Consider the following 288,358-nt stretch of genomic DNA (forward strand, 5'->3'; position numbering starts at 1 on the left):
ATGCTTCATTTCTAAAAACACTGAATGTTATCAGGTGAAGAGAATAATGGGAAAGACTCAACCTCTTCAAATGGTAGTTTCTCAATGTATAAAATGCAGATAATAGTATCTGCTCAGCCTTCCCAAATATAAGTTATATTTATTGTTTTGGCAATCCTGGGAATGGGGGTGTTCATAAATTTCTGAAAGAGTTTCTGCGAACCAAAACTAAAAATATATTCCTGTGGAGAGGGGCAGGTCTAGCTGACTTTCTGACTCAGTTTGACGTGCTGTTGGTAGTTTCTCTGAGAGCAAGTTGAGATCCAAAGACAAAGAGGGACATTCTTTTATACTTTCATTGCCACCTGGAAGAATTTTGTTTCTCTTTTTTTGTCGGAATAAAAATAGAATCTAAAAATGTTCCCTTTCTCTGGGGGTAGTTAGGTGTGAAACTGCTTAAAATCATCATCTAAACAGTTATGACAAAGCTACTTCTTTTTTCAGGGAAGGAAGGTATAATCCTATTATCTTTGTGTGGTTATCAGCGCCACTTGAAATTCCAATTAGTGTAGCTAATCACTGTGGGCTCCTCTGGTAGTTAACTGGCAAACAGCTAAGTCTAATTAATACTTTGGAGTGGTGGGTAAATGGCATTTATTTTACTCCTCTAGACACATTTTCCAAGTAAAATTCTGATTTGGGGCTTGTTTCATTGGAAATGAACAATTTATAAAAAGAAACAAAAAATCTGTGTGAAGCTAACAAATAAGACCCTTAGGCAATCTTGTCAAATCGGAGAACTTAGTGTTCCAGAAGAAAAGGGAGGCTACTCAATGGTCAGTCAAAGGCATATTTCACATCCATTTATAGGTAAAAAAATAAATAAATCTATAAAATAGGAGAGGCATTACTCACTTAAACTCAGGCTTGTAAAGAGAGTCATTACCATTTGACTCATTAACAATGATTCTTTGCTTAGAAACAGGATAAAGTATTAATAACCCAGGCCTCTGGGCTTTTAATTCAAATGGCTCAGAGCCAGTCGTCTCTGGTGAGTCCATTATAATTATCTGGGTGATCTCCAGGCAAAATAATAACTTCCCTGTGGCCAGTAGGCATTTTAAGGGAATTAGGGCCTAGCAACCTCTATTCCTTTGTGCAGAAAATCTCTATTAGCACCTGCCCCCACCCCTCCAATTCATTGTCCCACCAACTCCTGTCCTAGTGAGGTCCTGGAGTTGATTTGGATGTGGGTCAGCTTCTCACGGGAGAAGCCTGGCTTGACCACGTGCCCAAGGTCGACCAACGAGGTAGTCTTGTGTCTTGGAGGAAGAGGCAAACATGCTCACAGCTGAGTCAAATCCACAGTGACTACTAAAAAATCCATTCTGTTGATTATTGTCCTCTCAATGCCTGAGGAAAAGCATCACAATATTAATATTAACCCAAGGAGTGGAGGGTCTGATTTTCTTTTAAGGATGTCTCTCTCCATAGGCCTGAGAGATTCCTATGCTTGTGTCCCAGAGTAACTTGTTTATAATTAAACAATTGCTTTGTTCTCCTCCCTTGAAAGAAGTCCATATTTGCAGAAACTACCAGAGTTTCTAAACCAGAAAAGGCTATAGAGAAGAATAAGCCTCAAAGAATTGCAAATTTTCCTTGGTTTTGAGCTCCAGTCTTTGGCTGGGCACTGGTCTGGGAAAAGGGGACACTTATTTTTTTAAGACAAGAATTCTGTGTTTAATTTTTAGGAATATGAAAGAGCTGAATGTTTACTTGAGAAAGGATTTGAAACCTTTTGTAGGCTTTTTGAGTTTTTCAGATAAAGGCAATCCACATCTCCGTTCTTAGGCAAAATAGTTCTGCAAGTAGCTCTCATAGGAACGAAGAACTGCTCCCCAATGTGTAAGCATTATTCTGTATAATTATGGATATTTTCTTTCCAAAAAATTTTTTTTTTTCTAGAAGCTGCTATTTCAAAGGCTTTCAATTCTGTGTGTCATTATCAAATAATCTTTTTTGTACTCGGGTGTTTATTATTGGATTGCAACAACGATAAAGCTCTAGGGGTTTTTGTCTCCTTTGGTATGCTAATTAGCCAGTTTCCTTTTGATCTTTTTCTTACTGAAAAGAGTGAAAAGCTATCTCGGTAGGAAATCTTAGTGCTGTACATTCATCCCCTCATCTCCATAATCTGAGGATCAGAGGAAGACAACAATTTCACTGCTGAATGAGAGCTTCTAGAAGCTTTAGTTAGAGCTCACTGCTGTCAAATAACTCTACTGGCACTCAGAGGTGGGCACAGAGGAGGAAGACACAGGAGGAAAAAAGCACAAATATTTCATGCGGCCGAGTGAGCTCAGTTGCTTTTATTTCTTCTCCAGGCATTCAATCCATGTCATTTCACCTAATTTTTAACTTTTAGATTTCTTTCTCCTATTGATGTGTTTTTAGCGACAACGACTGAATACTCAGTTTAAGGAAAATGACTTGAAGAGTAGGAAAAAGTACACAGCTGATAAAATCTGTCAGACTGCAAAGCCATCTTTTAAAAGACACAGTAAACTCACATATGCAGAGTACCTGGGGAAAGTGCTGTAGCTCTTAAGGGTCGGATGCACATATTTGCATGTTACATTATATTTGGGAATGGATGGAAGAGAGAAGTCCTTAGATTTTTAGTTTGGTCACTGGTCTACTGTAGCTGTGAATATTTACCTTTTTATTAAGATCTAAGGATTTAGGACAAAGTCTGGAAACTTGAATGGGAAATTTCATCATCAATATCATCACCTAACATCTATCGAGAATGTTCTGGGGGCAGCGCTGCATTATGAGGACAAAGTACGTTGATACTCAAGTATCTAGTCAGAGGGACTGTGCCCAGTGCATCCAGCCAGCCAGACACCGACGCACACGCCCATGTACACCAGGTTGAACTATATGAACTCATTGTTTTTGCAAGTAAAAAGCAATTCCACATGCTCAGCCTGATACAGTTTACTGTTTGGGAGGTAATTTGGTTGATTATAAGGTGCGAGCTTTATTTGAAAAAAAGAAAAAAAAAGTTCATACATTCAAGAGTATTGACTTCTTTAAGATCATCCTAAGAGAGGTCAGATTCCAAAAATGCAGCCATGGCTAAGGGCAGTTTTAGAATCATCCTAAACCCGAGAGTTTTCATTTCTTTGACGTTTAGACAACAATCTCTACCCTTTGGAAATGACCCTGAATTTTGGAAATAAAGGAAAGTCATTCAAAACAACTTCTTGTGAGTAAAATAGTTTATACTGAAAAAAGCTATTTTGAATTTCCTTTTAAATAAGCAACATCTGAGTATAAATAATGCAACAATTTCCTCAGGTGCCACATGAGCCATCAGAGCCATATAATTTTTGATTTAGAGGGCACCTTAGAGATTGGCTAGTCCAGCATCCCTTACACTTTATTGAACCTAAAAATCCTCAGGGGAATTATTAATAATGCAATTTTGAGCACCTTGCTATAGAGAGTCTGATTTATTAGATTTAAGAAGAGACTCAGAAATCTCCATTTTAAATAAGCTTGTCAGATAATTCTGATGCAGGAGGTTGTCAGCCATACTTGGACCTGTCACTCTTATCTATAGAGGTAGCTCTTCAAGTTGAGGGACATGCAGCTTACTCTACACAGAAGCTGGCCCAGAAGTAGATGCCCAGTCTCCTGGACTCCTGGGAGACCTTTGGGAAGGGACTTCTGGGGTCTGAATCACAGATTGTAATTCAGTATTTATAGACTGAGTAGCATTCAACCACTTTTAAAACCTTTATTTTAAGCCCATTTTCTCATTTGAAAAACAGGGGTAATATTGATAGCAAGCTCAGTGTTGTGTCTATACAAGTTGCTTACTACAGTGCCTGGCAGATAGTAACTGCTCCAAAAACATCAGCTACTCTGTTTTTATCCCAAAATCTTCATTCTGGCTTTTTGTATTTCTTTTTCTGTACTTGCCCCTTTTCATGGGACTTTTATTATTAATTAATTATTTTATTATTGTTTTTTTTTTTTAGAGAGAGAATCTTAAGCAGGCTCCATGCTCTGTGTGGAGCCTGACCTGGGGCTCAAACTCATAACCTTGAGATCATGACTTAAGCTGAAATCAAGAGTCAGATACTTAACCAACTGAGTCACCCAGGCACCAGCTTCATGGGTCTTTTTTAAATTGGCATTTCTGCTTGGCATTCCTTCCTTACGACATTGGTCACACCTTGGTTCCTGGTACCAATATCAGACTAGAGAGTTCTTGTTGAAAGGTAGCAGTCAGTTATAAAAACCCTCTGGACTCCTCCCTGAGAGCAATAGCTGGGTCTTTGCACATTTTACCTTTATGCCCAGTTAACCCCTACCTATAGCCCTACTGGCTTGTGATGGTTGCAAACCTTCCCCCTTCCCCCAAACCAAACCAAAACAAAAACAAAGCCCCAAAACAAAACAAAAAACCTGAAAAGACATAACAAAATAAAATTTAAAAAAATCCTCAAGTATGAAACCAAAGTGTGTAGAGATCAAGATGACAGCACAGAAAGGCCTTTGTCATGCCTGATGAGTGGAGGGCAAAGACTGGCTGGGGGAAGGGCAGCCTGAACAGCTGGTGGCATCTGCACTTGCCCACAGGCTCTTCAGACTTGGCTCAGAAGCCAGAGGCACTAATGATGGTGCCGGAGGGAGGGAGAAAGACAGCATGAGGCGTCCATACAAGGTGCCAATGAAGTACTTGTATCTTTTCCCCATCTGTTCCTGTCACCCCTACACCCTCCCATTTGCTCACAAATAAATAGGCAATGGGTGACCAAATGCTGCCTAAGCTACCTGATGCTGCTAATTACTATGACTGTTTAGAGCCAATTATCTCCACAAAAGCAAAACATCTTCATGTAGCATTCCAAATGGATACTGTTTCGTCTGGGGCAGAGACAAATTGAAGGCTGTGGCTCAGCTTAAGCTAAAAGGGCTCTACTTTGGCACAGGTTTCAAAGACCCATTAGAGTATTTTTGTTTTCTTTTAATTTGTAGTTTTGCAGATGCGACAATTACTAAAAATGCAGGAAGTGTGATTGGGGTGAGATAATTCTATAGAGAAAGATTTGTATGTGCCTTTTCATCTGTGTAAAAATTATATATAAGTCTAAACATAGAGACAAATATAAATACACACATAGAGAGAGAGAGAGAGAGAGGGAAATAGTTAAGAGGTATCATGTACCTGTACCAGGTAGGGCTTCACTGTAATGCAATCGTGCATATATTCATTAACACTTTTGTTGGGACTCTAGGATTTCATTTGTTTAGCATAAATGGTTGGACAAAAACCTCTAGGTTAATTCTTTTATCTTTAGTATAAGTGAAATGGTGCTTACATAAGACAAATGAGGTGTAAATCTGAAATAATTATCTGAAGTTCTGGTCAAAACATTTCAAACTGAAAGAAAAGGTAGGCTTCAGGTTGTGAATAATGCATATTTTCTACTGCTCTGATTAGTGTCTTTGGACAATTGCTCAGCTCTTCCCACTGTTCATAGGTACAGGCTGAGTCACTGCTTTGCAGTGTCACTATGGAAAGGGACAAGAATAATTTGTATGAAAAGTATGTGAATGACTTTAGTCTCTTCTCTAAATAAAGGAAGCTTCCATCCTGAAGCCAAGCATCTGGGGAAGATGGATGCTGAGCAATGCATATCTGAGCTGTGGAAACAACCAGGAAAGGCTGAGTCTTTGTGAACAAGTTTCTAATACCCCCCTGGTTTCTCTAGAGAAGAGGACTGTGGTACGTCATGGAAGACGTTCACATATTAGCTAAAGTTAGTGTTAATGAGAGAGTTTTGCCGCGCTCATTGGGTCATCCATCCCTTCACTATGTGCTAACTGTGGGCACTCTTTGGTAAGTAGAACACACAAGGACCCGTCCCTATGGGGTTTTGAGAACAGCTAAGGTGAATTGAGTGGGAAAGACAGGGGGAGTTTGCTTACGAACTGGAGTCAGAGAAGCAACACCAAGATACTTTAAGGCCTAAGAAATTTTATTAGCCCCAATTCTGTGATTGCAACTTACTATTCTGAGATTTAAAAATATCAAGATTATTTCTGATACCATCAAGACCCACCAACTGTCCTTAATATTTAGAAGAAATTTGTATGTATGTGGCGGTATGTGCTAATAGTAAACAAGACCTAAATTTCAGGGATGTGGACTGCTACTGAGAGCTACTGTAAAGTCCAACTGGTAACCCAGCTGAAACTGAAGACGTATCCCCTTTGAGTAATAGCTGTTCTGAAAATAATCTACTCACTGAGCCACTTCCCCTGTTTAATTGGGAGTGTGTGGGTGTGAGAGGGAGTGGAGGGGAGAGAAATGAGTGTGTGGGCATATGGGTGAACATGTGTGTGAATGTGCTTGCACACATGGCTGTGAATGTCCATATGCCTGAGTGTGTATGTCTCCATGTGCCAATGTGTACATTCATTATATAGGTCTCTTCATTCCCTGCAGAGAGTTTATGAGAGTCTTTTGGAGAAATTTATTTATTTAAAATATACGGCAGTTGAGTAGTTCTAGAAAGTCAGTACATCCCTAAATATTCTCTTACAAAGAAGCATATTGAAAAGAAGTAGACCTTTTTCAATAAGCTTTGGGTTCCTATCGTACTATGAGGTAACATTTGGACAGTGTCCATGGTAATCTGTGCAGTGGTCCATGCAGCGTTCATTTTAAATTGGTCCTTTTAAGTATAGCATTAAGTGGTTGTTCATAAACAGGACTGAGCAATTTCTGAGTGGGAGGAGAGCCTTCCAATCCTTACCCATGTGATCTGTAACACTGATGTGGGTGTATAACGTTTATGTCCAGGATATAATTATGTAGTGTATGGGGATAGTTCAGAGTAAATATTTTTTTTCTGATAAAAAAATGGACCTATTTACTAACATTCCCTTGGAAAATGAACCAAGAAGAATAGAAAATTATGTTGTGTTAGCTTTTCTTCTAAGAGTTCTCTGCATTGACTCCATTGTACCTACTCTTATCCAAGGCTGATTTCATAACTGGTGTGTTCTGGTACGCTTCCCTAATTTCAGGCTGGGTCTTCCTGACATACAGTGAGAGAAGTACTATTAGTTGTCTGTCTAATTTCAGTACCTGGGGGCTTGATTTTTTTAATGTTACCCATTTGGATTTATTCAATATATGTTTATTAAGCAAATTTTTGCAGTACCTATAATGATAAGCCCTGGGGAGAAAATGATGGCTAATCCAGGCTTTCAAGGTGCTCTCAAAGTGGAAGGGAGACATTCTTTAAAAAAGGGACTGATTAAGTGAGATAGGAGGACAAAGGAGAGAAAAGAATTCTTTTTGTGGTGTTAAGGGAGCTCTACAGAGGAAATGATGTCTAGCCGAGGCTTGAATCATGAGTATGAATTTGTCATGCGGTAGCCTATAGTGGGGGGAGTGGGGAAACATTCTAAACAAAGGTCTGAATTTGCAAAAATAAAAAAAAAAACTGTTGAATTTCCATCCTCAGAGGAAGTCGTTCCAAGTAGAGACCTACTTATCATTTCTCTGCCTTCCTCACTGATGATTCTAGTCTTGCCATTTTCCCTCATGTCTTGTACCTGATTTTCTTTCAAAGTCTTCTGAATCAAGCATTTCGTGCACTATAAATGTACAAGACATTCAGCCTAACAAAAAGAAACTCTATTCCGTGCTATTTATTATACTACTTTCTTTGTCTAGGACAAACTGATTATGTGGTTTGGATTTTTTTTTTCCAGTTAGAGACCAGAACAATACTTTGTATTCTCCAGAGCTACCTTAGCCTCTACGCAATAACCCTGGAAAGGAACAAACCTTGCATTCCCATAGAAAAGACAAATAGTATAGGCAACCCATAGTTCTAGTGAGGGCTTGCTTCTTTTAGGCTGTGTATTACTTCAAGAGGCTCACATGAAGTAAAAGCTAGTTTGAAATTGGTCTCCTCCTGGTTTTTTTATTTTATTTAATGTTTTTGAATTGTGATCCTTGTGGGGCTCAAGTGCCCTTTAGATAGTTCAAGATGGACAAAGCGATAAAACCGAACCAAAACAAAAACCAAAAACAAACCAGAAAGCAAAAAAGCACCTTGCCTAATATTGCAATAAACTTAGACCTTTCGTGTGTAGAAATGGATGACAAAAGTGCTCTGTGTGTAAACATAAAGTGAAGATTTATTGGAGTAAGGTAATGAAGGCATCAACAAGGGGCTAGAGCAAATATTCTTCTGAAAACATCAATGACATTCTGCTCCATTTCATAGTAGTTTGGACTGTAAATCTTCAAAGGTCAAAAAATAGCTTCCCTTCAGGCTCATATGAAATGTTTAAAGCCATCAGTTGCACCAATCTTAGTTACAATGTTACACAGCAAACAAGGCTAAATTGTGATTTAATTCTTGCACGTGTGTTCTTGATTTCTGTCTTGATTTATGTGGAGCAAAGGATTCCTTTTATGACCCCTGAGATTATCTATTCTTGTACTAACACCTGTTTTCTCCTTTGCTTTGCCTAAATGATAGTCTCTCTTTGTCTAGGAGATCATTTTTATGTGGTATGAGGAAAGAATTCTATCTTTTGCCTCTGGTACTTACAACCCCCCTCCCCGCCATTTCCTCTAATTCCACACACAGTGTAATACAAGCATGGCAAATGTGATGTGGAGGCCTTGGGCTGATTAATATTATTTACTGTGATGCTTCTTCTGGTCAATTGCTGCAGAAATGAGAGGCAACAGACCTTACCTGGAAAGAGGCAATTAGAGCCTCTGGTTTCCATTATCTTCCATATATCTGATTTCTGCTTTGCTAGTGTTAGAAGAGTCTGTATTAGGTTGACAATGCTAGTTAGTTCCACAGATATTTATCAAATGAACGCATAAGACTTTGTATTAAGTATGGGTTGGAGAGGAGCTGTTGGGGTAAGGGAAGAACATCATGGGTAAAGATAAACAAGAACTGGTCCTTTCCTACAAAGACCCTCAAACTTTAAGGGGGGGGAGAGTTGACATGAATAAGAAGGAATGAAATGAGTTATTTTTAAAGATTAATTTATTTATTTATTCATGAGAGACACAGCGAGAAAGAGAGGCAGTGACATAGGCAGAGGGAGAAGCAGATTTCAGGCAGGGAGCCTGATGTGGGACTCGATCCCGGGTCTCCAGGATCATGCCCTGGGCTGAAGGTGGCACTAAACCGCTGATCCACCTGGGCTGCCCGAAATGAGTTTTATAGTAGAAGCATAAGCACTGTGCTCTGGAAATCTAGGGAAGGTGAAAGCCTTAGAAAAGCCAATTTCTCTTGAGCTGTAAAAATCCTTACAAACTGGAACTCATTACTTCTAGCTTGATATATTCTCTGGAGCTGTGATATGAATAGATCCAACTCCATTTCACATGTATATTTCAAAATTGCCTCTGGTTTTGGATTTTTGTGGCAATGTGTTTTATAGACTGAACTGGTTCCAAAGGCAGGTAGTACATAGTTAAATAGCTATAAAATTCAAAGTATTTAGTTTCCGAAACCCAAGTTTTTCAAGTCTTCTTTTTCTGGGCAGCTTTATCTTGCATGCTGTCTTGAACATCAATACTTTTTGTTGTAGTTCAGGAAGTTTCGATCATCAATTCACTTCCCTTATTACACATTATGTTTTCTTAGTCATGAATGAACTTCAGGGAATCTATGTCTCACTGTAAGTGTATGCAAAAATCTCTTTATGGACATTTTTTCTTGGCAGAGTTCATTGTTTTCATTAGATTTTCAAAAAGATACAGAACCCAGACAGTGTAAAACTATTATGTTTTCTCTTCATGATTTTATCTACTGTCAATATTTCAATGCCAACTAGATGTTGATGACTCTAAAATCTGTATTTCTAGCCTAAATATCCCTTGAGTTTTATTCTTATAAGGTCCGAAATTTACTATTTATCTTTGTTTCTTTGGGTCATTAGCACAAGCTCACCAATTCCAAGATTTAATTCACAATCTTTCATTCTAAATCTTACCTACATATTTTCCATCTTCACTGATGTCACCAAAATTCACTCAGTCACCCAGGATAAAAAACTGAGAATCATCTGGCTAATTATTTATTTGTCCTTTAAGATAACTCAAATAGCAGTTGCTTCTAGAAGCCCCTCTTGACCACCCAGGACTGGCTGGTTGCTCTTTTGGGATCCCACAGTTCTGTGCATATCTCAATCATTGCTCAGCCATATATTAATGATCTGTTTATTTTTTTCTGGTACCCTCATTAGTTTCCAAGTTCTTGAGGGAAGTAACCATTTCATACTTGGTTTGTGATTCAGCACTGAGGGCAGAGTTGAATGCTCAGTAAATGCTCAGGAATCAATTAAGAGGAGTAATTAGGACTCTTCAAAGAATATATGCTATACCTGGCTTCCTGAAATTCAGACACAGTGACAGTGACTTGAAAGACTCTAATTTCATGGCCCATGAAAGTGCAGAGGAAAGAAAGCTCTGTCTAATGTGGTCTGCTAAAATGAAATTATTTTAAAAGTCAGATCCTAATGTTGATTCTATGTCACTCAGTAGGGAAGAGGTGCCAACTGTGTAGTAATAGCCTATTTTCTATATGTTCTTTCTAAACTTGACAATCTTCCTCTCCAGAGAAAAAAATTCTATTAAGTTAAACATTTAGGTTTTAAAAATTATGTTTTAGAATCAAGCAATTAATAATTCATAGCATCTTGTGGCAAATTGTGTTAGATTCAAGTACAGAATTTCTGAGGCTTCATGAATTCTGGTAGAAGCATAAAAGGACAAGCATACCAATTCTTTGCCCACTGCATTTAAGACAGAAGCACTTTCAAAATATGGACTTCTTGAAAGGGAATTAGAGAAGGCCCCTTAGTCCTTCACCTACCAAACATCTTTTTAGTCATTGTAGTTGAGTTCCATACTTTTCAAGTGAATCAGAATTATTTTGTTTCCCTTCCCCTCCTCATGGGTTGAGGGTGAGGGAATACCTCCCTCTACTCTGCCAGGTAAGAGGGACTTAAGAGAGAGTGGTGTTTGCCAGAAAGAGAGCCTGATGTCCTATCCTGGTGGCTGAGTTGTAGAATGGAACTCACCCATCCCTGTGTCACCATGGGAACGCAGCTGAGTGCAGAGAGTTCTAGAGAGAGGCTAACCTGTATCTTCTGGAGTCTGGAGCCAGAGATTGGGCCCTGACTCTGGCTTGGAAAATCCTAATGACAAGAGTAGATGACCCTAAATGTTAGACCAGTGGAGAAAGGCTATAAGAGGAGTGTCCTATATGTACAGATTTTGGAAGGACAGAGAGGCAAGCTTTCTCATGGGTTAATTGGACATTTGGTGAAGTAGCAAGTTCAGAGGAATCTTGAAAGGACTCTGTCTAAGAGGTCTGCTTATTAGGACAAGGTCTTTCCAATAAAGAGGCTGAGTGAGGTATACCACCAGGACAGCAGTGAGTGTTCTAGGAATGGTGTTGGAGGTACTATTGCATGTTTGTGTGTGTGTGTGTGTGTGTGTGTGTGTGTGTGTGTGTTCTGGGGTGGATTCTTTCCCCTAATTCCATTCTCCCTCTCTACTACCCCAGTTGTTGAGCCAAAAACAAAAGCAAAAACAAAAACCTGTTAGTAATGGGGCAGGTAAGGGAATAGGGAAGACTGCAATAAAAACTGGAAAAGTAAAAACAACAACAACATTTATATTATTGAAGTGATCAAAATATCTATTGTACTCAGTGCTATTGATGCCCTCTTAGGTCTCCTTTCTGCCCGACACATCAGTCTGCCAGCTGCTGTGGATGCTGGCTGCTAATAGCTCACAGCTGCTCTGTGCTGCTGAGACTTGCCCTTGGCCAAACAGGAGCCACCTCACCCTGGAAGCTTATGAATCTCCCCTTAGTTAAACTAAAGACAACAAGTATTTTATAGGGATGGTCAAATTTCTGCTGCTGCCAAGATTGGATGTTAAAAATATTAGAAGTGTTTTGGGGGGTTGGGGGGAGATACCTATTTCTGGTGATAGTGAAAAATCTAGAAAAAATGTATCTAACAAAAAAGTCCATCAGAAGCTTTGAAAAGCCACTAAAGCAACTACAAATTGAAGGATCAAGGTCTTGGAGAGAAAAGTACAAGAGGTAAGTTTGATGACCAAGGCTGCTTTTCCCTTCATGGCATTTGCCAATTCTAAAGAAGCAGCAGAAGGTACCTGGGTGGGTCAGTCAGTTAGGTGTCTGCCTTTGGCTTGGGTCGTGGTCCTGGAGTCCTAGGATCAAGCCCTGTGTCAAGCTTTCTGCTCATCAAGGAGTCTGCTTCTCTCTTTCCCCACTGCTCGTGCTCTCTCTTGCTATCTTTCTCTCTCTCTCTAAAATAAATAATAAAATCTTAAAAAAAAGAACAACAGCAGAGAGGCTGAGAAATTGAGTGGATATTTGATAGCTGAAACGTTGAGAAGCCCAACTGATGGTCTCATGGGCTAGAAGATGAAAACTGGAATTCAGGGCCAGCTCAAGGAGAAAGACCTTGGCAAACCTTCCAGGGTCTTAACTAGGCCCCTGGACAATGTATACTCTAGAATTGAAGATGGACCAGAAATAGCCAAGCCCCACAAATCAGATTACTCTCTGATCAGATTAAGATGATTTTTCTCTATTCTGTCAGAAGCAAAATTAATGCCATCTAAAACAAGATGACATAATCTACAGTCTCAAACTATCATTTCTTCAAATTTTGACATCTAGGATTCAATAAAAAAATTACTGGCAATTCCAGGAGATAAGCATATGTTTTTGAAACAAGGAGAAAAAGCACAACAGAAACAGACTTGGAAGAGATCCTGATACTGATGTTATCAGGAACTTAATGAACATGATGAAAGTAAAGGGTAAGGTGGAGAATTTAAGCAGATAATAACTTTAAAAAATAATCAAGTGGAAAGTTTAGGAGTGAAAAATAACTGAAATCAATAACTCAATGGATATGTTTAATAGCATATTAAAAAACACTTAAGAGAGAATTTGTTATTTGGAAGATAAACCAGAAAAAATATCTCAACATAAGAGAAATGTGGAACCTAGTTAAATAGATCAAACAAATTTTGAACATGTTTTTCATTGAGGGGTGAATGAAAAGAAAAAAGAGATTGGAACAGAAGCCATATTTGAAGGAATGGTGGCCAAGAAGTCTTCAAAAATAATGAAAGATACCAAGAGTCAAGGAGCACTATAAATGCCTGGTAGGATAACCTACAGAATACCATACTAGGTATATCATAGTAAAACTACTGCAAACCAAAGAAGAGAGAATCTTAAGAGCAGACAAAAACCGAAATAAGAAGTCATGTATTAGGTTAGCTAACAATGAAATTATCTATTCAAAGTGTTGAAAAATTATTTGAATTACTTACTCAAAATTTTCAAAAAATAAACTTACCTAGAACTCTATCCCAGTTAAAAATGCCCTTTAAAAAATCAAAAGAAATAATTTTAGACTCATGCACCCCAAAAAAGTGAGATAGTGTTATCATTAGGTCATCTGTGTTATAGTAAATACTGGCGTGAGTGCTTCTGAAAGATGATTCTAGGCAGGAGCATGGAGAGACAAGAAGGAATGAAAAGCAATATGAAGGGTAAATATATGGGTGGGTCTAGATGAATATTGAAAGCATAACACAATAGTAATAATAACAATAACAATAATAATAATAAAATTTAAATACCTGTGGGGTGGACACATGACAAAAATAGAACAAAAAGCTGGAAAATGGATAAACAGAACTATATTGGTCTAAAATCCTTGCATTATGTCGTGGTCAAAGTCAAGGATGCCTGTTTTAATGTAGGGCAACCCTTAAAGGAATAGTAAAATTATAATAAACAAGATAATAAAAAGGCAGAATGGAATAATAAAAATATTTAATGAAAAAACAAAATAAGGCAAGAATAAGGCGAGAAATAAGAACAAAAGGAGCATGGAACATATGAAAGAAAGAAAAAAATGTATAGCAAGATAGTAGATTTAAACCCACATGTTTCAGTAAGTGCATTAAATGAAAGGCTAAATATTCCAATTAAAAGAAATACTGTTAAATTGGATTTAAAAAGCTATTTATGCTGTCTATAGTAAGCAGCTTAAAAATAAAGGTGCAGAGGGGCACCTGGGAGGCTCAGTGGTTGAGCATCTGCCTTTGGCTCATGTTGTGATCCCTGGGTCCTGGGATGGAGCGCTGCATCGGGCTCCCTGCATGGATCCTGCTTCTCCCTCTGCTTATGTATCTGCCTCTCTCTCTGTATGTCTCTCATGAATAAATAAATACAATCTTAAAAAAGGCACAGAAATGTAGACAGTAAAAGATGACAAAAATATTCTTTATGAACATTAACCCCCAAAAAGCTGTTTTGTTAAATGAATAACAGGCCAAGTAAGCATTAAGGCAAGAAGAACTACTAGAAGGATATTTTACAATGATAAAATGGTAATTTGCCAGGAAGTAACACTGGAAAAATTTGCATGGATATAATAAGAAAATCTCCAAGTCCATAAAGCAAACACTGATAGAACCAAACTGAGTCAAAGGCAAATCCACAATAGTTTTAGGTAATTTTGATATAACTCTTTCAGTGACCAATAGGATAAGCAGAGGAAAATAATTAGGAAGGACATCAAAGAGCTGAACATATTTACCACACCTGACCCAATTAACAAACCAGAACACTGCATCCAACAACTGCAGTGTGATCTTAAATGAATCTCATTTAAGCAAATTTCCAGATATTAAATTCATACAGAAGATCTCTGATCACAGTGGAATGAAGCTAAAAATCAATCATAAAAGATAATTAGAAAAATCTCTAAATATTTGGAAATAAAGCAATATGCTTCTTAATAAACTATGGGTCAAAGGAGAAATCACAATGGAAATTAGAACTTATTTAGGCTTTAGAAAGAGAACTCTATCATTGTGCTAAAATCCTAACTGCAGTAGTCAAGGAGCCAGCCCAAGGAGCTTGAATAGAATCTTTCTTTCTCCTTCTCTTTCTATAAAAGCTTCAAGGAATTTTGTATCTGTGGCATGGAAATACCATGGTAGGATTTTTTTTTTTTTAGGTATTTATTCTATAGTTTGCTGTATTCATCTTGTAGGTATTATGGTCAACTTACAGTGGCTTTCTTGGGACAATCATGATAATAATATTAGAAGTAGTAAACACTGTGCCTAGGCATAGAAGTGATATTTCTATCATCCAAAAAGTCTGTCAGATGACCTGAGACTCCTTTCCTTATTTATATAAAATGTTACTCTTCCCTGGAACAAATCTGACAGATGTTTGGGAGGACAGAGAAGCACTTCACACCGTTATTTAACCAAGCATACTGTGAGAAGTAATTAAGGATCCTGGTACCTATTTACTCACATATGAAAGAAAGGGATATATAAACAATATGAGGCAAATTAGATGTTTTTGTGTGCAGAATAAGGGCAAAGATGGCCTTTTAATAAAACATTGTTTTTCTTCTCAGGTAACATTATATTATTAAATACTAATAATTAGGTTCATAAGCTAAGAAATGGAAGATGACATAATGTTGTTCTTTCTATCTCTCTAATGAAGATCTTAGGCTTCCAATGCCAAAAGTATTCAGGGCTTGTCACATCAGAGACTTTTAGAAGCCTATGAGGCCAAATATTGTGTTAAGTTATACTAATGTTAGTTCTTTGCCCCGAGGGCATTAGTCTCCCATTGCAGGTTCTCACAAATTAAGTGTCATAGATTAATCTCCAGAGCTAGATTTAGGGGGTTAAGGAAATTGTTGGTTCCTCTCCTAGCCCTCCCATAGCTTTAACCTTCAAACCACCAGCCCATCAGCTGCAGAACACTGTTGGTTTCAATCGGAAATGCAAAATTCTTCCTTGATGTTAGGATGAAGGGGCTGTGTTTGTAATAGTGTGCTCATAAAACAAACTTCATTCTTTCCCCAGTAATTGGCTTCCTGCTGAAAGGAGTGCTAAAGAGATGTCTGACAAGAGTTTGAATTGGTGTGTTAGTACCTTTCTTATGTATCTCTCTCCATGAGCTGTTTATATTTTCTCGTGTTAGCACACCCTACACTTGCTAAAGATGAATTTGAATTTTCAATATCTTCTTGTAGAATGTTATTAGTGATTTGTAGTTGCATTGAGCGCTCGTGCCTTTGTAACCATAAAATTCATGGTTAGGCTAGACCATATAAAATCATAAGGTCCTAGAAGTCTGAGTAGCCCCAAATGGTCTGTTTTTTGTTTTTGTTTTGTTTTTTTTTTTAATCTTTTTCCTGTTCCTTGCCTCTTTGTTTGTTCAGAAAGACTTACTTGGATTTTATAAGATGCAAAAGATAGTTCCATTTCCAGCGTCTTGCCTTTTATCTATTATGGAGTGCAATTTGACTCTTCCTTCAGAGGACAGTTGAAACCTGCTCTAAATGATTACTTTTGGGAGAAAAACATCCCCAACCCTCAAGTGCTGAGAGTGAAGTAGTTCTGGGGCATGTATAAATAGATAACTAAATCAGAATGGAAGTATTTCTGAGGATGACTGCCATGTTAAAGCAGTAAGAGGTGCTGAAATTTCTAGGTGTCAGGGCTTCGGGCTGCTGTTGCTGAAATAATGGGTGAGAGAATTCAGAAAGAGGATTTTCCATCTGTACTTTACAATAACACTCCTTTCTCATTCCCATCCACCCCTAGAACCATGAGATGGAATGGCAATGATGAAATAAGTTCCTATTACACTCTATAAAGAATACATAGTAGAAAATTCCAAATGTCTTCTCTTTATCAATTAAGAAAGTTTACATTTAAAATCTGTGACTGGAATGCAGATCTTAAATACATAAACTAAGGCAACAGTTTAAGAAATTGTCATCCACAAAGGCAGGACTAAATTGTATGAAAATCAGTTGCAATGCTGCTTAATGAAGAGCACATTGATTTAACAATGGGAAGACTTGGATTCCAAACTTAGTTCTCCTATTTCATGTGTGACCTAATTAGAACAAATCCCTTGATCTGTCTGGGCCTCAGTTTCTCCAAGTATAACCTTAATGGTTTGGGCAAATGCTAAGGAGCCTGTGAGCTTGTGAATTATGCCTAGGGTACTTCTCAGATTTGGGTTAGTGTGTTGTAAGTAACTGACGTATATGGCAGGGTTGATATTCTAAATATATACCAGCCCCAGCGTAAGTACTCACTGGTTAAATTGGAAGTTTGATATAAATAACCAGTAGCACTGTACCTGTACATGCTAGCTACAAGTACACGTGTGGGAATGAAGACCTAGCTATTTTGTGTCAAATTGCTAAGGCAATTGACACACAAAAAAAAGACTTAGGAATCACCAGTCCTTCTTGTCTTTCCAAGTTGTTGCATCTTCTATCATATTGTGATAATGAAGAATTGCTGCAGAAAGATGACACACATGCACCAGGGCGTAGGCACATGATTAGAGATCTCAATAATGTGGTGGGTTGTTAGAATAATGGCACTGGTGAATCATACCTCCCTGTATCTACACCCTCTATTAGTCTTTTCCCACACTGACTCTGGCCTTGGCTATGTGACTTGCTTTGGCAACAGGGCATTAACAAATGTGACAGAGACATAACAAATACTTTCTCATTAGGGCTTGCTCCATCTCTTGCTGCTTTTGGAATACAGCCACTATGTGAAGAAGTCTTCTGGCCTGCTGGTGACCTCTGGTACAGCTGACAGCTGGCACCATTCACCAGATGTATGAATGAGGCATGGACTACAGAGCCTCCTATGAACTGGCAGATGATGGTAGAAACAGGAGCAACCCCGGGGAAGACCAGAAGAGGAACTGCCCAACTGAATCCTGCCCCATCTGCTGACCGCGGAATCAGAGCAAATAAAATGGTGGTTATTTAGGCTACTAAGTATTGGATTGGTTCAACACATAGCAATAGGTATTTAATACAACAAGAAAGGAATCTCCAAGTTAGGCGGAGAGGAGAGGCATTGGTTGGAAGAAAGAGAGTTGAGGTCTCCTTCATTATTTTCTTTCTTGAAGTTGGGATCAAGGATTTGTGTCTAGTTCCTATAGATAGATCCTTGTTAACTCATGGGCCAAGAGCCTCCTTCTGACCTATCTGGTCAAGCACATTGGGTTTAAGGAAAAATGTAGGTAGTTTCTCCCATTCCCTCTTAGTGAAGCACACAGGTAGATTTTTCCTCTTTACTTCCCTCAGTCACAATTTTTCCCTTTCAGAATGCAATAAGGATCAGTTGGCCTGGCCTTTTTTTGTTGACTCAGTGGGTGGTTACTATCAAGAAATTACATGCAATATTATGAAAATGCAAGGGTTCTTGAGAAAGAACTGAGAAGATAAGATTTTAAAATGGCTGAGAAATAGGATATTTTCCAAATGTCTATATATAGCCTGCAACCATCTTGCCTTCAGCACATCTTTGAGACAATAAAAAAATCCACTTTATTTTTGTCCTGCTTCTGATATCTTCCCGCTTAGCAGCAATGAGTTAAAGGGTTCATATAAAACAAGGCCCTGAAGGCTTCTGCTTTTTGTCATAAATGACTGTAAAACTGGACAAATACACAAGGCAACTATTTTCAAGTATTGAACAAGTGGCACAATCCCCCACAGAAGGAAAACTCTCTCCCTATGTTCATCCAGGTCTCTGCCCAAGTTTCCAACTGAGGTACAGGAAGCTGGAGTCCATGCAGAGTGTGGTGGTCCAGTTGACCTAAAGAGGCAGAGAAGGAGTTCAGGGCTACTCATGTGAATGGAAACTGTACACAGGGCACTGGGAAGGAGGGGGCTGTGCTGGTGTGCTAGTTGGTGAGAGAAGGAGTGAGAAGACTTTATGGGAGTTCTCATGAATTCTTCAGTGAGGACTGGGACACATCTTCTGGGGCAAGATCACACAAAGCTTACTATGGCCTGAGAGTAAAACAGAGGTACCTGAAGTTGAGCACTACTGGAAGGTGTTAGAGTTCTGATCTAGCCTAAGGAGAGAGTTCTTGTTGGCATCCTAGGCATTTATCTGAGACACCAGAAAGGTCCTATTTTAGTAGAAAGGATCACGTCTTATAGTGAGACCTATTCCAGACCAACCCTGTTAAAGCCTAAAAATCCAAGCTTTGCCAAGATCTTCAGGAAGGACAGAGTTTGGAAATCGAGTCCACTAAGTTAGAGTGATGAGGAACAACTAAGGCTTTCCACAGCCTAAAACCTAGACTAAAAAGTTTAAATTTACTAGCCAATAATTAATTTCCTTATCAAAGGCATAACAAGAAAAAATTATAAACTAATGTCCCTCATTAGCATGGGTGTAAAAATAAAAATTTCAGCAAATCAAATGTAGCAATAGCTATAAAAAGAGTAATACCTCATGATCATGCAGAGTTGATCCTAGAAATATAAGGATAGTTTAACATTTAAAAACTAATTTACGGGGATCCCTGGGTGGCGCAGCGGTTTGGCGCCTGCCTTAGGCCCAGGGCGCGATCCTGGAGACCTGGGATCGAATCCCACGTCAGGCTCCCGGTGCATGGAACCTGCTTCTCCCTCTGCCTGTGTCTCTGCCTCTCTGTCTCTCTGTCTCTCTGTCTCTCTCTCTCTCTCTGTGTGACTATCATAAATAAATAAAAATTAAAAAAAACTAATTTACGTAATCCATCACCGCAACAAAATAAAGGAGAAATAAATAATCGCAATAGCTACAGAGAAAGCATTTGATGAAATTCTTACAACCACATATGAAATCTCTCAGCAAATTAGGAATAGAAGGAAAGTTTCCAACTTTGATAATGAACATATTAACTATATCTGTAACAAATATCATAGTTACTGATGCAACACTGAATGATGTTATCTAAGACTAAGAATATGGCAAAAATGTTTGTTTTCACCACCTTGCAGAAGTTATTTTTGTAAAATTGTAGAAGTTATTTTTGTAAAAACTGAGAAGCTGATTCTAATATTTACACAGAAATGCAAAAGCATAGTAAAACAAGAATAGCAAAAACAATTCTGAAAAACATACAAAATTGGGGGAATTATAGACTACCTGCTTTTATGACCTTCTATAAATGCTACAGCAATCAAGACAATATGGAATAGCCAAAGTGTAAATATACTCAATGAAACAAAATAGAAGCTTCTTAAATAGATCCACATACATGTCATCAATTCATTTTGACAAAGGTGACAAGAAAGAGATAGGCTTTTCAACAAATGGTAATGTAGCAACTGGATATCCATATTAGAAAAAAACTTTGGTTCATGGTCCATAACCCACAGAGAAATTAATTCAAAATAAATTACACATCTAAATGTCACAGATAAACTATAAAACTTCTAGAATATAGGTGGAAAAATAGGTGTAATCTTAGGATAAGCATTTCCTAAATAGGACACAAAAAGCACTAATCCTCAAATTTAAAAATGATAATTGAACTTCCCCAAAATTAAAAACTTCTTCAGGATATAACATTAAGAAAATAAAAAGCGGGATCCCTGGGTGGCGCAGCGGTTTGGCGCCTGCCTTTGGCCCAGGGCGCGATCCTGGGGACCCGGGATCGAATCCCACGTCGGGCTCCCGGTGCATGGAGCCTGCTTCTCCCTCTGCCTGTGTCTCTGCCTCTCTCTCTCTTTCTCTCTGTGAGACTATCATAAATAAATAAAAATTAAAAAAAAAAAAAGCAATCTATTGGCTGGAAAAAATACTCATGCACATATGTATATCTGGCAAAGAACTTTTTTTTTTTCCTGGCAAAGAACTTATAATCAGAATATACAAAGAACTCTTACAATTCAATAATAAGAATGCAAACAACCCATTAAAAATGGGAAGAAGACATAACACTCTAAAAATAAAACATATAAAGAACATATACACCGTAATAATAAGAAAGAAAATCCATTAAAACAGGAATAAGATGTGAACAAACACTGCATCAGAAAAATACGGAAACTGCCAATTAGGATACCAGAAGATGCTCAACATCATTATTCTTCAGGGCAATGCAAATTAAAACCACAGTGAGATACCACTTCACACACACCTGAATGCAAAAATTTAAAAAGACTATGAATAGCAAATGTAGGTGAGTATGTGGAGCAACAGGAAATCTCACACACTGCTGGTGAAATGCAAAGTGACACAACCATTATAGAAAATGGTCTGTCGGTTTCATATAAAATTAGACCTGCACTTACTATATACTCTAGCAATTGTTCTAGTAGGTATTTAGCCCACATTCTTTCAAAATAAAATCGTGTCCACCAAAGACTTGCATACTGATGTTCACAGTAGCTTTATTTACAAGAGTCCCATGTTGTAAACAACTCAAAGATCCACATAGGTGAATGAAAACAAAGGGTAGTATATTCATACAATAGAGTAATACTCAGCAAAAAAAAACAAAAACAAAAACAAAAACAAAAAAACAAAAAAAACAGACTAAAAAGAAATACATGGAATAACAGGGATGCATTTCAAAAATATACTGCGTTAGAGAAGACTGACACAAATAAGTACACACTGTATGATTCCTTTTATATGACATTTAAGAATAGGTACAGCTAACAGTGATAAATTTCAGGTTAGGGGTTGCCTGGAGGGTAACAAAGTAACAGCAAAGTAACACGAGGGAACCTTCTGGGGATGGTGGAAATATTCCACATACTGACTGAAGTGATTTCATAGGGTCTGCACTTGTCAAAACTCACTGAGCTGGACACTTAAAACAAGTGCATTTTATTGCATCTAAATGATGCTTTAATAAAATTAATTTAAAAAAATTGAAACCCTTTAGTGATTAAAGAAAAAAACAAAACACAATAGCAAAAACAATAAGAAACCTTGAGAAATGTCTTGTTCAATTTTCTTTTTATTGACGAAAAATAATTTATTATTCATCTCCATTCAGTTATGGAGGATATAAAATACTGAATTGTATCATAAAATTTAAGGAGAGTGCAAATTTCGATTCAAATACAACTATGATTGGAGAGAGAGGCATTAATTGCCCCATTTTTATAACAGAGAAAATGAGCTTAGAGGTTAAATGGCTCACCTAGAGTCATAGCAAAGTAGAGACTGGGATTCAAACTCAGTTCTTTTGGCACTAAATCCTATCATCTTTCCACTATACTATGTTGTTTATCTTCTTATGCATCCCTTTTAAAATATATTCAATAACCAAAGCTAACAATGTCCTTTCTGTTGCTAGACCTTATATTGCATTTTCTTTGATATTATTAGATAGGAAAAAAAGCCTTTTTTACTTGGTTCTGAGTTGGTGTGTGTGTGTTTTTTCCCCCTGGAAGTTTCCCAATCAATATCTTTCTAGAGATGTGGGGATCTTTATCTTTCTCGCAGGAGGTATGGAATCTTTGAATAGTTAAATTGAATCTTATGAAGCATTTTCTTTCCCCAACGTACATTGCTGATGAAAGTAGAAATTGGTACAGTATTTCTGGAGAACAATTTGGCAATAGGTGTTAAAACTCTTTTTTTTTTTTAAAATATTTTTTTTCAATTTTTATTTATTTATGATAGTCATAGAGAGAGAGAGAGAGGCAGAGACACAGGCCGAGGGAGAAGCAGGCTCCATGCACCGGGAGCCCGACGTGGGACTCGATCCCGGGTCCCCAGGATCGCTCCCTGGGCCAAAGGCAGGCGCCAAACCACTGCACCACCCAGGGATCCCCGGTGTTAAAACTCTTAAAATCTGGCATATCCTTGGACTGAGCAATTACCCTTTTGGGAATTTATCCCAAGGAAATTAGATGTGTGTATGTGTTTATGTGCAAGGATATTCATCACAGCATTATTAACAGCAGCAAAAAAATTGGAAACAAGCTCAAGAGCTGTATCAGAGACTGTTTTTTTTTCCTTCCATTGTCACATCTCTTCTTCCTTAGCAATAACTCTGATTTGTAGATGGGAAGATTGCCACCTAGTAAAGCATTACATACGTTGGCCTTCCCTTATAGCTAACTTATGGCCATTGGAAGTGTTGTGTGTGAACACTGACTAAGAAGTCTCCATTCTTTGGCTATTTCCCTTGGTTTACGGGATTGTGAGTGCAATGGTTGTATCTGAACCATTTTGGAACTTGAGGCAACACCTAAAGACTGCAGAATAGCAAGACAGAAGGAGCCTGGGTACTGGCCATATGGGAACCCTCATGCATGCCTTGAGACTTATTTTGCATGAAAGAAAATAAAGTCCAATTTAGTTTAAGCACTGCATTTAAATTTTTCTTTACAAATTGCCAAACTGAATCTAACAAACACTATGTTCAACAGCAAAGGGATGGTTAAATTACGATATATATGTACGATAAAATACCAAGCAACTGTTTAAATGACATCATACAAGACTCTATTAACATGAAATAATTTTCACAATGTAAGACTAAGAGAAAAAGAATAGGCTACATTCAAAAGCAGGATATAGACAATATTTGTAAATATCATTTTGTTACATAAATATATATGTATATACATTATATATATAGATGTTTTTCTATGTGCACACATATATCTTTCATATCTCTCTATACAGAGAAAACATTATATGCAAATGTACACATATATAATATTCAAATAAATATATAACACAATACTAATGATAAATACAAAATGTTGCCAGCTGTTATATTTGAATAGTAGAATTACAGATTTTTTTTAAATGTGAGGTTTTCTTGTGTTTTTCACATTGGGCATGTATCACACTGGTTATAAGAGAGGAATAGCTGTCAAAATAAAATAATCTTTTTTCCTAAAACAAACCAAGTTGAAGTGAGATTCACTAATTTCAAAGAAAAAGGCTATATATAATAACATAAATAAAAGAAATAGAAATTAAATATTGAGGAAGTCTTGTATTTTTACAGTGCATTTTAAAATAGTGCTGCTGTTGCATGTCTTGTTATATTGATGCATGAACAGTTATGATTACTTTTTAAAACTGTATGTGAACCAATTATTTAGAAGATGGGTGAAAAAAAATATATACATTGTAGCTCCTGCTCAAGTAAGATGTGAAGCAGAGGGACATTCTAAAGATGACATCTAGCGGTTGCTGTGGTAACCTTATGGGCTACATTTTAGTAATCTTTTATATCAATTTCTAGAGTTGGAATTGGCATATTCTTAGCTTTAACATACAGAAGGGAGACAGAGATTGGTGGTTATTAACCCTTACAGACTGTATTTGTGATTACGATTCAGCGTTAAAGAGAGTAGTGGAGCCATAGGAGAGGTATTGAAGAGCAGCCCTAAAATGATTAAAGGAATCTAAAACCTGTCTTAGAATTTTCATGGAAACTTTAAAGAACTGTCACTCCAGGAATAAAAACTCATGATTATTATAGAACACTTACAGTGCAACAGGCACAGGGCTTAGTGCTTTATAAACACTATGTCATTTACATCTGTTCCCTGACTTAAACCTTAGAAGGGTCCGGCAAAGTGGTTTTAACATCATTATTTTATAACAGAAAATAAAACTGAGACTTAGAGAGTTTAGATGAGTTGTTCAGAGCCAGATGGTTAGGATATGGTGGTGCCAGGAGTCCACACACACTTAACCTCCACTCTATGCATTATCCAAGTGGTTGCCCATGATATCTGGTCTGTGTCTCTTATAAATATTCCCTTTGAGGGAGACACTGCAGTGATGCTGGCTTATCCAGTCTACTCTCAATCAGCTACATGTATTAAAAACAAACAAACAAACAAAAAACAAAAAAAAAAACAGGGCAGCCCGGGTGGCTCAGCAGCTTAGCGCCGCCTTCAGCCCAGGGCCTGATCCTGGAGATTGAATCCCCCATCAGGCTCCCTGCATGGAGCCTGCTTTTCCCTCTACCTATGTCGCTGCCTCTTTCTGTGTCTCTCATGAATAAATAAATGAAATATTTAAATAAAAAAATAATAAATGGGGAAATCACAGTTTTGGTAGGCAGGCAGTGGGAGAGATGCATCACAGCTGAGGCAGTGAGAAGGTGCTTCCCCCAAGAGCTAACCTTTGAATAAGCTCTCAAGCCTTGCTTCTCAAAGAGCAGCCCTGGAGGTGCATCGTGCAGAATCTCAGGCCCTGCCCTAGACCTACCAGATCCAAATCTGCATTTTATAGGATCCTCAGGTGATTTGCAGCCACAGTAATGTATGAAAAACGCTGTTTTAAAGAATGCACAGCATTGCAATGGTGCGGGCAGAAAGAACCACCCTGTAGGCACAGAGAACAAAGTGAGCAAAGGCTTGGCAGCGGGAATAAATAAAGCAGTTCCAGAGAAATCTCATATCTGGTTGAGCTGTAGCATAAACAGTGGAGTGCAAGCTTCTGAGTAGGAGAAAGATAGGACTGAATTCACAGAGGGTCTAAGAGTTCTATATTGTTCTAGAGGTAAGTGGGGATAATGAAATGTTTTGATCAGGAAATGATAATTTTTATTTAATAGCTGCTTTAAATTTATAGAGTATTTAAGTTTTGTGATAAATTTAGAACTTAACCTTTGTGTAACATGTAATTCTTTCATATACTTCCTTTCATTTTCATACTACCAAACAAATGTATTATTAATAGGTATTAAGTTTACGGACTGTATTAAAAGACAATGGAATAAATCCTGAAGGCAAGCAGGAACACTTGAAAATTCTATAGCTGTACCCATTCTCTGTGAAGGGTTGGTTGGTTAAATTGACCTCGGAGGTTTAAAAGTCTACACCATGTTGTCCTTCAGGAATAGACGGGGCAAGCAGATGAAGTATTGTCCCACTGTATTTTGCATTGGTAGGGCTCTCTGCTCTCAGTCTGCAAGGGACCTCACTCAAATCCCTTCCCCCAGGCTCCTTTGATGAGGTTTCCGGGAGAGACAGAAGCTATTTTGTAAAGCTGTCAGCTGTCCCGAATAAGGGAAATAGATAAAGCAGCCAGGAACAAGAGAAACAGATAAGAGGAGAATTCTCAGGAATGAGGGGGGGCCTTGTCTGCCTTGGATGAAAAGAAGGGAGGAAGATTTTGGAGGGGTAGGGGGTGAGTCAACTGATGGAATCTTCAGCCACAGGCTGACAGCAATGTTACAGAGACAAAATGAGTCAACAAAGACATCCAGTAGTTCGCTGAGAGACAAAGGACAGGGGAGGGATAGGTGCAGCTGGACGTTTCATATCGGGATGGCTGCGTTTATCAGGGTGGGTGAGCAGGAGGGAAAAGGGGAAAGATAAATAAATCAAACTTTCTGTTCCTGCATGTTGGGCCCTGTTAACTAGGATGTTCTTTGTTCCCACCCGTTGGTGACTTAATCAGTTCCCTTAGGGAAGCTTAAAGACTGATATAGGATCTTGGAAAGATTTGCGTTTCTCCCAGTTAGGGCTGAGTATAACTGCTCATGGTCTGACAACCATCTGATACCCTTGACATCCCCCGACACATCTAAATGATGAAGAATTGTAATTAAAAACCCCATCTGGAAAAGGGGAAACCATACACAGTGGTCATTGCCCATATCACATAAGCATATCCTGTTGGCCAGAAGGTGCAAAGACTCCCTTCCTCCACTGAGGTGTGGGTTCTTAGATCTGCCAGGATGGCCTCCCCAGATTTCGGTCACAGGGAGGATCTTTCTTTCTTTTTCTTTTTCTTTCTTTTCTTTTTTTTTAGGGAGGATCTTTCTTAATCTTTGTCCTTTGTGACCATATCTGAGCTGGGCATGCGGAATATATTTCAGGGGCTTTTCAAAGGTCTAAAGTCATTTTTTGTATTAAGAGTTCAGGAATTTCAGTCCTTTGTTTGCTGGGCAAGGGTTTGGTGTTTATTTGCATCTGATCAACTCCATAATCAAAGCTGGAAACAGTGCTCAAAATTACTCACTGTCTAGGCATCTCCATCTCCTGGCAACAGCTCTAGATGCTCTGTTTATGCCCTTCACCCTCAGCTTAAATGACTTCCACTTGGGCCTCACCAAAGCCATTCAGGACAATTTCTTAGGTTGGGAGTCATGGCTAGTTAATGCCCCTGGGCTCCCAGGTTGCATACTCCAAATAGCTTTTTGTTGTGGGGAGAATGTCATTTTTCTTTACTTGGATATTCTTTGAGGGAGTTTGAGGGAGTTAGACTTAGAGGGAGTTTGGGAGGTATAGGAGGGCTCAAGGCTCTGTGAGATCTCAGTATTATCTTCCTCATTACCTTTTGCCTGTGGTTTTTAAATTTTATTTTCTTTTTTGCATTAACTTTAGTTTGGTGGAGACAATTTTGTTTTCTCTATCCTCAATACTTGCCAAGATTGCCAACTTCCAGCCCTCTTAGATTACTGGCCTCAGGGATCCCTGGGTGGCGCAGCGGTTTGGCGCCTGCCTTTGGCCCAGGGCGCGATCCTGGAGACCCGGGATCGAATCCCACATCGGGCTCCCGGTGCATGGAGCCCGCTTCTCCCTCTGCCTATGTCTCTGCCTCTCTCTCTCTCTCTCTCTCTCTGTGTGACTATCATAAATAAAAAAAATAAATAAATAAAAATAAAAAGATTACTGGCCTCAGAAAAGGACCATCTAGTGACATAATTTCTTCTGTTTCTGCTCTAAGAGGGACTCTGTTTAGTTGGAGACAATCCTCTTCTTATAAATGTAGCCAAGCCCTTCCAATCCCAACATCCTATTCTCTAACTTTAATAGACACACGATCTGAATGGCAAAATATGAGTAATAGTTTACCAGTGCTTATGCAACTACATAACAAGAACGTAGGTTAACCTCTTAATATGGTAGGTCTCCATGGACTTCAGCTGATTACACTTTTAGAGTTTGTTGCTAACAGTTCCTTTCTCAATTTTGGAATTTGTTACAATTGTTGATGGAACAAGTAACAGAAATCCAACTGTTAATCATCTTGAACATAAAAAGGAGCATTTGCTGTTATATTTAAATGAAAAGTTTAGTTGGAGATCAGGCAAGGTTGCATCTAAGTGCTCAGTGTCATCACAGCCTTTCTTTGAAAAATGTTGGCTTTATATTCAGGCAAGCACTCCCAACCTGGTGGTTCATATCCCAGCTCACATCTTTTTAGCTCAGCAACTCTAATGGAAAAAAGAAATATCACTTTCTAAGTAATTACAGAAATAATCCTGGGACCTGATGCCCAATGGCCCCTGGTTGGCCAGAGTTGGGAAAAGTGTACTTACCTGAAGCAATCACTGGGATGATGGACTGTTTTAGTTTGGCTAAACCTGGGTCATGTGGCCATCCTAGCACCAAGGTTTGGAGCATCTATCATAAACTTTCTCACATGGATCAGATTCGGTAAAGAGGTGATTTCAAAAAGGAGAATTGGCTACTGAGCAGGAAGAAACAACAAATAACTTATATGTCCTGATATGTCAGTTTTGAAATGGACTCAAGAAACCAGTTTTGTTCTACGTGGCAGCACCCTGTCCTGCGTATTACTCAATGAGTCTCTTATTGCAGAAGTCTCACATAATATACGAGTTCCATATACTAAGCTTTAGTAAGTTTTCTAGTTTAGAATTCAGATTATGCAGAAGTGGCATATAGTGGTGAGACCCTCAAAATATTCCACAAATACAAATGAGCTCCTTTCATATAGTAAGCAATGTACTGGAAACAGGGATATACATTTGATAAAGATATGGTTAATACCTGGAAGGGCTCATAATGGAGGTAGGAAGTATGCCTTTGAACAAATAAATCACAACATTATAGGCAAAGGCATATTACAAAGGACACAGTTGTCTTTTAATATCCACAAAGTGGTAGGCATTGGGTTTTTTTGCTCTCCCCACATTTTCTCACTTAAATCTCAAAGAAACCCCTCAAGGTAGGCATTATTCCCTAATGACATTGAGATCTGTAGAGATAAAATTTTCTGTGTTTGGTCCATTCAGCTGGCAGGTAGCAGGAGACTTGGGGAAATCCTATTGGGAGCATTGTACTTTTGTATTTGGGGACACTGGGAAAGTGTGATCATTCTTTTAGCCATCCAATAACTTTAGAATCATTTATTTTATATATCTTCTCCATCCCTTAGAGCTTATCTGTCATGAAGTCTTACCACTTCCTTTGCAACGTTCTTCAGGTTTTCACCCTATACTTCCAACTCATTGCTCAGGCCTTTAAATCTTGTACTTGGATTGCAGGGGCCCTGTAACTGGGCTTCTCCTTTGCTTCCAGTCTTTCTTTAATTCATTCTGCTACAGGTGGATTTTGAGGTGGGCAGGAGTTATATACCACACTGCCTCAATCATTTATTTGGCATACATTTATGATAAGTAAGTCATTGTGTGGGATCATGGTTTAAATCTTCAATTAAAACACAATCCATTTTGAGGATTTTACCAATGTTGAGGGAAGGCAATTGACTACCTTATTTATCACAATGGAATATACATCACCAACTCCTTGCTCCACAAACCTCAATGCTTTCTCACTGCTGCCTTAAAAGTGTTTAAACTCTCATGTCTCCTCAGGCAAAGAAAACAAAAGCAAAATTAGACTAGTGGAACTATACCAAAATAAAAAGGTTTTGCATATAATTAACAAAATAACAAAGCAACTCACTGAATGGGGAAAATATTTTCAAGTGAATTATCCAAAATATATAAAGAACCCACCAAACTCCCAAATAATCTGATTAAAAATGGGCAGAGAACCTGAGTAGAGATTTTCTAAAGAAGGCATACAAATGGTCAATAGATGTATGAAAAGATGCTTGACATCACTGATCATCAGGGAAATGCAAATCAAAACCACAGTGAGATGTCATCTCATGACTGTCAGAATGGCTAAAATAGAAAACACAGGAAACAACAAGTGTTGGTGAAGATGTGGAGAAAAAGGAACCCTTGTGCACTATTGGATGGGAATGTAAATTGGTGCAGCCACTGTGGAAAACAGTATGGAGTTTCCTCAGAAAATAAAAAATAGGGGCACCTGGGTGGCTCAGTGGTTGAGCCATCAGCCTTTGGCTTGGGTCATTATTCTGGGGTCCTGAGATCAAGTTCCAAATCAGACTCCCTATGGGGAGCCTGTGTCTCCCTCCGCCTCTGTCTCTGCCTATCTCTCCACATCTCTCATGAATAAAATCCTTAAAAAAATTAAAAATAGAATCACCATATGATACAGTAATTCCACTACTAAGTATTTACAAAAGAAAATGAAAACGCTAATTTGAAAAGATATATGCATCCTCATATTTATTGCAGCATTTAATCCAATAGCCAAGATATGGAAGCAACCCAAATATCCATTGATAGATGAATGGATAAAGAAGTGGTATATATATACAATGGAGTATTACTCAGCCATAGAAAAAGACGAGATCTTGCCATTTGCAACAACATAGATGGACCTGGGGGTATAAGGCTAAGTGAAATGCCAGTCAGAGAAAGACAAATACCATATGATTTCACTCATGTGGGGAATTTAAGAAACAAAGCAAATGAACAAAGAAAGAATAAAGAAAGAAAAAAGAAAGAAAGGAAGGAAGGAAGGAAGGAAGGAAGGAAGGAAGGAAGGAAGGAAACTAGACTCTTAAATACAGAGAACAAATTGGTAGTTACCAGAAGGGAATTTGGTGGGAGGATGGGTAAAATAGATAAAGGATATTAAAAGTTCACTAACCATGATGAGCACTGAGTAATATATAGAATTATTGAATCATTACATTGTATACCTAAAACTAATATGACACTCTATGTTATACTTCCATATGTATTCAAGAGTTGAGATTTAATAAAAATAAGAATTTCTACCCCTTCAAAAAATGATCTGAACTCTTTAGCTTAGAATCAAGGTTTTCAACTACATCACCCATTCAAACTCATCCCTTAGTGTCCTCAAATCACCTACTCTAACCAACTAGTCTATTAGTAAAAGGCTCTGGGCCTCTGCCTGTCCTTCTTCACAACTTGTTCACATGATTCCCAGGTTTTATTTGTCCTTGGCAGTTCTGGCTGCCTGTGATTTCACCTGGAAAGTTGGAGATCACTTCTTCTTTACACTTGATGTAACTTTCTCCATGTCATTTAGCACTTGTGACCTTCTCTGAACATTGATGGTTTTATTTATTTATTTTTCTTACCTTTCAAGTATTTTCTTCTACAGGGCTGTAAGCTTTAATGTATCACCAATAGTTGATCAAATATTTGTTGATAAAGGCCCTGAAAGTGCTCTGACTACTGGGGGACATGAGCTTCTGTGTAGAGTAGGAATAGAGAGGATAAGCTAAAAAGAGAGATGAAGATAAAATAAGGCAAAGATAAAAAGTTGTTTCTCAATTTTTTAAAAAAGATTCTATTTATTTATTCATTAGAGACACACAGAAAGAGGCAGAGACATAGGCAGAGGGAGAGGTAGGCTCTCCACAGGGAGCCTGATGAAGGACTTGATCACAAGACCCCAGGATCACGACCTGAGCCAAAGGCAGACGCTCAACCACCAAGCCACCCAGGCTCCCCTGCTTCTCAATCTTTATTCTTTTATTCTTCTCTTGCTTTGCTATAATCTCTGGTGGGGGGAGCAGGTATCCTCTCTATTGGGTGGCAAGAATGCAAAGTCTAACCTTGAGCCAATGATGAAGTCAAGTACCAAAGTCAATTTCACTGGCTCACTTGGGGTTTGAGGCATCCCTGAAACAAAAAAGGTAAGATATTTTTCATTATTTATTGATCTAATGTCCTTCATACAGCTAGACTAATAAAATCAGCAGTTTAAAGACTAATTTCATATAGTATCTTAAGATTATATGGTTTTGATGATAATCTTTATTAACATAATGATCCTATGGGAAACTTTTCTAGGTAAAGATTATATCATTTAAATCTTTGTTTTATGTTAAGGGGAATTTGTGATTAGTGTTGATACTCTATCACAGTTCCCTCTGATTTTTTCCTAGGTTAAAGCACTTAAATAGTTGATAAAATATCATTTGTTCCTACACAGTGCTTGTAGACAGTATTTTGGCTGATTTCAGGGTTGAATTATTTCTCCTGAAATCATTTGACAAAAAGGACCAGCAATTTGCTGATAACTTTTCTTATAAACGACTGCACAGTCAAGGCATAATAATACATTGATTATACAATGGAGTAACAGGAATGAGATAATAGTGCTTCTTATGTGATAACTTAAAACAATTTCTCCATTTTGGGGGCTCATACGGCTGAAGATTAATTTTAGTTTTTTTTTAAGGTATGATTTTTAAGAAGAAAAAAAGGCTGTTAGGTTGATTTGTTTTCTTTCAAACAGTCTTACTAGCTTCAATTTCTGGAACTTAACTCCTTGAAGACAGCAACATTGCACTTGATAATATTTTGCTCATTCATCTATAGGATGTTTGTTCAGTTGAGAAATGAAAATGGGTCTCAGTATATCACATAGAATGAATTTGTTCTAAGTGGCAGAAAAAGTGTTTCCGGGTCAAGACAGGACATTAGTTCAAGGTCCTGTGAAAGTTGATGCTTACTCGGATGCATGGACACCATGGTCTACGGAAATTTGCACATTAGGGACTTTCCTGAAGTTTCATTTCCTCCCTCGCCCCCACAACCTATGTTATTAGTTTCATGTAATAGGAAAGAGGAAATATGCAAAGGCACAGACACTATTCTGAATTAGGGGACCAATTTTTTCGCCGTGTTTATGATGAAAATTAGTTTATGTACAGTGTGCTTTAATGTATAAAGGGACACACTGGGGTTAAGTGCTCAGCAAAACAAAACAAAAAAAAACAAAACAAAACAAAAAACCTTTCTGGAAATGATTAGAATAGAATGCAAATGCTGTTTTATAGATCTGGTTTCCTGGCATTTTGAGGCAAATGCTAGTATATTTGGTACTTTTGTTTTAGAAACAAAAGTAAACTGTAGGGAATTTACCAAAAGCCTGCCACCTTTTAAAGCCAAACTGAGCAAGAAGACCAAATTGCTGCTTTATTCACAGTTTGGTCTTCTTGTGGTGGTGGTAGTCCTCTGCTCCCCTTGTTTGTTTTGCTTTATGTTGGATGCCAACAGAGATCAAAACTACATTTAATGGACTTATAGTTTGGCAATATGCTGGCAAATGGGAAAACAAGCAGCATAAACCAAATTTCTGCCACAATGCTTTTAATATTGAGACAGATTTTTATCTAACAGAGCCAACAGAATGGAACATGAGAGCACCAGCAGCTCAGGGCTGTAAACACAGCTTCCCGATGACACATCCCTAGGGGTACAGATCATACAGTTTCTATATTATTCGGCTTGTCACTCTACTGGCACAGAACTGATTTTTGCCTCAGAAAATGTCTCTTTCCTGAAACTCCAGCTGTCCTTCATTCATAAAGCGGCGTTTTAATAAGGTGGTTGTTTACTAGGGAAACAATGCTAATGTTAATAATGAATCACTAACCATCTAGCATATTCCTTATCGTAGATGGTCTACTCGCTGCCAAACAGCTGGAGGAAAAGTGAGGAAAAATGCAATCAAGCATTTAAACATCATAGCTAGATGTTTCCAAACATAAGTGTCCAGATGTTTAGCATTGTGGAGGTAATGTGTTTGATTGCTTGCCTTTTTCATATTTTATCTGGATCTTTTGATGTTCTGTAGATAGAGTCATGACTATTCTTCATTTTCAGTATGCTGAGCAGTTTTGCTTGTCATGAATAGCAATAGTAATGCTGAAGACTGGCAGAGGCCAAGCCTGGCAGGGATTGCTCGAGAGGAGGGAGAAGAGGAAGAAATGAGACTCAGACTATGGTTAAATGGGTCCCTCTCCTGGCTAATGTGTATGGAAGCATGTGCCTTTTAAAAGACATGGGCTGAGTCCGTTTTCATCCTTCGATTAAGGAGAAACTAGGAATTAAGAAGTTGGATGTGGGGTTAGATGCTCTTGTTTTCCTTGAGCCCCAGAGGCTGAATAACCAGGTCCTTTTTAGGGATACCCACTTCCAAGGAAGGATGCTGTTTTATGCTGTACAGGCTTAAAAGGAATCTGGTTCAGCTAAACTGTTAAGTAGAGTTGTTGTCTCCCTTAGACTGATGCCTCATCAGACAAAATAACAAACCTAAAGTAAACAAAATGAAGCACTTTCTCCTTTTAGGATCTCAGAGAACCCAACCCAAATCAATTTATGCTTCCTACTGCAGACTTCTGCAACATTGGGTTATCGGTACTTATAATTAGACTCATTTTGCTAAATGCTCCACTAAATTAAAACCCCTGCAAATTAATTATCTCATCAAAGGTGGCTCAGTTTCAGAACTGGATTCAAAGATGCTGGTGCTAAAATAGATGCAACTCCCTCCTAAGAGTGAAAGAAAAAAAAAAAAAAAGTCGTTTACTGACATGTCCCTGCAGGAATCAATAATATTACAGATCATGGAGAAGCCAAGAATAGCCAGGGCATATTAATAACTCAGTCTGTTCACTGATTTTATTCAAGATGACTGGTTAAAGAATGCTGCACTGATGATGACTCCATGGCATGAGGAACAATGTCATCATTAACATGTGGACCTTTTAGCATTTAGAACATTTCACACAAAGAGAACTTAACACAAGAGTATTTATCGTGCTTTAGACAGATGGTTTCATGTTTTTTTTAGCCTTCAGCCTATCAGGCCACCCATGGCTTTCTTCAGCCAAGAGCTTTTAAAAAATAATTGGTCTATAGCAATATTCTAACAAGACTGACTGCAGTATATTTCCCTAAATCTTTTTCCTACCCTTAACTATCCCTTGTAGTGGTTTGTGGTTGACAAACCTCCCTGACTGACACCGATTCTTCACATACAAGTAATTACTGACTCCTTTTAGGAGATGAAGGGGCTGGAATTTCATCATTAATGGTTTCTTTGCTACGGAAAAGCTATTTAGAAATGATTACTTTGGAAAACAGTTCTTCCCTGATTAGACACTGCCTGACTCTGGAGAAGCTGTTCCCCTAGAATCTTTCAATACAGGAAATGATACCCCAACATAGATGGGTAACTGTGGGTGGCAAAAGATGCATATAAGCGTTGGTTTAAAAATGGTAGAGAAGAGTAATTGTATCTCTGTCTGAGGAATATGTAAATGTGTTTAGGAAGTGATACAGAGGCTGCAAATTCCCTGTTCCTACCATCAAAGTGGAATTCAAGCACAGTGGAAAAAAGCAAGTGGGATGCATCCTTCTAGTGCAAACTTCTATGGGGATATTCATGACCCCCTGCACTGCTCTGGCCACTGTTCAGCTCCCCAGGATCTTCTGTGAGCTCTTTTAGGGGAACAACATGACCCAAAACCCAGAGACTCTGCAGACTGGCTCGGATGGATGCTTATTTGCACATTCCTCTCTGTGTAACCTCTGTGATCGGGTTCAGAAGAAGCAAGCTTAGGCCTGGAGCACAGAAAAGCGATTACACAGCAGAGAGGGTTTAGTGATTAGATATATTTAGGAGGGCAAGTATCTCCTGACTGCCTACTCAGGAGGGCATGAGGGGCTGCAAGTATCAGTGCAGAACCTCCTGTTGGCTTTTTTCTCTTTGAGGAACAAAGATGGCTTGCTGGAAGCTCAGGTTTTCCGCTGACACTTTATGCTGGACCAGACTGGAATTCTTGCTAGTTCTGCGGCTGCAGCTGGTGTCCGAGTCTTGCATCAAAACTGTCAAATTCCGCACCTATGAGGAGGAAGCCCACCGCACCCATATCAGCCTTCTGGCTGTGTCCTGTTAGTTCCCAGCCCCAGGTACCGTGACAGTTTTCCCTTTACAGCTCTTCAGCCTCTGCTGGGTGCTCTCGGTGGCCCAGAGCAAGACAGTGCGATACAGCACCTTCGAGGAGGACGCCCCCGGCACGGTCATCGGGACCCTGGCCGAGGACCTGCATATGAAAGTGTCCGGAGACGCCAGCTTCCGCCTGATGAAGCAGTTCAACAGCTCGCTGCTCCGGGTGCGCGAGGGCGACGGGCAGCTGACCGTCGGGGACGCGGGCCTGGACCGCGAGCGGCTGTGCGGCCAAGCGCCACAGTGCGTGCTGGCCTTCGACGTGGTCAGCTTCTCCCAGGAGCAGTTCCGGCTGGTGCACGTGGAGGTGGAGGTGAGGGACATCAACGACCACGCGCCGCGCTTCCCCCGGGCCCAGATCCCCGTGGAGGTGTCGGAGGGCGCGGCCGTGGGCACGCGCATCCCCCTGGAGGTGCCGGTGGACGAGGACGTGGGGGCCAACGGACTGCAGAGCGTGCGCCTGGCCGAGCCTCACAGCCCCTTCCGCGTGGAACTGCAGACGCGCGCGGACGGCGCCCAGTGCGCGGACCTGGTGCTGCTGCAGGAGCTGGACCGCGAGAGCCAGGCCGCCTACAGCCTGGAGCTGGTGGCCCAGGACGGCGGCCGCCCGCCGCGCTCCGCCACGGCCGCCCTCAGCGTGCGGGTGCTGGACGCCAACGACCACAGCCCGGCCTTCCCGCAGGGCGCCGTGGCCGAAGTGGAGCTGGCGGAGGACGCGCCCGTGGGCTCGCTGCTGCTCGACCTGGACGCGGCGGACCCCGACGAGGGCCCCAACGGCGACGTGGTGTTCGCCTTCGGGGCCCGCACCCCGCCCGAGGCGCGCCGCCTCTTCCGCCTGGACCCGCGCTCCGGCCGCCTCACCCTGGCGGGACCCGTGGACTACGAGCGCCAGGACACCTACGAGCTGGACGTGCGCGCCCAGGACCGCGGCCCCGGGCCCCGGGCCTCCACCTGCAAGGTCATCGTGCGCGTCCGCGACGTCAACGACAACGCTCCGGACATCACCATCACCCCGCTGGCCGCCCCGGGCGCACCTGCCGCCTCTCCCTTCGCCGCGGCCGCCGCCGCCGCCGCCGCCGCTCTCGGGGGTGCGGACGCGACCTCGCCCACCGGGCCCGGGACGCCGGAGGCGGGCGCCGTCTCCCTGGTGCCAGAGGGGGCGGCGCGCGAGAGCCTGGTGGCGCTGGTCAGCACCTCGGACAGGGACTCGGGCGCCAACGGGCAGGTGCGCTGCGCCCTCTACGGGCACGAGCACTTCCGGCTGCAGCCGGCCTACGCGGGCAGCTACCTGGTGGTGACCGCGGCGTCGCTGGACCGCGAGCGCATCGCCGAGTACAACCTGACGCTGGTGGCCGAGGACCGCGGCGCGCCCCCGCTACGCACCGTGCGGCCCTACACCGTGCGCGTGAGCGACGAGAACGACAACGCGCCGCTCTTCACGCGGCCAGTCTACGAGGTGTCGGTGCGTGAGAACAACCCGCCCGGCGCCTACCTGGCCACGGTGGCCGCGCGGGACCCGGACCTGGGCCGCCACGGCCAGGTCACCTACCGGCTGCTGGAGGCAGAAGTGGGCCGCGCGCCCGGGGCGCCGCATCCCGCTAAGTCTCGGGGGACCCCACCGCGGGGGAGCGGCGCGCACCGCGATGCTCTGACCGCGAGGAACGGGCCAAGTTGCAGCTGGAGCTGAACGTGCTGGACGGGCGGCTGTGCAGGACCGGGACGACCACGCACACTGCCACTGTCTTCAGTGGCTCAGCGCAGCTGCCTCTGCCCCAGGGCGCTCCGCTGGGCTACTGGGTGACCCGCCTGCAGACGAAGGCCCCGACGCCGAGCTAACTGCGGCCCCGGGGTGCTAGCCGGTGAGCTGTCTCTCCAGCGCCGCCTGTCCCCACAGCCCACTGGGCAGCCGACGGCGGTCGTCCTGGTGCGGGATGGAGACCAGCCGGCTCCGTCCCGCGCTGCCACTTTGCTCCTGGTGCCGACGGCCTCAGCGCCACCTGGCGGAAGAGTGATCGCTCTTCGGCGAGGTCGCCGGCGAACCAGGGAGCGGAGGGGGGCGGCGCCCAGTGCAGGGAGCTGGGGCGGCACAGCTTGGCTACCCTGGCGTGTTGATCGGTGTTTTGGGCAGCGGCTGCGGCCTTCTGGTGGCCATTGCCACCCTGACTTGTGCCAGCCAAGGCGAGGCGAGGACTGCGAGGAAGAAGCCCCGCGAGCACAGCTGGAGCAGATGCCGCGCAAGGAGTGCCCAGGCTGGCCCAAGTCCTAGAGCGCAGGAGGCCCTCTGAGGGCTTCCACTGCGGTTCTTCAGGGAGACACTGCCCCTGTCCAGTTGTGCGGAGGCCCAGGAGGGCAAGGCTGCGGAGACTTCCCAGTCCGGGGATGGTGGCACGTTCTTTGCTCCTGGCTCAGGGAGAGGAGAGGGATCTTGCAGGAGGCCCAGGTGGACGACCCTAGCTAGCAGTCTTAGTGTCCTCATTTAGGAGATCTCCATGCTGAGGGCGTTATGAAAATTCAGGGCCTGCCCGGGTTTGGGACTTCAAAGGACTAATTTTTCAGGACTTGTTTATTTTATTTTTTATTTGAGAGGAAGATTTTCTTCACAGATGAAGGCAGAAGGAGGCACGATGGTCTGTTTCTGCCCCTGGTAACTTCCTTGTGGGTCCAGTTGGAACATCTTCCTGTCGCTCCGGGTTTAAATGCTGTCTTCCCGAAGCTCTCCCGGTGAGGGATGTTGTTCCTGCTCGGTCAGTTTTGATATCTGAGCGTGAAATATTAACTGCCGCTCTCACCCCTCTTTTTAAATAGGATTCAGGCCCAGGTCCTCTCCGTGCCCCATCCCTGCGTGGAGAGGATAAATCTGTGAGTTTAAGGTAATTTCAGAGTATGTATCGTTCTCTCTAAGCACTATGTTTGATGTTTTGTACATTTTTATGGAAAACAGAGTGGTTCTGTCCTTTTCACTCCCAGTACACATTCAAATCCAGATGAATTTAGTGTGAAAGATAACACAAGAGGAGACAGTGAATTGAATGATAGCAATTCTGATATTAGTAGAGAGGGGGCTTCAAGAAAGCATCTTTTTCAGTGATTGCAAAGTAAGAGGGTAAGTTCAGACCTGCGACTTTGAAGCTCTTCCTCACAGTCATCATAATTCTGTATGCCTGAGTGAATTAAAAAAACAAAACAAAACAACTAAACAAGTGGTCCCAACTGTGCATTCATAGCAGGGAGTATACTGAGTGCTGCTGAACAGAGTTAACAGGCTCCCCACCCCCAACCATTTCTTATTTAGCTGGTTCTACATATTTTAAATACGTTACACTTACTGACTTATTTATTCCCCGTAAGAAGAAATCTAATGAAGTAGGAGACCGAGGCACAGAGTTTAAATAACTTGCCCAAGTGTCAGAGTTAAGATCTTAGCCCAGGAATTCCAGCTGTAGATTTCTTCCTCTCAATCACCTATTAAGCTGCTTCTATTAATGCCAAAAAGATTAAAACACCAAAAAAGAAGACTTCTGTGGTTAGTAATGCTAAAATAATTTCATACTGTAAGCACTAACGAAAACTTCCCATATGTAGGGATTTCAGAAGTGGAAAGCATACGAATAAATTTTTCATAGGCCAGGATGCTGTTTGCTGGGAGCATATGAATATGTGGTTTTGTTTGGCTGCACTTTGTTTCAAGAATCTTGCACCCACACAACATCATGCTAGTCAGTCTTACTCCTACAATGCTTCAGGTCAAAATCTTTGTAATGGTGTCTAGTTCTATGGGGAGAGTCAATTATGAACTTTGTGTTAGTTTCCATGAAAGTGGGCACTAGATCGTTGGCCCCTCAAATAAGATACCTTATTCTCAAAGATGAGTCCTAGTGGTATGTCCCAGTGATTCAAATATCTCTTCACATTATGGATATTTTTGTCCAATCTGTGTTTAGTTCCTTCAACACTTTTTTTTTTTTAAAAAACAAGATGACTTCTAGAAGCATCTGCATCCTGGTCCCCTTATGAATATTCTTTGGTTTGTAAATATCTTTCCTAAAATTAGACCCTTAGAGTTAGATACAGTGCTGCAGAACCAGCTTGTCTCCTGAGTTCCAAATTAATATTTCCAGTTGCCTATTCAACATCTCTGTTCAGATGTCTAATAGACATACTGTATGTTCAAAACTGAAGTCTTGATTTCTATCCTACAAGCCTGTTCCTTCTCTCATGTTTGTATCTCAGTAAATGACAACCCTGTTTACTTAGTTGCTTGCCATGGCCAAATCCCTGTGTCATTCTTGATTCCTACACTCAACTTCCTACACTCAACCTCAGCCCATCCGCAAATCTGACTGGATTTACTTTGAAAATATATCCCAATCAGTGCTCTTCTCACTACCTTCTTTGCTGCTATCCTACCCCAGGCACTATCATCTCCTGCCTCGATAACTCCAAACTGGACTTTCTGCTTCTATACTTGCCCTCTTCCAGCCTGTTTTCCAAATCAGGTCACATAATTCAACTCTCTAAAGATTCCTCACTAAAAATGAAATCTAAAAATCCTCATCATGGGGTCCCAATTACTACTGCTGTGTAACAACTTGTGACTCAAAATGTAGCAGTTTAAAGCAACTATTTTATTATGCTCATGGGTCATTTTGGACAGGACATAGCAGGGATGCCTTGTGTCTGCTCTAAAGTGTTTGAGGCCTTAGCGGAAAAGATGTAATGGCTGGGGGTGGGATTCATCTGAAGGTTTAGACGCATGTCTGGCATGTGGATTAGGATTATTTGAAGTCTAGGATTACTCACTCCGGGGTGGGAAGCAGGGTCTACAATGTGCCCTTTATAGGCACGGCAGACTTAGGAAAGTCACATGGGGGCTCAGCGTTGCAAGCATGAATGTTCCACTAGATAAAGCAGAAGTCACATCCTCTTTTATGATCCAGTCTCAGAAATAATATAGTTATTCATATTCTCCTGGTCTGAGTAGTCTTAAGCCTACCCAGATTCAAAGGGAGGGGATAAAAGACCCCTTCCTCTACATTGAAAAATTATTAAAGACTTTTGGGCCGTGTTTTTAAAGAAGCCACACACGACCCATAAAGTCCTATATTATCTGCCCCCTGGTTGCTTCTCACAGATGACTTCTTATCACTCTTCCCCTTGATAATTTAGATCATTGTTCAGGCTCTCTTGTTTCTTGAATAAACCAAACATATTTCATCTCAGACCTCAGGGTCTTGCTGTTCCCTCTGCTAAGTTTGCTCTTTCTTGAGATATCCATATTGTCTGCTTCTGCCTTCATTTGTGGCTTTGCTCAAATGTCTATCCTCTCAAAGAGATCTTCCATGCCTCAAACTGTTTCCCCAACTGTCACTCTCCACCTTGCTTTATTTTCCTTCATATTATTTATCACTGCCTGACGTTACTTTATGTGTTTATCACTTGTTCCCTGTTGAATCATCAAGCATCAAATATGTACTGAAAAAATGACTGACTGACTGAATGAATGAGTGATTGAAAGGTGTAGTCTAGCCAGCGTATACATCGCAACTGTATGACTATTTCTTATAATCATATTGCATTTTAGATTAGGTAAATTATGCTGTTTTTTTAGAAGTTCCATTGTGCTGCTTTACTTTCTAGATTTTTGTGTCATCTCAAGACTTGAGGATTTTACAGGAAGTTTATCTTTTCAGGTCATTTAATGTTAAATTACCCTTTTCAAAAAAAGATCAAATTCCTGGAGCTGCTATTGTTTATTCTCTGTTTAGGCAATGACCAGCTTGTTCTTGTCTTAGCTCAAGTTTTCTCTTCATAATAATAGGGCAGGCTCTCTGAATCATATGGTAGCTCACAGGGCTGCTAGGGCAAACAGGAAGGTGATCAAGATGAGGCATTCAATCTGGGAGGATATAGCTACTTGGTAATAACAATTAGAACATTTCCTCTCACCCATATTCAATGGAAACATTTTATCTATTTATTTATTAAATATTTACACAGCACTTACTATAAACCTAGAACAGTGCTAGGTGCTCCACAAATATTAACTCATTTAGTCCTCACAATAATTCTATTAAGTAGGTACTGTCATTTAGCCACATTTCACAGAAGGGGAAACTGAAGCAAGAGTTATTAAGAGGGTTTTGATCAAGGCCACCCAGGTGCAGGGGCCGAACTGGGTTTTCAATTCCAGAAATCTGGCTCCAGAGTTCATGCTTTTAATGTTCTGTGGTACTGCATTTTCAGTGGGTTTTTAAACACTTATTTTATGGGTCTCCTAAAACTTTAGGACCGATTTACATTCCTGAGGATGTTTCTGTCTTTGACTTTAAATGAGATGTTCTGATTTATGGTTTTGGTTTATGCTCCAGCTCTCTGCTGCATTTTCTTATAAGACTTTTAGTGAGATTATTGAAAGGATGACGCATGGGTGATGGCAAGATAATTGAATTAGATGTTGATAGCTGGAGTTAAGTTTAGTGAGGTTATTTTTATTATTTTTTCATCTCACTCTTAATACTTAACACAGAATAAATGGATTAATAAACACATTGATACTCTTCTGAAACTTCACTTTGTTTATTTATTTTTCTTCCAGGTTTTAATTTAAACTCCAGTTAGTTAACATACAGTGTAATATTAGTGTCATGTGTAGGATTTAGTGATCCATCACTTCCATACAACACCTGGTGCTTGTTACAAGTGTCTATTTAATACCCGTCACCCATTTAACTCATTCTTCCATCCACCTCCTTCCATTACCCCTCAATTTGTTCTCTATAGTTAAGAGTCTGTTTTATGGTTTGCTCACTCTCTTTTTCCCCTGTGTTCATCTGTTTTGTTTCTTAAATTCTACATGCGAATAAAATCATATAGCATTTGTTTTTCTCTAACTTATTTTGCTTAGCATGATATTCTCTAGCTCCATCTGTGTCATTGCAAATGGCAAGAATTCATTCTTTTTATGGCTGAGTAATATTCATACACACACATATATATACACACATATATATAAATATTCCAATTACATCCTCTTTTATTATCCAGTATGTATATGTATATATATAAACCACCTCTACTTTATTCATTCATCAGTTGATGGACAGTTGGGCTGCTTCCATAATTTGGCTATTGTTGATAATGCCGCTATAAACATCAGGGTGCATTAACTCCTTTGAATTAGTATTTTAGTATCCTTTGGTAAATACCTAGAAGTGCAATTGCTGGACTGGTGGATAGTTCCATATTTAACTTTTTGAGGAACCTCTATACTGTTTCCCAGAGTGGCAGCACCAGTTTGCATTCCCACCAACAGTATAAGAGGGTTTCCCTTTCTCTGCATTCTCACCAACATCTGTTGAGAAATTTCATTGTAGGTTGTAATTTTTACCATTCCTCTCACCAAAGCTATATCAGAGATTTCAGCAAATTATTTAATTTTGTTGCTTGATTTTATTTCCATTTCATTTCATCGGTGCACCAGCAGGTGGAGGTACAAGTCATTGGCAGAAAATCTAAAGGAAAAAAAAAAAAAACGCTAAATAACTAGTCCCTGAACAACTGAATGTTGTTTGCATTTTCAAGTATATTGCCACATAGCATTCTGACTTTTTAAATATTTTACGCTCTTCCATTTTATTTTCAAGTTGCCTCAGATCATTCAGAATGAAAAACACTTAAGGATCCTGAAAGATTAATCGAGGAATCTCAAACAGCAAGACTCTTTCACCACATCATGAAAATAGGCACAGGATTGCACTTTCTTCAAGTATCCTTTCCCTTCACATTTCCCAGATGAGAAATATGAATTTCCAACCAGTACACTCAGAACTCAAAGGATGTTATTTTCAAGTCTGTGAATCCCAAAGTGAAGGGCTGCCAAGTATATATGACAGAGTTCAAAACTGCAGGCCAGCAATGTCACCTCCCCCCATTCTCAGACAGAATGATGAATTAAATCATCCTTCAGTGGATGGATCACCTTCACATACTTCAGAAATAGCCACTTCATTCTGAAATGCTGCAACTCATATGGACAGTTATATTTTGGGAATATACACATTTATGTTTCTGTCAAGTACTTATAAGCCAAGCTGCATACACGACCCTCTTAGTTTTGATAGGCATTTCCCTAAATTATGTCAACAGTTAATGTCAGAGCATGTGATGATTTTATATAATCTAGGATATTTTTACAAAAAGTCTTAGATGCAGCCGTATTGCCAGAAGAATAATAAATGAACGTCTATTTTATATTCTAGGATGATTTCTGAATTTAAATGAAATATTTGATCTAGCTGTACATTGATGTTTGGGTGTTTGCAATTCTACTGGGAACACAATTTAACTTTGAATAATTAGCTTTAGGCTACATTAAGAATCTGGACCCCAACTGAGAGTACCTGGGTGGCTCAGTTGGTTAAGCATCCAGCTCCTGATTTTGGCTCAGGTCATGGTCTCAGGGTTGTGTGATCTAGCCCCACATCAGGCTTTGTGCTCAGCGGGGAGTCAGATTGTCTCCAACTACCCACCCCCCCCCCCGCCGCTCATGCTCTTTCTGTCTCTCTCCCAAATAAATAAATCTTAAAAAAAAAAGAAAGAAAGAAAGAAAGAGAATCTGGACCCCAACTGTAACCATAGGCCCAATGAAGAGAAAGAGGAAACAGCATTGGGATAAGGGAGAAAGTTCAGGGAGCAATGGAGTAGGGGAACCAGAATCATTTCTCTAGCCTTATATCTGAGAAGATTGCTGGGTGCTTTCATGGGTAGAACAGTGGTGGATTCTGACAATGAGTGAAAATCAAATGGAGGTGGCCAGTCATGTTGTGCTTCTAGGCACTCAACCCATTTATGATAGCAGCTGATTCAGAGGTGGAGCTGCAGGGATCAGAAGTGGGAAGAGCAAGAGTCTTAAGGTCTCAGCCACCAAGACTAGTGTTCTCAGCAGGACTCGGCTCCCACCCTGAACAGGAGGTTAGGTGGAAACCGGGACAAAAGACCAGGGGCAAAAGGAGGGACTGGACCCAATTGGAGTGACTCACAGGCTATGTGAGCAGCTGGGGCTTCTGTAGCTGACCAGATTCTTGGGGCAGCATTAGAGTAGGGGAACCAGAATCAATCTGGGGGATGGGATGGAAGTAGCTGGATTGTGTCTTCTTTTCTCTAAGATTGACTCAGACGGTGGGAAGATTTGAGTCTGTAAGTGCAAGACACTAATGTCTCCCCATCTGGAGGCACCTCAAAACCCAATGGGCAAGAACTGTCTTCACAATACAATAATCACTAGCCACATGTGGCTGTTTAAGTGTATGAATTAATATTCAATACAATGATAAATTCAGTTCCTTAATCGCAGTAGCTACATCTCGGGTGCTCAATAGCCACACATGGCTAGTGGCTATATTATTGAACACAACAGCTATAAAATATTCCATCATCATTGTTCTAATGAACAATATTGACCTGGAAGAAGGGACAAGTGAGGGGCCCACCTCCATGGGTTGGGGGTGTTGAGGGCAGCCAGTGACCCACCCTCCTTGCTCAGCTTATATATGGGGGACTATGTGTTCTCTTTTTCTCCACACTCTAAGTTTCCCTTATCAAAGACAATTGGTCTTCTATTGGTTCATATAAGTATTTCAAAATGGGTTGACACATTGTGTTGTTTATTATAAAATATTTGAAAAATGTCTAAAGAAAAGAATTCCCAATAGTACAAGCTTTTCTGCATGCCTGGGGAATTTCTGAAGTCTCCTCTGCTATTCTAGCTAGCAACTCAAATTTATAGCTCTCATATTCAGTCTTATAACCTTAGAGATTTTGCAGCAATATTCATGATAAAACCAACCTACTCATGCTCCTGAGCTCTCCCAAGAAATAATGCAGCAGTTTTTAAGATCAGTAATTCATTCTTTAGCTATGCTCAGGCAAGAAGCTAGTAAGTAGTTTAAACTCCTTTGGCCACTGGCCTTCTGTAGAAAAATCACTGCTTTGGAAATTGGTTTCCAGGTCCAGTGGTGTCTTTGGAGTCAGAATGCTTTTCCAAGCATCAGCGTTCCAGAATTGGTGGCCTAGGCTCCAGAGAGACAGTAGCAAACAAGAATGTACCCAGTTTTACATGAGCCGTACCTTAAAAATAAAATATACACCTATCTTTTGGATTATATTGAGTAATATTTCAACTTCATGAGTAATTTGTTATATAAGTGAGTTCTGTGGGAAATGTTTGTAGAAGCCAAGAATCTGAAACTTTCTCTCAAGTTTATAAACATAGGTTTAGATGTGTTTATTTTTCTTAAAACCAGATTCACATGTTTTTGTAATAGTCGCTTCTACCTTAATTATGATTCCTCAAGCAATTTTTAACTCTGGAATCCTGCCTGTTTATAGATGCATTCTCAGGGGGAAGTAATAACTGGCAACATTTATCACCGTTTATTGCAAACAAGGCTTCTTGGTAAATACTTTACCTGAGTTATCATATTTATACCTCATAGCCATTGTAGGAAGTAGTTATATTATAATCCCCATTTCATAGATGAGGAGATGGAGGCTTAGAGAGGATAATTTATGTGAGGTCATACAATAAGTGAAAGGATTGTGATATAACATTAAAGTGTATGAATTTTAGGTTGAAAACTAGATGAAATGCGTATGCTCATGTGACCACCACCCAGAGCAAAGTCTAGAACATTTCTAGCTCCACAGAAGGCTCCTTCATGCACCTTTCCAGGCAATAACTATTCTCAAAGTAACCACTACTCAAGCCTTTCTATTTAAACCTTTCATCATCTATTCCTTTTTCTTGTCCTTGAACTTTGTATAAATAGAATCATACAGTATATCCTCCTTGGTGCCTGACTCAACATTATGTCTATAAGCTTCCATTACACACACGCACACTTGCATGTACCAGTAGTTCATTATTTCTCACTGCTTTATGGTATTTCATTTATGAACTTGCCACAGTTAATTTATCCAGTCTACAGTTGAGGGACATTAGAGTGATCCCAAGTTTTTAGCTTTTGTGAATTAATTTACACATTTTTTTTGGTAGACATAAACACTTATTTCAACAGAAATAAGGCCTTATAACTAGGAGAAGGATTTTCAGGTCAAACAGTGATGGATCTAGAATTTATTTGAACCCTGGGTTTTCTGAGTCCACCAGTCCTCATTGTGCAACACTCACTATCTCATTAACAGCTAACAGTGACTAAGAAGTCTCTATGTGCTAGATACTCTGATAAGCTCTATTTTTCTAAGCAGGCTCTTGATCAATTGAGAACTTTCTATAGGCTTAACTAATAACAGCAGGGGAAGTTTTATATTTGTTCAACAAATAAGACAGTCTTTTAAATTATCATTAAATAGCTGATATATTACCATGTATGTGGAATGGTTAGTAGCTTCTCTTCGAAAAGACCATAATAATATCTATCTTTGACAGACTTGTTTTGCTCATTGAAACGTATACAGTAGGAGTAGAGTTAGCAATTGATTGTTCATTTTCTTGTGTACTGTAATTAGCTAAGGAAGAAACAAATCAATTTAAAACCAATTTCCATAGTCTACACATGCACAGGAATTGATTGCAGACTTGAATTTGCTGAATAAAAAGTGAAGCTAGCTAATCTCAATTTGTATTTCATCGAGTAAATGTCGGCTACTGATTTTTGTGGTTTACGACTGGTGAGGCCCTATGTCTGTCATTCTTTAAAGGTAGCACAGCACAATCGCTGTGCAGTTTAATTAGGTGGGGGCTAGTCATTTCACTTGCATGAGGAAGATGAAATATTTAGCTATAGTGGAAGGAAAAAAACCTCAGCCAGCTGCCTGTTCTCCCACTCCCTTTCAGACTCTTACTCATTTTAATTTAATGTCCATTGATCCTTATTGTTGAATATGGTACAGAGGAGCCCTTTTGTAATAGGGTGCTGGAAGATTGGGCAAAAACTGACTTTACAGGCTAACTGAATTCTCTCAAGCTTTCCTAAACTCTCGACAGTGCAGCCTCACATTTTAGGGGAATGACTTGGCCCATGTGTTATATAGAACAGGCTTCCACAGGGTGCTGGCTTTCTGAGAAAGTAATCCATGCTACCTTGGTCGCACAGGATTCATATATAATTTGACAAACTGTGATGCCTTCTGACGTGGCATAACATAGGATGTGTAATCTTGCACTGGACTTGAAAACAACTGTTCATTTAAAACACAGCCTGATCTAACAGCCAAAACAATGTCTTCTTTTCAAAGGAAATACCATAATCTCTTTGCTTTTCGTTTCCTCACTTATGGTGGGGATTAGTACCTACTTCATAGGAATTTTAGATAGCTAAATGAGATAGTACATATAAAATACCTAAAGCAATGCTTTGCACAGAGTAATCACTTAATATATTTTTCTCTCACCATCAGAAACATTTATTTCCCATTGCCTTGTTTAAAGTGACATAGTTTGTCATTACAAAGATTCCTAAATCTTTATCTTTATTTCTTTTTGCTTGGTGCAATCAGCAGTTTTTTCCATCTCTTTTGGTTGGCCCTTATGTTTTAAACTTAATTTTCAAATAGGTAAAAAATAATTGTTAAAGTTCCCTAGGGATTACAGTATTTTTGACAATGGTATGAACCTTTGATTTAAAAAAGAAGACCCTTCTGTGCAGTTTTACAGTAGTTCTTGTAAAGTTTGATCAGTCAGTCATTTTGTCTTATGGCTGTATTTCAAGCCAGCAAGCGAACTTGACAGTTATGTGAGGATATTTAAATGGAAATGTGGGAATCTGTTAATAATAAATGCACTGGTTCTTTAGTTCAAGAATCCTTGGGAAAAAACTTAGTATCCCACTTTTACCTGCTTTGGTGAATGCTAATATGCCATTTGATTGAGCCTGTAGACCACCTGTCCTGCTCCCAGTATGTTACAATCAGCCCATGCTGTTGCTGTAATACCCCACAAATGGCACAAAGTAATAAAATGGTAATTGATCAGCTTCTGGCTCAGGCCCTGTAGCTGGGGAGATGATTGATAGTGAGGCATTTCCAAATGAGAGAGAGACTTCCAGAAAGGACACAAGCTGAAAGGTATTTTCTTTCCAACCTGAAGCCGGAAAAACCGATAGAATGCCTCCCACTTAAGGACCAGAAGGCATTCAACATTCATAGATATTTTGGTAGATGTTTTTAATAAAAGGCATAGGTTTTGAGGCATGCTTACTTCTCACTTCTATCTCCTGCCATCTTCCTGTGTGCACTTCCCACCCCATTGTTGATGATCTGACTCCCTAAAATGGAGAAGGAACATCCACATAGACTGTAAACTGAACCCCTGATCTCAGGCCAGGGCTATCTCTTGGATAGCCCTGAGGCCACAATGCACCCAAGGGCCCTTAGAGAGATGGACCCCTAAAAGGTGACAAATACCTACTCTCCTGAGTCCTTGTCCACAAGCAAACTTTCTCCTTCTGCCTATGACTTGGTTTTCCACATAGGTCTGTTTTCAGGGAGAAAATGGGCTTGACATAATAGAAGCATGCATTCTGTTCCTGTGAAAATTAGAATTTTCATGTAAATATTTAAACTGTTTTTTTTTAATCATGGTAAGTGTACTGTTTAATCCCCATACCCTATTTCCCCCACCCTCGTCCACCTCCCCTCTACTAGCTATCAGTTTGTTCTCTATAGTTAAGAGTTTGTTTCTTGGTTTGTCTCTCTCGCTCTCTCTTTTTTTTTTTCCTTTGCCTGTTTGCTTCTTAAATTCCACATATGAGTGAGATCATATGCTATTTGTCTTTCCCTGGCTGACTTATTTCATTTAGCATTCTCTTTAGCTCTATCTATCTTGTTGCAAATGGCAAGATTTTATTCTTTTTATGGCTGAATAATATTCCAGTGTGTATGTGTGTGTGTATACATATCACACCTTCTTTAGCCATTCATCTATCGGTGGACACTTGGGCAGCTTCCATAATTTAACTATTGTAAATAATGCTGCAATAAACATAGGGGTACATATACCTTTTTGAATTAGTGTTTTCATATTATTTAGGTAAATAACCAATAGTGGAATTACTGAACCATATGGTAATTCTATTACTTTTTTGAGGAACCTCCATACTGTTTTCCACAGTATGTTCCACAACAGAATTTGCTGTTTCTTGTATTTTTGATTTTAGCCATTCTGACAAGTGTGAGGTGTTATCTTATTGTAGTTTTTGATTTGCATTACCCTGATGATGAGTGATGTTGAGCATCTTTTCATGTGTCTGTTAGCCACACAGTATGTCTTTTTTGAAGAAATGTCTGTTCATGCCTTCTGCCAATTTTTTTATCTGGATTATTTGCTTTTTTGGTGTTGAGTTATTATAAATTCTTGGATATTTTGGGTACTAACCCTTTATCAGATATGTCACTTGCAAACATCTTTTCCCATTCAGTAGGTTGCCTTTTAGATTTGTTGATTGTTTCTTTCTCTGCGTAGAAACTTTATTTTGATGTATTCCCAATAGTTTATTTTTGCTTTAATTTCCCTTGCCTCAGGAGACATATCTAGAAAAATGTTGTTATGGTCAGCGTCAGAGACCTTATTGCATATAGCCCCTTTTAGGATTTTTATTTTTTTGTTTTTATTTTTATTTAGGTCTTTAACTCCTTTTAAGCTTCGTTTTGTGTATGGTGAAAGAAAGTGGTCCAGTTTCATTCTTTTGTACGTGGTGTCCAGTTTTCCCAACACCATTTGTTGAAGAGAGGGATTTTGGATTTGTACAGTAGCACCATGAAGTTGGTTGAAGTGATTCTGCTATTCAGGAAAAGATTTATATTCATGGTGCTAAAAAATCAGGGATCTGAGTCTGCCTATTTGAGGGCTAGCCCTTATATTATAATAAGTTGACAAAAACAATGAACACAGGTCTCTGAAGCCTCCTTGGGGACAGCCTTCTAGTCCCTCCCCAGGCAAAATAACACTGTGATTCCTTCACTGGACATGCCAGAGCATTTTCTAATTAAATGTTGGGATCAGGCATGCTGGTGTAATAATAACTAACGTCAGTCTAGTTTTTCAGGGGTACAGTGACACTGCGATCCTGCAAAGCAGGTAGCATCATTATCTTTCTTTATATAAGAAAATCAAGGTTAAATTACTTATGCAAGTCATAGAATAGTTAGTGATGAAGCTTCAATGCCAGACCACAACTTCTGGGTTCAGTGCATGTTACACCCTGCCTTACTGCCTTTCCTTTAGATTGTTAGTTTTTCATTTTATTGGGTCTGCAGGTCTAGAAATCAAAGTACTTAAAAGCCCATTTGGTAGTTTCTTTGCTCAAATCACCAGGAGCATATGAACAATCTAAATGCATGTTCAACCACTCAAAGATGTGATGTGTTCTCTGGCTGAGCGTCCCTCATCCATCATGCATGTTCCTACTAGATGTGGCAGGTCTTGCACAAAGGAGAGCTTTTCTTCTACTCTCAGTGGTGCTTCCTTTGAGGCATGCTACTGTTCAGGGCCCTGTTGAGATTTTGATTAAAAAAGACAGATATTGTGCAACTTCCATTCATGTTCTATTTCTCCCGTAGCAAAATGTAGGCTCTTGCAACTTTCTCAGGGGAATTTAATTTTCCATGTCTGTTGGCAAATTCAATTTTGAGTTTTACATAAAACACGAGAAAACAGTTAGTGGCCTGGTCAGGGGTTATGCTTGTAATCCAGTGGTTCTTGGTGGTGACTTTAACCCTTTTGCAACCTATTCTCCTCTTCTGGCAACTCGATTTCTTTTTTATTTTTTTAAAATTCTAATTCAGTTAGCCAACATATAGCACATAATTAGTTTCAGATGTAGAGTTCAGTTATTCATCAGGGCAATTAGCTTTCTAATGTAAAAAAGCCTCTATTAAAAATATAAAGCACCTAAAGTATTCAGCATTCCTTTGCCCTACTCCCTCTGGTTAGGACAATGCCATCTGACTTATTTTTATAATGTTCCCTAAAGGTAACAAAAGCTTCTAGAAGCAAAGAAACTATGAAAATGTATTTTGAAAATTCTTAGTGCATAATAACTTATGTTAAGATAGTGTATTATATATGTGAGTAGCTTTATAATGCCTCCAATGATATTGTGTCTCTATTTATCTATCTATCATCTATCTATCTATTCATCTATCCATCCATCCATATCTAGCTGTATCCTAATGTTCCAGTCTTCACCTAGTCAATGCATATATGATTTATATTCATTCATATTCTGGGACTTATTTCAGTTTTGTGGATTATCTGAACCTTTTCTTCAGTCCCAACTCCTTTGCCACGTGAATATGGTTCACTTGCTTCTCCTCATTAACACTTTTATGGTATTGGAACAAGGATAGGAGAGTGAGGAAAGTCAAACATAAATTGAACTTATTTTGTGATTTGACTAAACCAGGGTTTTAGATGAGTGGTCTAGTAAATCGAGCAACCAGTACAAAGCTTGGAGCTGTGATTTCCAGCAATCTATTTTTTTCTGGAGACCAGGAGTAAATTGGAATAGAGAATAGATATAAGTATTACCTTTTTTCTCCTAATGTGACTTGCTCCCATAAGGCCACTCTTTTTTGTTTTTGGGATTCCACGTGGTCATAGTTATAGTTCTATGCGACCAGTTGTTTACATTTCCTCAGAAAGATTAAGATAATACTTGGAAAATGAATGAGCTAGATATACAAGTTTCTGTGCTAAAAAAGCTTCAATATTATTGACTATAGGAGTCACATTTGTAGACTTTATTTAACTATAAATATATAGAAAACCGAAAGAATTGAGTTTTTGTTGTTGTTGTTTTAAACAATTACTTTAGCTGGAACTCATGCTTTCTAAAGCAAACCAAAGAAGGAATTTAATGAAAAAAAAAGTTTCATAGACTGGAGCTTAGTAATTTTAGTTACTAAGATTACTTTATGAGAAAAAGATCGTAAAATGCCCGTTCAGCCAGGCCTGAAGCTTGTCCACATCAGTTTGAACTTGGGAACCTACTTCATAGAGCTTTCTTTCTTGCTAAGCATCTGCTCTGCCCTGAGGGGAAGGAGACAGCTGAGCTTGGGGACAATTGGGGCCCCGTCGTCTGTCAGAAGGGCTCTCTTCTGGAGCCATCTGCTCTTGCTTGGTGAGCTCCCTTTGAAACACCCGAGTGCACAGCAGCCTGGAAAGATGATGGATTTCCCACTGTCACTGATCGTGGGGATGATAGTCCCTTATGGTTGAGAGAATTTCTCACCCTTAGTTTTGTAGAATTCTGGCCTAGGTAATTTGAGAAATGGAAAACATATACTATGACCATATTTTACTCATTCTTCTCTCTCTTTTTTCTTTTTATATTTAAGATCTGGTGAAATATAAAAAGCCTGATCTTAATGAAGCTGATCTAAAATGAAAGTAGAGCAACTTCTCCCTCAACCCCACCCCATCCCCGCTATAGAGGACCTTAGGAACATCTTGTTTGACACCAGTAGGCTTTCAGGAAATCGTCATTACATAATGAGAGGACTTATCAGAGAGAAATGTCACATAAATGAAAATTTTACTTAAGTAGATTTAGCATACTGTTATATCTATATTTTATCTTAAAAGCATTATGAGCACGCAGAATGTTTGCATTCTTTCCTTTTAATTCTGGGTAAAAGAAAGAGGGAAACTTTTCATTTCTTCAGCAAAGGATAAAGGAAAATAAAAATGGCATCTTCTATAATTCTGAATACGAGTATGTTTGAAGACCATTGTTGGTGTTGCAAAAAATTAGGCATAAGTTCATTTCTGTGGAGAAGACTTTGTTCTGAAGGCCTGCAGAGTTTATTAGGAATCTATTAGATGTACTTGAATTCGGATGGGGTGAACTTGACTTGGAAACCTTGAGATCTTGCACAAGGAGAAATGCTTTTGAACGGTGAGTGCCAGTATGTGTGCCAGACTCAGACTCGATGCTTTATGTTCCTTATCTCTAATCCTTGAAGACATCTGAAATGAGACATTATTACCCATTTTAAGAGCACTATTTCCATTTTAAGGAAACATACTTAGTGAGGTTAAGGGATTTACCCCAGGATATAGGTTATAAAATTGTCAAATTGGGATTTTAATCCATGTATGTTTGGTTGGAAATCCCAAATGTTTTCCACTACATCTTTCTGTCTTTTTGAAAAAGCCAATAGTCACACTCTTGTGATCTCGGTAGTGTTTCTGACATATATCAATAAACACAGTAGCAAATGTACCACGCACCATTAAACAAAATGCTTCACACATATATCACTGAACACAGTTACACATCAACTGTGAGCCGTTAAACATGGTTTTTCACATAAATATGACTAAATGCAGTATGCCCTCGGTGACTAAGGGTCTCTTCTTGGATCATAGCCAGTTGTGTTTCAAATAGTCAGTTGTAGAAAAACCAAAAAACCACAGCAGCAGAAAAGAAAGCTTCTATGTCGGTAGTCTCCTGTCAAGCTGGATGTGATTTATTTTAATACTTAACTTTTCTCCTTTTGGCGTATTTTAGTTATCTGATGGATAAGCAGACTGCGCATTCTTCTAGATCCCCTAAAAAGTATCTATAGACCAAGCCAAGCCGCTATTGATCTGCATGCCCAAAATTAATTACTCTGTTCTCCCACACACTTGCTTTTACAGAACCACGTTTTGGGTTTATTCCAGAGCCACATGGGGAGAACATTGTAAGAGGCAGAGTTAGGAAATTCAGTTCTGTTTATCTTGAGGGCGCTTTTGTCTATTTCTCCTGTTAATTCTTTGAGCTTCTGCATTATATATTTTGAGGCTATGTTATGTAAATACAAATTTAGGATTACTCTATTTTCCTTGTGGATTGATCCATTTATAAAATCCTGATTTATCTCAAGCAATGCTGCTTTCTCTTTTTAAAATTTTTATGAATTTTAACTGTGGGTAGAAAAAACCCCATAACACAAAATTTACCATCATAACCATTTTGAAGTGTACAGTGCAGTAGTGTTGTACTCATGTTGTTCCTTAAAAAGTCTTCTACTTTGTCTGACATTGGTATAACATGCAGATTTCTTTTGGTTAGAATGTGTATGACATATCTGTTTTCCTTTCATTTTATTTTCAGTATTTTTGTGTCTGTATGTTACAAGTATGTCTGTTATAAGTAATATACTTTTATTTTCTTAAAATCTAGTCTAAAAATTTTAGTCTTAGATGATTTAGTTCATTTATATAGATGAAACTGATATTTCATCTACTTATGTCCTATTATTTTACTGTTTATTTTCTTTGTTCCTTTTTCTTCTTTTACACCTTCTTTTGAACTAGTCAAGTTTTTGATTAATTATTATTCCATTTTCCTCCTTTTATTTATTTGCCTTTGGTTATAAATTATTTTATTCTTCTTTTAGTGTTTGCCTTAGGGATTATGACATATATACCAGACTTATAAAAATCTGTTATGAATTAATAATTTTTATCATTTCCTGGAAAATGGAAGAATATAGAGCACTTTACCTTGTTATCTTTTGTGCTATTTGTTACATATTTTAATTCTACATATACTTTACACTTCACAAGATAATATTCTTATTGTTTTATATAATAGACATTTGTTTAGTTTGATATTCCTATTTATCTTCTGTTATTCTTCAAACTTTATTTCCATGCTTTCTTTTTTTTTATTTCCATGCTTTCACCTGGGACCATTTTCTTCTGCCTGAAGAAGCTCATAATAATAATAATTTTTTTTTACTCTGGATACTGGTTATAAATTCTCTGTATTTAATTTATCTGAAAGCATTTTTTTCTTCTTCATTAAAAAAGAACTCTATCAGGGTATTATATACTTACAGAAAAGTGCACATGTAGTAAGAATACAGCACAATGAATTTTCACAAAGAGAATACACCTGTGTAACCAGTGCCCAGTCCAAGAAACAGAATGTGACCAGCCTCCCAGGAGCCCCTCCTGCTCCTATCCATCACTATTCCATCAAAGGGTATCCACTCTCCTGACCCCTAACAGCATAGATTGCATTTGACTATTTTTGCATTTTCTATATATGGAATCATGTATGTTGTTTTGTGGTTGACTTCTTCTACTCAGCTACATTTGTGACATTCACTCATGTCGTTGCATGGAGTTATTATAGACAGTGGATGCTAACCATAAGTATTGCATTGTATGGAGATACCAATGTTTATTTATCTATTTTACTATTAATAGACATTTAGATAGTTGCCAATTTTGGTTGATTACACACAGCTATGAATATTTTAATACAGAATTCATGTCCATCTCACATGCAAAATATATTTATTTACTTCATCTCAACAGCTCTGAAAGTTTAACCCATTCCAGCATCCACTCCAAGTCCAGAGTGTCATCTAAATATCATCCACATCCTGGGTGGCTCAGTCAATTAAGCGTCTGCCTTTGGCTCAGGTCATGATCCCAGGGTCTTGGGATCAAGTCCCACATTGGGCTCCTTGCTCAGTGAGGAGCCTGCTTCTCTGTCTCCCCTGCTTGTATTCTCTTGCTCTCTCTCTTTCTCTCAAATAAATAAATAAATTCTTCAAAAAAATGAATATCATCCACATTAAGTATGACAGTGGTGAGTCTTGAGAGAGGATTCACCCCAAGACAAAATTCCTTTACAGCTGTGGCCCTATAAAACCAGACGAGTTGTGTGCTTCCAAAACAAATGTTGGGATAGGCATGAGATAGATACCTTTCCATTCCAAAAAGGAGAAATTAGTAAGAAGAAAGGGATAACGGATCCTAAAGCCCAAAACCTAGCAAGGCAAATTGCATTAGACCCTTAGGCTCAACAACAATCCTCTTTGGTTTGATGCTCTGTCCTCTGAATCCCTTGGGGCAGCAGCATCCCCTGACAGCCCTCCAAGGTTCTAGGTAGCAGACTCCTCCCTGAGGCACTAGGTGGCAGCAACTTGGGCCTCCAAAGCCAGGGAGAAGACAGCATTATCCCCTAGGCCTGATGTCCTCCAAGCCTGTGGTGGCAGTGGCAGGTCTGCTCATCTCTGAGTCACTCCCAGGGCCATTCATCCCTTTTTTTGATGGATAATGCATGGTTCCAGTCAAATAACTCTATTGTCCCATCCTGTAAAATCCCAGAAGGCTGAAAGCATTTCCTCATTTTGTCTGGAATCTGTCCCCTTTAGTCCAAGCTGGCAGTGTTTTTCCTGGTATAATCCCATCAACTGTTCCTGGCTTCTACTGAAATGGCTGCTTAGCTCCATGGGTAATCTGATAGGGTGCTTATCCAGCCACATCCTTGGCATTCTCTTCAGAACGTGCTTTCTTGTTTTTTGAAATATGAACAGCCTGAGAATTTTTCAAATCTTCACTTTCTGTTCCATTTTTGATGAGCAATTCCTTCCATTTACTTTAATGGCCCTCTCTCCTATCACATTTTACCATAAGCAGTAAGGAGACACCAGGCCACACCCACAGCATTTTGGTTAGAAAACGCCTCAGCTAAATATCCAACATCATCCTCTCAAGTTCTACTTTATTCAAGACATAATCCAGCCAAGACCTTAGCCACTTTGAGCAGGAATTGCCTTTCCTCCATTGTCCAGCAACATGTCCCTCATTTCTCACCAGAACTACCTTGAATGTCCACATTCCTACCAATAGTCATCAGGCTTCTTCTAACTCGTGTCTCAAACTTTCCCAGCCTCTACCCAGAACCCACTTCCAAACCTGCTTCCAGATACTTCTGTATTTGCTTCAGCAGCATCACACTACATGGCACCAAAATCCATATTAGTCTATTAAGGCTGCCATTATAAATGGTACAGACCAGGCAGCTTAAACATCAGAAATTTATTCTCTCACAGTTTTGGAGAGAGGAAGGAGTTTTGGAGGCTGGAAGTCCAAGATCAAGGTTCCAGCAGGCTTGCTTTCTCCTGAGGTCTCAGTCTCTGGCTTACAGTTGGCTATCTTCTCTCTGTGTCCTCACATGGCCTTTTCTCTGTGCATGTGCACTCCTGGTGTCTCTTCCTTTTTTTAATGACATTAATCCTGTTGGGTTAGGGTCCCACCCTTGTCACCTCATTTAACCTTAATCATATCCTTGAAGGCCCTCTTTCCAAATATAGCCACAATGGGGTTTAAGGCTTCTATATAAGAATTTGGGGGAGGAGAGGAAGCAATTTAGTCAACGACAGGGCTCAAGTCACATTTTTTCCCCATATAGACATTCAATGGATCCAGCATCATTCATTGAAAAAAATAAATCTCTTCCTGCTGAATTTGCAGTTTTGCAATTGTTACTAACCAGGTGACCATGTATGTGTGGGTCTTTTTCTGATGTCTCAAGTTCCACAGGTCAATTTGTCCAGCTCTGCATCATTACCACCCTGACCTTATAATAGGAGTTGATATATGGTCAAATAAAACCCCAGCTGTATTCTTTAGATTACTCTGTTTATTTTGGGCTCTTTTCATTTCCATAAGAAGAATCAGTGAATTTTATCAGGTATTGGCTTGAATTTTTCAGTTTGATTTCTCTGAATCTATAAGTCTTTTAAAGTGTCTCTCATTCAGTGTTGAAGTCTTGCACATATTTCTTCAGATTTAATTCTAGGAATCTGATGTTCTTTGATGCTATTGTAAAATATATCTTTTTACATTTTTCATTTTTGCAAGACACTTTTGTTAGAAATATAACTCCAGGCTGGCAGTTATTTTATTTCAGCACTTATAAATGCAATCCCATTATCTTCTGGATGCCATCATTTCATTTTTGAAAAGTCAGCGTCAGTTGTATTGTTGCTCCTTTGAAGGTAATATGTCATAGTTTATTTGACTGCTTTTCTCAGTTTTCTCTTTGTTTTTCAATGGTTTTACTGTATAAGTTAGTCTCCAAAGATGTCCCTCTAATGAATTGTGCTTCTAGTATTTTTGCCCTTATATCAATCCCTCCCCTTTAATATAGGATAGCCCTGTGACTCACTTCTGACCAATAGATACATCATCTTTGACACTATTTGACTTCTGAAACTAAGCCATAAGTCTTGCTGTTCAGTTGGCTTCTTGGAACACTCACTCTCAGTATGTTCCCTGTGAGGCTTTTGCTGTCAAGAAGTGCCCTATTTCCAATTACAGCCACATTGGGGGTTAGGGCTGCCATGCTATAAGATAGATAAGCCACATGGAGGGCCCTGAAAGGTGCTGGAAGATGAGTTGCCATTGGAGAGAAAGAGAGAGAGAGAGAGAGAGAGAGAGGGAATGAAAGAATGAGAGAGAATATCTAGGATGTAGATATAAGAGTGAATAAGTTATTGGAAATCTAACCCAGTTAAACTTTCAGATGACTGCAGCCCTACCACTGTCTGACTGTAACTAGATGAGACACCAAGCAAGAACTGTGTAGCTGAAGTTGGTCAATCCACTGAACTATGAGGGCTGAGAATAAATCATTTAGGATGTAAATAAATTCAAAAGAAAGTAATACCTAGAAGTACGGTATGGTTGAAACAAAACCTTAAAGTGTGTGGCATCAACTTTGGGATCATGATGTAAGGGAACACTAGAAGATCCTCACAGGAATTATTGATGGATTGGGTAGAACAATGAGGAGGCTATTACAAGAGGCTAGAGGAAAGGCAACTCGTATAATGTGGTGGAAAATACAGGCAACTGTTGCCTGAGGTAACATGAACAACAGAAAATGTACTTAATGAAATAGTGAACCTGTGTAAAGAGATTTCCAGAAAGAATGTCAAAAGTGCTAATTGGAAAAAAAAAGTGCTAATTGATTATTTTTCGCTATATATGATAAAGTTTTATATGAGAAAGAGAGAGAGAGATATGCTGATGAGGAACTTTTAAAGTTTCAAGCAGAAATTAGAAAAAATATAAAGGACCCAGGGCTTACTAAGTGTAAAAATAAAGCTGTATCTTATTCCCAGCTCCCCATATTCCAAAAGCTCTTAATACAAGACTTGATCTTAGGATAAAGATTATCTCAAGGATGCAGATGTACGACACATCGCTAGGATTTCAGAAAGATTCAAGGATGTGTGTTATAGACTGTTAGAACTGGACAAAATTTTCTTAGAATCTTAAGGTTGTTGCTCATTAGCATCTTGACTTTCAGCACAAGAAAGACTAGGGTCTATATCAGAAAGACCTAGGAGTAGGCCTTTTGTCTACTGGAGTGAATCCCAGTACTATTCATAGGAAAACCAGTGATCTTTAAGAAAATTGTATTGATAGAGCATCATAAGCTTGGACTATAAGGGATGGAGGTAGTTCAAAATGAAAAGAGCCTTTGAGTCTTTAACCTTATATGAGAAGGAAGCAGGCTGAGACAGCTAGTTAGCTGCAAATAGGGACCATTTCTTGTGGAAAAGGAAGTTTTGAATCAATATCCAAGAGGGAGGAGACAAAATTCCAGAGGGTAAACCAAGAGCCTTGGAAAACAGCTTCCCCAACTGAGCTGTAATCAAGGAACTGGCGACATATGCCCAGATAGATTTCAGAATTGCTTTGGACCAGTGGCTGCTGTGTACTCTCACCCCCTTATGTCTCTTGCCCCGACCATCTGGCTGTCACTTTTGAATGTCAGTGTCTATTGTATTTACAGTGCCTTGGTACTACTATTGTATGTGGAGGGGTGGGGGTGGGGGCAAATAATGTGTGTCTTTAGTTCATAGGTTGTCAATCTCACTAGAGGAGCTGTACTCAGGGGGTTGCCCCTGGAAATTTGTACTTGTCCAAGCTTACCTGCATTGGTGCCTGATTTAAATACTGCTGTATTCTTGGCTCTGCATCTTGAGAAATTTAGAAATTAGCAAACATTTTAGGGGAAATGTGGCAAAATGTTGGCTTCCTTCCTTATGCATTTTTTTTTTTTTTTTTTTGTCCAAGATCCTGCTGTGGCCGCTTCCAATTGCTTTTGATGCCAACACGGGGATGTTTTTGCATTTTATCCATTTTGTGAAAGTTCTCAGTAGGAAGGCTGGTCTGATGCAATCTCCTCTATCATAGTCCAAGAAGTCTAAGTCTTTAATGAGGGTGTTTTTTGAGAATATGGTTCACATACGCAGTGCTGTCTTTTTAAAAGATCCCCCAAAGAGTTTCTCTCTAGCCTCAGTTCCAAGAAGAGTGCTTCTTCTAACCAAGTAATACATTTTTATCAAACAGACAAAATGCACTATGTCACTGATTACATTTCCTTCTTTCCATTTATTTTTATTTCAAACATAAATATGTGGGATTTTAGTAGATACATTTTTTTTTCCTTTGGGCACTGGGGGATGGCTTTCCATATGGCCTTGCTCTCATTTCTCACTCATTGCATTTTTGTTATTTTTGAAACATTTAACTGGGAATAAGGTAATGTGTGAATTAAGACATGGTGATAAATTTTTCAATTTGGAAGTTGGAGAAGTCCATAGAAGCTTAGCAGTTATAGAGGACTCTTTTTTCTTTTATTATTGAAATACAGTTGACATACAATGTTATATTAGTTTCAGGCGTACAACATAGTGATTTGACAATTCTATACATTAGTGCTTACCATCATACGTGTGGTTACCATCTGTTATCTGTGTCATTTTTACAATATTATTAGGTATATTCCCTAGGCTATACTTTTAATCTCTGTGACTTATTTATTTTCTAACTGAAAGTTTGTACCTCTTAATCCTCTTTATCTATTTCAGCCATCCATTCTCCCCCACCCTCCTGCCATCTTCCCTCTGGCAACAGAGGACTCTTTCTTACAGATTAATCAATGTGTCAAAGATGATGTTTTACATAATCATGAGAAATCTTTTAAACAAAATGAAGGTAACGTTGGTCAAATTTTTTGATGAACGACCTACACTATTTCCTAAATGCAAAATCATCATCTTTGGGAGGTAAATAAATCTGGATTTCCAGGTAATAAATTACGCTTTCCCAGACACCAAAGGGTTCATCAATGCCCTGGAAAATGCTATTTAAATATCAGGGACAAACAATTCACTGACAGAAGGCAGGTTTATGCTATCCCAAGCACTCCACTGTTTAGGTTTTTTGACAACCAGGCTGTGCTGGTTCAAATATAATAAACTGTAGTGTAAACAGAATGAGAACAAGGTATTATTTAATTCAGTTTATTTGTCTAGGGAATAGAGAGTCCTGTGCATCGCAGCTTACAAAGCATGTTAATTTGAAAATCTAATTCCTAGAATCTGTATGTGATAAGTGTGAAATAGCAAGTGTGCCAGCAGTAATTCTTTTTACGCCTCCCTTCTGTTTTCCTTCTTCATTTCCTTGACTCATCATGTATCACTCTGTTACTTATTCCAAATAAACAAGTCAGCAACCACAGCATTTCTATTGCTGAGTTACAGGCAGGGGCAGTAATGAAATATTTAACAACTGTATGGCATGGATACTAATCAATCAGAACAGCCATGTGATCAAACAGGACTGGTGGCTCAATCATGGAGCCGGGGCCAGCTGTGAACAAGACATGGCTGTATCTATGCACAGCAGCTAAATATCAACTCTGATTATGGCCATTGTGTTGTTTTTTGTTTGTTTGTTTTTAATTTTATAGGGAAAAAGTAAGAAAGTAAAAAGCTGAAACTCAGTTCTCCTGCTCCTATAGTCTGTTGCCTTGTAGATCCTATTATTATGGAACAGACTACATTTTTCTTTGTCTTAAAAGTTTTATTTTTTCTATTGCAAGATGTTTAAAATAGAGACCATAAGTGAAAGGCTTTCTTAGTACAATTTATTTCCTTTCAAGTTACAAAAGAATTCAGAAAGAAAACATTTCATCTTATCACCCTCCTCAGTTTTTCTTTAAGGAAGTCTCCAGGGTAATGAAACATTTGGTGACTTTGAGGAAGAGAAATAGGAGCAAGGAAAGCAAGGAAGTAATTTTTTTTCTTTTATCATTTAAATAGAAACAAAGTATGTGATTGTATTAATGAAAAGAATGGGTCTTAGGCCAAAAGAAAAAAAAATCACCCATAACAATGTAGAAAAGTATTTTCCATTTAATGAGACGATTTGCTTGAGGAAAACTTGAAATATTGAAAGGAAGAAAGATAAGTCAAATTATATTTTGGGTGGTGGTGAGCTGGTTGGGTGGTGGAAGGGGAATGAGATCAGGTAATCAATTTGATGCCTGGTTTGGCATCAAACCAGGATTTTAGATTAGATGCCCTCCTGTCCTGTTCCCTTCTATTTTACATAAAGAAATGAAGCTCCAGAGAGGTTAAGGGACTTGCTTGGGATCACACATCTAGTTATTTACCAAGAAGAATGGAAAAGTAGAAAGAAAATCCAGCTCCTGAACTAATTAACTTTGTTTAGATTGTATGTACATGGTACTGAAGTAACTGATTTAATTCTAAATTAAAAAAAAAAGTACACACAGGAAAATTGGGTTCCTCCTCTCAGAGTCCTTCCTGCTGCTCCTGCATCTACCCAGATTCATCCTGTGAAGATCTGTCCCCGTCAAAACTCACTTGACCCTCATCCAGTCCCTGAGGGTGAAGTTATCTGCTAAATAGATGACAGTGATTGGAATTTTGGAGGTGATTTTGGTTCCTCCCCCGCCCCTTTTTTTGAGTAACTGATATACTTGTTTTTTTTTTTTAAGATTTTTAATTGTAGTAAAATATACATTCACCATTTTTCCATTTTGAAGTGTATAGATCAGTAGTGTTAAGTACATTCACATTATTGTGCATTAAGCACCACCATCCATCTCCAGAACTCTTTGCATCCTACAAATCTGAAACTCTATACCCTTTAAATGACAGCTCTCCATTCTCTCCTTCCCCAAGCCCATGCCATTCTACTTTCTGTCTCTACAGATTTGTCTACTTGGGGGTAGCTCATATGTAGAATTGTATATTCTTTGTCTTTTCTGTGACTGGCTTACTTCACTTAGCATGATAGCCTCAAAATTCATCTATACTGTAACACATGACAGGATTTCCTTCCTTTTAAAGCCCAGAAAGATTCCATTTTGTTTATCCATTCATCTGTCAATGGACACTTTGGTTGCTTCCACCTGTTCTCTTTTTAATTAGCCATTTTGGATGTGCACAGGTCCTTCCAAAGTGCATGCTCAATATAAGATTGGAACCATTAATGTTCCATGTGTGATCCCAATGTTACAAAGGAGTAAACTGCGTATTATTTTACTCCCATAATGAACTATGATACCTTTTCTTTGCAAACTTCTATAGTTGTAGGGCGAGAAAAGAGACTCACAACTGGTCTGGCATATGTTTAAGGCCATGGGCATTTCTTAACATAATAGAATTTATGAAATTTGGCAACAAAAGGCATTTTACAATAAGTAGGGGCAGAACTTGAGCATTTGGGCTTTGGCATCAGGCACAGCTAGGCTGGGGTTTCCAGAGTTCTGTGACCTTGAGCAGATTATTTACATTCTCTAATAGAAAATATAGTTTGGACTTTATGGATTTACTGAGGATTAAATAAGACAATGCAATTAATGTGGTTAACATGGCTCCTTGTACAGAAGGAAGGCACAATAAATTCTAGCCAATAGTTGGATCTCCGCATTTTGCAGATAAGGAAGGTGATCCTTAGAAGAGAAAGTGACCTGCTCTTTGTCTGCTCACACAGACAAAACCACAAAGCTGGCATTCAAATTCTATTTAAAAAGGATTTGAGTGATTTATTTTTTTAAAAATCAATTTCTCTCATTGACCCTTTCCAGTCTTTTAGGAATACTTACAGAAATTTATACTAAGAATAAACATGATGAACGCCCTTTTCCCCCACTTCTTATTTATTTGTTCTATCATTTAGTTATTCGATGAGTTCCTTTATGTACTAAATTACCATTCACTGCCTGTCATGTGATAATCACTTGTGGGCACTGGGGACATACAGTTATTGTGGAGGAGGTAGGCAAGTGTGATAAGTGTGCCAGTGGGGGTAAACTGATGGAGAGCACTGGAGCTAATAGAAGAGATACCTAACCCATGCCTGCAGGGTCAGGAAGTATGGGGCACTGGGGGCAGTGTGTGGATAGACTCCAGATTGTTGTTTGTTTGCATAAAACTAAATAAGCTTGGCCTCTGCCTTTCAGCCTAGGGCCAGAATTGCCACATAAACGACCAAAATGTAATTGGAAAGCACAGTGTATGTGCAAGTGGTCGGGGGCCAGTTGAGAGTGATTGATTCTGCCTGGAGTGTTTTAGGAGAGACGATGAAGTTGGGAGAAGGGAGGGCTTAATGGAAGAGCTGACAAATGAGGTAAACCTTGTAGGATGAATGTGCTATCACAACCCAGGGTAGAGAGGGAGTGGTATCATAAGAAAAAAGCATGTGAACACAGGGCTCCAGGTGCTAGGGACATCGGTTATCCACAAAAGACCAAGGATAGAGTGTGGAGGGAGACCAGCCTGCCATGGGAATGTTCCAGATCTTTCCTGCTGGTGAGTACAATGGGGTCATGGTAGCATTTACCATCTGGATTCTTTCTTTACTTATTTTTTAAAAGATTTTTTAAATTAATTAATTTATTTATGAAGAGAGCATGAGAGAGAGAGAGAGAGAGAAAGTATAAGCAGGGGGGAGGAGTAGAGGGAGAAGCAATCTTCCTGCTGAACAGGGAGCCTGATATTAACTTGATCTCAGGATTCTGGAATTATGACCTGAGCTGAAGAAGGCAGATGCTTAACCGGCTGAGCCACCCAGGTGCCTCTACCATCTTGATTCTGATGGGTTTTTATTCTTATCCAATCTTTCAGGGTGTGCTAAAGTCTCTGCCAGGTATTTATGGGCATCCCCTACCCCAGCATGGCATCTGCCTCTTATGGAATCTGAATTGACAGCTTCTATTCTTCTGCTCCGGTGTTTTCATCTAGGCTCTTGAGCTTGCCACTGCTGACTGCACCCAGAACATTCTCTGCCTAACCAAGACACCTTGGCTGGTGGCCACCCTCAACTCTCAAGGTGCCAAATCTGACCTATGATCTATGACTGGGAAAGGGACAGTGTGAATAGCTCAGGCTCTCTTTTTTAATAACATTTCTTCATTCCTTCCCACGTGAGTGTATGTTTGTGCATGAAAGAGACTAGAATCTTACAGATACCTCTGAACATGGTTCAGCTTATATCCTAAACTCTTCTTATTAGGCCTCAAAGTTATCCCCAAGGCCCCAAGGGGAGACATTTGCCATCCCTTTGTCTCCTCTGACTTTATCTTCCATTATTACCCAAACTCATGATTATGCTCCATTTTCTTCCCCTTTCTTTTGTCAATTAAAAAAAATCCCTGAATACATGTAAGTTAATGAGAACAGGTACTTGATCAGAGAGTTTCCCTCCAGTATTTGTGCAACTGATTCTCAACTTTGGTTCAGCCAGTAGCTTTTGAAGATCTTTTGTTGTCTAGCTGAGGAGCTCCTGGCATTTGAGAGATATTCAAGAAGTGGTTATTGAATTGAGCTGACCCTCCTGTAGGGAAGGAAGCCACTAAGGGTGGGCTAGTTGGTTTGTCTTGTTGGCAAGTGAATGGTGTGATCAGATCTGAATCTTAGAGGAACCTGTGGGTCTTAGGAGAAGGGACTGGTGATGGAAGATTGAGTAGGAAGTGTAGCAGCCAAGGGCTTGAATAGGAAAGGAATTGTAGGGATGAAATGATGGGGAAAGAAAAACAGTGGGGACAGGGGAAGTTGAAGACACATGACATGTGGGATAATTCAGAATAGATGATGACTCTGAGGTTTGTCTCAAAAATGGCGATGAGATGAACATCAACTGACCCATTTTCCACAGAGGTTAAGTGATTTGCCCAAGGCCAGCAAATATACTGATAGCAGCATTATGCATCCTTATTGTGCTAAAAACTCCAAACCAGAATAGTTTCTACTTCATTACCCCTATGGCCTTTTCCGGTTACATTAAAATGTCTTCTCATGGAACATACTCAAATAATTTTCTAAAATGTCATTAAAATTAAGAAGATACTTAAAAGGACATATGAGAAGCCACATTCAACAAGTACAGAAATAAATTAGAGATGAGAAAATATTAAAATACCTGACCTGCGTGGGTATCTGCATAATATTTAAAATGATCTCATCCATTTAGTTCTAGTGTTTGGTGTCCTAATCTGAAATATGAAAAATGTTCTCACGGAAAGGCAGGCGAACTGAAGGAGCATATCTTAATATACAGTGAAATATAAATTAAAAAGCTCTCTAAAGCTATTAGTAAAAGTACTGAAATACATTAGCAGGTGCACGAGTTCAACTTTGGATGAATGTTCTTTGAAATCGGATTCATCACCAAAATTAATCTGAGAGGCGTCAAATCTGTGCTGGGTTAAAGAGGTGACAAATGGGAAGATTTCATTGAAGTTCCAAATTGTAAAGGGATCAGAATTAATCATCCTCTGTCATGAGTAACCTGAGCACGAGAGTTTAAGAAACTCACGTCTTGGAGAAGGTTGGGAAAGAAGCCTGAAATCTTCCTGTGGAAAGGAGTAGGAGCAGTCTGGCCATCACTTGGTTTGATTTGGTTTTATAAATAATTTCAAAGCCACTACAGATAGCCACCAAGATAAGTATCTGTGACTTTGTGTTAGTGGGGTTCATCCATTTTAATAGGTTGGCCAAACCATTCTCCTAGAATGGGATAAATACATTATTCCCCCCCCCACATGTATTTAATTCAGAGCTTCATGGAGCTGATGCACTTGAGAAGCACTAATTTTCATCCATCAGCAGTTTCTATTATGGGCTCTTCATTCATATGGACTCATATCATGAAAATAAGCATAAGCAGAAGGGGGAAGTGGGAATGCTTCAACATGCCAAAGATATCTGTTTCTTCAAATACCTAAATATAACAAATACTTTCTTAACCAGGCATAGCCCTTGACCAGTTACAGGCGGGTTTCCATGTTCTGAGTGACAAGTTTGGGTTTACCTATTAATGGCCTATGTGGATCTCTGCATCATAATTTCAAGGGTTAGGCAGACAGTCCCCTGGCACACTGAGTACACATGGACAGCAGTGGAAAGGGATGAGTGAGTGAGTCTTTGAAGCTGTGCTTGCCACCCTTGTCTGTGGAGAGCAAAGCTGTGGCTGATATTTGAGCCTGTGGAGAGCTTTGCCTGATGGCTTCATAGGATGCATGACTACCACAGTAGGTGGCTGTCTGAGGTTTAGCCGTCCTGTCATTGACACACTGTCCCCTGAATCTGAACCTCTGAAGAATGGAATAGCTGTAGGAGGACTTGGCAACTTCAAACCTTCAACTAGGCATTCAGCGTATCTCCTGTTAATGCCTGTGTCTAAAGGAAGAGTTTTAATTGAGGTGCCAGAGTGTCTTTTAGAGTCACTTGGTATGTGGGTCCTTAGTATTATTCCCTAACCAAAGATGATGACTTTTGGAGGATGGCTTCTAAGTAGGTTGAAAGAGAGAGAAAGATGGGAAGGAAGGAAGGAAGGAAGGAAGGAAGGAAGGAAGGAAGGAAGGAAGGAAGGAAGGAAGGAAGGAAGGAAGGGAGGGAAAGAAGAAGGAAGGGAGAAGGGAGGGAGTAAGGTGGAAAGGAGGAGTCAAAAGGAAGAAGAGAGAGGGAGGGAATGAGAGAGAGAGAAAGAGGGAGGGAGGGAGGAAAGAAGAAATCAGATCAAAATAAGTTTCTATTTCTTGCCCAAGCTTCCTTCCTCCTTCTTCCCTATATCATTTTATGCTTTTGAGTATCTAGTAGATATCCAATCTATTATAAAATAGAATTATTGACCTCCTCTCCATTGAATTTATTAGTTGTTCCATCTCAATAATGGAACCACCACCTTCTTAGTTACTTCTTAGGTACTAAAGCCAAATGTTAACCCTAGTTTTAATGATTTCAATTCCCTTGCCCATTCAGATTCAGAGATCCTAAGAGTTCTCTATCCATGCTTATTCTTTTTTTTTTAGAGATTTTATTTATTTATTCATGAGAGACAGATTGAGAGACAGACAGAGAGAGAGAGAGAGAGAGAGGCAGAGACATAGGCAGAGAGAGAAGTAGGCTCCCTGCTGGGAGCCAGATGTGGGACTCAATCCCGGGACTCTAGGATCATGCCCTGGGCCAAAGGCAGGCACTCAGCCCCTGAGCCACCAAGGCATCCCTATCCATGCTTATTCTTACCTTATGGTTTTGTACCTCCACTCCTCTCAGGTATTGCTCAATCAGCACTCTGGGCCTGGAACATTCCCTTATATGAAAGCTAGCTGCCAAGTTGTCACTTAGCTCCAGATTCTTCTTTCCTATTAGGAGAAAGCTTCCCCTTTTCTGGGTTTGCAATGAACTTCCTTGTATTGCTCAGGTATATACCTCATATGGCACCTGTCTAGCCCCAGTAGTATATCAGCTCCCTCCCTGTGAGAAGGGAAGGGGGTCTTCATCTGTAGCACAAGAGGAGTGCAGTCCATCACCTTGTGTCAGCTACGAGGAAGGGCCCACTGGCTAAGGGTGATGGGGCACATTGCAGATGCTAGTCTTGCTGCAGTTCTTCTTTCTGTGAGTAAAGTGTTGTCCCAACCACTGCCTTGTATGTTGCCTTCCTGGCCAAGTATGCCTTGTATGTTGCCTTCCTGGCAACTTGGAGCCCATAAAAGACACAGTAGGCTGTGGCTTGTGGGTTCCTACTTTTGGTGGTTGGCAGTGTTATAATTTTTGATGTCCTGTACATGGTGGAAATCCTCACTGGGATTTGGTGAATGGATCTTCCTGTTCCGCATGCCAGCTGTTGACTCTGCTGGCATTAAGCTTCCCCAAGATGCTGCATAGTTGGTGTCCTTTCGTGATTCAAATATCACCTCCTTCTATCACCACCCAATTTAAAGTTATCTAAATGCAAGAATTCACACAGTCACTGTTAGTACATAGCATTGTTTCTCTGCCTCTTTCTCACAGAAACGTAAGCCTCCTGAGAGCAGGGGTCTTATTCTCAATCTGTGTCAGAACTTCAGTGCTTAGACTAGTACCTGGCTGAAAGTAAGTATTTTTTACAGTATTTATTGAGTGAGGAAATCAACAACCTCCAATTATAGTAAACCTTCAGTTCTCACGTGATAGTGTTTGAATACAGCAGTGTTTGTCTATGATGGTGTTTGTGTAATCAACGTTCAATCACTTTTAAGATATGGAAATCATGAAGACAGGCTACTTGGATCTCCGTTCAAGAAAAAACTTGTTCTTGAGTTGAAGACATTCAGTTAGCTGACCAACTTCCATTGTTGCTGCAATCAGGGTCTCGTTGGCTTGGAAAAGTGGGGCCAACTCCTCCCGAGCAGCCCCCAACCAAGGACTAGGTATGGTGGGGATACCAGGTCACAGATGTCAGGAAAAATCTTCGCTTTGGAGTTGATGTGGGCAAAGACTTTGTCAGGACTGCTCCATGTTCTGAGACTCTCTCTGCCCAATCCTTCTTCTGCCCTTTCCTTTCTCAGAGGTCAGATCTGTAGACTGAAAACTTTCCCTGCCCTGCTTCCTCCCCCTTTTACCTTTCATAGGTACAATTTCCAATAAATCCTCAGCCATTCCTACTGTGTCGTATGGTCTGCTTCCCAGAGGGGAGAGTCCATGCTCTTGTTAGAATTCTTTCTAAAAGTAATGGGGGGCCATTTTGCCACTTTAGTAAAAGAAAGAAAGATAGGAAGAAAGAGAAAGAAAGAAAGAAAGAAAGAAAGAAAGAAAGAAAGAAAGAAAGAAAGAAAGAAAGAAAGAAAGAAAGAAAGTTACTTGAAGTCATTTTTTGTTGCCTGAAAAAATCTCAATCTTTGGGTGTTCATTGCAGACATAATTGTGGACATAAGGGATTATTTTTCAGTCAGAGGACACACTCAACTGGGAAGAGGTTTAATTCAGGTATCATTTCATAATGGACACCACTTACTTATCAGGTTGGTTTATTTGTAGCCACACAGAACTTTTGTACAATTGTTAGTTAGGAAATCTTTGGGTAACTGGTAAGAACAGGTGTGGGGAAAACACCATTTACTGAGAACCTGCTCTGTGCCAGACAGTTTTAAGAACTATTAACTCAGTTATCACCATAACTTCCAAGGTGGGCAACAACATCTTTATTTTTACTGAAGGGGAAATAGAACCTTCTTCAGAGTTATTAACAAACTGCCATTAACTTATAGACGTGCTGATGAAGAATTCAGACTTTGGGTTTTCTGACTCCAAAGGCCTTCGCTTTTCAAACTTGCCATGCTGCCTCCATCTGGAAGGGTTCTTTCAATTCAGGATCTCATGTTGGCAGTGAAAGGACCAGATAAGAATTGTTTAGCTACATTCTAGAGCAAAATACTTAGAGCTCATGATCAAAGTTGGAGCAAACAAACAAAATATAACAAACAGGATATAGTCCAAGGTATGACTTTGTGTTAATTCCAGTCTCCTTTCAGTAAGTGACAACTGTAACTCTTAGCCAAAAGTAGCTGAGAGAATTCTAAGTTTTTGAGTCCTTGCCCAGATCCTATTTGTTTTGATTTTTGTCTTGGTTCAGGGGAGGACACTATGGACTGGTTTGCTCTATGCTTGCTCCAATCCCCTTCTGGAAGTACCTTCCTGTTGTTAAGAGAATGGAACACTTAATGGTCAAATTTTCCAGATTCTCTTGCTGCTGGGGCTCTGTGTGAGCTGATGTTCCATTAATTGGTGGCACACATGTGAGGCTTCCATTTGGAATTGATCCATTTTACTGTCACTGATCATGGCAGAGGCTTTATGGTTCAGGAGTGGGTTGCCATCACAGCAGCTGCCTTGGTGGCCCTGTTCTGAGCTATGAATTTTGAGAATAATTCTTGAAAGCTCAGCCCAGAATGATCTGTTTACCTTTTCTTCAGCCTCCCAGTGATTCTGTGGATAATATGTGTATGCAATATGAAATTTATTTTTGTTTAGCCTTACTGGATTGCATGGTTGCAATTAAGAGCTTTGGTTAATGCAGTTCAGAGCTCTAGGCCTGTTTTTTAGGGGAATGAGAAGTTCCTTATGTAACTGGGGCTAATTTGCAAATTGCAGAAAAATCCAGCTTATCTGTGGTTGCACAAAATTTCCACTTCAAATATGAGCTTCCATGAACCATATTGCTATAATTCTTGCCACTTTGTGATTCAGCTTTATTACTGCACAGATTTATCAGTGATGCTGGACTTTGGGATATCACTTTCCTATAGGGTACACGCTGCAAAACTCTAGTTGTGAGTGTTTATTGCCAAAAAATGACTTCTGTGTTCTACGTTATCTTTTTCTGGGCCATTTGCCTAATTGGGGGCTCAGAACTGGTAGGGAGTTTAAAGACAAAGAGTTCTTCCTGGAAACATACCCCTCCTCCTGGGCAGGAGACCCAGGATGCCAGTTTCTCATATCCCCTCCTCAACCCCTCCATCCACACCCTCCAGCAGCTTTCTCCCTTGGCCCCAGAATATCACCCCGGTTACAATTTAATCATTTCACTGCTCACCTTATTTGGGTGATCAAGTGTCCAGTTCCCATAAAACACACCTGGACTCACATCATCACATATTGTGCTGTAATATAACACACATATCCAGGAAGACTTTGTAAACTGCAAGATAGTATGTGAACGTAGGCTTTTCTTACTGCCTTAATTCCTAAGCCCTAAGACTTCATAGGGATTCCTCAGCACCTTCATGGCGGGGTGGTGGTGGGGAACTCAGAGCTTCCCACCTCTCTCGACCCCGAGCAACTCCATTTTTATCCTTTCATCTGCTGCTGCTAAAAAGTTTGAAAATCACTGATCTCATCCAACTCTTGGCCTATGCGTTAATCCCCTTTACAAAATCTCTTCCAGTTGATTGCCCGACCTTTGCTTGATTATATCCAGTGAACAGGGAGCTCATGACTTTACCAGGTAGCACATTCTATTTTAGGAAGGTTTGTTTCATTGTTCTTATTTCATAATTCTTTAGGTCTTTAAGAGAGAAGAAATACTAGCTAACTGATTCCACCTTGGGTTCTGATTGAGATTTTTTTCTGTAAATATATATATATATATATATATATATATATATATATATATTGCACAGATAATCATACTAGGTATTTTGATTATTCATGTAGTTATTTTATGCCCATTCTTGAGTAGAAATGACAGTAGGCATATTGCCCCACCACTTTCATTTGTACATCTTAATAATGAGATCTAAAATCACCATAAGGTGGCACTGGGTGACCACAAGCAATTCACCAGCCAATGTTGTGGTTCATGAGCCGTGTAACTGAATCAGGGACAGAGAAAGGACAGGACAGATGCATATGCTGAGTTAAGCCCATCGTATATTTTTTTTCATATGTAATTCTTAGAAAAATCAATCTCAGGTGCAGTTATCTTGAAGCCCAGATACATTAAGAAAATGGCATAAGATTGCATAGCTAATCAGTAGTGGAGTTGGAATTTTAACCCAGGTCTGTCTGATTCTGGAATTTGAGTTCTTTGCTCCAGAAGATAACATCCAGGCCTTCAACTCTGGCAGCTACCACTATGGTTATTGTGTTGTTATAGCAATACCATACTTCCACAGTCAATAATGTCTCCTCAGTAATTTCCTCCTCTGGCCTCAGTTTGCTCATCTGCAAAATGGAGATCATAATCAGAGCTCCCTCACAGGGTTGTTATGAACAATAAAAAATCAATGACAAGCTCTGTACTTTTTGTCTGCCTGGCACATAGCACAGGATTTATGATCCCTTTTGATTCTTCTTATCCTTCCATGCTGTGTTCTTACATAAAAAATGAGGGAGCACAAGGGCATTCACACTTGCATAGCTGAATGAAGAACTGAGGAAAAAATGTGTATGTTGGAACATCTTCAATCCCTCTTATGTCCAGGGGCTTTGCTGATGACTTGGATCATGACACCAGGGGGCAGGACATGGATATGGGGACAGGGGCCCATGAAGGCAGCAGAGGGGAAACACTTTAGTTGCTTCTAGGCTAAGAAGGATCCCGGAGGATGCACACTGCCCACAGTCTAGCACTCTGGACATATGGGTGGGAGAGAGGAAGACTGCCCACTTGATAAGCACACCAGGCCAGTTCAGAGGCATCTCTGTGGCACTGGTTTTATCCTCATCTATTCATGACCCTCTGATATGGGAAACAAATCCATTAAACCAAATAGGATTAAGCTGCAGAGCCTAGCTCAGATGAGGTTGTCGGGCAGCCGTCTCCCTGCTGGTGTTAATGGACTGTGGTGAAGAATCCCAACCCCTGCTGCCCCGTTGCCAGGGCAAGTGCCGGGCTGAGGGCTGCTGAACACCACCCACTTCTCTAATGTATCACAATTACGGAGACAACTGTGCTAAGTAACTTTCCATGATTTGCTCTGAAAACTTGCGGTGTGTTCAATAGCCCTCAAAATTTTTCATTTGGAACCTGTGGTGAGGGGGTATGGTGGTGGTTATGCTGACCTGTGGTAGTATAAATATGGTCACCTCAAGAGATTTTCCTTTTCCTTTGAAGTGTACGGCCTGTAAAAAGAGTTTGGGCTCTTTTTAGCTTCATTTGTATCTCAGTGTAGTACATTGCAGGAGAAGGAAGAGAGGAGACCTTGCAAAGACAGCACAGGAGCTAGGGGTTGCAGGGCCAGATTCTTCACATTGCTTGGGAAGCATGCACCTGCCTTTTTGGGGGAACAATGCTTTGCATTTACAAAGCAATGACCTACCCTGGTGTTCTGAGAGGGCTGTGTACAGGAATTATCCCCTTAGCACTGCAGTGGTACTGGGCAAGATGCCCAGCGTCAAACATGGTCCCCAAATCCTGGGGAGAAAGCAGGGAATGCTGCTCATCTCCATGGACATGTTGAGTAGGACTCCGGTTTTCCCCGCTTATTGTCTCTGGTGAGTGGATGGAGCTTTGGAGCTCAGACCGCTGCAAAGAAGCACTAATTATTTACCCCAAATACAACCCAGAAGCGAACCCAGATCTGCAGAACGCCTCATGTTATTATCAAGACTACCAATTCCCAAGTCCCAGCTTTGCACCTCGGAATAGGTGAAAATGAGATCAGAGGGAGGTGGCCACAGCTCTCGGGGCTCCTGGCACCTATTCCTTGGCTGAGGTTTATTACTCTTCTTGTGGAATGCAGAGCGGCATGTCTCCTACAGGTGACAGGGAAGTGGGATTAATGACGGCCTCATTCTCTCTGAGAGACACCCCCCCCCTCCGCCCCCACTGCAGTTAATGAGGTGCAGCTGGGTGATGACTCAGTAGCGCGAGGGCTGTGGCTGCAGGTGGACAGAGTGCCGCTGGGCAGGTGAAGATCCTTGCCCGGGAGGTCAGGAGCTGAGTTGCTGCAGTTTCCTCTAAGGAGAGCAAAGTTTCCTCCTGTAACTCAGGCCCTGGAGGTGAGGTCTTTGGTGTCAGGGGCTCCTTGATCCCTTGGAAGGTACCCTGGTCGGTTTATCATGCAGTGGGGTGGTGTTGTGCCAAGAGGCTGTTTATTTGGGGGGTGGGTGGGGGTGGGGGAGGAGGATTGTTGACATATAAATAAGAACATATTCCAGGCTGCTCTGGGACAGGCATTGGACCCCCAGTAGTTAGAAAGCCACTAAAATCATCCCTCTTTACTACCATGGTTCTTTCCAGCTGCACTTCCAGATGTCTGCTCCATTCAGTGGCCTGTACTCTTTCTTCCCCAATGATGCCCTGCTCTTGAAGGGCCCCTGGCCCTTCCCTGTCACTTGTGTGGCTCTGTCAGCAGCTAGACGCCCCCCACTCCCTTCCCCTTGAGCCTCCCTGGTTGGTGTTGCCTCTCACACTGTGCTCAAATTATTTATTTACCTGTCTACCCTGCTCTATTGCCTTGTTAACTCTTCCAGAGGAGAACCATATCTTATTTATTTTCATGTCCTCAGGGCCTCCAGACAGTAGACACTCAAAGTTCTGTGAAAGAAGAAACATTCGGAGTCCCTTGTACCCTGGGTGTGGGTCCTGGCTGAGGTCCCATCCTGCTGTGCATCTTTCATTAAGATATAACATGTCTCTATTTCAGCTTCTAATCCATTAAAAGGAAACAGGGTGTGAGAATCCTACAGACCTAACCCTGTTATGAATTAGCAAACCAGAGGCTCGGGCTGATGTCCATTTTAGTGGCTGCCAAACGCTGAGATGTGGCTGAGCTTCTGATCGGGAGGCAGCCAGCCTGCTTCAGCCCACTTAGGCACAGATAATCAAATGCACAGTCTCTCTGACAGAGCTGATCACAGGCACCCTCAGAAAAAGAAATGGTCATAATGTAGGTGACAGAGAGAGAGGCAAGCCTTCTGAGTGGCAGGTTGGGAGCATGGGGGGAGAAGGAGGCCTTCTTGGTGGGGGGACACGCATGGCCCATTTGCTTCCTTTGGCTGTGGGGGGGAAGGTGGGGGACGTGGGCAGAGAGAGGGCTTGTGGAGATCATTTACATTTTATTAAAAATAATTGGAGAAATTTACAAGACTTTTTTTTTTTTTTTTTTTTTTGGCCAACATGCAACTGTCAGGCATGGGTAGAAAAGAAACAGTTTCCAAATTGTGAGAAATTCTAATGTCGTGGCAAAAAAGGAAAAAAAAAAAATCGGGAGTCTGATGATTAAATGTGGAGAGCTGTCATCTCGGCATTATATTAAAATAACTCGCCTCAAGCAAGCGCGTGGTATTTCTTCCTTTAAATCTGTCATTTCTCGGGAGGCCGTTGCTCCGGTTGGCTGCTCCGATGGCTTTGTAGCCATGGCAGTTTAACAGCCACCGGGACACTCAGGCTTTCGGGGGGTGCGGGTGCAGGTGCAGGTGGGGGGTGCTCCTTCTCCGCTGCATGGTGGTGGCCGCAGCAGGCCGTTTGCAGAGCTCGGGCCCTGTGACTTGGTGGGGCTCGCCGGCCTCTGGGACTTGGAGCAGAGCAGGAGCAGCCGCATTATTTTCCGCAGCGCTCCTCCGACAGCGGTGTCAGGCTGCAGGCAGGATGAATTGCGTTTGTTTATGAAATCTGTTGCTTAATAGGACGATCAGTGTCTCATTCCAGCCTCCAGTCGGGAGACTTTTAATGATGTCCACACTGCGCTGCTTTCACATGCAAACCGTGTAGGAGCCAGAACAATGGGAAAAAGCTTCAACTGGCTGAAGAGAGGAGGGTGATGCTGGGCTGGGCCCGGCCGCCTCCGTTCTGCTCCGTGGAATGGAGCCGATGCATCTCTGCGTGGGTCTCTTGCTTTTGCTCAAGTAGCCATTTAACCTCCTTACCTAGTCAAATGGGTCCTGTGGATCCCAGGGTGGCCCTCCTGTTTCTTTCCCTCCCTGATGCCTGTGTAGAACATAGTGCCGGGCACACTGACTCTTGGAAAATTTCCTGATGGTAACACCTTGGTTTTATGCAACATTTTGGCCTTTGGAAACGCATCTACGTCTAAATCCTGTTTGACCCTAACAAAGGCGAAGCGGAGTGGATTTGACAGCAGTGCTGTCTTATATTTGCCCAGCCCTTTGTGGTTTGCAAGGCCTGTCTGCACGCATTGAGGCTTAGCTGGGCTTTGATCCTTATGATGGGTTTCCCCATAACACAGGTGAGAAGAGTGAGGTAGAGGAGACAGTATGGCCAATTACTAAGAGGGTGGGATCTGGGCTCCAATCTGTTCTATGGCTTATTTCTAGGTGACCTTGGACCAGCTACTTAACCTGTCAGAGCTTTGACTGCTTGTGTAAAATAAGGACGATAATCACATGCTTAGAGGTTATTCCCAGGGTTAAATGCAATCATATTGAAGTAAAGCATTTCTTTTTCTCTCTCTTTTTTTCCCCAACAAGTAAAGCACTCCATACAGAGGGTGTTTAACACTTCATAGCTATTATTAATAGCGATGGTAGTTTTACAACAATAAAGTTGGGGCTCTGCTGAAGGCACCTGGTTGGGGCTAGAATTACACGTACCTGGTTATTGGAGAGCCCGGTCTCCTGAGTTCCTGCCACTTTCTTCCCTGCCCTTGTGGTCTCTCTGACGCCCAAGGAGTGTGCAGATTTTCCACCTTTCAGCAATTCCAGAGACAGCCTGCGAGGATATAAAAAGCAAGTGAAGAGCCTGCAGAAATGCAGGTGCAGTTTGGGGTCCCTATGCCAAAAGTGCAGCATTTCTTCAAAGCCCTTAACCGTCACCTCTCCTTGCTTGGCCTGGCTGGCAACGCCCCCACCATTGCCTCTTCAGCCCAGGGGTGATGCCGCTGGAGTCATCGGAGTCTGAAAGAGGGATTCACCTTGACCTTCCTTTTTCCCAGAAGAAGACACAACACAAATGAGGCCGTCAAAAGCACCACAATTCCTCCCTCTCAGCAGGTCTCAAAGCCCTCACTCTGACCCTCATCGATCAGCCATAAAACGTAAAATCAACAGACTTCTGCTTTTCTATTTCATGCAGAAAAATGAACATTGACCAGCCTCGTCAGCCAAGCTGACGGAAATATACAGTACAAATGGGAGTGCCTACAGGCTCCTCTCTCAGATCCTCTTAAGCCTCTTCTTTGTCCTGGTCCCAGATGACAGCTGTGGGGCAGAGCAAATTCCTGCTGCTAAGTATGAAGTTCATCGTCGTCCTGCACAGAGGATGCTTCCAGTGACTTGGTGACTGACAGCCTGAATAAGCAGTTATTTTTCCAGGCTCAGGTGCAAGAGGCGCATGCAGCCCACTGCCTGACCTTATTCAGCTGAGCTTGGCATTCTGGGGCCAGCTCGCTGCCACCATTACCTGTTAAGGTTAAAATATTGTTGAGTTGATTGATGATGAAGCTCTATCGTGTTACTCTCCTACTGAAATAATTTTTGACTGTGCTCCATGTGCCACAGAATCAGATCCAAATACCTTCCTCTGACATTCATGGCTTGTCATGGTCTGACCCCAATCTACCGTCCCAGTTGTACCTCTTATTACCAGACTTCATGAGTCCTGTGATGTGGACAAGCTGAACGGCTCTCTGAATCTGCCTCTCACTTTCCTTCCTCTGTAGGCACTTAGCATTTTTCCTTCCTCTGGGATGCTCATTTTCCTGACCGTCCACACCTGTCTTAGACTGTTCAGGCTGCTATAACAAAGCGCCGTTAAGCTGCGTGGCTTAAGCAGTAGACATTTACTCTTGCCGTCCTGGAGGCTGGCAGGTCCAAGAGCAAGGGTCCAGAAGATTCAGTTCCCCAGTGAGGGCCCTTTCCCTGCCTTATAGACAGCTGCCTTCCTGCTGTGTTCTCACAGGTAGGGAGAGGGAGCTCTGGTCTCTTCCCCTTCCTACAAGGGCGCTAATCCCACCATGGCAGCCTCAACCTCATGACCTCATCAAAACCTAGTTATCTCCCAAAGGCTTCACCTCCACTTATCATCACCTTGGGGGTTAGGGCTTCCATGTATGAGTTCTGGAGGAACACGAACAGTTAGTCCATAATGATGTCTAAATCCTATCTGAGCATCAAGCTCAAATACTAGTCTCTTCTATGCAGAGGAGATTGCTGGCTCCTTCAGCTATAAGTAATTTCCCCTCTTCTTAACTTCTATAACCCTTTGTGTTATAAATGTCTTAGGACATTTATGCATTGTGTTGTGTATTTTTTTCTATTGTGTATTATGTTTTATGTGTGCTTTATTTTCTTTACTAGATTCTGAGGCCGTAACATTTTATTCTGTGAATCACTGACATTTAGCCCAGAGTCCCTGCCGATCGTAGAACGCACTTAGCGTGTAAGTAAATAGATGTCCCCATCTGCAGAAGAGCCTCCAGTGGGCTGTTGCAGGACTTCTGTGTATGACAAATGCCTTGGTAAAGCCAGCATCTGTTGTGATATCTCATGTCTGGCTGGCTGTTAAATATTTTGTATATACCCTGCAAGTTGAGGGGTTCATCCACTATGGTCTTCTCGACTGTCCCTTAAGGAGATGAATTCTATTTCTATTTATCTCCCTTTTTAGTGAGGAATCTTGTGGGTGTGTACAAACATACACAGCCCCACACTGACATGGGAATGATTTGGTTAAACTCCTTTAAAATAATCTCTCATCTCCTTGGTACAACTTCCGCTGTTACTATAAAAAGAATCCATAAACAGCATCTGTGAGGTATTAATAAATTCTAACCCTTTACATAGATTCCTGAACAATAAATACATTGAGTCCTAACGTTGTACCACAGGCCACAAAGATCATAATAAGACATTATCCTTACAGGAGAACTTGATTTTCCTGCATGGGTTTTCTAGGAACCGGCCTTTCAGAACACGTGAAGGATGCCTCATGATTGTCACCTCCGCCACCACCACCACAGCACTAAGGAGAGCAGATATATCTATCCATCTTTTATTCAAATGGACTTCAATGATTAATTTTATTTACAGCACCCATTATCTATCCTCCTGGGCATACGCGAGGCCCAGAAAGCTCAGGTGCCCTGGATAATTTCTAATTTTTACTACCAACATAGTACTACCTGTGTGTTGTTATTCTCTAGAGTGAAATGATCAAAATACAAATTCTGGCAGCAACCCCATAAAGGTTAACTTTGTTGAAGGAGTGTGAACTCAGGATTCTCTAGGAAGCTGTTATTCGTGCCACGCCAGGGCCGCTCTTCATTTGCATAATTGCAGGCGGAGGGAGATGTTCACCTGCATATTTAAATTATATATATTTCCATTTCGTTAATGAAACATCACCAAAGTTCAGGAGTGAGCCTGTACGTTATCCTGACTACTGATTCCCTTGCACCAAAAAAGCAACGGGAGCATAAGGGCAAGATATGACCTTTAGCTAAAGGGTTGCAAGTTATATTACTAGTCGTCGCTGCTCAAACACCCAGCACCAGACCCTGCATAGAATACAGAAAAGAGTCCTCACCATCAAGCCACTACCACCTGAAGCATGAAGGAGAGAACAAGGAGAGATCACCTCCTAAGTGTTGGTATTAGAACACCCCTCCTCCTCCTCCTCCTCCTCGTTGCCCCAGAGCAGTGCTTTTTATTTTCATTTCCATGCTAACAAGGTAGACCTGTCCTAGCGTGTGTTCCAAAGAGGTTCTTTCATGCTCAGGGCCCGGGGAGCTTTAACATAGTTAGATGTACTCTAACAGCAGGTTGCCATCAAAAAATTCTATAATAGGATTAAAATAAAAGAGAAATGCACTTGCCGTGGAATGGCAATGATTATTTAACACGTTTCAAGCACTTGGTGGGAAGGTGCCGCACAAACACAGCAGACAGACCTGCTGTGTGGGTGTGTTGCCTTCTTAACAATCAGGGTTTTGTGTTATGATCATGGATTTTTTTCAGCTTGGCATTGGAGGGTATCCAAAAGCTGTACGGCGAGGCTCGGGGGAAAAGTCACTATCGCTATTAGAGATGTGCTTGCTGTCTGTCCCCCCCCCCCCCCACACACACCCACACTTAGAAAGTGGGCTCTAGGAGGGCAGGGCTCTGGCTGCCTTGTTCACCCCTTAATTGCCAGTGTCTAGAACTGTGCTGGCCACATCCCAGATGCTCAGTGGATGGGAGTTGGACGACAGGAAGGGTTCCCAGCCTGGGCTCTGCCATCAGATTGCTAAATGTGACCTGAGACAAGTTTCTCAATGACATCAGGCATCAGTTCTCTCGTCCCTAAGATAGGGATGATAAGACAATGATTTTCTGGCATTCTCGTTAGGACAGCGAAAGCACAGCCCCGATTTCTGTATCTGGCACACACTGGGCCCCACAGACACACACGGGGCTCCACAGACAGGTGTTTGGAGTGGGCCTGCTGGGAGAACCTCAGCCTTGCTCAAGAGCTGAGGCAGCACAAATGGCTTTTGGAGGTGTCCGCTTCCTCCTGCCTCACCCTGAATATTCATCACGCACAGCCTCTGGAGAGAGAGCAGGTGGTGGTGGTATCCGAGGGACGGAGAGGCTCTTAGAATATGCCCCGAGGGGGCTAGGGAATGGGCAAGCTGTACCAAATGCCTGACACTCACAGCTTCAGGGGCATCCTGGGACACAAGGAGGACCATCTACATGGAGCAGCTACTTCTGGAGTCTGGGGAAGAGGCCTTCCGTATGGTCATATCCTTGGTGTCATCAAAGTCTACCTTATCTTAGACTCCCTGGCCTCGTGTGAGCTTTACTTTGCCAGCTCACAGTTAAGCCCCCATCTCTGGCAATATCTCCACTCATTCTTGCACCTGCAAGCTTTCTATCCTTCCTGGATGGGTTTCTTTCCCCTCCGTGTTGGTAGTTCTCTATTTGCCCCCACCTACCATATGCCTTTCCGTCCCTTCTCTGTCCCTCAGGAGAATTGGCTCCCACACTCTAGAACGCCCCCACCCCCTTTGCACTTTGGTTTCCAGTTGAGTCTGCCTATGGGAGGCACTGGCAAGAGATCAGAGGGTAGATCAGGGGTTTTCTTCTCCATAGGCACCCCTGTGTGGCACCATGATTTGGCTTCATCCCTCCACCAGCCTGAGAGCCCCTGATTCAAGGCTCCTGCATTCTTTGAACCCTGGTAATACTATTTTCTCCCATTGCTCGGTCAGACCTAGGGGTAGAGATGGTTTCCTGCCGTGGACCTCTACAGACAGTGCCTTCATTCAGCCTCTTCATTTGAACAATCTGTTGGGATTCTGTTACCTGCTAGGACACTGACTAGTGAACCCTATAAAGGTGCCCATCTTAGAGAACCCTCAAGGTGCTGTCCTTTCTCCTTTTCTTCACAGCAAATTTTCTGAAAGTGTCCTCTAAACACTTAGGATGTCCTTCTTAAGGGTTCCACCCCATCCTTGCTTTTTGCTTTCTTTTTTTTTTTTTTTTTAAAGATTTTATTTATTTATTCATGAGATACACACACACACACACAGGCAGAGACACAGGTAGAGGGAGAAGCAGGCTCCATGCAGGGACTGCAGGACTCGATCCCAGGTCTCCAGGATCACACCCTGGGCTGAAGGCGGTGCTAAACCGCTGAGCCACCCGGGCTGCCCTGCTTTTTGCTTTTTTGCTTTCTGAGAAATGTCACCCATCTCCAGGGCGCTGAGTTATCCCCCGCAGATTGATGGTCATCAAATTCATCCAATGAATAAATATCCACAAATATTTATGGAACCCCTCAATGTGTGCCAAGCACTTTTGTAGGCTTGAGATGTCCTAGTGAACCCACTACTCAAAGATTCATGCCCCCACATCGTTGGGGGATCAAATCTGTGCTCTTAGCTCCTCACCGGATCTCCAGAGTTGTAGTTCTGGTTTCCCACTGGGAGTCCCATGAGCCCCACAAGCTTAAGACATCTGAACCCAAATTCACTGGAACCAAAACCCCAAACTCTTCTGTCCCTTGTCAGGTATGGCGCCATCACCCCACAGTTTTATCCACATTATGTCACCTGGTCCTTTCCTTTCATCTCCCATCAGATTCTTTCAAGTTTGCCTTAGATTTCTTTCCAAAACCTCTCTTTAACCTTCTATTTCTAATTCTCTAGCCACCGGAAAGGCTTCTCACCACGTCTCACCTGGACCAGAGCAATAGCCCCTTACCTGGTCGGCCTGTCTCTACCCTCTTTCCTCCTCTCTTCCATCCTTTCTTATCGCTACTGCCAAAATTAGTCTCTAAATTACTTCCTGCTTCAATAATTCTAGAAGCCAGCTCTCCATTGCCACAATTCTTGGCAGGACGTTTGGTTTCCAGTCAACAGGGATCACCTGCCTTCTGCAGCCTTGACATCTGCCACAGGCTTGGGTACCCTTCTGCCTCAGCAACGTGCACCTGCATGGCCACCCTAGCCTCCTCCCTGTTGCTCAGGCCCTTGTCCTGGATTACTGTCATCTCCCTTGCTCCCTTTCTTGTCAGTCAAGGCTCTACAGAGATCCTCTCCCCTGTGAGGTTTTCCCTGACCCTTCCCAGAAAAATTAATTACCCTGTCCTGTATTCCCACAGTCTTTGTTCTCTCCACGTACCACGTTGTTGCATAGTTAGTTATATAAATACTGTCTCCTTCTAGTCTGAGAGGCCTTTGAAGCCAGGAAGTTTTTTGAGTTCTTGCTGGTTTGCATGGAGTTTGGTGTAGAATTGTCAGGGTTTATTATGTTATGCATCAGAAATGGCTAACCCTTGTCATTGTGCTGTCCTCCAGCAAAGGCACTTTCTAAGCCTCTAGCTTCCCTTCTTATCACCAGCTTAGTCCACTGTGGGTAGCTGCTGTCATGCCATTTTGTCCACAGAACACATTCATGCTTCCAGTTTGTCCCCTGACACCTGTTACAATATCCAATTTAACCGGTAACCAATAGCTAGAGTAGCACCCAAGATTTAGCAAATTGAAGTAATTTTTGGACCTCTATCTTATTTTACTTTATCTATTGTATCTATTTATTATCACATACAGATTTGCAAGGACACCCTTTATGGCCCCAGAGGTAGGAAAGGTAGAGCCATCTTGGGGAGGGCACCAGAAGCAGAAACTTAAAACTAAACCTCATCTATGTGGGATGAAAATGTTGCCAAAGCCCTAAAACCGCTTGTCTAGCCGCAGTGCCCCCCTGCTCCAATCCTCCCATTCCAGACTGCTGGGACTTTTATCCCCTTGCATGCCTGGCCTGGACTGGCCATGATGGCAGTGGGACATGTCACCCGCAATGGGGAAAGAGAAGACAGACAGTAATTAACATCAGGTTCAATAGCTGCCTGGAGATGGCCTTACTAATAATAACCTGGCCAGAAGCATTACCGAAATCCTCCGCTCTGGTTCCCAAACAGCTTGGGAGTTGGGCCAGCCCAGACTCCAGCTGTTTGTGTTGCCAAATTTTAAAGTGCCATGAAGTTGGAGGTTGGCTTCAGATGTAGAATTTCTTTATCTGGAGGTGATCAGATCCGCTGATTTTCTATGTTCAACCCCCAATCCTTTCCCACTCCCCAAATAAACAGCAACCAACCAACCAACCAACCAACCAACCAACCAGACAACTGAGGTTTGTCTCAACCAATGGCGAGAGCCAGCACCAGGGAGAAAGCCTTCTCTGGAGCCGCCTTTATGAGGTTGACCTGAGGCTAGCTGCTTGCTTCCACAAAGTGCCCACCTCTGGCATCAAATGATCATGGGGAGGCAGCAAAGCCCCCAGGTGGCTGTTTAGGGCTGGAATCTGTGGGAAGGTGTGGTTCAGCAGAAACCTTGAATGGACAGGAAAGAAGAAATGAAGGATGAGGATGATGTGGTGCCCCTTCCTCTCTGTCAGTAAAACACTTTAAATCGATTTTGATTTTCTGAAAGTGAATTTGGTACCACATTGCGAATCTCCAGTATACACTTCCCTGTGTTTCAGTGAGAAGTAGATTTCCAGCAGCTGAGCTAGTTTGTCAACTTGCTGACAACCTCCCAAGTGGAGCTCACAGCTGCGGGGACTGTTTCTGACACTGGGGTGGGGGATGCCCCCCAAGCCCCTTCGTCTTACCAAAGGAGAACTGTGGGAGAGATTTCAAAACATAGCAGACGAGAGAGCAATGAAATTATATCCTTGAAACATCACAAGCGGGGGCCCACTGGATCCTATTTTCTGCTCTCGCTGCGACCCATGCCCAGATGACACTGGGGACTGATCACAATGTTGTCAGGTCTCCAGAGCTCTCCAGAATGCATGCTCCTTGGGCATGGAAGAAAGTCCAGGAAGCGTTTAAAATAGAGAGCCAAGAAATTGTTAAAACTGCAAAAGCATCGACGTTATTTTTGTTGCAATGTCAGGGCTGAGTATTACGCAGGCGGTAGGTTTTGATCTGTTCCTCAGGCGAAGGAGGAGGAAAAGACTGAGAAGCAGCTCAGAAGTCTTCATCTTCTTTCAGGTGACTGGAGGAAGGATGACGTTGCTATGGTTCTGGTGTGGGTATTGCCCGATTTATACCACCACTTGAAGTAAAAAAAAAAAAAAATGCATTTTTCCATATGAGGCTGTCCTGGTTGGAGCATAATGGAGTCTTTTGTTTTAAATTTTGCAGATCTATTTAATAATTGCTGACTTTTCGATTCGAACATCGACAGCCTGCAAATGGTTTGTTTTCTTTTCATAACTGTAGTTGGAGTAAATTTCCCCAGGTGGATATTTGCTTCCCCCTCAGAAAGCCATGTTCTTTTACACATTTCTGCCCAATGAGCCTTCTAGAAAATGCCCACTAGATGGCAGTGTCCCTGCATAGCTGGAGACTATCTGGTTGGGGTGGGGGGATGAAGAAAATGAGGCCAGTTGATGGCCTAGCCATCCTGGAAAATCCAGAAGGTGGCAGATTTTAGCTATTTATGAAAGCACCAGGGCAGAGAACAATGTTGCCTTTTAGAAAAATTATTTTTATTTATCTTTCCAGAAGGAGAGATTCTGTGCTGAATACAATTATAGGTGATATTTAAAATATTTGAGAATGTTTCACAGTTTTAGAGTATGTAATACAAGCTGAAGGACCAAGCAACGCGGCCAGTGACACAAAATCAAGGTGAAATTGGCCAATAAATTGAGAACTCCATTCCAGGAACAATTTCCCCGAGTTTTGAGTCACAGTGTTTGAGTGATAACCTAAACCTGTCTAAACTTTGTGGAACATTTAAGGCGAAGGTGGAAGGGAGATAGTGAGGGACACCGCAGGAGGCAGATGACTGCAGTGTGGGCGCCCGTGTTTGTCTATTTTTCACCAACTTTTCCAGGCTCCCGGAGGACTTTCCGGCAGACCTGTGCTTGAGAGTTCAGTCCTCTTCAAGGTTACTGATTACCTGAAGGGATTCCTGGTTTTAAAAATGAAAAATGACAGCTTGAATACAATAGTCCAATTTAGAGGGGGATCATGTACCCTAGGCAGCTTTGCTGGTTGGCAGGGGCCTTGGCAAGGAATACAAAACCGCATCCGTTCCGGGGAAAGGCACTGCCACCGTTGCAATTCATTACCCCACACCTTGGGTAAGTGTGTGCTAGCTCCTTCGAAGGCAAGAATATTGCTTCCTAGGTTGGCCCCCAGCAGTAAGGATGGGCTGGCCTTCTCCCCTCCTGCAGGAAATACACATTCAAGAGGAGGTGGAGGGGGGAGGGTGGTGGGTCTGCAGGACAGCAGGATGGTGGCTGGGAAGTCATTCTTCTGAGTGACAGCTCTACATGGCTCTTGGCACTCCAATATGTCAGGGAACTGGTGTTCTGACTGGCATCATTTATCTCATTTAAATATTCCAGAGAGAGTAGCCTCCTTACTCCAGTTAGATTCATTTTCATCTTCATGCTCTAAAAGGGCCGGGTGGCCTCTCACAAATGGAGGGAGGGAGGGGAAAAAAAAGGGAAGGAAGGGAGAAAGAAAAAAAAATGGTGAGGAAATGCAGCAAGTGAGTGATATATAAGGTGAACACAGAATTCAATATCCAGGACGAGGACACATATGTCTTGGACCCCAGATATATAGCTCAGAACTGATGGAGAAATGGGCAGGAAGAGAGATAATCTTTATCTCTGTTCCCAAGCCTTTAGAAATACCTGAGGCTAAATCACCCTGAGAAGAAAATAGGAAATGAAGACTGCTTCAAGCGACCCATGAGATTTCAGAGAGCAGACCACTAGCTGAACACATTTCTCTCTCTCTCTTTTTTCCTTTTTCTTTTTTTTTAAGTATTTATTTATTTATTTATTTTAGAGAGAGAGAGGGAGAGAGAGAGAGAGAGGCAGAGACACAGGAGGAGGGAGAAGCAGGCTCCATGCTGGGAGCCCGACGTGGGACTCAATCCCAGGACTCCAGGATCCTGCCCTGGGCCAAAGGCAGGTGCCAAACCGCTGAGCCACCCAGGGATCCCCTCTTTTTTTTCTTTCTGAGTCACACCCTGAGTTCACTTGCTGTATGGAAACAGCTGTAAAATGTTCGGGTCCAGACTAAGATGGGGGATTTCAGTTTTTAGTTGGGAAGAACTGCTGGACTTATACTTGGATTTACCATCTGAAATCTTTGGAAGCGCTGGGTGGGTGGGGGGTGGTATTTGCCACAGCCTAATTTGTTCTTTGGAAAACCATGTTAGGGTATTCATTTTTCCCCCCTAATGTTTCAGATGCCTGCTCATGTATGTCCCTACCAACCACACAATCTTTCAGATTAGCTGATCCTTTTTTTAAAGTTAGTTGTCTCGGCAGCAGGCTTTGAATAGTTCGGAGCAATGCTTGTTAGAATGATGGGAACAAACTTTGGTGCCTGAAAGGAAGTAGCCCTTCTACATTACACGGTATTTTGGGTTCAGATACTGCATACTCCTCCTTTACAGCGCTTGCACCTGCTTCCCCACAAAGAGGGTCTATGATTGAAGAAGTGAAAAAGGGACTCGGGAAATGCTTTGGTAGTCACTAGCTTGTGAAGCGTGAAGCCCATTATCTGCGTTGGTCCTAATAATCGTGTAAGCCCCATCATAGGCAAACCAGCGCATTGGAATTGATGTGCTTTGAGTTTCTCTGAACGTCTGGAAAATACTTCAATCCTCCAATCAGCTGACTTAGTTAGCCTCTGGCATTCACTGGTAAAGTGCCACGTCAGGGAATCAGGCTGGTGTGGTTTAGTTATCCTTGCAAATGCTTCCATTTTAAACTTTGCAATCGTAAGTCGACGGGGAAACTCCAGTGAGTCACCTTCAGGAGGGTGAACCTGCAAAGAATCAGCTCTTTTAACTGGTTTTGTTCCATTCCCGGAGGACTCAGACCTTTCCCAGTGGCGCTGTAGAACTTCATCTCATTAGCATGCTTCAGGTTTGTTTGCCCGCGTGTAGGCTGGGAGAGTGGGGTGCATGCGCCAGCTGTCTTTCTCATGGCTGGGGCAGGAAAAAGGGCATCTCTGGCCTCTGCAGGAACTTGCTTTATTTGGTTCTGTTTACTTGCTCTTCACCGTAGTTGTAAAGTGGATAAATCAACAGATAGGGGCCAAGGAGTTTGGCTCTCTTCCACCTCTGAACAGGGTTGGCAAGGACTCTTTAAACTCTCTGCTCTTCACTTTCCTTGTTGATCAGATGGACGTGATCATGCTTGCCCTCTCTCACTGGGGGCACCCCATGGGTCAAGGACACTTGTGAGCGCATTTTGATAAGAACTATTTACTATACACAATGTAAGGAGGTATTCGTTTATAATAAAGCATGAGGAAGGAGAAACAGAGCATGGATGTCATTAGTACAGATCACCATGAATTTCTGGTTCTTTTCCCTACCGGTTCAAGGTGGGGGTACCCACTCCTGCCTTTTGCAAGTTAGATGTGGCTACATGATTTCCTTTGGCTCAAGAAACATGCGTGTCAATTTTAGGCTGATGCTTTAGGAGCCCAGTCTGAATGGCTGTTTTCTGCTCCCTTTAGCTAAGTAGCTCTGAAGAACTTTTAGAGATGGGACTTCCATCAGCCTGATGGGGATTCTGAAGGGATCATGAAAGGATCATGATGAACAAAGTCCCCTTCCCACCTCATGTTGCGTGTTTAGCTCCCTGTGGGGCATTTTGTAGAAGTAAGAAGCAAACTTTTGTGTGCCAAGCTACTGAGATCATGGGATGATGATGATGATGATGATGATGATGATGATGATGATGATGATTTTTTTTACCCACTGGAAAACCTAGACTCTCCTGATTGAAGCATGGGAATTACATTCCGATTTGTTTCCTGTAGGCTCAGAAGGCAATGATATGTTTCTACTTTACAAGGTTCTGCATTATGTGGTCTTTATTATTTATTTTTTCTCTGCCTTTGACTAATGAAATTCTCTTAGTTCTTCTGTTAAGAAGAACTTTATTGGTCCTTGGCATGTATGTCTATTTTCTTTCAGCTTCTCCCTCCTTCATTTAGGTCCTGGCTGAGACACCACTTTTATTTATTTTTATTTTTTATTTTTTAAATTTTAAATATTTTATTTATTTATTCATGAGAGACACAGAGAGGAAGAAGCAGAGACACAGGCAGAGGGAGAAGCAGGCTCCATGAAGGGAGCCCGACGTGGGACTCGATCCTGGGACTCCAGGATCACACCTTGGGCCAAAGTCAGATGCTTAATCACTGAGCCACCCAGGTGTCCCTGAGACACCACTTTTAAAGAGACATCTTTCTTGACTTTTTTGACTTCTCCTTCTTTATGTCCAAGCACTTGTGCCATCTTTATCAGTATTTAAACATTGTATTGTAATTGCCTTTTCTGGTATGTCTCTCTATGTGACAGGTTCTTGTATCTTTATCATTTGGTTCCAGTGTATAACTAATCATAAAATGCCATATTAAAAAAATAATATGAGTGATAGAGAAGAGTACTTAATAAATATGGAATCTGGATTTTTTCACCTGTGTTCTGTCTTTTTTTTTTCCCCTTTGTGCTTCATTTCTCTAAATTCGCCAAAATGAAAGTGTGTCAGTGGGAAAGGGACAGAAGCCAAGATGTGCATCATTGATCCACAGCCAGACAGGAGATGGGTCATGCCTCTGACTTTCCACCTTCAGCTCTGCGGCGGGGCCGTGACAAGCTTCCCCTCTGGGAGACAGCTTCCCACACTGCCTCCTTATCTCTGATCCTGTGTCCACGAGAGCCTCTTCTCTGTTGATTGTGTTGTTCTTGCTGTTGTGGAGTAGGACACAGGAAGATTGGAGTGGACAGTAAGAGTGGCTTGCGGTAGAAACAGTTCATCTCTTTCCCTGAAATGGAAAGTTCGGCCATAGGCAAAACCTTAAGGATGGGAGATATTTCAGGTAGTACTGTTCGTTCTCTGGACCTGACCCCTCTGCCTGTTTGAGCAGCTGTCCAAGGTACTAGGCCTGTAAACCGTCATTGGTCTTGTTCTTTATTCTTAATCTCCTCCCCTGTGAGTTGGCAGTCAAGGATTAACCTCTTGCTCTGCCTTTGACTTATTTGTAATAATGATGTTGATGCCATCACCATCAGAAAACAAAAGAGTTAACATTTATGGGTTGCTTCGGATGTACCATGAACTTAGCTAAGGGCTTTGTAAGTGCAATTCACCTAATGCTTGAAACAGCGTTAACATGAAGTTAGTACCATTGCCATTTACATGTGAGAAATTAAGGCTCAGCGTGGTGAAGCAGATTGCCAAAGTCACACAGCTGGTAAGTGACAAAGATGGGACTTGAACCAAGGTCTTTTGATTCCTCACCTCGGCTTTTCCTCTTACGTTCTATGGCTCAGAGACTACAGTACCTTCAGGTAATTACATCATTTCAGGGTCAAACGAAATTAAGGGAAGCAAGTTTTTGGCTGGGGGCTCTCCTCTGGTCTCCTTCACACCATATTGGATGAAGGGTCAGCTGTTTGGCCTATTCTTAAATCCGATCCCAATCATTGCCTAAATCTGGAAGACTCTCCCTGACTTCAGACTGTTCCTTTTGGCACCTCTTCAGGAGAAGAAATTTTCCTGGAGATATGATTTTGGCTGGCACAGAGGCAGCAAAGGGACTTTTAAAAAGAAGCATTATGGTTCTTTGGCATTATCATTCTGGGGTGCTGAGATATAATGAAACAAGGAACGCACTGAGAGCCAAGGTCATTATGAATATAATTCAGATTTTAAATTGCTATTTGTGGAAAAATATTCCTTCGGCTTGGTTGAACCAGGTTAAATCTCTATAGCAATTATATTTACAGGCAATTGCTTGGCCCTGTACTTCCCTTTGCCTGTGCGGACACAGTAAGCTTTTGAGTTAGTAGGCGGTAGAGCAGTACATAAAAACAGAATATTGTTATTGCTCTCATTAAGAGAGACCCTGATTCTTTTAAGTCTGTTCTAACAAGAGCCTTTGGAAAAACAAGAGAAATTTCCGAATATCTGATTAATTTAGATTGAGCAATTAACGAAGTGATATAGTTAACAGTACTCTTAGCATCACTCATTAGGTTGGCTGCGTGGGAGGCAGCCTTCGACTCGGGAAGGAGGCTGTTAGAATCAAGTGCCACTGTGGATTTGCAAGTCAGCCCGAGCGAGTCTTGTAAGCAATCAGGTTCCTGCCTTTGAGGCTTACAGAGGTTGAAAAATCTGCTTTTGGTGGTATGTGGTACTGTGCTGGTTTTCATTCTAGCAGAGGATGGAAATAATGTTACTTGCGCAGTTCATGTTTTCTTTAGTGTTGAAGACTGTGCTGCTCCTCTCTGTGTACACTGGCGGAGGCTGGCTGGCTGCTCCCCTGTCCCTTCTGCATTGACCCCAGGTATAGGGTCCAGCAGCTTGAGGATACCATCGCTGGACCTCTGCTACTGTGTGCTCTTGGGTGAGACTCTCATTGGGTTTATGTGCCGGCAGTCACTGAAATTAAACCATTAAGAATTTGGCCATTACTTGAAGATTTCTAAATGTGTCTCTAAAATCCTGGATCTGAGTCCCATCTGATGTTTAATTAGTGAGACCAGGTGAAATTGACCTGTTAGAATAGGGTCACTTTGAATGGGTCTAATTAATAATGGGCTCTTTGATTCATTACACGCCACCTGAAGAAAGGGGTAAACAGTCATTTTCCTTCATTGTCATAGTAACCATGTGGGGAGAGGTAACTCTACCGGTCGGTGGTGGGGACCCGAAAGCCTGTCCGGATGGGCACTGTTGTAAATTGGGGAAGCTCTGACACCAGTGTTTGAAGGTGGGGACAGCTTAGGCAGCAATTCCAGAGCTGAGGGGTGAAAGTGAAGTGGCCCTGGGAGAGGATCTTTCATTAGGCCTGAGACTGAGGGGTTGGCCAAGAGTCCTCTAATGAGAGCTGCTGGATTACCCAAAGATGGTGTCTGATGTCATATAATAATCAGTGGAGCTGGGTTGGTCTATTCATGGAGGCAGGACCCTGATGTCCAGTGGTTGGACAGGTATAAGCCAGGTGGAAGGCAGGGGGGACCAGAAGGTCTGTTCACACATGGCAAGGCCCCAGTTACCCTGAGTAGAAGAAAAAGTTTCCAGCTTCTGGGGAAGAGGTCTGGCAAAGCAAGGAGACCACTGGGCCCTAGCATGCCAGGTTTCAGAGCAAGTCTCCAGACTTCTGCTTAGAAGTTGGTGCAAACTATATTTGACAGAGGGAATGAAGGGAAAGCTCTGTATCATGGATATACCAACATGGGAGAAGCTAATAGGACTGTGAGATGGAGTTGCCTGGACATCCTAGGCTCATTGTGTGCACTCCACATCCTGAGACTGCTTGATTTGAAAGAAATTTGTTGGGAAGTTGATATGGGAACCTGTAAATTACAAAGACTCCTTAGATCTCAGGTGTGGAACCCATGCTTTGATTGGAGGCCCCTGAGAAAGGACAGAATAGTGGCCACTGCTCTGACGGCCCCTGGTCTCTGTAGGCATAAGAGCAGGTGGGGGATCTGGGCCAGGAGCAGGTCTTTCCAGAACCTCAAGCTGCTGTAAGTTGATGGGCAGAGAAAGAACTGCTGCCCAGTTACTGGGAAAGTTCTTCCATGACCCATAAAGCCCACCCCTTCCACTGGCCATGCTTTGATACTCATTTAGGCACCTAGCAAACAGCTACCCAATCCACGCCAAAAGCAACATCTGAATCCGTTACATCGCCGATGTCTTTAGATAACATGTCTCAGCCTAGGCATTCAGATATAAGAAATTAATACAGAGGTTACTGGCCATATGTTCTAATTCCAGATGTAAACTTTGTAATTCTGAAGAAATCCTATTTTCAGGTCTTTATATAGTATAGCATCTGGAGTGTGACAGAACCTATTAGAATTTTAGCTTTGCAACTCAGTAGATAAAAGCCATTGGGCAAATGATTTATTTGAATCTCAGGTTCCTAATCAATAAAATGGGAATAATAAGATTGTCTTTGGGCAGACTGGAGACAGCATGCACAAAAAAGCCTAGCACAGAGTCGTTGCTTAATAACTGGAAGTGGAATGTTTTTTTTTTTAACAAGATTTTTTAATTTTTTATTTTATTTTATTTATTTATGATAGCCACACAGTGAGAGAGAGAGAGAGAGAGAGAGGCAGAGACACAGGCAGAGGGAGAAACAGGCTCCATTCAGGGAGCCCGATGCGGGACTCGATCCTGGGTCTTCAGGATCAGGCCCTGGGCTGAAGGCAGAGGCCCAACCACAGAGCCACCCAGGCAGCCCTGGAAGTGGAGTGTACATGCATCCCTCAGGAAGCCAGCCCAGGGGGCATTGGACTAAACTTGTAGTGAATTGAGAATGTCAGAAGCAATGATCAAATGATTTTATTCATTTTTGCCTTTTGCTGCTGACCAAATACCACATGGCAACTCTCCTTAATAGGTCTGGCATCTGTTTTTGAGTATATTACACACTGGAGGCACTAGTGCTTTCTGCCTCTCATCCTGTCCCCTCACCTCCAGTTGGGTGTGGAGAGACCTGTTAGTGATAGCAGAGTACTTGCATCTCAGGGCTACAGGGATAGGATGAAAGGTTGAGAATCACTGATACACACCGTACACGGTGGAAACATCCAGAGATACTATATCTCTTTATTTTATTTTTAAGGGGAAAATTCATTAAATTGCATTTTGTTCAAGTTTCTGCCAACACAAAAGCCATGAAGAGTCAGCTCAGAAAATAAGATGGAACTTCTCCTTGGTCCAATAGTGGAAAAAGAATTTTCAAATATGCTCTTTTATCTAGCTCAGAAAACCTTGCAGAGGTTAATTTACAAGTTATGGTTCTTACAACAGACGAATGATTGTTGCAAGCTAGACCACGGCTCCCTGGATGACGACTCCTTCCAGTCACCACACCACCCTACTCCAAAGAGAGGCTCTTGTGTTGGGGGGTGACAGGAAAAGGAAGAATGGGATGGTGAGTTGACACTGGGAGCTGAGTATGTATATGAGATCTCAGGGCAGCTGGGAAGGCAGATGGGAGATGGTTGGGAAATCCAGCTGACAGGAGAGGGGAGCCCTCTGCCCGTGTCTTCCTGGGTCCGGGGCAGCAGAACTGGTCTGTGCCTCAGAAGCTCTGAGTTGGAACAAGAAGGAATGGAAGTTGGTGGGGGAGCTGTTGGTCAAGGGCTTTCTTCTGAGGAACAACCTCCATAGGTATGAAGAGTAAGAAGACAAGTGGGAAGGGTCTGATCCCAGTTCACCTAGAGAAAGGAGCCATTGAATTTTGCCTACAATTGCACTGTTAAGGCAGCTCTTACTGACGACGAATTCTTTCCATCCTTAAAAAGGGCTTGAGGTTCACTATAATTCTATAGGAAACTGAGGGTTTATTCATTGAATTGGCATTAATTACTTTTTAAATGTAAATTTTCAGCTGCAATCCTTTTTTAATTAAAAAAAAAAAAACCCTTCGCGTACATCAGGGTAAATCAAAGACTAATTGGTGACCAAATTATAGGGTTTAAAGCACTTTTTTTTTTTTTGCCATAAGTGAGTAAAAGATAATTAGCAAATGTGAATAAATGCTTTTTCTTTCATTAATAATGAATCATATGGTGATAACCCATTTTTAGCAAAATAAAAATTGCCATTTTGGACTGAGAGCTGCAATTGCATTATGTGGCACTTTATATTTAGAAGTGCCTGTTCATCTCCTGGTGTCTCCTCGTGCCCAGACCGAGGCTGGCCTGACTCTCGGGATGGCTGTCCTTACAGGATATGATGGAACTGGATGCTGTGGATGGGGTTAGATAAGATGATCTAACAAATATGTTATCGGGACTTCCATTTTAGAAGTAGACATGGGAGTTTGCAGAGAGTGAGGGGCTTTGGTCAGAGATCCGTGCAAGATCTGAGGCCGAACCTGGTCAAAGAACCCTCCTGGAAGTTGTTTTCTCTGCTTGATGATGGTTTCAGCCCACTTCCTATCAGCCTTGGCTATTTATATTCAGAGGCACAGATTCCACAGCTGTAGAGAGAGTGCCTCTGAGTGACTCTGAAATCAGTTTCTTCTCCCTTTCTCTTAGGCACTATTTCCAAAGTTGTTTTTGGGGATAATCACAGAGAAAAGGAGGACTGGTCTAGGGTATGGAAGAGGTTCTGTTGTGCCCTTCATGGTTTCCTCTTCCCACTTAGGGGGAATGCCCTCACCTCTCATTCCCAGATTCCCACATCTCTTTTATAATGAAACTATGATTTGGTCTTTCTGTTGACCTTGCAGAAAAGGTATTTTTCTCTTGGTTATCCCTACAAAGAGTCTACATGTCTTCAGGTGAGGATCATTCTATGGACTCTGGCTGGAAAAGAAGTGACCTGGGGGCAATGCCAGAAAGCACTGACCATTTGTGGGGACAGTGTCAGGAAGGGCACTGTGACATGATGCCAAGTCACTCATTGGGCGTGTAGAGAATTAGAATCCAGGCCAGGCTCTACTACTGATGGGCTGGGGCCACACAGACGAGTGGGTTCATTCGCCTTTCTGGCCTCAGTCTGCTTATCTGTGAAGGAGGGCGCTGTTGACGCTGACCTCTCAGGTCTCTTTCAGTTAGGAAATTCTGTGTTCACCGCAAGGATCATTTTCCCTATTCCTGTGAAACAATAACAGCTCCGAGATTGGAAAATGATCTAACAGCATTGCGACATGAATGAAAATGTTTCTCAGAGATGTGCTGAGAACAGCCCCGTTTCCTGCATAGAAAAACAAACCACCCCGAAATGCAAACGGGGTAGCGGTGGTAGGGATGAAGAATAATATGACCACTTTGTATTTTTACCTTTCATGATAAAACAGTAGTTTTAAAAATCGTAAAAATGTACTGGCTTGACAAATGGCACATTTAAAACCCGATTTAGCAAAGGGTTTTTACCTTTGTAATTTTAAAACTGTCACTTGAACTAAAAATATAGGTGAGCAAGTTGGCCTTTCATATTTAATGTTTTCTTTTTTCCCTTTTTATTTGCAATTCATTCTGTTCAGCTTTGATTAAAGAAATAGCAGAAATGGAATGGCGAATGGCCAGTCCTTGGTGAATTCATTATTGAGAAGATGGTGGTTGTGGCTCTTCCACTTGTTCAGAGCTAGAACTTTTCAACACCAGCCCTGGTTGGCTTTGGCATGTTAGCCATATATCTTACCCTTAAATATTAACACAGAATCACATAAGAATATTTGAATTAAAGAGGGCAAAGAGAATCGGATCGTAATCCCAAGGCTTTACATGGTTGTTAAAACAAGTATGCTATAGCCCCAGATTAATTGGTAATTGAAGCAGGTCAGAAAGAATCTAGGACAAAAATGATAACCCTGGGTGTCTTGGAGTGCGGAATAGTAAAAGCTGCTGATTGGGATTAATGGAATGTTGACAATGTGCTTTCTCTTTTGGGGCAAGAACCAATTGGTGACCTCAGGCAAGTTGCTACATTTTATTGAACTTTAGTGACCCGATCTATGAAATGAAGGAGCTGCAACAGATGCTCCTGGGTGTTTTAAAATCTTCAACTGTGTTTTTTTTCCTTTTTTAACAGAGTCTGCTTATGAAAGTCACTTAGATATTTGTTGGATGCTGCAGAGGTAACGCCTATTCAGAGGGACAGCAGAGTACAGTGGAGAGCACGTGACACCAGGTTCTGGGGTCGGGCTTGGGCCTCACTGGTGTGGGCACCTTGGGGAAATCACAGCGCAGCTTCCTTGTTTGTAAAATGGGGATTATAAGCCTTATTCCTCAGGTTCTTTTAAGGCTCAAAGGAGATAACAGACCTGAAAGCTCTCAAAAGGCTGTATAAGTGGAAGGTATTAGTAGAAAAGGCCCTTTCTAAAGCATATTGATGGAAGCATCTTTATGCACACATGCACTTCATTATTGAACTGTTTATTCAGTTATTAGCTGTCATTAGCTTCTGAGTCCAGACTGTTGGTCTATCATATGAGCATAATAGATGTGTTCACAACAATAACAGACTTGAATGCTACCGATGCATCTAGGCCTTACATCCTGGAAATCACTGTTTTAAAGTCCCACTGATCAGTGCCAGATATTGTAGAATCTCAGGGGCACTGATGCCCTCAACCCTGAGATGAGCATGCTCTTTGTAGCTTCCTTCCCAGGGGTCGATTACAACTCTGCTTGAACATCTCCAGTGACAAAGGGGGTAATTGAGGTGAGGAGGAGACGTACAATCAATATTGAACAGCCTGCTTTGTGCAGAGGCGGTGAGAGGTACTTGATGCCCCTTGGCTCATTTCATTCTCATCACCATGTCTATGGGCGGATTTTTATAATCCCCGTTTTAAAGATGAGGAAATCAAGTCTAAAGAGGTTAATTACAGAAAGAAACTGAGTCACTCATTGATAGAATTGTGGTAAGACTAAAGATTTTACTTTGTCCATATGCCATATATAGCATTTCCTGAGAACTTCTTTCCATGGACAGATTTTTCTCCCATCATTTTTTTTAGAAGATTTTATTTATTTGTTTGAGAGAGAGAGAGTGCATGTGAGCACAAGCAGGGGGAGGGGGAGGGGCAGAGGCAGAGGCAGAAGAAGACTCACAGCCGAGCAGGGAGCCTGTCTGGGGGCTCTATCCCAGGACCTCAGGATCCTGACCCGAGCTGAGGACAGATGCTTAACCCACTGAGCCACCCAAGTACCCCATTTCCCCCATCTTTTGGCAGCTCTGTGAAAATAAAACAAAGCTATTCCTTACAGTTCAGAGCTTGCTACTCAAAGTGGTTCATGGACCAGCATCATGGGCCTCACCAGTAGCTAGCTTGAAATGTAGAAACTCAACCTCCCCCTAGGCTATGACTCAGAATCTACATTCAGCAAGATCCCCAGTGATCCATATGCACACTGAAGTTTTGAAGATTACTCTCTAGAGCCCACACAGCTGGTCAAATTCCTCCTTTTCATGATGTCTCACTCTATAGCTCTCCTGATGGCATCAGAGCTTTTGTCCCAAACAGAAACCTATGCCAAGGATGCCTTTAACTCTCTACCTTTCCAAAAACTTCTCCAGAATTCTGAAAACCTCTACAGACTTCCCTTGTCTACATGGAGAGAGGCGATCCCTTCTTTGGCTTTCTAAATATACATTTTATAACCTTTCCTGCCCTCTGCACTGTGAAAAATGCCTGGATATTTGTGATCGTGTGAATCACAGGTCTTACTCTGCACAATTACTTATTAGTCAGTCAATCAAAAGTCAGGTAGAGGAATTTAGGCTTTATGCGCTAGGTTTTTAAGCATGAGAGTGACATGTAGAAAATGTGAAATTAGCTGAAATTGGGAGATTTATCTTGTGGTATTCTATAGTGTGGTGAAAGAGGGTAAGAGAATGGGGGCTTTGAAAGTCATTACAAATTATAGAAAATAGAGCTCTTTGAAAGCTTTTATTGGCTGTCATTTGATGCATTGACTCATAGGTTTCATGTGATGTAAATTATCCCCTTGATAAATGAACCAAATTTTGTCAAAATTAGTCAACTCATTTGAGATTTATGATGAAATAAACACAGACATATGCAATTTATAGAACAATTAATTTGAAACATAGTCCTCACTTTGTCCAGACTATTATTATGGTCTCTGCCATATATTTATAACAATGTTTGTGGCATTATTAATATGCTGATCACCAATGCCAGTCTTTCCATATGAGGGCAGAGTCTAAGTCTCTTCATTTACATTTATATATGCAGCAATAATTGATCAAGTGAAGCACTTTCCCTTTTCCGAATGTTTATCGTGGAATAAAAAAATAAACTATCTCCCAGAGAATTTCCAAGTCCCTTTAGCCAGAGACTTCCATCCAGTCACCAACATCAAAGATGGAAAAGAGTAGGCTCTTTCCTGATGAAATAGAGATTGGCCTTCTATCCTGGGGCCTACCCTTCTCCTCTCTGACCTGTCATCTTGCTTCTTATTGCTTCCTGCATCTTTTGCCCTATTTATCTCAGCTGGTAGGGGATTATTCGATAGCTCCTCCCTCTAACATCTGTTTGCTTCTCCAACATATTTCTCTTTCACTGATGATGATGTACAACAATGAACTTCAGAATCTCATACCTCACAGGAATAATACAAAAGGCATTATGAAAAGGAGTTTCAGAACAACTGAGTTTGGGTTATTGGTTTAAATACTTTCAAATTAATACAAATCTCTGACATGTATACTTCATAATACCCAATAACAGTTATTTTTTTTTTTCTTTAACCACAGTTTTTCCCTCCTCAAAGTGGGTTGGAATTGTCAGTCTCATTTTCTAGCCACCAGGGGACACTCTCTCATGCAATGATGGTGAGAAATCCAAAGTAAACTCCAGCACTTGGGATAGGCTAAGAGATGTTCTCTTTTTGTTATTTACCCTAGACAGAGAGACTCCTTGACTTTTCACCCAGTAAGGAAGTAGATTTCATGGTTTGTAAGGAAAAGATTCCAGGGATAATACTTGACAATATTATTTATAAGGGTAATATTCAATATGGAATTCAGATAATAAGGGATATTAATTCAAAAAAGATAAAGAATTTTAATAATATCTCTAGTCTTAGTCTAACTTGAAATAAAACCTTGGGATTATGTTCTTATCAACTAGATGAATTGATGGCTTTGGAGAAGAGTCTTGCCCAAAGAGGACCATGGTTTCCTACTTTCTCCTGCCTCTCTGGCATTTATTTATTATACCATTTCTTATATCTTTCTCGTGGATGAGGCAAATGGTAAAAATCACTTGAATTTTATGATTTTTAATGTGGTGTCAACCCCTCACTTGCTAGATGGTCAGAGAGGAGGGAGAGCAGCCGTGTTAGTTAACATTCATGAATCTGACAGGGATTGAGAGCTCTGCTGGAGCAGAGGCCCTCTTCATCAGAGCTGCCAGGTCTGAGAGTGAAGCACTTGATCAGTAAACCCAGGCCTCTGATTCACACCTTTGGCTGTATTTTGGAGACTCCTGACATGCATCAGTGGTGGACGAAGGTGTGTTTGTGAGGTTCACTCATAATCATGGCTGGGCAGACATATGCACCACTCCTGATATAGGATGATCCATTATCTTACACATAATGAACTCCCTAATTCCCTATTGTTTATTCTGAGATTGAGATTTTGCTTTAGGAACCATAAAAATAGGGGGAAAAATCAATCTACATGATCCAGAAGTGGGGTAAATTGGTCTGATACCTTATATCAAAACCAATCATGTAGTAGTAAGGAGGAAGTGTGAGAGGAGTGTTATATTATTGTTTAGAGAGCCTTCAAATAACTGTGGGTGAGGGGCACCTGGGTGGCTCAGCTGGTTAAGCATCCAATCCGACTCTTGGTTTCAGTACAGGTCATGATCTCAAGGTTGTGAAATGGAGCCCCACATCGGGGTCTGTGGTCAGCATAGATTCTCTCCCTCTCCCTCTGCCCCTACCCCCACTGCTCACACTCTCTCTCAAAACAAACAAACAAACAAACAAACAAACAAACAAACAAACAACAAACAAACTGTGGATGAAATTGATAGGATTCTATCAAAGCCTTGATAGACAGGGCTGGGGGCAGGGAACCTGCAAGGAGGGCCTCCTCACAGACAGCTGGTGGACTTAGTCATCAGCACAGACATAGATGCAGAAAGATATTAGATAGAAGCTCTTGTTCACCTACTCATCGACAACCTGGAGAGCCTATTTAGGCTCTGGGTAAGGTTAGGGAAGTGACGCTGGGCTGAAACGAGCCAGAGGTTCAACAGTCCTGGAAACCTGGCCTCTTTCTAACACTTACTAGCACTGCCATCTTGAGTAGAATATGGCACCTTGTTTAGTATCAATTTTTATTTCCCCTATAAAATTGGGATCAGTTGTTGTCTTTTTTTAAATTAATTAATTAATTAATTAATTAATTTATTTTTAAATTTATTTTTTATTAGTGTTCAATTTACTAACATACAGAATAACCCCCAGTGCCCGTCACCCATTCACTCCCACCCCCCGCCCTCCTCCCCTTCTACCACCCCTAGTTCGTTTCCCAGAGTTAGCAGTCTTTACGTTCTGTCTCCCTTTCTGATATTTCCCACACATTTCTTCCCCCTTCCCTTATATTCCCTTTCACTATTATTTATATTCCCCAAATGAATGAGAACATATAATGTTTGTCCTTCTCCGACTGGCTTACTTCACTCAGCATAATACCCTCCAGTTCCATCCACGTTGAAGCAAATGGTGGGTATTTGTCATTTCTAATAGCTGAGTAATATTCCATTGTATACATAAACCACATCTTCTTTATCCATTCATCTTTCGTTGGACACCGAGGCTCCTTCCACAGTTTGGCTATCATGGCCATTGCTGCTAGAAACATCGGGGTGCAGGTGTCCCGGCGTTTCATTGCATTTGTATCTTTGGGGTAAATCCCCAACAGTGCAATTGCTGGGTCGTAGGGCAGGTATATTTTTAACTGTTTGAGGAACCTCCACACAGTTTTCCAGAGTGGCTGCACCAGTTCACATTCCCACCAACAGTGTATGAGGGTTCCCTTTTCTCCGCATCCTCTCCAACATTTGTTGTTTCCTGTCTTGTTAATTTTCCCCATTCTCACTGGTGTGAGGTGGTATCTCATTGTGGTTTTGATTTGTATTTCCCTGATGGCAAGTGATGCAGAGCATTTTCTCATGTGCATGTTGGCCATGTCTATGTCTTCCTCTGTGAGATTTCTCTTCATGTCTTTTGCCCATTTCATGATTGGATTGTTTGTTTCTTTGGTGTTGAGTTTGATAAGTTCTTTATAGATCTTGGAAACTAGCCCTTTATCTGATATGTCATTTGCAAATATCTTCTCCCATTCTGTAGGTTGTCTTTGAGTTTTGTTGACTGTATCCTTTGCTGTGCAAAAGCTTCTTATCTTGATGAAGTCCCAATAGTTCATTTTTGCTTTTGTTTCTTTTGCCTTCGTGGATGTATCTTGCAAGAAGTTACTATGGCCGAGTTCAAAAAGGGTGTTGCCTGTGTTCTTCTCTAGGATTTTGATGGAATCTTGTCTCACATTAAGATCTTTCATCCATTTTGAGTTTATCTTTGTGTCTGGTGAAAGAGAGTGGTCTAGTTTCATTCTTCTGCATGTGGATGTCCAATTTTCCCAGCACCATTTATTGAAGAGACTGTCTTTCTTCCAATGGATAGTCTTTCCTCCTTTATCGAATATTAGTTGCCCATAAAGTTCAGGGTCCACTTCTGGATTCTCTATTCTGTTCCACTGATCTATATGTCTGTTTTTGTGCCAGTACCACCCTGTCTTGATGACCACAGCTTTGTAGTACAACCTGAAATCTGGCATTGTGATGCCCCCAGATATGGTTTTCTTTTTTAAAATTCCCCTGGCTATTTGGGGTCTTTTCTGATTCCACACAAATCTTAAAATTATTTGTTCTAACTCTCTGAAGAAAGTCCATGGTATTTTGATAGGGATTGCATTAAACGTTGTTGTCTTGAGGGCTTAGATTATATTATTGATGTTGCCAAGTACATGAGAAGCTTAACTAAATGTTAAGCTTTTTTCCCCTTCCTCTACTTGGGGGCGGTGGGGGATGTTGAGAAGACAGCTATGTTTGTGGTCTTAAAGAGTATATGTTCCAGTGGGGAATAAAGACTTGTACACACCTGACTATCATATGGGATTGAATGAAATAGGTATGTTAATAAGAGAGTGATAGAAAAAGGATGGAGGGAGAAAAGGTATGAGTAAATCTGCTGAGAAGTGGGCTGGGAAGGCTTTTTGGGGCCGGCAATGTTAACACAAGTCCTGAGGGATTTGAAACAGTTGTTTCCCATCCCGATAATGAAAAAAATCCATGAATATGCAGTCAGAGGCATCTACCCCCCCCCCCCCCCGCCCCTGCCCGGACCCCTCCCCCCCCAAAAAAAGACTAGTAGAATGTGAGGAACCAAGATTTTTTTTTTTTAAAGAACAAACCAGATGTGTAGAGACTCAGGAAGGAAAGGAAGGAAACTGTGTCAGGGGAACTCTCAAGGGTAGGGCAAAGTCTCATTACCCAAATTGAAATCTGGCCTTTGTAGCAGACCTAAGACACCTCTTGAACCCATAAAGACCTGCTGCGGTAGCAGAGGCATGCTTGAAATAATTAGCTTTATACTTCAGCTCTTGTTTGGGAATTCTTGGTGTGTATCAGCCTTTTCCCAGGAAGCACAAGAGGTATTTCTGAGAGTGGTTAGAAAATTGCCTGGACAGTAGCAGGGCAGGAAAATGCAAAATCAATAAATAATCAGGCTGAATTTTAATTGAATATATTACTTAGGCCATGCTGACATGTAAATTTAAATGCCACTCGTGAGAGAAAATCAGTGCTTCCCCTCTCGTGGCCACTCTGGTTTCAGAGGATGGGGCAAACCTGTCTTTTGCATTCCTTCTGCAGCAGAACTCAGATTGTCTGTTCTTTTGGTTTGAATAGGAGGCACGTGTTAAACAAAGCACTTTCCTACCTTTCTCTTTGTTACATGAGGGAATAAGAATTTACTTTGGGAGAAAAAAATTAGTTAACCTTAAATTTGTATGGAAACAAAGAACTGAGATAAGACAAGGGCTCTTCATGGTTATACTAGTCCCTTGGGGCAGAGATGTAGGAACTTTCCAGAGGGGGATTTGGACTTCCTAAACCCTTCACTGTCACTTTGTGCTGTGAAACCTCAAGGTCAATGGGATTGTAATGTAGGTATCCTAGGTATAAGTCTGTTTTCATTTTGTTTGTATTTTTTTGTAAATACTTTCTTTGTACCTTTATGTAGTAGTTGGTCAAGTTGCTTCCTGAATTTTGAGCCAAGTTTCAGGAGTTCTCCTTTAGCAGGGGAGCTAAGGAGAGGGATTTTGACCCTAAGGGGCTTAGGAAGTACTCCCTCCCTGCCCCCTGCCCCCTCAGGGACCAGCATGGGAGCCAAGGAGGGAATTACAGTGAGAAAGCCCTGGGATTTTCCTTGATGAATTTCCTTCCAGGTGTCTCATTTTGTATTTGATTTTGTAGCACTGTGTTTGTGTAAGGAAGGCTTTTGTCACCTTAACCTGTACACAGACACTGTTGCTCAGTTGAGGAAAAAGGCTGCATCTGAACAAATTTGTTTGTACATGAATTTAATTAGGCACCTACCAGGTGCCCAATTCTGTGGTTGATGCTGCCAGGGATATAGAAGATTTATGAGACACAGCCTTTGACTTTAGACGGTGCCAGCATGCTATAGAGTGCTGGTAAATAAACTTTAGTGTATATGAGTCTCCTGCAGAGATTGTCAAATAGGAGCCATGCCTGGAGATTCTATTATGATTCTATAGGTCTAAGAAGAGGCCCTAGAATCTACATTTTAAGAGGTAAACCAGGAGAATTGAATTCAGGAAGTCCATGACCTAGGCTTTGAAAGATTGTAGAAGAATGGATTTAACTTGATTAATCAGAAAGACCTTCTGTGTAAAGATTTACCCTGCTACTTATTAGCCAAGTGACTTAGATAAAGATATTTACATTTTTCAACCTTTATTTCCTTATCTGTAATTATAATAATGATGCCTCTCTCATGGTAGTACTGTAAGAAATAAATGATATAAAAATTAGCACAATTCCCAGAATATTCTAGAAACATAATACACATGTTTTCTTCCTCTCACCTTCAATAATCTGGTTGAGAGGATAACACAGACTGCTTTAGCTTTTGAGTTATTTCTAATCTGAAAAAATATTAATGGCATTTATAGTCTATGCCACCCATCTGGGACGCTTTGTATTGATTAAATTGCATTGTTAGTTGTCTGTGTTTTTAATGGAAGGCTCTGATGATGCATAAAGTCACCAGTCTAGGAACACTGAGATATCACCTCAGGCCACCAGAAATTATGATTGCATGAGGTCTAAAGATAAGATCTGGATCTGGGGTTGAAGCATCTTACACCAAAGATGGGAAAGAAATGCTGCCCTCAGATCTCTGGAGAAGATTCTCTAGAATGGTCAAGAATGAACCCTGGGTGAAAAATGAATATAGGGGAGAACCAAGGGCATAAACTCCACTTCAGGACATATTTAGGGTTAGGGCCTATGGCAGAGAGATGGTAGCAGCACTGACAAGACTCTTTCCTTGGTACATTTCAGGCCAGTTCCTGAGAGCTGGTTCTAGATCCAGATCTAGTCTGTAGCCTTGCTGAGATGACAGAGAAATCTTTGCTGGCTACCAGATAGAACTATCAGACAGTGGGTTCTGGGGCCTACAAACAGCTGCCATGCTCTTGGAGAGAGTGTTTATAACTTGAAGTCAAAAGAGTTAGGACCACTCAGAGGTGCAGATAGAGCTGGCTATGGTGATAAGGCCATGGGAGAGGAAAGTTGGAGCTTGTAGAACTATTGAGGATCGTGCTAGTAATGACCCTAAATCATCTTAGGACCAGTAGAAATTCAAGTGTAGATAAAGGGCTGGTAATGCCATGGAGCCTGAGGTGGAGGATGGGGGATCCTGACCTTAAGAAGGATTGAGGGGACTGCAGATAATTGTTTTAGACCAAGAATAATGCGTGAAACCAAGAGATGTAGCCCAGCCAAATAACTTTTGGCTTACTTGATTCTAACACCATACTCCCTCCAGACCCTGATCTTCACAGAGGATGGGAAGGAGGACTGTGTCAATGTGAAGGTGCTCATCCTATTAGGATGAGGCTTTCAGTTAATCCAGAACCATTTTAATGCTTCTTCATACAGCCTGATCCAATAACTATTTCACAAAGAATCACAGAATGTGAGAAAAGGGAGGGGCCTTGGCAATCATCTAGTCCAATCTCTTTATTTTCTGGAGAAAGAAGGAGACCCAGAAATCATATGACCTTCTCAGGGTCACACAGCTGCTGCTCAGTAACAGAGCTGCGCCTGGGACCCAGGACTCCTGCACCATTCATATTTCTGGGTTGTACTCTCTCGTGATGATTTATACTTGTGTGAATTCCCTTTATCTCTCTGGGAGTCTGGATTGATGTGCCTGCTCAGGCTGGACATACTGTTGCTCAGCACTTAAAACATAACAGATTCCCCTTGCTCTTGCTCTTCACATGCTAACCACGAAGTACAAGATGGAGCTGCCATTCATGCGGATGACAATTTCATTAACTCTGTATTGTTGGGCTTTGGCAATCCACTCATCTCATAATTGTGCTAAGCTCATTCTGGTGAGAAGTGCATGAGGATTTTTGGGCAGTTTATAACAAGGAAATCATGGTTAAAGTTTCAACAAAATTGGTGTTATGTATTCATGAAGACTTAAAAACACTAGTGTCTGAGATGTTAGAGCAGAAACAAATGCAAGGGCCCTGGCTGGTGGCCTCCTGCATTTACAAATTTATCTATTTGGAGAATCCCTCGGGCAGTAGCTTTTTTAGAGCAATCTTTGATGCTGCCTGGCTCTAAAAGATAAGCATCCCTTCACCCAGCAAACTGCCATCGTGGAATGTGGGATGGAGGCAGTATTTTTGACCACACAGCTATGGGGAATGTGGCTCCTATAGTAGACATGGGCTAGAGAGATTTCTCTTTAGTCTTCTCTGCCCTCGCAGGCCCACAACTACTGTCTCAGACTCTCCTTTAAGCCAGAGTTATAAAGAGACCTGAAACTCCATGAAAATATTTTCATTCTGCTATCAAGTTAGGGGAATATGGTTTGGCACAAGGGCCAGCAGAGAAGCGAATAAATTCAGAATTTCTCTGCTTAGATGGAAACCAAGGGCAATGCAAATCTTTGTGCCAACGATTCTGTGTTGTATACCGCTTGAGCCTTAGCCATTGGAGCAAATAAAGCTATTTTTCTTCTGATTTAGTTTTCTTAGACTCACAGAAAGAGAGAGGTTCAAAAAAAAAAAAAAAAGAGAGAGGTTCAGATAACATCTCATTTTGAATAGATCAAACAGCTCTGATATGTATGGTGTAATTCCATCCCACCCCCTCCACAGTGCTCGCCCCTGTTGTAGTGCTAATTGATCTGCCAATAGTCAGTCAGATCCCCTGCGTGGGGAAATACGTGAAAGGCTCTCACTTAAGATGAACTCCTTACTTGCTTCTAATTTTCTTTTAAGTCTGCTTCCTAGCATTCAATTTTAAGGAAAATAATCATAATATATTTCATTGATATGCTTTTTCCAACTCAGTCAAAGTGTATTGATGCTTGTCAGAATCTTAGTAGCTTAAACCAACAAGGTTTATTTCTTGCCGAAGCAACGTGGACTGGCTGGGATAACTGGTCTCTGTCATCCTCGTTCTGGGCCACCCTCCATGTGGCCAGTTCCTGTGGGAGACGGAAAGAGGAAATGGTAAAATTATGCCCAGCTCTTCGAGCTTCCTCTCAGAAGTGAGATACATCCCTTCTGCTAACATTTTATTAGCCAAAGAAAGCCACATGGGCATATACACTTTCAAAGGGTAAGAAGATGCAATTCTATCACATGTCTAGGAGAATAGCCAACATTTGTTGAGCAGCAATAATGACTACCAATACTTTCTTAAATTACCCAATTTGATTTCTGAATATTTATAGTAGCACTGCTCTGGGCATGCATAGCCAAAAGAGAATTACAGATTTATTCTATGTCTTCCAACTGGAATGTTGGTTCCCAAACTTCTAGACTTCACAGACAGTTCTTTTAATGGGAGAGGGGAGTGAGTGGTTTACAGAGGGCTGCATGTCACCATCATATTATAAAAGAAAATTCAGGAATTATACAATTATGAGAATTCATAAAATGTTGGAAGCACATACTCTCAGACCAAACACTAGTTCTCAGATACATCTAGCCTTATGAAAACTCAATATTGCCTTAATCTTTTTCCTTAGCTTCCTGATAACTTTTGTGATCTATTATTTGGGAACTTCAGCTCTGGTTGGCCACAGTGCCAAACTGTAACATGAATCATGTTTATAGGGGATATACATAAGGAGTCGAAAAGTTAAATGGACCAATAAGGTATGGGTGGAGACAAGGTGTTACTAGTTATCCAGGTGGAAGGTAGATTGTCAGGTTGAAGGATAAAAATGAATTAGTGTCTTGCAAAACTGGTTGGGAGAAGGCTTGGCTGAACAGGCTAGGTTGGAAGCTAGAACAAAAGGAGGAGTGAGCAGGAACTTGGGCAAAAGGTTTGGACCCTACATGAAAAGCCTTAATCTTGGGACTTTTCAAAGCTATATTTGAAGAAGACAACCAAAGTTGGAGGGATGCATGGCAAATGCCTCAATTTGGAAGTCTTCTGGTAGCTCTATGGTTGGACATTTAACCTTTTAGAGCTCTTTGGCCCCTTGGAGATTCTACATCTGTATGGGTAGACTTTAGACTGTGCTGTCTTCATGGGGCAGCAAAGAAGAGATGTTTGGGATCTTAGCTTTCCTGGATCCTGAACGTTCCACCTAGAAGATTGCCTCTTTTGTTGATAAGTGGAGAAGGTTGTAGAAAGAACTAGTGAAAGGGATGCTTTACTTTGAGATCATGCTGAATTTGGCTACTGATTCACTGTGAAAGTAGAGGATAGATAGGAGTTTAAGATGAGTGAAGTAAGTCAGTCAGAGAAGGACAAACATTATATGTTCTCATTCATTTGGGGAATATAAATAATAGTGAAAGGGAAAATAAGGGAAGGGAGAAGAAATGTGTGGGAAATATCAGAAAGGGAGACAGAACGTAAAGACTGCTAACTCTGGGAAACGAACTAGGGGTGGTAGAAGGGGAGGAGGGCGGGGGGTGGAAGTGAATGGGTGACGGGCACTGGGTATTCTGTATGTTAGTAAATTGAACACCAATAAATAAAAAAAAAAAAAAAAAAAAAAAAGATTAACCTATGGTTTTTATCTTTAAATCAGAGTAGCTGACACTTGCACATATCAGGAGCATAACAATAAGGGGGACAAGAGAATCTGGTTCATCTTTATGGAGTAAAAAGGGATCTATCATGATATATACAGTATTATCCAATTTTGTAGTCCTGTCTGCTATCCTATGAAAAACATGAAATCTTAAGGAGCTACCATGAGAGGTTCCCCTTTGTACTTGAAGACACCGATTTTGCAGAGAATACCATTGCAATCATTGAAAGCTGTGGCTGGAACATTAGAGTGTGCTTATCAAAAAACCAGCTTGGCAGTGGAGCAGTAATTCTGAGAAATAGAAGTTGAGTTGGGCAAATTGTCCTTTTGAGAGAATTACCCAAGTCACTTCCAGACATGTTAGGGTTTTATACAAAGAGCTATCACATAGAAATGCAAAATTAGAACATCTGAGATTTAGTGTAGAACATGTGAACAAAGCATGTAGAACACGTGGACAAAAATGTACTTTTAAAAATACACCAACATTTTGCTTTTTATTTAGTGTGGATTTTATTAGCCCTTTGGTTGAGCTACAAACGTGGCCCAGAATCTCTGGTACAAAGGCGTTCTGAATTCTTGTTCAAGGAATTTGCACCTCCAGGTAAAGTGGAAGTTTGCAAATATTCCTGGAATGAGTAGGTAGGAGCCCTGGGCTTTGGTCTGGCTCTGTTCACTGTGGGTCTCTAGATCACCACTTTCTCATGCAGAAAAATCAGAGACTTACATTGGATGACCTCTAAGATCTGTTCTGAGTTTACGATTTTATTAGTTTGTAATTCTCAAAATGGAAATGTAAAATGGCTCCTGGCAAAACTGTGTGGATTTCCAGATTGTTCAAGTAAACAATGGTCAGACTTTGTGCCAATCCAAAAACCCTTTCAGAATGGCGTATGTCTTTTCTTTTCCATTTGATTACACAGGATTTTTTTTTTAGTGTAAATAAAATTCCTTTTTAAAATTAAGCCTTCCCCTGCTGTCTGATTCATTCACTGATGTTGCAACCCACAGCTTGAGATATGACATTTCCTTTCATTCTGGTGAAATTGTGATGTCACAAAATTTGAACTGATGCATCCAACCGAATTAAGCAGAAGGAGCAAGATAATTACAAATGAGAGTGCTCCTCTCTACACACATATGTGTCTAGGTAATCAGTAATGATGGGAAAGGAAAGGCAAGGTTATTGGTCGACGTTTGCCAGGCTGTGGCCATAGGCAAATGCATTTCTTAGATGCAGCATCCTAATTCAGAGATTGTAGCAAATGCTTGAATATACCCCCAGGAAAGAAGCAATCCAGCATTACCTGTGTACAGTGGACTACTGCCAGCTGAATCATATCATTTGGCCTCTGGTCTTTGATCCTCAAATTCATTAACTTCAGAGGTGCTAATGTTCCTTCAATTAGGAATTTCTTCTGGTATAAACAAAGGCTGTGATCTTTACTTTGTAAGTCATAATACTGATAGATTGCTTATCTCCAGAATCTTTGGGATTCCAACCAGAGAATTGCATTCTGGATGGAGGGTCTGTGCCTCATAAAGACTGGTACTGAGAAGTGCATACTCTTTTAGCACCAATCCAGAGAATTTTAACAGCATTGTAGCTTCATGGAAAAGAGCCCAAAGTGATATAGATGTTTTTGGTCTTTTGTTTTTGATGTGAACTCTTTTTTTTTTTATAAATTTATTTTTTATTGGTGTTCAATTTGCCAACATATAGAATAACACCCAGTGCTCATCCGGTCAAGTGCCCACCTCAGTGCCCGTCACCCAGTCACCCCAATCCCCCACCCACCTCCCCTTCCGCCACCCCTAGTTCGTTTCCCAGAGTTAGGAGTCTTTCATGTTCTGTCTCCCTTTCTGATATTTCCCACTCATTTTTTCTCCTTTCCCCTTTATTCCCTTTCACTATTTTTTATATTCCCCAAATGAATGAGACCATATAATGTTTGTCCTTCTCCAATTGACTTATTTCACTCAGCACAATACCCTCCAGTTCCATCCACGTCGAAGCAAATGGTGGGTATTTGTCATTTCTAATGGCTGAGGAATATTCCATTGTATACATAAACCATTTGATGTGAACTCTTGATGATAATGCTGAATATCCAATGTCATTAAAACATGAGCAATCTGACTTGATGGTGAAGAGCTTTTTGATTTTCAGTGTAACAAAGAGGATTGTGCCTTGGCTGATTGTTTGATACGGCAATTTTTAGAGAGTTTAAAAGCAGGACAGTAAATCCAAAGTTAGGACAGAAAAGTTAAGTTATGTAGAATTTTACCACTTGCATGATGCATTTGTAGCCCTCCACCAGAGGAGGAGACAAAGTCTGATTACTGGCAGGCTGAATTAGTCTGATGCACATCTCAAATTTAAGAAAATACTCCTCTATCGTTATTTACCAGAATTCAGTTATTCATCTTGACATCATTGTTTCTCATGCTAGTATAATTTTCCCCCTACTTGTGAGGTATGAAACATTGAGTTGATATGTGTCTTTCTCTAACTTATTTCACTTAGCATTATATAGTCTGGATCTAGCCATATTGCTGCAAATGGCAAGATCTCATTCTTTTCTATGCCTAAGTAATGTTGTGGTGTGTGTGTGTGTGTGTGTGTGTGTGTGTGTGTGTGTGTGAGAGAGAGAGAGAGAGAGAGAGAGAGAGAGAGATCTTTATCCATTTATCTATCGATGGACATTTAGGTTGCTTCTATATCTTGGCTATTATAAACAATGCTGCAATAAATGTAGGGGTGTATGTATCTTCTTGCATTAGCGTTTTTGTTTATTTTGGGTAAATACCCAGCAGTGGAATTACTGGAGCATTTGGTAGTTCTATTTTTAATTTTTTTGAGGAACCTCCATACTGTTCTCCACAGTGGCCGCACCAACTTACATCCCACCAACAGTGTACAGGAGTTCTCTTTTCTCTACATCCTGGTCAATACTTGTCAGTTTTCGTCTTTTTGATATTAGCCATTTTGACAGAGATAATATGCTATGTGTCACTGTGATTTTGATTTACATTTCCCTGATGATGAGTGATGTTGAGTATCTTTCATGTGATTGTTGGCCATCCATGTATCTTCTTTGGAAAAATGTCTACTCAGGTCCTTCACTCATTTTTAATCAGATTATTTGTTAGGTGTTTGTTTGTTAAGTGTTGAGTTGTAGAAGTTCTTTATATATTTTGGGTTTTAAATCCTTATAGTATATAGCATTTGCAAATATCTTCTCCCATTCAGTAGTTTGCCTCTTTGTTTCATCAGTGGTTTCCCTCACTATGCAAAGGCTTTTTATTTTGCTGTAGTCCCACTAGTTTAATTTTGCTTTTGTTTCCCTTGCCTGAGGAGACATATCTAGAAAAATGTTGCTAGGGATGATGTCCAAGATATTATTACCTCTGTTTTCTTTTAGGAGTTTTATGGTTTCAGGTCTCACATTTCAGTCTTTAATCCATTTTGAATTTTTGTGTATGATGTTAGAAACTGGCCCAGTTTCATTCTTTAGCACATAGCTATCCAGTTTTTCCAACTTTTGTTGAACTTCCAACTTTTGTTGAAGAGACTGTCTTTTCCCCATGATATATTCTCACCTCCTTTGTTGTAGATTAATTGGCCATATAAGCATGGATTCATTTCTGGGCTCTCTATTCTGTTCTATTGATCCATGTGTCTATTTTTGTGTCAGTACCATGCTTTTTTGATTACTACAGCTTTGTAGTATATCTTGAAATCTAAGAGCATATATTTTAGAAAACATGCAATTATAGATTATTTATTTGCCCCTTTGGGTTGTCAATTTTCTACAATACAGGAATGTTTTTCTCAAGGACCTGGGAGGCATCCAGGTCCTTGAGATGGATGTAATAAATGTAATAATCTGAAATGTAATAATCGGGAAAGATAGGGCGCCTACCTCCTGGTCTCTGTGTGAGGATAGGAGTCTAACTTTGGTTAGTGGATGATTAGCAACCAACCCCCAATCTTTTGTACTTCTCTACGAGCTCACCCCAGTGTTTAAAAACCCTTCCTCCTTTTATTTCAGCAAAGTTGAGTTTAATCTCTCTGATTGCAGTAGTCTTTGACTCTTATTTAATAGTCTTGAGTGAACTCTTCTTTGCTGGTTTTAACAAGTGTCAAGTGAAATTTTTCTTTTATATCAGGAACAGATTCTTTATGTAGCTAAGAGAGCATGGTTTGGCCAGGCCAGGACTGGGGTGGTGAGAGAAAGTTGAGAGAAGAGCTTTGGAAGATGGGATTACTTTCAGAGGACCACATGCAATCTTGCGAATACTCAGTGAAGATATGGAGAGATGAAAATTTTGCTGTTTTGTTGGGTAATACATACTGTTTATTTAAAAAAACATATCTTTTCTCTAACATGTCTGTGATTAACATGCTTATGCTCTCCTACTGAGCTATCAGACAAGATTTCTCTGGGATACTGAATGGCAGTTGAAATGAGATGATGTAGCACAGTTGGGCGTAATCTGAAATGTTCAATTCCCAGATATCTCTGATACCTCATGTCAACTCTCTGACTTAGGCACAACATGTGTATCATTGTAATAAGTTGGGGAGATGTGTGCTTCTCCTTGAAATTACTTATGTCAAGGGGTCAGCAAACTAAGACCCATGGATCAAATTGGCCCCCGCCTGTTTTGTCAATAAAGTTTTATTGGCCATCAGCAATGATTATTCATTTTTGTATTGTCTATGGTTATTTCCATACTTCTGTGGCACAGTTAAGTAGTTCTGACAGAAATGGTATGGCCCCGCAAGCTTAAAATATTTATTATATGACCCTTCATAAAATAAAAAACATAGTGTATTGATCCCTGGTTTACAGCATCAGTTAGTCAAACTGCTTTTTTTTTAAAAATAATTTTTATTTATTTATGATAGTAACACAGAGGAGAGAGAGAGAGAGGCAGAGACATAGGCAGAGGGAGAAGCAGGCTCCATGCACCGGGAGCCCGACGTGGGATTCGATCCCGGGTCTCCAGGATCGCGCCCTGGACCAAAGGCAGGCGCCAAACCGCTGCGCCACCCAGGGATCCCCTCAAACTGCTTCAATACAATGTTTTCTTTCGAGGGGAAAAAAGTACATTTACTTATCAGTGCAATTTAATAGATATACAAACAACATAGCATGATGGTTTATAGTATGGTTTATAGAACCAGATATTCAGCCTGGCTTTGAAATGTGACACTACTATTTACTAGCTGGATGACAAGTCAATTTGCCAGCAACTTCTCTGTGCCTCAGTTTCCTTCCCTGTAAAACAGAGATAAATCATGGGTCCTTATGATGATTAAATGAGTAAATAAATGTAAACACTCAGATACAGGCACATAGTTGGCATCATGTATGCATTAGCCATTATTCGTGATACATGTATGTCTTAGCCGTTATATGCAATATATCATTACTATAGACAGAATCTCTCTTTTATGAAGAAGGATAAAGAACCAACTCGATAATTATTGCCTAAGCAACCCTGTGACCTATGACAGCAAATGCTCAGAATATTCTGTTAGGAGAAGTTTACCTCTTGTTACCCTTTATCTTCAGCACTGCCCTACTCCTTCCTGTTATTTTACTATTTTGTGTTCCATTTTAGTGAGGACTTTCTCTGTTGATAACCAATATTGGGTGCCATGTGTATTGGAAAACCTTGCAGTGTTCAGAGGAATACATTACTGATGGTGGAATTTCATGCATAAGGGTGGCAGCAGGGAAGATAGAAATGATCCTGTTTTTTTTTTTCCCTCCTAAATTACAGTACAATCCTTAAGTTCACATTTTTTTTTTCAAGTTCATTTGGTAGCATTGCCAACCACCACCTCTTCTTCTTGTCTTGTCTACTAACCCTCCCAACTTGTAGTAATGGAGCCCTGAATTCAAATTGAACTTCTGTTTCTTCAGCTATAAAGCTGCTCTGTCTCATTGGGGTGTGTTCACCAAATATGATTAAAATCCAGTCTTTCCCTAGCTTACAGGTCCTGTATGTGCTTCTGGTTCCTCCAATCATGTCTATCATGTCTGCCTCTCTTCCTCGCCTTTGATTTGTCATCCCAATGCCTCGAGGATGTGATTCTGACACATGGTGAAGTTTCAGCCTCAGGGCTTTTTCATTTTCTGTTCCTTCTGCCTGAAAGGCTCTTCCCTCAAATGTTTTCTTCTTTCAGGTCTCTGCTTAGTTGTCAATTCCCCCCAAAGGACTTCCTTGACCATCCTATCTAACCTGTCACTGTTTATCATTTTGTAGCCTCTTTCTCTGCTTTGCTTTTCATTACAGTGCTTGTCATTACCGATCTTTTATGTTTATTTATTGTTGTCTGCCTCCCCTCTAGAATTTAAGCACCATGAGGATAAGATTTTGTCTATTTTGTTTACTGCTGTGTTCTCAGTCATGAGAACTGTGACTGGCACTTGGCAGGTATTCAATATCAATTTATTGAATAAATGAAAGAACATGGGGGTTTGCATATTAAATTGCTTTGAAAAATCACAAAGTTGGAAGACAATTTAAGGGATGAGGCCAAGTGACTTTCGCTTTTTCTATTTCTTGCCCTTGCAGCCACTAAAACAGCCCTTTTATCTTTCCTGACCAGTCTCCTTACTGGGCCTCTTTTATTGGCCCCTGGTTTCCCTTCATCAACTTCCTCGCATCAGCTTTCCATCTCGTTTCCAATCTCATCTGAAATCTCATTGCTTTTCTCTTGCTTCTTAATCTCAGATCCCACTCAGTACTTTGTAACTCCATCACCGAAAGGACATTGAGGCATCGGAAGGCAGAGAAGTTCTGGAAGGGTGAGATGGCAATACAATTAAGTAATAGAGAAAAGATCTGAAAAGTCTTAGCATCTTATGAGCTATTATTAATTTAGAAACTATCAAATCAGCCCCAAATGCAGAAATTCTGTCTGGGCTTTGGAGAGAGGAGTCTCTGGCAAATGTTAGGAAAAAAACTGTAGATAATTTGAAATGGGGGACTCCTTTTGGATAATTTTTCCAAATAATCTCTGACAAATATATGAGGACAAGGTTGGGAGGGAAATCCCAGTGGGAAGAGATCCAACTTCTGTTGTTCTGCTGTTTCTTGATTCCTGGTTCTCTTCCCCCTCTCTCATTCCTCTCTGGTTGGGGCAGAATTTGGAGCAGGGATAGCTTCCATCACCCAGACTTTGGCCATGTTGATCCTTTAAGTTGAATTCCTTTGGTTTTAGAGTAGGACTTCCCAAATGATCCCTTAATAGGAATTCAAGAAAACAGTGAATCTTGACAACAAGAATAAAAGAACAAAAAGAAATGAATTGAGACAGCTTCTAGAGGGCACACAGATAGATTTCTAGGCATTTGGGGAACAAGCACCACTGTCTAACCTCCCGGGGGGAGTATCTGAGGAAGACAGAATTTACATGAGGTGGAGAAAGAATCAGGGCCATGAGATTGGTCTGTGGACTATGAGTGGTTGATTTGAATATAAACAAGGGAGAACCTCAAATTGTGTCTGATCCTGGCTCTTTAGAAATATATGCCAGGCTTATAAGGAGAGAGGCAATGACTGGAAGTGAGTCAGCCCAGAGTGGCTGGAAGCACCAAGGGTAAAAAGGATCCCCTCTGTCCTCAGGCTTTGTAGTAAAGGATAATGTAGTTCTGGGACTCGGGGCGATAGGTGGGTATGTGTGCGCAGTGTGTGTTGGGAGAACAATTAGTATAAGGCCAACCCTGGAAATACTGAGAAATGTCAGTGTTATAACTAAGAGCCATGCTGAGAGGACGGAGATCTTCAGAAATTGGCTGGGAAAGATGTATAGGATCGCCCCGTCCCATTCCTTATGTGACCCAGTGATTATCTGGGTGGGTGGGTGGATTTAATGATTCATTCTTATTCCTGGGGCTCATTTACATTTCCAGGTTTGTGTTGGGGAAATGAGGATTGGGCGGAAAAAATAAGTTTAGAGACAAGCTCAGCTTTCTAGGCGCACAGGTAAGGATTTCTGTACAAAATTCGGTCTGTCCTGTACTTTGTCCATCCGCCCTTTGGCTTCTGACAAAGAGGCTCTCCCCAACTGTTCTTTGAGGACTTGGTTACAATGTGTCTTCAAGCATTGTGCTATCTGCTTTCCTAATTTTCTTAATCCTTCACAAATTCCCAATTGTACTTGCTCAAGTTCACATAAATAGTGATCTGGTCTGTCCGATTACAAAACTGAAGCATTTAACTTCTATGCTTTTACAGATTTTTTTTTTTTTTTTTTGGTGGCTCTAAATAAGAGTACAGGATTTGGCCTATTTCATATATGCAAAAACATTACGGGGAATTTTTTTATAATGCAAATAAGACTGGCCCCCACACCTAGAGCCTTAAGAATAGATTTTTCACCAGCCATCCAGAGAAGAGCTATAGATAATGGAAGCTTAGGAAGGCACGTTAGGTCAAACAGATATTGGTGTGGCCTGCATTCATTTCCTAGAGTTAAGAGCAGACATTCTCCCATTGTAACTAGAAATATTGACAAAATTGTCAGTGTGGGCAACACATTTGAATTCAGTCAAGTTAAAAAAAAAATCTATATGCTAGCCTTGAGCCACCTCGAGTCTGCAGGCACCAGACATCATATCATACCCATGCTCACCTCTCCCCTCCCCCATGTCCTCAGGAACCCTGGCTTCTCTCCTCCCTGCCTTCCTCCCACACTCATTTCATATCCTCTTTGACCACAAGCCAAAGGCCAGGTAGGGAAGGCAAGCAAGTGTTCTCTCTCCTACTCGAGTCCTTGGCAAAGAAGTTGTGCGAGCAGCAGTCTGCTCTTCAAAATAAAAGGTCAATGTTTATATAAGGTTTGCTTGATTTTTTCAGGATCTGAATCCACTTAGCCCTTCGCCCCAAGTGAGATAGATTGTGAAGGTGGCAAGTCACCTCATTTTTCCTCAACCTTGCCGGCTGCTTAGAAGTCAATTAGTACCACCAAAGGCAATTACTTCTCAAACAGCACAGCTTCCTTGAATTCCTTGAGCCTGGTGTTGCGGGGAGGGAGTAAGGGAGGGGTAGTCAGGTGGGGCTGGCTGCCCTGCTAGCTCTTGTCCTTTGGTCACCTGTTCTATCTAGAGGATTGGTCTGAATAAAGCAAGAAGGGATTATTACATTCTCTCCCCTCAGGCAGGGCCAACGATTCCCCAGCCCCTCCAATTTTAGATTCCTTGGATGTTCTCAGAGCAATTATAAGTAAAGAAAACACCCCCTGCTCCTGCGCTAATAAATTACACAGTGCTCACCTAATTAATAAGGTAACAGTGCTCTGCCGAATTATAATCATAAGGTATCAACCATTTAAACAGTCCATTCTTAAAGAATAGCAAGTAGAACTGAGCTCAGTGAGTGCAATAGGAAGGCATGCCACAGGTCCCAAGGTAGGGACACTGAGTCCTGTCAGGTGATGGAGTGCATGGGCTAATGTTTCCAGCAGTGGCCTGGGAATTGATGACTGAGCCTTTCCAGGGATCACAGTGTTTTTGGACCATCTTAGGCAACTCATTTCAGCATGTTAAATCTGGAAGAATCAATCTCATCATTTCTGGAATAGGCCTATTAAATGCTGATAATTTTCCTTTCGGTGGTGCTGGGAAAGACCCAAGACATACCATGATCCTTTGAGCAGAATAATGACCACTGGTTATAGAGAAATGAGCTATCACCTTAAAATATTTTCCCTACCAGGCTCTGGTGACTTGGAAAGGTAGCATAAGGCAGCCCTGTACAAATATTGTTTTGTTCTGAAGCCTTTCACTGATGGATGGATTACAAATACTACCAAGGTTAGAGCTCTCTGTTTCCTTAAGACATCCAGTGACTGTCCTTCAGTCCAAGAAAAAAAGACCATAAAGATTGCTGTTTGATTCTAACATTTCTGTGTTGAGATCTGGTAATGATGTTAATAAACCACAAAATGTGCTCCAGAGGCTTATTTGCCCTGGAAGGCACCTATCCAAACATTCATGTATTCAGATGCTGATTCCATTTTAGATCCCTGGGAAGGAAGGAAAAATGAGGACATCTCTTGTAGGGAGAATACAGTTGTTGCATGATTCCTGTAAGAAGAGGCAATAGGGATCCCTGCTTTGTCCTCAGCTTGCCTTCCGCTCCTCGTCCCTGGGAAAGGAATCATTCCTCTAGAGCAGGAATGGATATTCTATCCAGAAAGTGTGAGTATCTAGGTTGCCAGAAAAGTCCGTTAGCTGTTGTTACAAGTAGGACTTTGCTAGGCACTGAGAATTTAGAGATGGATAAATCATGGTCCCTGTTCTCAGGGAGTTCATGCGTGACCAGTCATTAGTAAGTGCTCCCTCCATGCCTCACAGGGGCACCCAAAATCCTGTTCTGGGATGGGCAACACTAAGGATCAGACTGATGCAGACTGGCTGGGTCTGGGGTCCCAGAGGGGGTCCTGTAGGAGCAGTCAGAGAGGAAGTGAGAATAGTTGGTTGAAGACCTAGAGAGAGAGCAGGTACAGAGAGAGCGTCCAGAAGACCAGGTCGGGAAGGGAGGACAGGAGAGTGAGTCTCATCTTTGCTTGGTATCAGGGTTTCTGCCTTCTGCCAGGGCCTGATCCTGGAGACCCGGGATCGAGTCCCACATCATGCCTCCCTGCATGGAGCCTGCTTCTCCCTCTACCTGTGTCTCTTCTCTGCCTCTCTCTCTCTCTCTCTCTCTCTGGGTGTCTCTCATGAACAAATAAATAAAATCTTAAAAAAAAGAAGAGGCAAAAAAAAAAAAAAGGAGAGGCAATAAATACTTTTTTTTTTCATTCCTTGTAGGTTAATTCCTTCTCTACATATTATTTTCTCTCCAATTTCTCCTGCCTACTTTTGCTTCAAATCCTTACTGTCCTCTCTGCAGCTGCCCTTGGGTGTTATACTTTGTAGCTCATACTGGATCCTAAGGAACTCTCAGGGCATGCTGTCATGACAGGGAACCCCTGGAGCACACTCTATTCACAAGCAGACCTCCCATGAATGATCTAGAATGCCAGCTCATACCCCATGCTAGGGAGAAGGCAGGAGGCAGTTGATATCTGCTTGAACTGAGCTGGGACTCCCAGAATCTTTGACTAGCTGCTTGCTCTGATTGGAATTTCAAGGGATTAGGTGCCTTGTGGTTACTCTGAGAAAAATCATAGTCTCACTCAGAGCCACAAGGACCCCTTCACTTGGCATTTGTAAGCATAAAGTGCAGATAGGAAACAGTGGACTTCTAGGATAAACTTCAAAACATCAGCAAGGGTAAACCCTAAGGAATGGCCTCCCCATTACCTAGAACAGAGCTTGTCCAAGGGTTGAATTGGGTCCCCTGCAAATTCATATGCTGAAGTCCTACCCACACCCCAGTACCTATGAATTTGACCCTATTTGAAAATAGGTTCCTTGCAGATGTAATTAGCTAAGATGAGGTGTTAGGGTTGACCCTACTCCAATGTGACTGATGTCCTTATAAAGGAAAATTTTGACACAGACATGCACACAGAGGGAATGTCTTGTGAAGATAAATTCAGAGATGGAAGTGATGCTTTTACAATCCAAGGAACACCAAAGATGGCCAGCAAACCACCAGAAGCTAAAGGAGAAGCATGGAGCAGATTCTTTCTCACAGAAGGAACCAACTCTACTGACACCTTGATCTCAGACACTTAGCTTTCTGAACTGAGATGATAAATTTCTGTGGCTTAAGACACCCAACTTGTGATCCTTTGTCCTGCTCTCCCAGCAAACTAATACAGTAGTTCTCTCTTCACCTGCAGGGGATGTGTTCCAAGTCACCCAGTGGATACCTAGAACAGTGGATTGTTCCAAACCCTATATAAATTTTTGTTTTCCATACATACTTACAATAAATTTTTTTAAAAGATTTTATTTATTCATGAGAGACAGAGAGAGAGTCAGAGACACAGGTAGAGGGAGAAGCAGGCTCCCTGCGGGGAACCTGATGTGGGACTCCATCTCAGGATCCTGGGATCACTCTCTAAGCCGAAGGCAGACGTTCAACCACTGAGCCACCCAGGCATCCCACTTACAATACACTTTAATTTATAAGTTAGGTACATTAGGAGATTAACAACAAAAACCAATAATAATGTAGAATAATTACAACAAATCTGTAATACAAGTTATATGAATGTGGTCTCTCTCAAAATATCTTATTGAGGGCATCCCTGGGTGGCTCAGTGGTTAAGCGCCTGCCTTCAGCCTAGGGTGTGATCCTGGAGTTCCAGGATCGAGTCCCATGTCGGGCTCCCTGCTTCTCCCTCTGCCTGTGTCTCTGCCTCTCTCTGTGTATCTCTCATGAATAAATAAATAAATAAAATCTAAAAAAAACCTTATTGTACTGTACTCCTCCTTCTTCTAGTGATGATGCAAGATGATAGAATGTCTACGTGATGAGATGAAATGAGATGAGTGCCACAGGCACTGTGACATAGTGGTCGCCTACTGCTGACCTGCTGATGGGATGTTGTCAGAAAGAGGATCATCTGAGCTGTGGTTGACCTCAGGTAACTGAAACCCTATAAAATTGCTAATAAAGGTGGGGGGAGAGGGGACTACCATACAGGTATCCATACCAAACCTGTAAAACTGGCACAACAGAGACCTTCTCCTGAGTTGGTTTGATGGATAAAGTCAAATACTTAATACGGTCTAGGAGACACACTTGAAGCCGAATACATTTTGACTATTGTCATATAATTATCATGTATCATTGTATCTGTTTGAAGATCCTTCCTATTCCCCCTCCTGTGATTCTCAACACAGTTAGAATATTAAGTTCTGCTGTTAGTTGAAAGCTAACTCCCTCAACTGTGCAGAAGGATTCATTGGTTTATAAACCCAAGTTTTAATTTCAGAGCTGAGTTAAGGAGATCCGAGACTGCCATTGTGCCGGTGTAGAATGGCAGGGATGTAATGCAATGTAATACACATCCGCTGGGAGATAGCATGAGAGTCGCCTCCCATAACTTAATCTTTAAAGCTACTTATAGAAGAAGGCTTTTGTTGAAACAGACAGGGTTTCTGCAATTAAATTACCATACGTTAAAAAGGTTTCATTATGGCATGATTCTATTATTAAAATAGGCAGCAAATAAGCTATAGTGTGGGCTGCCTGGCTGCAAGCCTGCATCACTGAGACCAGCATTCTTTTTAATAGGTGAAAGAATATTAACCTTTAGATAACTCTAAAATAACAGGTTCTCAGGAATATGCAAATGGTAAGTGGGGTTCCACCCCTGGAGAAGAGTGAGAGGGAACCATTGAGAAGACAGATCTTGATGATTTCTAGGGGCGGCTATTGGCTGCTAGAAATACCACTCTGTTGAGGGAGGGAGAAAGGCAGACACTGGGGTAGCTCAGAGCTGTCAGGATTAGTGAGGCTTTGATGCTTTCTAACGCTGGAATGCTAGCTGGTCCAGATCTGTCATCTCTATCAGCCTCCATCAGCCAGCCTCCCTATCTCAAATAAGGCATTTATCTTTCAAAAGGCTGCTTGGACTCCAGTGAAACTTAGTGGACCCAGACAAATAGAACGCCTTCTCTGGGGCTCGTCATAATTCTCTGTGTGCAACCCTTTTATGGTCGGCCAGCACTGTTTTTTGTGGACTTTGGGTTGCCAATTTGGGAGGGACTCAGAGATGTTTAAATAAATGCTGACCCAAATTTAAGGTATGATTTTCCCGAAATCAGTGGCCTTGCTTGCTCAAATTGATCTTTATGGGTTTCTATTTTGAGATTTTTGTCTATGACAACCCACTGGAAGAAAGCCAGCCAAACTTTTCAGATAGGGTTTTTATTCTGCACTCACTGTTTGAAAAAGTAGCTGTTGGGAATAATAACTGAAATAAAATTATATCAGACAAATGGTTGTTTCTAACCCATGTGCCGTGGGAAATAATCAATAGCTCCAGTGTTGGAAAAATCAAATATGTTGGCATTAATATTACTATTGTTTTCCTCTTCTCACTAACATTTCAGATTGTGCCTTTAAAGTATTGATTGTTCAAGGTTAGCAATCTTATTTCAGATGTGTCTTAGTAATTCAGCATTGGTATTTTATAAGCTGCTAATTGTCATCTCCTGCATATGTTGTATTATTTTGTTAAAGTCTGTGTTTATTTGCATATGCACGCATTATTTCTTCTCAGTAATAGGAGGTCAGTGTATTTTAATGTATTAATCTGTTTCTGTTTGCATATGTATATTTTTCTCTGCTCACTAATAGGCTGTCACTGTATTTTCATATATTTATATATTTTATGGTGATGTTTGCTGTTAGTTAAGATGTACACATTTTATTTTCAAAACATAATTTATTTTTATGCATTGCAAATATGAAAAATGATTCATGAAACAAACAACCAAAAAGCAGTAGCAAATATTTAACTGCAATACCTGTGATACTTGCCCACACCCGTTGGTGACACTGGTTTCCATTGTGAGTATTCTTGCCTACAGTGACTTGGTTTTTGCAGTCGTTGCTGTCACGGGCTTAGTGTTTTCTTGAATCATGGTGATATTCGGTATGTGCTTCCAACAGCCTATATCAGTGATATGTTCAGACATTTGAAAAAGATTCGTAAGCTCAGATATTTTTGATCCAGTGGTGAGAGCTTTTCCATTTAAATTGGACATATATAATATATTTCAGGCACATATAAAATATATTTCAGGTTATAAAGTACATCTTTTTGTGCTCCCCCACCCTTTCCTGAATCCTTCATCCCCAGGTTTATCCCCCAGAGATAACCACCTCCATCCACTTCCCTACAACTCTGGGTAGAGCTGCTAACAACAGCCATGATGCTGGCCCCCAGGAGAAAGTGGAGATTGGCAATCTGAAGAAGTGGAACAAGCCATTGGGGGAAGACCGAAGCTAACATGCCCACTCTTTCTGTTTCTATGAATAATTCTTCTGGCTATTTCTAGTTTTTGGGTGGTAATCTTTATAATTCAGAATACTGTGCTTTTATACTTCAATTCCTTGATTTATAGATTTTGGACAGTATCGATGGCCACCTTGCTGTGAAAGATACAGGAATATAGCATGCTTACCCAAGCCGGTGTGTTTCTTTCCTTTTACTTCTATCGCTTTGTTAAGTATTTTTTATTTTTGCATCTTCTACTAGCTACCTTTAAGATTTCAAGTCTATTTTTTTGAGTCAATTTTTTTTTTTGATACATCGGGTAAATGTAAGCAATGTCTCTATTGGAGGAGGTCATGGAGAAGATGTAACCACCAATTGACCAATTACTTGGTTCCTTAGCAACTGGAGGCTCTCTGACCCCTGCCTGCACTTGGAAGATGTGCTCCAGTGCTTTCCCCATTCCCTGAAGCCGCTCTAAGAATGTAGCCTTGGGATAGTGATGTGTTGTTGAAATCCTCTGCACTGGTATGTAACTGAACTCAGGTAGGGCCTCTGTATAAACTTAAAGATTCTGGTTGGCAGAAATTGGAGATAGATCTACTATCTTGCTGCTGCCCAAGACGAGTCTTGCTAGGTTCTCTTGCTCATTCAACCTGCCACCTACCAACCTGAGTTCTGTCTCCTCCTTCAAGCTCTCTGCCTGTCCTCAGAGCTTGGCAGGGCTGATTTCAGATTACATCAGGGAAACCTCTGAGGAGGTCTCAAGCCAACAGGCTCTTGACTCTTTATTACATATAATAAGATTTATGTTTTCCTTTGCCCAACTTTTATCAGCTAGACCATTCTTTTACACTGTCTAGGTATAACATTTTAACTCTATGGGGCTGTATTTAGGTGTAGGGTTGTTTTGTTGTTGTTGTTGTTTTTGTTTTTTTTAAGGTCAGTGGTTTTCTCTCAAACAAGACTTTATTTTTCCCACATTTAGAAATTTTAGTTTTATTTTCTGAAAATTATTATTTATCTTTGATTTTTTTTTTTAGTTTCTCCTCTGGAACTTTGATTATATGAATATTGGATCTCTGAAAATGAAGTTTTCATCTTTCTGCAATTTTGCTCCGTGTTTTGGGAGATTGCCTCACCTTTATCTTCCACGTTTTCCTCTGAATTTTTCATCCCTCTGATCAAAATATTCATTTTGAGTTCTCTCAGATTTCTATTGTTCATAGTATCTTCTCCTAATTTAAGGCTGATTATCTTTTCAAATCTCTCTGAGGTTATTAGGTAGATTTAAAGTGTTATCTTTTATTTCCTAAATTATCTCTATTTTCTCTGGGATCATTTTTTTCAGCATGTTTACATTTATCTTTTTCTACAATGTCTGGAGTTCCTCAAATGTTAATATTGATGTCCTCAGAGTTAAGTAGCTGTCCTCAGAGTTAAGGGCTTCCCCGTGATGTTGTGGGGGTGTGCTTCCCTCAAGAGGGCTGCTCTTCCAAAGCAGTGGAAACCTCCCAAAAGGGTTTCAAATTCAATGTCTGGAGGCCAGATAAGTTAGCCTCAGTCACCCCAGATGGCTTAATCAAGTTCTTCAGAGGACTGATCTCCTGCTTTCCTCTGGAGCCAATACCACTAGTGTTAGCATCTCTGTGCCGAGTTATGGGGAGACAAGTGTGCTGTACAGACGTGTAGTTATCCTGATAGTCTTCCCTTTCCCATGCTTTCAGAGTCCAGGCCTCTTCAGGTTTCTGTGACAAAGAATGACTTCTGTGTTCCCTGCAGCCCTCCCCTAAGCCTACCTCTGCTCAGGTGAAACTTTAATATGCTTCTGTTTATCTTTCAGAAATTCAGCAGTGTTCCCAACTAATGAAGATTGACCTCTTGTTCACAATGCACTTTTAGATCAATTTTCCTTTTGTACAGTGCTTGTGTTATTCCATTATGATTCTTCTCGAGAATGTGGGGGTACAGGTGTGCACTCAGTCCACCCTCAGAAGTCTCCCGCGAAGTAGGTGCAACTTAGCAACCATCTCAGCATACATCTCTGGGGTACACTGGCTTTTCTGCATTCTCTTCCTGATTCTTTCAGAGGGGTGCAGCACCAAAGCCCAGAAACTACTTCAAGGAATATATTTAAAATGAAAAAATGCACTCTTTTATTATGAAAAATGGGAGCACAAACAAAAGTAGGAAATATGATGAACCCCCATTTGGCCATTACCCAGCTGCAACAAGTATTTTTCAAGCAATCTTGCTTCCTCTTCACCTCTATCCTCTGTGGTCCCCATGGGTAATTACTTTCAAGCAAATCTTACACATTACATCCGAATCAAAACTGGCAATATGGGAATAGATTTTCAAGCCAGACTTCAGAGGCTGTTTGCCCCATCTGAGTCCTGTCTACTATTGGGTGAACAACCACAGGTGGACACTGATGTCCTGGTTGCCCCTCTTTACCTGGATAGACACAAACAATCACATGGATAGCTGAAAATTGAATTTTTTCCCCAACTTCTAATTTTTTTTTTAAATGAAAGGGTAAGTTATTCAATTAATATTTATAAATGCCAAAAGCAAGTAAGTAGAATGTAATAGCTTTAAAACGATGTAATAAAGCTACTTCTCATATCCTGGCAGTAAAACTGTTATTTTTCTCTGGCCTTCTAGTACTGCATGCAGGAGGAGAGAATACAAAAGAGGCAGGAGTATGCAAGTCCAGTGCAAGTCGAAGGCTCCTAAGGCAAACACATTAGATATAGAGTCACACGAAAAGCCAAGTGTGGCCCTGATGGAAAATATTTCTGCAGGTAACTGGCATTATCCTTTGTCTCTAGCCTAGAAAAATAATTCTGTTAAAAACAAAAGAGATTCCCAATGACGTGTACTGTTGGATGTGTCTCAGTATCATCATGTTTTCTTAAATCTTCAACAATCATGCCTGTATGAGTAATTTCCATGCAGCTCTCTTTTCAGCTCAGATTTATTACTTAAATTGTAGGCTTTTTAAAAAAAATATTTATTTATTTATTTTTGAGAGAGAGTGTGCATGAGTGCATGGCGGTGGAACAAAGAGAGAGGGAGAGAGAGAATCTTTAAGCAGACTCCCTGCTGAGCATGGAGCCTAATGTGGATCTTGATCCCAGGACCCTGAGATCACAACCTGAGTCAAAATCAAGAGTCTGACTGAGCCACTCATGATCCCCTCAAATTACAGACTTTTTACCTACTCATTGGAAGCATCTACAACAGTGCCTAATAGAAAATAGGAACTCAGATATTCGCTCTTGATAGACTATTAGGCATTTTCAAATAGATACTCTATCAGAATTATAACTTCATTTTAACCTCAAAGTCATCTTCTTCTGGTTCCACAGATTGCTAGTGGCACCATTGTTATCCTTGGTTGAGCAGGTACTAAATGTGTCTCCTCCTTGCCCTTCATTTACCATATTTGATTCTCCACCAAGGCTTGTGTTTATTTCCTTTGCGTTTTCTCCCATGCACACTCTTCAATTTCCACATCCACTGCCTTATTTCAGCCCCTCATTAACTCCTGCCTGGGCTAGTGTGGTAGCCTCTTGATTAATTCCCTTGCTCCGATCTTTTCTTCTATATTCCATCCTGAGATCAAGTGTCTTGAAAATCTACTTTGTCACCACCCCTCACACTTCTGACCAGAAACCCTCTGTGATTTCGCATTGCCTAGAGAAGGAAGATTAAATGCCTTTGTCTGGCATTATGGGCTCTCCACACTGCACAACCATTGTACTTTTGCAATCTTCAGGTCATTTACCTCAACTTAATCACTTTCTTTGTTTTTCTTCCTTATCATCTGCCTCTTCCACTGGAAAAAGGTCACCATGTATTCATCCGCAATGCCTAACACAATGTTTGAGATGTAGTTGGCATCAGATAAAAATATATTAAATGAATGAATGAATAAATGAATGGCTGGACGTTCTTCACTCTATAATTCTACACTGAATCACTCTGAATTATTTCCTATTTTGTCAATTATAAAATGGCATTTTGGCGTCTGCTCTTCTCACTCTGTGGAATGTTCCCATCTTCCCCATCTCTATTCAAGACTCACCTCAAAGTCCATGTTCTGTATACTGTTTTCTCTGATCTGCCCCACAAAGGTCTGTGGTACTTCATTTGGACTGTCTCAGAGCATTTATCATATCCTGCCTTTTTTTGAAGTTATTTGTGCATGCGTCTTGACTTCCTGTTAAAAATTATAAACTTCTAGGGATTGGGAAGCGTGTCTCCCATATTTTGGAAGCATGATTCCTACTTTTTTGCATCTTCCACAATTGTGGCACACACTAAGAAGGTTTGAATCACTCACACCTGCATTCACTGGTAAAGGAGAAGTTGAGGTCTTAAATATTTCACCTTTTTCTTCTCCACTTATTCTCCAAATCCCAAATATGTTCTTTATAATGTCAATCATTGACTGGCCATTGAGTTTTCTTCTATTTTCTGTACATTATATATTTATGATGTGGTGAAACCCATCACTGGCATTGGGATTCGCTGACCCAACACGATGTGTTTTTAGACTCAAACTCCTATAATTGACCCTTGGGTTTCTGTTCACTCATTATTAATCTGGATAGATACTCTACTGAAACCCAGCTCCAGCTATGAGAAAAACACTGTATAGAATGGCTTCTGAATTTCATGTCCTTAATTTGAAATCAGATCAGTCTCTCTAGAGTGTAAAACATGGGAATTCAGTTGCCAGCTTGGCCACTTACTAGCACTGTAGCTTTGGCTGAATCCCTTCACCTCTCTCTGACTCTGCTTCCTCACCTATAAAGTGGAGATAATAATATCTCCAGGATTAAATGACTTCATACAAATAAACGAATTATGCCTGGCATGCAGGAAGCAAGCAGACGATAACATTTTAAAAATATCTTGCTAAGTTCCATGCTTTTCGTGTTTTTCCCCAACTCTTCCTCAGCAGCTTCTCTTCTTACATACTCAAAGATGTAACAAATAAATATTCAGTGTCTAATTCATGTGAGACTTTATTGATGGCTCCTGTAACAATAGCAGTGATAAGACCCTAGTTCTTGTCCTTCAGAGTGCTTCAAAACCATCCCATCTGGACCCAACGCTGTGTAAATGGCTTTAATGCATTGCACATAATGTTTAAGGCTGGAAATTGTGGTTTAATGGAACACTGGCTGGGATGATGGTGACCAAGGGTTCTTAATCTAACTCTGAGGCCTGATCTTTCTTACCCATTCTATACCTGGGATTTCCTCACGTCTTGAATGGAATTATGCAACCTCTCTTTTCCTACTTGAGCACTATGTTGGGAGGACAAAGGGAGTTAATGTCCATGTAAGCAACACATTAGACAGGCTCAGAGTGGCACTGTCAACACACTTGTTTTGAAAATGTGAATAAAGGGGCACCTGGGTGGCTCAGGTTGAGCATCTGCCTTTAGCTCATGTCATGATCCTGTGGTCCCTGCATCAGTCTCCCCCCTCTGCCTATGTCTCTGCCTCTCTCTTCTCTGTGTCTCTCGTGAATAAATAAATAAAATCTTAAAAAAAAGAAAGTGTGAATAAACATGAAATAAAAATACAACTGAGCTGTATTATAATATCTGAAATCGCCCTTTCCCCCTCCCTTTGAAGGTAATATTTATTAAGTGCACCTTAATCTCAAATTACAAAACAGAAAAGTCCAGCTCAGGTTTATTATGATAGAAACCAATCCCCTAGATGGAGGTCTTCCCTAGGAGAAGAAAGAGCAAGAGATTACTATTGTATGTCTGCTATGTACCAGCATGGGTGAGGCCCTTCACATGAGTGATCTTCAGGCGGAGCCACACATGGATGCATCTTGTCTATGGTCCCTAACTTTCCCCTTATGATGTCCTTTGGAGCCTCTAGGAAGTTCTTTTCCCTTTGTCTTGTCTCACCACTCAGTGCTCAATGGATGCAAGACTTCTCACCTCCTTCCTTGCCATCCCTATACTTTCTGTATCCCATGCCTTTTTACCCTGCTATGAGTCAGGCTTATATATTTAAAAATATCATCCCCATTAAAGTATTAGTAGAAGATACTGATATTATGAGGACTTTGTATCTTAATATGAATAGTAATTTTAAAGCTGAGCATTTTAGATAATAGCATTTAGGGGGAGAGAAATTTGGAGGACAAAGTGGGTTATGTTGCTACTTCTCAAGTGTCAGGGCATATAATATTTTTTCTACAGGGCTTACTCTGCTTACATCATAATGCCAAGCAACTTGTGCCATAGTTTGACTCTGTGGGGAAGGTGAAATTTCCATCATCATTATCAATTCTCCTGTGCCTGAGTGCGGTAAGACAATGACCTTTTCTGGTGTTAAAATGGGACATTAGCAAAAGTAAGACCAGTGCTGGAGAGAAAAGGTCACCTGAAACCAAGGTGGGTTACTTGTTTACTTGTGGGTTCCCTAGCTTTCTAGATAAGTGGAGCTAGTCTCAATAATAGTATCCCCCCCCCCAACTCAGTTATTGGCTCTGGATTTCCAGCCTACTGAGGCAGTCTTTGGTAAAAGGATAATGAGTGATGATTTTGACCTCAAATATTGACACTACTGTCCCTGTCTTAGACTTGTTCATTTAGGTTTCAAGAATGTTTTCTCTTTGTACAGCTGAATAATCCATTTCATCTACTGTGATACACATTTCAATTATAATTATCATTACTCCAGTGTCTTTTCCAAGTACTTACGGTGCAAGGTTCCATTTTTCTTAAAAACCATTGTGAAGACTGAGAGACCACCACAAACACCTTTCCTCTACGCTGAAGTTCTGGTTAAAACATTTTGCTGTAGGAAGTGTTCATTTTTATGACCTGAAACTACATTCAAGTAATTGGGTTTGGGTTTCAGCAACAATGTCAAAGTACAACATCAACAGAATTTATTTGCTTTTGTTTTTTAGGATTCTTACACTGGCTCCAACTTGGAGTTGAATTTCTCAATTAATCTTTTTTCCCAGACAAGGGCACATTTCTTAAAACTGTATTTTATGATTTTATAATTTTAACATTTCTGATGAGGAACAAAACCTTAGGCAAAACACCAGCAGCTCTAAAGAAACCTGTTATTTAAATTTTATATTACAAAACAGGCTGAGAATCTGAAAGATATAGAATCTGACACTTTAGTAGGTACAAAGTAGTCAACTCAAAATGTGAGTGATTGATCCAAAATGATTAGAGGAGAAACTAGAATCAAGTTGGTTGAAATTTGCATGACCCCTGTGGGTTTGTACAGAATGTTATTACCTTGAGGAGGGGGAGACTCTTTCCTTATGGAAATTTATTTAAACGAACTCTAACTCAAGCAAGTGCTGCACACTTTTTTTTTTTTCTTCTAACTAGCTTTTGCTTTGTTTGGACTTGGCAGGTATCAGTAGAGAACAATGACCAGGCAGATGCCTTTTCATTCCTTCTTACCTCGCCCCTTCTTCTACACCTTTGCATGCCAAGCCCAAACATTAATTCATTTTGACCTTGTTTACCTCTTTGTTTTACGAGAACAACGTTGAACCTTACCTCGTTGGCAATTTAGATGATTTTCCTCTTATGGCAATTAAACTGGGATAAGCAACAAAACAGATTTTGAAAATAAAGCAGCATTTTTCAACACATGTTTCCTTGAACACCAGATTCATTATATTATCTGGATCAAAGATTTGTGATCACATATGTGTGGTGAATTCTATGTGCAGCTACTCCAAGTGTGGTCCAGAACTGATGCCAGTCCACACTCTGTTTCCTGTCTGTGATGTGATACAAGCAAAAACTGATAATAAGCATTTCGAGATGTAAGTAGAAATTTGATATAATCTCACCTCCATTAAATCTAATAATAAAAATGGGCAGCCCAGGTGGCCCAGCGGTTTAGCGCCGCCTTCAGCCCAGGGCGTGATCCTGGAGACCCGGGATTGAGTCCCATGTTGGGCTCCTTGCATGGAGCCTGCTTCTCCCTCTGCCTTGTCTCTCTCTCTCTCTCTCTCTCTCTCTCTGTCTCTCATGAATAAATAAATAAAATCTTTAAAAAATCTAATAATAAAAATGGATTATATTTATTTTATTATTTATTGTTTTTGCTTCCATTTTCTAGTAAATTAATTTTATTATTTTTATGATAGTTTTAGTAGAGTCATACTCCTGTATGAACTGGAAAAAGAACCCAGAACCCATCCTTCACCACAGATAGTTAGAGAAACCTTGGTATGTTCTGTTATTCTCCCTTAGAGATTCACAGTGTATAATAATAAATTTAGCAAATTAATAATAAATAAATTAATTTAATTTATAAAAAATTAAAGACTCTTAGATGTCACGCAGTAAAGAGACCCACTTAACTTAGTGTTTCCAATGCTTACTAGGCTTTAAAACTTTTTTTTTTTCCTTCCAGGTTAGCTCTACTAACATTGTATGTAATTAATGTTCTACAGAACATTTTGGGAAGTGTAGAATTATGATGAGCACTGTCTGTAGGGCACTTTATATTTTTAAAATCACACTAATGTATTATCAAAAACATATCAAAAAATGGAGTCAGTAGGCAACTACCACACACTAGCATGATGCTACATTTTCAGAAATGTATGTTTTAGTTATTTAATGAGGACTTGAGAATTAGTAGTATCTATTTACATACTTCCAAGGCATTTGAGAGAGTTAATCTGTGTAATGACGAACTAATTTTATGTCAGATAAGGAATAAGAAATCAAAATGATAGGGGAGGAAGACTTTGTTTATTTATGTCAAAATAGAAGGACATTGAACTCAGTCTCCATGCAGAGTACAGTGGAGCTGGTTCTCATGCTGTGACTTCCCATCAACATTCATGCCTGTGTCGTTAACTATCTATAGTTTGGATGATATTTGGAAAATCTCCAAAAAGAGCCTGGAGATTTGGTTCACATAAACAGGAGGCTGATCATTGACATTCTGAATTAAGCCACACAAGAAATCCAACTTCTTGGATTGCCAGCGATATAGGGAATCACAACTACCTTAGTCAAGGGACAGCCTGAACACAATCAGATTGAAACTACAATAAAAAAAGCAAGAACATAGTTAATCCTTTCAAGTGAGAAGAGTAAAAGTAAAGGTGCAGAGGCAGAGCAGTGTGTGGAGATGCTTCCTGGGGACCATTGGTCCCCAACACCCAGTGGTGTGCTGTTTCCTTGGGGAATTGTTTCTGATCTTGGGGTTAGCTGTAGCCCTTCAGTGGTGGAAATATGATCATATCAGCGCTTCAGCCATGACAGATCTTAGATACTCATTAGTGATATCAAAGCTCACAGCAACTCTAAGGATTAAAATCAGATTCTTAAGAGCATAGTTGTGAAGAGTACACATTCCAGATGCAGGATTCTTAGGTTCAGATCCTGGCTTCTCCACTAACTAGCTGTGCGACCTCGGATAAGTGGCTAAGCTTTTAGTTCTGTTAGAGGACTGAATGAGATAATAAATGTAAAGTGCTCAGAGTGTTGTATGGCATGCAAGCTACATAGGAAGCCAAATTGTCAGCAGCTGCTTAGTAATCATGGCACTGGAAGGAGTTACTTCTGTCTGCAGGTTCTTTAGCGTTAGGCTGTGACCACATGATGCATTCATTTCAGTGCCCTTAGAGTCAGCAAGGAGAGACAGTCCCTGTCGGGTTCATGGATGTAGCTGGCTAACAGCTTCCAGTAGGTGATGGGCAAGCTTTCTGTCCTGAGAGATGTTATGCCTCTTCCTGGTGGTCCGTAAGCCAGTATTCCGATTCTTCTATTTGCTAATTTTAAAGTGCAGATCTAAGAGGACAACCTTATTATTATTTCCATGGTCTTAGAGATCATCTTACTGTTGCCCCACAATGTCCATGCTTCCCGTGAAAGATGTGTGTATCCAGACTCAAAGTGAATCTAATAGGGAAGGAAGACTGAGAATTCTATTAGTAAGCAACCCGTATTTAACAACATGGCCCAGTTTGAAGATTTGCAGAAACAAAACTCACAATTTCAGAAATGATCTATGGGTACGATTACATTTCTGCAGTTGCCTATTGGATTGAAGCCCTAGGATTTATCCAAATTATCAAGTGTCTATTTTGGTCAAATTTCAATTAATGTGATCAAATTTAGAAAAAAAAAATAAGCTTCAAAAAAATCATGTCCACCAAACAGGAATCTCAGCATTATCCTAAAAATTTTGACTCTTTTGCCAGACTCTGGCCAATATTTGGGTTTTCTGGACTTTGGGACCACAATCATCATACATTTGGGAGCTATGTTCAGTTATGGGAGTCTGTGGTGAGATTAGAAGTGAGCATATCTGTTGCTGTGAGGTTGCTTTTGTTTTACTATTAAAAATCAATGTCCATGATTGGCTGCAATATAGCAGTGAAAAATGCAGAGATTCACTCATGTATAGATCACCGTAGAGTGAGATCTTAAGAAGGGTAAATATTCCTATTCTTTATTATCCCCATGTAACACAGTAGCTAGATTGTGTGTATCATTCATCTCCCCTAAATTTTTAGATGAGAGTATATGAAAATAAACTTTTAATTAGCAATCGAGTGAAGAAAATAGACTTCTGTTCAGATATTGCATTATGTCCCCCCCCCCCACTTCTATCGCCTTTTAAAAATAATCTCCATCATTTCCACTTGGCAATGAGCCTCCAGGATCACACTCAAAATTAACTTATGGTTTTCATTAAATGCAGTCTAGACTGTCTTTACCCAAATCCGAACAAACAACTTGATTTGCCACTTATCCAAAACTTCCTCCTAAAGAGAAAAAGCGAAAGCATGTACGATTGCTTCTAAACCTTAGATGAGGTAAGTACAGTGTTCAATAACTTCATCAAATAAGGTCTAAATTTTATGGTGCAAATGCCAAGCTTCACAGGTCAGTGAGCTGTTTCAAATGGTACACAAGGCTGCCTATATCAAATTTGTACAGAAGAATTGATTTTGGTGGTTGGAATAAGGCCATTTTAGTCTTGCTGCAAGCTTTCCAGAAATAATGGTGCTATATTAGATGAGAAATTATAAATAGATTACTGTTTTTAAGTATTCTTCAGAATGTTAACAACTAATATAATGGACTTTCTATTGCAATCCTAAATAGCAAGTGTCAACCTGATTTTTAAAGTTCTCTACTGCCTCTCAGCAGTCCTGTGGATTCAGGGAAAGCTATGCCGTCTGGCTGACAGAAACGTGTTTTATTCTCACCCTTTGTTTCCTCCCTTTTGGGTCTGCTGTGCCTCTGTTGCCGGCCAGACAGCCAAAGCAGGCAGACAAGACCTTTGATGCCTGGCAAGTTGCGCTGCTGGGAAGTGGGGAGAAACATGTTTCCCAAATGGGCGTTCTTGGTGTGTTTGGATTTTGTGTGAGATAGTAGTCAGTGGAAAGTTGGTAGGTACTTGTAATGCATCATACTTGGCCTTATGGAATAAATTTTGTGCCCTCATGACCTTTTACCTGTGGGTCATCTCTCAGAATGGGTTTTTCCTAATATTTCAGCTTCAGCACTGGCTTTGCACAGTGCGTATAGGCACCACGTCTCTGCAGAGGGCTTTCCATCACAGTCTGTGGTGGTTAGGAATTGAATGCATCGAGCGTTCTGTACGTCTTAAAATACAGAGGCCTGTAGGAAAGACCTGTAGTTGCTTTAAGCAGACTTGGTCTCTTCTGTGTCTACACCTGTTACCCTTCCAACCAACATTCCTCTGTCACTTGTGTGCATGTGCATCTTCTTGACTAGGATGGGGATTCCTGCCAGTATCTAGCATGAGGTCTGGCCCATAGTAAGCGGTTTTGTGAAATGCCCAATTCCCCACACCTACTTTGGGGCTGAGGATTAAAATCTGGCAAAATCTGATTAAAAGTTGAAATATAGAATATTGGCTGATGTGAATGCGGGACTTAGAACTGAGTCGATGCAAAGCTAAAGCGGGAAGGAATCCAGAAATGTTTATTTTCTTGGAAGAACAAAGCAAAACTTTACTTCAGACCTTCCCAAGAAGGAGATGCATGCTCTCCCGGTGTAAACACCTTCCCACTGCCTTCCCTTCTGCAAATGAGGAAGTTGGATAGATCTCAGGGGTCCTTTCGAGCTGAAAACTTTTCAGCATCTTTGGCATAAGGTGCTAATTACTTTTTATTTTGCTTTCTTCTTTATATTTCACAGAGCTGATGTTCTCTTCGCTTTCCAGAATGTGCAAAAGTGCAGATTCAATCCAGAAGGGTTTTGTAAACCACGAAAGTTACAACAGACCTTAAGTACATCCAGGACACTGCAGGGAAAACTTCTGAATGTCATTTTGGGATTTTCAGTGCCCGAGTGTGAAGATATTTGCAACTGGCATATCAAATTACATGTTTCGTGTAAATACTAGTATCTGACGACTGCACTTTGAAATGTCAACGAAGAAAGGTAATTTTAATAGAATCAGCTCCAGTTGCCCTTCCATTATTACAATGACCTCTCACGGTTTATAGTTGTTTATTTCATTTAAGTAAAAAGCATCTCTCCTTTCTCAGGGCCTTTCATGCTTACTCAGGCGGTGGCTGGAGAGCCCGCTATTAAGGACAGTGTGGCCAGTCCAGTCGGTTGCAATGGAAAGTCTATTCTAGTGGTGCATTTCATCACTTAGAATAATAGCAGTTCTCAGATATTTAATATATTTTTCAGAGCCAAGGTGATCGGAATCCATTTAGGCAAGGCAGTGCATTATGAGAAGAAGGAGGCTCTGACTCTGTTCACAACAGCCATATATCGGAGGACCCTCCTTCCCTTGCTCCAGTTTGTGTTCCACTGCTGGTCCTTGCTCCTCTGGGTGGGGGTGTGTGCAGATTCTTCTGCCTGTTTTTTTTTTATCATGAAAACCTAGAGCTGAAAGGGACCTCAAAGATCATTTGTAAGTTTGATGGATGAGGATGCTGAGGCCTGGGGAGGTCACACAACCTGCTCGAGGCCACACAGTTGTTTAAAGGAAGGTTGGATCCTTCTGTCTGGCTTGCAAAGGGGCAGTGGCAGTAGAGGTATTAGATTCCATATTATGTTTAATAATAGCAGAAGTTTCACTTCAGATTTTTCTCTCTTGTTTTGCAAGTGTGTGTATGTGTGTGTGTGTGTGTGTGTGTGTGTGTGTGTGTGTATCTGTGAATGTTACTTTCCCAGCTCTCCCATTTGCCTACATGGAAGGCTAATCTGACATCTTGTACAGAGAATTGGCCATTCCCTGCAAAATAAACAGTGCAAAGCAAGCAGCACAGGTATTTAGGGACATTCAAGTCCTTCGTGCTGCAAGCTTGCAACAGCTCAGTAACTGTGCTTGTCCTGATTGGAGAGGGAGAGGAAAAGGCGAGAAGAAGCTGTGTTCAGAAGCCTGGGTGCCATCGGAGGAGCAGTGGTGCAGTGAGTGAGTGAATGAGTGAGTGAGTAATAGCCTTGGCACTGCAATGGGTCTCTTTTTTTTTCCCCAGAAAATACAGAAATGCAGAATCACAGTCCCTAAAGCTCAGAGAGCCTGGCAGCCAACAAGACTTATTTCAAGACTCCAAGGAAAATGTCAACAAGGCACTGTGTGTCACATCAGAGGTCCCAGAGGACAAGCCATGCATCGCTTATGTTGCACAGAGACCCATGGGGACTTCGGCTGCAATCTCATGGTGGCAAGAGCTAGCCCTGCACAGGAACACCAGTGAGTATATGCCTGCTTGGAGGAAGCAGGAGTCCTGAGGGCTACTGGCGGGGGAGGACCTCAGCTTGTAAATCTCTAGATGTTGAGGGCCTATGTGTAGGAAGCTTAAAAAGACTAAATCAGACATGATAGAGGGCTGCCGTTTGACCTTGCCTATGACCCTGTCACCCTTCCTTTTTCCCTTTCTCCTTTTTTGCTACCCTTTCTGCCCCCAACCCTAACTAACTCATGAACTCCAAAGCTTGCAGAAACATTAAGAGGACCATTCAGTTATCAGGATGGCATCGTACCAGTGATCCTGAGCCACACTCCAGTTGTGAGTGTCAGAGCAGTTAAAGATGAAAACTGCTACCTGAGCAAGACACGGAGATACACATTCTTCCCCTCATTCTGTCAAGCTCCAATCCTGCTTCTCTTGCACTCGGGGATACCCTTACCCTTGTCTTCAGATGCTTATTGATGTGTGTGAGATGAATAACGCCATTCATTAATTGCTATTTGAGTCAGCCAAACAATTTTTTAAAGATTGTATTTATTTATTCATGAGAGACACACACACAGAGAGGCAGAGACACAGGCAGAGGGAGAAGCAGGCTCCCTGTGGGGAGCCTGATGTGGGACTCGATCCTGGGTCTCCAGGATCATGACCTGAACCAAAGGCTGATGCTCAACCACTGAGCCACCCAGGTGTCCCAACCATACAATTTTCTTTTGGGGGGCACCTGGGTGACTCAGTCAGTTAAGTGTCCGACTTTTGATATTGGCTCAGGTCATGATCTCGGGGTCATGAAATTGAACTCTGTGTGGGGTTCTGAGCTGAGCATGGAACCTGCTTAAGATTCTCCCTCTGCACCCTCACTCCCCTGGCCCCTCTTATGTGTACTCTCTCTCTCTAAAAAAAATTGTTTTTTTTTTTTTTGTTTTTTTTTTTTGACAGAGGGAGTTGTGATCATAGATAAAAGGTTTTTGTCTTTGACTTTTAGGGTGCTCCTAGGAAAAGACCCATTTCGGGATACTACAAGGAGTGCTGTGAGGAGGTAAAGTTAGAAAGTGAGAAAGACATGAGGGGGGATTCAGGGCCAGGAGAAAAAGCAAGGGGAAAGAGATTTAAAGAATTACTCCCAGAGTGTGTTTGGCCCAGAGTCAGCCAAATGAGGTGAAGAACACAGTCTAGAGAAGTATTGCCAAGTCTGCCCCAGATTTCTGACAGCACCTGCAAGTTTGGGGGACCATGGGCTACCCTCACTTCAGACCAGCTGGCTACAAATTTGGGGGTCCCCCATGGAATCCCTGAAGTTTGTTAATTCACTAGGACAACACAGAATTCAGAAAGGTGCCATGCTTACAGTTGCAGGATTATTATAGCAAAAAGATACAAATCATTACTGGTCAAAAGAATATTTGCCTAGGGCAGACTCTGGGACTGGGAAGGTTCCAAACAGGTCCTTGGGGACACAACATTTTCCTGGCATCAGTGAGTGGCAGTAGGCAAAGAACTCTCAACCCAGGAAGCTCATACTAGCTTTGTGTCCAGAGTTTTTACTGAAGTTCATTATGTAGACATGACTGATTGAGTTATTGACCGCATAGTTGAACTCAGTTTCTTGTTCATCCTTCCCTGAGGTCAGTTGATTTCATGTGGCCCAAGCCCCAACTGTCTAACCCCATGGTTAGTCGTTCTGGCATAGTCAGCTCCAACCTTAATAGTCAGCAGCCAACCCTGTCTGCGTGGCTGGCCCTGCCTGCGTAATCTCTTTAGCATCAACCATCAGGTGTCTTGCATTAGCAAACACTATTATGTGTGGCCCGAGTGCCTGTCCCCCAAAATAAAGACATGTTTGTCACTCTGGAAATTGCCAGAGTTTAGAAGTTGGCTCTTAAGGAGCTGGGACAAAGGTCAGACCTTTCATTAGGTAGAACTAATTCTTTACTACACAGTTTGGGACTGCAGGTTGACCCAAAGCATATGCGTGTATATACCTGTGAAAAGGTGTGGCGCAGAGGAAGGGAATGGGTGGTGCGACCACAACACTGCACCTGCCACGGCCCAGAACCACACGAGCTGTGAACTGTTGAACTACTCAGATGTCATCTGAGTAGAAGTGAAAGATACAGAACATATGTGGTCAGGATGGTTCCATCTCTGGGCTTGCCCTATTTTTTTCTATTCAGATAGGTCCCCAGTGGGTAGAAATCTGTGGTCTAAGTTTCCAGCCTCAAAAATAAATAAATGAATAAATAAATAAATAAATAAATAAATAAATAAATATAAAAAATAAATAATAAGTTTCCAGCTTCAACTCAACTGAAAGCAGACTAATAAACCTGGTTAAAACCAGCTCTCAAAACTCGAAGTCCTTTAACAGTAAACTCCACAGAGGATAGGTATGGAAAAATTGCCAGTCTATCACCAAATTTAATTAGTACAGGTATTGTAATGGGCTCTGAGGTTTGCATTTTGCTCACTAAGCCCCTCTGATTAAGGGAACAGACAGTAATCTCATTCTACTCTTCCTTAGAAGCTGGAACAGACGGCCTCTCTTTGAGGTTAATACAAAGGAAGAGGCTAAGCTGAGTCATATCTTTTTCCAACTCTCCAGGTGATAGGGACTGGGTGACCTACTGGACTTCAAAGGGCTTCTCTTCATGAGAAGTAAGTGCAGGGAGTTAAGAGTTATCCAGAATAGGAAGAGACCAAGGTGAGGTTTCTCTCAGATCACCTGGAGGGAGGGTAGGAAGTAGGTGTGTAACACTGAGGCTAGCAGCAGGGAGAGAGAGGAAAGCTGGGCTCTGGGCATTGCATTCCTCTGTTACTTCTCAGGACTTTCAGTCAGAGAGACTGCTTTCCACCCTCTCTAGGGTGGTTTCATGCAACAAATACTGTGGGTGGTTTGAGGAGAACTAGATCTGAATGAGACTGTCCCACATACCAGATGTGTATCCTTGGTCAGTCCACTAACCTCCTACCTCTCTTTTCTCACCTATAAAATGGGGATAAAAATATTCATCTCAGCAGGTTAGTATCAAAATTAATGCCCTATTGCATATAACAACCCCCTAGTGCACCGTCTTCCACACAATGGGCTCTCGGTAAGCAGGCTTTCCCTCGTCTTGCCCGCTGCCTTTTACCCCAGCATGTCATGTTGTAAGAAATCTTGCTACTTAAAGGCTTTTGAGCAGCCACTTTGACTCAGAATCTGCATTGTCTCCAGAAGTCTCATGCAGCCTGCAAACCCAACTTCTGCTTAATTGCTTCCTCCCACTGTTGCTCTTGGTAAGCTCTATATAACTCGGTTTGAAGTTTAACCCTATTTGCCCCTAGTTCTCCCTCCAGGGAACTGTGCTGGGGTGGCGGGGGAGGAGGGTGTAAGCTGTTTCTGAAGAATTGTGCAATTTAGGAAAATTAAGTTTCAGGCCAGCCATGTGGCTCTGACAGCTTATACTGCTCAGTACTTAGCAATAATGGAGAAAATGCCAGTAAAAATGACAAAACGGCAGAGCCCTGACCCACCAGGTAATTGTATATTGAATACATCTTGGCTCAAACCAGGGATGATTTTGCTTAAATGAACTAAGGGCAGAACTGCATGTTGTAAGTCATATGAAACAAGACCGGTGCGCTGGGTAATTAAAGATGCAAACTAGCAGCGTAAGATGTTTGCAGACGGAAAGTACATATCATTGGCTTTAAAGGGATGAGACGGGATGGGGGAAGGACCATTTCTATTTAATGAGTAGATTTCAGGCTTCTATATGGGTATGAAAAAAAAAAAAGGAAGTCATTCAAACCTAGCTCTATTTTTTTTTCTTTTTATATTAGAAGAAGAAAGATGACAGATACAGGTTGTCCAGAGCCCAGAACTGCTCTTATCATCCGGCAGATGCACAGAGAGGGGCAAAGAAGGTAAAGAGTCTGAAGGAGATAAGTGCAAAACCACAGAGTGAATTTGTGCAGGAATGAGGATTAGAGCCGTTAAGTGCTTTAGTCACTTGATCCTGCTAATCTTTGTTCTCTAATGTGAAGAATTCATGGGCTTCAGGAGGAGACTTCCCTTGGTTCTTATATGAAATCGGGACTGACTGTCATTGTGTAATCCTCACATATTTGCGCCCTATCTCTTCAGTAATCAGAAATAGGCAGCTGGAGAAGGCAGGCAGAGAGATTAGCTCTCCATATCCCCACACATTGTGTTTCTGTGTTGCAGCATCGTTAATTACCAAAAAGTAATTCACTGAATAGTACCCTAGTGGCTTGAAAGAGTTAATGCAGTTTCCAGAAGTGTCTAACCTTCTCCCAGAGAGTAGCTTAAGTACAGAGAAAATCTGGCTCAATAAATACTAAACAACAAGAATCAACTGATAAGGGTCAAACTCCACAAAACAAAATTGAACCCATGGCCCATTTAATCCAGTACCTTCTCAATAAATCCCCTTTCACCATAAAGCACTATTTGCCTGGTAATTTCCATGAATTGATGGCCATTCTTCCTTAATCCTTTGAGGTCAGATCAATACCCATTTATTCCCTTCACTCATGTCATCCACCATCTGTCTGCCATCCATCCATCCATCCATCCATCCATCCATCCATCCATCCATCCATTTATCCATCTGTCTTATTGAACACCTACTGCCCAAGGTTCTGTGATAAATAAGACACAGTCATTCTCTGTAAAGAACTTACTGGAAGACGGAGATGGGATGAAGTAGAATTGTATAACAGATTTTAGGAGAGGCCTACAGTCAATGATCATCATCTCTTTCAGAAGCCCTTGTGGACCAATATTCTCCCACAGGCTGGATAAGCTGCTCCCTTTATGTCCTCCCATATGACTGCATGTTTTCCTGTGTTGTCACTGATCACATTGTGCTGTAATTGTCTTTTTATTGTCTGTTTCCCCTACTGTGCTGTGGACTCCTTGAGGGCAAGGACACTGTTTCATTCATCATTTTATCATTCCCCCCCCCCAGTGTCTACTCACTGGTTCTGAGAAGGCCTCAATAAATGTCCGTTGATGGATGAATGGATGAGGATAACATTATTTCGGCTGTTAACTGAGCTATACAAGGCATGGTTTTGAGCTACACATATAACCACATATTGCCTGACTATTTTTAAGAGGTAATAGCTGGGAACAGCCACAGAATCCCAAGCTGTCCTATTTATGGCTTAGGCAATGTTTAAAATTTGTCATACAACTGCTTTCATATTAAGAAATACAAATTCATCATGGATATATGTGTATCTGTACACAGATATGCTCTATGTATAGTGGCATCCTAGATAGTTTCCTTTAGCTTACGAATTATGTTCAGTCAACCCCGACATCCTGTTTATTTCACCACCTTCATAGCTTTAAAATCCGTCCAGTTCTCTCCATCCTCGCAGCCACTAACCATAACACAGGCCACCATTGTTTCTCATGTTGTTTATAAAAACTGTTCCAGTATTGCTAGATTCTAGTCTTGCTCCTTCCTTCCTCAAATCTATTCTCCATATTGATGTTAGAATGTCTCTCTAAAGCATATGGGATTATGTCTTGCTTAAGTCCTTTCAGTGGCTCACAGTTGCATACAGGATAAAGTCTTGACTCATTAGCATGGGATGCAAAGTCCTTCATGTTCACCTTCTGGTGCTTCTTTCTTGATTTCCTTGTCCTCTGAATGCACCATGCTCCATCTTGCCTACTTACCTGTGTGCTGCTTGTTCTTTGGTGGGACTGTCCTGCTCTAGTGCAGCCCAAGGGCCACCCCCTTCCGTCTGTATCCTCAACTGAGTTCCATCAGCATAAACATGTCTCCATTCACAATTCCTTTCCTGAATGTCCACTCCCTGCTTGGCCCTCCCCAGACACACATGGGTTCCAAGTCATTTCTTTGTCTTCACATAGCATCCTGTGTCCTTTGCATGCTAAAGTATAGATGCCTCTTTGTTTCTCATTCTCTTTCTCTCTTTCTTGTTCTTTGGTGGCAAATGCTTGCATTACAATGTATTCTGTAATACTTAGCTTTTATTAAGCAAAAAACACTTAGTGATTAAGATAAGTAAATAACTGAAAGTAAGATAAACGCTCAATGAAGGGGTCAGTTCAGTTTTAATGTTTGGCCCAACTGGGTCTTTCATAACCCATTTCAAATTCTTGGCAAATTTCTATTGATGGGCCTATTGGAAATAGAAGGGGAGATATTTCAAACCTCTTTGATGTTTCTGAAGACACTTTGTTGAAGTTTTGAAAACTGGGATGACTGACTGCCCTGGTTTACCTGGGACTGCCTGAATTTTGTACTTAAAGTCCCACTTCCAGTGGGGGGGGGTCCTTATTTCTGGCTTCATCCTGAAAGTCTCTCATGTGGGGAAGCCCCTCAGTCCTAGGGTTAACCGGGCACACTTGCACAGTTACTTCCCTAGGAGCCTCAGGCTTCTCCCCTACTCAATTATAGCACCTCCTGCGCTTCCAGCGGCCATGGCCCTATGGGAAACTTACAAACCTTAGTTTGAGCTGGGGCTCTATGAGATCATGCCAGCTTTCTGTAAGACCCAGAGGGAGAGGGAGAGAACCTAGCGAGATTCTTGCAGTAGCTCGTTGAGGCAAGTGGTGGAGCTGAATTTCAAACCTGTGACCAAGCTTCTGTAGAGCTCTTTCTCATGACAGCTGTGAGGCAGGACTCCTGAACTGGGAGTTGGAGACCTCCAATGGAGTTAGAGAATTCCCAAAGCTAGCTGGCCATAGGCCAGCTGTTTCATCTCTTGGACCCTCAGTGTCTTCATCTGTAAAATGAGAGAGTGCCTTGCCTTTATGCATTCCAGGGTTGTTGAAGATTCAGAAGGATAGTGGGTATAAGAGCAATCTGAAAGCCACTAGTGTTCTGCAAATGTGAATGATTACCATTATCCTGTAGCAATGTTATATGAACACAGGCTGAATTTTTCTACTAAAAGTTATAGTTGGTATAGTTTTGAAAGTGTCTGCTCTCAAGCATATTAAAAAGACCTGTGCAGGAACATGAAGCAAATCTGCAAGTACATGGTGCACAGCTGCAAATGTTGGAAGCTCATGGCTGGGGTGCAGGGCTGGCTGGCCACAGAAAGTGGTGTCTTCCTAAAATGTAGCCTGGGATCATTTCTTTTACAGAAATGAATTGTACAAATGACACAACAGTGACCTATCTGGTCGTTATTTTTAGTGACATTTGCCCAAGGTGACCCCAGACCACATATAGGATATGTTGAATTTGAAATGCTATATTGAAATATAACATCTATTCCTTTATTACTTTAATGCTTTGATTTTTTTTTGGAGAGGTATGATTTTGCATTGCTATTTTATTCCCTTTCTACAAAGTCACAGGAAAATTATCAATTCCTATGCCTCTTTCTGCTTATAGCATGTTTGAAATATAAAATATTTTCTAGATAGAATATACTACCTTTTGCAGAAAATTTATGTCACTCCTCCTTACCACCTCGTCCCCCAATGCACACTCAGTTTCACTGTAATGTGTTTGCAACAAATAAAATTACTGACCCCACGATCTGAACAACAAAGTGTTCTCAAAATGTATTGCCTCATCTGTTAGGTTTGATTAAACCATTTATCAGCAAAAAATAAAAATTGCTTTTCTTTGCTTAGTATGTCTGGAGATTCAGGAGTACTTTGTGGGACTATTGTTATCTTGGCATTTGTGGTTGAACTGCATACTCTTACTAGTTTATGATAATATGGAGTTAAATTAGGAGGAAGATTATTTATTCTAGTTGCGCTGCTTGTCACATTAACACTGCTTATTAATTCCTAGCTGTACTGTTGGCTAGATTAGACCACCTACAAGCATTTAGTTGGATAGTTTATATATGCATTTACTTTTTTTTATTTGAGAGAGAGAGAGCGCATATGTGCAAGTGGCGGGGAGAAGCTGAGGGAGAGAATCTTCAAGCAGACTCCCTGCTGAGTGTGGAGCTGCACACCAGGGCTTTTAGCTCATGACCCTGAGATCATGACCTGAGCTGAAATCATGAGTCAGACCCTGAATTGACTGAGCCACTAGATGCCCCTATATGTATTTGCTTCCATTTAACAAAATCATGCCATCACTTCTCCATCCATGATATATATGTATTGCATTTTTTTTTTCCAACCACGGACATGGATTTTATGGTATGTGCTTTTTCACCTTAGTGAAAGAAATGTCTGGTTAAACAGCAGAGTCTTGTCCTGTGTAAAGCTCAGTGATTCTAAGGGCCTCTGAATTGGTGTTTTTTCATCTTTTTACCGCTATTCCCTCCTCAAGACATTAGTTACTCCACTGAATGTGCATTAGATGCTTGGAGAGTTTGATCCTCTTTAACTCCATAAGGGTCAGGTGGACCTCACACATATGGCCAATTTCGATGTATTTCTAGGTGAAGTTGCATCAGTATAGGTTGATTTGGATAAATTGTTATTCAGCCCTTATTGTAGACAGAAGAAAGTATGAGCCATATATATGTGGCTACAAAATTGAATAAGAGTTGATTCTTTATGAAGTTTTTGGAGAGGTTTTATAGAAGAAAATGGTAACATTCATTTATTCTTATTTTTTTTAAAGATTTATTTATTTCGGAGAGAGAGAAAACACAGGAAGGGGCAGAAGGGGAGAGAGAGAGAGAGAGAGAGAGAGAGAGAGAGAGAGAGAGAGAGAGAAGCAGACTCTGTGTTGAGTGCGGAGCCTGATGCAGGGCTTGATCCAAGACCGGAAGATGACAACTTGAGCTGAAACAAAGAGTTGGGTGCTTAACTGACTGTGCTACCCAGGTGCCCCACATTTATTTATTCTTCTAACATTTATTGAGCAGCTACACTGTGCTGGGTACTGCACACATCCTGGAGGTGAGATCAAGAGACAGCTCCTGAAGGAGTTTGACAGACTTGCAGATAAACACCAATGACAACTGCTGTAACTGGCTGTTTAAACTACAGAAAGAACATGGGTGTGGAGAACCACAGTTTGCCTGGGGTATCAGGGGAGTTTTCTTGATGGAATAGAATTTGAATTGAGACTTGACAGATGATTACAAGTTTAAACAAATAACAAAAGCACTGGAGCAAGGGGAAAATGTACCAGAGTCTGCAGCAAAAGAGAGTCTAATTGCTCAGTATTGCAGAGGGTTCCAGTGTGGTGTTTGTCAAGAGTGGGGAGGAGACTGTGGGCTAGGTGGGGCACAGATAGTCAAGGTTTCTGTTTGTCTTTGTCTTTGTCTTTTTTGTTTTTAAATCAAGGCAGAGGTTGTAACAAAGGGCAGTGAGAGTATCCACTGCACATCTCTAGCCATATGCCTGTGGCTTCCCTTGAGTGCCTATGAAAGCTGGTTGTGCCCTTGAGACTGCCAGATGTGAGTGGAAGGAGCCAGGACTCTTCCCTCAGCAAATGTGAACTATTGAACATATCTGAGAAGGGGTTTTACTGGGTCAGGTTTCCATGTTCATTTTCCTAATGTGGAAGTTGGCTCAGAGAAGTTAAGGGATTTCCTTCCAGGTTACAAATCTGAAGTTTGAGGCAGGATCTCATTCAGGTTGACTGAATGCCCCCGAGCGATTTTCATCTCACTAAAAAGCTGAAGAGAAGACTAAACGGGATAGGGTAGATGAGGATTTATGGCAGACGGGGGAGTGACAAGCTAAGTGCTAGGTGGTTGTATGGACCAGAGAGGAAGAACCGTCAAAAGATTAGAGAAAATAATAGAGGGGCATCTGGTAGACATCCTTAAGTTTCTGGTTAAAGAGCTGTCACCAAAGGGGAAGCTTCTGGAGAGTTACAGCAAATTTCAGAAGGAAGTGGTGGTAGGGTACGGACACTATGCATTGATGATGACACTGACAACTAATTTATCCATAATCTAGGATAGTGGTTTTGAACTGAATTATCTAATTGGGGGACTGGGAACCCAGACCCATTGTAGCAGAAATCAGTATAACCCGGTTCTAGCTTGTACTGCAAACATTGGCATTAGTTACTAGATATCTGAGAAGGAGTGCAGGGAGCAGACTCCGAGAACATGCTGCTGTGTGTGGTGCTGTAGCTTCGCTAGCTTCTCACTTTCACGTACTCCTTTGTGTCAGGGATAGCTCATAAAGCTGCTTTATAACACACAGAGGGTGTGTCCACTAAGAAGGAAGCTTTTCATCGTCAAAACCAACTGGCTGGGGACAGCAGTTCATCACCCCCTGGGCCTTCTCTTTGGTCTTTCCCACTTGGACTCCTCAATTCATTGATGGTTCTGACTGAGGAGGTCTGTGATTTGATTGCTAGGAACCTATCCTTCATTGGTTTAATGTTTTGGTGAAGCTTAGCTCTCACTGGGGCCTTCAATTTGTATCCTTGCTCAACATATTAGGGTGGTGCATTCTAGGCACTCTTTTCTATTCCTTGATAGAATACTCACTGGAAGCCTCCAGTGAGTAAGAACTGGTGCACTGGCGATGTAACATTATCACTCCATTTATCATATGCCAAAAATATGAAAACATTTTCTCTGAAAGTTTACAGAGTTGGTTTTTTCCTTTTTAAGTGTTTAGTATATCAAGAATAGGGGCTCTAAAGTATGCTGGAAGTTAAACCATATGTTGCTTTGTTTGGGTATTTGTATTAATATTTTCCTTGGTCATGTTCCCTGTCTTAAATAGCATCTATAGGGACCAATAACTTTTTTCCTGATCTGTGAGATCATGAGGACATGGTCTAATACTCAGATAAACTGCTTTGAGCCCCTTGAATACCAGCCTAAATATAAATGTGACAACCTAAGTAGAAATGTCTAATGTTGCACCTACCATATCATAGTAACTTACTGGCAAGTTTTTTCATCACAGCCAAAAAGATAAAGGATTATCATTAATGCTGATAACATGTTGGAATAATGGAATAATTGGACTGCCAATATTTTAATTGCATTTTGCCTTTTAAGTTTTGAAAGTGGGTCTAAAATCCTTCCTTTTCAAGAGAATGTTTCTGTCTCTGGTCTCTCTCTCTGGTTTACTTTCTGAAAAACAATCTAGCTGTTGAGTTCTGATTAGAGGTGAGGCAAGCTTCAATATGCAGGGATGAGATATTAGAGCAAAAGATAATGCTTGAAACCACACTTTTAACATTCAATTTCAGTGCTGTCCAGAACAACTATAAAACTGGAGAAAGGTGAGTAATAGATTTGACAGCTATACTCTAAAATGGACCTTATTAGTGAAATATAAATTATAACCAGGCATTTCCTATCAGCACCCCGCACAGTTAATGATAAGCAGTCAATGAGATTTATATACCCTTAGCATTTTTATAATGAGTCTGTTGCTTTGATGACAGTTTACTGTCAAACATTATGCTTAGAAATTTATAGCATTTGATTCAAATGAATAGACAGTTTAGCTTCATTGCAATCTGTTCTGATTTTCCCTTTTCATGAGGCTCACACTTGCTTTTTCTCCTCTCTCTTTTTTTCATCCCTAGACTCAGCTGTTAAACACTACACTGGAAATGAAGTTTTGAAGTGGGTGCACGTTGACCAGGAGAAAGTGTGCATTAACTTGAGGGGAAAGGGTCCAATGAATTCCAAGAACAGCAGGAGGAGTCTAAAAAGAAGTTGTGTCATGCTGACGTATTAAGAATTTACAGATGCACTGGGATGGTGGCTGTAGGGAAGTCGTGAAGTGTAAGGGAGACTGGGTGGGGAGAAGGGTCTTTAACTCTATGAGGGGGGTGCCCATACACATTAGTGTAGAGGAGATAATATCTTGTTCTGTCTTGGAAAGAGACCACATTGGTTCATGGGACTGTCTACTGCCCTGAGGACAAGTGCCCAATAAAGGCTACTGACAGGCTGACTGCAGCTGGAGAGGGTCACCAAGATGACTCAGAGGGCACTCTACAGAGTCCTACTGCCCGCACAGGGTCATTTTGCTGCAGAGTTCAAGAAGACACAGCTGTTGGATCTGATGACTGCCTTCACACAGCAGGGACTGTCACTTCAGGTAACAGGTGCCTGATTTTCAGGAAATAGAACTGCTGTTCAGAAAATGTGGTCTTTCAGGTAGACAGGCTTTGAACACAGGTGTTTTTCAAAGGTGGTAGTATTAGAATAGTATTTATGCAGCTTTTTAAAAATAGCTCAGATGGGTTAAAGGTGTTCTTAGCTCTTACATCCTGTGCTCTGTGTTCTGTTTCAGACCCTGTTTGCCTACTTCACATTCCCAAGCGCCCCTGGCTCAGAGGGATGAGCTGGAAATACCTACCTGTGCCTGAGGTTTACGATGGCTGCTCCCTGCTTCCCACCTGTTCTTGTCCTAATCCCATCTCCTTCGCAACTCAGAGATCTTGGCCCTAAAATTTCCTGTGCCTGGCCCTTTGGATTCAGTATTAGATGATTATCCTGTTTTTTGAGTCTTGTCTTTTCTGAAAGAAGCCAGAGTTGTCTTGTCCCTCTGGCTCTTTGTAGACCATGCTACTTCTGGTCAGAATCCCTTTATAGGTTTGGATCCTAAACCATGTCAATGACTATTCACTGGTAATCATCCCCAGGGCCCCAACAAGGTCCAGGATGTTCAGACACATGCCATTTTATTTTATTTATTTTTTTTGACACATACCATTTTAATAATGATTTCAGTTATGGAAATAGTGTCATTATTGATTTGAGCCTGACCATGTGCCAGGCTGTGTTAGGTATTTTAGATATTTTGTGTCTTAGTCCTTATAGTCCTTACTATAGCCTTGTGAGGTAATCTTATTATCCTCATTTTATAAATTAGGGAGCTGAGAATCCAAGATGTGTCAGAGACTCACAGATTCAAATCCAGAGCTCAAGATTCAGGAATATTACAACCATAAGTGGGAGGTGATATAATTCCGAAAAATAAGGAACACTGATTTCTCATCCCACCATCCATCTTGCTGTCTTATTTTGAGGTCTCGGCTGATAAATGTATCTTTCTTTTTCATGAGGACACCATTTCATGCGATCGTTCTTGCCTCCAAGCTGATTGATGACAAGTGTTAAATTTAAATAATGCCATGTTTAGGAAAGAGAGGAAAAGGAAACTTTGGGATTCTCTGTGGCCTGAGTCAGGCAAGGCAACAGGCCAGGTACCAGGGCTAAGAGGGTCATCTTTAGCTATTAAGTTGCTAGTTTGGGTGTGTTCAGAGGCAAAGTCCCAATGTTACTTGTATTGGAAAAAAAAGACACTGATGGTGGTGGTCTCCAGCATGCACTTGAATTAGAGCCCTGCTGTGAAGCAGGCATCAGGAGGAGTGGTTGTCAGGGAGAATTATGAAAGCAAGGGAATACTATGGTGACAACTTGGGAAGGCATTAAAGAGTCTTAAAAGGGTCATGGACAGAAGGCAACATTTCTCCAGTGTGCCCCCGAGGTCATGCAGCTGAAGGCGCATGGCCCCAGTGACTATGCAGGATGCTGAGTGGAGGGCTTGGAGCCAGCAAATGAGAGGCACATACTCTGCTGTCCGGAGCTTAGACACAGGCGAGATGTGTGATCAAGTGGTTATTGCTCAGGCTGGGCTAGAAAATCCTTTCTAGCCAAGGACCAATATTCCTTTAATATAGCACGATATGTGCACGGGGCTGTCTGCCAGTCCTTGGGCTTTTAAAATACAATATTACCAAAGTCACTGACATTTTATTCATAGAAGGTGAAAAATAATGCATTGGTTATCAAATGCCTTTTCATAAACATTATATTCATGTATTTCATACAGCCTTTCTCCAAGGTTTAAAAAAAAACAACTTGTCCTTAGAAACCCGGCGAGGGCACGTGGAATGGTTCTAAATGAAGGTATTAATATTCACATTATAGCTAAACCTCGCTAATTTGCACTAATGACTGGGAAACCTATTGCAAATTACCAAATTAGGGAGTAAGCCAGCAACCAGGATTTCAAAAAGCCCAAAGACAGCACCAGAAAATGAACCCTTTTCCATAATTTCATCAATGCAATTGAATTTTAACTACTGAGAGTAATTTGTAGTCTCTATTTTGTCTATCTTGCAAATCTATGTGCATTTTAAAGAGCAATGGTGGGGCTATTAAAATAAAATTCATTTTTTTTCATGTGGTTATGGTAAAGAAGTATATGTAATACTAACCAAATCAAAATGCTTGGGAAAAAGAAACCTGAAGATTCGTCTAAAGGGTTTTTACTTTTTAATAATTTTTTTCCAATTGTAATACCAGATATAACTGGGTTCATTTCCTCTTTCAGGTATCAACCAGACTATGGAAAAGCTTAATGAAATAATGCACAAAAGACTCATAAGCATCAGTGAAATCTCTCAACTAACCAAGCACCTTATTTATGAAAGAGGTGATTTTCTAAAGCACGGTCACACAAAAAATGGAGACTGGTAGGTGCGAGAGTAGGGCAGGAGTCACAGCAGTGCCAGCAGCAGATCTATATTCTATGGCAGTGGAAAGGGCCTGATGGGGAGCAACTAGGGCCACTGTGGTCTAGCTATTCATATGCTCTAGGTTTTTTGGTATTCTTAATAAACATGCACTTTCTTTTAAAAATGTTTTTTAATTGAAGTGTAGTTGACACACAATGTTACATTGGTTTCAGGTGTACAACATAGTGATTCCACAACTCTCTACCTTATGCCATGCTCACTACAAGTTTAGCTCCCATCTCTCACCTCACAGCCCTACTACAAAGCCATTGACTGTGTTTCCTATGCTGTACCCTTCATCCCCACGACTTCCTCATTCTGTAACTGGAAGCCGGTATCTCCCACTCCCTTTCACCCATCCTCCCAACCCCCTCCCATCAGATTGTTCTCTGGCAGCCATCAGGTTGTCCTCTGTATTTATGGGTTTATATCTGCTTTTTATTTCCGGGTTGGTTTATTCATTTGTAATAGGCATTCGCTTTCATACCTAACTTTGTATTTGCAATTTTGCATCCTTTTGCTTAATTATGTAAGTTTCTGCCCTCACAAAACTGGAATCTTCCCTGGTTGTTGGAGCCAAGAGTCTGGACTTGTTCTGAGGGTAATTAGGGAAGTGAGAAGAGAATGGACTGAGAGTAGCATTTGAGGACATGGATATTTAAAGAGGAGGAGTACTCTAGAAATGCAGAAGGAATGAACTCTGGGTTCAGAGAGTTTCAGGGATGGAGACTCCTGACCTTGCCCTCCCTCCCTCTCTCCCCTAGACAGAGTTCCCCTCTATTTTCTGGGAGGTAAGAGAGTCTTCACCTTTCCCATCCCTGCCAGAAGATTGGAGCTTCTGTTTGCCTGAATTAGATGGGGGCTGAGCAGAGAATGGGAGTCTATTGCATCAGATCTCAACCTGTCCAGGTTATGTAATACATACTCAGAACCACCTGTGACTTAGAGTTTTTAAAACATAACTCCCATTTTGTTCCTCTCCATAGTCTGGTGACTCTTCTAGCATTTGTTAAGCTTGATTTTTTTTTAATCTAACTTAGAAAATTAAGGTGGGAAGTACAAACCAGGTGCAATTGGTCAACTGCAACTAGATCTGGAATTGCTTAGGCTTGGCTAATTCCATGAAGCCCTGTGAGCAACATGGTGCATGTTGGACAATACTGGATCTAGAGAATGTAGGATAGAATTAGCTGTGTTTCCTTGCATGTACCCTTGAATTGAATAGTATGGATTTAGAGAGCTCTCTCGTTCCTCATTAAACAGGGACTATAAAGTAGGAGACTGTCTCCAAATAAGTTACACTGAGGACAAAAAGACTAGAAAAATATCCACCAGCTAAAACCACCCTTTACCCCTTTGCCCTTCAAATTACTTATCATGTTGTGATGAGAGCCCATGAATTTCAGACAGCCCCGGACAAGAAGGAAATGTACATCTCACTTGGGGGTTGGGGATGGGAATTTTGCCATTATACATATATAATGGATTTCTATAAAGTATCTTGCCTGTGTATGATTTAGCCACATACCTTCAGAGGCTAAAATAGAACCATGAAAGAAGCATAAATAATTATTGTATTTAAAGGACTTATGATAGATGAATTATTCGTGTTCACAACTAATTTTAACTTTACCTGCACCTTAAAATGCACTGTGCTTGACAATCTTATTGAGGCTCTATATTATTTGAAGAAATAAAGAATATGAATAATGTTTTTCAAGGGAAATCGGCTGTTTTTTAGTGCTAAAATCTTTGAAATAGAAAAGGAACGAAGGCTTTTATTCCCCCTCATGATTATTTAAGTGGAATTGTGTGAGTTTTGTTATTTATTTAATTTAAAGCTTCAAGTATTTTGGAGTGTTGAGTTTGCTGGCAGCGCTGTATTCTTTCCTCCTCTACTTTTACTGCTTTGATAACTTCCTTGGGCTGTTTCCCTGGAGACGGTGATGGTAATGGTCATAACAGATACACTTAGTCTCCATCACTCTTATAAGGATGCAGTTGGTGTGAGTGGGTAAAAACTTCTTGTAATGAAATCCATTCCAATTACTACAGGGTGGAACTTAAAGCATCAGCAGAATATGTTGGGAACACTTCAGCATCTTCTTGTCTTTTTTTCCACCCAGCTCAGATACTATTACCTCTTAAGCCTTCGTCTGGAGGAATCCATCAATGTCCTTTTTCAAACTCTCTAAAAACACTCTCCAAAGAAGAAAGGTAATTTTCTTTTATCTGAATTCTTGTGGAATTTTACTTCGACTTTTTCTGTATTTTTAAGAGCCCTCGAGATGCCCATATAACTAGTTGAGTTGAGTTTAAACACACATGCTACAATGGAAGCATAATCTTAAAATATTCTGTTGGAAGAATTATCAGAGTAATCATTCCTTTGTTGGGGAGAGAGGCTGCCCGAGGTCTTCTCAACACTTCCAAAGGTCTGAAAAATCAATGCCCTTAGCTAGTTATAGGGCATTTTCACAGAAGGTATCAGAAGTGTTTATAACATACATTCACAAATAGACATGCTGCATTTTCTTATGGAGTTGAGAACAGAGTGCCAGTTTTGGGAATCTGTGTGGACTACGACAGTTTAATCCCACTGATGCCTTGACTCTGTTAGGATGATAAAAGAGGGCTTTTTTTCTCTTTGTTGACGTATAATGTCCTTCCATGAGGCAGCGGAACAGTCACATATTTAAGGAGAGGAAAGACTAGTGGCTGTTTCCAAAAATGTTTGCTGAGACTTTGCAATTGGAGTGAGCTGTTTCATTATACTCTATGTCCATGTTTGGGAATGTTTGAGTCTAACACCCCCCCTCTCCTATCTCTTCCGTTTTTTTCTTTCAACTTCCAGATGTGTTTTTAAAAAGAAGGCAAGAGTGGTCTCATTGCAATTATCTTTCACTGAAAGACTTTATTCTGCTTCTGTCTTCATCTTCTCCTCTTTCTTAACATCTTTCCTAGAAAGCAATGAATGAAAATTCTTAAATATGTATAATAAAAGGAGAATTCACATGTAGTTACCCGTTTTCTTGATTGTCAAATTTCCAAACTGAAAATAATTCTCCTAATAAAGAGAAATTTTACCCAAGGTAATGAAAATTGCTTTCTATATTTTGTTCTTCACATTGTTTACTTCACTAAGATTAATTCTATTGTCTCGCGACATCATGATGTAGAATTTCTGGCATATACATTATGGTTAACAGAAATTCATCTTGTTTGCTTATATGGATGCCATCTGCTTATAGGCTAATTTCTCCACATAAAATCTGAAGAAACAGTCTGGACCATTTAAACTCAATCCATTCATGAATCAAAACCCTGTTTAAGTACCTGCTATAAAGAAGATAGGATGCTATCATTTTTAAGGACACAAATATATGTTACTCATTGGCCTGCTTTTAAGCAGTTTACAACTGACATAATTATTAAAGACACGTAATCACGAGTAGTAAGAGAAATGTCAAGTCTGACAGTGTGAACTATCGGAGAATGGTGAGCTCACTGTGGGCTGCTGCATTCAAGGTAGACGTCCTGAGTTGTGCTGGATAAATGAGGTCTAAATAAGCTATGATACCTATGAGGGAAGGAGAAGTATGTACAGGTCTGTAAGAGATATATGTGGGGAGGAAGGGCGAGGGAACATGCTGCAGGAGGAGCCATTGACAATATTAAACATGTGTCAGCAGAACGTGGCCAAGTGTTGGGATTGAGTGGAAAGACAGCAAACAGGTCAATCTGGAGTAGTGGGGAGTGAACCCAGGAGAGGCAGACCAGACAGGAGACAGTGCTAAAATGCTTGATCAACTCACTTAAATGTGATTTCAAACTAGGATGTTCAACTGTGACTTCAGCCAGTCAAGATACATAAGTTCCCATCCAAGTGGGAATTAACCCTGTTGTCTCAGTAATTGATTCAAGTTTTAGTATCAAAGACTGGATGACTGGAAGCTAGCTAATGGTCTTTATTTTGTTCACCATGCTTTTGACCAGAGCAGTAAACACATACTTTCTGTTCAAAGTGTGTCTACATACCAGTCAATGGTAAATGGTTCTTGGAGGGACCTCCTTTTAGGGGGGCACACATGAGTTCATTGATACAGCCTTGCTCACAAACAGGTTCATTTATGTACACGTATGCATATTTTGGACAGAGAATTTACAGAGGGGTTGCCGAACACTCTTGTGTGTGATAAACAGCCTTTACCTCACCATAGCCAAGGGGAAGGGTTTTCTTTGATATGTGTCTGCTCCTATTATTTTCAGGCATTTAATGGTGATGGAAACGAATGGACCATCCTGTAGTCTGTTCATTTCTAACAAAGGTGCATGGTCTTTGATCACAGCTCTGGGCTATAATCTATAATTAACCTATATTCAGAGATGGCCTGTGAATACTACCAAGGTCTTTTTTTTTTTTTTTTTTTTTTTTTTTTTCAGGCAAACTCTGTTCTGTGAACCAGTATCCCTGCACTACCACCAACCTGTCTGAAGCCGAACCTAAGAGCACCTGTTAAAGCGGTACTAATAGTTTTAAAAGGATTCTTAATTTATAGGTAGAACAACTACATGTAATCTTGCCTTTCAGAATGTACTACTGAATAAAATTATTTAAAGTCATTTGTCTGGTGAGTTGCTGAACATTTCATAACAAATCATCTGTTCTGGGAAATAATTCACCGTGAGGCATATTGATGACAGGTTTGGATTTTAGAAAACGGTAATTTTTAGTATCAGCTCCGTTGTCTTGATGACCTTCACTAGACTGTACTAGAATTTTACTTATTTTTCCATCTTCTTTGCCTCCCAACATCCCAGAGAATAATTCATATCCTCGCTCACCTTTGCTAATGATTTCCCCAAAGGTTTTCCTTCATCAATATCAGGGAAAACTAACCCATTGTCATCATCTTTTAAAAAGTAATTAGCCATGAATAATTGTTCCATCCTGACATCTCTCTAACTCAATTGATTTTCTATTTCTTTTGTTCGAAGGTGGATCTAGTGATCGTGGCCATGTTAGAATGCTATCACCCTTCTATTTTCTCATTTCTTAATTCTTCTTTCTTCCTGCTTTTTTTTTTCTATGAGTGCTCTGGATTACACTAGGCTTGTAGACTTTAGTGCCATGTGAACATTTCCCTAGTTTTATTATACATTCTATTCCAAAGTAGAAGAACGGATTTTTCTATCCAGCTTTATTAGATTCGATTTTGGAATATTTTACTTAATGGATTATTTTCATGGCAGTCCCTATGCAACATTTATATGGGAAATGTTGTGCTTCTTGATTAAAAAGATCCCCACGGGGGATATTTTCCCCCAGAATTTTTCTTAAAATTACCTTTTGGCTTCGGAAAAGTAAAAAAAATTACCTTTTCACTGGGCAAGAGTTGGTCACCCCATAACAATCTCATGACACTCAAAGACAATTATTGGAGGAGGGCCATGACAAAGGATAAACGAAAAATAAGTAGCCCATGCCCGTATAGTTCCTGTTTCTAATGCTCGGATGGGATTTTTTCTATGTGCCCTACTAAGGAGCTACCCTGGAAAATTATTCAGAAGCTTTGGCGGCGACAGGCGCCAAGAGGTTAGTTATGCCTTTGCTTGCTAGTCTCCATTAGTCACTGATTTGCTTCTGGGCACAATTCGAGGGATTAATTTTTATCTACAAATCCCTGTGAGGTTGGGTCCTGGTTATCTTGGCAATAGTATTTCTGCTCACTCTAAAGGCAACTAAGATTCACAAGGGAGACTCCTTGATAGAATTATATATGATGAGAAGCCAGTGCTCCGTGCTTAAATAGGTAACCTTAATGTTGTGTGACTAGAATTTGGCAGTAAACAGGTATCTTATGTTCTGCCAAGGTTTTACTATCAGATACACTCTCCTGTTAGCTATTTAATGAGACAAGGTCTTTTTCCTCCTTTTGCTATATTGGAGTATTGCTTAGATTTATTTCTGATTCAAAAGCAGCTGTTCCCAGTTGCTTCTCGGTACTTAAAGTCTGAACTATGTCTGCTGTTAGCAATTTGAAAAGCCTTTGTAGCTTGGATACTGATCTTATATGATGCCAGTGGCTTGGTAAATACTCACGTAAGCAAACAGAAATGAAAATAGTACACAGTTCATTAGTAGAGTGTTGAAAGCTTGGAATACACTCTGAATTTGAAACCGATTCAGCCATAAAACCACTCTCTTTCTTGGCAAAGGTAATCTCTCTCTGCTTCAGTCGCCTGAGTTAGAATATAGGGATTATACAATTTTCTAAACCTTGGCTTCTGTGGAGGATGGTAAAGATTACTCATTGGAAGTGAGGTTGCAAATAGAAAGTGCTCCAGAATGTGAAAGGAAATAGTACTAATTAAAACCATAGATATCGGAGAGGATCTGTTCCTTAGTGATCTAAAAATCTCCTCAATAATAAAAGTGCAGCTGAATTTGACCTTTCAGTATTTCGGTCATCTGGTTAAATGGGGTGGTCTTTTCATTGTCCTAGCAACATTTAAGAAATGCAACAAAACATGGCTATAGCAAACAGCACTGGAAAAAGACAATTTGACGAACTGTGTGCATTGTCTGGGAGTTTGCAGGCCACTGGCTCTGAACTTGTTACCTTGGGGAAAAAAAATCTCAGGGAAGTAATGAAAGAAGAAAGGAGAAATAAAAATAAGGCTGATCTATAGCCTTTGCATCTAAAATATGATTATTTTCCACCTAATGTGGTCCTTGGAGAAGGTCACCACCGCTGAGCCTCCTGTGCCTGTCTGAAACTTGGAGCACCCCAAGGTGTCCACATGAGTTCCTTTGTTAATGTGCTAAGTATTTATTGAGGGGTCACTACATGCCAGGGCAGGCACTGTGCTGGGTAAATAAGACGGACATGGTTCCTGCTCTCATGAATTCTTCATGAAGAGACAAGCAAGAGATAGGAAATGAAGAACAAAGGATGACAAATTGCTCTAGGGCCTGGGAAAGGCATACATGAGGTACTGAGGTCAGTAATAGTATGGACCCCTACTTCCCCTGGATGGTCCAGGAAGCCTGCTCTGGGGAGGGGACCTTTAGGGGCTGGAGTGTGGAGAGTGAGGAGGAGCCCTAGGAACCAGTTGTGTTAAGGATTCTGGATGACATCCCATCAGCATGGAGAAGACTGAGGAATTAGAAGTTGAGGACAAGTAGGATCTGATTCTGCTTTCAAATCTTGCTGCTGTGTGGAGGATAGGTTGAGGGTCCCATATCCTAGAGAACTCGTGCATGTGTTCATTTTCTCTTCTTTGCTGCCACCACCTGGCCCTGGCCACCATCCCCTCTTGCTTTGCTGACTGCAATGGCCCCTTGACTGTCTCCTCAGTTCCATACTTCCTCCTTGAAATGCAGTGTCCACGCTGTGGCTAGAGTGATCTTTGCACAATGCAAACTTGGTTTTCTTCCCCTCCTGCTTAGAAACCTGCAGAGGCCACCTGTTGCTTGTGGGATAGAGTCCACATCCTTTACTTTGTGAAGCCTGCACTGGCTTGGCCCTTTCCTGCCTCTGCAGCTTCAGCGCTATACTCCAGTCACCAGAGGCTTCTTCCCACTGCCTCAACATGATCCTCCCTGCCTCAGTGCCTTTGCATGTCCCCTTTCCCTGTCATTCTAAACATCTAGCTCCCTTCCCTTGCCTTCACAACTCCCAGTTCTCCCAGCACCATGGTTCTCAAACTTTCTAAAATGGGAAAGTGATGCAGATCTCTCTGGGACATCCCAGGAATCATATAGGTCAAGTCCTGGAAATTAGGAGGAAAAAATTGTTTCTTAAAGTCTGTATCTCCTTTGTTTCCTGCCATTAGGAAGTCTAGAGTTGGGATTTTGTAGTCAGGCAGTGAGTAGCATTCAACCACATGATCTTGGAAACATCGGCTCAAAGCACAGAAATGATTGCATGTGAGGCGTGGGAGGCCGGCCTGGGCCTCAGAAAGCTAGCTAGACCTCTCACTATCGCCATCTCTCTGCATGATGAACCAGGAAGAATCAGCACACCTCTCTCCTAGGGGTGGAGGATTCAGAGAGGTACTAAAATGCCATCTCCTATAATACTCTGGACTGTTTATTATTGTTTTACCATCATTACATTTTTCTTTTCCTGATATGCTGCTCATTCAAAGAATCCAAATGACTGTAATAGTCAACATAATTTTAACTGAATGAGTAGAGGAGAAAAGGGAGAGATTGGGGCATCTTCAGAAGGACATAAAGTGGTTGGGACATCAGGTGATGGAGGTCAGGCCTGGGGATCTGGTCTGTCTGAGGTGTGCAGAGCCCAGAACTCCAGGCCAGAATCCAGTGCCTGGACTCCCGTGGGCTGTGCTTGGCTGTAGGGGACGGGGTATACATTGAACAGTCATCTCTCATCTCTGTGACTGTGCACATTTTTGTGCTATAGCACTAATTTTTCCTTCAGAGTAAGCCAGATCATCTCCAGTTTCAAAAAGGCCTCCCACACAGTCTGAGTAACTGCTCTCCCATGTGCTTCCCACTGCAGCCTGGTCTTCCTTCCATTGGGAGACTGATTATTATGGGTTGAAACTCTGGAGAGGACAGCTTACATTTCTGTTGCCCTCACTAGACTCTGGGCCACTTGAGAACAGGAGCTCTTTGTGTTCCCATTGCTTAGGACAGACTAGATGTTCAACATCTGCTTGGTGAATGTGCAAATGTATCAGAACAGCTTTCTTCTGTGACTGGAAGGGCGGGCTTCATGAGGCACTAGTTATCTCTTTAGATTGGGAATCCCATAAATTAATAGAGGATTTAGGGATGGGAAAGGTCACCGAAGATAAAACATGAAACTACTTTACCATTTTGTGTAGAGTCAGTATGTTTAGGATCACTTTATTTACACACATTTCAAGGAGACACTCTCATGATGCGAGTAGTGGGCTTCAACACACTTATGTATTATACTGAGTCCATAACAGTTGTGACTACACACTCTTAATTGTGCAGTGCATTTCTGTAGCTATAGACAGAAAACCTCCTTAGAGGACCTTCTTGTCAATTCCTCTTCCCTAATCACCCTTTACTTATGCAACATATACTGATTAACCATGGATTTCAGACAATGACAAGCAAAAGCACTAGCAAAAAAGGAGCCCAAAAGTAACATACCTGGTGATGTAAGCGAAACATTAACTTCCAGGTATTTATCTAGCAGAGTAGGGCACTCTTCTCTGGCCCATGAATTGAGAAGCAAGCTTGTCTTACAAAATACACAAACTGCCCTCTTATTGGAATGAGGCAGTTATTTGGCATGCTAATTTTTCATATTCCTTTTGAAGACTAGGATCTTGTTCCAGCAGGCTGCCCACTGACAACTTAGGAAATAGAACACAGATGCTGAAGGCAGAGGATAAGGATATAGTAGAAGTTTTCTTCCTGCCAACCATGTTTTGAGTCAACTAGCCTTGGAGGCTGAGATGTCTCCAACCCATCAATGTCTGGTCCCAGGCAGCCATTCTTTCTTTGGCCAGACCTGTTGGCACTTCAACATATGCATGCAGCTCAGCACAGACTGTCTCCTGCATAAATTTGATATTTTGAAGATCAAATTTCATGTGCTCAGAAAACGAACTTGGAGAAATTCACACCTAAACTTGCCTGGTAGATCTAGCTTTCAAATTTTTCTGAATGATGAGTCCAAGTCCCACCTCCAAAGAATAATCATATATAAGAAAGGATATAAATTTCTTTTTGAGGCTGTGAACTTCTAGATCATTGGCAAAGGCCCATTAAGTTAGTTTTCTGCTCTCAGAAACCCACGAACCACCAATCTGGCCTAAGGACTCTTCACTTGCACTGGCCTTCCTCCTCAATTGATGAGATCTTTAGGTCAGGGTCTGTGTCATTTTTAAATATCCTCTGTGACACTTAAACACATTGAGGTTAGACCACAGATAATTTAAAATAAGTGAAAGAATTGTTATTGAGATATAGAACTTTAGACAGGAAATATGAGCCACATTTTGGAGCAGAAATTTGACTTTGGAGATGTTTTAATGTACAAGAAAACTACTGAACTAATTTATATACCTAATGAATAATGTGCACAAAGGCAGTATATATTCCATTTCTTTGGGCCTTTGTCCCATTTTCTTATTTTTAACTCTTATTTTTTATTACTAGGTGATGTTTTGAAATGTATATTTCAGATACTTCTGCGCATCATTCTATGAGCGATATTCTTAGGGTCTTTTTAGAAAATAAAAATGCTATATTTTTATTATCAACTGATATTTGCATTTAAAGTTGTGGAAGATAATGAACCTGAGCAACTGTATTTAATATGCAACTGGTTGGAAGAGTCTATTTCTCTGTATATCCATCCATCTTTTACATGCCTGTATACATACTTTGCAGATAGACATTCATGAAGGATCAAGGACACTGTCAAGGTCCATTATTTCCATGTCAGGGATTTACAGGTAATAAAAAATTAATTAACAGATTATTTTTAGTGGCCGTGAATGTTGTTGTCAAGACCACAGTAGTGAAGAAGAGCACATGATGGAGCGGGCCTGGAGATGAGAAGAATAGACGATATTTAATTGTTGATAACAAACACACAGGCGAAGAGTTGACATTAAAAAATGGAGAGATATTTTGAATAGGATGAAGGTCAAGAATAATATTGCATAAATTATTGTATCAAAATAATGCACAAGCAGAGGGTTTTATTTTTGATACAATTTTCTAGGGGGCAGGTTGGTGACGAAGTACGGCTTCACAAGATCAGGAAGTCCATTACATACATTGTTGGCAAGAAAAGAATGCTATGGGAGCCCTGAGTGGTTGAGTTGGTTAAGTGATTTCGGCTCAGCTCTTGATCTTAGGGTCCTGAGATCAAGCTTCACCTAAGGCTTTCCGCTTACCCTCCTTCATCCTGCCCCTTCCTCTTCCCCTCCCTCTGCTCATGCTCTCTCTCTTCTCTCACATATATAAAAAAACTTAAAAAAAAAAAGAAAAGACTGTTATTACATTTTGCCTTTGCAATTTTGACAAGACTGTATCAAAGTGGTTGTGCCAAAATAGCTGTCTGTGCCTTCCTGGATAAAACCACTGCATAAAAATTGGCCATTTCAAATGGTCAGTGGCAAAACTTCCTGCTGTCAACATGCCAAGTTCACTTTATATGCCATTTCTGGGTTCCTAGACTTGATATCTGGTTACCAGCATCTCCCACACATCACTGGCAGGGTGAGAATGTATCTCTACGTAGTTGATTTTTTTTAAAGATTTATTTATTTATTCATGAGAGACAGAGAGAGAGAGAGAGAGGCAGAGACACAGGCAGAGGGAGAAGCAGGCTCCATGCAGGGAGCCTGATGTGGGACTTGATCCTGGGGCCCCAGAACCACACCCTGGGCCAAAGGCAGGTGCTAAACCACTGAGCCACCCAGGAATCCCTGTACCTCTATGCAGTTGTTCATTGATTAACGTGTAAGTAGGAAACCCAAAGGGAAAAATAGATATTCACGATTCTTCTTGAAATATAAGATTTTCTGCTGTGATTCATGTGCCTTGTTATTGGTAATTTGAGATTTTTCTCTACATGGAATATTGAACATTTTAGAAAACTGTCACCTCAGTAGTAGAAATAGGCATCCTCTATGGAAAGGTAAGATACAGAATGAAAGGTGATCGCGTTAACTTCACTTTTCCTCCTGAGACGGTCAAGGAACCTACTCTTTCATGGCCAATTTGCCATCTTTCTGCATGCTTGGATTTGGCAGTCACTCAAACTGTTCAGAAATATTCTGGTTCTCCACTTTCTAGCCATGGCAGGATTGTACTTCCCCATTCTCCTTTTGAAGATAAACTTTGCCCTGTGACTTGCTTTTTCCAGACTCCTCTTTATCTTCTGCAGAGGCGTGTGGTCATGATGGAGATGGTGCCTCTGGTTGCTTGGGTCCCTGGCTGAGTACATGGGGCAGAGCCCCCACTGTCACTTTGCATCACCATGAGCATGGGTGAAGAACAAACTTTGCTATGTTAAGCCACCGAGATTTGTGAACCCAGCCCATCCTGGCTGGTGTATTAGAAAAGAGCAAAGTCATTCAGTCTACAAATGCATATGTGAATTTGTATTCCTCCTTTAAATACCAGAAGTTCCAAACAAGTATTGGTTTTATTTTATCTTCCTAAGAGTCCCAAAAACAGAGAGACAAAAGATTGTAACATTTCTGAATTTTTACTTCTGATAAATTGTTACTGCTTCATTAAACATCATGTAAAGCTGTTAAGTACCAATTATTTGTTAAAGATTTAAAGTTATAATTATGGCAATAACAATGACTAAATCACTAATAAGGATTGGGATTGCAGTGCAAGTGGTTCAATTGGTAAACTTCGTGAGCAGGTGACAAAGGACGATTAAAAAGAAATCTAGGGCTATTGCACCAGAAAGTGCGATTTATCTTGTTTTGACAAGTGCAGTTTAGCTTTAATTGTACGTGATAATAATCTGTAAAGGGAGTGGAAATGTACTGGGATTCATTTTGGAAAGGTGATCCAAAACACCTCAAGACTGCACACCGTTCTTAAGTCTGCTGAGAAATGAGGTGTGACATTGCCAAGTTTCCATGTGAAAATGATTATGTTTGTAGATTGAGAGAGAATGAACCTAAATTATTCTATTGTATATTCTGGTTGACTGACACACAGATTTGCCTAATCGAGGACGTGTACTGCCAATAATTGAGTGTCTTCTATTTTTCGATTTTCAGAGAACTACTTGATAATTCAAGTTTTTTTCCAGCAAGAATCACTCTTATGCCCTGTGTTCATTTATATTCTTCTGTTATGGTTTGGTTGTAATCCAGGGTTTTCTGACTCATTAGCTATGCATGGCTCGTTTCAAACCAGTGCAAACTCCGGCATTCTCCTGGTCTTCTGGTTTCTTTTTCATGTGCAGTGTTTTGTGGTTTCCTAACTTCTCCAGGAAATGTGGTTGTTAGTGCATAAAAAAACTTTAGTCGAGCCTTAAAAAAATGTAAATACCACCTCACAACAAGTCTATCATCATATGCCAGAGAAATTATCTCTCTCTCTTATCTGGCCCAGAAAAAAAAGAAGAAAAATGCAAAATGAGAAACTGAGAACTGAATTATCCATTAACTGATACCAAAATCTTCCTAAACGTTTTGAGGCATTAATCTTAGATTCTTTTTTTTTTTTTTTTTGGCTGCCTCAAATGTAATCATACATATATGTATATATATGTATATGTATATATATATATATATCCAACATAAGTAGGCTTAATTATTATAACAATAACATTTAAAATTGCATATAAATTATACATTAGAAAGAATACCCCTAGAAGCAAATGTGTGTGTGTGTGTATATATATATGTATATATATACACACATATATATATTTTTTACTTTTCCTTCTATTCTATTACTTTAAATTCAGGTGATACAATCTCTCTTTAAACTTCTTCCAGGATTACTTTGCATTACTCCTTATTTGTTCCTTGAAAAGCTTCTGCAGATGAAAGGTTATTTACTATAGCCCTTGCACTCACTAAAACTTAATAGGAAAAGTACTTATAAGCGGCGCAGTAGTATCTGTCAGAAAAGCAATAATTTGGTTTCAAAAACCTGTCTGATCCTTTTTTCTTTTCCTTAGGCTCTGCCAACTGATACAAAATTGCATACCAGTGACTCAAATGGGCAAAAAGCAAACGCCTATAGAAGTCCTAACTCAGAGGTTCCGTCTTCTATTTTCCTGTATGGATGTTTCTAAGAGCGGGGAGTCACATGCCATTAGTGGGTGCTGAGCCAGACAGCATTCAGCAGTTTGGGAAGGTGGCTTTGTGGTCTGAATGGCTCTCAGGTCATCCTGCTACAGCCTTGTGTGGTTATCTCCTTCTCCCCTTGAAAATCATTGTCTTGATGATGGAGACAGTGTTTCAACAGTACCTGTTGGGGAAGGATGAGATAACCCCTAACTTCTCTTTGAACTGAACTCTCTGAGGTGCACATTGTAAAGTTATTAAGAGTTTCAAATACCTACACTTTTGAGCCATCTTTGTTGTCAAGGGTGTGCACTAAAATTCTGGATCACAAATAAGATTGTCAGGAAGGGACCTTTTACTCTGTCAATCGTAAATAAGTAGGCCCCATCCTTCTGCTAGGCAGAGCAGCATTCAGAGGAAATGAGGACATAAAAGACACCCCCAAGGATTCTGACAAGGCTCTGGTAGTTCTTGATGGCTTCTAGGTACTCTGCGTACGCAGCCTGTGTGGCTTAAATGTTGCTCACTTGGGTCCCTTTGGCTTCTGGGTTTACTAAAGGCAGCGATTAAAACTGTGATGAGATGTTTCCAGTCTTTCTTTTTTTCTTAATTTTTAAATTATTTGTGGTTCCCTTGTCTAATACTTCATCTCCCCACCCCTCATCTCCAAGGTGTTTATGGCCCTCAATATTATATGGCTCAATATGGGATCTCGACCTTTTCAGCATCAGCGCCTGCTAGCTTTCTGCTCTGTCCATTGCCTTCTAAAATGTTTTCTGAAAAAAAAAATGTTTTCTGAAAAATCCTGCTCCCTCCTTTTACTCCAGGCCTTGTCCACACTCCTCCCCTTCTTGGGAATGTGCTTCTAATTTTCACTGAACCTATGAGAGTCAGTTCACCCCGAGAAGCTTCCCAATTCAGTGAATGGCATCACTGTCTCCCATATTGCCTGGGACAAAAGCATAGGGGATATTCTTGATTCCTTCTTTTCCCTCCCTCTCCACCATCTATCCTCTAGAAATTCTTGTCAGTTCTATTACCAAATGCATTCCCTGTTCTAAGGACCTCTAACCATCTCCCCATGGACTATGGTCATCCAAGCCACCACCTGTCTTAGATGACCAGAGCAGACCCCCAACTGGTCTTCCTATGTTCGCATATGACCCACACAAAAGATTCTCTGTTCAGTACCCAACATGATTATCTAATTAATTAATTAATTAGTTTCTTTTAATTTATTTCTTGGAGAGAGAGAGCACGAATGCACACATGAGTGGGGAGAGGAGCAAAGAGAGAGGGAGAAGCAGGAGCCTGGCGCAGGCCTCCATCCCAGGACCCTGGGATCGTGACCTGAGCTGCAGGCAGAAACTTAACTGAGTGAGCCACGCAGGTGCCCCTAACATGATCTTTTAAAACTATAAAGCAGACCGAATCACCCCTGTGAAACCCCACAGTGGTCTCTGGTACCTCCTTAACTTCATCATCTACTTCTCTTTCCTTGCTCATTATGTTCCTGCATCACAAGCCTGCTTTCTGTTCCTTGAACAACTGAAGCACATTCCCTGGGACTTTGCATTTGTTGTTCCCTCCGCATGGAATCCACTTAGCTGCAAATCTCTGCTTCTTAAAATTCAAATCTCAGTTCAAATGCCACATCCTCAGAGAGGGTGTCCTCAGTCACCATACATAAAATAACCCTCCACCCCGATGACCCTATGTCCTATTAGGCTATTTTGTTTTCACTGAAATTCTTATTATAATCATTTTCTTGTTAAGCTTTCCCCCTACATCAAAATGGATATTCATTTTCCTCTTAACGGCTCATTGGATTCCCAGTGCCTCCATCGAGGCCAGCCTATAAATATTGTCTGTCTGGGGGAAGAAGTCTGAAATGCCACTTCCTTCATGAAGGCCTACTGGCTCTTCCTATGGCACCTCCCCTCCCTACCTTTCTGTACCTGCTTCCTGGCTAGAGTTAGAGCTTTTCCAGGCCCTGTGCTCTGTTCAAGTTGTCATCCTTCAGAGTGCTTTTGGTGGGGGAGACACTTAATATACATTTACTGAATTCAATTATGCGCTTAAAGGAAATTGAGTAACAACAGGTTTAAGTAGCTTGCTGGAGCATCAGAGAGAAATAGGAACAATTAGCAACAGCCTCAGTTACCACATGGTCTGTTCATTTCCAGGTAATTCGTTCTCAGGTGGGCTTTATTTCCAGATTTCCCCTATTCAAAGGTTCTGCAGAACCTGCTAACGGTCTATTGGCTCAAAAGCAAAGAAAGCAGAACTGGCAAATAGAGGAGCAAAGCAAAAGGCTCATGCCCTCAAAAGTTTCATCAGTACCTACTGTGTGGCACGATTTCCTGACGATATATAGGCAAGGTCATGGAGCGGAGGTCTTAGGAAGAAAGCTATCAGTCTTAAAGCAGAGGGAAAAGGAACAAGCAGAGGAAAGGAATGATAAAAAGGAGATTGATGTTCAAACATCAACTTTCAAGCCCGAGCAAGAATACAGAAAAACTTTCTACATCTCTACAGTGGTATTGGTTACTCTGCTCTCCATAGCAGGTAAAGAAAAGACACTCTCAGCCCTCTGTAATGTGTAAATTGCTTTTAGTCACTCTCCCCAGGAAAGCAAGACATGTCAGCTTGCAAGTTGTTAGGCTGCCAATCCTATTGTCAGGCAACCGGGACATTTGAATTCAGAAGTGCTGAAATTCCATTTGGGGGTTTTCTGCACAAATCCCGAACATAGAGACCTCTGGCTAGAAAATGAGTAAGCTTCACACATCAAATCTCTTTTCGAATATATTTTAAACAGCTCTGCTCAAAGAATCCTGGCAACAAGTTACAAATGGAGGTACTCAACGGGGTTGGGGACAGGTGAGAGGGAGGGTAGGCGGTTATTCAGGTTTCTGAATGTTTTGCCCATTTTACTGGATGGATGAAAATGTTTTTCCCACTTTTTATAGGTTATATCTTAATAATGAACTGGGCTCTAGCAAAATTGTAATTTCTTTTGAAAGTCTGTATTTCTTTTGGGAAGATTGGGACCAAATACATGGATCTATTTGACATGCTAAAAAAAATAAAAGAGGGAGGGTAGGCAGGAAGAACAACAGCCACCCACTGTCACAGCAAAGCCTTTCTTTCTTTCTTTCTTTCTTTCTTTCTTTCTTTCTTTCTTTGTCAGGGCTTCGTTTCTTGATTTCTAGTCTTTCTTAGGACGTTCTTTCGTTTTGTGATCTTCTTTCTTTCTTTCTTCTTTCTTTCTTTCTTTCTTCTTTCTTCTCTTTCTTTCTTTCTTTCTTTCTTTCTTTCTTTCTTTCTTTCTTTCTTTCTTTCTTTCTTTCTTTCTTTTTCTTTCTTTCTTTCTTTCTCTCTTTCTTTCTTTTTTCTTTCTTTCTTTTTTTCATCCAACAAGTCGTTGCAGCAAAGTGATGCTGTGGGATTTAGGCTTGGCATCGGAAGGTTTGGTTCAAATCCTGTTGTGATGGTTAGTGTCATGGAGAAGCCAAGTTATTCAGTCACACTGGAATCTAGATGTTGCGGTGAATGTAGTTTGGGTTTCATAGACTTGACATCTGCAGTCAGTTGACTTTACATAAAGATTGTCCTTGACAATCTGGGTGGGCCTCATCTAATCAGTGAAAGGTCTAATGAGCCAAAGTGAGGTTTCTCTGAAAGAGAAGAGATTCCACCTATGGACCACAGCATCAACTCTCGCCTGAGAGTTTCCAGCCAGCTGTTGGTTTTGCCCTGAAGCTTTTAGACTTGCCCAGCCAGACCTTGGCAATTACATAAGTCGGTTCCTAGAAATTTCTTCCTACCCCACTCCTTCTTTCACTATATATCCAACTAGTAGAATATATAGTAGAATGTGTACATTTATGTATATATGTATGTATATTATACACGCACGCACTAGTAGGCATATATATATTTATATATATATATAAAAATCTTCTTTTAGTTTTGTTTCTCTAGTAGAACCTTGGCTGATACACCTGGTGACTGAGCTGACCTTGGAAAAGGACCTTATCATCTCTGTGCCTTAGTTCCTTTATCTGTAGACTAAGAGTAGCAAGAGCACCCATCTCACAGGCTTGTGGTGAAGATTAAAGGAGTTTATAAAGGTAGGTCCTGGCACTAGGATTGGCACATAGTAAGTGCTCTTTTTAATTATTAAGCACCTGTTGTTTGCTTATGATAGCTGCTGGGGAGAAATAAGAATAAAAAATATGAGATGCCTGACATTAGGAAGCCTACATTCCTCAGAGGCTTACAAGGCATAATCACAAGTAAATGTAATCAGAATGTAACCCTAGTACACACTCATAATTAGGGAAAGGTTGGCTTAGAATGCTGATACTACTCTTAATGAGGATAGATAATATTTATCCACGATATGCTAAGTATGGTATAATTTCATTTGCTTGTGTGTTTTTTTTTCATTCTTCCTTTGTTCATTTTTTATTTCACTTAACAAACATTCATTTGGCTCCTGTTATATATTAGGTATAGTTCTAGATGCTGAGGATACAGTGGAAACTCAGACAGAAGAGGTCCCTGCTTCCTTGTAATATATACTTTAGCAGGGACTACAAACAATACATAAACGAAAAAAATACATAATATAATTTCAAGTATGGATAGGTTCTATAAAGAAGCACAAAGCAAGGAAGGACCGGTAAGAATGGTCAGGGCAGGTCTGGTGACACTTAAACTGAGGCCTGAAGCAGCAGCTTTGCAAATATCTTGCGGAAGGTGACTTCACATAAGAAAGCAGCAAGTGTGGGGCACCTGGGTGGTGGCTCACTTGGTTAGGTGTCCGACTCTTGATTTTGGCTCAGGTCATGATCTCAGGATCGTGAGATTGAGCCCTGCGTCTGGCTCCATGCTCAGCAGGGAGTCTACTTGAGATTCTCTTGCTTCCTCTCCCTCTGCCTCTCTTGCTCTCTCTCTAAGATAAATAAATAAAACTTTTTTTTTTAAAGAACAAACCCAGCAAATATGAAGGCCCTTAGATTGAGAATAATCTCTATATATATACGTGGGGAAAATAAAGACCATGTCTATGTCTAAAAGAACAATGGGAAGACCAGTAAAATAGTGAGGCTGGGATGGGCAGTGGAGCTCAGACCTCACAGAGCCTGGAGGCCATGATGAAGAGTTTATTTTATTTGAAGTATGATGGGAAAATATTGATGCATTTTGAGTAGGAAATGCAAATGTTTATTGTAGACACTGGGGAAAAGTCTGGGTTCTGCTGGTGTGGGAGTGGAGAGAAGAGTGAACACAGAAAGTGTACAGGAACTACTGGAAAAGAACAGGTGAGGGATGACGATGGCTGCCATGCAGGTGACAGACACAAGGAGATGAGACATAGATGATGATCAGAATGCATTTGGAGGAGAGAGATGTGGGATAAAGCCTGAAATTAAGATGCAGGTGGTGCCTTGACATCTCTGAGCTTCACAGGGCCTCAAAGGCCTAACTGTGTACTCCCCAGTCAATGGCAGATATGCTCCCCACCTAGTGGCAGCCTCCCCACCTGGGACTTCCTGCCTCAGTGGGACCAGCTGCACTCCATCCAGTCCTACTCTAACATATCTCATCTGCCCACTGGTGGGAACTGCGTGTTTGGCCATCTCTTACTATTTCAGGCAAGGGAACCTTCCCTCACCAATGGAGTGAATAGGAGGCAATCCAAAACAAATGATATCAAAAACGGAATGGCACAACCACAACTGGGGGCCCTCACTCAGCTTTCGTATACTTCTGTCCCCCAACGTCTGGGTCGTGGACATGGCCATCCTTGCTGCCTCTGGCTCTGTCACAGCAGAGGGCCTAATGCTCAGAGTCACAGAGCAAAAACAGAGACAAAAGGCATCCATGATGCCCCTGGGCACAGCAGAGGGGTTAATTCATACCTGACTTCAGCCCAGGGTCGTTGAGCCATACAACCATTGCCAAGGGGTAGGGCCCTATCCCCAACAGAGAAAGAGACCTAGATAGGGCCATCTGTTGCATTCATTCTTGTCCACTCCTTCAAGCAGGTATGGCTGGCGTGTGGATGGGGAAAGCTGTGTGGCCCGGGACATCTCAGGTTCTGATGGCGATAGGAACCCCTTTAGGGATTTTAGCAAGTTGGGATTTTTGTTTTTTAATGGTTTTGAACTTTTTTCACTTCTTAAAGAAATAGTATGTATATATACAATTGGAATTATATATAAATGTTTACATGAGTGTGTGTGTGTGTGTGTGTACATATATATATACACACTTGTAACTTTCGTGTTATGGTTGTACCTTTCATGTTATGTAACTTTCATGTTATGGTTCCATGTACTTAGGCCCCCATACCCAATACCCAATATTATTGAAATTACTCACGCTTTCTCATCTGCAATCAGTAAATATTTATGATTACACATGAGCATAATATGTTCTGCTTGATGCCTATTTCAACAGCCTCTGAGCTGCAGCTCACCTTCAACTCTGAAGGACCACAGACACTTTCATCAGGCTGCCTATGGAGCATTCCAGCAACTTCCATTGTGCACAGTCTCTATAGGGACTGGATCCCCCTTTCTCAGGAGCACAGGGATGACATTGCAGTGATGAAATTCTTCTCTGGAGACATTCACTGGACACACTCATTAAAGACAGACAAAGTAGCTTACAAAAAGGGAAAGGGCAACTGTCCCAGACATAGTTTAATGCCCTGTCACCTTGGTTAAACTTTTGAAAATTATTTGGTAAATCAAGAGACATTCCATCCCTGAGACTACCAAAACACAGCTATGAAGCTTTTTAATATGAGTCCAAAATCATTTAGTCATTTTGGGATGCTGAAAGGCAACACATCACACCTAAAATTTAAAATTTTACTTAACTCATTTATGCCATTACTTGCAAATCAACACAACTTGCACGTGACCTTCTCTAACAAAAGGCTGTAGAATATGTGAATTGGAGTCCATAAGAATTCCTGTAGTGCTCTTAGAGAGTCTTTCATTGTGGAGGTTGTAGCAACTTTTCTCGGAGAGTCTCTGGGTTACTTATGATGGCCATAAATTGGCCATGGGCTTCTGAGGCAAGAAACTGCCCTTCCTTGGCCCTATATTATACATCATTTGAGTGGAGATTACAGGCCATCAGCTGGACTTTCTTGGAAATAGAGGCTCTAACAGACCCTGAGCCTATGATCCGACATATCACTATGCCTAGGTTCATGAAAGCAATGGCCCACTAGCTTGGCACAACTACCTTAGCCACCTTGATGCAGAATGCAGCAAAAAATGGGTCCCCTGGCATATTCTATCTGTAGGATGAGTTGGCCTCCCTTGTCCTCAGTCTCTTGCCATATGATGTGATGCTAGAGGAAGATACCAGTTTCCCAGACTCCTTGCTTAGCTGGGAAGCCCCTTGAGATTAATGGAGTTAATAAAAATGACATTTTACGGGCTCAATAAATGAAATTACCACCATCATATGGAATGGAGCTCAGGGGAATGTTACTATTTTCCATCCCTTAACCAGGATGTCCCTGTTAAGGGATGGGATCTGAAGTCTTTAGCAGAGCCACCCAAATTGCAGGCATCCATCTTAGCACAGGATTCCCTGACCAACAAATAGCCCCCTCTGTACCTTCAACAAACTGGGGTCATTACCTAAGTGTCGTCACCATTTGGGGTATAGAGCTCTGGGCATCTGCCTCATAGACACCCAAGATAGAAGTCAAGGTAACAGACGTTTCTACATATATTAAGGCCACAATACAAGGCTTTCATTAGGACACTCCTTACCCTCTTTGAAGTAGTTTCAGACATTATTGATAGTGATCAGGGCATTAATTTCCACTTAACAGAATACACAAGACTAGGGTCTTTGAGGATGTGTTTAGTGGAATGTTTACTTCCCTTATATACCAAACAGCTGCTTTAACAGGAAGGCCTACTGGTTCCTCAGAGAACTACTATTTAAGTTAAGTGGCAAGTGAACCTACTATTGGGTGTCACTACTGCCATAGGCATTGATTAATTTAAATTCACATCCCCCTAGGCACATGTGCCCCCAACACTCATGCCACACAGGTCACTCAGTTACCTATATTGGCCACAAGAGAAGGATACCTCTCAAGTTCACATTTTTGACAACCACCCCTTGTGTGGTCCTTTCCCACTTGGTCAAGTGCCCATGATGCTTCCTAGGGAGGTACTTCTACTCTTTGTAAGTCTCAGTCATCAGCTAGTTTAAACTGATGTCAAGACATCAAAGAGTTGATTGTGGAATAAGGACTGAAATTAGGATACAGTGGATAGGTGCTGCCTGGATATCTTGAGCTTTACAGGATTGCAAAGGCCAAAGCATGAGTTCCCCGGCATTTTCCAGATATACTCCCCACCCAGGTAGCTCCCATGTCAACTGGACCAGCTGCACTGCACCAGGTCCTCATCCTAAAGGATTTCACTTCTCTGTAATCTGCAAAATTATTCAGGCAAGATAATTGTATCCTCCACCCCCCTTCCCCCACTGGAACCAGAGGTCATCCCCACTCTTAGTACTAAAAAACCTGTCCTCCACAGCTCTTGCTTGTTCACTCTGTTTCTGAGTACAGCTCTCATGTGGCCCTACCTGGTACATGCTGTCTTTCTACCCAGGGCTGTTGAGTACATGTGACTAAGAACTGGCTGCCAATCTCATTTGTCCAGGGTTGGATGTCCTGTGTTTGGTTATCTCATACTACTTAGAGAGGAGATTCCCTCCTTCACCCACAGGGTGGAAAAGAGGCAATCAGGATCAGATCAATCAGCATTTGCTGATAGATAGGAGATGTCAGGGAAGGGGAGAATCAAGAATGTCATTCAGATTTTTTATGTGAAGAACCGAGTAAATGTTGATGTTATTTCCTAAAAGGGGGAAAGATAGGGAAGGAAAAGTTTTGGGGGAGGCAATTAAGAGGATAGTTTGAGAGATTAAAGACTGTATTGTCAGACAAGATAGAATGGAATAAAATGGTTTTAAGAAATGATGAGAGAGAGATCACTTCCAGTTGGGAGAATAAAACAGGCTCATGGGAAGGGAGGCATTTGAATTGAGCTTTGTTGAAAAGGCTCCCAGAGTTAGTGGTGTCGGGATTATATATTCCAGCAGATGGAAATAGCAAACCAAGGCAGAAAGTTAGGGAAGCCCAGAAGGACAAGCGATATGGCTTGGCTGATTGGAAATAGCAGTCAAGGCTGTGAACAGAGGCCAGCCTGCCTTGTCAAAGACCTGAACCCTGCCTAGGTCCATGTTGAAAGCTTAAATCTTATCAAGAAGGCACTAGAATGTGTTGAGGTTTGTCAGTAGTGATGAAAGTTGTGTGCTCAGAAGATCGCTCTCTTTCTCCATGATGGGCAGCTTGGAAGGGGGTGTTGTGGATGTTGGGAGAATAGGGAGCAATTTTTGTGATTGTCTGTGGTCAGAAATGATGAATGTCTTATGTAGGATAGAATCAAGAGCAGGTGTGAGAGACAGTGCAGGAAGAGGATAAAAATGACAAGCATTTGAATGAGTCTTGGTGGGTGACAGAGAGAAAGAGTTCCCGAGGGCTCAAAGTCTAGAGAGCTAGGAGGTTGTGCACTCACCAGCAAATCTGAGGATCACGGGAAGAGAAGTAGGTCTGAGCAAAGGGAATGATTTTAATTTCAACATGCTGAGTTTGAGATGTGGCTGTGACTTTTATATTAAAGCAGTGAGAAATAGGGATTACTCCTTTGGAAACAGATTGGGGTTCCGGCTATCAATTTAGATAGAGAGGCTGCAGCAGTGGCTGAGGTGACCCTGCAGGAAGCTCTCCTGATGTCAATTTATCCCTCTTCCCCTTCTCCCTTCTCTTCAGCCACCCTGGCTCCCATGCCTGCCTGGGAACTGGTTTGGCAACAGGGCCTTTCTACTTGCCCTTCCCACTGGTAGATGGGTGGTCTCCCTCCCTCCAGAATCTCCATGGCTGATGGGTGGTCTCCCTATGGGTTCAAAGCCTTGTGCGTGGAGTATGGCCATTTCCTGGCCATGCTAGTTACTCAATCCATGTTTTCACTTCCAGAATCTACATGGCTCACTACCCCCTTTGCCTCATTGTACCTCTGCTTCAATGTTCCCTCAGCCAGGAGGCGTTCACTGATCACTCCATATAGAATGGCTCCTTCTTCTTCCCTCTGCCTTTCTCTGTCCCCTTACCCTGCTTTACTTTTCTTCAAGGCACCTACGAATATCACATATTTGCATGTTGTGTGTCACTGCCCCTGCTAGAGGGTAAGAGTGAGGGCTTTGTTTTAGTTAATACTCTGTCCATGGATCTGGTACACAGTGTACTCAGTGTTGCTATGAATTAGGTAGCTGAAGGGAAGATGGAAGAGCTAGAAAGAGAGAGAGAGAGAGAGAGAGAACGAGAGAGAATATGGGAGGAATGGGATCTGAGGCATGAACAACCAGCACTCTGTTTACACTTTGTGGTGGGCATCTTGTTCTGTTCACCCTGCTGGTGGCACCCTGATTTTCCCCTGAGTAAGCAACTGCCCTGTCCACTGTCAGCCCGTGGTTCAGGTAGTCTGCTCCCTGCATTGCATGAAGTGTGATTCCAGTCTGGCTAGTCCCAGCATCAAGGCCAAGTGATCAGTGCAGAGGAGTGCAACTGATCCACTGCCATCCAATAACAGCACCTGAATGCAGTGTGCACGGTGGTTAAGAGTCCAGACCCTGGGTCTTGACTCCTGGGCCCAGATGCTCCCTCTCTCACAGCCTGAAGAATGACTCAGGGAAGCAACCTCCCTCCTCTATGTCTCCATATAGTATAGGATTTTTGTGCAGATCAAGTGAGTTAACATGAGGACAGCTCTTAGATCAGTGTCTGGCACAGAGTGAGAGTTCTGTAAGTTGTCATCTGGTGAGGAAAGGCAAGTGCTCTTTTCTGTTGAATTCAAAGCCAAGATGCTGTAGTCTTGGACCTGCTGAGGGCCATCTTGCCACCATGTGGAACCCGAGAATAAAAGCCACATGGAGGAGAACAGAACTGAAAGATGGAGAAATAGACTCTTGATGAGGGCTCTGATTTGCTTAAGGATGTTTGAGTTAGCTTGTTGGGCCATTTGTAATGAAAGATGCAATCGGTACAACTTCTACTGGTATTTCCCTCTGGTTGCTGGGTACCCCTTGTTTCCTTGTTTTACGTGATTCTGTGACTTGCCTAAACCTTTTCTGTAAATAGCTCATGATTCTGGAAAGCTTTAACCAAGCTACCTGGCTTGTTTTGTTTTGTTTTGTTTGTGATCATTTTATTGTTCCCTGAACTCCCATTGCTCCCCTGCTCTGGTGTGCTGGACAGGAGAGACCTCGAAACTCTGCCATATGCTTGTCCTCAGGGGCCAGGGGGAGGTCAGCCCTTCATGTCCTCTGCCCTAGGCCTCTCGATCTTTCTGTCTTGCTGCTTTTTATAAAAAACACATGCCTCCTTCCACCTTGTGTGTCCCTCTCCTCATTCTGCTGCCCAGGACTACTTTAGAAGGGAAAGTCTGAGAAGGTAGGAAAGGGTAAATCGGTACATGCTGGCCAGATCTGTGGTGGATCCTTGCCCTCTGGGGATCCAGGGTTATGATCCCTGCCCACCCTCACCCCCCAGTAATTGTCCCTTCTGAGACCACCCTCTCAGTCTACCTCAGGAGAGAGGCAGCCATGGGGGCTCTTTGTCTTCACTTTAAATGTTGATATGTCCTCCCATCCTCATCCTCACTCTGGTCCTCGCACAAGGCTTTGAACCCATAGGTACTCAGTGCCTGCCTCTCAGACTGAAACCACCCTTCTTCTCCTCTCCTTCTCAGGTGGGAGGGCAGGAGGGGGAGTTGAAGGGATACACAGGACTAATGTGGGCTGTACAAGAGGGAACCACCTCAGTGAAGGAAGAGGTAAGACTATTCACTGCTCTGAGAGCAAGGGAGAGGATGGGAACTAAGGGAAGGGTGTGGAACACCGGGTTGAGAAATGGGGGAAAATTTTAACCAGAGGTCATGAAGGACTGACCAGCAGCAGGACCGCCATTTCTGAAGGTAATGTCCCCCTCCACAAGTTGGCCTGTCTTCCCCTTACTCTCCTTGTCCAGCCACACTGGCTTCCTCTGGGCCAAGAGACACCAAGCTCTCTTTAACTTCTGGGCCTTCACAGATGCTTTTCTCTGTGCCCAGCCAACTCCTGTGGGGTCTTTTCTGCTGAGAGTTCCCTTGCCTCAGTCCTTGGTCAGCTGCTGTTGCCTTGTGTGTCCGTAGCTCCCTGAACCTTCAGATCACCACACTCACCACACTTGATCTTTGTTACTTGTGTAATTGTCTTTCTGCTTTGTCAACTGCTAGGGAGTGCCCCAGAAGGACAAGGACAATGTTTTTAAAAAAAAAAAATTTTTTTTTATTGGAGTTCAATTTGCCAACATATAGCATAACACCCAGTGCTCATCCCGCCAAGTGCCCCCCTTAGTGCCCATCACCCAGTCACCCCATCCCCCTGCCCACCTCTCTTTCCACTACCCCTTGTTCATTTCCCAGAATTAGGTGAAGGACGGTGTTTATTCTATATTAATCTCTGCTGTAGCCCAAGGACCCAGCACATTTCCTGGCCATATAGGTATTCAGTCCACGTTTGTTCAGTGATAAACTCTGGTGTAAATCTTAGAATATTCTTAGGACAAGAGATAATAATTGCAGATCTTTTTTTTTTTTTTTGCAATAGAATTATGCTCAATCTGTTGCATTCTTTCTATCATGTCCTATAATGCTAGAGGAGGGGATCAAGTCCATTTACATATTTGTCATAGCATGTCCGAGCAAGAGCCATCAGCATTGAGACCCCCCAAAGGTAATGCCGTCAATTCAGATTCTTGCCTTATGAAATAGAAAATTGGGATAGTAATCCACTTAACTCCAATGTGATCTTTTCCTTTAATATAAAAAGATTATTTTTTTTCTCCAAACGGCAACTATGTCATCCAGAAAATCACTTCCACCCCTGACTTCACATTAGGTACAGTTGTGGATATGGAGCCAGCCATGCCTCTATGGGGCCCCTGCCGATCTGGTGACCTAAGGGCAGCTTCTTCTACAACCCAACACCTGTCTTTCTGTTAAAGTCAGCTTTTTGTGTTCTCCCTCCCTGGACTATGCCATCTCACTGGGAAGAGGAAAAGGGACTGAACTAGAAGGTCATGTGAGTGGAGGGAAGAGACAGGGGCATTCCATAAATGGGAGAGTCCTTCACTGTGACAGCTGCACTACCTAAAATTGATTGTGTGTGTGTGTGTGTGTGTATGTGTGCTTGTGCATGTGCGTGTGCTGGATAGCTGTCTTTCTGGTCTCCTCCTGACACGTGGGGGTTCACTTCATCATAGCTGCTCATCTACCTGAGCCAGGAAATGACAAATGAAGCAGAGAGAAAAGAGTGAGGGAGTAAGTGGGGGGAAGTTTCTGAGTTTGACACGCAGAAATAAAGTTAGAACAACAATGACTGGTGCTTGTATAACAGTTTTCAAAGTTGACATTTGAGGTTTATGGTGCTTTCGTTAATGAGATGTTTGAGTAGAGAAACAATAGCGCTCAAATTAAGTTCAACTAAAGACTCAAAATACCTTCAGACATTTTTGTTTTTATCTTGTCTTTCAGCGACGCACCAAGAGAAATCTGTTCTCGGTGGCAGTGTCTATGACAACAAACGCATTTCATTTTCTTACTTTCATGCACTTGATAGACAACACTGAGGAACTTTTGATATCTTTTCAACATAGACAATTAAGCAACTGGAGACTACCTCCCACCCCTAAAATGATTTGAACTGTAACCAGTTATCCTGGGATTGAAGGGCAAGGCCGTGGGTGGGGACTAGACGCAGTTAACAGGCTAGCGACTCAGGCTTTGTGATTAAGGAGGAATCATACTGTCTTAATCTCGGATAATCAATTCTCTTTCTTTATAACGTGTAATTCGAGTCTTTGATAGGAGACATTGTGGATTCAGGAGAATGAATTCCAAGAGAAGCAAGAGAGGGTGAGACTCTAAATGTGCAAGGATTCTTTACTACTCACCATATGCAGGGCATTACCTGCCGCAATGGTTTAGTAGCAAAAACATGCAAGAGGCGATTGCCCTTCTCCTTCCAGTTTTACATAGATAGCACAGGTGCCCCTGTAGCTCTAACTCCTGGCAGAGTCTTGCCCTTACTAACTGTCCTAAAGTTAAGCTCGGTCTGTGGATACCCAAACCTAGCAGGAAAATCTCAGGAGAAAACAATTTAGGAAAAAACCTATCTGATGAATCTATGCCTTTTAGTGTTCAAGACACAAGGGGTCAACTATTTTCACAGCCCAAGAGCCAAAAGTGTTTTCAAGTGACACTCTCCTTACCATAGAGCAAATTGTGTAGGTGGCTTTTTTCCCCTAGCACATCTTATTAGTTAAGGTATTTTAGGATTCTAGTCATGTGTGTGTGTGAGTGTGTGTGTGTTTTCTGAATTAATAATTTAAATGAGTGTAAAGAATATGGGTATTTTCCAGCATGTTCTCCCATTGGTCTGTGTCAACCCTGTCTCTACGGCTCTTTCAGCAATGATTTCAGACTTGAGTGGTTATTAGAATTGGGTGGGTAGCTTTTTAAACTTATAGATTTGCAAGGCCAGCCCAGGTCTACCCAGTTTGAATCTCTGGGATTTAAGCTCCATTTTTATAAAGCTTCTCAGATAATTCGGATAATTAGCTGGTTTAAAGTCTATATTATACTATATTCCAGAGTCTCTAGTGCAGTATTTTCAAAGACAGAAATGTATGGGGGGGATTAGAATGTTCCTTTTGATGTCAGTTAGATAGTCCTGAGTCTGAATAGTAGATTCACCACGTTTCAGCTGCAACACGACTTTAGGCAATCTTCTGACAGCCTCATATATAAGATGGAGTTAATACTATCACCTAATGAATAGCATTGCTGTGGAGATCAGTTTTAAAAACAAATGCAGCACAATCACATCAGGGAATATGGCACTTGATAAAAGCTCTCATTATTAACAGTATGTGTTTCTGTACATGTTACAGATTAATATGTATATGCATATATGCACTGCATATTCTAAGTGTTTTTATTCTATGTCAGTCTTGTATAAATGTAGACTCAAGAATTTTCTGTGGATAATTTTTCAGGGCAGTATGGAGGTTTTACTTTGTACATACAGGCTATTCAGAATTTTCTATGAATAATCTCTAAAGGGAATATGAGAGTATCTAGTTTTATGTTGTTCTCTGTCATGTTTCAGTTTGTTGGCATTTAGGATGGTGTGTGGCACACACTGACTGTTCACCATAAAGAATCAGGCCCATTTATTTATTTATGATTTATTTTAATGTATTTTTTTCTTTAATTTTTTATTTAAATTGCAGTTAATGTGCAGTGTAATATTGGTTTCAGGAGTAGAATTGAGTGATTCATCACTTGTAAGAACACCCAGTGCTCAACTCAACAAGTGTTGGAGAATCCTTCATACCCATTACCCATTTATTGAAAATTGCCACACCTACACAAGTAGTACAGCCTATGTAAATAGACGTTGAGCAGTGATGAAAGGTAAAGAGCACCTCTCAGAGGTTTGTTCACATCCTTCATGTGTGGCTTCTGAAGGTCATGTGGGCGCACATCCGGTATACCCACTTAGCATGTCTGATTTTGCAAGGTAGACAACAATCAGCTGGGAAAGTAAGGAGGCCACATGATATGGCAGGAGAGAAGTCATGGAGAGATGAACACTTAGGAAGTATTTGTTTCAGTGCAAGGTCACTGCTCATTAATACTTGTGCAGATAGCTTATTAACCACCCAGAAAATTCACTTCAGGTTTTCAAGCTACATAATACTCAAAATCACTACCTGAATATAGATGAGGAGATGTGCGCTTGCTGCACAGAAAGCTAGAATGGTGTTGTAAACCATAAGCCCCATTGACTCTAAAAGTGGTGGGACTTCTCCCACCCTCCCCAGCCCCTGCCTCCCACAGATGACACTTCTCTTTCCAGCTTAGATTTGAAACCTTTTAAAGAGGATTCAGGACTCTGCAAAACAGCACTTCACACAAGAGGGATGAGTTGGAGGAGGAAGAAGAACGTCACCCTGTATAGTGGGAAGTTTGCAGTGGGCACCCACTGAGCAGTGACAGGTGTATGTTGGCCAGGCTTCCAGATCTGCTCCTTTAGGTAATCCTTTGGTCCCCTCCAGAGCCTAGTGTGGCATCTCCTTGCACATCATAGCAGTATACTCTATGAGTAAATGGAGTCACCCATTCTAGTGTGATTTAAAAAAAAATCTATAATTGAAGCTAACTAACTGTCATGCCAGGATCATTATTTAATGGGGTGAGGTCGGGGTAGAACTTCCCTAACTATAAGTCAGATGTGCAAGATAAAAATAGTAATGATCTTAAAACCAAACTTGCTTTACCTTGGAGCCTCCTTCCTGATGAGGGCTACGAAAACTTTAATTTGCCAGTTACGTATAATTCAGTATTTGTCTGGTATAAAAAAGGAGTTTATGTCGTTGGCAAGCACTTTGTCCAAAGTTCAAACTTCCCATATGCTTCTTTCAACACAGAAGAGCCTCTCTTGCCTCTCTACTACAAAGATGCCATATGCGTACAAGTAGAGGCTTAAGTATCCAGGTGGGAGCACCATGTGGGAGGGACCTTTGTTTGATTTAGTGTCCATTCTGTCTGCATTCTCTGAGATGTTTCATTCCATCTGATCATTGAGTAAGTAAGTGGGTGTCCACAGATGTGTGGCTGGTCCTGCTTTGTGCTTTGGGCACCGTGCTGGAAGCCAGTGCTCAAGTTGGGTGATGAGCTCTGGCCATGGGTTTCCCCCCCATGGGCTCTATCCCCTCTCCTAGTCCACAACTTGGCTCAGTACTCGTGTACTGCCCCCACCCCTACTCCTCCTGGAGCATAGGGGCTTCTGGACTGTGGAGAATCAGGGCTACTGGCTCCATCTATCTACTTCGACAGCTTCCCCAGCCGATTCCACTTCTCCCATCCCATAGTGATCTGGCATTGTGAGAACCTCGAGCTTCTGTAGGGGGCTTGCAAATTTCTAGAGAGTGAGGAGAACAAACACTTGGAAGGGGTGGCTCTGCAGCACCCTCCACAGTTCAACTCTGAGATGAGAGATGGTAGACATTTAAGATATCCCTGAAATTTCTCTTCCTTTTAATTTTTTCTTCTCTCCTTCCTTTCTCTTTCCTCCTCTCTGTCTTCCCCAGCTCAGCTCTTTCTCTGCTCTTGGTGGGCTCTCTCCTCCCTTTCAGCCTAACGAGTTGCTTTAGATCCCATCTTCCTCTTCCCTTGGAGGTCCTCACCTACCCCTTCCCTGGCTGTGGGAACAGCGAAGGGGCTGTAGGGAAAGCATCTGCATTGCTATATTAGTTCACTAAGGCTGTTATAACAAAGTCCCACAAGCCAGGAGACTTTGATAACAGAAATTTTTCATCTCACAGTTTTGGAGGCCAAAGCTCTGAAATCAAGGTGTAAGGAGGATTGGTTCCCTTCTGTAGGCTGTGAGGGAGAATCTGTTTCAGGCTTCTCTCCCTGGCTTGTAGATGGCAGTCTTCTCCCCAGGTCTTCCATTTATTTCCTTCTGTAAATATCTATGATAAAATTTTCTCTTTTTATGAAGATATCAGTCATATTGGATTAGGGCCCACCCTAATGACCTCCTTGTAACTTGATTACCTCTGTAAAGTCTGTGTCCAAATAAGGTCACATTCTGAGGTATGAGGGTATTGGATATTGACCTAGGAATTTGGAGGGGAGTGAAGGCATAATTCAGCCCAAAACAGTTACTGAGGAGGGAAAACACACTGGTAAGCATATCAAACTGTTTGTGTTATCCTACCACATTATATCTGTGTGCTAGGATGGAGTGAGGAGGCTTACAGTGCTCTGTGGATGATTGTCTTTGGTGGCTCTGCATGGAATTGGAAGTTGTCTTACCATTTTTTTTATACTGTCACTAAGGGGACACTTTAACATAATAACTATCAGTGAAGTTTTGTCCCGGGCAATGAATGGATGTGGCTGACTTTGGAATATATGAGATTTCTGAGTCATTTTATAGGGTGAGCAAAAGCAGTCAAGAGCTGGAGTGGATGTTACATCATGTCTAGGAGTCCCTTGAAAGCCCTGCTCCATCTTTGTAAGAGATTCAATTAGTATAAAGGATGTGGATGAGAGAGCATTTGCAGGTCCAATTGAATATGGAATCTGAGGGAGAAGGGGGAGTCAGTGATGGTTCCTGTGATATCAATTTGAGTAATTGGAATGGGGCAGGAGTGGCGGTGGGGTTGATAAATTCACTTTGGGGTTTGCGATACCTGAGGAACATTCAAGAAGAGATGCCCTATAGAATAGTCCATAGCTCGGGGCTCTATACCCAGAGTTGTTAGTGCTCTACTAGCAGTTATGATCCCCATTTTTACAGGTAAGAAACCGAAATTCACAGCAGTTAAGTAGCTTGTTCCATGTCAATATCAGGCCTATGTGATTCCAAACCCAAGGACTCAAAATGGTCCCAGTCACTTTATAACAGATCTAAGACAAAAGCAGCCCAGGGACCGTTGCTCTTTACTCAGGACACACACATGTCCTGTTTTGACTCGCTTCCTCCCAGATCTACAACCTGTACAAAGCAAACCCTTAACACGAGAATTCACAGTATTAATGTTTAAAATAACATGGGAGCCTAGACGTGCTACTTGTTAGTCATATGGTAGGAAATACCAACCCTATGTAGTACAGTCTTAAATATATTCTAACTAGTAATATCTAGGTTAGAATTCACCAGAAGTTTGCAGAACTGTCTGCCTCAAAGGTTTTTGATTTGTCAGGTCTGCTAAATTTCTTTTGTTTCTTTTTTTTTTGTTTTTGTTTTTGTTTTTAGCATGAGATTAATACTATTTTCAAAACAGCAATTTCTTGGACATATCTACACTTGTTTTTATGATAGCCTTTAAAAATATTATGTTGGGGATCCCTGGGTGGCTCAGTGGTTTAGCGCCTGCCTTTGGCCCAGGGCGCGATCCTGGAGTCCTGCGATCAAGTCCCGCTTCAGGCTCCTGGCATGGAGCCTGCTTCTCCCTCCTCCTGTGTCTCTGCCTCTCTCTCTCTATGTCTATCATCAATAATAAATAAATAAATATTAAAAAATAAAAAAATAAAAATATTATGTCATGGGGTGCCTGGGTAGCTCAGTTGGTTAAGCATGTGTCTGGCTCCGATCATGATCTTGAGGTCCTGGGATCAAGCCCCACACTATGCTCCCCACTCAGCAGAGCCTGCTTTCCCTCTGCCCTTCCCCCCACTAGTGCTCTTTCTCTCTCAAATAAATAAATAAAATCCTTAAAAAATATTATGTCATATATATTCACTATAAAAATTTAACTTTTTTTGAAACTTAAATTCTTTATAAAAGTTTTATTATATTCTGCTTGAGAGATTAGCTACATATTATATAGCAAAAATGATTATGCCAACTTTGGATAATTGAAGTTATAGAGGGATAAAGGGAGTTTTAGTGGCTTCTAACTCCAACAGTTTCAAGCCAAAATAAGAAATTTTGTGGGCCATTAGTTCCTGATTAGTGCCTCAACTGTTTTTTATAAGTGTGTAAATGTACACAACTGGCAAGACACTGAAATTTAAACAGTAGCACAATTTTCTCTGGTCTGCATGCAAAGGAGCTGTCTACAGTGAGTGACTTGAAACCTGGATTCTAAGGGAATGTTGAAAGTCACTGGGTGCTCGCTGATGGAACACTGCTCATGACCTTCTGAGAAAGGGATACAAAATATGGCCAACAAGTTGATTCTCGTTTTTAGCCATACCACTAATTTAGGATATTGGTACCAGGATGTAAATGCTTCTTTGTAACAAGAAACCTGAAAGAAGTAATCAGAATGGACTGCTATGTTTTCTACTTGAGGAAGGAAGGAAGGCAGTGAAATGCCTTCTCTGCAGACACAGATGTACGTGGGTGAATGAAAAAAAAAAGCAGAAAAATGAAGAGATGGAATGACATCTTATCTGCAGCTTTAAGTGAGCAAAACCACAAATGGAGGTTATTTGCTTCTAATTTGAATTAGAGTTGAGTATTTATTTCTGAATAGTAGGTACTATTATGTGATTTTAAAGAACCTCAATTCCCTTTCCAAAAAGATCACCCTTGAAATTCCACCAGTTAACTAACTCTGCGACCTTGGGCATGTACTTTAAGTTTCCTAAGCCTGAATGTTCTCAACTTATACAATAGGAATAGTGTATTTATACCTGCTTCAGAGCATTGTGAACATAAAATGGAATTATGATTGTAAGATGCTTAGCCTAACATCTGGTCCATGACACACAATTTACACAAGCGATTACTATTATCCTTATCATTGGGGCAAATCTAGTAAAATGCAGCTGACATCTCATTCCAAATTATCTTGCTTCTTTTGCCCTGCCTTCTAGTAGAAAATCACTGGTTGCCTCTGGATTCTGGCCATTCACGAGTCCTACTTCATGAATGCTTTTCTCCACCCCAGCCATTGTCCTTTGGTAGAAGCAGAGATCAGAGCTCTGTGATGTGGGTGAGAGCCTGGTTAGACCAGCTCTGGAGCTGGAGGAGTGCTTGAGTCTCTACAAGGCCCTCCTCCCTTCGCCAGAGACATGGCTTTGTTACTTGTCCTCCTCTGACATCTCTGCTTCAGCATTTCTAGTGCCTTTTCCATTCCCTCAGATGCAGTTCTTCTTCTTCTTTTTTTTAATCTCTTTTTTTCTAGCCAGAGTGACACATGAACTCAGCCCAAATGGGCTACTGGCCCTGTGACAATACCATTCTGTTTAGCTCCACAGACCTTCAGATGGGAAGTGCAGTAGAGCAGTGCTTAGCTGAGTGGGGCCACATGAGTGTTAGGCTTTCATTCCTCCAAACTTTTTGTGAGCCCTCCTTGCCCCATCTCCTGTTGTCATGGGTCCTTTTGTGTCTGATCTTCACACATTGCTCTCTGCTCTGATCACTGATGCCATTTTGTCTTGGTGAGAGTGCTTATCATCCCTGCTTTAGAAGCTGGACTCTTCATTAGCTGCTTTCACACTTTTGCTTCTTATTCTGCCTATTGTCATGATTGTACTAATATTGCTATATTTGATTCTGCACTAAAAGTTGTGGATAGGTAAATATTGAGTATCTTCAAAAGCTCAGCAAATAGAATATTCTGTGCCCCCTCCTTCCGACCCAGCTTCTCCACAATGGCACTAGGTAACCCTGAGATCTAAGGAGGCTTTGAACAGAAGTTTCTATAGTGATTGTCCCACAGAAGGGTTGCTTTTTTCAACACCCCCACTGATGTCTTCACTGCTCATACCTTGTATGAGTCTTTCATACAAGTGTACACCTTATTTGTATTGTTTGTGGTTTGAAGAGCCACTGGTAGATGGTGTTGCCTTTCTGGCTTCCTTCAGGGGCAAAACCATGTTATGCTACCTAACTACCTGAAGCTTAGGTAGTTTTTGGAGCCTCTTTAAGAAAAAGAAGTTTTTAAAAAAGGTGAATATGAAATTAATGTTCCTCTAAAGTTAGAAAGCAAAATTATAACAAGTTATAATTTTTGAAAGCTAGGAACCCCCACAATCATCATCCAGTTCAGAAAATAATATATCTTTATAAAATTTATCCTCTGACATACCTCTCTAACATTTTTCCTACATTTTTTGTTACATGCTCTTTAATTGCCTCTTTATGTGACAAAGGTTTTGCAATATTGTTCTATATAGAGAGAGGACAAATTCATCTCTTTTTCTCTAGCTCGATTAATGGAAATTGGTATCTTTTTATTGACAGCCTAGAAAAATTTTTGTTTTAGTCCATCTGGGGTGCTATAACAAACTACCATAGACTGGGTGGCTTATAAACAACAGAGATTTATGTCTCACAGTCCTGGAGCCTCGGAAATCTGACAATCAGTATTCCCATATGGGGGATTCTAGTGAGAACCTTCTTCCTGGTTTATAGATGGCCACCTTCTCCCATCCTCAAATAACAGAGAGAGATCATTACTCTTGTGTCTCTTCTTGCAAGGACATTGATCTTCTTCACCCTCATGACCTAATCACCTCTGGAAGGCCCCTAACATGATCACATTGAGATTAGGATTTCAACATATGAATTGGGAGGGGGGTGCACATACATTCAGTCTGTAACGACTAATAATAACAACTCTGCGTGCAAGTGAGTGCACAGTACATCAATATATTCCGCTGAATCCAAACTCACTATATCTTAAACTCAACTTGCCTTCAGCTGGATTCAAAATTACCCATGGCCACCCCAATGTCACTCAGCAAGAGGGCAAGTATAATGGAAAGTCAGAGTAAAAAGAGAGATCTTGACTCATTGCAGTTAAAATATCTTAAAGACTTCACAAAGTAAAAAAACAAAACAAAACAAACAAACAAACAAAAAAAACAAACCCACATATGTCTAGGGCCTCATTCAAGGATTTGGGAAATTGAGGGCTGTGAAGCTTAAATTTCATTTGCCCCGCACTAAATCCACCTCTGCCTGCTGCCTGCCTGCTTGTCTTTCTCCTTTGTACTACTTTCCCACACAACTATATTTTTCCTCCTTCCTTCCTTCCTTCCTTCCTTCCTTCCTTCCTTCCTTCCTTCCTTCCTTCCTTCCTTTTTCCTTCCCTCCGTCCACTGTTGAATGCTTGGGGTGGGGGAAATGGAGTGATATCGGATAAAGGGTATAAACTCCCAGCTATATGATGAATAAGTTCCAAGATATGATGTATAGCATATCAACTATAATTCACAATATGACATTATACAATTGAAAGTTATTAAGAGAGTAGATCTTAAAAGTTATCACCACATGAAAGAATGATAATTGTGTGAAGGGATGAGGTATTAGTTAGCCATTTGTGGTAAACATTTTGTAGTATATATGTGTACAAAATCATTGTATTGTATAACTTATATTTAAATATTATCTCCATAAAGCTGAGGGGAAAACCCCAGAATTTTTTTTTTTAATGTATTTATGATAGTCACAGAGAGAGAGAGAGAGAGAGGCAGAGACACAGGCAGAGGGAGAAGCAGGCTCCATGCACCGGGAGCCCGACGTGGGATTCGATCCCGGGTCTCCAGGATCGCGCCCTGGGCCAAAGGCAGGCGCCAAACCGCTGCACCACCCAGGGATCCCAACCCCAGAATTATTAAGAGTGACTACTTGGATTTGCATCCCACCTGGATCACCTGCAACCTATTTGTCTTTGAGTGAGTTGCTTAACCTCTCTGAACTTAATTACTCACCTATGAAATGGAGATAATTATAATTCTGGTCTCATAAAATTAAATAAGATAAAATGTGTAAGTTATTTAACTGACACATACGGAGTACTCAATTAATGTTAGCTTTTGTTCTATATAGAGACAGAAGAGAAGAGAGGTCACACTCTGGGGATGTGAGACAAATGTACATGAAAAATTATATCATGAATCTTCATAGTAAACACTCCCAATAGCAGGTGGTGTATGTCCCGGGCAAGACAAAGTTGTTTGGTATGCCAAAGATGTGACTGAGCTGTGAGTTAAGTGCTAAGATTTGGATAAAGAAGAAAATGAAGAAGATCTGTTGGAGGCTGATACAAAGAAAGAGGCATAGATTCTGGAGAATGTGTGGCTACTCACACTACAGTAGTAATTTTCAAACTGTATTTTCTTAGAACATAAGAAGTTGGACCATAGATTTAAGTTACTAAAATCAACATTTAGCTAGCTTCCTAAAATTTCCCTTCTGTCACCAAATTAAGTCAATGGGTAAAGTTTTCCCAACTTACAAGTTTTATCCCAGTTTTTTTTTTAAACATTTAGGAGCTGATTTCCACTGCCTTGTTGACAAATGCTAGCATGTAGCAGAAGCAAACAATACTTAGCAAATGAATATTTAACAGAAAAAACTGTGGCAGATGCCATTAGTAAGCTAGCACGATTGTCCTTCTCAGTCCCCTTCTTTTTTTATTGTTTTTCATGAAAGACAATAGAATATTAGATGTTCATATCAGCCTCCTTGACAAAGTCCTATTGGTAGAATTGTACTGGGAATTTTCTGAGAAAGTGTTTGCTTTCATGATAGGGAGAGACAAGGCTGGTAAAGTACTTTCTCCTCTTTCTATTGTCTTGGATGCAGACATTCTGCCTAGAACCTGAGCTGTCATCTTGACACTAAGAAGGAAAAGACCAAAAGAACTATAGAGATAGTGGCCAGGCATCACAGATCCACCAAAGCAATACCCTCAGCCACAGGGTTAGAGCAAAAAACAAAAACAGAAACCCAAACCAAAAAAAGCCAAAGACCAAAACTATTTCATTATTCATGTTCAGTAGCAGTTGAGGTGTGAAGATCTGAAACAGATAACTTTTTGTGCCACTTAAGAGTTTTCACTTGTGTACTAAACAGTATGTCAGGGACTTTGAGTCTTTCATCCAAATTATCTGTGTGACTTTGGCTAAGTTACTTAACCTCTATTTTCTCATTTATAAGAAGACTATTATACCAACCTATCTTATAGGGATATCATGAGCTCTAGTAAATAAGCCTAAAGTGCTCCATAAATGCTTAATGACGATAGTGATCAGGCAAGCAGAACCCCTTTTGTAGGACATAGAAATGAGCTCCTCTGAAGAAGGTATCCACAAACATAGACAAGGAAAGAGTATGCACCTTTCTAAGGGAAGGTGATCATTTAAACCCTGAGTATCTAATTGGAGACTAAATGAAGAGGATGATGATGTCATGATTGGGTTTATTCAAAACGCAATTGAAGGCTCATCTGTTGAAGAAGAGCTCATTTTATTCTCTCTTCAAATTGCACAGCACAGGGAGTCAGGACCAGGGCAATGTTAGCGTATGCATCTCTGCTAAACAGCTCACCTTTTAGCCTCCTTCTTCAAATTTTGCTTACATTTTTCCCCCTCTGATAGAAAGAAAGAATTGGGATGTAAATAGCTAAAGATAGGACAAATGTATAAAAAAAAAACCCCTGTAATTTCAGAAAGCATTACAATTATGTTCTAAATCAGCTTTAAAATGTAGGTACACCTGCTGGGAGCCTGGTTTTTTTTTTTTTTTTTCAGGTGAATTCTTAGGCATAGGTCTGTGGATTATCCACAGGAGCCATGCCATGTAAATTCTCCAGAAAATTGGCAACACCCTGTTCTCCTTCAGTGATGAGACTTGGATTAATTGAACTAAAAATTTCAACTTCTCCAATTTCCTTGTGCCATTTTTCTCTTTTCTTATTGTTAGCAGTTTTCTTGTTCCCTTTGGTATTCTCTCTAACGTTTTAAAATCTATATCCAAGTAGAGAGCCAAAGGTAAATGTTTAAATGAAACCTTAGAATTGTTCTGTACATATCACACGCATTGCAATGTCTTTTTGGGCTGGATATTTCAGTTGAATAGACACGTGCCTAATGAAGCTGAGTATATGGTTTCGATCCTAGTTAATGAACTAGCTAGATTTTCACAGAGAAAAATTCCACTCATTAGGCAAAAGCTATGGTTTCAGTTTGTTAATATGTTCTGTTGATTCCCAAGTGTGAGCAAGTGTGCTTCCATTGCTGAGACTCTGACTCAAGGCAACACATTTTACCCCTGGAAGGAAAGGATTAGCATCTACATCATAGTTGATTTAAAAAAAGTGAGTATGAAAAGTGAATAAAACTCTGTTTATGCTTTAATGAGTCTTATTAAGCTTAGTGTTTGACCCTCCTCTTTGTTTCGGACTTTCTAGGCAGCCTGCATTGATCTGGACTAGTAATTCCTCTGGAACTCAATGTATCCAGCCTCCTGAGGAGGGGCATGAGTTCATATTTGCAAAGCAGTCCCACTTCTCCCTTTTCTCTGGTTATAGAAAAAGTCTCTCTTCTTTTAGTTGACAGTTTATGACTGTCCTCTCATTACTAGTGACTGGTAGGTTTCTAGCCTTTTCAGGTAGATCAGCTGAGAATGGATGCAGGGACTCCTCACAGTCTCAAATGTATCTTTAGACATATTTAGAAGATGAGTGTATTATAAAGAATTGCATTCCATTTCACAAGACAAACTTTCACCTACTTCTACTTTTCTAATGCTAACATTAAAAATTGTTAAAATTTTATATAAAATATTTATTTGCCATTTACTTCTTTTTAATTCACAGCTGGTTCTTTAGGTACATCAGTAGCTTTGACTCTCCAGAGTATTTACCTTTCCTTCCCCAAAACACAACACACACACACACACACACACACACACACACACATATGTACAGAAACACCCCTTTTCCTACTACATTCATCCTTTAGGCTAGTTTACTATCTGTAATTGAGAGCCTGTGTTTAAAAATATTCAGTTTATTGTTTGTTGTATTTTCATTAAAATAGTTTTCTTATTTATATGATTTGTTAAAAATATAAAAAGGAACACACGTCCCTGTATTTCATATTAATAATTCAGTGCTTCATAAAGTGGTAAGTGTACTTCTGTAAACTCTTTAAACTTATCCCTTAATGAGTTTCTCATTCTAATGGATCTGATTTTGGTAACGCATTATGCATCTTGAATGACATATTTAATACTTATCCTTTAAAAAGTTATTGGCAAGATTGTAAGTATAAGTATTAAAGGTCTTTTCCTCACCTATTAGAAAAAAATAAAAGGATGGGGGAAGAACTGCATCAATTATCACAAAAAGAGGAGCAGATAATGTCCTTTTGCAAGAAACACTCTTAAAAGATAATGAACATGAAAAATTAATTAGATTTCAAGTTGGAAGTATCTTTCTCTACTTGATGAATTTGATAGTGCTGCTATTGCTACCTTAATGCATAAAAGGAAAAAATGTCAAAATTAATAAGATAGTCAAGAATAAAGAGAGTGGAATGGTTATCTTTGCGGGGGCTGAGTACTCACTAGAAATAATAGCTAATTGGTATAAAGCTAACTTCGGAAAAGAATCAGGCAACATTGTTTTAGACATCTTTGACTGGCATGGTTTCTAAAAACACTCTAGTTTGCAGAGATTTAAATGCATTATAATGGAAATTGGATATCTTTGGACTGAGAAATTAGTATTTGTGTCTGGCTTGTAACTTACAAACACGTTGTTGAAAGATTTTTATTTCTTGAGAGGAAATGAGCCAGACATTTAGGATTCTCATGCCTTTCATATTCCAATTTGTTCTTTCATAAAATTAAATTTTTTTTGAGTTCAAAAAAGATTTTTCCGGGGCAGATGTGTGAAGAGAACTAAATGAGAGTTTTTATTTTAACCTCCCACGTTTCTCTCCTCAGTGATTATTTGAAAACCATTTATCTCTGTGGTGATAAATAAAATCTGGAAACCTGTCATCTTGTAGCTTAATTAAAAACTTTAAGGAAAATATTTGATGCCTTCCTTGGAAGAGCCCTGGACCAAATGGCTTCTTGAGGCCCCTTCCAGTTTTCAGAAGATTTTTTCTATAAATACTTTGATTCCAGGATTAGACCCAAATGTCCAAAAACCTTTTCTGGCCTTCCATAGCCCTGTACACTGATACAGAGTTATAACTCTTCTTACATGTCAAAAACGCAATGGATAGTGTATTGGTGATGTTTCCCAGACCATGTTTGGGCAAGAGTTTCGTTATTCTATGTGAAAAGGTTCTATGTCAAAATTAATCTTCAAAATGCTAAAAACCAGGATTTAGAGAACACAGGTTTGTCCAGATGCAATTGATATACTTAAAACCAAGTGAAATGTTTGATTGAGCAGCAAGGCTAATGATATTAGAGATGAATAACCTTCTGGATTTAGAGGAAACATTCTCTTGTATAATCTGAAACATCATAAGCCAAACTATCTTTAATCAACAAACAAAACAAGCCTCAAAGACGAATTCAATTCAGAAGATCCATGAGGCCACTTAGTGCTATTCCTTCTAAGTCTTCCAGCTGGTGATATCCATCCTCAAACGTCAGTCATGATGGTGGCAGCCACATTGGTTCTTAGATTATTTCTAGAATCATTGAGTCTGTGACATATGTGCTGGGGAGTTTTGCCTGGATTTTGTTTGTTGTTTTTTAGACTAGTTTGATTCCATTTTTAGATTATGACATTATTATTATTATTTTAAATAAAGCAATGCTTGCTTATGTTAATTATATTAAAGAATAGAATGCTCTGTAGAGACCCACAGTAACATGGCTTAAAGAACACAACTTTTGTTTTCTTACGTGACACAACCAATGTGAGTGTTTCTGGCTGTTGAATAATAATTCTGTTCTTCATAGTTTCAGACATTTGGCCTGACATACTCACCATCTACAATGCATGCTTTCTAAGTTGGCTCTGGTCACCAGACAGGAAGGAGAAAGAAATAATTCAAAGATCATGCCCAGTGGAAGTTGAACATTACTTCTGCTCATATTCTGTTGGAGAGAACTTAGTCACATAGTCTTGTGTAGCTACAAGAGAGGTTGGGAACCATAGCTTAACCATGATGCAGACAGGATGTAAGAAAGCACTTTGGTGGGCAGCTAGGAATTCCACACATCGTTTGTCAAAAAACACAATTGAGTAAAATACAAAGGAGAATGGAAGAACCATCCTAAATTCTACTACTTAAAATAATTTGGTGAATATCTTTCTGTTCATCTTTTTCTTGGAATGGATTCGGTATGGATGGACATATATTTTAACTTTGAAATAATGCGATCATTCTATATATAAAGTACCACATTTAACTGTATTTAGTTGATTAAAATTTTAGAAGGAAAAAAAGCTGAAGTGGAACTTAAGAAATTCCCAGTGTTTCTTTTTTTTTTTTTTCTTTATCTCAGCTTTTATTTTTTTTTTAATTTTTTTTTATTGGTGTTCAATTTACTAACATACAGAATAACACCCAGTGCCCGTCACCCATTCACTCCCACCCCCCGCCCTCCTCCCCTTCTACCACCCCTAGTTCGTTTCCCAGAGTTAGCAGTCTTTACGTTCTGTCTCCCTTTCTGATATTTCCCACACATTTCTTCTCCCTTCCCTTATTTTCCCTTTCACTATTATTTATATTCCCCAAATGAATGAGAACATATAATGTTTGTCCTTCTCCGACTGACTTACTTCACTCAGCATAATACCCTCCAGTTCCATCCACGTTGAAGCAAATGGTGGGTATTTGTCATTTCTAATAGCTGAGTAATATTCCATTGTATACATAAACCACATCTTCTTTATCCATTCATCTTTCGTTGGACACCGAGGCTCCTTCCACAGTTTGGCTATCGTGGCCATTGCTGCTAGAAACATCGGGGTGCAGGTGTCCCGGCGTTTCATTGCATTTGTCTCTTTGGGGTAAATCCCCAACAGTGCAATTGCTGGGTCGTAGGGCAGGTCTATTTTTAACTGTTTGAGGAACCTCCACACAGTTTTCCAGAGTGGCTGCACCAGTTCACATTCCCACCAACAGTGTAAGAGGGTTCCCTTTTCTCCGCATCCTCTCCAACATTTGTTGTTTCCTGTCTTGTTAATTTTCCCCATTCTCACTGGTGTGAGGTGGTATCTCATTGTGGTTTTGATTTGTATTTCCCTGATGGCAAGTGATGCAGAGCATTTTCTCATGTGCATGTTGGCCATGTCTATGTCTTCCTCTGTGAGATTTCTCTTCATGTCTTTTGCCCATTTCATGATTGGATTGTTTGTTTCTTTGGTGTTGAGTTTGAAGATGGAGTTTGATAAGTTCTTTATAGATCTTGGAAACTAGCCCTTTATCTGATATGTCATTTGCAAATATCTTCTCCCATTCTGTAGGTTGTCTTTGAGTTTTGTTGACTGTATCCTTTGCTGTGCAAAAGCTTCTTATCTTGATGAAGTCCCAATAGTTCATTTTTGCTTTTGTTTCTTTTGCCTTCGTGGATGTATCTTGCAAGAAGTTACTATGGCCGAGTTCAAAAAGGGTGTTGCCTGTGTTCTTCTCTAGGATTTTGATGGAATCTTGTCTCACATTTAGATCTTTCATCCATTTTGAGTTTATCTTTGTGTATGGTGAAAGAGAGTGGTCTAGTTTCATTCTTCTGCATGTGGATGTCCAATTTTCCCAGCACCATTTATTGAAGAGACTGTCTTTCTTCCAATGGATAGTCTTTCCTCCTTTATCGAATATTAGTTGCCCATAAAGTTCAGGGTCCACTTCTGGATTCTCTATTCTGTTCCACTGATCTATGTGTCTGTTTTTGTGCCAGTACCACACTGTCTTGATGACCACAGCTTTGTAGTACAACCTGAAATCTGGCATTGTGATGCCCCCAGCCAGTGTTTCTTAATCCAGAAGAAATAGTCTGGTTTTTTTTTTTTTTTTTAAGATTTAGTTAGTTAGTTATTTTAGAGAGAGAGAGAGAGAGAAGGGAGGAGGGGAGGAAGATGAGGGAGAGAGGGTCCCAAGCAGACTCTATGCTAGGTGGGTAGCCTGACATGGGGCTCAATCTCATGACCCTAACATCATGATCTGAGCCAAAACCAAGAATTGGTCGCTGGACCGACTGCACCACCCAGGCCCCCCTGGAAGAAACAGTAAGTCTTATATTATCCTGCTAATGGCATAGAAACTTACAAAATCAGAGGCATATATATATATATATATATTTTTAATTTTATATTTCAATTTCAAATACTATCTGATAGGCAGTCTGATAGAGACGGTGAGGTGATGAGGACTCCTCTACTTCTTTTCACTCTCCCTTCCTTCCCTATACCTCCTGGTTTTTCTCTGAAATGATTTCTCTTTGTCAGCACTGTAGCATCGCATTTTGTTCTACAGACATAATTCCCTCTGTTAATCATCATGAGTTCTCTATTTAAATGGAAGCAGTGCTCAGCACTAGTTCTTTTACCATGACTTTTCCATTACTGAGCTTGCTTTTTAATTTATCACTTGGTTGGTTGGATTTTATTGTCATGTAGTTTTAAAATTTTTATTTACTTTATTTTTAGCAAAGGGATTATAAATCCTTGATTCTCAGAGCTCTTTCATATTTCAGAATACCGTTTTTATACTTGAACAGCTTGGCTGGGTGTACTACTCTTGGTTACACATGCTGCTCCTTAATATGTTACGGACATTGTTTTGTTGGCTTCTGGAATTAAATATTGCCTTGAAAAAGTATGAGGCCAGCCTGATTTTCCCCATGGTGGGTAGCTTTTTCTGCCTAAATGCCTGAATGGTTTTTTTCTCTGATCTTTGAAGTTCCATCACTAAATTTGGATGTGTCTTGATGTTGATGATAATAATAGACAATTACTATGTCTGGGCTCTTATCCTAAACACTTCATGAATATTAATATATTGTAATATATGTAATATATTACAGCAGAGATGAATAGCTGTGACAGACACCGTGTGGTCCACAAAACTTCCCATATTTACTAGGGTGCCCTTTACAGAAAAATTTGAAGACCTCTAAGTGATTAATTTGATTTTTAATCATGTGCACTTTTCTTTTTTTCTGCTTTAAGCATTTTTTTATGGTTATTTTCAATTCATTTTGTTGTTGCTATTTATCACTTTAAATTTGGGCTCTTGTTTTACAGATGTTGCATTCCTATGACATTTTTAATCACTCCTGCTTTTAATCCTTTTTCTTTTCTTTCAGACCTCCAGTCTCAGTTCTTACTTTGTCGTTGCATCCCATGACCTCCTTTTCTCTCTTTCCTTTTGACTGTAGTACATTTGCAACCTTCTCATGCTATTGCTTCCCACTCTACCCATGATTAACCTGACAGGCTCCATAGAAACCTCTTGTTCATTCATGATCTCCTTCCCAGGACCTGTTAGTTAGCTTTCCTTCTCTCAGCTCAAGTTTTAGAGTTGAGTGCTGCCTTTTACACCTTCCTTGTAGTAGGAGGCCCTGGGGGTGGGGACCCTGGAGAGCTCTTGCAGGGACTGATTGGAGCCTGAAGAGGTGTATTTTTATTTATTTATTTATTTTTTACAATTTCTTTAAATGTTCTGTAGAAAGACCCACTCTGTCCAGGGCAGGGCATGTCCCACCCCCTGGCCTTTCATGTGTTTCTTCCTATTCGGAACACCTGTTCTGGAATAATGCTCTCTCTAACTTTGCTGAATCCTACCTTCCATAAGAAATCTTCTCTCCATCCTGGAGGACACTGGCATGACTCTTCCGCATGTCACCAACTTACCTTCCTTCAGAACTATGTGAGGGTATGAGTAAAATTAAGAGTCCATTATCTAATTTCTCAAGTAAGGCACCACAAACAATGCTTTAATGATCAAGCGGTGCTCTGAAATCTCACCATGAATTTTCATCATAACTGCAAGCAAATGGCTCTGACCCATAATTTTGAATTCTCTCTTTGGTTTGCAAACAATTTCCTCTAGAGTGCATTGCTTTCTACTTCACAGGGATCTTGGATATAAACATGGATCTAAGAAAAATGAGGCAAAACAAAGGACCCTCTTTGAAATGTATATCTCGTGTAGCATTGAAGACAGCTGCTTACCCTATTGCAACCCTGCAGATCCTAGAGGAAATGGAAGAATGGCCGCTATCAAAAAATAACAAACACTGAAAAGTTTTGACAAGTTGACTGTAATTACCACAGCTGCTCACTTCATTTTTTGAAATCACTGTTAAGTAGCAATTATGAAATACCTGTTTTAGGAGGTATGGCTTGTACATACTCTTGTTTCTCTTCCTCTGCTCCAGTCCAGGGAGAAGAGATTGTGTGTATCATAAATTCCACTGTCATCTCTTCCACTGGGAACTAATGGTTGTACTGGTAGTGTCAACAAAGGACCTGGGTTGAAATAATCATCACCCATGTCTTGTTCATTCTCAAGCTCCTTACTGTTTGGATATTTCCCAGGAGGAACTGGGAAGATCAGGAGTGCTACTTTGAGCAAAACCAGTTTTCAGCACCTGAAATATTCAGATGATTATTCAGATCCTCTGACTAGGTATATCAAGATGGCAGGCATGTGACACAGGGACCTTTGTTGTCTCAAGTGCACTACTCGACAGTTCCAGTGTGCACTTTTGCCAGCTTGGCCTAGAGCCAGCCTTAGGGTCCAGGAAGCTGCTGCCAGTCTCTCAGAATCAGCACATCATATGCAACTGGTATGTCATACTTGATAAGCGTCAATGACTAATTGTCAAAATTAGAATAGATGAACCATTAAAGCCCCCTTTCCCTCTTAATACTGAAAACATTGTGGTATATTGGACTGTCAGGTATTCTTCATTATGACAAATGTTGATTGCATCAGAGAAATCCAGGAGTAGCAGTGAATATTCAGCTACTCATTCATGCATTCATTCTCTGCACAAATATGCTTTGAGTGTCTAGAAAGTGCCGAGCAGTGTGATTGCTGTTGGAAAGTCACTATCTCTATCTTAGGAGGTTCTCAGTCAGTGAGAAAGAGGCATGTGATGTGAGATTGTCGGCAGGGCCCCAACTGGGGCTTGTATAACAGACCGGGGGAGCCATTGATGATGGCTAGAAGGATTGGGGGTAAGAACTCACACAGTTCTGGTTCTACAGAACTGGGCCCTGAAGCAGGTGTTAGTATTGGTGTTTGACTTGTGATTTAAAGATAGCTTTAATATCTCTTATCTTCCCTTCTTAATATTACTAATAAAAATTCATCAAAAATAATAGCAAGAGAGCAGTTGAAGATAATTGTCTTTTGGGACCTGCTATAGCTATACAGCCTTACTCAGAACCCTCTGGAGGACCTGCCTCATCTGCGTACAGCTGCCTTCTTCCCTGAGCAAGGCACAGAAGCACAGGCCTCACTCCTTTCCCTCAGTTCTATACATTTTTCATGCCTGCTCTCTTGTTGCATTTAAGTAGAGACTTCATTGGACTAGCTCAGGGGCTTTCAACATTTTATTGACCATGACTAAAATAAGAAAGAAAAGTAAAATTTCCCAATCCAGGCTCTCTCTCTCTTTCTCTTTGTATAAATATAAATACATAATGAAAGCAAAAAATTTCACAAAACGATAATAATCCTATGTGGCATGGATACAATTTAACAATTTTTTAAAAAGTTATTGGTCATGACCAAAAAATTGGTTTTATTGAATTGAGCAATTTGAAATTTGAATAATACTACTTTATACTATTTAGGAAAGTAAATCCAGGGAGACTACAGATCACAAGGTATCTTTCTAAATCAAATAGGACCAATTTGAGAACTTTCATTCTGCTTACCAGGAATTGTGCTTCTCCTGAACAACAGCATCATGAATTTGGTTGTGTTTTTCTTTGGGTTACCACCAAGCTCAGAGCCAAATTTAGGCATCAGAGGATGCATTTTTTTGTGTTAATTTCACCTCCAACTTTGTTTTATTCTTCTTCCTCTTTCCTGGAATTCTGAAGCTGCTTTTTAAAAATCCTATTGTATTATTTGTGTTCTGTAAGGTGCATTTACAACTTTTGGATCAAGATGCAAATAAATAAATAAAATTCATATTGCTATTGCTGCTTTTAGTGCAGACAAGTGAATACCGAAAGTCTCTGAATTCTGTATTGTGCTTTGAATGCTTTGTCTGAATTATGTGGAATGCTCCTTGCCTTTAATGTGTTTGTAGCATCATTCCACTGTGACTAGTTCAAGCTCCGGCACTTGAACTCCCTTAGTTACAGTGTGAGCAGAAACTCAGGAAAATGGCACAGAGACCTTGGGAAATCTCTCTCCCTAGGTAATGCACTACAGGTAGCTCCATATTTCAACATGTTCCAGTGGAACACTGTCTTCCAATTACCTTCTATTGTAATTCACACATTGTTGTGGTAGAGATTTTTGACAAGAATAAAAGTCTCTAGTGAAAATTTGATGCATTTATACATTTTTAAAAAACCCTAAGCATGCTAATTACTTCAACAATGACATGCCAAGTGTATCCTTGAAAAGGGGGTTTGGTGCTTTGGAACGTGGGCAAAGCTGTGACTACCCAATGGAAGGGTAGATATTTGCTTACCTGCAATTACGTATGGTAATTATGTCCCACGTGAAAACAAGCTTTACGCAGCCTAGTGGCATAATTACCAAATTCAGGGAAGGCATGTTAACATCAAGATACTGGCTCGGAATGATTCACAGGTGAGAACAGTCACCAGGCAGTCTGGGAATCTTTTGGGAGGCTTCTGTGTGTCACCCAGGTTTGTTGCCAAACATGCCACACATGTTTTTCAACTGAACAGGTGCCTGACACTGAAGCATCATATAGATTATGTTGGGTTTTACATTGTATAATCCTCATCATACATGTGGACATCTGTACTGGCTTCAAAATTTTAAGCAGCTTTTATAGGTTTTAAAGCATGAATTCTAACAAACGATGCCACGGTAAACATTGCGTTCTGATGCTCATCATTGTGTTGACTGATTGCTTAAGAATTTTCCAGAAGTACACATGCAAGTAATTCCCAGCAGATTATTAATTCCTGGACCAAATCATGCAAATGTGATATTATATGAGATCACAGGAAACCTGGAAAATGTATGTGTATTTTCTCATCTCATGGCACTGTTACTGCCATTGTTATCATGAGCTTTTCTTGCAAAGAGAAGGGAGGAAAGCCTAAGGCAGCAGTAACAGAGGCATGAGGATTTACTTCTCTGCATCCTCCTCTTACTCCTCTGTCAAAAACCTCTTAGCTCTCTGTTGAGGTTTGCTGATCTGGTTCATTTCCTCTGCTTCTTCCCATGTTTAGAAAGAAGTCACTAGGAAAAACTTAACAAATATTTATTGACTACCTCCTGTGTGCTAGCCACTGTGCTAACCCTTGGGAAAGAGTGATGAACAAACCAGCACTCTCATGTCCTTTCTGGGGCTTATAGTTCATCAGGGGATAGCCATTAAATAGAGACTTACAAAGGGGATTCATGCTTCAAAAATTTATTATCTATACTTTATTCTTACCAATCCCAAGACATTGAGATGCTACAGTTTTCTGTTTTGTAAGTCAATATTTTCCAGTGGGTTCGATTTCTGATGAGTGGCATTTCAATTTCATGACTTGAAGAAATATTTTAAACAGATGCTCGAATGGTCTCCTGAAGAATCTGCAGGGAGCCCCTTCTAATGTATGCCACATATAAATTCATATTTTCCTCCCAAATTCCTTAGGAACCTTAGTCAGATTGTTTTTTTCGATATCTGAAAAGAAAATGAATGTTGGTTAATTAGAATTCTACATAAAACCCCCACAGAGACCGTGATGACAGTGTTGCCTGCTTTCTGTTTCAGCCTGGTGGATGATGGTCAAAGTTTCTTCCATGAAGTTTTTCATGTGTCCTGGATGGCTGGGTGCCTTGGCATTATTTATTTTTTCTGTAGATTTGCAGCACTGTAGAAATAGGAATAGACATTTATATACCAGAGGAATGCCTTGCTGGACTACTTCATGGAAAGGGGAAAAAAAGGAGCATATGTGTTTTTACAAAAGAATCATTTTCCTTTTAGTTGAAGATACACAATGAGCCGATTTAATTTTAATTAGTTTTAATCTGTCATTGTCCTTTCTTATACTTATATATTCCAAATCAGCATTCATTGTCTATGCATCAGACTGGAATGCTTTTCACATATTTTCAAAGTGGTAGTTTTCAGAAGAATTCTTCTGTTTTGGAAAAACTCCTCTTTTCACCCCTCTTTTCACCCCTGTAGTTTGTCCTCTTTTCACCCCTGTAGTTACCCTTTAGGAGTGTCAAAGTGGTTATGGCTTCAACCAACTACAGTTTTTAATAAAAAAAACTCAGTGTCAAGATCATGTTTCTTTGGCAGGCTGAATTTATGCTGCAAGTTTTATGATTTACAGTATGTTTGGTTATTAAGAAAGGTTTCCTATATACAAAGAAACTTTAAAGTATGTGGTAATAAATAGGGGCTCCTGAGTGGCTCAATTGGTTAAGGGTCCAACTCTTGATTTTGGCTCAGGGTCCTGAGATGAGCTCGTGATGGGCTCTGCACTCAGCATGGAGTCTGCTGGAGACTCTCTCTCTCTTCTTCTCCTTCTGCTCCTCCTCCCCCTGCTCATGCATGCTCCCTCTCTCTCTCAAAAAAAAAAAATGATAGTAAATAGTAATTAGCAGAATTTTAAACTCTTAATATTTTAATCTAATTTTTTAGTGTCCTGAGTGGTGAATCATGTGAGGAGGCAGTGATGCCATGATATCCTTTTTAGCCTTAATATAGTTATTTTTACCCACAGATCTCATGAAATGTGTTTTTTCCTCTAGTGTGCATAGGTGTATACATGTAACAATGGTACCTATACACTCTTCGCAAACACACACAGATATTTGCATCAAATTCTCTCTCTTCTATTATGTTTATGTGGGAGAATTAGTGTATTATAACAAGAAGGCAGTTCAATCATGTGAAATCTCAGATACTCCAAAAATTGAAGAGCTCAGGAAAATATCATTTTGTCTGTCTCCTTTGTTCATCAAAAAAGTGATTAACTTTTTGACAGGACTACATAAGGGGCATCACATCAATATTTGACTGGAAGAATGGTTAATTTGTAGGCAGATGACAACCGAGGTTTATTGGAGAATTCAGAATAGTCCAAATCAAGCTTTTTATTTATAGATATTTAAGACAGTGTTCATGATTTAAAGAAACAATTGTTAAGGCATGAAAAGGAATGGACGGGGGCAGAAGGTCAAAGTTTGACACGTTGATTGATGTTAGGTTTCTTTTGATTTTGCTGTAGGTAAACTTAAAATGCCATAGTTATACAGTATGAAAAAGGAGGAGGAATAAGGAGTACAGAACAAGGGAGTAGGAATATGAGAAATAGGAGCTATCGATTCCACTCTTACCTTTGCTCTCTAGTACTCCTGTGAATCTAAGCTCCTTGGCCATTCTCCTCTGTAGCTCAAGAACAGTTGGGCCTAAAGACAGTTTTCTTCAGATTATTTTATACAGTTCCCTTACTCAGGGTTGCCCTGGCTAGTTTCCTTCTTAACAGAGCACAGAAGGGCCCGGGAGGTAGCATGGTGGACGCAAGTCCTTTTGAATTCCCATGTGTCCCTCCTGGCTCCACCAAAATAGCATATGTCTGTTTCTGATCTTGAGAAGTAAGACTTGGTTTGTCCCTGAAGCAAACAGACACAAAACAGTTTCCTAAAGGATGGGGTAACACATGGGTTTTCCATAAAGAATTTTAGATTTCTCAGCTGAAGTTAAATATTGCCAGGGTGATACTATACCAAATTAGATGTTCTAGTCCTACTTCCTTGAACTGCAAGTAGTGATGAAGACTCTAAAACTGTGCAGTTTGGGTCAGATTTGGCATTGATCTAGAAGAACATCTTGCCCCAGGAGGACTTCCGTATAGAGGCTTGCCTGGCTTGGCCTGTCAATCAAAGTAGACCTTAGAATGTGTGTGTGTGTGTGTGTGTGTGTGTGTGTGTGTGAGAGAGAGAGAGAGAGAGAGAGAGAGGGGGGAGGATTTTGTTGATTGTGGCACTACTGGACAGAAACCCTGATTTTTTTTTTTGAAAGCTATGCTTTTTAGAATCACTATCAGAAACTACCTAAAATGAATAAAAATGTTTGCGGCAGAAGAAGGTGCAATCCATGAAGGGATAAGGAAGGGACTATAAGAATAAAGGAGTGAAAAAGCCGGAAGTAGTCTAACTTCACTTTATGGATAGTCATTTCTGACCAAAGGGATTTATCTCATAGGTGGGTAGATAGTGCATTTCAAGTGCCTTTGAAAGCAAAGGTTAAGTAAGAGCTAAGGAATGACTTTATTTATTTATTTTATTTTTTTTAAGATTTATTTATTCATGAGAGACACAGAGAGAGAGGCAGAGACAGAGGCAGAGGGAGAAGCAGGCTCCTTACAGGGAGCCTGATGCAGGACTCGATCTCGGATCCTGGGATCATGACCTGAACCGAAGGCAGGCGCCCAACCGCTGAGCCACCCAGATGTCCCTAAGGAATGACTTTAAAACAATTTTGTTAGCAGGGCTTAAATGACCCTAAATGTGGTGACTCTGTTGGAGGAGATCACCATGGTCCTGAGGGGGCCAGAAAAATTTGAGGGTTATCATGTACTAGAGTACACTTGGCTCCTGTGTCAACCAGAGCCATCACTTTCTTGCTCATTTGGGGGGACTAGTGAATAGTGAGCGCAGGTGAAGCATCTGTTTGCCTCCAAGGCCTCACCTGGAGACAACCTTGGCCTATATCCTATAACAGGTCATGGGAAGAACCTACCCTAAATTGGACTGTCCCTGAGGCCTGTGTTGCAGCATGTAAACATTAGGGATGGTGGGGGCCAGAGGGAATCCTTGGGGAAGTGAGGAGAGTGAAAGGGAGGATGTCGTGATTGACGGTGAAGTGGATGAAATGCCTCATGCCAACTGACCCCTATTACAAGCAAAAGCACAGTAGTAACACCCTAGCCAGCAAGGTAAAAGGAAGCACAGTAAAAGATAAACTCCTGCTGAGCTTATTGATACAGCTGCCAAATTCCACCAAAGGGTCAGAGAAAGCAGGCATGGTTAGTTCAACTATGGTAAATGGGGCAGTGGCATTTCTTAGGGAAGGAAGCAAAGAAATTGTGCTACATCACCACCCACCCTGCTCTCTGGCAGCACCTGTATGGCACCTAAAAGGTTCAAGGTATTCATTTCCTTATAGATTGGATTATTCTAGCCTGCAGGGAGGCTTGGCCCAATGCGAAGGATCTCTCTAGGCATGTAGGATCCTGGAAATAGAGAGAAGGTAAGATAACTTTTATGGGGTTGGGAATGAGTAAGGCCATCTATACCCTTATCTTCAAAAGTCCTGATTGAGCCACATTTACTGTAGGAATGAAAACCAAGGTACTCCTGCCTGCCCCCAGCATGTAGTATGGGAAGAGTTAGTGACAAGGATGATGGATTTCCCTTGGAATTCAGTGACTTTGGTTAATGCAATAGCAGCATGGTGTGTGTGTGTTCTGAACCACACTCAAGGCAACTGCAAATGAGTCTGAGGCCATCCACTGGAGTTCTTAACCAGTGAGGGACTGGCAAATTGAGTATGTTGGTCCCTTCCCTTTGAGGAGGTTCTGAATATGCCTTGGTTTGTGTGGATGCTGCATCTAATAACCTCTGTCACTATGCAAACTGGCTGCTGCATTAGGGAAGTAGAGAAGCTAAGTACCATGTATGGACACCCTCTTTGAATGATCAGGGTTACATTTCAAAGGTCATGATATATGAGATTGGGCAAAAGAACATGACATCGAATGAGGGTGCCATCTCCCCTGTAACCAACAAGCGAGCAGGGTTGGTAGAAAGGAAAAAATGGAATATTAAAGTGGCAGCTTGTTGCTAATCAACAAAACCACCTTGAGTGGTGGACTAAAGAACTATTCAGGCTTTACATTTGAATGATCAACCAGTAGAACCAGTTGCCCCATATGCCAGATTGGGGATACCTGTCGGGACGACCAATTCCATAAAAGTATGGAAGTCACAGGAAAGAGCCATTGCCCTGGCTCTCACCATGAATCAATGAACTATGCTGCCAAGAACACCAAATTGAGTCACACCTGGGAAAGGCATTATCTATTGGAATTTGCAATGTGATGTCTCTCCAAGATGGGTGACTTATTTCCCATCCCTGGGTGAGGCAAAACTGCTCAGCGTTCCCTGGGATCTCATTGCCTTAATACAAACTAGACCTGTTGAAACATATTATACCTGGAATGAAAGATTATTGAAAGAGGGGAGAAGGTGGGGGTCCTGGTCTGGCATATGTCACCACCAGTCCATCTCCTCATGCCAGGAATGCTGCACCCCCCAGCTAACGTGTATGGTATATGGAACTAGGTCAACTTCTGAAAGCTGCAGCCACACTAATATCTAAGGATCAAGCCACAAGTGTGATTTTTTTTTTTTATAGAAGGAGAAGACTTTCCCATATATGTTCCTAATAAGTATGTATCCTTTTGACCTTAGACTGCTTCACCTGTGCTGTCTGGTCAAGGGATGGGCACCTGATGGCAATACCTTTCTATAGTGGGTTCACTGGTATGCCTGACAAAGGAATGAATCCAACTGTTGGGTATGTGGGCAGCTGTCCCTTTCTAGCTCACCAGGATTGCCATAATGGCAGTCACCATTCTAGGGAGGGGCTTGGAAGACCCTAAAACACATCAAGAAAGCTGCACTGATACCCTTAATTCACCTGAAATTACCAATACTGACCCAGAAACCTGACCCATAGCACGCACTTTCAGTAACACTAGGCATAGGTCTTTTTTTCTGTCCATCACACTACACAGGCAACCCATCAAACTTATGACTGGAAGGTCCTAAAACTATCACTGTCAGAACCATGGGAAGCTATGCTCAGATTTGGGATGGGTTCGTGTGGCTCATCCAGGTTATGAACGTTTGAGTACCCATTCATCTCTGCGTTGGGAACAGAAAAATCACTCTACACAGAACCAAGCCAGTTGAACCAAGAATATGGGATGGATATCACAGGAAATGTGTAGTCATCCTGCCACTTTAAAGGACAAAAGTCAGTTTGGCATGACTGGTTGTGCTGCCTGGGTATTTATCAGGCAGCCCCAAATGGGACCCAGTGGTTGTGTGGCACAAACCTTTCCACCTGGATGACTGGGCCACTGCACCTAGGTTTTCCCTGGGTGGCAAAATTGCCAACCTCCCCCTCAAAGCCAGATGAGCATGTTCTATTGTCTACTGGATGAACACTTGGCTGCTGTCTTTGTGCCCTGCCCTGGCCTGGAGGATGTTATAGCACCCACAGAAGCTCTTGCTAAATTCACCCAGCAAGCTTTAAATGCCAGCTGGCAAAGCCTGTCTTTACTGAACATTGAAATGTCCCTAAGGAGAAATGCTGTTCAAAATAGGATGACCTTGGACTTTATTACTGCTTCCTATAGAGGCACCTGTGCCATTATCCAAACAGAATGTTGTGTGTTCATACCTGATAAGTGCAAACGTATTAAATCACTTGAGAAAACAAGGGAATATCCTGAGTGATCCGACCTCTAGGCTAGGGTTCTCAATCAATCAGAAGTTTAGACGATAGGGCTCTTGGCGGGGGAGGGAAAAATGGTTACTTATTTTGGGAATCATTATCTTAATCTCTGTTTTCTCTTGCATGTGCCTATGTTGTTGCCGTGGTATCTGCTTCCAGTCAGCCTGATAGCTGCCAAATGAGCTGCCTCCCTACTAATGAAACCCCTCACTGACTGTTCAGTGCCCATAGTGGAAGAGAAGGGCAACCAAGATTGTAAGAGCTGGTCCCAAGGAGTCATGGAGAGGCAGGACTGCTGGTTGACCCAAGAGCAGGACCCAGGCAATCGAGGCTCCTCCACCTCCCCCATCCTTGGAATGTATTTCCACCCACGTGCACACAGTTGGAGCCTTGGCCTCTACAGCAACTTTTCAGGTTCTGGTGGGCAACACCAGGATCTACTCATCTTGTGACACCCAGACAAGCCTTGTAGGCAAGTTCCTTTGCTTTTGAAAGCGGCTACCTACCCATGTGTAGTGGCTTGCCCCTTCCTTCAGCTTCTCTATGCCCTCTGCAGAGAGGAACCATCTGAGGAGCTCCAGAGGTTTCACCAAGCAGACGCTTGAAGGTGAAATTTGTTTTCTACTTGGTACTGTCACCCTTTAGAATACTGGCTTTCTCCTTTTGGTGGAAAAATGGGAATTAAGCAAAACAGCCTCTTTAAACTCTCCTTCCTATTCATGAGCAGACTCCTCATCGGGCCAGACCACAGTTCCCCAGAGAGAAGGCGGAACAGAAAATGCTTGCTGAATCTCCTGTATGTAGATTAGAGAAGTCACTCGAGGGAGCTTCATCCTGACAGCCACGTCTGCCTTTGCTCTGTTCTCTGGTGTTTTGCACCTGCTCCTTCCTGAACAGGGTCCTCGGGCCACTAGATGGATTCTTCGGGGAGCCGAAGAAAAGTGAGAGTTTGGTGCTTGAAAAGGATCAAATTCTTAACGTGACTTATCAAACTTATTAATAAGAAACATGAGCTGTGCTTCTTGGGGACTCAGTGAAGAACTCTGAGTTGGCTCAAGGACGCATTCGGGAAGAGAAGTAACTCACAGAAACTGGAGGAGATTTTATTTCCAGAAGGTGTAATTTGGGGTGAAGGCATGACCATAGGAATGGAATATTCAAGGGATAGCAGGTGGCAAAATTGGCAGGAGATGCGAGAATATTCTTGTAGCTCCCCCTTCATTGGCTTAGAAGTTATTTTGTCCCATGTGGGAATTCTTCAACTATTTCCAACTATAAATATGTCTCTAATATTGGTTATCTCTGTCATTAGTCATAATTATTCCTCCAAATCAAATTAATCCTATCACTTAACAAATATTTTAATTGGCCAAGTCGTGTGTCAAGCTTTACTGCCTTTATGCTTACTGAGCTCCTTACAATCAATGTTGGACCGACTGAATTATCCACAGAGTAATCCTCTGGCATGCGGGCTATAAACCCTATAGCTCCCAATCTGTATAATTCAGTATAAGTGCCATGTTTCTTCCCCAACATGAGATAAAATTTCCATGAATTTTCAAGGTAATTAATTCAACCCTTTATTTTTCTTTTAACTTAAAAAATGAGTGAACTTCAGGAAACTTCAGCAAAGAAGAATAAATAGGACAATGGTTATCAACAACTTTGGCCTGGATTTATTAATTGCTAAGACATTTTAATTTTTCTCTCTCTATATAAATACATATATTTTTTGATGAACTGTTTGAAAATAAATTGCAGGTATTATGGCATTTCACTCATAAATATTTAGTATTGATCTCTTATAACTTAAGATGTTTAGTTATCAACCACCATATCATTATCATACAAAGACTTTAATAAGAATCACTTGCAGTTGTTTAATATGTAGTCTGTTTTCAGATTTCCCTAGTTGCTCTAAAAATGCCATTCATAGTTCAAAAAAATTTTTTCTCCAGGATCTAATCAAATTTCAGTGTATGCATTTGGTCTTTTTTAATTTAGAAATTTTTCTTTCATCCTTTTACTTTGTTTGTTTTCTATGTCAAAGAACTTTCTGAGGATCTGAGCTAGTTATCTCGTAGAATGTTGTTCTACAACATTGTTGTAGATTGTTTACTTATGATTAGAATCAAGTTGGACCTTTGTTTGGCAGAAATATTGCAAAGACGATTGTAGTAAATTAACTTATTGTCCAAGAAAATTTCACTCCTCTTCTCTTGTTCTTGCCAACATTTCCTAGAGGAGCATATTTCTTACCCAAGTCGTGGGCTTGTTCTCTTGTTTTTCTCTGAGATTAACATGAGAAAAACATTTTCTGGATCTCAGAAAATAGAGGGATATATAGGCCTGACCTGAAACCACAGCCTGGAGCCAAATCTTGCCTAGATCAGCAGAGCCTCAGCTAATCTGCAGATGTGTAAGCAAATACTTTATTTGTTGTCCTTCCCTGAGATGTTATGGTTAAATGATATACAAAAGAGCTAAACAAGACAACAATCTTGTCAAATTTTATTTTTAAGGTGGCAAAAAACCATATAACATAATATCTACCCCCTTAATAGTTTAAGATACAGTACAGTATTATTAACTATATTCACATTGTTGTATGCCAGATATCTGGAACTTTTTCATCTTGTATAACTGTAACTCCATACCCAGTGACTAGCAACTCCTCATTTTTCTCTTGCCTCAGCACTTGGCAACCATAGTTCTACTTTCTGCTTCTATGAATTTAACTACCTTAAACACCTCATGCAAATGAAATTATATATGATTTTAGGAGGGAAGCTTTCAGTTTTTCACTATTGAGTTAGTTATGATGTTAGCTATGGGGTTTTCATACATGATCTTTATCATGTTGAAGTAACTTCCTTCTGTTCTTAGCTTGTTGAGTTTTTATCATAAAAGGGTGATGAATTTCGTCAAATGCTTTTCATGCATCTATTGAGATGATCATATGATTTAAAAATTTTTTTTGATCATGTGATTTTTATCCTTCATTCTATTAATGTTGTATATTATAGTGGTTTTCATATGTTGAATCACCCTTGCATGCCAAGAATAAATCCCACTTAGTTGTGGTGTATGATCTTTCCAGTATGCTATTAAATTTGATTTGCTAGTATTTTGTTGAGGGTTTTTGTATCTATGTTTATCTAGATGTTGGTCTGCAGTTTTCTTTTTTGGTAGTGACTTTGGCTTTGGGGTGGTGATGGACTCATAAAATGAGTTGTGGAAGTACTTTCTGCTCTTTAGTCTTTAAGAAGAGTTTGAGAAGATTGGTCGTAACTTTTTAAATGTTCGGCACATTTCACCAGTGAAGCTGTCTGGACTTGAGCTTTTCCTTATTGGGAGGGTTTTGATTCTTGATTTCATTTCCTTACTAGTTACAGGTCTGTTCAGATTTTCTGTTTCTTCATGATTCAGGCTTGGTAGCTTGTATGTTTCTAGGAATTTATTCATTTTTTCTAAGTTTTCCAATTTGCTTATAGTAATATGATAGTTCATAGATGTCTCTTATAATTCTTTTTATTTCAGTAGCATCAGTTGTGACGTCTCCTCTTTCATTTCTGATTTTGAGTCTTCTCTCTCTCTCTCTCTCTCTTTTTTTTTTTTTTTTTTAGTTAGTCTAGTTAAAGGCTTGCCAGTTTGGTTGATCTTTCCACAAACAAAACAAAACAAAACAAACAAACAAACAAACAAAAAAACATTTCCTTCCTTCTGATGACTTATGGCTTAATTTGTTCTTTTTCTAGTCCCTTGAGGTTCCAAAGCATGGGTTTATCTGAGATCTTTCTTTCTTTTTTCTTTTTATCTTTTGTCTTTTTCTTTTTTTTTAATGAAGGCATTTATCCCTATAAACTCTCCTATTAGTACTGCTTTAGCTGCATCCCATGAGTTTTAGTAATGCTCTGTTTTTGTTTTCATTTTTCTCAAGATAGTTTCTAATTTTTCTTTTTATTTCTTCTTTGACTCATTGCTTGCTCAACAGTGTGTTATTTGATTTTCACATATTTGTGGATTTTTCAGTTTTCCTTTTGTACTTGATTTCTAACTTCATTCCGTCATATTTGGAGGAGATGGTTGATATGATTTCAGTCTTTTAAAACTTTGTTAAGACTTGTTTTAGGACCTGACTTGTGACCTTGGAGAATGTTCATTGCACACTTGAGAAGAATGAGTATTCTGTTGCTGTTGTGTTGGATGTTCTGTATATACCTGTTAGTTCTGTTTGGGCTATTGTGTTTTTCAAATCCTTTTTTTCATTATTGGATTTATGTCTGAATGTTTTATTTATTATTGAAAGTGGAATACTGAAATCTCCTGCTATTATTGTGTTGCTGTGTATTTTGTCCCATCAGTCCCGTTAATACCCTCTACATATATTTGGGTGTTCTTATGTTTGTTGCACATATACTTATAATTTTACATATTCCTGGTAAAATAGCTGTTTTCTCATTATATAGTATCCTTCTTTGTCTCTTGTGACAAAGCTTTTGACTTAAATCTATTTTGTCGATATTTTCATTTTGTTCATGAATCATTTTCCTGAGCTCAATGAGCATCTTTATTATGGATATTTTACATTCTTTGTTGGGATAATTCACTTACCTCTCCTTTTTTATGGTCATTTTTCTGGAGATTTATTTTGTTCCTTTGATTGGGCTATGCTTTCCTTTTTCATCATATGCCTTGTAACTTTATGTTGTGATCCATCCATTTGGGAAAATAGTTACCTCTCCTAGTCTTACTGGACTGGCTTTGTACAGTGAAAGACTGTCATTCATCAACCTGGTTGGAAATTCTGGGAGTCTCTCATATGTTTTGATGGATGTGTCTTCTCTGGACTTATGCATGTAAATTCCCAATTAGAGAGTTTTTTGTTTTTCATTATCTTTTTTTTTTCCCCAGGAGTTTGCAATCTCTTGCCTCCTTCTGGTGTCTACATATGGTACTGCAGGTGTTCTGGAGTGGCTATATACTGCCCAGCCTTTCTCTGTTTTCCATGGCCCCTAGAGAATGCCAGATCCTGTCAGTATTCTGAGTATATTGTCTTGAAGCTAGTCCCTTGGGCAGCCCCTGGAAAAACCAGACACTAGACAAAAGCTCCACTCTTCTCTTTCCTCACTGAGGGGAGTTTTGTTAGTCTCTCTCTGCTTTGCTCTGTCCTCCAGAGCAACAGCAAACTCTTCAGCCCTCTTTTGCTCTCTGTGGCCTCCAAGAATGCAGAATGTGCTGGGTCTTGTCAGCATTCTAAGACAGGCGAAAAAGACCCTCAGGCAGCCCTCTCCCAAAAGCCAGAATGTTGGATACACGCTCCAAATCTTTCTCTCCCCTGGGAGAAGCCAGGACTTGGGGATTTTTTTGCCAGATTGTTCCACATTGAACAGAGGAGAGACTATACTGAGTGAGTGTGTGTTAGTTCACATTATTGCCTTTGTTCTCAGTGGCACATAACCCGAACCTTTTACTGTCAGAACTTGGATTCAGGCAAGAAAGAATGTAGTCCCTCAGGAAGACGCCCCCCTCCTCTCCACCAAACATCTGAACCCTAGACATGTGTTTCAATCTTTTCTTTCTCTCCCCAGAGAGATGCTGGGAGTGGAAGTTTTCACTGATTGCTTCAGCTGAGATGTAGGGAGGGATGAAGGTGAGTGAATGCTGTAGGCTTTTCTACTGGCTTTGATGTGGATGTTTCATCCTTGCCTAGGGTGTAGGAGCCTCTTAACTGGTTTCTAGATTTCTCATAAAAGGAGTTGGTTCATGTATTATTGTTGGGCCTGTGCTTCTGTGAGGAAGGAGGGTCTGAGGCTTCCTATTCTACTATCTTCTGATGTCTCTCTGTTCACTTTTTACATGATTTAATACCAGTGTTCTCACTATCGATGGTGCCAAATTTGATCATTTGATACAGGTAATGATTGATAAACTCTTCATTGCAAAGAGATACTTTATACTTTGTAAATGATAAGTCATCTGTAGGGTGATATTTTGAGATTGTGTGAATGTCCTCTTTCTCAATAATCTTTCATTCAGTGGTGCTAGCATTTGTTGGTGATCCTTATCTGAATCAGTTACTACATAAGGGCTCTGCTATGGACTGAATGTTTGCATTTCCCCTAATTCCCCAAATAGGAATATGTTAAATCCCTAATCCCCAGTGTAACGGTATTTTGACATGGCACCTTTGGGAGATAATTAGGTCATGGGGATGGAACCCCCATAATGGAAGTAATGCCCTTATAAAAAGAGGAAGAAGCAAGAGATCTCACTTTCTCTACATGTATGCACCAAGGAAAGGCCCTGTGAAGACCTAACCAGGAGAAGGGCCATCACCAAGGATTCAAGTATGCTGGCATCCTGATTTCAGACTTCCAGAAGGATGAGAAATAAATGTTGGTTATTTAAGCCACCCAGTCTATGGTATTTGTTACACTGGCCTAAACTAAGACAGACTCTGACTCTCCTTATGATGTCATTTGTAGTTCTTAAAAATACTAATAAAGCTCATGCCATTTGCCCCTTTGGTTCCCCCAAGAAAGAAAAATTAGATTTATGTATATACACGCTGGGGAAGGGAAGGTACCTTGATCAGGAAGATGAAATAACCTCAAATATAATTAATCTTTCTGTGTTTTTCTGTGGTTGGGGGCTCTATTTGAGTCCTGATTCCAAGATAGAGAAAGGGGCTGCAGGCCTTTGATTGTGTCTTCAGAATGATTCCACGGAATTTTCACATCATCCCTGAGCTGAGCTCATGTCTTGGCATGCTTAATAAAAGGAAGGGTTATTACTTAAAGACAAGTTAAGAAACTCACAAGTAGTGTTGGTTAAATTATGGTACATACATAGATGGGAATACTATGAAGTCATTTAAAAGAATGTTATAGATAAATATTCGATAGCATAGAATTATGTCTGTATTATATTAAACATTAGGTTACTTAATAATTGCATTATGAAAAAAAGAAATACATGTCTGCATGCAGTGAGGTTACATTACACAAGATTAAGTCATTTGTTAATTAGGAGGTTACTTATAGGTAAAATTCTGCTTGAAGTACCTCAGTTCACCCATAAAGAATAATACATATGGTTTTATGCATACAAAAACCACTTGGGGACTCTTGTACACTTTGAAATTTGGGAACCATGAAGTTACACTAAAGGAGGGAACTAAAGAGAAAGGCCTATATGAAGGTATTTGGGAACTTGAACCAGTCTGTCTTTAAAATAACTATCAGAAAAAAAAATAAAATAAAATAACTATCAGATTCCTAGAAATGAATGGGAGATGGTGGGATTAAGTAAAGAAGTGTTTCTGGTTGTCTTTAAGTCTACTATTTCCCTCTTTTTATTATTAAGCCTCTAAACATTAATTTGATTAAAAAGAACAGTTGGTTGTGGTGAGAATTGAATGAAGTAGTGGAGATCCATCTTGGGAAAGGCAACAGATAGCTAGGTCCTAAAGTCTGTGTACAAGTTAAATGTGTGAAAGATTCAATTCACAGTATGCTGGTGTGTGTGTGTGTGTATGTGTGTGTGTGTGTATGCGTGTGTGTTAAATTCTGGGAGAAATGTACCAAAAGTCTGAACAATGATTAATTATTTTTAGGCAGTAGTATATTTTGAGTCAGTTTTATATCCTTTGTATATTTTTATAGTATTTTCTAAATTTTCTACACTGAGCATTTATTACTATGATGATTTGTCTTTTTTTTTACGTGTGTGTGCATGTTTAATAAACTTTACTTTTTAGAGCAGTTTTAAGTACACGGCAAAATTGAGCAGAAGGTATAGAGAGTTCCTATATATCCCCTGATCCCACTCACACACAGCTTCCTCCATTATCTCTGTTCCTCATATTACAACCGTTGACTGTACGCTGTCACATAATTATTACTCAAAGTCTATTGTTTACATTAGGGTTTAGGGTTAAATCTAAGTTATGTATACATATGTGTATATATATATACATATATATACATATATTATTTTTATTTTTTCAAAACAAAGGACTGTGATTTTTTTCTTCTAGGTCAAAGCTTCAGTCCTGAGTGAATCTAGGCAGTCAGTAGGCCTTGCAACAAAAAAGTACTTTTCTCCTGTGGGGTCCCAAAAAGGATTCATGGATCATGTGTTCTCAGGCTGTGGGCAGGCTCCCTTGGGTAAAAGGCAGGACAACCTCAGCTGTAGTCCCCATGTAGGGCCTCGGTGATGGCTCTCCTCATTTGGGGTATTACTTGAGGTCATGCTATATGATACCAACAATCCTGAAGATGGTGGTATTTTCTCCTACCCAGACTAAGTGTAAATTAACACCTTCACCTATAACTGAATCAGAGTCATTTGAGTTCAGGTTGCAGTTCCTCCAGGAGTGTCAAAATGCAATATACTTTAACAGAATTTCCAAAATTAGCTTTCATTGGTGGTTATTAAAACGAAGACCTCTGTTTGTGGTCCAACTTGTGGGTTGTCTCTTCATATTAAAGATCCTTTTTGTACCACTAGCCTTGCAATTATACTGATTTGCAAGACGTATTTAAATCATATGTGTGGATATCATATAATATCCACATATGGGATATGAAGGGATATGAAGGGATAGTATGAAGGGATAGTAAAATAATTCTTTAGGAAAAATAGCAGCATTGGGAGTCTGATGGAGAGCAGGCTTTATTGATGGAAGTAAAATCTTAAATTGCATGCTTAATGTCAATCTGGTTTACAGTTTCAGGTCATGTAAACCAAGGGTGACAAATGCAGAACAGATGGCAAGAAGCAAGTTTTCCAGGGAGCCCATTGCAAATGCCTGTGGAACGCGCATCCTGTGGGGCCAGGGCGCCAATTCCTTTCCAGGGCACTTCACTACCCTCATCAGTGATTTACGTTTGACAGTCATGGGTGAAAAATACCCGCTAACAAAGTTCCCTCCAGTTTCCAATGAGGAGAGTCTGTGAACTCGTTTGGTGTGATTTGCTGATTGCTTTTCAGGCGAAGCACAAGAGCCTCCTGATAGGAACATTGTGGCAGTGACTTTTAAAAACAGATGTACTGGGATAATCTAATGGCAAATGCCTTTCCTCAATTTTCTCTGCAAATGTTTGTGTCTGCTTTGGAGAACTGTTCAGAAATGTTTGGGCAAGCGCTGTGCTGTGCATGCAGTGGCGGGTACCCACTGTTTGACTGAAATAGGAATTGCAGGGCTATCAGATTTGGAAATATCTTCTCCTCTTCCCACCACTCCCATCACAATTGTAAGGTACCTGTCTGCTTGATCAGATTTAAAGATTCTTTTGATGGTAGGATCAGCACAGTGACACTTTTTTTTTTTTTTAAGATTTATTTACTTATTTAAGAGAGGGAGAATGCCAGCAGGGGGAGGAGTAGAGGGAGAATCCTCAGACTCCCCAGTAAGTGAGGGGATCTCACAACCCTGAGATCATGACCTGAGCTGAAATCAAGAGTCAGACACTAAACCGACTGAGCCACCAGGCACCACAGCACAGCGACACTTAGATGGATGAACAGCAGAGCTCTGTGTTGTTTACAGGAGAGAAGTCTACTCTACAGGGCCACAAAGGGGGTTGCCCTGGGGAAGGGTAGCAGCAAGTTGGGAATGTAGAAGGTGACTTATGTTCAGCAACTGTGGTGAGAGTAGTTGGGTTTCCTGGGCTTTCTGGGGATTGGCCACTTTGGATATTCTACGAGTCTGGAGCACAGATACTGTCCTTCCTTGTTTGATAAAACTGGTCCTTGGTGGGAGGTTGGACAATCTGCCTCGTGGTCCTGGGGAGTGGGAGTTTGCTAAGGAAGGAGAGGCTTAGCAAATTGCTTGGGGGAAAAAAGGAAATTGAGAGTTTTTAGCCATGATGTCAAGTCAAGACAGCACTTGTGCTGTAATGATGGTTGACATGGTAGAGCTTGAACCTGCAAGAACCATCATTTTTCTACATTCTTTCTGCCTTTGAATTTTACATGCATGAAAGGACATCAAGACCCTTTGTGATAAGGGATGTATGGATAATCTCTTTTCTTTTTGTATTCCAAACTTTTTCCAACTGCTCCATTTTTATCAGTAATACCTCACTCTTTCAGTCTACAGGGGTAGAAATCGCATTTGAATTGTTCATCTATCCCTTCTTCTGCTGCTGCTTGCCTCCTCAAGAACAGATTCATGCCTTTCCAGTCCTACAGCTGCCCTTTTAGCTCAAGCCTGTATTCTCTCATCATTATTTTAACAGTTCTTTAAGCCATTTTCGCTTCTTCCAGTCCCAGCAAAGTACGGCCTGCAGGCCAAACCCAGGCCATTGCCTGTTTTTGTGAATAAAATTGTACTGGAACATGGCCATCCATGTTTATTTATGTATTATCTTTGGCTGATCTTACGTTACAGGGCAGAGCAGAGCAGTTGCAGAAGATGTAATGGCCTGCAGAATCTAGCTCTCTGCCCTTACAGAAGAAATTTGCCAATGCCTGTGTAAACTAGAAGAAAATACATATCCATTCCAAATTCTGATGACGTCCTTCTAGGAGGTTTAGAAGGGGAGGGGAAGGAATTGACATCTGTTGAGCATACCCTGCAAACTCCCGGCCGGGCACCTTGCATAAATCAAACCCAGGCCTATAAACTTAGGGGAGTAAAAAGTGTAACTTCCCTCATCTTTTCTGAAATGTCATGGGATTTCTATTACGAAATCCCATCCTTTGGATGTTAGAGGCTTCATCTCTGCAATTCAGTCTTGCCCTCTCTTTATCTGTGCTCTGAGTGAGGGTGAGGGTACAGTGCCTGCCAAGATAGGCTGGGCTGCCTCTGGTCACTGTCATTGTCATAAATGTCTTACTGGGTGCTGGGATTATAGGACCACTGAGAGGTTGTGGGAGGCCTCATCTGCTTCCATGCCCCAGTAGGTACTAATGATGCCTCCCCTGCTTCTTGGCCACGCTATCAGAGAAACCTTCTCCTCTGGACATACTTCTCCATTTCTCTGCAGGAGTCTTGTTGCTTCCTGAGAAATGAGGTACAGGCCTCCTGTGCTCTCAAATCCCACAAGCCTATCCAATGATTTCCTCCATTTCCCAGAGTTCAGGGGAATGGGCTGGGTTCCTATAGAAGGTTCTATTTTCCTGAGCTGCAAAGTTTAGTCAATTTTGTGTTCCCTTCCACCTTTCCTCCATTGCCCAACTTGGAGAACTTTGTCTAATTCAGAGCTGAGCCCCCATGGGTAAAATAAAAAGGAAACTTTCTTCCTACTCATCACACATTTTTCTAAATCGATGATAGATACTCATGACTTCTTTTCAGTCCTTGCTGAACTTTAGATTCCTGAAACTCAAAACCCAAGGGTTAGACTCCTGTTTACTTGTGTTTGCTATCTCATACATTCTTTAGGCAATGAACCCCAAGTTGACAAGAACTTACAGTAACACAGGGAAAAGCCATGAGTTAATATCTCATGATTGTCTCCTCCCCCACCAACCTCTCTGACCCCCCTACACACATTATCTTATTTGGCCTTAACAATAATGCTGATAGGCAGAGATTTCTGCTTCCATTATATAGATGAGAAAATAGATTCAGATGAATTAAGTAGTTGAGTAAAAATATGAATTCAGGTCTGATGGCCCCCAGATGAGTGTTCTTCCTCTTATGCTACACTGCACCATGGATTTTACACTAAAGTTTGACTCTAACATCTCTATTCTATTCTTCTGCCTTATTTAAAGTCTACTCTGTAGATTACTCATCTTATTACTCCCTTTTATTGTAATGATTTTATAGCTTATTGGACTCTATGTATTATGAAATCTCTAGTCAAAAATATAAACTAAGCCACTGTACATTTTCATTTGTTCATTTACTCACGGAACAAATATTATTTGGTCCATCGAATGCAAAGCAGCTTGCCAAGCACTGTGACTCTAGGATGTGGATCCTAATTCTAGGGGATGTGTAAAATAGGAAGGGGTAAAGACATTCAAAGAGTCTTCACTCATAGGAGATATATTGTTAACAGAGTTAATTCAATGTGCAAGAAATTTGCTGTGGTTCCACAGAGGAGCATTTAATTTGCCTGGGGGATCAAGGAAGACTTCATAAATGAAGCGATATCTGAATTGGATCTTAGAAGATGTTTAAAACTTTGAATGTGTAGGCAAGTAAGGTATGGAGAAGTCTCAAGCTACTGCGTAAGCAGAGAGACAAAGTAGAACAATGTGGTCTATCCCTGGCATTTGGACTGGCCACAGATTGGCATGTCAAATCACACAGTGAACGGATGGATATAGTAGGAGACAGGCCTCTAAATATACATTAGGATCTGAGAATGAAGAACTTTTAATGTATGAGTAGTATTCCCAGGTAATAGGAAACCACTGCTGACTCCTGAAGAAGGGAGTGTGATTGTCTCACCTGAAATCAATGTATTTTGTAATTTTTGGCATGTAATTTGTAAGGGCAGAGAAGGAGGCGCAAATCTTTCGTTAAAAGTCACATTCTAATCATTTGTATACTCGAGTCCATTGTCCACATTATTCATCTTCTTAATTAACACAGGCAAAAAACAGTTGACTTGTGGGGGTGAGACCATGGTTCAGTGGAGATCCTGACTCTTGCCTGTTTAGGTGTCTCCTATAGACTCTGTGCTCATTAGTCCAGAGGTGTTTGTTCTTCAGTTCCTTTTATAAGCATCTTGTTATTTTGTCATTGGATAATAATGGATATGTCACAATAAATATGTCTCAACTGGCTGAGAAATGCTTACCTGTCATAGAATGCAGTGACATAATTTTTGAGGTGATACACAACTTTCTTGTGAAGCCTAAGCTTGTTACCCATGTCTGAACTTTGACGGTATATATTTTTCTCATAAAGAATGGAATACATCCTGTTAACTCTTAATTTGCTCTTCCCAGCTTTCTGAAACCTTCTGTCATAGTACGTATAAAGCTCAGGAACAGCCGGTGTGTTCTGGAGCATAGTTACAAATAGTCGATCTGTTTTCGTTGTAGGAGCAACAGACAGAAAAGGAAAAGATTAAGTGCAAAAATGATCCATCTCTACCTCTAACCTCACCATGTGAAAGTAGAAGGAATATGTTTCCTTACTCTGAACTATGTAAAACATTTGAATTTATCTATTGATTCGTTTGATTGACAGGGCAGAAAATATTTGCCACATACTTTACACTGGGTGACGGATTGGAAGGTAGGATGAAGAGGTATATTATAAGGCTCCATCCAAGGAACACAGAATTGAACCTTAAAATCAAACTTGGATTGCATGCTATATCTATCAGTCAGTCAACAACAACACAATATTCCACTACATCTAATTAGTGTACGGTTCAGTACCAGGTGCTATGGAAGATACAAAAATATGTCAAACAAGGCATATCCGGTTGAATGAAAACAAATCCAGTAAATATTCACTACCCATATAAGTAATAACAGAAAGTAGACATAAAATAGTATGTAGGAGGTCAGATGAGCAAAGCTTTCTATGGGGTTGATTGATGAGGGGATGCCTGTGAAGGAGGTGGTAGGACTTGGCCTATGTTGACATGATGCTTCCTCCTTCACTCCTACATCTTTCGTTATAAACAATGTTAATCCACTGAAACTACTATTTGGATGATACTCTGAGATTGTTAAAATATAAGAAATATTTTATAATTTGTATTGAGTTATTCTCCAATTAGTTATGAAATGAAGACAATTTCCCAGAAGTTCTTTTAGAGATGAGAAAATTAGTTATGGGTGAGCATAGTCCATTAATTATTTCACGTACCTGAAGACCTCCAGGGAATGCCATGGCTTCCCAATGTAGCCCCAGAGTGTTAAATTTTGCATTTGATTCCCTGCATTTGTGAAGATGAGTAAAATTGGATGACTCCCTGTCGACTATGCATCTGAAGCAGTAACTGTGTGTTGTTTATTTCCCTGGAGAGCGAGAATTCTATAACATCCTGCTTTTAGTCAAATATGCCTCTTTCTCCCCAAAGATCTTCACATGCAAGTAGGTTAGATAAACTGTAGGAGTTCATAGTGACAGGCCTCTGGGAATAGAGAAATATTCCTATATTGCTTTAAAGATTATTTTAAATTATGGAATATTTCAAACATGCAGAAAAACATAGAAAATAATGTAATAAAGACCATGCGCCCTTTATCTAGATTTAACAGATATTAAAGATTTTGCCTTTTTTTTTTTTTTTTGCTTCATATTGCTCTCTCCTTTTAAAGAGATAGAATAATTATCAGTAGAGCTAATGCATCCGCCCTGCGTCACTTCATCTTTCCCGGCTCCAGAAGTGGCTGCTGTTCTGAAGAGCTGTATCATTTCCATGAATACTTACATTTTTTATGTGTATGTAGCTCTCAGGGAACAAAGCATACTGTTATTTTTGTGATTTGTGATTTTACATAAATGACATCAGAGTGCATGTATCACCACACCTTGCTCTTTGCAGCCAGCAATTAGGTTTGAGATGTCCCAGACTGATGCACGCAAACCTAGTATACTTACTTTAACTGTTGTGTAGTATTTCATTGTCTAAATCACTCATGGCCTATTTAGGCTCGTTCCATTTGTTTTCTATCGCTGAGGCTGCTTTTGCACATGGGCATGCTACTTTGGGAAGAATACCTAAAAAATGAAGTTGCTATGTCGCAATTTAGTGTAGTCTCCACTGCCAAAAGTCAGCCAATTTGTGATGGCTCTAAGCTGGAAGTTCATTTCTAGCTCACATAATAACCCAGAGCAGGTGCTTATGTCAGGGCGCAGTCTCCTCTGCGAGGGGACTCGGGGACTCAGCCTCCTTCCACCTGGATCTCTCACTTCCCCTGGGCTCTCTATGGGCAGCATGTAGCTGGGGGGAAGTGGAAAGAGCATGGAGGAGGCTTATTTACCCTCCTGAGAGCTCTAGGTTGAAGCTGGCACAAACCACTTCTGTTCCTGGAGGGATAACTAATTTGTTATTTATGCATGTTTGGTGGGCTGTTATCCTCACTATAAAAGTCACTCATAGCAGGGGTTATCTTTAGTCCTTTGCCCTGGAAAACTTTCAGGTCAGCTGTGACACACTGGCCTGGATTATTATAATTTTTAGGTGTCTTTTAATTTTTGTTGTCTTTTGAAATATAATTGGCATACAGTATCTTAGTGGTTTCAGGTATACATCGTGATAACTTGATTTTTTAAAAAAGGTTTTATTTATTTATTCATGAGAGACAGAGAGAGAGAGAGAGAGGCAGAGACACAGGAAGAGGGAGAAGGTCCATGTAGGGAGCCTGACGTGGGACTCGATCCCGGGTCTCCACGCCCTGGGCTGAAGGCGGCGCTAAACTGCTGAGCCACCCGGGCTGCTCCATTATAACTTGATATTTTTATACTTTGTGAAATGTTCCCCATAACAAGTCTAGTTACCATGTGTAACTATGCACAACTATTATAATGCTATTTACCATATTCTCTAGGCTGTAGGTAACATCTCCATGACATATTTACTTTTTAATTGGAAACTGTACCTCTTAATTCCCTTTACCTATATCATATGTCTTCCCCCTCTGGTAACCAACAGTTTGTTTCCTTTATCTATGATTCTGTTTCTGTTTTATTTTGTTTGTTGACTTGTTTTGTGTTTTAGATTCCACATAGAAGTTAAATCATATGATATTTGTCTATTTGTCTTTCTCAGTCTGAATCCATACCACCCTGAACACACTTGATCTCATTCGGCCTGGATTATTATGGATGATAAAATTCTCCTAGATTTCCTCTTTGGTGGCTAAGATGGTGCAATTACAAATACATTGTGCTGTCCCTGGATTAATAGGTCAAATGGAGGGTCACACAAATCATAGGGAGAATCAATGTTGGTCTAAGGTGGATCCTGACGGTTGTGGTATTTGTTCAGTTGGTTGGCTCTGGGACCTGCAGGTGAGGAGGCATGGCTGAGGTCACCACTTCAGGTTGGTCGCATCCTGCTGCTTAGAATCCTGTTGAGAGTAAAATGTTGTAGAAGACGAACTGGCAGATTCGGTCCCAGCCTCAGCTAGTAAGGCCTGTCAGAGTGACTGAATGAAAGGTATACTCAGAAAAATGTGCCAACAGCCTAGATGATGTAGAAAGGAGGGATTGATACTGCTGGACATTAATTTTCTATGGGTGTCTGATGCTTCCACCCAACCTGCAGGCAGAGGCATTGACTGTTTTTTCCTGAATGATCTTGACTCTTGTTTCCTGACAATGCTGACTGTCTCCAAGGATCTTCATGCTTATTATCTGTTAGAAAAGAACCAGATTCTCTATGCTCAGGTTTCCTCTCCTGGAACCCAGGCCCCTGCATGTGCAGATGTCAGCTTGCCCTCTTCAGATATCTTTCTGGAAACTAAGGTTCCAGAAACTGGCACAAGGAAATACTAGTACTACTGTTATTGCTGTGAGCAATAAAGGCCTTTGTCTCTGAGCCTGGAATCTCATGTCTTCTGCCGGCATCCATGATACTGTGACAGGTTAACTTGTTAGCTTACAAGGTGAGGAAAAAAAAATCTCACCTTCTTCAAAATTCTTGCCAATGAGAAAACAAAGATAACACCACTTGGGTGGTCTTGGGCAAGGCACCTACCCACTGTGGGCCTGTTATTCCATATAGTTTAAGGGAAAGAGATTTGCGTAAGACCAGATTGATGTTAAGGCCCCTGAGAATCTGAAGAGCTATGGTTCTGTGGGGGCATTTCTTGCTCAGCATCAGCCCACTGGAATGGATCTTCAAGAGGTGCTTATTTATGTTATCTACACGTTTGGCTACCTTTCCTTGGTACTTCACATTTTAGTTTTCTCTGCCTTGACATCTTACACCTGCATTTCCAGGGCAGTAAGTAAATGGTAAATTCCTCAGAAGAAATTTGAGAAACCATGATTTTGAAAAGGACAGTGCCGTAGTATACTCCACAGAAGATATTTTAGATCTCTAATTCAGTTAGTGATTTAAGGAAAATCCACTTTTGGCATGGCCTCCCCCCGAGAAGACACCAGATCAAGACAGTTCTGCCCATGCTGGCTTGTCTGAGGAGCATCAAGACCTTAGGAGCTGCATTTTCTTGTTCACCAGAGGAATAAAGAGTTGAGAAAGCTAAGCAAAGGGCACCAACTCAAGAGACTTAACTTTAGGTAACTTTGTCTTAAATATCAGATCAGTTGTCTTTTCTGTTGCTGCGAAGGCTTTTCACTGGTGAACTTGGTTGCTAGCGATATTTTTCTCTATGGAACTCTGTAAGGCTTGACTGGAGGGTAGAGGGCAAGTGAGAGTCCATAGTGGAAAAGTGATCAGAGTCCTATGGCATGACTGTAACAGAGGCATTTGCTCTTTGCACCTCTAATTATCCTTTACCTTAAGGGCTGTTGCTCACATACATGACGGGGGGTGGACAGTGGTGTGGGGTCAGATGTTGGACAGGGCTTGATGGGCAGGGTAGAAGCCCACACCTGGAGGGGAGACAGGAGCATGCTGCAGGGAGAACCACTGGCAGCCCCAGAGGCAGCCCCAGTGCAGTGGAGCTCGCTCTGTTAGCTCAATCCCCATGTCTGTAAGTTCAAGGCATGGACCTCGGGGCCTGTGAAGCAACATTCACTTATTTACTCTGGCTCCTTTTCTGGAACAAAGAGGAGCACTGGGTGTATAGACAGACACCTTTTCTATCTCTCAGGCCAGTGCTGGGAAGACTCTCTTGTAGCTCATGGCCCTGCAGTCTTACACTCTGGAGCATTGCATGCATTTTTTTCTCAGATACCTCCCAATCCCCATAAACTCTATGATGCTCTTAAATATTCTCGAGGTACTGCTGCTACCTTTCACACAGCATTTTTTTTCCCATGAGGTATGTTTTCTTCTGCATTTTTCAGGCATGCAAGTTCTCTAACTTAAAAAAAAAAAAAAAGGAAAGATCTGTTATCAAGGGAACTTGCTTTTTTGTTATTAAGACCCTGAACCACAAGGGTGTCTGATTAAATTAACCACAAGTTTCAGAGCACAAGCAATACCCTGTTTAATCATCAATTTTCTTATTCATACAGGAGTGAAAGAAACACTTTTCTCTCTTCCTATTACATTGGGTTCCCTTGACACAGGAGACACTTCTTGTGGCTGGCTCTGAAAAGACACGTGTCTCATAAATGGTAAAATAGATCAGTGTTGTAGATCTTTGAGGACATTTGTTACCTATAAAATAACATATGAGAGGGAGGGGGAATATATTCAGGGTGGAAGAAAATATTTAGTATTTTCACTCTCATGTTTTCTCAGAAATATAGTGTATCTAAATATTCAATCCATGAAAAGGGACCATTATGTCTGCCTTTTTTTCTTCTCTCCTCACTTGACTGTGTTTTCCTTACCTATCTTATTTTCTCATTTTAGTCCTGCACTTCACCTTGTCCTTCCCTCTTATCCCCTTCCCTCGGAATTTATTAATCAGGTAATCCATCTTTACCATGCAGGCAGTGCTGCCCCCACAAATCTGCACCTTCTCCCACGGACTATAAAGTAAAACTCTTTGAGAAACCTCAGAATGGTGACTGGTTGCATAAAGTAGATTATGCCTGTCTGGAGTACCCTGGAAATTGTTGTATTCTACTTATTACCTGTCTTTGAAATGAAAATATCAAGATAGTTTATCTTTGAAATGCTCCTCTCCAGACGATGAGGTTGAAAACTTAATAGTACCATGAATTCAGTTTAAAACAACAATCTATTTATTCAGGATACTCTCTCTCCAATACTATACCTTGGAAATGTCCTCAATAACACTATATATCTTAGTATTGTTTTTATTACACTAATTTATTGAGGCCAAACAGTACTTGAGATGGGGAGAGGCAGGAAGGCAGGGAGGGAAAGCAGGAGGGAGAGACAGAGAGAAAGTCTGTCTGAAGATGGAAGGGTTTCAGAAGTGTGATTTGCTCTTTGGTTTTTGTCTTTCTCAAATACACTCCTCTGTAGTGAAGGAGTCATCCATTACTTTGATGATTCCACTTTATATCCTCTAACACTAAGAATTGAAGATTGATAGATTTCAAGCTGCTCACTTATTTCTTGCCTCTCAGAGGAGTGGTCAGAGATGCAAGCCAAAATGGACCCTATTTCTTACAGCTGACCCCGTATTTATACCAGTGGTTTTCAGCCAGGGGCAAGTCCCTCCTACTTGCAATGTCTAGTGACATTTTTGGTTGTTGCAGCTTTGTGCAGGGGGCTGTACCTAGTTGGTAGAGAAGGAGATGCTACTAAATATCTTTCAGTGGAGAGTACTGCGCTTCTAACAAAGAATGATTGGATCTTAATGTCAGTAGTGCTGAGGCTGAGAAACTCTGATTTCCACTAACCAGACTTGGAAGCAAATGGTGAAGGTGGGTGACATAGAAGAGAAGACAGGAAGGAAATAAAAATAAATTGAGAATTACTGCAGGCTTGATATCCCCATCCATTTATGTTATTTCTTTTACTTACCCCTCATAAAACTACCCGAAAAAATTATAATTATTCTTGCTTTTATATTCTTTTCAGTCAAAGGGGGACTCTAAGGCTCAGAAAAGTTAGGTGACATGTTTTAAGTCACTTGACACAAGTGTGATTCTGAAGCCTATGATTTTCCTCATTGGGAGCAGGGAGACAATATTCCATCGAGGTCTCTGATTGAAGAATGGAGGTTGCTATCATATAACTGCTATGTTTTACCAATAGATTTATACAGATGAATGTTTATTTTATATCAAATAACCAAATAACTATGCACCTCTAGGACGGTTTTAACTTTGAGTCCTGGGAAGACTTTGCTTTGTATCCTGGTTTCATTTGGAAAAATATGGTTATTCTCCTTTGCGATGCCTTTTTTTTTTTTAATTTAACTCATACTTAAGAAACTTCACTAATCACACAGACCTTAGGCTACAATATGATATGTAACATAAAGGTCTAGACAGAGGGCAGTGTGCCATTGGTCATGAATTAAGAGCATATAGATAACAGACGCTCTAGACAGGAGGCTTTAGCTAGGAAAAATAAGTTCCTGAACTGTAAGTGGACATAAAAGTCTTACTGACAAAGACTGGATGAACTTTTTCTCAGGCTATCTTGGAAACAAAAATAGATTCTCATTCATTGGAACAATTTTGTACTTTTTCTCTTGGATATTCTTGTAAAGAATTAGTTTTTCTCTCTATGGCTACATGTTTGATCAAAAGAAATAAGTGGGATAAACAAAGTTCCATCAAAATTCAGCCTCATTGGGCATAATTAAACATAAATGACAAGTAGATAGCAGGACCTCATTCCTTCTCATTGACCTCTGACCTAGAATATAATACTCAGGAGTAGGGCCTGGCAACTTATATTTTCTATGAGGTCCCTAGGAGATTTTTAGTAATCCCAGTGCTGTGAATTCAGTGTTACATCATAATTACTTCCTGTTGATGATAGTTATCTTGGTGATTGCCCAACCCACCTGCTCTTGGGCCAATGTGGACCCCAATCCCAATCAACATTTGTTAGATTTTTAAAAAGGTTGTGTCCTCAAATGTGATGAGTAGAAATGGCTGTAATTAACTTTTATTTTTTAAAAAGATTGATTGATTGATTGATTGAAGAGAGAGGGAGAGCACAGAGGGTGAAGGAGAAGCAGACTCCTCGCAGAGAGCCCAAAGTGGGGCTTGATCCCAGGACCCTGAGATCATGACCTGAGCTGAAGGCAGAAGCGTAACCGACTGAGCTACCCAGGTGCCCCTGTGAATAACTTTGAGAAGTGTCAAGCTATTGCTATAGGAAAAAAGTGTAAGTGTTTTGTAATAGGGTTTTAAAATTCTTAACATTCAATCTTTCTGAGTCTCAGGCTCTTAATCTGGAAAATGGAGATGACAGTAAAATCCTTACTTCTTTTATGACTTGAAGGATAAAACGAGATAATATATAAAAGTACTTAGTAAACTGGGAAAAAAGTCAGACCCTGTCGGTATATTTTTTCACCATCTGACACTTTGTTATACTTATTATTTTTGACAACTTGGGTTTTGAACTTCACCTTAGTTTTAGAGAGTCATTTTGAATCTATGTTTTTTAAACCAAATTCTTTACCTGATGTATGAATCCCTCTACAAAAAAGATTTCAACTCTAAGTATATGGGCCTTAGGCCCATAGATATGTGTTGTTTAACTCACCCAAAGTTTAAAAAATTTTTTAGAAAAATCAATTACCAATACTTAAAAATCAAGAGACTTCTTATAAAAATTTGGAATTCTGATTGACATTGAAAAACCAGAACACTTAACCTAGGTATCCTCAGGGCAGCAATCAGTTCCTGCTAAGTAACCTTGTCTAGATCCTATAGGCTGGAAATTTGTCACCCACACTCTACAACAGAGTCTCTCAAAGTGTGGCCCAGAACCAACAGCATTTGCATCACCTGCGAATTTGTTAGAAATGGAAATTCTAGGGCCTCACTTCAGACCTACCGAATCAGAAACTGGAGCTATGGCCCAGCAAATGGTTTTATGGAACCTTCTTGGTTGTTCAGATACACTCCAGAGTTTGAGAAGTACTACCCTACAATATGCCAGTCAATTGTTCCAATGACTTGTTCCTGTATGTGTCTAGAGTCCCGTCACTCACTTTTGATTCTAATTGTCATAGAGTTCTTGACTTTATTGAGGCACAATTTACTTCCCTGTCATGTTCATTGTTGTGGCTTCTCCTTCCTTTGCTCTTTTGGACTGGAGATAACTAAGAAGAACAACGTCCTGTAGTCCTTAGCATTTTCAATAAACAAGAGCAGTTTGTGGTGACAGGCTCTCTTAACCGCAACCTGATAGAGCTCTTGTCACTCTTTGAAGCCACCCTTATTTTATTCCTGCCTTTTGACATCCTTGAAAAACTTCAATTCTTCCTCTTTCAAACCCAAGCAATTGTAAGCAGCCCCAGAAGGAATGCAAATCTGTGCTTTTATTTTTACATTCCCCTCCCCCCACATTGATTAGATAATTCTGATTTGTTTTATTGTTTTGTAGTAGAGAGTGAAAATTTCTAGAGATGACTCTCCATTGGTGTTCCCTCCTTGAGGGAAAATTCATAGCATAAGAACTAACTGCTATAATATGAAACCAATATTCCTGTGAGATTTGTAAATTAAATTTTCTTTCCAACTTTTGTTTAATATATTCAGTGTCACCTTGTAAGGCAACTGAGATAATTTTGTGTATCCTATCAATTTGTTTCTTGTTTGACATCTGTGTTTGTTTATATAGCTTTCAGAAGTGGAGAATCCTGTCGCCAATTAATGTTGATGGTTTTGAGTTAGAAGAGAGTATGTTTATAAATGAAAGTTTTTGTTTTTAAGTTGTGTTTTATTGTAGCTGAGTGTTTTCCAAATAAATATTCACTGACTTTATTGAATATTTCGATTGGGTAATGGAATTGCAGGCTTTCATAGAAGTGGGGCTCAATTATAATCTTTATTTATGGGAGATTTCTCTGCCATTGAACACGGAGACAATCGAAAATCCATTAAGGGAATATCTTCAAACAATTGGCCAAGTATATATTTCCCTGTGAGGCTGAAATCTTGGCCTAAAGAAACTGTTCCAATAACTTTAACAAGGACATTGTTAAGGATATCGCCTATCAAAATAGGAATTCCTGATTTCTGATCTTCCAGATTGGCTGAAGACCAATGAGAGAACTTCTTAAAAATACTAACTCAGTCATTCTGTGGTGGGGACTGAGAAGATGGATTTCACAAACTGGGCCAGGTGATTTTTATTTTATTTATTTATTTTTATTTTTATTTATTTTAAAAAAGATTTTATTTATTTATTCATGAGAGACACAGAGGCAGAGACATAGGCAGAGGAAGATGCAGGCTCCCTGTGGGAAGCCAGATGTGGGACTTGGTCCAGACCTTGGGATTACGACCTGGGCCAAAGGCAGATGCTCAACTGCTGAGGTGCCCAGGTGTCCCACCCCAGGTGATTTTTAACATGTGGCTGGGTTTGGGGCCCACACATTGTGTTATCTGTGAAGATCCTGAAAAGAAAATTTCTCAGTTTGTAGAGAATAGGGAATGTTATAATTTTCCAAAGCATCTGCTGTGTTTTGATCTCATAGACATTATAAATCTTATAAATGATTGTTCTTCCCTTTTTGATTTGAACGGCCAGTAAGCTCAGAGCCAGTTTTGACTCCTATTAGCTTCTGTATAGTATGTTATAGAATTTTTATATACATTTTTATATACATTTTCTGGCTTTATATTAGCATTCTTCTGACTTTTTTTTCATTCTGATGTCTCTGTTCATTTCATTTCTAATTTATAGCTTTTAAGAATATTTTTTGAAATAATAATAAATCTCTTTTAGTATAAGGCATAGTATCAATAAATACCATAATTATTGCAAAAAGACTGTCATCTAGGTGATGAATGGAGCTATTTTAGGGAGCATTACTTTGTAATCCTGAATTAACTGATGCCCAACTTAGCACCATATTTCCCATATGCATTGATTCTGAGACCATAAACCAGGATAGGATAAAGAATAGTAAACCAGGTTTGGACAGTAAACCAGCTTAGGAAAAAAACCAGGTCATATATTATATGGAGTTATATATCCTATATCCCACTTTAGGGGTTTTACAGTGCACATTACAGCTTAAAAGTTCTGGAGAAAAACCTGCAATAATGATATTAAAAGATCTTTAATCCAACACTTTCCAAACTTTTAAAAACCAAACTCCCTCCCTCCCTCCCCCCAAAACACATATTAACATTTCCGGAACAGTATTTAATTTGGGAAATACTGTATGATTGCTATGTTTATAAGTGTTGAATGTCAATATGGATGAAATGAGGAGAGTTATTATATTGGGTGAACAGATACAATCAAGCATAGCTTGTGGAAAATAAAGTGAGCTCTGAGTGAGTAAACGTTAGGAAGAGTACTCTGTCAACTGGCACTTGTGAAGAAATGGATATAACAAGGAGAAGAAAAAGCCTAGAGGGTAGCTGTGTTCTTGCAATTGCAGGAGGAAAAGCACTAAAAACATGCATTTGAAGTAGAACCAAGCAGAGTGGAGAGCTCCCAGCTGATCTCAGCTGGGGTTCCACGTTTCAGGTGCTTGGTGCTCGCGGCACCATATTAAGATTTTATGCAACCTGGGCACCTGGGTGGCTGAGCTGAGGAAGTGCTAGACTCTTGATTTCAGGTCAGGTCATGATCTCAGAGTCCTGAGATTGAGCTCCAAGTTGGTCTCTGAGCTCAGCAGGGATTCTGCTTGAGATTTTTTCTCTCCTCTCCCTCCCCCCCCCCACATGGACAAATGGATAAATAACATCTCAAAAGCAAAACGAAGTTACGCAAAGTAGATAGCTGTTTGAAGTGGAGCAGCCTCCAATGATAGAGGGAAAGTTGGGGGTGAAGTGGGGAGGTCTAGGGTGAAATTTTGGTGAGCTTATGTGTTCAACAGAGGATAAACTCATGAAAGTGAGAATCTGTGGATGTATGAAGAATTAAAATCCCTTGGAGGGCCCAGGATCTCCCTAGGTTTTGCAAACATGTCGTACCGACTGAGGATCTTCATCAGAATGTGAATAAATGGAATGTTTTATGGGTCCACACTACCTCACTTTTCCTATCTGTATTATTAGGGGGTACAGGGAGAAAGAGTTTTATTCTAGAAAAATTTTACTGTATTGGAGGAGATGTTTTAAGTGACATCCTATTAATTAATCACTTATTCACCCCAACTTCACATGTTAAATATGATTTTTAGTTGAATGAATAAAATTCGGGGGAGGTGGTGAGAAATCAACTTACTATAATTCATTCTGGAAACACTTACTGCGTGAAGGTATATCCTAAGTTATACACGGAAATAAACAGCGAGTCCAGCACCTACATCATTCAGGGTGGACCTGATGAGAGATGGACATGAACTTGGAAGGCCCAATACAGTCTGTCCACAAAAATTGTTCATGGAAGGGACTCATTAGTTCTCATAAGAGAGTGCTATCTTCTTGTCATGTCAATAAGAAAATCAGTTAATGCAAATTCTGTGGCCCGAAGAAGTGAGTGGGCTGAAACAGTTTCAGTAATCATTTGCAAAGCAATTTAAACTACTAACATCCCAAGAAGGGTCAATTCTATGATTTCTCTGTCATCATTACATTGATCACCTAAACCCATTCTTTCTGAGTGGCTGTATTTATTAACTGGAGATTTTCTCTGTCAGCGTTTCATTTCTACTTGAGAAAATCTGCTTCTTCTGAGACCTCTTTGTCAACTTCCCTTTCTTTAAATTAAATTAAATTTGTGGTAAAGTTTTTATCCAAATTATATTTTTTAAAATGCAGACATCTGCCTTTGCTGTTATTGGGCATGGAAATACTTTGTAACAAAGAGTTTGGGATTTTTTTTTCACTTATTCACTTATTTGGCATATGATTTTCAGAGAATATCAGAGGAGACTTAACACCATACTTGTCAACACATTTTTCTCATTTTATATATACTTCTTACCTTCTTCTACCTTATATTTCAAATGTTGCCTGTGCTATCTTAAACCATTTTGGTATTTTTCTCTTATGACTGGGAAGAGTAGAGATTTAATATAATACTTAGGTAAATCAAACAAAATATTTTTTGTATTTCTTTTCTTTTTTGGTGACAACATTTAATTTGTACTCTGTTAGCAAATTTAAATTATGTAATACATTATATATTATATATATTATATTATATATTAGATACTCAAAATTATTTGTCTTATAACTGAAAATTTGAACCCTGTTACTAACCTCTCCCTATTTCTCTTCTTTTCTATTTTGTTTCTGTTTTCCTTTTTGATTCTATGTGTAATACCATGTGATATTTGTCTTTTTCTCTCTGGCTTATTTCACTTCTCTCTGGCTTCAATGCCTTCTAGGTTTATTCTTGTTGAAAATGACAGGATTTTATTCTTTTTTTATTTAAATTTCTTTTTCATCATGGTAAGTATACTTTTTAATCTCCATCTCCCTATTTCCCCAATCTACCCCCGCAACTCCCCTCTAGTAACCATCAATTTGTTCTCTATAGTTAAGAGTTTGTTTTTTGTTCTCTCTCTCTCTCTCTCTTATCCTCTGCTCATTTGTTTTGTTTCTTAAAATCATATATGAGGGAGATCATATGGTATTTGTCTTTCTCTGAATTATCTTGCTTGGCATTGTATTCTCTAGCTTCATCCATGTTGCGGCAAATGGCAAGAATTCAACGTCTTTTATGGCTGAATAATACTCCATTGTGTATACCCACCATATCTTCTTTATTCATTCATCTATCAGTGGTCACTTGGGCAGCTTCCATAGTTTGGCTATTGTAAAAAATGCTGCAATAAATCAAGGTGCATGTATCCCTTTGAGTTAGTGTTTTTGTATTTTTTTGGGTAAATACCCAGTAGGGTGATTCCTGGATTATAAGGTAGTTCTGTTCTTAATTTTTTGAGCAAACTCCATACTGTTTTTCACAATAGCTGTACCAGTTTGCATTCCCAAAAAGAGTGCATGAGGGTTCTTTTTTCTCCACATCCTCACCAACACCTGTTATTTCTTGTGTTTCTGATTTTAGCCATTCAGACAGGTGTAAGGTGATATCTCACTGTGATTTTGATTTACTTTTCCCTGATGATGAGGGATGTTGAGCAACTTTCCATGTGACTGTTGGCCATCTGGGTGTCTTTGGAGAAATGTCTGCTCATGGCTTCTGTCCATTTTTAATTATATTATTTGTTTTTTTGCTATTAAGTTGTACGAATTCCTTTTATAAATTCCTTAGATATGTGGTTTGCTAGTATTTTCTCCTATTCCATAGATTGCTTTTTCATTTGATTGATAGTTTGCTGTGAAGAGTTTTATTTTTAAGATTTTATTTATTTATTCATGAGAGACAGAGAGAGAGAGAGAGAGAGAGAGAGAGAGAGGCAGAGACACAGGCAGAGGCAGAAGCAGGCTCCCTGTGGGGAGACTGATGCGGGACTCAATCCAGGGATTCTGGGAACACGCCCTGAGCCAAAGGCAGATGCTCAACTGCTGAGCCATCCTGATATCCCTGTGCAGAAGTTTTTAATTTTGATGTAGTCCATTTGTTTATTTTTGCTTTTGTTGCCTTTGCTTTTGTTATCGAATACAACGTATTACTGCCAAGACCAACAGTCAAGTTGCTTACCTCTCTTTTTTTTTCTGGGAATTCTATAGTTTCAGGTCTTAAGGTTAGTCTTTAGTCCATTTTGAATTGATTTTTGTGTCTGGTGTGATTGTGGGCCAGTATCACTTTGTTGTATGTGACTGTCCAGTTTTACCAACACTGTTTATTGAAGATACTATGTTTTCTTCACTGCATATTCTTAGGTCCTTCATTAAAAATTAATTAACCATTCATGTATGGGTTTATTTCTGGGCTCTCTATTCTGTTCCATTGATCTGTGTGTATGTTTTTATGTCAACACCACACTGTCTTATTACTAGAACTCTGTAATATAGTTTGAAATCAGGAGGTGTGGTGACTTTGTTCTTTTTTCCTCAAGAGTGCCTTGGCTATTTGGGGTCTTTTCTCATCCTACACAAACTTTAGGAATATTTTTTCTATTTCTGTGAAAAATATTATTGGAATTTTCAATAAGAATTGTATTGCATCTGTAGATTACTTTGGGTAGTATGGACATTTTAACAATAGTAATTCTTCCAGTCTGTGAACAGGGAATAGTTTTCCATTTATTTGTGTTCTCTTCAATTTCTTATCAATACTTTATAGTTTTCATCATACAGATCTTTCATCTCCTTAGTTAATTTACAACAAAATATTTTATTCTTTTTGATACTATTTTCAATGGCATTGTTTCCTCAATTTATCTTTCTGGTAGTGTGATATTGGCATATAGAAATGCAATTGATTTTTGATGTTGATTTAGTATCCTCAAGTTTACTGAAATTGTGTATTAGTTCCAAGAGGTTTTTTTTTTCCCCCTGAACTCTTTAGGGTTTCATATACATAACAATTAGAGACAATTTTACTTCTAACTTGGATGCCTTTTTTTTCCTTTATGTTGCCTAATTGCTCAGGAATGGACTTTCAGTACCACTTTGAATAAAAGTGGTGAGAGGGGGCATCCTGGTCTTGTTCCTGACCTTAGACTCAGGAGCCTCCTCTCACCTCCTCGTAATCTTCCAACTTCTGGTTTCTACTATATAAAAGAAAAATCATTCATTGAAAAAAAAATTTCTAAAGAAATCTCGGTTACCCTACCAGCCTACCCCAAGCCATTAGTAGTAACATTTAGTTTGCTGACTTAAGAATTTTTGTATGCAACTGGAACAATATATAGCTCCAGCTCTAAAATGAAAGTAGCTGAGGGAAGAGAAAACTTGAAGATCTGAGTTTACTGATCTTTGAAAGATTTGTCCAGTGTGGGAGCTGGACTTGTGGTCTGGGTAAACTATCCTAGCACTGTAATGCCATTTCTTTCCTGTTAACATTCAGGAAAAAAAAGCCGGAGCTGTAAAGGTAGGGAATGTGAGGTCAGGTGGTCTCATGGAAAGAGAACTGGCCTGGGTCTCTGAGGCACTTGTTTCTAACAATAATACTAGGAAATGGCAGTAAATTGAGTATTTCAAAAATTTTAGGATACTCTGGTATGCTTGCTATATCTTAGCTTACTTAATCTTCATAATGATCCTTTCAAATGATCTTATTATCCCTACTCTATTGGAAACTTAGGGCTACACATATAGTAGTGATGGGACTGTAATTCAGACTCAGAATGCTGCCTACACTCTAACTCTTGACTTTTATTACTACTTCTTCTTTCCTTTGCAGATGCCAGATAAGAAATGAAGTAAATTAACTGTTCAGTGATGTGATGATTATAGTGGTCAAGGTGGGCTAAGTTATAATGCAATTAATAGAATTCCCCAAATGGCAACATTTAAAATAACAAAGGCTTATTTCTTTTTAACTCTATAGATACAACATGAGTCAGCGAGACTTTCACTCCATATCTTCATAGTCCTCCTCAGGGACTCAGGTTGGTGTGTTACATGTCAGTTCTAACTCAGTGGAAATTCAATGGAAAGAACAAATATCATAATCTATACTCCTCAGCCTTGGGCCCAGGTGACAGGCAACCTATCACTTCCAACTTAGTGGGGAGAACCAGTTGCATGCCCCCCACCCCAACCAACCACAGGGAAAGCAAGAAGCACAATATTACAAAGAGAGGAGAGGCAAGAGGAGAGGTGGAGCTGTCAAATGGCAGCCATAGTGCTGCTGGGCTTGGTTTCCTTTGAACAGGATGATGCCATTTTCCTCTTCACTGTGGTCAGTCTCCTCTCACATCAACTATTTAGTATTTCTTGGGTTGAGCTACGTGAAACTTTGTTTCTCCACATAGATGGTCTTAGTCTCTGCCCTAGCTCTGCAACCTGTGTGCTGGTAGGTGAATTCCCTGACCTCTCCAGGCCTGGCTTTATCAACCATAAAATAAGTAGTCGGATTAAGAAATCTTCAAGAGAACTGCCAAATGAAAATTTTTATGACTTCATGAAAAGCAAAATAAATCCTTCTTTGATTATCTCACACTGACCAGGCAGGTAACATAGGCTATATATGGCTGTGGAGGCAAAATCCAGTAATAGAGAGATAAGCAAGCTGGTGCTGAGCCAGGAGAGAGATTAAGGATAAACTGCTAAGGTAGACCTTAGGCTTCAATCTGAGAATTCAGAGATGGGTAAGAAATAGTGAGAAAGAAATGATCAAATCTAGGATCCTCTAACTCTGTTTTTTAATTTATTGGTTGCCATTAAATGGTCAGCCATTTCATTTATATACATATATGTATAACATATGTACATATATTAATATATGTCATACGCATATACATAAAATATATATACACACAATTATTTTGAGGAAGATATTTAATGGTTAACTTTGAACTTTAAGCAAAAAGCCCCTTTTTGAGATGTCAGCAAAATACACAAAAGTTTATGTGTTGTGGTTTGCATAGTATGATCAAGATTGTTACAAATGTCTCCCACCTAGTGCCAAACTACAGCATGAGGTTTCTGAAAACTGAATAACCCCCCATCCGTTGCATTAAAAAACTACAGATAAGTGACAGCAACTGTCTTTGTAGACATGTTTTCAAGAATTCAGCTCATTCTCATTGTGCTAGCCTGCATTTTTAACTATATCCATCCTTTTTAAATTATGGCTTCCTAAAAAATACATTGGTTCATATATCTGGGTATGTGGATTTGCAAAGAGAGGAAAAGCAAGAGCAAATGCATGGGCCCCGGTGCACCACACGCAGGGTGGCAGCCCTCTTTAGGAAAAGGCCCATTACTGGTGGGGGAAAGAGTCATAGCAGGAAACCCTGTGCAGGCCCTAGGAAATGGCCGTGGTTGTAAACAGGGAAAAGGCTTCACTTATACATGCTCACCTGCTCAGATCTTCACACTGGTTGGCCTCCCCTGCCTCTTTACACCGTAATCTTACATTCACCACTTGCAGGGAACATGCCTGAAAGTACAGCTTGCATGGAGTCAGGAGAGGTGAGATGCAGAGAGGAATTTCAGGTGAGATAACTTGAGAGCCTGGGTCCCCATCTATGGTAAGGACGAAAGTTGTTCTGTACTTTTGCAAAATGGCTCCTCTTTCTGCTTCTCTCCAATCCTGGTTTGCTTACAGATTCTAAGCAAAATTTTTAATTTTTTGCTTAGAGGGATTGATTATAGCCAGCTGTTGGGATGGAAACACTCATAGCAGCTCTATAATAGTTTTATATGTTAGCATGGCTAGGCTATAGCACTCCCTTCTTTAATCGAACACTAATCTAGTTGTTACTGATAGGTATTTTGTTGACCTGGTTATTCGCATCTGCAATCAGTTGACTTTAAGTAGATGAGATTACACCAGATACTATGGGTGTGCCTCGTGGAATCTGTTGAAAATCCTTAAGAGCAAAGAAGTCAGGTTTCCTGGAAGAACAACATCAGTTCCCGTCATAGAATTTTCAGCCTGTTGGTTTGCCCTACAAGTTTGAACTTGCCCATAAAACATGTAAGCCAATTTCTATTTATCCATCTATCTGTTTATCTATCATCTACCTACCTATTCATCCATCAGTCTCCACTGGTTCAGTGTTTCTGGGGAACCCTGACTAACACAAACTCTTCCAAATTACTTGCTTGGTGGTGTAATTGACTAATAACAAGCACCATTTATGAAATGGTACCATTTTTTAAAAAGAGAAACTTAGGGTAGCCCAGGTGGCTCAGTGGCTTAGTGCCGTCTTCAGCTCAAGGCCTGATCCTGGAGACCTGGGATCGAGTCCCGCGTCGGGCTTCCTACATGGAGCCTGCTTCTCCCTCTGCCTCTGTAGCTGCCTCTCTCTCTCTCTGTGTCTCTCATGAATAAATAAATAAAATATTTTTTTAAAAAGAGAGAAACTTAAATTGTCTTCATGAGGTAGCTCAAAGGATGGTGCTGACTATTCCCACCTGTTCAAACTGGGTCTCACCTGGCATGAAACTCACACAATTAGCATTAGTGGTGTCTATTGATGGAGTAACCATAGACCTGGCCTAGAGTATAAATGCCAAAACCTATCAGCTATCTCTTAAGTGCAGAAAAAAAAACTTTCCAGGTCAGAAGCAGGACATTTTGAATCTTAGAATGAAAAGGGGATCGCAGCCATCCTTCTGTCCAAATTCCTGAGTTCAAAGGTGACAAAACAGAGACCCAAGGAAAATGAAGTGTGCTTTGCCAAGCCACAATCATGAGAATGACAAGTTCTTAAACATTTGTTTTATCACTTGAAAATGTTTTAATATTTTTCTGTGTTGCTAAATACTTTGCTAAAGCACAATTGTTTTAGCTAAATAAAGTATTCCATTATGGATGTGCTACCTTAAACTAAGTATCTCTTTGGTGCATTTAATTTATATTCATATTTTCACTTCTAGAAATACTGTGATAAAGACCCTTATATGTAAGTCTTCTTATCATTCCTGAGGATGAGTTTCAAGAAAAGGGATTTCTGGATCAAAGGGTATGTGTGTCCTGAGGTCCTTAATCCCACTTAGAAATTGTTCTTCAGGAGGTCTTAACCAGTTTCCAACACTCAGCAATAGATGAAGGGGCCCGTGTCCCTGCACCCTTACCCATGCTGGATATTTTTATTAACAAATACAATGGACATGGAGTCTGTCTTCATTCAAGTTATTTATTAGCAAGGTCAAACTATTTTTTTCTAATTTTATTGGCAGTTGAGTTTTCTTTATGTATTTTATGCAATTCTTTATGCACCTTTATTTTAGAATTTATATTTTATTAATTTGTAGTTTTTAAAAACCATAAGATCGAGTCCACAAAACAATGCCTGTGAACAGTAGGTGGTATTATGATTATTACTGGTATTGTCCTTGGCTCGCTATGGTTGTTGGTTATTGTGTCTGCTGCTGGGTGCTGGGTCGTATTTAGAAACTGGGAAGGAGGCACTGCCTGGGGTCAAATAGGTAAAAAATATCTCTATTTCTTTGGGAAAAATTCGCCGAAACATATCCCAGTTATGCTGTTGATTTTAAAGTCTTTCATCTGCATCCGTTAGCCGGGCCCTATTCTCCCTGGAATAAAGTAAAATGTGGTTTACGCTTCAGGCACATACATAATGGCATGCAAACCACTCCACTTCCTTACTTTTTTCCCTCTAACTAGGCACTGAGATTCTTTCTTTTTTGGGAAATTATGGCAATTGACCTCAGAGAATACATAAATTGCAAAGTGCCTCCCTTTTTTATATAGCATTTTACATTACTCCTATTTTTTCCCCTCTACAAAGTGTAAAATAACGTATCTTAGAATGGAATCTGTGTTGCAGTTTTTTATCTTTTTAAATATTTAGCAGTACCCAGTGTTTACTTTTTATGTTTTGTTCTTGAATATTGTGTTTTATAGAGGACTATCAAGGAATTTTCTTTCTCATTTTTATAGTAGGCCTCAAATTCTTGTGGCCTTGTGTTCATTCATTTCCCTGCTGCTGTGTTTGGACTCTTTCCCTAGGGCAGAAGTGGCACTTATGATGGGTCACCACATCACACAGCATTAATGACGAAGGCTGGGTGATAAATTAGGGATGTTTGGAATAACTCATTGTGAGTGACAGCTAAAAAAAATATCAGAGTATTTTTTAATGGTTGTTTATAGAAGGTTTTACCACCACAGGTGAGATAATATATGTAACTTGATATTATGGTTTCTGACACATAGAGGATGTTCCAAAGATGTTCATTGTCTTCAGTATCAATCAAAATTCTCCAGAAAAATAGAACCAATAGGATATACACACAGATGCACAGATGTAGAGACTTATTTTAAGGAACTGGGAATTGGCTCAGGTGATTGTGGGGCTGGTAAGTTTGAAATCATAGGGCAAATCAGCAGAAGAAACCCAGGTTAAAGTTGACATTATAGTCTTGAGCCCAAAATCTGTAGGTTGAACCTCAGGTTGGAAAGTCAGGCAGGATTTCTCAGAGTTAGTCTTGAGACAGAGTTTCTTCTTCACTAGGAGACCTCATTTTTGTTATGTAAGGCCTTCAGCTGATCAGGCTCATCCATATTCTTCAAGATAATCTCTTTCACTTACAGTCAACTGATTTTCGATGCTAATCACATCTACAAAATATCTTCACAGTAACATCTAGACTAATGTTTGATTGAATGAGCACTGTAGCCCACAAGTTGACACATAATATTAACCATCACATGTCCTTTTACCTTCATCCTTTCCTGTACATAATAGGGAGTAGGGCTCTATCAGGAGACTAGGGGTCTTTTCCTACCCAGCCCAATTTCATGAAGTCACTGAATCCATTTACTAAACATACATAGCAAGAAGTTTTGGAAACATGGTAGGATAAGAGAAAGAAAAGAGAAAGAAGATGGAGTTTGTGTTGGTTGGAAAGTAAGGATGTGAGAGGTAGGGTAAGAGCATCCTAAGGAAGAAGCCATTGCTTTACTGGTATGGCCTCATTCTGTGTTTCAATTAATTTACAGTAGTTATAGAAATAGCGGGTCATGGGGAGGGAAGAAAAAGGACACACTGCCCCAATGCAGAATGTTAGAGGACTTCTCTGCTACCAAGTGGTAGGTGTCATGGACTGAGTGAGGTAAGGCATTCTGTATTCCTTGGAAGCATCGTCTATGAATTCTCAAGAAATGCCCAGATCCTTCTTCACTATAGCAGTATAGACACAGACCAGGCTCCTCTGGAGTCCAGGTTGAGGAGGGGCATTGGAGACACAATTGCTACATAGGAGAGAATGGAATTTGTTCTCCAAGTACAGAAGGAGAATGGGCTTGAATGAAACAAGAGTTCATCATGTGTTGCTGATGAAGTTACTTAACCTTTCAACTGCACTAAGTATTTAGACATGTAGGAGGATAATAATATCAACCCACAAACCCATTTAATAGGGCAAATGAGTTAAAACTCTGATATGATTTTAAATTTATGTCAATCAGTAAATTCAAAGCACAGCACTATAATTAGAAACTCACGATTGCCTGTAGAATATCCTTGTGGGCATAATTAATGCATATGGAAAATTTTTAGCAGTTATTTTAATCCCGAATAGAGCCTGGTTCAAATGAGTTGATTTCTCTATTATGAGTATAAAAGGCTACCTACATATAAGGTAAACTTTCTTTTTCTTTTCTTTCTTTTTTTCTTTCTTCTTTCTTTCTTTCTTTCTTTCTTTCTTTCTTTCTTTCTTTCTTTCTTTCTGAGTAAACTTCCTTTAGTAATGATTTAGACTTTTATGCTATTTCAGAAACTTGATGCCAATCTTTCTTAGGTGACAGTCAACAAATTAAATGAGAAAACTTTTGACTAGGTGCAGTTTGTTAATGTAGAACACAAATGACTATTCTAGGACTGACTTGACTACTAGCTTTATTAGATCATGCCATTTTACTGTGTATTAACCTTATTGTATACTTTAGTAAGGCCCATTTGGTATTATGAATATATATATTATATATACATGTGTATATATATAAATATAAATATATATATATGTAGATTAACCGTTTTGAGTCAGATAAGCAGAAACAAATCCAATAGCTGATTTTTCAAGGATTCTCTTATAACTTGCATTTGGGTGGCAAATACATTTGCTAATACACTTGATTCATTGCCTTTTGAAATACTTTCTTTTTAATGCTTGTTTATTTGAGCAATAGAGGACAAATGCACAGTAATCCCCTTCTTTTCAATGGAGGCTTTTCTGTTTTTAGGCCAAGAATCCCAAGACATCCCTAAGCTTTCCTGTATTAGTATTTACAAACAATGGTATGAAAGACTTAAATTTTCCTGGACTGTTTACATAAGAGGAAAAGATACAGTTTGGTAATAATGAGGGCAATGAATTTTGGAAGCTAGAAAGTCAGCTTTGTAAGTCATCTGTGGAAGTCTGAGCACTACATCTTCGCATTGTTAGACTGGTACTTGTTTAATGTGATTTTTCAGAAAAAGTTAGCAGAAAAGCTTCCCCTGTAAGCAGCCATATGACCTCCAGGAGGCAGATAAGAGAAATGTAATGGCACTACTTGATATAGCATAGGTTATATCTTTGGCAGTGATCCAACTTTTGTAGTCTTTATTCACTAGGGAGTAAAATTATTGCCTCATAAAACAAGGGAAATGTCCAGTTATTTCTTAAGTAGGGCCCTATTAACTTTACCACTGTCACCAGTTCCTTCCACAACATTAAAATCTTTCAGCCCTGTGGCAGGGAGGATGTTACATACCCAGATTTAGTGATCCAAGGACAATTATTTTGAAAACATACATTTCCTTGAAGACCCAATTTTGAAAGAACTAATTTTTAGAATGATGTTCCAATGAATCACTGGATTCACAACAGCATTTTTCTTCAGAAACCTTTTGCCTACATCAAAAGTATCAGCCAGGATCTAAAAAAAGTGAGACTTGGGGGATCCCTGGGTGGCGCAGAGGTTTGGCGCCTGCCTTTGGCCCAGGGCGCGATCCTGGAGACCTGGGATCGAATCCCACGTCGGGCTCCCGGTGCATGGAGCCTGCTTCTCCCTCTGCCTGTGTCTCTGCCTCTCTCTCTCTATCTGTGTGTGACTATCATAAATAAATAAAAATTTAAAAAAAATAAAAATAAAAAAAAAATTAAAAAAGTGAGACTTAATGCTAAGGAAAATTGATTATTGAGAAAGAAAAGTTTGATTATCAGAATATATTACAGTGTTTCATCATAAAATCATTGAATTAAATTTTCATTTATTTGAAAATCTAGATAATTGGCTTCAGTTTCTATCTGAATATGGCTATTGTATAGAATATCCCTTTTAGGCCCTACTGAGAGAGTCCCATTTCTTCTTGAGATAAAAAGATGTTGTTCTTGTCTATTTTGTCTGGGTGGGAGTAAATTGGACCCATTTGAGGAAATGGATGGTTTCTCCACAAGAGAGAGACACTCATTTAGACTTTGCTCTAATCTGCCTTGGTCATATATTGTCAAGAACTCAAGAAGGACAAAGACCAGACTTAATCAAGGATGGCGTTAGTTTCTGATACACATCTATTCCCTTTGGTTCTTAAGTTGAGCCTCTGATAACTAAACATTTGTATCCACTTGCAAATTTCTTTGCATCCTTTTCTAATTGTTCCTTTGCTGGGATTCTTGCATACAGCCGAGTTGAGTCTGGTGTCTGTACAGCAATATCTGAGCCGTTCTTGGCCAAGCTGTGATCAGCTCTATTTTGGTTAGGCTACATTACATGTGATGTGACTTCATAGTGTGTTAGCTAGATTCCTCTGAGGGTGGACCTGGAGACCAGGATTTTGATGATTCTAGGAAGCATAAGTGAGGTGGGAAGGAGAAAAAAAAACAGGAAAGAGAAAAAACCAATAAAGTGTATGTGAGAGAGTGGGTTACCTCTTTGTGCACCTCGTGTTCAAGTCCACTGGAGACAATAAACCAAGATTCTCAGAATTGTCTTCTGGAAGGATGGGGACTGTTCCTCATTCATGGAGGATGACCTGAAAGAGTGCCAACCACCCCATTGTACTGGGCTGTGCCTGCAGTCTGCTGAGCAAGTTTCCATGGAGCCAGAGAAAGGACTCTGTCAGAGAAGCTGAGAGACACAGGCTTTTGGATGGGAAACCACCAAAACTGTAGGTAAACTTAGAGATGAGATGGGACTATGGGGAGGGGCACCAGAACTGTCTGCTACCAACAGTAAACTCTGCTCTGACAGTGCTTTGGAAGAGTAGAGGGCTACTTCTTTCACATCAAAGAAGTGCAGAAGTAGACTTTTTTTAGAGCCCTCACAGTCCTCAGATGCCCCAGTTCTTCCTAGGCCACTCTTGCTATCTCTAGGGTGGTTTGTCTTCAAAATCCAAAATGACAGCTAAATCTAGTCATCATATTCATATCCCAGGTAGTAGAATTTAGGATGGGACAAAGAAGGCCTGTCTTTCCCTTTTAAGGAGACATTCCGGAAATACAATAAACTATTTTTGTCTATCTTTCATCACCTAGAACTTAGTTACGTCGCCACATCCTGCTATAAAACATTCTAAGAAATACAACCTTGATTGCATGTGGCCATGTGTCTAACTAAACATCATAGTTCCATTCCTATGAATGGAAGGGGGAGTGGGATGTTGGCAACTAACCATCCCTGCACTGCAGGATCTTTATCAGTCAGGCTCACATGGCTCTTGAAGGAGAAGAGATGGTAGCAGTGAATAGAGTAGAATTATATTGACCGTGAAATTGCCACATCATATTCATTTGGTAAGACCAATCATCTTCACAAACTTTAGATACTGACCGTGTTCACAAAAGTTTTAATGGATGATTTGATTTAAATGAAAAAATTTGTCCTTCTGTATTTTGCCTAGTTGTTTTGATAGTGAATCAGGGTTGTGATATTATCAATGGCAATAGTGATTGTCTTCGTCTGCTCAGGCCACCGTAACAAAATACCACAGTCTGGTTGGCTTCAACGACAGAAATTTATTTCTCGCAGTTCTGGAGGCTGGCAGTCCAGAATGAAAGTGGTGGTAGGATTTGGTTTGTCCTGAGGCCTCTCTTCTTGGCTTGCAGTTGGTCCTGTCCCACTGTGTCCTCACATCACCTTTTCTTTCTGTGAGCACCTCGCTAGTGTCTCCTACTCTTCTTAGGAGGAAACCAGTCCTAATGATTAGGACCCCCACCCTGGTGATCTCTTTTAACCTCATTTACCTCTTTAAGGGATCTACTTCCAAACATTGTCACATTGGGGTTCAAGACTTCCATATATGAATCTGGCAGGGGCACAATTCAGACCATAGGAGTGATAATAATACATACTTAATGCTTTTTAAGTATTGGGGCTGATGCTAAGTGTTTTACATAGATTCATTTATTTAACCTTCATAATAACACTGAGTTAGAGATTATATTACTCATTTTATAGAGAAGGCAACAGATTTAGGGAAACAGAAACATGCCTAAATTTGCATGGGAATAAGCAAGGGCAACGGGATGATATCAGAGCCTGGGTTCACAAACCACTGTGAGATGGTGCTTGTGGTATGAAGCAGAAGACAGGGGATCCCACACTTGAGAGATGGACAAGCATTGTTGGTTCTAGACAGAGAAGCAGTTGCAGGCTGCAGGTGATGTTGACAGAGTTCTTTGAAGGGGCCCTTACAAAGTGGAATCCCCCTCTTTCCCTGAACAACTGGAGATGTGTATCCAAGAATAGCAAATAATTAGAAGATCATTGGTAGAGACTGGAGGATGTGGCTCTAGGTCCATGATCCAAATGAATCACAGAATGAAATTAGGCAGATGTAGTTACCTTATGATGCCACTCTGGCCCAGGACAGGCCTCCTCCCTCCCATGGGACAGGACCTCGGGAGGAGTGGTCAAAAGGCTGCCCTAGGTAGGTTTGAAGCTCCCTTAAGGAAGAAAACTGGTAGAAGTCTGGTCAGCAAGACTGTTAGTTTTTCCAGGTCTTACAGTTCCCCTCATTTCCTCAGCTGGTGCAGAGAGTAAAAAGGGCAACTAGCTTGGGAAAAATCCTCTCCTTGGAAACCAGAGGTGAGAAAAAGTGTTCCCAAGCAATAGGATATAGGGAAGTGTTCTTGAGCTGGCCTGGGCAGCTGAGTAGTGTTTTCCCGGGTGTCAACTTTGAGGCCGAGGCAATGGGGATGAAGTCTTTCCCTTCATTATTTGTGAAAACTTGATGTCAACTTTGAGGCTGAGGCAATGGGGATGAAGTCTTTCCCTTCATTATTTGTGAAAACTTGTTTATAGGATTAATTTTACATTGCTTGGGAGCAATACAAATCATTCAAACAATGTTATGAGGCAACCAGGCTTGGGATTGCATGTCAAGGAATGGCTACAGTTTGGAAATAAATGAATGCTTTGGTAATACATTTAAGACATTACACGGTGAGGAATAGAAAAGGCCAGTATGTAAATATGTAAATCTTCCCCAGAAGAATCCAGGAGATTTCTCTCGGAAAAACAATGCTGCTTTCAGTAAGAACACCAGTAGATTTAATCAAAGCAGTAGGTCTAAACAAAGGAATCCGAGCCAAATAACAGAGTAGGATTTTAATCATTCTGCTTGGTATGTTCAGTTTATGATGAATATTCATTAACAACTGATCAATACACTATTTTCCTATTTCTTCAAATAGAGATAAAACATAAAAATAAAGGAAAGTAAACATTTTCTCACTTTCCAGAAGAATAAATCCCACTGCCAACAAATTCCACCATCTTCAAATGTAATATGTTTCAGCGGAATAATTTCATAGCTTTTATTTTCAGGCTGCCTCCCTACCCTCCCAATATTGGGACACTACAAAGGCAAACCAAAGTGGAGACTTGAGGCATTTATCCAAAAAAAATGAGGCCAAAAAAATCCCATTCTCCCGCCCCTCCCTCCCCCCCAAATTGGTTATGTGAAACAGCATTATATTGTTGGCATCGCCCTAGAGAGTGTACTGATTGAGGATTCACTTCATGGGCATAGAGTTGCCTCTGGTGTCTCCCGCAGAAGAGAATGCTTACATCTCCATGCTTGGGCACGTGTAAAAGTAGAGTTTTAAATCTGTTGTATGTCAAATTGAGTTTCTCAAAAATTTTTTTCAATTAATTTCCTCTCCTGGAGCACCTTTTGCAAATGGAATGTGATGATGTGGTTTAGTCATTTTGTTATTTGATAGTTCTAAATAGCTAATCTGAATAATTCTGCTTCAAATAAATTTTGAGGGCTTTTTAATTTTGTAATTGAACTATTTGGTTGGCTGTTGACTTAAATAAATTAGGTAGATAACACACTTCTTTTCTCTCTGCTGTGTAGATGCGATGTTAGAAATAGGGGATGGACCAGGCCTTCAAACAGATTTTTGTTTTGTTTGCTTTGCTTTTCATTTATCTAGGTAATTTGAGAGAAATAAAATCTCTCTTAAGGGAAAGAAAATACCCCCTTCTTTTTTTTTTTTCTTGTATTCTTTCCTTTTTCTTTTTCCAGAAAGAGTCATCTGGATTACACTGGTGTGTTGGATTGAAAATATGTATCGAACTCTTAAGATGTTTCCAGAAAATCATTCAAAATCAAGATACTGGGCAACTGCCTTTTTAAAAAAAAATTTCTTCTTTGTTTCTTTTGAGATTCTTTAATAAATGTCTATTATTTTCCTTAAAGTATGTTTCCCTTAGAACTATATCATTAGAAAAACTCTTCTAATTATGGTTTTATGGTAATTTTGTTACTTGTTCATTTATACAAGTTTGAGGTGTTTTGTTACATGTTTTTTTGCTAAATAAAAGTAATCTTTTTCTTCAAACTGTGGAAATGAAAATAGTGAATTCTTTGAGAGAAATATTACCAAAATAATCTTTATATAACTGCTTTTCTGTTTACTCTCAGTATTATCAAAACTGGTATCCACAGGGCTTAGTAAATTTTGAACTTCACAATTTAAATCCAATCTTTTTTTTTTACTCAGGACCAATTTCTCTGTTCTTTGGATTGCCGATTTTGGAAGATCGGAGAGAAAAATGTCCTTAAAAGTAGGGCTCTTTCAACTGAAAATGGTGGTTTTATGTATGCTATCACTTAGCTTTTCCTAATGATTTTTAGCAGAAGGATTTGAAAGCAAGTGAAAAAATTGAAGTGGCTTTCACTTGTTTAATTGTGGGTGGAGTGTCTTCCAAACACAAATATCTGTCTTCCTCTGAATGTGAATTTGGTGCTGCTGATGAAAGGGGTCATGATCCCATAAAGAGTTTTCTGGAAAATAGGTGGTATATGAGTATACATTCCACCTCTTACCTTGTGATTTACCCCTGATTTAAAGCGTTCCCATTTTGTAGCCTAAAGGAGCAGTTCTCTGAGAGTGACCAGAGATTCTTGAAAGACCTCAGTCCCAGCTTTCAGAAACACGTGCAATTCTTGAAAGAGGCAGCTGAAAGCAACAGCCTTTTTTTTCTTTAAGATTTTATTTATTTATTTGAGATAGAGAGACAGAGATAGCAACAGAGATAGCAAGAGAGAGCATGAGTGGGGAATAGAGGGAGAAGCAGACTCCCGTGGAGCAGGGAGCCTAATTCCAGGCTCAATCCCAGGACTTCGGGAACATGACCTGAGCAAAAGCAGATGCTTAACGGACTGAGCCACCCAGACTCCCTAGCAACAGCCTTCTGAACTTTAGGAGCTTGACATCCTCAGAATTTTCTTATACATGTGAATAAATGTATTTCCATTAAAATGCACACTAGGGGCAGCTGGGTGGCTCAGTTGATTAAGCGTCTGCCTTTGGGTGCAGTCATGCTCTCAGGGTCCTGGGATCGAGTCCTGCATGGGGCTCCCTACTCAGTGGGAAGTCTGTTCTCCCTCTCCTTCTGCCCCTCTCCCTGCTTGTGCTCATCCTTTCTCAAATGAATAAATCTTTAAAAAAATTTAAAAAATAAATAAAATGCATGCTATAAGTATATTCAAAGTATACTTATGTTAACATCTATTTTCTTGTTATTTTAAAAATTAATTTGGAAGGAGCAGGGAGTTAGGCAAATATCTCTGATGAAGAACTTTGGTTTAAAGCATTTTCATGTTTGTACAAAAGTCTGAAAATCAGGATGACTTTGGTTTAGAGAGATTAAAAAACAGTCAAGGGTGCTTATCTTCCCACCGTGAAAATGCTTGTAGTTAAGTTGGTCTGAGTACTTGGGATTGATGTTCCTAGCATTTTCAATGATCTTTCTAACCCTGTGCACATTTTATTTTTTTCTCTGTGCGTCCTTTTGTCTTCTGTACAAAGGCACCTATGTTCCCAAATTGCTCACTGTGCTCTTCTGTTGAGATTTGTATGACAAGGAATTATTTGTTTCTGAAAACAAAGGGACATTTGCATCGGATTGTGGGGGCCTGATAAAATCCCTAGGATGGATATTTTCATTCCGTGTCTGATTGTGTGTGTAGCTATTATTATTTGTAAGATCCTCATGTCATTTTGGGTGATTCAAAATCCCCCAATGGAAGTGGGGAGACTAGAGGTTTGGCCTAGAATATAAGGCATGAAGTTTAAATGTCGTTCAGAATGGTTTCTGGCTGGTGATTTCTCTAAAATTAAAATAGCCATACAGACATTGGGATAGGTGACATCCACAATATTATTAAGAACTAAGACTGACAACTTTCAAAATCTTGGGGAAAAATTCTGCTAATGGCCAAACTGGCACAACTCTATTGATAACCATATTTGTTGGCTCAACAGCTGAATGATTCAGATCATAGGACAGACTTGGTTCAAAAGCTGGCCCTGGCATTGTCCTGCTGTGTGACGTGGGCAGTTAGTTTACATAGCCACTTAGGGCCTCAGTTCCTTCAGGGGTAAAGGAAGATCATCAAGGACCCCTCTTCAGAATGTTGCTGTGAGGCTGACTTGAACTAATACATGAAGGGACAGTGCCTGGCACATGGTTAGCCACAGAACAATATTCGCTGTTAATATCCAATGGCCCATGGGATGCCTAGGTGGCTCAGTGCTTGAGCATCTACCTTTGGTTCAGGGTATGATCCTGGAGTCCTGAGATTGAGTCCCACATTGGGCTTCCTGTATGGAGCCTGCTTCTCCTTCTGCCTGTGTCTCTGCCTGTCTCATGAATAAATAAATAAAATCTTAAAAAAATATGTATCCAATGGCTCAACCACCCTGTGTCGGTTGCCATTAGGGCAGAGTATCCTTTGTCTCTTTCTGTATGCTTATTCAGTAGGAAAAGGCCAAATCTACCAGAAGATCAGGAGACCATTTGTGTGCCACACTGTCTTCCTGAAGCGGCCACTGTGTTGCCTTCTCCCAAACGTGTACAGCTCAGCAAAGCTCTTATTGGCACAAGACAAAATGCACCTCTCTTGACAATGCATTGATTCCTGTTGTTTTATTCCTGGCATATGACCCCCTGGGACTCTTATACATGTCTTCATTCCTTTTATCTCTTCATTAAGTAGGCATCTTTTACAATAATTCCATATCCAAGCTGTGGCAACTCCCCATTTTACCTGAGGGGAATGGAAGCTCAATGCACAGAGTGAATCAATGTCAGAATTGGAGAAAAAAAGAACTGACTTAGAGGTCAGATACCCCCTCCGTGTGTTGACCTCAAAGCAATGTCAATCTTCACCCTTCCTCTCTTCTGATTATTTTTGGTGCCTTTCCATACAATCAGATTGAACATCTTTTAGGTGAGCTAATATTTCCATTTAAATCTCTCTCTCTCTAAACAATTGTTTCACTTTTGTGAATTGTTAAATTTTAGGAATGCGTCAAGGAAAAAGTGGTCTACTTATGGAAGTCCTGTACGTTATAAAGAAAAAGATAACTCTTTAAGATACAAAATTCTTCAGTGTTTTAACTGTCTTGAGCATGAGTTGTATCTCTCATGGGTCCAAACACCTACACGCTTACTTGTGTCTCCTTGTCATTAATATGCATACATGTTTTTATTTATTCCCTTGACATAAAATACACACTGTCATTTGGGTGGAGATTAGTGAAAAGGTTAAAATTAAGATGGCAATGGTTATGTCTGCTTAGATATCACATTATCACACATCAGTGGCTCGGCACCCTCTCTGCTGCTGCTCCTTGCTCTGGTCTTTCTGCAGGCATTTGAAGCCTGTGAACCAGTTTGCAGAGTCTCTTGCCAATAGGATTCTAGGTTAGATTTTTCCAATAAGAGGCACTAGTGAAAGATTTTTAAAAGTGGGAGAGAGGCAGAAAACATCCTGTTGTTCCTTAGGGAGCAGAGGACTTGGGATGGGATCTAGAAAATTCTTTTAGACTTTTCTCTAGGGTGTTTCCCTAGGAATCACAGACCTCTTAGCCATAGGCCATTCTTACTCTCCCAACTGAACACTGGCAATAGGCCTGCAGACTAGAAGCAGTTTCCCTCTCTTCAGCCCTTGTTGCTTCTTAGTGAAGCTCTTCTTTCTTGAAAAACTTAATTATTTGGGGCTTTTCTGGCCAAAATCTCATGGCTACACTGAAATTAACCAACATCAATTCACTATGACCTTTGTCAAGATGCTTCAGCTCTCTGGTTTCTCATTCTTAAGATGAGTTGGTGGGGTTGCATGATCTGTTCTAGAGAATTTTGATTCTAGCTGTAATGTGCTCTAGAAAGACGTTTCCTTGGAAGTAAGAGATGAGAGAGAGGTCTATCCCGGTGGATGTGAACTGTCCAGATATGCTTTTAAGTGAGCTTTGTCCTGCATACTCGGTCTCAGCAAATACTGATGCAGCATTTAGAGGTTTCATTTTATATAGAAATCTGGAGTTCTGGACTATTCTTAAATCTTGGAAGGTCCTCCATGACAGTAGTTGGCTGGAGCCATCACCTGGCCTCCTCCTTCCTGCTAAGTATGCATTCTCCCTGCCTCCACATCCTCATCTTGTCTTTCTGCCTTCTGTGGCTGTGCCCTTTGTCATGGGCCACCACACACCACATGTGTTTTTTTTTTTTTTTCTTTTACGGGAGAGAGTTATTGTCTTGAACTCCTGTTTCTACCCAAAGTGGCAAAATTAAAGATGGAGAGAGAGGGCAATGTGGTGTTTTTTTGTTTGCTTTTTTTGTATTTTTTTTGTGCAGAATATTCTGCATATTTATTTGACAATTCCCCACCTACTTCTCTCATTTGCTTTGTTTGGCTGCCTCCTATAAGTATTTCAGTTGATGAGCCCTGGTTTAGCCTCTAGCACCATTTTTTCACCTTATTTGGGTCACAGAGCCTTTGAAGAGTATCACGAAAACTACTGGACACTACCCAGAAAAAATGCAAGAACACAAACATAAAATATTCTGATCACAGGTTTCTTTGAAGTCTTACATGTAACTAAATTTAATAAGGTCCTTTTGCTCTAGAGCAGTACTTCTTGTGAAAATGAAGATTCAGATTCAGTAGGTCTGGGAGGTGTCTGATTCTGCATTTCTAACGAGCTCTCATGATAGTGTTTTGGTCTGGGGCTATACTTTGAGTAGCAAGCAAGGTTCCAGTGGTTCTTAAATTTTCTTTGGACATTAGAATCCCCTGGAGACATCTTTAAAAAAAAGATTGATGCTCAGGCAATGGTATTTTTAAGAAGCTTCCATCTGTAGGGTTTAGGAACGTTGTTCTACATCAAAAATCACTTACTGAAATAAGTGGAGCCAGGCAGAGAAGGCCGTAAGAGAGGTCTAGGCATCAGGTGGATGTGGAAATGGAGAGCAGTGGTGCCAAGCAGGTAGACAGGGCACTGCCAATGACTAACAATTTTGTTTTTCCAGTTCTTTTTTTTCTGCAGCGGAAGCAATAATCATCACTTAATGCCTCAAAGAAATTTCAAAATGACCTGCTGCATTGGAATCATACTGGTTGCTTGCAGAGCCTACCCATCTTGGGCTCACCTATTGGTTGGTTTCACATCAGACTATGAATTGGGAGAAAAAAGGAGTGTTTCATAGAGATGAATTTTCTAGTCACTGTTTATTATTTCTAAGCAGTATTCTTCTTTTTTGATATGGCCTTGTCCAAAGCTACTAAAAAGCTACAAAAGTTGTCACTGTAGACTTAATGTCAAGTGAGAAACTAGTTTGGAACAGTGTCCACTGCCAGTGTTTGGGTGGATGCCTCCTTTCACAGGTAGTCCATAGCAATTTTGGAAAAAAACATGAGTGTGTAACACAAAAGACATGTGTCCATGACATTGCTTGATCTGGGCTTCAAAGACTGAATTGAAAGCTGAACTTCAATGAGTGTCAGATCAGTGGAAAGAAGTTCTCACAAATGATATCACAGCCTGGGTCATTAATGTTCCTCTCCCTTCACCTTACGTTGCAACCTCCATGTGCTTTGCCTCTAATTAGTGCAGCTCGAACAGAGGAGACTTCTGATGCCAAATGTGTGGAAAATTTCCAAAGACGCATTTCCATTTTAAAGAGATCTGAAAACATTATCTGAATCAGCTCTCCCTTTAAAAATTCTATTCCTGCGGGGAAAAAGGTAATTATATGCATTTAGATATGGATGGCTTTTGCACAAAAAAATTTTTTTTAGTTCGCATTGCCTAATCAGAAGGAATTATTTCTTAATCATGAAGTAATAGCCTTAATACTCTTAGATTCAAAGGAACCCTTGAGTAAAATTTAGTTCCTGGTGCTTCTATGTACTTACAAAATGATGTTTTAATATATCTTTTACGATAACTGCTTTTGTTAATTTCACAATGACACTTCTCCACCATGCAGCCACCATCTTTTATTCTTTGGTTCCAGACCATCCAATAGAGTTACATTCAAATGGACATGATATTTAAAACGTATCTCAAAAAACTTTCAGGATATCGCCCTTCTCTGTCTGATTCACCTCTCAGAGGCGAGGAAGCAGGAGATGGAATCTCTCTGAGCAATAACAAATTGGGCTTCTGGGTGACAAGTGGTGAGGTCTTGAGGAGCCAGCCACTGCCAATGATCCTCTTTATCTGTGAGGCCATCATCTTTGAGACACACCATTTTCTTCACATTAATAGACTTGCACCTGTCATTCAGTTGGGAATGACAAAGAAAATACTTTTCTGCTCTCATCTTCTCTGTTTTCTGTGATTTTTCTCTTTTCTCCTGCCCTAGAGAACAGATGTTCTGCACCCGCTCGGGTCGGTTTTACATTGTTTTGGTTTTTAAGGAATGTTTTTTAACATTCCTGCTGATGATTTAGCATAAATTGTTCTTGTAATTAGCGTGGTTAATGAACTCCCCACCTATCTTTTAGTAGGTAATTATGAAGCTGCTGTATATTAGCGGGTACTGTATAAAGAGGAGAGGAGGGCTGGTGATTATGGATTCCATCCTCATGTCTCTAAGACCAAATCCCAAACGGTTTAATCATCATCAATGTCAACCTTTGCCATATCTTCATTCTACATGCCACATATTATAATGTTGCATTTATATTCCATCTTGACTTTGATATTTGCTCCTTCAGAATAGAGGTAACCTGATTAGACAAGGCGACTGGCAGTTGAAAGAAATGTTTTTAAAATATGCATGTACCATCACCAATTTCCCACTAGCGGTTCTCCCTATATCCTACTGTCTGCATTTACGAGTGGCTTGTTTTGTTTTGTTTTTAGATTTCATTATAACTAGAGAAGATTGGGTCTGTGGCAAAAATGACAATTACCAGCAGCTTCTTTGTGTATGAGTTCTGTTCTTTTAGGCAGGGGCAGAGAGACAAGGAGGAAAGGATCTCTTCATAGAAAATGTGCAGTCATTTATTTGAAATGCATAAACACGTGTGTGTGTGTGTGTGTGTGTGTGTGTGTGAGAGAGAGAGAGAGAGGTATGTGTGTATTCATATTTAACATAATCCTATTACAAGGATCTTTATCCAGCCTATTATTGCCATCCTCTTTCTAGAATCCTCTCTGGCCACTTCATATCAACTGCTATGTCAGTAATATCAGGCAGTCATTGATGTCAGAGATCTTTTCTGAACCAATTGATCACTGATTTTCATCTACTGTGTATGTTCCTGTACTAGCAGAGGAGATAACCTAAAAAGAGTTTGTGAGATATATAAGGAAACATAGAATAATTGATCTGTCTCAAATTAGAGGAAGCATTTTTGCATCAAACTTACAGAGAAGTAGGTATGTTTTATAGGCACAGGCTCTTGATCTGTATTGTGTAGTTGGTAGGAAATACAAAGAAATTTAGTATCCAATCCCTGCCTTCTTCTAATTTGTCATAATTCTAATTTTAAAAAATGGACAGTAGTATATGCAACATTTAAGAGCCAAATTTAAGGATCTATTTAAGATATGACCCTAATGCAAGAATTATTCTAAGACAATAGTTGGTTGCTTGCCAAATGGTGCTATACACATTAAGTGTTATGAGTTCCAGGGAGGAAGCACTTTCTGTATGCTAGAGTGGTCGTGGATAGTTTTAGCAAAAAAGGCAATAACTGGTCCTTATAGCCTCTTTTTAGATTAATTCCATATTACGTAAGGCCAAAGAACAAAAAGTTATTGTATACCCACTTCAGATTAGACTTCTGAATGTGAGACACTAGTTTTTCTGATTTTCAGAAAAGGGTAAAATAGGTATTTAGAGCCTTATTGAATAATAAATTTAATAATTATAAGAGGCTGAGGGTGTTAGAAAAACTACTGATATTAAACTTGGACAATTGGGTGTGTCATGCAGGACTCTTAATTGCAAACAACATGCACTGACCCTGGCTAACCAAGCAGACGGAATTATTGAAGGACTATTGCGTAGCTCACACAATAAACAAGTAGCCAGGGGAACCTGGGTTCCAGGCAGCTGGGTGGCTTCAGCTCCATGCTTGGAGGTTTTCCCACCTAACCGTCTGCCCTATCATCCTGGGCACAGAGTTCTTCACTTGATCTTGGTGCCACATGATGCTCCCTCTGCCTTTTTGTTTTCTCAAGTTTTAGGGACCAGAGGAGGAGCTGTGATTGGCAAAGTCTGTGTCCATGGGCTTGCACCCTAATCCCAGAGAACTGGGAGAAGGAGATCAACCCCTTTCTGCTTCTTTGATTTCCATGACTATAGACATTTATTTAAAGTTGTGAGATATAGTGCTTTGACCAGAAAGAAATAGTGCGGGAGGAATATGGCAATAATTAGGAGAGATGGCTGACTGGGTAAGGAATTTCTTATAAGCTTTGCAAAGGGCATAGTTATTTATGGCACATTTGTACATATATAATGTCCAGTGACTTCACTGTGCTGGAGAATTGGGAAATAGGGCCATGCCTCTATCAAGAAATACATAGTGCACTGCCCTAGTACTGATGAGCAAACAATGGCAAAAGTCCATTGCATATGGGTTCAATTGTGTCTCTTCTTTCCCAGTTGTGTGAGCTGTGGCAAGCCATTTCAATTTCATGAACCTCAACAACTTCTTTAAAATTGATAGTTTCTGGGGCACCTGGCTGACACAGTCAGTGGAGGGTGGGACTCTTGATCTTGCAGTTGTGAGTATGAGCCCCACATTGGGTGTAGAGATTACTTGAAAATTAAACCATTAAAAAACTTGACAGTTTGTGATGTTGTGAAGATTAAATAAGGTGACAAATGTAAAATTGTTTGCAGACTGGAGAGTGCCACAAAACGTAGAAATAATGACTACTCCAATGAAATATTTCTGTAATCTCCTAGAGTACCTTGAGCTTAGAAATTCACAAGCTCTGAAAATGGTAGCTCCAACTGGCCATGTCAGGATTTGATTGCATGCTCTCAGGTGCCTCCAAATAGATGTTAGAGCAATGTCACTAGTGATGGGCTTTAAATGATGTTGTATGCTGACTAAAGGAATTTGTTGGGGTGCATGGGTGGCTCGGTTGGTTGAGTGTATGACCCTTGATTTCAGCTCAGGTCATGATCTTAGGGTTGTGAGATCCCACGATAGGCTCCATACTTAATGGGGAGTCTTCTTGTCTCTTTCCCTCTATTCCTCCTCTTACTTGTGCTCTTTCTCCATCTATCTCTAAAATAAATAAATAGAATACCTTTTTTAAAAAAGGAATTTGTTTTTCTGCCTTTACCACTTATGCAGTGGAAGGCAGTTGGAGAAGTTTTCTGTCATCATACTTTTCACTGGAGCCACAAGATTAACTATTATTTGAAGCAGGGTACACAGCCTAGAAATAAAGTAAGACATTTGGGGATTGGCCAATCCACTTTAAATACTGTTCCTGAAAACAGGGTTTCCATAGGACCTTCTTCAGGATGTTTCTGCTATCATGACTCCTGTGGGATTGTACACAAACGATCTCCGTGAGTGTCCTTTACTGTGGGCGTCTTGTTCCTGACTTCATGCTTTTCACTTGGCACAGGGTATGGGAAGAAAACAGGAAGGCACTCTATCATCACTTGTGTTTATTCTCTGGATTGACATGGTTGTTTTAACTTGCAGTAGTTTTTTTTTTATTTTATTTTTTTTATTTATGATAGTCACAGAGAGAGAGAGAGAGAGAGAGAGAGAGAGAGAGAGAGAGAGAGAGAGAAGAGAGGCAGAGACACAGGCAGAGGGAGAAGCAGGCTCCATGCACCGAGAGCCCGATGTGGGACTCGATCCCGGGTCTCCAGGTTCGCGCCCTGGGCCAAAGGCAGGCGCTAACCCGCTGCGCCACCCAGGGATCCCTTGCAGTAGGTTTATATTATCCCCTGGTGGGGCCCTTTGAGGAAGGGGATGCCTTGTATGAGGTCTTGCCAGAGCAGATGTGCCTTAGATGAGAGCTTCAGAGCATGGACTCTTCTGTGTTGAGCAACTTGGTACAAAGCTGGCAGTCAAGTGACCCAGTTGCATCTGTCAGCTTATTGAGGATGAGATGAGTGGCCTTCAGTCCACCAATGCTGGCTTAGTTTTTCTTTCTTTCTTTTTTTTTTTTTTTTCTTTTTTTTCTTTTCTATTTTTTTTTTTTTTTGCAGTGTCTCCTCCCAGAGGCTAGATAATTGGACTCTTTATAGGAGGCCTGCATATGATGAAATGCAGTCCATTGCCGTCTCTCCAAAGCTGGCAATGCTTATTCATTGGGTTTTGTCCCTAATAAAAAGATGAAGAGACAGTGAGTTCCCCTTTTGTGAAGACCTGAAAAGCTCTGGGAACTGGCAGGTTCTCAATTTTGATTTTTATTCTAATTATATAGTGAAAACAATTCACAGAAGTTAGCGTCTAATTTGAGATATTTTTAATCTCAGTCTCATCCATTAATTTGTTAAGACCGTGTGGAGAGAGTAACTTGAAAGCAAGTTCTGCTTGTCAGGAAAACCTTTCCAGGGCCTAGATGAGAAATCTACCTTAATCACATATTCACTTTTCCTAAAGCACCTGACCAAGCTTAGCACAGACATGAGTCAGAGCACAGCTCCTATTCCACATGGTGGTAAGTCATATCGGATGTAATCTGGACCCTTTATATGACTAATCATTTCTGCATCCCACAGCAATTATTGGTGCGGTATTAGGAGTCTCAACCTCTGTGGGTCTCCGTTTGCCCATCAGTGAGATGATAATGTCCAACTATTTGATCTTTCAAGATCCTGTCAGGTTTTTAAATATTTGTGTTTTAAATTTTTATTGTATTAAGACAATATAATATTTAATTTAAATTTAATTTAATTTTATTAAGAGAATATATTTATAATATTAAAGACAATATTAGAGAATAAAAACAATGTGTCATCATTTACTCAAGTTTGTCTAATGTTGATGTCTTTGTTAGGACTTCAAGCTTAGAGTCCTTTATTCTCAGACTCTATTACTGAAGACTTACAAACACTGACTCATGCATATAGTGAAATATAAACCCCCTTATTTGGCGATAGACTAGAATAATGTACATCTAGGTTGGGGGGAAAAAAATCTAAACTTCCTTTTGTCTTTTAGATTTTAAATGCTTGTCTATGCTCTCCCTCTCCTCCCCAAACCAGGCAGACGTGTTCTTTGTGTCAATAATATTAGAAGCAAATGCATGTGGTGAGCACACATGTAGGAGATGCTCAGCATATAGCATGTGAATTAAAAAACTAGTGAATATTCAAATAATGTGTTTCCATGTTACAGATGGTCTTTGATAGAGTCAAAAAAGAGCCAACTGAGCAAGGCAGTTCTTGTGATAATAAACCATTATCAGTCCTATTATCTATTTCCCTTTTATTCATGGGTAAAATACATTTCAGTGTGACAACATAATTCTTCTCTGCCATTACCATTGGCCTTCACCAGCACCATCAAAGGGCACTAAGTGTCTTTTAAAGTTGGAAAGACATGAAATGTGTAAACCTGATATCTGAATTTTTATAAACTCCCTGCTCTTCTCTCCACTACTGCCAAAACCTGTACAAGTCTTTGTGCTTTCACTTTTCAGAACAGCAGCTTGTGATGTGATGTGGGATCTGAGGTGTGAGAGATGGGCTGTATTAGTGGATAAGCTCATGTTTTTATATAGAAACAGGTCATGTATTGGTAGGAAATCTTACTTGCTACAGAATCCAAGCAGAGTTGAAGGGCAGATGACAAAAATCAACACACAGAAGTCTCTTGTTTTCTTTCCCCTTGTCATTTCAGGAAATTTCTCTTATCACTTTGATCATGCTACTTTGGGGAACTGTTTGGTCAAATCCCCGTCTTTCGACAGGCCCACTGACTTCCACCTAATAGGGTCATATTTATGTGGCTGGAAGGGCTGCCGACTGGCTTCATTCCCCAGGAAGTAACTCTTGGCTAGTTCTGGCAGGGACATTATAAGCTCACAGGCTTTATCAAATCTGTGAAACCAAGTGTGATTTACAGCTAGAGCTGGGGCAGAGAAACATACAGCAGTTGGATTCTAAAATCAGTGGCTTCCTCCCTGAAGAGGTAGAGGGGAATTTGAGTCAGAAGCCAACAAATAAGACCAATTTCAGCTTATCTTGAAAATTTCCAGACTTATTCATAAATTTGACAGGAATGTTATCAAGGAGAAACACTTTGAAATGATAAAAAGTAAACACTCGATGTAAGACCCAGAGATGTGGATCTCTTTCAGATGGCTGGGAGTGGTGCAGAGGGCCGCGATGACAATAGAATATGATGCTGCATCCTCTCCCTTTTATGTTCCTTTAAACTGCTTGTGGATGTGTGGATAGGGTTGGGAACTAGTCAGTCAAAAACATACTTTGAATTTGTAAAATTAAGAAATAAGGAAGAGTTGAATGGGAAGTAAGGAGGATTTTCTCTCTCTCTCTCTCTCTCTCTCTCTCTCTCTCTGACAGAGAAGAATGTTCAGGAGGATAAAAAGGATGTAGGTTCTATTTTTATTATTTTTCTGAGTAGTAAATGATTGGGGAATAGGAGGTATTTCTTTTCCCTTTGACACCTGCTGTATTGGCAAAATTAAGTCGGATGGAAGATGAGCAGAACTTTCCCTGATTATCCCATTTGATAGTTTGACAGTATTACCAAGAAATTGTTTAAATTACCTTGGGGTACAATAGTAAAATCTCCAGAGAAAATGATAGATTTACCCTAATTTTAAGCAACAAGGAACTTAATTATTTCCACACTGCCCAGTAGGCCCACTGTCTTTTAAAAAAATATATCTACCAAAAGTAAACCTTATTCAGTAACAATTTATCCTTTTTCATATGTTTATTAATAAAAACTTTGTCAGAACCAAGTTTCTGGTTGGTTGAACCTCTGACCAGCTTGTAAAAGGTGACCAGCTGTAAAAGGTAACCAGCTTTGCCATGCTGAGTTAAAATTCCACAGTAAAACAAAGAACTTTGTTATCTCTGCTGACCTATTCAATCCTGCCAAGAGTAAATGTATGTGCGCACGCGTACATGCGTGCATGTGCTCATGACACGTGGGTTTGTGTCATTTTGAAATGCCAGATGTTGTTGGAGAAACCCCTTCATCCCCATTGAGGGTATCTAAGTAGCTTAAAATACATCGTGGAAGCCATTGAACAATCTCAACTTATATAGGCATAAGTAATCAGCTTTAATGTAGTCCTAAGCAACGCATTAAAAAATAATAAATGATTAATTATGGTAGCAAGCAATTTCACAGAGTACTATGGGGATAATCATCATCTTTTAAGATAGGGGATAGTTTCTGTCATAAAGGAGGAAGGGCAAAGGAAAATGTCACCTTCCACCAGGAACGTGTAGACAATTCAGACAAAAATAAGAATTAAGAAGACTGCTCTACATGCAAAGCCAAAGTAATCTTGACCTGAGAATCTTTTTTTTTTTTTAAGATTTTATTTATATATTCATGAGAGACACAGAGACAGAGGCAGACACAGGCAGAGGGAGAAGCAGGTTCCATGCAGGGAGCCGGATGTGGGACTCGATCCTGGGTCTCCAGGATCACGCCTTGGGCTGAAGGCAGGTGCTCAACCACTGAGCTACTCAGGGATCCCCTTGACCTGAGAATCTTGAATCAGTTTTTGGTCCTGAAATGTTAAAACACTTGGCAAAAGAGAGAGGTGTACTCTGTGCTTGACCATGTGTTCTCAATTCCCAGCATATATATATACCCTTCCTATATGCTGAAAGTGAGTGCGTGTGTCAGGAGGGGTGACTTAGGAGAAGCACGGGATTTTGTTGCCACATTTTATTGCCAGGCCAACATTCTCAAAAAAAAAAAAAAAAAAAAGACTTTCATCCCATGGCGCACCTTTGAGGGTGAGATGGCAAAGCTTTTTTCTTTCTGACATTTTAATTTTCACTTCTCCCAAGGAATCCTGCCATATTTCTAAGTAGATACCACACATAGTACTTAATTTATGCATTTAAGTAAGCAGATATGACAAAACAATAAAAGCTGCATAAGGTTTATGTGAGTAAATTGCCACTTCTTGAACTTTGAAATTTGCATGCACAGTAAGTTGGGAGTTTGCTAATTAACTCTATGCACATGCCCAGAAATAAACTCACAAATATTGTTTCTTGTCACTGAGGATGCGTTTAAAGTATGCCAAACAAAATGCACCTTGAGATGATATATCTAGGTCAAAAATACTGTATATCATAATATTTTTAGCTTTGTGGTCTCACCGTTTTTCAGTACTTGGCACAGTTGTCTTGAGAACACTTTCTAACCGTGGTTGTCATCTGTACTTGCTTTAATCCATACAATCTCATTTGGGGGGAAACTTGCAACTAGTATACTCACTGTAGACAAACCATTAGATATCCTGCCTATCGAATATATATGACATCCCAGAACTTTAGAATAAGGAGTCTAAAATTTAGACATTGGCTAAATTTCTGAAATAAAGAAATCACAAAAATAGAGATTCAAGGAAGAGTTATTGCTTTTCACATAACAGTCCCAAAGGTGATCAATGTAGGCTTATGGGGAAGGCTTTGCTCATGACAGTCATTCAAGGATCCAGGTTCCTTCCATCTTGTGGCTCCACCATCATTCAGGGTCTTGTCTACATCTGGGTCACTGCCATGTCCACATGCCAGCCAGTAGAAAGGGAAATAGAGGAAGGCAGGGACAGACATCTTCATTCCCAAGATGACAATGTGGAAATTTACCACAGCACTTCTGTTCACATCTGACATGTGGCTAGGGAGAGGTCACAGGCGGGGAAGACTGTCAGAAATCCTGAGTTATGATTTTACCTGTCAGTCTGGCTGGCAAATCCACAGAAATGGGTGAAATTATGGTGGATGTGATGGGGGCAACTCCTTGAGGTTTCATATATCTTCATTTCTATTGATTTAATAAAGAATTGATAAAATAAACCATTTAATAAATTTAAAATAGCTTTCTTTTGGCCTAAGAATCATGTAAATTAATGACATTCATATAGCCTAGATATAGTTGTAATTTCACTTTAGTGTGTGTGTTTTTTTTTTTTAGTGTGTTTTTTTAATTTCAAAAATAATACGAAAAGCTCCCTCCAAATTTTTTTTTGCATTAACTGAGGAATCTGCTTTTTCTTAGTGACCCTAAGAAAGGATGCATTGATTTGTTAAACAAATGCTATTAATTAATTAATTAATTTATTTATTTTTTAAAATATTTTATTTATTTATTTATTCATGAGAGACAGAGAGAGAGAGAGAGAGAGAGAGAGAGAGAGAGAGAGAGGCAAAGACACAGGCTGAGGGAGAAGCAGGCTCCATGCAGGGAGCCTGATGTGGGACTTGATCCTGGGACTCCAGGATCATGCCCTCGGCTGAAGGCAGACGCTAAACCACTGAGCCACCCAGGGATCCCAAACTGAGCCACCCAGGGATCCCAACAAATGCTATTTATTGTACATTGTTGTCACCTCCTGTGTGTGCTTGGGATATAAGCACAAGATACAAAGGAATAATCACAAGGGCCTCAAAGATCATGTTCGGCAAGATTCCTGGGTCCAGTTGTTCTGAGATTATAACACTTGAGTATGAAGTGCTCTCCCCTCTCTGATCCTTGCAATACCTCTGGATTTAGTATTTCTAAACCTTAACAATAATTTGGAGCTCCATACCTCATACTCAACCATTGGTCTAAAAACATACTGATTCAGCCTGAAAAAGAAGCAGAGGTTCTGAATACTAGGAAATGTCCTGAGGTCTAATTGGCGATTCTGATTCTGTGAGTGTCAAGGGAATCCTAGAATCTCTTCTTGCACAAGCTTCCCACATGATTTTCTTGAGTAGTCAGTTTGGAGAATTACATTTATGCACCTAATCTGATTTTGCTTCAACACTTTTTCAATCTCTGTCTTTCTGGTGCATTACAGCTGGTGGGTCTCCTGGGTTTTATTGATGAGAATTTGAGAACTTGCCTGGTGGTTTGTGGCTGTGATGACCCATTACTGGCTCTTCTCCCAGTGTTCCTCCCTCTGCCACCACCTTTAGGTTTAGCTTCCCAATGAATTCCAATAGTTAGAGCATTTTTTTCTTTACACTATATACGTAGAATCCCTAGTTCTCCACCATCAGTCTATCCCTTGGTTTCAGATTAATTGTAAAAGCACTTTTAAGTTTCCACTCTACGCAAAGCACAGTACATTACAAATGCATTTATGTATCCTCTTAAAAAAGTGTCTCCAATTAATCTCACTATGGTTCAACATGTATCTAAAAGAAAAACCATCATGCATCCATCAATCATTTGAAGCCTTCTCCCAGCAGGAGAGCTGATCAATTTAAGGACATTCACTTATTTTTCTGTGCACGGAGAATATGAACTTTTCGTTGCATTTTAATTCATGTTTCTCCCCCTTTTATTGTCACATTACCTGTCAGATATGAACTTTGTATCCAAAGGTTCTTTTCCCTTATAAAGCAATGTGAATATTTGGTTAGCATTTTTTTTCTTCTAACATTATTTCCCCCCAAAGATACCATATAAAATGTCATTTTGACTTTCTTTATTTGTTTTATAACAGATATAGTGTCAATTTGAGAGAAAATAAGAGTTGTCTTCCTGAGGCTTCGTTTAGAGACCATTGAAAATATATAGAATCTGTTTGCTTGATTTTAAACCCCCAAATTTGAACACCATTCTCAAGTTAAAGCTGTCCCTGAGGACGGATGACATTTGATCTGAGTAACAGCTATGGTACTCAGGTGAGGCTGTTCTTTCTACATGGTTTCAAAGCTGGAAGCTCAGAAAATCCATTAAAGCCAGAGCCAGAGCAGAAATAAAGGTGATGACATAGCCATTTGAGGTGAGAAAGGTGAGCTTCTTCAGAGGATTTCAAGAAAGTGCGTAATGAAAACAATTTCGGAGCCATGCCTCCATGGTGTTCCCAGCTGCCTAACTCAGATCTCCCAAGGATGAAATGCAATGCGACCTGATTAAACCCTCACGATGTCCTCACTGGCTCTCCTCTGTCTCTCAGATAAACACCCCTCTTTTAATGTTGCCCTCATTTCACACGTCAGGCTGAACTCTGCTAATGTAAGGGCTGCTTTACAATGCCATTCTGAGAGAAGGGTGCTGAGCACCTACGTGAGCAGAGCTTGCCCTCCGGAGCACATCACAGAATGAGGGAAAATCGTCTTCATTGTTACTACAGGCTGGGGAGGGGTTCAATGCACTTGCAGGATTGCTGCAAAAGTTACCTATGTACTTTCATTAGAAATCATTAAGAAATGCCTTTTTGGCTTTTGGCTTCCAGCCTCCTTGACAGCTTTTAGCTGAGCAAGATCTCCATCCGTCCTCAACAGTCTGCATGCCTAGGCATTTAGACTCATCTCCACTAACACAGGGCTATCTTGTATTCCTTATTCCAGACAACTGGTATACCCATCTTTGGGCTTACTGTTGGTAGTCTTGTCACTCAGATTCAGCAACAGACATGAAGGCTCCTTTGATTATATTTCCGTTCCTTAACAAGAACTGTTCTGTTACCTCATTTGACTGCTAAAAACCCATAGAGGTTCTTGTCTTGTTAAATGTAATTCTGTTGCAATTACTGTCAAATATTGAATTAAAGGTGGTTAGCTCATTAACAGCTTCCCCAACAATCGATTAAAAAAAAGTTTTATTATTTTTTTTTAACACGAAGATGGTTGGCATTTACTTATGAAGTCCCTTCTCATCTCAGGAATCTAATTATAGGCACCAGGAATGCTCATTTTTCACTTGGTCTCTGAATTCCTGGGGTCCAGAAGGGGCCTGTGGTGGAAACAGATGGATATAGCAGGGAACCACCTCTGAGGCAGAGGCAGGGTCTGGCAGAGAGCCAGCTGAAAGTGTGGGGTGCAGTCTCAAAGGCAAGGCTATCTCCGGCCTCCAAGGAGTTCATCAGGATGTAAGAGGGTGAGCTTCCTGATGTGGCAGGCAGAGCCAATATCTAGGGAACACAGGGACACATGACACTTGAAAATACAAGGCAGGGGGATAGTGGCACCGGGCAGTACATCAGCAGAAAGCAGGCAGTAGCCACTGGGCTGGATGTCAGGTGGAAAGTGGCCAGATTACAGCAGGACTGAGCCTTGGAAGGAGAAAGAACAGTAAGCTAGGCAGGTGACTTCGAAAGTAATAATAAATAGTGATAAAAATACTCGCCATTTCCCCTAATTCATTTTCACTAGAGCATCCAGAGTGAATCTCTTAAAAATAGAAAGCACATCACACTACTGAGCCACCTAAACTTTTCAGTGGCTTCCTAAACCACTGTTCTTCATCTCAGAACATGTAAAGGCATCGTCCAGGGATCTTGTTAAAATGTGGATTCTGGTTGGGTGGTCTGGGGTGGTGCTCAGGTTTCTGCATTTCCAGTGAGTTCCCAGGTGATGCCAGGACCACATTCTGAGGAACTGGAAGTACAATCAAAATTGTCCTACCTCCCTTCACCCCTGTTCTCTCCCTCAGATGTCTGCCTTTCAGCCACTTTCATCTCTTCACCACCTCATAGGCTTTGTGATTTCTGTTCCCTGTGTTTGGACAGCCACTCATCCAGCTCTTTTGGCTTCCCCTTGTCTGATCACAGCTTAATTATCACCTCCTCAGAGTGGCTCCCCGTGACCCCTCCTCCCCCGGCTGAAGCAGCATCCTTGTTCCTTATTATTCTTTATCAGAGCAACTCTTTCTTCCATCATTACTAGCCCTTACTCAATCTATAACCATTTATTTATTTTTTGTGTTATTGTATGTGTCCCCAATTAGGTGTGAACTTCCAGGGAGACAGGACCCATGATTGATATGTTTTTCACTGAATCATTTATTAAGTTCGGCCTATGTGCTATTCACTACACTAAATGCTTTACATTTATCTCATTTATTGCCAGCATCAGTTCTGTAAGTTAGGTCTTTTTAATCATTAATTTACAGACAAAATAATCAACACCCCTTAAAAGCAGCACACAGAGACTTCAAACACTTGAGCCTCCCAGAGATCCAGAGAAAGGCTTATAGCATGTGCTGCTTCTGATTCTCTGCTTGCCTTTCACCTGTGGGTGGAGATTCTCACACTGGAGGATCTCTACAACTCCACGTGCTCCCCATGGGTGCACAGCTTAAAAGGGGACAGTCAACCCCAGTCTTGACCCTTCCTTGCATAGCCGAGCTAGTCTGTTGCCAAAGACGACTGCTAAATACGGCAGCAGAGCAAAAAGAAATTCAATAAGGCAAGTAACTAGAGTTTATCAACATTACCCATGACTGCCGGCTGCTATGTATTGTGCTCCAGCCCCAGGCCACCTGCTTGAAAAATAAAATCAGTCAAAATGACTCAGGAGAGATTTCTCTTCCCAGAGCAAAGGCGTAGCTTACCTAGGATGGGCATGTGTCCTTCTGCACCACCTCTACCATCAGTAACCAGGGGCAGCGATGCTCTGGTAATTCCAGATTTCTCCTTTCTATAAATAGAAATTCCAGGAGGAGTGCATCTTGACGGTATTTGTCACCTGGTGTGCAAATGCAGCTTTTTTTGTGTGTGCAAGACAGAGCATTCATAGCCTTTGCTCTATTGGAACGGGGGTGAGGGGAGTAGCATTTCAGGGTTGAGAATTTGACTCTTCAGTTTCCATTGCCCTGGATGACCCAGCAAGGGGGCAGATGAGTTCGCTTACACAATTCTATGTACAAGTAAACATTTCATTTCTTGTTGTGGAGGGAAGAAAAGAGAAGAGGGAGATTTGGGGCTCTGATTCTAAAGGCCCTTCAAAGGCGGGCTTAGCGGCTGACCCTCCTGGAAGGTAGGAGTGCACAGGGGCCTTCCGTGTGCTTGTTAGTTTAGACGGATTGCAGTCTAGCTGCGGGTCAGGAAGCTCAGACCCCCAGGGTCACATCATTGCAGCTGGCAAAGAAGTTGAGGCTTGAAAAGGTTTGTGGTAGCCAGACCAACATGAGCTTCCGGTACTGTCTTCAGAATCCCCCTCCTCTTCCTTCTTCACGCTCACCCCAGTTGTAAAGAATCACACCGAATTGCACTCCTCTCCCACACCCTTCCACACACACACTTGGCGCTGGATATGAAAATTGGCCTCTAATTGTTGGATACAAGCTTGACTAGCTTTGAATTAACAGCTAAAGCTGTATTCATTAATCTGAACAGGGAAGAGCAGACTGACTGTCACAACATGGCTCAGTTCAGTAGTCATGCAGAGCAGGTGAGGGAAAGAGAGGCACTTTCAAAGTGCGGCAGCCGCCTCCATCAGCTCCATGAACCGGTGATGAAGAGGGGAAGGCAGCCAGCCACAATATCACCAGGAGATGGATGGCATACCTCAAAGTCCACTGTCCCCAGGGCAACCCAGCGATGATCGATGGTTATCCACAGCAATTAAACTTCAGAGCTTTTAAATGTCACTCCGAGATGGAATTCCATCTCATTGAGGTGTTGTTTAACATTTATCAAACATGTGGACGGGGTGGGGTTGGGACCTGTGGAGTAACTCTTTGGGGACATCAGGAGAAACGTGATAGCTTTTGAAGGGAGACAACCACAAGAATGAAATTTGATACTGTTCTAATGTGTTGTCTTCAATATTGAAATAGACCGGAGCAAAATCTCTGGTGGACACTGTGAGATGGTTCCTCATGTTGGGATTTAGGGGAGGTGTGGTGGAATGAATGTGTGACAAAGGGTCAGGAGAAGCAGGTGTCAGTGGTTGCTTTTTCACTTGTGATGATGCATCTTGGATAAATGACAACTCACCTGTGTAAACGGGAGACGTTCTGCACCTCCAGTGTGTTAGGATCACCCATGGAGCTTTTAAAACATCAGTGATTGGGACTTGCCTGATCCATTAGTCTGGGGTAAGTTATGTCACATATGTATTTTGTGAAATCTCCCCAGGTGATTAATATGTAAGTCAAGCTCAAAAGCCATTGGATTTGATAAACTTTAAGTTTTTTCAGCTCTACATTTCCATGATCTTTCTATCTTAGGGGGGATATTCTCAAAGTAGATGGCACTTGCTAATTTAAAACAAACAAACTTTCCATTGGAACAGCATACAGTGTTGAAGGACAGTGAGATGGTGGTTAATATTTTTTGTCACCAATTTGTATTTATTCATTAACTTAATCATAGATTGAACAACTTGGCAATTATCAAATTGAAGTTGGAAAATATGAGGGCACTTGCATATTGAGCAATGAGGAGAATGAGGAGGTGTGGGGGTGTGTTATATGGACACTGGCCTCTATCAAGGGCAATTGGAGCAGAATTCTCTGATTATCAAAAAAAAATTGTTGATAAGGTTATTGACACTCATTTTCCATTCTGGTCTTCTCTTTCATTTATTTCTTTGTTCTGTCTCTAGCTAGCTGGTGGCATGATATTACTGAGCTATTACCAGATAGTTTTCAATGTCATGTTTTCTTTCTCCTTCTTCCATTCCAGCATTCAAGCAGATAGCTGGCTTTGTAATTCTCACCTCAGGGGTGGATGTTCCCCAAAAGGTCCTCTTTAGGAGATTGTTCTAATAGAGGGAATGCCCTCCAGATAATGGATTCCTCAAGGTGGAATGAAGAAGAAGGAAGGGGAAGGGAGAGCAGACCACACTGTGCCCAGGACATGGGGAAGGGACTTGGCTTTGTTTGTAGGAAGAGAACCGAGGAGGCAGGACCACATAAGAAGTGTCTATGAGAGCTAAGGGCAAAATGGTTATGTCTGCGTTCTCACTGGAGAACCCCAAAATGGAAAAGCTGAGGGAGGGGAGGGCTGTGGGGCCCATCTGAGAGCTCATGCCCCAGATAGGCCATCAGATATTCCCATGTCCACAGGTAACAGAAAAAATTAGCAGAGCTGAAGGGGCCACCGGGACAGGGCCATCTCTGTGGTAATGGTGTAGCTGATGGCAGAGCACCGAGATGAAGGATGGATGGCCATTGGCTGCTTATAAAGACAAGTGATGTAAGGCCAGATAGGCCAACCCTTTGCCTTGTCATTATGTAAGTTCCAAGGAACAAATGAAACTGGAATGATGTTATAGGATTTTCTGGCCTCTCAGGGCCCGCAGTTCTTGGTCACGCCCCTTCAAAGAATGAAGAGGTAGACCAGATGAAGAGTGGTGGGCAGCAAAGCAAGGTTTATTGAACAAGAGTACAAAGCTCCTGGAGAGGGAGGGGACCCGAGTGAGTTGCCCTGAGGGTTTCTGAATTTAGTGGTATTTATGAGCTCTTTTGAGGAACTATGTTAAGCAATCAGGATGTGCTGAGTTGTGCCAATCAGGACTCTGGTCACCTTTCTGTCTACCTATTAGGTGAATGCCCATGTGCTGATGGTCCTTTTTTAGCCGACGTCTGGGGGCTTAGGTCTTAACTGCCCCTTGCCTGTGGTAGGGACAAATGCTTTTGTGGTTAACTGTCTTATGTTGGGAGAGTTTGCCAAAGTCATTTCTGTGAAGCCTACAAAGCAGAATGTCAGTGCGGTCCTGTCTAAGCTGCATAACAGGATGTCAGTGCTGTTTGATTTGAACTGTCCTGACTCGATATTTCCTTGTTGGGGATCCTGGCCCTACTACCTAACTGTGCAACCAACTCCTAACAATGTGGTGGCATAGGGTACTTGCATATCAAGTAAGGTGCCTTTTAAAAATCTTTGGAGATACAAACTTTAGAGTGTCTCCTTTGGATAGAAGTAAGGGATAAAAATGAATCACGTGGTGTGGTTTGACAAATACAGCCATGTGTGATCGGTACAGCAGTCAAGACTCTGTGGACTCTTAAAATGGACTCCCATTTAGAGTAAGGCCTCTCTCTGCTCAGAGAATTCGGTTGCTTTAAACGAAAGGCAAACAGGTAGAGAAGCAGACCTGTAAGAGGTTAATTCCATTTGCAAAAGAAGAAGTCTAATCTATTTTCGTGCCAAAGTATAAAGGACTCTTCACTTTATTCATCACTTCATTAATCTCATTTCAAAAGGGAAGGCCAGGGCTCAAAACAGAGGTTATTCACATTTCAAACAAACTCCTTAGGCATGATGGGTGAGCAAAGCACTCACCTGTTGTTAGACTTTGTTGCTTTTCCACCAGCTGGAGACAAGTACAAGGAAGGTCATGCTATTTAATCTTACATACAGATGGATGCATGTAGTTGGGGTTGGAGGAACAACTGTTTTGAAAAAGTGGCAAATTATAGATCTGTTACTCATGGAGGAGCAAGGGTGGAGTTTGGAAGAACCTGAGAAGGTCGATGGTATCTTTTTCCATCTTGTTTGAGTCTATGGAACGACCGAATGAAAAATACCGTGCTAAGCCATGAGAAATAGCTAAAGTCATACATACCCAATTCTGCAGCGACACAGAGGAGTTTGGAGCGCCTGGAAATACTTCCACCCCAGGAATTTCCAGGACATCTGGTAAGTCAACAACATTATCACAAACATTATGGCCAACAATGTGAGTTCTTGCAACAATGTATTCATTTTCCAAATGTTCCAGCTGAGAAAGCCACACAGAACATTCCCACCATCTAGCAGATGGCTAATGGGGAAGCCAATATTTTCTGTGGAAAGCAAAGTTTCTTCTTCTAACATTAGACGATTTCAGCAGAGAGAACAAATAAGCATTTGTTTTTGTATTCTATTCTCTCACACTCATAAAGAGAATGCATTATAGACTATTAATTTTAAAAGTGCATAAGAAAATGAGGTTTTCCTTGAGATTACAGACCTAAGACATTTTTAGATCCAGAAATGTGTGGTGGTGGGGACAAGGGCTACTGCTTCCTTATCTAGCATGAGCTGCGGGGCTTAGGGAAAACCTTAGTGTTATTTATTATTATTGCTGATGTGTGGGTGAAAGAAATCCTTAAAGTAGGTGGGTAGAGATGGATTTGTGCCTGTCTACATCAGATTTACAAGCGGCTTGTGGGATGCGGAGATTGTGAATGAGATTTTACTTTCATAGAAAATGAAGCAAAATGAGCAAGGTGTGGTTGCCAAGTTTGTTTTAGGAAAGAGTGGGCGCAGGTGGCAAACAAAAGATAAACGTGTTATTTGAATAACACCGAGTGAATAATCCAGTTTAGCGGACTATTTTTACTGTGCCAGGAAAGTGGGTCGATTTGTCTTAAAATATTTTACCTTCACTTATTATTATCAAGCATTCGAGCAAATGTATATGTAACACATATAACACACTTAACACGTAAAGAGTGGGAGGTGGTTATAAACAGGCGGTTTCGCTTGTTTGTTTGTCTTTGTTTTGCTTTCCGAGCTTGTTTGGAGGACCAAAATGAAATTTCTACTTTTCCAATTTTGAGTGTTTTTATGTCCCTGCTGTCTGACTAGAAACCTTTCATGTTTAAATTAATTTTGATCCTGCCGTGCAAAAATACTGGCATATCAAATTGTACCTATTTTTATAACAGGCTCATTAACTCTTTCAATAAAGATTAAAGTTACTATATACCTACCCCCCCACAAGAAAATAGGCTGTGCTCTGCTGAAGCTGCAAGTAACTTATGTAGAAGCTAATGATGCAAAGACATGCTAACGTTCAGCACCTTATCAATCATATCTGCCTCCTTCCACTAAAGACATGGGTATCTTGGCTGAAACACCCATTTGGTGGTTGCTAAGAGTCTGGCTTTCTAAAGCCCGTGCAAACTGGAATCTAAGATGTTGTCCAGGGTTGGCTGAAAAATGAAGATGTCTTCTTCCTGGAGTAGAGTTTGGCTGGAGAAGCAAGACAGTCCAAACCTTGTCAACAGCTCCTTACTCAGTGTGGTAGATGAATAACACCCCCTCGTCTTTGTCAACAGTGCCCAGGCCCCAACCCCCATAACCTAGGACTATGGCATGGCAAAAAGACTGCTGATGTGACCAAGTGAAGGATCTTGAGACCCAAAGTTGATCCTACGTTGTCTGGGTGAGCTCAGTGTGATCACAAGGACCCTTAGTGAGGGAAAGCAAAAGGGTCAGAATCAGCAGAGATGTGACAATGGAAGCAGAGATTGGAGTAAAGATGACAAAGGGGGCCCTGAATCAAGGCAGGCGGGCAGCCTCCTAGAAAAAGCATGGACACAGATTATTGCTAGAAATTTCCAGAAAGGCACATAGCAGCCTTGCTTGATTTTAACCTTGATTTTAGCCCAGGGTGACCCGTGTTCTATTTCTCACAACGGAACTACGTGAAATTAAGTTTGCGTTATTATAAATGACTAAGTTTGTGATCATTTGTTATAGCAGCAAAAGGAAACTAAAACAGCCAGAAATTCATGAATAATAATTGCTTTAATTTGTTTTTTTTTTTTTTTGAAGGAAGATATAAGCCTAAGTATAAGAATCTGTGGCATAGCAAGCATTGATCATCTTTCCTCACTCTGGCAGAGTCCTACCTACACAGACCAGCATCAGCTTTTACACATGAGGAAACAAGGGGCAAGGGGAAAAAATGTGTAAAGATGCTTCTCCTCCTGCTCTCTGCTGCCACCTTACCTTTGCTCTGCTTGATATCCCTTCTACATAAATTGGTAACTTACAGGAAACAGGCACGTATGGTCTCCTCTTGACAAGTTGTAGACATGCCTGAAATGATCCAAAAATAATCCTGGCCAAAGCTTAGATGAACAGTAATGGGTCCTCACTTCTAATTTTAATAGGCCCCGTTTCTTTTTTTTTTTTAAATGTTTTATTTATTTATTCATGAGAGACACAGAGAGAGAGAGAGAGAGAGAGACAGAGACACAGGCAGAGGGAGAAGCAGGCTCCATGCAGGGAGCCCGACGTGGGACTCGATCCCAGGTCTCCAGGATCACAACCTGGGCTGAAGGCGGCGCTAATGAGCCACCCGGGCTGCCCATAGGACCCGTTTCTATGTCAAATATACTATCCTGGAGGGCTGGAGGGGATGATGACTTAGACCAGATCATCCTGAAGTTCTTTGATTTATTGGAGCTCAGTGATGTTTGTTTCTTTACAGAAATATAAGATGTTGCTCCCTGATATTGGATAGCTTAGTGGGCAGGTATCACAGAAAATATCAGATATCTGATGTTTTCAGAGATAATAGATACTGGGAATCAGTATCTCTCAGAGAAGATAGAAACTGGGAAAAACAAAAATTCTTAACTTTCAAAGGGATGAATCATCAGAAAATGCACAATCCCCTGACCCTGGATATTTTCCACGCCTTGTGCACACACCTGTGTAATAAGCAGGAACAAGAACCATAGTCCTAGATCTGAGTCCTCTTTGTACCAGGCCTGAATGTTGGTTCCACTTGTGATTCACTTTGATTTTGTAGGACAAGATGTCAATAGATTTTTTTTTTTCTTTTCTGAATCTAAGTCTCCTGAGTCTCTAAGCCTGAAGTCACTTCTGAATGATGCCAAAGGAGCCCCCTATGTTCCGCTGGATTCCTCCCATAGCTCTTGGTCATCTGATCATTGCTTTAATCAAATTGTATTATTGTTGTTTATCTGTTTTCTGCCTAAAAGACTGCAAACTCCTTGGGATGAGGCACGGAGTCTCACCTACCTTTTCTGTTTCTGGTACCTGGTGCAGTGCTTTCCCTGACTGGGCACTTCATACATGTTGCTTTTCATTGTTGAAAAGGGGAAAATCACTTTGTTCCTCTTGAATCATTCAACTTTGTCATGAATCTTGGTGACAGGCTTGAATCCTAAAGCCATACCAGACTCCCCTCTTTACTTTTCCATTCACTGAAATATTCCTTGTCTGGTTCATGCACTTATTCTGCATAGCTGTACCTCCCTTTGCATTGCTAAGGTTCTCACTAAAATCAGATTCTTAGCTCCTCATGCCTGAATGATTGCAAGCAGAGCATTCCAACCACTCCTAATGTCCTATAACAGAAGAAACTCTTCGTATCATCTCCTTGGCTTCTATTGGTTATTTCCAAGTACAAGTCCATGGACTGGTCACAAGATGGCTCAGGAAATTTATTGAAAAGCAGGCACTATCTTGAAGGTTCTAAATGAACATCCTTGGAGGTTTTAAATGAACATAGCATTTCCTTACTTTTAAGAGATTTCCAAGTGTTGTGGGTTGACTTATGTGCCCCTAAATTCATATAATGAGATCCTAATCTCCAGAAGCTCAGAATATGACCTTATTTGGAAACAGAGTCCTTGCAGATATAACAGTTGAATTTAAATGAGGCTGTACTGGGGTTGGGATGTGCCCCAAATCCAATTTCCTGTGTCCTTATAAAAAGGGGATATTTGGACATAGGCCTGCACACAGGGAGAAACAGCATGTGACAATAAAGGCAGAGGTTGGGGTGATGCTTCTATAAGTCAGGGAAGGCCAGAGATTGCCAGCTACCACCAGAAGCTGGGGAGGCGGCATGGCACAGATTTTCCTCATAGACCTCACAGAAGGAACCAGTCCTGCTGATAACTTGATTATGGATGTCTAGCCTCCAGAACTGTGAGACAATAAATTTGTGTTAAGTCATCTAGTTTGCAGTACTTTGTTACAGCAGCCCTAAAAAAATAATGTACCAGGTAATTCTTATTATATGTAGCCATAGTTTTTGGACTGGACTCTTCTCCCCTATATTAAAACTGGCAGTGGCTTTGACAGTGATTATAAGGATTAAATGAGTTAATATTTGTAAAATGCTTAGAGCAAGACTTGGCACTTAGTAAGTAACTGCATGCCTATGGAATTCTTAGAAAATTCTCATACCCAATATCACCATTATTACTGCATGCATGCACCCTGAGACGATTATAGATGGTATGAATATGAAAATGGATTTTTAATAATAATATGACTGGCATATTAATTCCATAATTTGTCAAATTTAGGTTGAGGCCAAGATCAGTAGTTCAGTAGTAATCCATCTTGAGAAGACCCTGCATCTTTGAGATTTATGCATACTCATGAATTTTCAAACTCAGGCACTGGGCTATATCATTTGGATAAAGGAGGGGGGTTACCCGTGATGCAGGTCACTGGGATGGAGTCTTGTTAGCTGAGTCCCCTCAGGTGCCGGTGCCTTTTCAGGACTAACATGGCACCCCCTTTTGTTTATAAACACACAACACAGGGAAGATGCAACCCAACTGGATGCAATTTGACACACAAAGGCCGATGGAATTAAGTGATCAGATACTAACAATGGGTGTTTACTGTCTTCCAGGCATCATTTTAGATGGTTTACCTCTATTCTTTTATTTCCTTCTCATGACAATTCATGAGGTTGGTAGTGAATTATCCCTGCTTTTACCAAGGAGAGAAGTGAGTCTCAGAGGAAGGAGGGATCATGCTGTAGAAAACATGAGTCGTCAGTGACCAAGCTGGGATGTAAGCCCACTGTGGGATAGTAGTGGCTACCCTCCTAATCTCCATGTTTTGTTCCCTTTTAAAAAATGTGTGTTTTTTTTTTCTTCTGTGAGATAGCATATGCACATATATGTGCAATTAAAAGAATATCTGCAAGACATTCTGCATACATTGCAGGTGCTTGTATAAGCACGGGCTCCGTCGACAGAGCATTGCCAGTGCTCTAGAAGCTTCTTATGCAGCCTTCTGTGATCATGTTGTCTTTTGATAACACCTTGTTACCTAAAGGTAACACTTTTGAATCACTGTGATGGCCGTTTTATTGCTCTTTTACAATTTATCAAGGTTTTTAACCGGTGCTGTTTTTATTTTACTTGTCTTGCTCTTCCATAATTTTATCATCAATACTTATAATCCTATACTGCCTATTTTTTTTTTCTAATCTAGCATTCATAGCCTTCCATGTTAGAAGCTCTGTTCTTATTTGCTATTGTTTTCCTGCTTGAACCTTCTCCTGTATCTTTTGATGGATTTATATGCCCCCTAATGTTATATACGTTGCTTCTTCCTTACATTTGTTGTAGTAAATCCCTTCCTCCAAGCCTTTTATTCTCAAACTCACCCTTTCTGATGGTCCAGCTGCTAAGGGGAGCCCTCCTAAGGGGTTTATTCCATAGAGATTCCTTCTCCCTTGAACTGCTTTGTATCTACTCCAGCCATTTTATGCTTTCCTTGCAGTGCCAGGTAATGCTGTTCTTTATTAATATAAAGCCTTACAGGGTTTACTACTGTTATAAATGTTTTATTCAACATTAATTTATTCATCTGACACCTCTCTATTAAGCATACTGTGTGACAGACTTGGGGCCTGTATACACAGCAGAAAATAAGATATACAATGTTTCTGCCCTCAAGGAACTTGCTTTCTGGAGTGCAAAAGCAAATAAAAACCAGGTAAACAAGAAAGCAAGATAGTTTTAGTAAACGCGATGTAATAGTGAAAAGCTCTGACGTGAATGAAACAGGGGTGGGAATGGTGGTGGCAGAGGTATCCTTTGTGCTGAGACATTTTCCACCATCTGGGTTGTAAGCATCAAGTCAAAGAGGCAACTCAAAGGCCCTGAGGCAGAAACTAGCTGGGCAAGGAGGAGTAGGTAAATCACGTGGAATCACTTTGTTTTGAATGGTAAGTAATAATGTAACTGGTCACCAGTTTTAAACTTTTCTAGATGCAATAGGATAGCACTGTACAGTTTAAAGCAGAAAAGGGATATACTTCTCCTTAGTTATGAGCTCTTCATATTGTCATTTTGCTTTTCATATACATGTTTTTGCCTCTAACTAGAGTGTTGAATCTTTATAGTTCTTGAAATTTTTTTTTTTTACCATTGATACTGCTAGTCATGTCACAAAACCTATGTGGATGCCCTCTCAGGACTGTAATTATATCAATGCTTAATTTTAGTTTTTTAGCAACGTCAAACTTTGCTGAGCCTATTGAGTATATACAAAAAACCCATCAACTCAGTGGAGCTTCAGTTGGACAACCGAAGTACCTCTGTGTGGTTATTACACTGTCAACAAACATGACCCACCGTGTAAGCAGCTCAAGAAGTGCTAAAATAGTGGTGAGTCATTCAAGGTCTAAAGTGTTTCCTTTTATGATTAGGGTGACTTGATGAGACAATTCCCACTGACCTTTTGCGCATTTCTCAAAGCAAGATGCACAGAGGTAGGGAGAGGAACTGTGGCCTCTGATAAATCTGGCAGACACAGCCGTTGCCTTTCTACTTAAATTTTCTAGGGACTCCATGCATTTCATCTCCATACAGCATGTGCTGAGCTTCTGAGAATTTTAAACTAGCAGAGCAACTGTCAAGAAGTGAAAATGAACCCTAACCAAATTTATCAACTTGTACAAAACTGGAGATATGAATGTATAAGGTGGGGGGTGATCCGTTAATAATCAAGAGCTGAGAGCACACGTCTGGCACTGAACATTCCATGTGATTGATACTTGGATTGCTCTTTACTATTTAAAGAAGCAAAAATGCACTTTAGAATTGGAAAGAAAGGTCTGCAATTCTGTGAAATAAGGCAGGCCAGGAGCAAGGCATATGGCTGTCGTCCTCAGGCAGGATTTCTCAGGACTGAGAAGAGACTCCTTCACTAGCAAGTTGAGATTAGTTATTAGACAGTGGCCCCAAGGCACCCCTGCCCCAGAGGAAAGCACTGATGTTCTGATCACACTCCATTACTCCTCCGTGTTGCTAATGAGCCAAATTTCCAAAAGGGATTGCTCCCTTTAAATACATGTAATTTTATACTCACCAAAATGACCCGAAATTGTACTTACAAATGGATTATATTTAAATGGCCCAACTGTACAAGTAGCTGGTCACTTGATCCTCATACTAGGGATGTAATGACTCATTGCTCCAAGAATAGTCTGAAAAACGTGGGTCAGAGATGCTTTAAAACAATGGTACTTAAAAATGTTCCCTAGAGATGTAGTTCTAGGAGAAAATAGTAGAGTTCCAGTTGCCTGGCACCTACTCTTTGATTTTAAAATCAATAAGTATTTTCTGAACTTCTCCCATTTTCCAGGCCCTGTGCTAGATGCTAGGGATACAATGCTGAACAACAGAAAGTAGCCCTGCCTTCATGGGACAGACTTCCTAATGCAGAGACAAAAGCATACAAGCATAGACATATGATAAAGACATTTATAAAGGGACACCTGAGTGGCTCAGTTGGTTAAGTGTCTGTCTTCAGCTCAGGTCATGGTCCCAGGATCCTGGGATTGAGCCCCACGTCTGGCTCCCTGCTTGGCAGGGAGTCTGCTTCCCCCTCTGCCTAGCCCCCTGCTTGTGCTCTCTTTCAATCTCTTGCATGAGCATTCTGTCAAATAAATAAAATATTCTTTTTTTTTTAAAAAGACATACATAAAAAAATGATTGGAAAGTTATATTTAGGGATGCCTGGGTAGCTCAGTGGTTAAGCGTCTACCTTTGGCTCAGGGCATGATCCCAGGGTCCCAGGATTGAGTCCCTCATTGGGCTCCCTGCGACGAGTCTGTTTCTCCCTCTGCCTATGTCTCTGTCTCTCTGTGTATCTCTCATGAATAAATAAATAAATCTTAAAAAAAAAGAAAGTTGTATTTAAGGCCCATGGAGGAAACAGAAAAGAGGCAAGGTTATAAAGTTGGCAAATAATAATAACAAATCCTATAGTGTTTGGCTTGATTTAGGTAATAAGAAAAGGTCTCAATGAAGGAGGGTCTCTGTATTGGAAGAATTAATATTGTGAAAATGTCAATGCTACCCAGGGTAATTTACACGTTTAATGCAATCCCTATCAAAATACCATGGACTTTCTTCAGAGAGTTGGAACAAATTATTTTAAGATTCGTGTGGAATCAGAAAATACCCCGAATAGCCAGGGGAATTTTAAAAAAGAAAACCATAGCTGGGGGCATCACAATGCCAGATTTCAGGTTGTACTACAAAGCTGTGGTCATCAAGACAGTGTGGTACTGGCACAAAAACAGACACATAGATCAATGGAACAGAATAGAGAACCCAGAAGTGGACCCTGAACTTTATGGCCAACTAATATTCGACAAAGGAGGAAAGACTATCCACTGGAAAAAAGACAGTCTCTTCAATAAATGGTGCTGGGAAAATTGGACATCCACATGCAGAAGAATGAAACTAGACCACTCTCTTTCACCATACACAAAGATAAACTCAAAATGGATGAAAGATCTTAATGTGAGATGACAAGATTCCATCAAAATCCTAGGGGAGAACACAGGCAACATCCTTTTTGAACTTGGCCACAGCAACTTCCTGCAAGATTCATCCATGAAGGCAAGAGAAGCAAAAGCAAAAATGAACTATTAAGACTTCATCAAGATAAGAAGCTTCTGCACAGCAAAGGATACAGTCAACAAAACTAAAAGACAACCTCCAGAATGGGAGAAGATATTTGCAAATGACGTATCAGATAAAGGGCTAGTATCCAAGATCTATAAAGAACTTATTAAACTCAACAGCAAAGAAACAAACAATCCATCATGAAATGGGCAAAAGACATGAACAGAAATCTCACAGAGAAAGACATAGACATGGCCAACAAGCACATGAGAAAATGCTCCACATCACTTGCCATCAGGGAAATACAAATCAAAACCACAATGAGATATAAAACAAAAGAAGGACTTAATCTTAAGAATATTGGAACGGGGAGGGTGAGAGCCCACCAAACAAGGTGACAACTAAATGTGTTCCAAGAACTGAAAGATACAGAATGCACAGAGTGTGGAGGAGAAGGAAAGAACAATTCATGATGGACCGAAGGTCTGAGTTAGAGAATTTTTAGTCATGGGAAGAGATTGGATTGAACTTAAATGCAATGCAAAGTCACAGAAAGTCTTTAAGTAGGGGGAGGTATGCTCAGACTTGTATTTTGCAAAGCATGAGCATTTTTATTTGAATTTCCCAATATGCCTGGTATATATTGATATATAACTTGGGAAATCTTGACAAAACCGTACTTTTTTTTTTTTTAAGATTTATTTATTTATTTTAGAGGGAGAGTGAGCATGAGTGGGGGATGGGGTAGAGGGAAAGCGAGAGAGAATCTCAAGCAGACGCCCCACTGAGCACTGAGCCCATTGTGGGGCTCAGTCTCACAACCCTCATATCATGACCTGAGCTGAAACCAAAAGAGTTGGGCACTTAACCAACTGAGCCAGCCAGGCACCCCAAAACCATACTATTCTAAGTTCACAAATTTCAAATATTTTTTTCTTTCATATCACTCATTTTCACCTATTTTTGAGTGCTATGATACCCTACATAATAACTATGGATACGCAGGAAAGATAGGTCGTCATTATTTAGGGTGGAAGACCACACAAGAATGGAAAAATCTTCATGCCTGTGATGCACGCTCCCCAACCTGAAGTTCAGAGACTCTAGGAGTGTGAAGAGAAGCAAGTCCTTGAACCTGTGGGTCAGGAGAGCTGCCCTTGGAGAGGTTGCTCTATGCCTTCCCCACCCCACCGCCACCCACTGCCACCCTTTCCCTGATTCTGTCGGCATATTTCAATACTTTGGTGCTTGGATGCATGGCTACATAAGCCCATTAATTTTTAAACTTTTTAAAAAATTTTATTTATTTATTCATGAGAGGCACACAGAGAGAGGCAGAGAAACAGGCAGAGGGAGGAGAAGAAGGCTCCATGCAGGAAGCCCAACGCGGGACTTGATCCTGGAAGTCTGGGATCACACCCTGAGTCCAAGGCAGATGCTCAACCACTGAGCCACCCAGGCGTCCCCTAAGTCCATTTAAATAAGACAGAAGTTATCATGAATTTTGCTTTTTGTGTGCATGGGGTGAAAGACAGGGTAGGTTCAGAGGAACAAAAGTCCTAGGCTTGCAGGAAGACCAACCCTAGCTTTGCAGCTTGATCAAGCCATGAGAGTCTTGGCAACAAACCAGTACCTAACTTCACCAACACTGTTTAGAAATTTTCTAGAAGTGGCACCATCATCGCTAGTGGTAGACACAGTGAATCAAAGCTGTCCACATTAAAAATTATTGAATTAAGTAGTATAAAAGAGTGAAAGTGAGCAGATTTTAAAAGGGAACCGATGGAATATTACTCAGCCATTAGAAATGACAAATACCCACCATTTGCTTCGACATGGATGGAACTGGAGGGTATTATGCTGAGTAAAATAAGTCAGAGAAGGACAAACATTTTGTGGTCTCATTCATATGGGGAATATAAAAAAATAGTGAAAAGGAATAAAGGGAAAAGGAGAAAAAAATGAGTGGAAAATATCAGAAAAGGAGACAGAACATGAGAGACTCCTAACTCTGGGAAATGAACAAGGGGTGGTGGAAAGGGAGGTGGGTGGGGGGTGGTGGGGGTGACTGGGTGACTGGCACTGAGGGGGGCACTTGGTGGGATGAGCACTGCATGTTATGCTATATGTTGGCAAATTGAACTCCAATAAAAAATTTTAAAAAATTAAAAAATTTAAAAAAAAGGGAACAGAGAAGGAACACAGCTCTTAAGGGGATTTTTGGTGTTACTTCTGATGACTTAGAATCTCTTTCTGTTACGTCAACTAGAAAACAGCTTTCTAAAAAGCTGATGGATGGGCTTCCTGCTATCATAGAGCAAAACATATGTGCCTAGAGCATAAAGACTTATTTTCACCTTTATTCTTATCTTGGTAAAACAGTCCACTGACTGTATCAGCCTCCGTCTGGCTGGGGTTTAGTGCTGCTGTAGTCGGCGTTAGAGCCAGAGAGAGCGAGCCGGGCACCGGGTACTCTAACTGCTGCAGGCAGAAGCCATTATCTTCACCCCATGAAAAATTGCCTGATTTCCTCTCTTGATAAAACTAGACATGAGTTTAAAAACATTACTTAGAAACATAAACCTCAAATACCTAAGTCCTTACTTCTCTTCCTTTATCACTCACTGAAGCCTTTGAGAATTGGGGTGGGGGAGGGGGGAGGTAACTACTTGTAATGAAATGCACTTAAAGAGGGGAAAATGTAAGGTTTCATTTTTTGACGCACAGCTGATAGAACCATTATCTCTGGAGGGCTTATTCAATCAGGAGCCTGAGATGCTGAAGCAAGCAGAGAGTACAAGGTGTGAAAAGGCTTTTGTGGAGGCATCCAAGCAAACTGCCAGCCAGGTCCTCTGTGGGCTCCTCTTGCCTGTGGCCCTGCTGGGGCATGCACATCTTAGGGACATGGGGTGTTCTCTCTTCTGGGGGGACCATTCTCTGAGCGTCCCCTAAGTTTGGCCTGTATACCTTTGGCAAAGCATTGATACTGTCTGTTCTCTGTCCCTGAGCCACCTTCCCTGCGCTGTTCCCATTCTCACATCCTTTACATAGACCCACTGCTCCATCATCCCAAACCCTCCACTGTCCTGCACACCCTCTTGTGCTTGTCTCCTCCTATGCTTTTGTTCCTGATGTTCTAATCACACCTAATGAGCCCTTTCAGACTTCACCTTTTCTCATTCTCCTTAAGTCTATTCAGATCGTGACTGCCTATTTTCTGCCTCGGTCCCCTGGTTTTGCATTTTCACATTCCTCTCTTATTCTAGTTGTGTCTCTATCTTCTCTTCCCTTTAGACTCTGAGTTTCTTGGGAACAGGGAATCATGTCATCACGGCATCTCTCCGAAACTTGCATATCCAAAGGATATTTATTAAGCATAATTCTAATTGCATTGTTCTAGGTGCCAGGGAGACAAATAGAACAGAAAACACATAGTCTCCATTCTCATGGAATTTGGTGGGAGAATGACAATAAACAGGAATCATAGACAAACAAAATAATTATGATTGTGATTCAAGTTATAAAGCAAACAGGAAAATGCAATAAAAGAGTCTCTGAGGGAGGGAGATATTTCATTAGTTGGGTGTTAGAGCAGGTAAAAAAAAAATTGCCATTTTGGGGTGTGGCACTGGGTAGGCCAAGCTGAACATTCTGGAGAGTAGGATCGACAAAATCCTGTAGCAGGAGAAGCTTGGCATATTCTAGGGTTGATTTGAAGTCATTTTATGGTAAGCAAGAAAGAGGTAGAAGATGGAATTGGACAGATGGACAGGAGCCACATCACTCAGGACCAGGAGTTTGGGTTCTATTTTAATGCAGTGGGAAGCCACTGGAGAGTTTTAAGCAGGGATGGGGTATATTTTTTTTAATTTATATATTTCAAAGTTAATATATATAGTTGAATTCAACTCTCTCTTTCAAGACCAGGCTTTATTTGGTCTAAATTAATATTGATGGCTTTTGGTTTTTTATGGGGAGCAGTTGCAAGAACTCAGTGTGTAAGACTAGAAAACCATTAAAAAGAATGCCTAATTCAAATTTTTCATGTTCATTGTCCTGGCCAGGTAGTTTTAATCTCATTTCTACTCATCTATGGAAAAGTTTTTGCTAAACACACTTTTAGTATAAATAGAACACTGGGGAATGGGGTAGTATGTGTTTGCGTGAGTATGGTACCCCTTCCAGTGAACTCTGAGATCAAATATTTAAAAATTAGTGCAATAACTTGCCCTTAAAATTAAAATCTCTTCCCTTCACCTTATTTCTCTCTGCATCTAGTATTGCCCTTCATACATGCGAGAAATCCTCCTTACTGTTCCTAAGCAAGAATCCGCACCTTTGGGAGAGTGATTAATTTAACTTGTAACAGATTTCTTTGGGATAGGAGAATCTTTGTCAATCTTCTTTCCAGTCAGAATGCGTAATTGAAGTGGTACTGGGTTTCCATTGAGCAGGTACAAAGAGGGGACAAGAAATGTGATGGGAGTAGCAACTTGAAAACCCAAGTGGTAGAGAGGCTGAAGAAGAGACTTTAAATGTTTAAAGAGATTCAATTCTAATGCTCCTATAAAACTTTCCTGGTAATAATTCAACTTGGAATAATGTAGCAAGTTTTTATTGGTACCCACCTATTTGTAGCTGAAAAGCCTGGAAATAGTTTCACACAATGAAACCCAGCTATAAGGCAAACTGACATAAACCAACTGTTCCTGATAGATGCGCCTACTCTTCACAAGCAGAATGGGGTCTGCAATAGTGGGAGGCTGGTCCAGCTCTAATTTTATTCTCTTATCGGTGCTCATCCTTCCTAGCTTGGATTTAGAGTATATGTTTCCATTAACTTAAACACAACCACTCCAGTAGGGAATTCTAGGTTCCAGGTCCATTGGGAGAAAGCAAACTTTAACAACTGTGGTGGGTAGTATACTTTATCGCAGTTTCTAACATTTTTGAGAATAGTTTTTGGAATGATAATAGCTGTACGAGGTGAAACTATTATATATACATATTAATAGCCTTTAAGCTTTTTTTTTTATGAAGTAATCCAGTAAAATTGACTTCCACCCAATCCCCACTATCCTCACTTTATTGGCAACATTTCATCTGTGGGTTGTTGTTGAGACATTTTTACTGTTTACCAGATGGGGTAAGATTTTACATAACTTAAAACATCTGCTCTCATTGCAGTCCAATATGATCATCTATTTATATTTTTGAATTATATTATTCATTTCCTTTTAAATGATCATGAAACTGTTCACAGAAGGACAAGTTTACATGATATTTGCCAAAGACACTTAACTTTTTCTCTTTCTTTTCTTTTTTTTTTTTAAATCTGATATTAGGATAAGCCATATTGTGAGCTATGAATGTAGTGAAATATTTAGATGTATCTTCACTTTGGAAATATTTGATTTCATAATTAACTGTTGTTAATGTCACCTCTACTTTCCTCTGTACACCTTCATATAATCATTTCAATTTAAATATAAAATATAGTGCTCACTTCGGCAGCACATATACTAAAATTGGGAATGATGCAGAGAAGATTAGTATGGCCCCTGTGTAAGGATGCCACACAAATTCGTGAAGCATTCCATATTTTTTTTCATTCATATGGGGAATATAAGAAACAGTGAAAGGGATTATAAGGGAAAGGAGGGGAACTGAGTGGAAAAAATTAGAGAGGGAGACAAATCCCATGAGAGACTCCTAACTCTGGGAAATGAACAAAGGGTTGCGGAAGGGGAGGTGGGTGGTGGGGATGGGGTAACTGGGTATTATACTATATGTTGGCAAATCGAACTTCAATAAAAACAAATGGAAAAAAATAAATATAAAATATCGAATGCTATTTTAGATTGAGCCAAGGGTCTGACAAAATAAAAGTTTTCAAAAGATAGTTTGGGAATAATACTGATCCTGAAAGGATGGAAGAAGGAAAAGCTACGCAAAATAAAAATGGAAGTGGAATTATTTACTAGGACTTTGAACCAGCTAATAATAAAATTACTATTGTACAATATAAAAATAACTTTTTATATATAATAGTCAAAATCAGATATAGATGTTACTATTGTTGCTCCATTTTATAGGCAAGGAAACTAAAGTTTAAGGACATTTAGCCACTTACCTAAGGGCATAGAAGCGAAGCCACTGGAACTCAAACCACAGTGAATGTGATCTTATTTGGAAATAGAATCTTTGCAGAAGTAATTCAGTTAAGGATTTCGAGATGAAATCATCCTGAACTTAGGGTTGGGCCCTAAGCCCAATGACAAGTGTCCCTGTAAGAAGGGAAAAAGAAGACACAGGGACACAGAGTCCAGTTAAAGATGGAGACAAATATTTGAATTAACTCAGCTGCAAGTCAAGGAAAACCAAAAATTGCCGACAGTTACCAAAAACTAGGAGAGAAAATAGAATGGATTCTCTCCCAGAGCTTCCAGAAAACTACCAGCCAAGCCAACACCTTGATGTTTTGCTTCTGTGCTCTAAAACTACAAAAGAATGAATTTCTGTTGTTTTAAGCCACTAAGTTAGTGTGATTTTTTTTCAAG

General features: G+C 40.6%; 1 protein-coding gene and 1 non-coding gene across 2 annotated transcripts; both read left to right on the forward strand.

The window, feature by feature from the left end:
- The first annotated feature begins 26,232 nt into the window (after positions 1-26,232).
- Positions 26,233-157,265, forward strand: LOC100855527 (protocadherin-8-like). Its single transcript, XM_038570169.1, has 17 exons — positions 26,233-26,250; positions 35,765-38,684; positions 97,219-97,317; positions 121,977-122,121; positions 127,150-127,289; positions 130,724-130,918; positions 132,169-132,327; positions 136,700-136,945; positions 137,998-138,215; positions 139,199-139,252; positions 142,036-142,119; positions 149,694-149,895; positions 149,996-150,214; positions 150,410-152,031; positions 152,459-152,560; positions 154,769-154,859; positions 157,086-157,265. The coding sequence occupies exons 1-2, from the start codon at positions 26,233-26,235 to the stop codon at positions 37,499-37,501; spliced, it is 1,755 nt and encodes a 584-aa protein (XP_038426097.1). The 3' UTR covers positions 37,502-38,684; positions 97,219-97,317; positions 121,977-122,121; positions 127,150-127,289; positions 130,724-130,918; positions 132,169-132,327; positions 136,700-136,945; positions 137,998-138,215; positions 139,199-139,252; positions 142,036-142,119; positions 149,694-149,895; positions 149,996-150,214; positions 150,410-152,031; positions 152,459-152,560; positions 154,769-154,859; positions 157,086-157,265.
- Positions 157,266-287,296: 130,031 nt separating this feature from the next.
- Positions 287,297-287,404, forward strand: LOC119865268. The gene has a single exon (XR_005376647.1). It is a non-coding gene; the product is annotated as a U6 spliceosomal RNA (small nuclear RNA).
- The last annotated feature ends 954 nt before the right edge of the window (positions 287,405-288,358 follow it).

This window comes from Canis lupus, chromosome 22 (assembly GCF_011100685.1).
Source record: "Canis lupus familiaris isolate Mischka breed German Shepherd chromosome 22, alternate assembly UU_Cfam_GSD_1.0, whole genome shotgun sequence".
NCBI classification, from domain to species: Eukaryota; Metazoa; Chordata; class Mammalia; order Carnivora; family Canidae; genus Canis; species Canis lupus.